This window comes from Hyperolius riggenbachi, chromosome 9, assembly GCF_040937935.1.
Source record: "Hyperolius riggenbachi isolate aHypRig1 chromosome 9, aHypRig1.pri, whole genome shotgun sequence".
NCBI classification, from domain to species: Eukaryota; Metazoa; Chordata; class Amphibia; order Anura; family Hyperoliidae; genus Hyperolius; species Hyperolius riggenbachi.
The window spans coordinates 155,030,492-155,318,849 of record NC_090654.1 but is presented as its reverse complement, the minus strand read 5'-3'; positions in this window follow the sequence as shown (position 1 = coordinate 155,318,849).

Genomic DNA, 288,358 nt, shown 5'->3' with positions numbered 1-288,358 from the left:
CTCCCAGCCAATCCTCCAGAGCAGGAAACGGAGAAGAAACCACTGACAACGGGGAAAATTTGGGAGATCTCCTCGTTACTACCTGAAAGGGAGAAAAGCCTGAGGAAGAACTTTTCAAGTTATTATGCGCGAATTCTGCGAATGGCAAGAATTTTGCCCATTCCAATTGTGCATCAGCCGCATAGCATCTAAGGAACTGCTCTAAGGACTGGTTAACCCTTTCAGTTTGCCCGTTGGTCTGTGGGTGGTAGCCGGGGGAAAATGACAGGTCCATCCCCAGATGATGACAAAAGGCTCTCCAGAATCTGGACACGAACTGAACTCCCCTATCTGACACCACATTCTCCGGGATGCCATGCAACCGGAAAATATGCTGAATGAAGAGATCCACCAATTCTTGGGCAGAGGGGAATCCGTCCAGAGGAATGAAATGAGCCATCTTGCTGAACCTGTCGACTACCACGCAGATGACCGTTTTACCCTCGGACCTGGGGAATTCCCCCACAAAGTCCATGGACAAATGGGTCCATGGCTCCTTAGGCACTGGCGATGATTGCAGAGTGCCCACAGGAGCCTGACGAGATGGCTTGTTCCTGGCACAAATGGAACAATCCTTCACAAATTCCTTACAATCTAGAGCCAAAGATGGCCACCAGACACATCTGGAAAGCAGATCCTGTGTCCGAGCAGCCCCGGGGTGCCCTGCATTCTTATGTGCATGAAATAACTGCAAGATCTGCAGGCGAAAGGGAAGTGGTACAAATAGAACCCCCTCAGGTTTCCCTTCGGGAACATCTTGTTGATAGGGGCCTAAAGTTGTAGACCAATCTTCCCAAGTCTCGGTGGCAGCTAAGACCATCTTCTCTGGAAGAATGCTCTTAGGGGTTGGTGACTGAACTATCTCAGGCTCAAAACATCTAGACAAGGCATCTGCTTTAACATTTTTTACTCCCTGGCTTGTAGGTAATCACGAACCTGAATCTTGAGAAAAATAGGGACCATCGAGCCTGTCGGAGACTAAGTCTCTTAGCCCCTTCAATGTATTCCAAATTCTTATGGTCCGTATAGACCGTGATCATATGTTCTGCCCCCTCGAGCCAATGACGCCATTCCTCAAATGCAAGCTTAATGGCCAGAAGCTCCCTGTTTCCGATATCGTAATTTCTCTCAGCGGGGGAGAACTTACGTGAGAAAAATGCACAGGGGTGCAACCTGCCTTGATAACCAGAATGTTGTGACAGTACAGCCCCAACCCCAATCTCTGATGCATCCATCTCCATAATAAAGGAGAGAGTGACATCCACATGCTGCAAGATAGGAGCGGAACAAAACAGCTTCTTTAATGATGAAAAAGCAGAGTGTGCTTCTGCTGACCAGTTATAAGTATCTGCCCCTTTCTTGGTGAGTTTAGTGAGGGGTGCCACTACAGAAGAGAATCATTTGATCAATCTTCTATAATAGTTGGCGAAGCCTATGAATCTCTGGAGTGCCTTCAACCCCACGGGTTGTGGCTAGTGTTGGGCGAACAGTGTTCGCCACTGTTCGGGTTCTGCAGAACATCACCCTGTTCGGGTGATGTTCGAGTTCGGCCGAACACCTGATGGTGCTCGGCCAAACCGTTCGGCCACATGGCCCGAACTAAGAGCGCATGGCCGAATGTTCCCCGAACGTTCGGCTAGCGCTGTGATTGGCCGAACGGGTCACGTGGTTCGGACCCCGAACACGCTCTGATTGGCCGAACGGGTCACGTGGTTCGGCCCGAACGCGCTCTGATTGGCCGAACGGTCACGGGGTTCGGGTAAATAAATACCCGAACCACGTCATATCTCCGCCATTTGTCTGTGGGTTTAGCTTTGGGTAGGCAGGCAGGGTAGTTCGCGCTCCAGCCACGCTAGCCAGGGTCCCCCCAGTCATTCTGTGTCGCTGCTGGGAACAGTAGTACACCGCTCGCTCAGCCACACTATATATAGCATTGTTTACTGCCACTGTGTACCTCGCTCAGCCACGCTATATATAGCATTGTTTACTGCCACTGTGTGTACACGGCTCAGCCAGACTATATAGCATTGTGTGTACTGCCACTCTGTGTACACCGCTCAGCCAGACTATATAGCATTGTTTACTGCCACTCTGTGTACACCGCTCAGCCAGACTATATAGCATTGATGTGTACTGCCACTCTGTGTACACCGCTCAGCCAGACTATATAACATTGTGTACACCGCTCAGCCAGACTATATAGCATTGTTTACTGCCACTCTGTGTACACCGCTCAGCCAGACTATATAGCATTGCGTGTACTGCCACTTAGTGTTGCTCAAATACCCCTTTTCAAAATTCGAGTTAGGTCGAATTCGAATAGTAAATTATTCGAGGTCAGTCGAATATTCAAGTCGAATAATTTTTACTATTCGATTCGACCTCGGAATTCGAGCTCACTATTCGAGTCGGTATTCGAGCTCATTATTCGAGCTGACTATTCGAAATGGCCTTCAATAGCTTCCAACACTTGTTTTGAGGGTGAATGATGCAAGAAACCTCTTTTTTTCCAAGTAACAACAGCAAGTGATTATGTGGGGATGTTCCTTTAAAAAAAAAAGTTGAAAAGAGAAGTTGTGTCCAGAAATTTGTTCAGTACTGTATATACTTCTTCTTCTTCTTCTTTATCTTCTATATCTTCTTCTTCTTCTTCTTCTTCTATATCTTCTTCTTCTATATCTTCTTCTTCTATATCTTCTTCTATATCTTCTTCTTCTTTTATATTGTCTTCTTCTTCTTCTTCATCTTCTTCATCTTCTTCATCATCATCTTCTTCTTCTTCATCTTCTTTTTCTTCATCTTCTTCATCTTCTTCATCTTCTTCTTCATCTTCTTCATCTTCTTCATCTTCTTCTTCTTCATCTTCTTCATCTTCTTCATCTTCATCTTCTTCATCTTCTTCTTCTTCTTCATCTTCTTCTTCTTCATCTTCTTCATCTTCTTCCTCATCTTCTTCATCTTCTTCATCTTCTTCTTCATCTTCTTCTTCATCTTCATCTTCTTCTTCTTCTTCTTCATCTTCTTCTTCTTCTTCATCATCTTCTTCTTCTTCATCTTCTTCATCTTCTTCTTCATCTTCTTCATCTTCTTCTTCTTCATCAGTTTCATCTTCTTCTTCTTCATCTTCTTCTTCTTCATCTTCTTCATCTTCATCTTCTTCATCTTCTTCATCTTCTTCTTCTTCTCCTTCTTCTTCTTCTTCTTCTTCTTCTTCTTCTTCTTCTTCTTCTTCTTCTTCTTCTTCTTCTTCTTCTTCTTCTTCTTCTTCTTCTTCTTCATCTTCTTCTTCTTCAATATCGTCTTCTTCTTCACTTATTTCTCTTTTCAAATTTTTTTTTAAAGAAATGCAGCTATTTTTGAGCGTAACAAATAGCTGGTGGCGCACGCATGTTGGAAGCGCCATTGTATGTGCTCCCTGGCAGTGGAAACACACAGACAGCAGGAGGTAAATTCAGCAGCAGGAGGAGGAGGATGAGTGTGTGGCAGCAGGCAGTCAATGAGGCAGGCAGCGTGACATAATAGCCCTGGTACCTAGCGGTGATACCAGGGCTGTAAATAAACACAGCAGGCAGGAGGTCCCAGACAGCGGTCGTGCAGCCCACATTGTGTCCAATACACAACTGGGACAACACAGTTTTCAACCCGGGCACCTCAGAAAAATTAAACCTTTTTTTTTTTGTTTTTTTTTGTTTTGTTTTTACAACAAATTACACAGATATAGCTATTTTTTGACGTAATAGCTGGTGGCAGAGTGGCAGCAGAAGGTAAATCTGTGTACCCTGGCAGTGGGAAACACAGACAGACAGACAGCAGCAGCAGCAGGAGGAATGGAGGAGTAATTATGTGTGCAGCTATTGTTTGACGTAATAGCTGGTGGCAGAGTGGCAGCAGAAGGTAAATCTGTGTACCCTGGCAGTGGGAAACACAGACAGACAGCAGCAGCAGCAGGAGGAATGGAGGAGTAATGTGAGCAGCTATTGTTTGACGTAATAGCTGGTGGCAGAGTGGCAGCAGAAGCTAATTCTGTGTACCCTGGCAGTGGGAAACACAGACAGACAGCAGCATCAGCAGGAGGAATGGAGGAGTAGTGTGAGTGTGGCAGCAGGTAGGCAGCGTGACATAATAGCCCTGGTACCTAGCGGTGATACCAGGCCGTAAATGAACACAACAGGAGGTCCCAGACAGCGGTCGTGCAGCCCACATCGTGTCCAATACACAACTGGGACAACACAGTTTTCAACCCGGGCACCTCAGAAAAATTAAACCTTTTTTTTTTTGTTTTTTTTTGTTTTGTTTTTACAACCAATTACACAGATATAGCTATTTTTTGACGTAATAGCTGGTGGCAGAGTGGCAGCAGAAGGTAAATCTGTGTACCCTGGCAGTGGGAAATACAGACAGACAGACAGCAGCAGCAGCAGGAGGAATGGAGGAGTAATTATGTGTGCAGCTATTGTTTGACGTAATAGCTGGTGGCAGAGTGGCAGCAGAAGGTAATTCTGTGTACCCTGGCAGTGGGAAACACAGACAGACAGCAGCATCAGCAGGAGGAATGGAGGAGTAGTGTGAGTGTGGCAGCAGGCAGGCAGCGTGACATAATAGCCCTGGTACCTAGCGGTGATACCAGGCCGTAAATGAACACAACAGGAGGTCCCAGACAGCGGTCGTGCAGCCCACATCGTGTCCAATACACAACTGGGACAACACAGTTTTCAACCCGGGCACCTCAGAAAAATTAAACCTTTTTTTTTTTTGGTTTTTTTTGTTTTGTTTTTACAACCAATTACACAGATATAGCTATTTTTTGACGTAATAGCTGGTGGCAGAGTGGCAGCAGAAGGTAAATCTGTGTACCCTGGCAGTGGGAAACACAGACAGACAGACAGCAGCAGCAGCAGGAGGAATGGAGGAGTAATTATGTGTGCAGCTATTGTTTGACGTAATAGCTGGTGGCAGACTGGCAGCAGAAGGTAATTCTGTGTACCCTGGCAGTGGGAAACACAGACAGACAGCAGCAGCAGGAGGAATGGAGGAGTAGTGTGAGTGTGGCAGCAGGCAGGCAGCGTGACATAATAGCCCTGGTACCTAGCGGTGATACCAGGCCGTAAATGAACACAACAGGAGGTCCCAGACAGCGGTCGTGCAGCCCACATCGTGTCCAATACACAACTGGGACAACACAGTTTTCAACCCGGGCACCTCAGAAAAATTAAACCTTTTTTTTTTTTTAATGGTTTTTTGGTTTTGTTTGTAAAACAAATTACACAGATATATAGCTATTGTTTGACGTAATAGCTGGTGGCAGAGTGGCAGCAGAAGGTAAATCTGTGTACCCTGGCAGTGGGAAACACAGACAGACAGCAGAGGGGCAGTACACAGCAGCCCACTGTAGGTGTAAAATGTGTGGCTGCAGGCGACGTAATAGTCAAAGACAGTGAACCAGGCTGGCTTAGTGAGCAGGAGCCAGGAGGTGGTAAAGGGTGGTAAGGCACATTAACGATGGTTCTTAGCCAGTTCATGTCCCCCTCTCGCCGACAACAGGGGCCAGGAACTCGCCTTCCACCCACGCCTGGTTCATCTTGAGAAACGTCAGTCTGTCCACAGACTTGTGAGACAGACGTGAGCGTTTCTCGGTGACCACACCACCAGCTGCACTGAAGCAGCGCTCGGACAGCACGCTGGAAGGGGGGCAGGACAGCACTTCCAGGGCGTACTGCGCCAGCTCGCTCCAGATCTCCAGGCGCTTGACCCAATACTCCATGGGATCAACAGGGGCATCACTGTCAAGCCCGCTGTAGGACCCCATGTAGTCAGCCACCATGCGGGTCAGGCGCTGGCTGTGACCGGTGGAGGATGCTGCTGCATGCACCTCCTCTCTAGTCACTGCTGCCGGAGCCTCTACAGTCCTGTAGAGCTCGTGGCTGAGAGACAGCAGGTCTGTGGGGCGCTTGCTGCTGGATGCAGGCACCTGCTGCTGCCTCTGTGCTGGCTGCTGGACAGTGGGGGTGGAAGGCTGGGGGAAGGCTTCCTCCAAGCGCTCAACAAGGGCCTGCTGCAAGCTCCTTATTTGTTGCGCTGGGTCTCCTCCTGCAGGCGGCAGGAACTGGCTCAACTTCCCCTTGAGGCGTGGGTCCAACATCATGCTGATCCAGATGTCCTCCCTCTGCTTCATCTGGATCACCCTGGGGTCTCTGCACAGGCACGTCAGCATGTGCGCTGCCATTGGGAAGAGGCGGGCCACGTCTGCTGGCACATCGACGGCAGTGCTGCTGTCCTCATCCTCCTCCTCTGCCTCGTCAGCCTCATCCTCTCTCCACCCCCGCACCAACTCAGCTGCACTGTGCTGCTCCCCCTCATCAGCAGCAAGGTCAGGGACCTCCACCAAGTCCTCCTCCTCCTCCCCCTCAGAGGTGGACTGTGCAGCTGCTTGCCGCTCCTGCTGGTCCAAGGCTGCCGCTCCCTGTTCCAGCAAAGCATCGAGGGCCCTGTTCAGCAGACAAACCAGGGGCACCCACTCGCAGACCATAGCATGGTCCCTGCTCACCATGTTAGTGGCCTGCAGAAAGGGAGCCAGCACTAAGCACACCTGCTGCATGTGCCTCCAGTCATCATCGGGGACGATGGACGGGATGTTGCTGGTCTTGTCCCTTCTCTGAGCGGCGGAAACAGTGGCCAGGGCAAGGTACTGGTTGACAGCGTGCTTCTGTTCAACCAGACGCTCCAACATCGCCAGGGTGGAGTTCCAGCGAGTCGGAACGTCAAGGATCAGCCGATGGCGTGGCAGATCCAGCTCCTTTTGCACGTCTTCCAGGCTCGCACAGGCTGCAGCCGAGCGCCGGAAGTGACGCACAACGTTCCTTGCCGTTTCCAGCAGTTCGCCCATCCCCTGGTAGGTGCGCAAGAACTTCTGCACTACCAGGTTCAGCACGTGGGCAAGACAGGGGATGTGGGTCAGGTTTCCCCTGTCTATTGCGGCAACCAGATTGGCCCCATTGTCGGCCACCACCTCTCCGACTCTGAGGCCTCTGGGGGTCAGCCAAATCCTCTCCTGCTCCTGGAGTTTGGCCAACACATGGGTTGCCGTCAGCTTGGTCTTCCCAAGGCTGACCAAGTGCAGCAGCGCTTGGCAGTGGCGGGCCTTCACGCTGCTGCTGAGGCGGGGGGTTTGGCCAGGTGTGCCGGAGGATGGCAGAGGATCGGAGGAACCTGCTGCAGTTCCCCTGACCCTGCGGGGTGGCACCACCCACTGTGTTGCTGCTGCTGCTGTGCCCGCTGCTGCTCTCCCATCCTCACCCCCTTCCACCAAGCTGACCCAGTGGACAGTGAAGGACAGGTAGCGGCCTGTCCCGAAGCGGCTGCTCCAGGAGTCCATGGTGACGTGGACCCTTTCACCAACCGCGTGCTCCAGCCCTCGCTCCACATTGGCCATCACAAAGCGGTGCAGTGCAGGAATGGCCTTGCGGGAGAAAAAGTGTCTGCTGGGGAGCTGCCAGTCTGGGGCTGCGCAAGCAAGCAGCGCACGAATGTCGCTCCCCTCCTGCACGAGCGTGTACGGCAGGAGTTGGGAGCACATGGCCCGTGCCAGCAAGCCGTTCAGCTGCCGCACGCGACGGCTGCTGGGAGGCAGAGCCCTAACCACCCCCTGGAAGGACTCGCTCAAAAGGCTCTGGCGTGGCCTTTTGCTGGCACGGGAATCAGCAGACACAGCGGAGGAGGCCACTGAGGACTGGCTGCCAGAACAGGCCTCAGTGTCGGCGGCAGGAGTTGCAGAGGGGGGAGGAGCAGTGCGTTTCCGCACTCCTGCTGGTGCTGCTGGAGGAGCAGGAGGGCGGGTGGCTGCTGTTGCTGCTGCTGCTGAAGGCTGTGCAGTGATGGGTGTGGTGCCACTGCCAGCACCAGATGCATTCAGCCTATGGAACTCCTGATGCTGGTGGAAATGTTTCGCAGCAAGGTGGTTGATGAGCGAGCTGGTGCAGAACTTTAAGGGGTCTGCACCTCTGCTCAACTTCCGCTGACAGTGGTTGCAAGTGGCGTACTTGCTGTACACTGTGGGCATGGTGAAAAAGCGCCAGATTGGTGACAGAAACATCCCCCTACGGCATGAAAGCGCTGCTGCCTGTCTCTCTGTGGTGGTTGGGGGTGGGGCTTGGGGGGCTTGGGTGCGGCTGGTGGTGGTACTGGCAGATGCTGCTGCTGCTGCTGCTGAGCCTGAGACACCAGCAGGCTGTGGGACCTGCCTACTGCTGCTGCCAATGCTTGCAATGATGCGCCTCCTTGCAAGGCCCACAAGAGCATCCTCCTCCTCCTCCTCAGAGCTGCTGAGGACGACATCCCCTGGAGGTGGTGGCACCCAGTCTCTGTCTGTCACCGGGTCATCAACATCCTCCCCCTCCTGAAACATGTCCTGCTGGGATGAGGACCCCCCAAACTCCTCTCCTGATGCATGGATGGGCTGCTTGACTGTCGCCACAGTCTTGCTGTCCAATCCCTCATCCCCCAAAGTGCCCATCAGCATCTCCTCCTCAAGATCGCCAACAACAGCAGACAATACCCTGATGGTGACTGGGGTAAAAATACTGCTGAGTGACAGGTCGCCAACTTGTGACGGTGAACTGGCCTCCTCCCCAGACCCTGCTGGGCGGCTGCTGTGAACAGGGGTGGTGGTGGTGGTGGCGGTGAGGGTGGAGGCCTCGGATGCAGAGCTGATGGCGGGCTGCTCATCCTCCGTCATGAGTTGCACCACAGTGTCTGCATGCTTTTCCTCAATGGGACGTTTCCGACCCGGCTGGAGGAAAATCGGAGCAGGTGCTACACGCTGCTGCTGCTGTGTCTCTGCAGCGTGAGTTGCAGATGCTCCTGCTGGGCGGCGCCCAAGGCGTCCACGGCCAGTGGCTATGGGAGGAATGTTAGCCACTGACGCTGCTGCTGCTGCTGCGGAACTGTGCATGGTGGCGCGGCCGCGGCCTGCCACAATGCTGCTCCCTCTCCTCCTGATTCCCTTGCTGCCCTTCCCCTTGCCCAAACCGCGCTGGCTGCCACTTCCAGACGTCTTCGATGTTTTGGGCGTATAGACAAAAGTTTTTTAAAAGGGCGGGTGAAAAGTGGGGTACTTTAATGGAGTGGGTTGGTGGGTGAGGTGACTGAGTGAGTGTCCCTAGTACAGTAAGTAAGTAGTAACAGTCAGGAAGTACAACTAGCAGTTACAATAATCAGTAGTAATCACAAGTAAATTTAGTGTGTGTACACTACAGACAGTGAGTGCACGCACGCGCAAACACGCGCAGGAGCTAGCCTATGAACAGTAACTGAGTGAGTGTCCCTAGTACAGTAAGTAAGTAAGTAGTAACAGTCAGTAAGTACAACTAACTAATTACAATAATCAATCAGTAATCAGAAGGAAATAGAGTGTGTGTAGTGTGTGTACACAGACAGTGAGTGCACACACGCAGGAGCTAGTAGCCTATGAACAGTGACTGAGTGTCCTAGACTCCTAGTACAGTAAGAGTAAGTAGTAACAGTAAGTACAACTAACTAATTACAATAATCAATCAGTTATCAGAAGGAAATAGAGTGTGTGACTGTGTGTAGTGTGTGTACACAGACAGTGAGTGCACACACGCAGGAGCTAGTAGCCTATGAACAGTGACTGAGTGTCCTAGACTCCTAGTACAGTAAGAGTAAGTAGTAACAGTAAGTACAACTAACTAATTACAATGAGCAATCAGTTATCAGAAGGAAATAGAGTGTGTGTAGTGTGTACACAGACAGTGAGTGCACACACGCAGGAGCTAGTAGCCTATGAACAGTGACTGAGTGTCCTAGACTCCTAGTACAGTAAGTAGTAACAGTAAGTACAACTAACTAATTACAATAATCAATTACAATAATCAATCAGTTATCAGAAGGAAATAGAGTGTGTGTAGTGTGTACACAGAAAGTGAGTGCACACACGCAGGAGCTAGTAGCCTATGAACAGTGACTGAGTGTCCTAGACTCCTAGTACAGTAAGAGTAAGTAGTAACAGTAAGTACAAACAACTAACTAATTACAATAATGAATCAGTTATCAGAAGGAAATAGAGTGTGTGTAGTGTGTGTACACAGACAGTGAGTGCACACACGCAGGAGCTAGTAGCCTATGAACAGTGACTGAGTGTCCTAGACTCCTAGTACAGTAAGAGTAAGTAGTAACAGTAAGTACAACTAACTAATTACAATAAGCAATCAGTTATCAGAAGGAAATAGAGTGTGTGTAGTGTGTGTACACAGACAGTGAGTGCACACACGCAGGAGCTAGTAGCCTATGAACAGTGACTGAGTGTCCTAGACTCCTAGTACAGTAAGTAGTAACAGTAAGTACAACTAACTAATTACAATAATCAATTACAATAATCAATCAGTTATCAGAAGGAAATAGAGTGTGTGTAGTGTGTACACAGAAAGTGAGTGCACACACGCAGGAGCTAGTAGCCTATGAACAGTGACTGAGTGTCCTAGACTCCTAGTACAGTAAGAGTAAGTAGTAACAGTAAGTACAAACAACTAACTAATTACAATAATCAATCAGTTATCAGAAGGAAATAGAGTGTGTGTAGTGTGTGTACACAGACAGTGAGTGCACACACGCAGGAGCTAGTAGCCTATGAACAGTGACTGAGTGTCCTAGACTCCTAGTACAGTAAGAGTAAGTAGTAACAGTAAGTACAACTAACTAATTACAATAAGCAATCAGTTATCAGAAGGAAATAGAGTGTGTGTAGTGTGTGTACACAGACAGTGAGTGCACACACGCAGGAGCTAGTAGCCTATGAACAGTGACTGAGTGTCCTAGACTCCTAGTACAGTAAGAGTAAGTAGTAACAGTAAGTACAAACAACTAACTAATTACAATAATCAATCAGTTATCAGAAGGAAATAGAGTGTGTGTAGTGTGTACACAGACAGTGAGTGCACACACGCAGGAGCTAGTAGCCTATGAACAGTGACTGAGTGTCCTAGACTCCTAGTACAGTAAGTAGTAACAGTAAGTACAACTAACTAATTACAATAATCAATTACAATAATCAATCAGTTATCAGAAGGAAATAGAGTGTGTGTAGTGTGTACACAGAAAGTGAGTGCACACACGCAGGAGCAGCTAGTAGCCTATGAACAGTGACAGTGAGTGTCCTAGTACAGTTACAGTATATAACTACAATACTAATACAATCAGTAGTAAAGGACAGCAGAAATACTGGTATAGAATAGAGAGAAATAAACAGAGGACAGGAGGACAGCTGCCCACACAGGCAAGGCCCTGAGGCCTAAAGCTGTAAGCCTGCAGCAGCTGGCCTGTCTCTATGTAACACAAAAGCTACTAACTAAAATACAATGTCTAACTAACTAACAACAATATAGGTGTGTATAGGAGGTGTATGTGAGCAAAAACGCTAGGTAAATGACCACAATAGAGCTCTTGCTAAGCCAAAGCACAAGGAAGCAACTCTCTCTCTGTACAAGTCTCAGGCAAGCACGGAGAAACGGAACATGGCGGCCGCTATTTATAGGGTAGGGGCTGGCCAGGGTCCCCCTCTGTGATTGGCTGCCGTCAGAGGGCCTGGGAGCCCTCTGATTGGCTCTAAGGACATCAATCTGGGCTATGACGCTATTCGAGCTCGGCACCGAGCTCGAATAGCGCCGTTTGCTCGAATAGCTCGAATAGTGAATGGGCTATTCGAGTGTACTCGAATAGCCCATTCGAATAGCTACAGCTATTCGGAGCTCGAATACCGAGCTCGAATAGCTGGAAAAGAGCTCGAATATTCGAGCTCTGCTGAGCACCACTGCTGCCACTCTGTGTACACCGCTCAGCCAGACTATATAGCATTGTGTGTACTGCCACTCTGTGTACACCGTTCAGCCAGACTATATAGCATTGTTTACTGCCACTCTGAATACACCGCTCAACCAGACTATATAGCATTGTGTACACCGCTCAGCCAGACTATATAGCATTGTTTACTGCCACTCTGTGTACACCGCTCAGCCAGACTATATAGCATTGTTTACTGCCACTCTGTGTACACCGCTCAGCCAGACTACATAGCATTGTGTGTACTGCCACTCTGTGTACACCGCTCAGCCAGACTATATAGCATTGTTTACTGCCACTCTGTGTACACCGCTCAGCCAGACTATATAGCATTGTGTGTACTGCCACTCTGTGTACACGGCTCAGCCAGACTATATAGCATTGTGTGTACTGCCACTCTGTGTACACCGCTCAGCCAGACTATATAGCATTGTTTACTGCCACCCTGTGTACACCGCTCAGCCAGACTATATAGCATTGTTTACTGCCACTGTGTGTACACGGCTCAGCCAGACTATATAGCATTGTGTGTACTGCCACTCTGTGTACACCGCTCAGCCAGACTATATAGCATTGTGTGTACTGCCACTCTGTGTACACCGCTCAGCCAGACAATATAGCATTGTTTACTGCCACTCTGTATACACCGCTCAGCCAGACTATATAGCATTGTGTACACCGCTCAGCCAGACTATATAGCATTGTTTACTGCCACTCTGTGTACACCGCTCAGCCAGACTATATAGCATTGTGTGTACTGCCACTCTGTGTACACCACTCAGCCAGACTATATAGCATTGTGTGTACTGCCACTCTGTGTACACCGCTCAGCCAGACTATATAGCATTGTGTGTACTGCCACTCTGTGTACACCGCTCAGCCAGACTATATAGCATTGTGTGTACTGCCACTCTGTGTACACCGCTCAGCCACACTATATAGCATTGTTTACTGCCACTCTGTATACACCGCTCAGCCAGACTATATAGCATTGTGTACACCGCTCAGCCAGACTATATAGCATTGTTTACTGCCACTCTGTGTACACCGCTCAGCCAGACTATATAGCATTGTGTGTACTGCCACTCTGTGTACAGTGCTCAGCCAGACTATATATCATTGTGTGTACTGCCACTCTGTGTACACTGCTCAGCCAGACTATATAGCATTGTGTGTACTGCCACTGTGTGTACACCGCTCAGCCAGACTATATAGCATTGTGTGTACTGCCACTCTGTGTACACGGCTCAGCCAGACTATATAGCATTTTTTACTGCCACTGTGTGTACACGGCTCAGCCACACTATATAGCATTGTGTTTACTGCCACTCTGTGTCTGCTGGGAACAGTAGTACACCGCTCACCCGCCAATGTATAGCATTGTGCTCTGTGTCGCTGCTGGCAATAGTGGTACACCGCTCACCCACCACTGTATAGCATTTCTGTACTGCCACTGTACTGCTGCCAGTCAGCGTGTACTTTAAGGATAAGTGAAATAAGGAAGAAATTCGGTGAAAGAGGGAGGGGCAAGGGAAGAGGTGTTTCCCCTGACGGTTCACGTACAGGCCACAGGGGAGCACCCAAGAAAACCCACTCAATACCGCCCATGTTGTCCAGGACAACAACCCTCACAGATCCAAAAGAACAGGACCAGATAATTACTTGGATGACCTCTCAAGCGTCCAGCAGTGGGTTAAGCAGCACCAGCACATCACGCACGAGGTCCGAGTCCTCAGCCAGTTACAAGGAGCTAGTGGGCACAAAGCTGACACAACCGGCAGCGACACCACGCACACAACTGCCAGATAACCAGTCCGATGAATTACCTCAGGACACAATGGGGTATTCGCAGGAGCTATTCCCAGCCCAACAAACTTCCACCTTTGAAAGGTCAATGGAGGAACAGCCAGAAATGTTGTGCCCGGATTCACAACCATTAACTGTGGGAAATGCACCGGGCACTGAAATACAACAAGGCGAGTCCGAGGACTTTGAAACCCAAATCCCAGAGCAAGTTGGGCAGGAGGGGTTGCAATTGCAGGAGGTCGGCCGAGAAGATCTGGAAGACGACGTTGGAGTGAGCTGCGCAGAGGTTGTTCTGGGGAGCTCTACTCCACGGCGGCGGCCCCCCACAATGACATATGACGAGTTTGAGGAGATGGAAGAGGAGGGTATGGACAATGTGGACAGAGACCCAGATTTTGTTTGTGAACGAGAACATCGCCGTCGTAGCAGCAGCACAGATGAGTCTGTTGAAGAACCCACTGCTGCACGAGTTCGCCTTGTGCCACAAGGTAGGCGGCGCACAATTTCAGGCACCACAAGCGTGGAAGTTCAAGTGAGAGGCAAAAGAGGCGCAAACAGAAATCGCCAGCAAGGCAGGTGCTCCAAAGTCTGGGCTTTCTTTGAAGACTGCACTGAGGATGTTACCATGGCGATTTGCAAGGTGTGCAAGACCCGCCTGAGCAGGGGGAAAAGTATTAACAACCTCTCCACCACCAGCATGAGCCGTCACATGCTATCCAAACATCCCACTCTGTGGGCAAACTCGACAGGACAGGGTACCAGCAACACTGCCTCCCTTGGGTTCACCAGACTCACCACCAGACCCGCCTCAGCAGCAGCAGTAGCCCAGCCATTGCGTGGTTCACAACATTCACAAACATCGGACGACGCTGACACTGTCACTTTCCGGAGTAGTGCTCTTGAGGTCTCCCAGTCTTCATCAAACACAACAACCAACAGCCCTTCAGTGTGCAGCCCTACGGTTCAGTTGTCTGTCTCGGAGATGTTTGAGCGCAAGAGGAAATTGCCAGCAAATGACCCCCGTCCGTGGCAGTAACAGCCAGCATAGCCAAGCTTCTGGCCTGCGAAATGCTGCCATATCGAGTGGTGGAGACAAACAGCTTCAAGGGCATGATGTCAGTGGCCATCCCACGTTACGTGGTTCCCAGCCGCTACCACTTTGCGCGCTCTGCAGTGCCTGAGTTGCATGAGCACGTGGTCAGCAAAATAACCCGAAGCTTGAAGAATGCCGTTGCCTGCAAGGTTCACCTCACCACTGACACCTGGACGAGTGCGTTCGGCCAGGGTCGATACATCTCCCTTACCGTGCACTGGGTGAACCTTGTGGAGCCTGGCAGCAATTCCTCACCTGCTACGGCGCGGGTGTTGCCCACGCCGCAAACAGCTGCACTGCCGTCCCTCCCACTGGATAACAACAGCAGCACCTACCTCTCTGACTCCTTCTCCTCCAACGCATCTCAAAGCTGTACCTCATCCGGAAACGCTAACCCAGCAGCAGTAGGATCGTGGAAGCAGTGCAGCACAGCTGTTGGCATGCGTCAGCAAGCGTTGCTGAAGCTGATCTGCCTTGGGGATAAGCAGCACACAGGGGAGGAAATTTGGAGGGGAATAAAGGAACAGACGGATTTGTGGCTGGCACCGCTGGACCTGAAACCGGGCATGGTTGTGTGTGATAATGGGAGTAATCTCATTCGCGCTTTAAGGTTGGCTAAGCTGACACACATCCCTTGCCTGGCGCACGTGATGAACCTAGTAGTTCAGCGGTTCCTGAGGACATACCCAGGCGTGGCCGATCTTCTGTTGAAGGTGCGACGAGTGGCCAAACATTGCAGAAATTCCAGTACTGCTTCAGGGGCACTCGCCAAGATGCAGAAGCGCTTCAATCGTCCCCACCATCGCTTGCTGTGTGATGTCCCTACGCGCTGGAATTCTACGCTGCACATGCTAGCCCGCTTTTGCGAGCAGAAGAGTGCAGTGGTCCAGTACATGACGGCGCAGTACCGAGGCGCATCCGGGCCAGCTGCCAAGCTTCTGTGGATCCGATTGGGCCAACATGTTGGACCTCTGCCAAGTCCTCCAAAATTTTGAGCAATCCACGTTGCTTGTGAGCAGTGACGACTCTTCAGTCAGCATTACCATACCGCTGCTGTGTTTACTGAAGAGGTCAGTGTTGAAAATCAAGGAAACAGCTGTCATGATGCAACTGGGGGAATCTGAAGGAGAAAACGATCAGCGTGATGGTACCAACATCAGGCCATCCGCCTCAGGAAACGCTGGCCCCAGCAGCTATGACGAAGAAGAGGAGGAGGAACAGCTGGAGTTGGAGCAGGAATTTCCTGCCACCACTGACGAGGGCCAGAGCGGTGCACGTTGGACTTCCACAACAGCGCGAATGGTCAGCAGAAGCAGACCAGGAAGAAGGTGACGACTATGATGCATCACAACAACTATCACAACGCTCACAAGAGGATGATGAGGATTCTGGTAGGACTCTGGCACACATGGCTCAATTCATGCTAGACTGCATTGAACGCGACCCACGCATTGTGCGCATTCTGGACAACACCAATTACTGGGTTTATACCCTTCTGGATCCACGGTACAAACACAATGTTCCAAAACTGCTTGAAGAAAGAGTCAGACAGGTTAAAATGGAAGAATACCAGCAGGCCCTTGTGGAGACTTTAGAGAGGAGATTGACATCCTCCCCCTCCTCTAGCCAGTTGTACGCCGACAGACTGACCTCCGCAAACCCAGGACGACCAGGAGGGCAGCAAACAACACAAGCCGCAGCTAGTGCCCAAAAGGGAATGGTATCGGCAGTGTCCTTGGAGTGGGAACATTTTCTGACACCCATGCAGCAGCAGCCCACAGAACAGCAAGCGTGCAGATCCACCTCCAACACCGATCGCCTGGAGAAGATGGTCAAGGACTACATGTCAGATGGCGTAGCTGTGTCTAACAATCCATCTGCACCCTTCAACTATTGGGTATCGAAGCTAGACACCTGGCACGAACTGGCAATGTACGCAATAGAGGTGCTGGCTTGCCCGGCAGCCAGCGTTATGTCGGAACGCTGTTTCAGTGCTGCCGGAGGCATCGTCACAGATCGGCGTATCCGCCTCTCCAGAGAAAATGCAGACCGTCTGACTCAAATTAAAATGAATCAATCCTGGATTGGAAACGACTACGCAACACTCCAGGACCCCAACCAAGTAACATGACCAATGAACATCTGGGATGGTGTAGCGTTTACGGTCCCTGTTTATTGAACCTCTCATCTGTATTACATTTATGACTGCATGGCGGCAAAAAGCATTGCTGCTATATCCGCACGCTTTTTGTCATCATGCAAGGCCTGGGTTGTTGTGTCTCAAAAAGCATGGCCTTCTCCTCCTGCGCCTGCTCCTGTTCCATCACGTGTGCTGCTGCTGCTGCTGGGTTAGCGTTGCCGGTCCCTGTTTATGGAACCTCTCATCTGTATTACACTTATGACTGCATGGCGGCAAAAAGCATTGCTATATCCGCACGCTTTTTGTCCTCATGCAAGGCCTGGGTTGTTGTGTCTCAAAGCGTGGCCTTCTCCTCCTGCGCCTCCTCCTGTTCCATCACGTGTGCTGCTGCTGCTGCTGCTGGGTTAGCGTTACTGGTCCCTGTTTATGGAACCTCTCATCTGTATTACATTTATGACTGCATGGCGGTACAAAGCATGCTATCCGCACGCTTCTTGTCCTCATGCAAGGCCTGGGTTGTTGTGTCTCAAAAAGCGTGGCCTTCTCCTCCTGCGCCTCCTCCTGTTCCATCACGTGTGCTGCTGCTGCTGGGTTAGCGTTACCGGTCCCTGTTTATGGAACCTCGTCTCTTTATTACATTTATGACTGCATGGCGGTAAAAAGCATGTTACCTGTGCAAAGAAACATGACATTTTCCGCATTTAAAAGACAGTTTTTCCTTTGAAACTTTACAATCAATTTTCTCAAAAACTATAAGCTCTTTTTCAAATATTTTTTTCCCTCTTGTACCCACTCCCAAGGTGCACATACCCTGCTAATTTGGGGTATGTAGCATGTAAGGAAGCTTTACAAAGCACGAAAGTTCGGGTCCCCATTGACTTCCATTACGTTCGGAGTTCGGTGCGAACACCCGAACATCGCGGCGATGTTCGGCGAATGTTCTCGAACCCGAACATCTAGGTGTTCGCCCAACACTAGTTGTGGCCACTCCAGAACGGCAGAGACTTTTCCTGGGTCCATGGAAAGCCCGGAGGTAGAAATGATATACCCCAAAATGGAACTTCAGACACCTCAAAGAGACATTTCTCTAACTTTGCACACAGGGAATGCTGCCTAAGTTTTTTCAAAACAAACTTTACATGTTCCCTGTGTTCTGTCAGGTTAGATGAGAAGATCAGTATATCATCCAAATATACCAGAACGAACTTCCCCAGGACTTCTCTGAACACCTCATTGATCAACTCCTGGAAGACAGCAGGAGCGTTACACAACCCGAAGGGCATGACAAGGTACTTGTAGTGCCCGTCGGGTGTGTTAAACACCGTCTTCCATTCATCACCCTCCCTTATGTGTACCAGGTTGTATGCCCCTCTTAGATTGAGTTTAGAGAAGATACTTGCATTAGTCACCTGGGAGAAAAAATCATCAATTAGAGGGAGTGGGTAGCGATTTTTTACGGTAATCTTGTTCAATCCTCGATAATCAATACATGGGCAAAACAATGTTTTCTGAACAAAAAAGAACCCTGCTCCGGCCGAAGACTTAGAAGGACGAATATACCCTTTGGCCAGGTTTTCCTTAATGTAATCCTGCATAGCAAGTTTTTTAGGACCAGAAAGGTTATACAAATGACCTCTAGGGGGCATACAACCTGGCCGTAACTCAATGGGACAGTCAAAACTTCGGTGTGAAGGAAGTTTGTCTGCTGACTTGGGACAGAACACATCTGCAAATTCTGCATACTACCTAGGCACCCCCTCCACCTGAACCTTGGTGGTGCAAACAGCAACTTTCTCTATGCAATGATGATGACAAAAGGATGACCAGCTTAACAACTGGCCGGAACTCCAGTCAATCTGAGGAGAATGCTTTTGCAACCACGGCATCCCAAGGATCACAGTGGAGGTTGCCATTCGAAGCACAAAAAACTGTAACTTTTCTTTATGCAATACCCCTATGATATAAACTGTTCTTATCACCTTGCTTCGACACCATCGTCTCACAGACTGTGAGATCACTTGACTCTCCACACAGCAAACAGGATATAGACTTTCTCAGGCTTCTTACGTTATTTACAGATAGATACATTCATCTCCTGGCAAAGCAGACTTCCATGTTGCGTTATAGCTGCTTGATTAGACTCCCTCTTGAAGTCTATCAGGTACCTTCTTCCTAACTACGTTACACTAAACTACATATGTACAACATACATTATATCAGATTACAGAAAGGACGAACATGCTTAGGGGTCCCAGTCGGCCTTGCGAGCTAGTGCAGAGGGAAGAAGCAGAAGTGAGTTCCCATCGCTCGCACCCCCTTTAATACCGACTAGGAAAGAGTTAAATATGACATCATCTTCGCCACCTCCTATATCAGTCTATTGGTGGACCCACTCGTGGTGTCATCATACCCGCCTACTCGATTAATAATCAATGAGGCACTTGACCCAGATGCAGGAATGTGAAATGTTTAGTAAACATAGCCAATGTTTTTCTGTTCCTGTTGAGGTCAGAGTGGCCGATGGCCTTCTGTTAGGAACATGTTCTCAGTATCTGCGTGTATCTTCTGCTACACGCAGACCCTGAGATGCCTATGCCTGCATCACCAACCCTCTATCTATTTTAAAGGCATACACTGCGGTCAAGCCTTTTACATAAAACTCAGGCCAAGTAACTGAGGCCTACTTAAATTATAACAATCCCCCCTAAAACGGCTTGACCCGCAGATCCCAGCGTCTGAACCTCCCAGTACCTCCCAGTACCTGGTTTCTTTCTTGTATGTTTCACTTTTCGATGTTCGTGCTCACACAACTTCTCTGCTCTAGGCGGTTACCCCTGGAAGAGAGAGAGCAAGACCTCTTGGTCTTCCTGTAACCAGGCTCTCTGGGGAAGCCCTACTTCTAAGTCCCTCAATACCACATGCTCAGCATTTGCGTCACTTGCGTATCACTCACAAACTTGCATGACCACAGAAAAGTGAAACTCGTTTGGTTGTTACAAAACGGAGCAGTGCCAGGTGCCTTCTAAAAGAGCGCCTTTATACAATCAGCTCCTAGGTACTACTAAACCTATACACGTAACCCTGTATATCCCTTAATTTAAACTATTGGTTCCGGAGATTGTTTATGAGGCACCAATCTCTGGACCGGTTAATTTATTTTTATTATTAATTTTAACCCGCAACCTCACCTGGATAATGATGCCTAAAGTTGTCATCCCCATCCAGACGACCAGTGGGTGCAGAAAGAACTTTGGAACTGCAGATGCCCCGTCCGAGTGTCCCTGGAACATCACCGGAACCTTTGTCCACCAGGGCAGACTGTAACTCACCTGCTCATGTTTGTGTTCTACCTCGTTAAGATCACCTGTATCATGGTGAACTCTTACCTCTAACTTAGTGTACTGTTTGTTTAACCTTTGTAACAAAATGTGGTCGTCTTGGATCAAAACCTGTTCCCCTTTGTCCCATGTCGTGTTCTCTTTCAGGACGGGAACTACCCGTGAAACTTTGACCTTTAGAGTTCTCTTAACAATTTGAGAAACAACGTCATCAAACCTGGATGACAGGATCCATATGGGATCTCCACTCACACAATATGTTCCCCTTGGAAACTCCCCCTTATCGGAACAATTATGAGAATATACCTTGAATGTATCATTAGACCTTATGTTAAAAAACCAAACCTTTCCTTCAGCCACCGGAACTATCGGTTGGGCTTCAGGGTGGATCTTTTGAATGGTAGCCTCGCACTCTGCGTTATTGAGCCTGCAGGCATCTTCACTAAATTTGACTTGCCCCGGCCAACGCAGGTACTTCTGCAAGAATTGCCCACATGAGGACAACTCTACTTGTTTCACCTCCCTGTCTAGCACCAAAAAAGGTTGACCTCTCAGGTCCTGGTGTAAGACACGGGTTGAGGTGGGAACTAAGGAAGTGGCGGTGCCTAAAGGAATGTTGCACCGTTTCCATTTGTTCACCCAAACATCTCGAAGCTGCCATGCAAAAGATCCTTCTCCAGAAAAATTAATATACCTCCCCTTGTCCAATCTCTCGCTGACAAAATATGTCCCCAGCTGTCCTGATTGGACCACTTCCCCCTTTACATCCTGAGGCACAATATGTACCTGAGGTTGGGAAGACTGTACTCTCTGCAATCTTTCAATTAAGAGTACCTCTTCACTTACCCAACTATCATGAGGATAAGCTGCTGCATATGGACTGTGTAATATCGTCCCCTGTTGTGACCCGTGTGGGGTGAATGGGGTTCCCTGTGTGGGCTTTCCCTCCCCTGGGACCGCTCTCCCCACCCTCTTTGTCACCTGGAAATGTGGCTTGATCTCGATTTTTACTTCTTGTTTCGAGAACCTCCCACCCTTGGCTTTCCAGCCTTTACGTGTGTATAGTTGTTTCAGAGGCACTCTCTGTTGGTAGCTCCAGAGTGTGATGTGGTCCCCTGCGTCTCTCTGGTAAGAGAATTGACGCCTCCTGCTCGTTCCTCTCCAATCTGGAACCATCTCACTCTGCATAACCAAGACAAGGTACCCCTGAATCACACACTCCACCTTTTGCATGTACCCATTGTACTGCAATGTACCTTTTAACAAACCTTTGGATCGGTGCATCGATTCTGGGAGTGTGGCATTCAATAGCAGATTTATACTGCCATTAAATTCCCACTGCCCGCACACTTGACCCTTCAGACCTTTCACCCACCTTGTGCCATGAAATTTGCTTTCTCCTGGCACAAGTGCTCCTTTCCTCCATCCCTGCATGGTCCATCTGTGCCAAGCGGAGGGAGGTGTGAAAGGATCAGTACCTTTGTCACCCAACATTAACATGCTTGGGCCTTGCATTCTCATTAACCCCTTATTATACATGAGAATGTCCTCTCTTCGTTCTCCTAGGACGGAATGGCAACCTAGGATCACCATCAGCATGGTACACTTCATTATAAAAGCACCACCCTGGGAAAGAAAAACATTAGCACTTTGCATTATGCTTTGCTCCGACAGTTTTGTTAGTCTCTTTCCGATTTCAGGAATCTCGTGTTTTAGTCTCTTTCCAATTTCAGGAATCTCGTGTTTTAGTCTCTTTCCGATTTCAGGAATCTCGTGTTTTAGTCTCTTTCCGATTTCAGGAATCTCGTGTTCCTCCAAGCTTAGATTGGCATCTGGAACCTTTCGCTTATCCGACTGACATCTCCAGCTTTGCTGCCAGCACGGCATCTGTCTCAAATCCATATTGCCAAACACCTGAAATCGAAATACAAACAAATCAATTCTTATTAATGATTTGGGATTCGCCCTGCGGCTTGTACTCTTTACACTTTAAATTGATCAATATATATCGTAATTGATCTCGTTGCTTTATGGTTCTCATGAACTCTGTTTACTCTTATTGGTAGATTGGAGTTAAACTTCACCCCCCCTACCTCAGTACTATCTTCAGTACTTACCTGTTTAAAATATGCTCCCGCGGACTTCACCTATGGAAGCTCGCTTTACCTTTGGAAGCTCTCCCCCATTGCAGCTCACTCCACATCCCCCCTTATCTGTCCATGCGCGGCCGTCGCATGCACAGATTACGGATGCCACACCTGATGCTGCTTTGCAGGTGAGCCTGCAATGCTCTTACTCATTATCGCATTTACTTGTCTAGAACTTCATCGCGATACCAGCTCTGCTAGAAGTTCTGTGTGTTGTACCCTCTGATCAATGTTTGCCGTGCCACTACCCCCAGACTTCACAAAAAAAAAACGGCTGCCTCCCTGTAGGAAGGAGCGCTTTGCACTTAAACTACACAGGGTGCAGGGCTAAGCATACCAGCGTCACATGCCTGTATGCAGATCCCTGAATGCCCACTTGGGAGGTAGTCACCTGGCAAACACCGTACTGATACACTGTCACTCTGTAAACGGCAATTCTATCATCTGTATAATTGCCCCATGAACTGCTGTCAGTCCTTGTTCTTTGTGCTACAATTGATAGGAGCTGAAAAAAAACATATTTGACCAATCAGTGGACGAGAGAAAAAAAAAAAACCGCACAAAAAAACAGCCCCAGCCCAGCATAGACCTCTCAGTCAAGCTCTGGCCCTGTCCACGACAAAAAACCGGAAAAAAAAACGTTACCGGAAACCCGGATTGGTCAACTCCCTTTTTTCCACCTCCGGCACCCCCTTGATGCACTGTCCCCCCTTTCCTATTGGGAACTCATGCTGCACCACCCATTAAGGTGCCCCACTCACAGGAATACTCCCATAAGCAACACAGTACAGACCCATTTCTGATCAGTACTGCTACGTGATTCCCTGCACCTAGCTGGGAAACACTTCCTATTCTGGCATTCTTGTCCATGGACTCTGGGAAAAACTCTGGGGAAATACGTTGCAACCCGAGACACACAGTAGCATGTCTCTGTATCTCTCCCCCCCCTCCCTTCCAGCTGCTCTGCCCAGAGCCGCGAGCACAGCCTGACGTGACGTGGATCCCCCAGCCCCTCCTCCCCCCTGCCATGACGTGTGGGGGCCATGACTCCCGGGGGCGGGCTCTCTCCACTGCCGCCATTTTGAGTCCTGGATTGCCAGCTGAGATGGCTGCTCCCATAGCAGCCTCTCGTTCCTATAGACCTAGGAGAGAACAAAATCAAGTATAACATACATGTTTTTTTTTTTTTATGCCTAGTCACACACAGCCTCCATCCACAGTGCACAAAAATCAGCCTCAGCATTCCTTCACGTCTCAGCTGTACTCCGAACTGCAATCAGACATACGGATCCCCAGAGACGTAGGAATCTTTCTCACTCTATCACAGACATAACTAAGAACCGCCCGACTGGAAATACGAAAAACATGCAGATCATCTCACAAACAGAAAGACACTCGCTTTCCTCCTCTCTCCCCTCTCTCCACAACTCATCTGCAGCTTATCTCAGCCATAACTCAGAACTATTACAGCGCTATTACTGAGACGAACAACAGACGAGCTGGCTAAACAACATAACAAATACCGACATTTAAAGCCTTTGAAGCAGCTCTGACTGGGACGAGATAAGCCTACTTATCTCTCTACGCTTTCCATTATGGACAGAGAGGGAAAAAAACACCCTGATCGGGCTCGGGAAAAAACGCCAGCTCACCGAAGAAAAACTTACTTCTCTCCTGTCTACTCTGCTACCTCTCTCTCCTTCTTCTCTCCCCTCCACCTGCTCGACAGCCGCCCCCCCTTATCTCTTCCGCGGGCAGCTCTCTGCTAAGCGAAAACACAGCTGGCATCACTCCCAGTCTCTGGACGGGGAGAAAAAAAAACAAAACCAACACAGAAAAAGGAACAACACACAAAAAAAAATGAAGCACGCAGCCTCCCCGCTGCAATTAACACAGACTGTACACCTTAACACATCATTCTCTCCTTGTTATAACACCCAAATACAACACAGATAATGCAACACCACAACGTAAAACATACTTGCCTGAGCAGAAGACTTTGTAAGCCTGCGAATTCGACCAGCTTTTGGCAACTTTCCACGACACTGAGTGGATCTCTGGAACTACTGAGCGTCAGCTCTGTGTACCCACACTGGCTCAGCGGATCATCTCCAGCGGCAGCTGCCAGCCGGCCTCGGAGCTTCCAGACACCTGTGACCCGGTTTGGCAAGGACTGATGTGCACTGTCAGTCTAAGTTTAACATCCACGAGTGTCGCCGCTGGTTCTCTCGAATTGCAGCCCGCGTGTGCTCGGCTCCCACACGCCCACTTATCAGTATCAGCTTGATAAGCTTCACAGTCCGTGTCCGTCTATTCCGCTTGTTCTGCTGTGGAATATTCTTGAAAACTACCTCGGCCCCCGGCTCCGTCTGCCTGTTTTGCTAGGCAGGGAAGGGTTTCACGGCACCAATTGTTATAAACTGTTCTTATCACCTTGCTTCGACACCATCGTCTCACAGACTGTGAGATCACTTGACTCTCCACACAGCAAACAGGATATAGACTTTCTCAGGCTTCTTACGTTATTTATTCAGGAAACAGGAATACAGATAGATACATTCATCTCCTGGCAAAGCAGACTTCCATGTTGCGTTATAGCTGCTTGATTAGACTCCCTCTTGAAGTCTATCAGGTACCTTCTTCCTAACTACGTTACACTAAACTACATATGTACAACATACATTATATCAGATTACAGAAAGGACGAACATGCTTAGGGGTCCCAGTCGGCCTTGCGAGCTAGTGCATAGGGAAGAAGCAGAAGCAGAAGTGAGTTCCCATCGCTCGCACCCCCTTTAATACCGACTAGGAAAGAGTTAAATATGACATCATCTTCGCCACCTCCTATATCAGTCTATTGGTGGACCCACTCGTGGTGTCATCATACCCGCCTACTCGATTAATAATCAATGAGGCACTTGACCCAGATGCAGGAATGTGAAATGTTTAGTAAACATAGCCAATGTTTTTCTGTTCCTGTTGAGGTCAGAGTGGCCGATGGCCTTCTGTTAGGAACATGTTCTCAGTATCTGCGTGTATCTTCTGCTACACGCAGACCCTGAGATGCCTCTGCCTGCATCACCAACCCTCTATCTATTTTAAAGGCATACACTGCGGTCAAGCCTTTTACATAAAACTCAGGCCAAGTAACTGAGGCCTACTTAAATTATAACACCCTATATGACACAACAGTACAGGGGTCTGAGAAAGAGGCTGTTTACACTGCAGGGGGGAATCATCCACTGCTGTCACCAAAATCTGTCTGTCTAATGGGATTAGGGGAATCCCTAATTTCTTAACGAAGTCATAGTCGATAATATTGGCTGCAGATAGTGTTGGGCGAACAGTGTTCGCCACTGTTCGGGTTCTGCAGAACATCACCCTGTTCGGGTGATGTTCGAGTTCGGCCGAACACCTGACGGTGCTCGGCCAAACCGTTCGGCCATATGGCCGAACTAAGAGCGCATGGCCGAACGTTCCCCGAACGTTCGGCTAGCGCTGTGATTGGCCGAACGGGTCACGTGGTTCGGACCCGAACGCGCTCTGATTGGCCGAACTGTCACGTGGTTCGGGTAAATAAATACCCGAACCACGTCATATCTCCGCCATTTGTCTGTGGGTTTAGCTTTGGGTAGGCAGGCAGGGTAGTTCGCGCTCCAGCCACGCTAGCCAGGGTCCCCCCCAGTCATTGTGTGTCGCTGCTGGGAATAGTAGTACACCGCTCGCTCAGCATTCTGTTTACTGCCACTCTGTGTACCTCGCTCAGCCACACTATATAGCATTCTGTTTACTGCCACTCTGTGTCTGCTGGGAATAGTAGTACACCGCTTGCTCAGCCACACTATATAGCATTCTGTTTACTGCCACTCTGTGTACCTCGCTCAGCCACACTATATAGCATTCTGTTTACTGCCACTCTGTGTCTGCTGGGAATAGTGGTACACCGCTCGCTCAGCCACACTATATAGCATTCTGTTCACTGTTCTGTGTCTGCTTGGAATAGTGGTACACCGCTCGTTCAGCCACACTATATAGCATTCTGTGTACTGTTCTGTGTCTGCTGGGAACAGTAGTACACCGCTCGTTCAGCCACACTATATAGCATTCTGTGTACTGTTCTGTGTCTGCTGGGAACAGTAGTACACCGCTCGCTCAGCCACACTATATAGCATTCTGTTCACTGTTCTGTGTCTGCTGGGAATAGTGGTACACCGCTCGCTCAGCCACACTATATAGCATTCTGTTCACTGTTCTGTGTCTGCTGGGAATAGTGGTACACCGCTCGCTCAGCCACACTATATAGCATTCTGTTTACTGTTCTGTGTGTGCTGGGAACAGTAGTACACCGCTCGCTCAGCCAGAGTATATAGCATTGTGTTTACTGCCACTCTGTGTACACCGCTCAGCCAGACTATATACCATTGTTTACTGACACTCTGTGTACACCACTCAGCCACACTATATACCATTGTTTACTGACACTCTGTGTACACCGCTCAGCCAGACTATATACCATTGTTTACTGCCACTCTGATTCTGCTGGGAACAGTAGTACACCGCTCGCTCAGCCAGACTATATACCATTGTTTACTGACACTCTGTGTACACCGCTCAGCCAGACTATATACCATTGTTTACTGACACTCTGTGTACACCACTCAGCCACACTATATACCATTGTTTACTGACACTCTGTGTACACCGCTCAGCCAGACTATATACCATTGTTTACTGCCACTCTGATTCTGCTGGGAACAGTAGTACACCGCTCGCTCAGCCAGACTATATACCATTGTTTACTGACACTCTGTGTACACCGCTCAGCCAGACTATATACCATTGTTTACTGCCACTCTGATTCTGCTGGGAACAGTAGTACACCGCTCGCTCAGCCAGACTATATACCATTGTTTACTGACACTATATAGCAGACTATATAGCATTGTGTGTACACCGCTCAGCCAGACTATATACCATTGTTTACTGACACTCTGTGTACACCGCTCAGCCAGACTATATACCATTGTTTACTGCCACTCTGATTCTGCTGGGAACAGTAGTACACCGCTCGCTCAGCCAGACTATATAGCATTGTGTTTACTGCCACTCTGTGTACACCGCTCAGCCACACTATATAGCATTGCGTACTCTGCCAGTCAGTGTGTATATTGCTGGGATCAGTAATACTCCACTCACCGTCAACCACTATATGAGCTCAACATGAGTTCCCCAGAGACCTCCGCTGTGAGCAGCACTCCCAACAACAGCAACAGCCAACGCCCCACGCAAGCTATAACATCCACCCCAGCAGCCAGTGGTCAGCAGCAGCCCTCCCCGGAGGAGAACGTTGTGTCCATCAGTCCGTCGCCAGAGCGATTAATGAGGGCTGCCATTGAGGAGATGATGGGGCCTGATGTGGAGGAGGAGGTCTGGCTCAGGCCAGCATCCCAAGTTAATGTTGAGGACGATGAGGGGTCTGTGTCTGGGGATGTTGGGGTGGCAGAGGTGGTGGGTGGGTCAGACTCAGGAGAAGAGTTGTATGATGAGGATGATGATCGGGACCATCTGTATGTGCCTCAGAGTCCGACCCCGGAAAACATGTTGTATCGTGTGTTTAGGTACTAAAATCTGCGTTCCCTCCCAGTAGTGTTGGGCGAACAGTGTTTGCCACTGTTTGGGTTCTGCAGAACATCACCCTGTTCGGGGTGACTATATAGCAGACTATATAGCATTGTGTTTAATGCCACTCTGTGTACACGGCTCAGCCACACTATATAGCATTGTGTTTACTTCCACTCTGTGTCTGCTGGGAACAGTAGTACACCGCTCACCCGCCACTGTATAGCATTGTGCTCTGTGTCACTGCTGACAATAGTGGTACACCGCTCACCCACCACTGTATAGCATTTCTGTACTGCCACTGTACTGCTGCCAGTCAGCGTGTACTTTAAGGATAAGTGAAATGAGGAAGAAATCCGGTGAAAGAGGGAGGGGCAAGGGAAGAGGTGTTTCCCCTGACGGTTCACGTACAGGCCACAGGGGAGCACCCAAGAAAACCCACTCAATACTGCCCATGTTGTCCAGGACAACAACCCTCACAGATCCAAAAGAACAGGACCAGATAATTACTTGGATGACCTCTCAAGCGTCCAGCAGTGGGTTAAGCAGCACCAGCACATCACGCACGAGGTCCGAGTCCTCAGCCAGTTAAAGTCTGGGCTTTCTTTGAAGACTGCACTGAGGATGTTACCATGGCGATTTGCAAGGTGTGCAAGACCCGCCTGAGCAGGGGGAAAAGTATTAACAACCTCTCCACCACCAGCATGAGCCGCCACATTCTATCCAAACATCCCACTCTGTGGGCAAACGCGGCAGGACAGGGTACCACCAGCAACACTGCCTCCCTTGGGTTCACCAGACTCACCACCAGACCCGCCTCAGCAGCAGCAGTAGCCCAGCCATTGCGTGGTTCACAACATTCACAAACATCAGACGATGCTGACACTGTCACTTTCCGGACTAGTGCTCTTGAGGTCTCCCAGTGTTCATCAAACACAACAACCAACAGCCCTTCGGTGTGCAGCGCTACGGTTGAGTTGTCTGTTTCTGAGATGTTTGAGCACAAGAGGAAATTGCCAGCAAATGACCCCCGGGCCGTGGCAGTAACAGCCAGCCAGCATAGCCAAGCTTCTGGCCTGCGAAATGCTGCCATATCGAGTGGTGGAGACAAACAGCTTCAAGGGCATGATGTCAGTGGCCATCCCACGTTACGTGGTTCCCAGCCGCTACCACTTTGCGCGCTCTGCAGTGCCTGAGTTGCATGAGCACGTGGTCAGCTAAATAACCCGAAGCTTGAAGAATGCCGTTGCCTGCAAGGTTCACCTCACCACTGACACCTGGACGAGTGCGTTCGGCCAGGGTCGATACATCTCCCTTACCGCGCACTGGGTGAACCTTGTGGAGCCTGGCAGCGATTCCTCAAATCCTCACCTGCTACGGCGCGGGTGTTGCCCACGCCGCAAACAGCTGGATAACAACAGCAGCACCTACCTCTCTGACTCCTTCTCCTCCAACGCATCTCAAAGCTGTACCTCATCCGGAAATGCTAACCCAGCACCAGCAGCAGTAGGATCGTGGAAGCAGTGCAGCACAGCTGTTGGCATGCGTCAGCAAGCGTTGCTGAAGCTGATCTGCCTTGGGGATAAGCAGCACACAGGGGAGGAAATTTGGAGGGGAATAAAGGAACAGACGGATTTGTGGCTGGCACCGCTGGACCTGAAACCGGGCATGAAGCTAGACACCTGGCACGAACTGGCAATGTACGCAATAGAGGTGCTGGCTTGCCCGGCAGCCAGCGTTATGTCGGAACGCTGTTTCAGTGCTGCCGGAGGCATCATCACAGATCGGCGTATCCGCCTCTCCACAGAAAATGCAGACCGTCTGACTCAAATTAAAATGAATCAATCCTGGATTGGAAACGACTACGCAACACTCCTGGACCCCAACCAAGTAACATGACCGATGAACATCTGGGATGGTTTAGCGTTTCCGGTCCCTGTTTATTGAACCTCTCATCTGTATTACATTTATGACTGCATGGCGGCAAAAAGCATTGCTGCTATATCCGCACGCTTTTTGTCCTCATGCAAGGCCTGGGTTGTTGTGTCTCACAAAGCGTGGCCTTCTCCTCCTGCGCCTCCTCCTGTTCCATCACGTGTGCTGCTGCTGCTGCTGGGTTACCGTTGCCGCGTGGTCCCTGTTTATTGAACCTCTTATCTTTATTACATTTATGACTACATGGCGGTACAAAGCATGCTATCCGCACGCTTTTTGTCCTCATGCAAGGCCTGGGTTGTTGTGTCTCACAAAGCGTGGCCTTCTCCTCCTGCGCCTCCTCCTGTTCCATCACGTGTGCTGCTGCTGCTGCTGCTGCTGGGTTAGCGTTGCCGCGTGGTCCCTGTTTATTGAACCTCTTATCTTTATTACATTTATGACTACATGGCGGTACAAAGCATGCTATCCGCACGCTTTTTGTCCTCATGCAAGGCCTGGGTTGTTGTGTCTCACAAAGCGTGGCCTTCTCCTCCTGCGCCTCCTCCTGTTCCATCACGTGTGCTGCTGCTGGGTTAGCGTTGCCGCGTGGTCCCTGTTTATTGAACCACTTATCTTTATTACATTTATGACTGCATGGTGGTACAAAGCATGCTATCCGCACGCTTCTTGTCCTCATGCAAGGCCTGGGTTGTTGTGTCTCAAAGCGTGGCCTTCTCCTCCTGCGCCACCCTCCTCCTGTTCCATCACGTGTGCTGCTGCTGGGTTAGCATTACCGGTCCCTTTTCCTGGAACCTCTTATATGTATTACATTTATGACTGCATGCCGACAAAAAGCATGTTACCTGTGCAAAGAAAACAGACATTTCCCGCATTTAAAAGACAGTTTTCCCTTTGAAACTTTAAAATCGATTTTCTCAAAAACTATAAGCTCTTTTTGCTAAATTTTTTTTTCCTCTTGTACCCACTCCCAAGGTGCACATACCCTGTAAATTTGGGGTATGTAGCATATAAGGAGGCTTTACAAAGCACAAAAGTTCGGGTCCCCATTGACTTCCATTATGTTCGGAGTTCGGGTCGAACACCCGAACATCGCGGCCATGTTCGGCCTGTTCGGCCCGAACCCGAACATCTAGATGTTCGCCCAACACTAGCTGCAGAGCCCGAGTCCACAAATGCCTGAGTGGACAAAACTTGACCTTCCCAGTTGATAGAACAGGGGAGGAGCAAGCGATTATCTGTTAGAGGTAATGCTGGCTCGCCTAGGGTAGTACCTCTAACTACACCTAGGCGACAGCGTTTCCCGACTTCTTAGGGCAGTTCTGTACTAGATGACCCTTTTCTGCACAGTATAAACAGAGTCTCTCTGACTTTCTACGGGTTTTCTCTACCTCTGATAATTTAGAATGTCCGATTTGCATCGGTTCATCCGTAGGAGGAGAAGGTGACGGAGAGACGTTAGGAACAGATCTCACAGAGTATCTCCCACGAGTCTGCCTTTGATAACGAATGCGGCGGTCAATGTTTACCGCCAATGCAATCGCTTCATCGACAGTCTTGGGCTCTGGATGAGCTAGCATCACATCAGAGACCGGGTCAGATAACCCCGTTAAGAAACAACATACACATTGTGTATGTTTTTACTGTTATTCTGACATTTTTCCTGCCTTTCTCTCTATGTACCGCTCCATTGTGCCAAATCCAATTCCGGGCGTGACCCAGTCATGCTTGGCGAAATAAAATGATTCTGATTCTGATCTAATAAAGCAAACTGTCCCCATCTAGCCGACACAGCCCACCTTCTAAATTCTGCGGCATAAGTTTTCACCGTGTTACATCCCTGTCTGAGGGTCTTTAGCTTCCTTTCAGCAGTGACTATGATATCAGGATCATCGTATATGATAGCCATAGTCTTAAAAAACTCCTGAACTGAAGATAATGCCTCATGATCACTAGGAAGACTGTATGCCCATGTCTGTAAATCCCCTGATAATAGGGTTTTAATGACGGTCACCCTCTGACTCTCTGACCCTGATGAAATAGGTCTCATCTCAAAGTAAGAGAGGCAACGATTTCTGAAATTCTGAAAATCAGACTTGTGCCCTGAAAACTTTTCAGGGAGAGGCATTGTAAGCTCTACAACTGGAGGGGACTGCACTGGTGTGGTTGCAGACTGGAGGGTTCACACAACTCCAGACAGCTGGGTGATCTGAGTCTGTTGGGTATTGACCAGCACGGTTAAATTGTTCACCGCTCGTGGTCAAGGCCCCAACTTGGCTGCACAGTGTGTCCATAGACATTTTGGTCTGCTGTTCTGGAACGATAGGTGTCAGCAAGTAACAGAGTTCTTATTATTAGGTGATCTGCAGTATCACCTATAATACAGATATATACCTGATTATATGGTTATCTGCAGAATCACCAATAATACAAGTATACCAGACAGCTAATGTGATAGCAAAGTATAGTGCTTAGTGCAACAGTAGTACTGATAGGTTTAGCTATACCTCACCAGAGGAGCTGGTGGGCACTAAGAGTACAGAGCCCCTCACCAGAGACAAGGGCCCTCTGGTGAGAGTAGAGTGGTCAGACTAATCGAGTTGGCAACAGATGGACAGATACAGTACAAAAGCAGAAGGCAAAGGCAAGAAGGTTTTAACAGGCAGAGTCAGCAGCAAGATCAGATGGGCAGAAGTACAGAATCACTGAGTGTAAGAGTAGTCAGAACGAGCAAGTATCATACACAGATAATAAACAGTATCAGTTGAAAAGGGCGCCTGAGCTGCCTGTATGAAAAGGGCGCCTCCATAGACATCAATGTTATTTCTGGAAATATGGGCTACAAGGTGGTGAAAAGGCGCCCGAGTTTTGATATAGGCTGCAAGCGGGCGCCCTTTTGTAGCCCACATTTATTCGGCTACAAGGTTTTCGGCTACAGTAGGGCGCCCCTTTGTAGCCCATAATTTTTTCGGCTACAAGGTTTTTGGCTACAGAAGGGCACTCCTTTGTAGCCCATATTTTTTTCGACTACAAGGTTTTCGGCTACAGCAGGGCACCCCTTTGTAGCCCATATTTTTTAGTCGACCACAAGATTTTCGACTACTTTCGATTCTACTACAAAAGGTCAGCCTTTTATAGCCAATAATTTTGATTCGGAGGTGCAGGCATCACATTTTGATTCTGAGGGATTAGGCATCACAAGCGGGGGGGGGGGGGGGGGGTCTAAGGGTTAGGCACCACTAGGGGGGTTTAGGGTTAGGCACCACCAGGGGAGTCTTAGGGTTAGGCACCACCAGGGGAGTCTTAGGGTTAGGCACCACCTGGGGAGTCTTAGGGTTAGGCACCACCAGGGCTGTCGTAGGGTTAGGCACCACCTGGGGAGTGTCTTAAGGGTAGGCACCACATGGGGAGTCTTAGGGTTAGGCACCACCAGGGGGGATTAGGGTTAGGGTAGGGTTCTGTGTGGGAGTAGGGAGAAGCTAGGTGATTGTAATCATATCTAGAGCCCTTTTACAGCCCAAAATGTGTTGCCTATAACAGCATCCTTTTTATAAACTAAAACTATATGGCATATATGGGCTACAACAGGTGCCCTTTGTAGCCGAATTTGACATATATGGGCTATACCAGGCGCCCTTTGTAGCTGAATTTGGCATATATGGGCTACACCAGGCGCCCTTTGTAGCCGAATTTGACATATATGGGCTACGCCAGACGCTCTTTGTAGCCGAATTTGGAATATATGGGCTACACCAGGCGGCCTTTGTAGCCGAAGTTGTTATATGGGCTACACCAGGTGCCCTTTGTAGCCGAAGTTGGTATAAGGGCTACACCAGGCGCCTTTTTTGTAGCCGAATTTGGCATATATGGGCTATACCAGGCGCCCTTTTTTCCAGGCGCCCTTTTCAAATAGACTCGTATTTCGATTATAATTATAGCTATCAAACAAATCCTATCACTGTGTGAAATCTCCGGTTTCCTCCTGGATCAAAGCACACCGGATCTATCTAAGGTCTGAGCTCTAAAACGAAGTATTCGCAACAGCAGACAAGTTGCGAGTTATTCAGCAAGGCTTAAGAAGCTGAGGAGACCCCTTCGGCACGCCCACTCCCATCAACCAATGAGGAGCGGCGAGCATCTCCTCTGACGTCAGCCGGTCGGCCGTCAGCTGACGCGCCTCCTCCCCGCATAAAGGTCCCGTCTGTGCGCGCGCGCACGCAACAATGCAACCCTATGTGCTGCTGACAAACCCGTCCTCGGCGTGCTAGATGCCAGAGGCCCGGATAGATCGCTAGGCAGGGAGATGGAGGCAGCTGCGGTGGTATCGCTGTTCACCGCAGCTGTCTCTTCCATGTTTGTTACAAAGAATATGTTAAAGCGAACCTCCGGACTAAAAATCGACTCAGCAACACTGAAAAGGCTTGGTGTTTCTTTAACAGTTTCACAGCATCAGAACTTTGTTTCTCTTATACAAGCCTCATTTTTAGCTGCACAGAAGAAAACTGCCCGGGCTTTTTTCCCCTGATGCTGTGCAAAGCATGATGGGATTTCTGATGTTGTTGTTCTCGTTCTGCTGTTTTGATGCAATTTTTTTTTTACATTTTGAATTTGACATTTGAAGCCTAGCGTGTGCAGCTGGGAGGGGTTATCAGGACACAGGACAGTTGGAACTGTGTCTCCTGCTCCTTGTCACCTCCTTTCAACCAAAAAGATGGCTGCCCCCATGACAAAGATGGCAGCCCCCATGAATCACAAACATTTGCCTGTTCTTTTAAAACAGGGTGGGTAAGAGATTATATTACCTATCTATTTTAATTAACATAACTAATGTAACTTGATGACAGTATGTTTGTTTAGGCTGAAGTTCAACTTTAATAAAATGTTTTTACGCAGGGTACCGCACTGCAGTGTTAAGCCAATGTGACGTTTACAGTGCAATGTTAATGTTGCGTTGTATTATGGTAATACACTGCTGCTGAGCTGTGTTACCTGTAAACGCAGACGTTAACAGATACAGCGAAGCATACTTTTCATTGCCTGTATGTTGCACTGTATCTACTGTATGTGATTGTTAGAGATGGTTAGAGATGTTGCGAACCTCAGATTTTGTGTTTGCGGACGGCTTACGCGAACTTCCGCAAAAGTCCATGAACCGGCGAACTTGGCGAACCACAATAGACTTCAATGGGCAGGCAAACTTTAAAAACTACAAACACTGTTTTTGGCCACAAAAGTGATGGAAAAGATGTTTCAAGGGGTCTAACACCTGGAAGGGGGCATGGCAGAGTGGGATACACGCCAAAAGTACCTGGGAAAATTACGGATTTGGCACAGAGCAGGTATAAGGAATCTGCCTTTGTCTGCTGAGACCCGGGCAGAATTCGCCTCTTCCAGGTCTCGGCGCTTGTTCCCCACTGATGATGCTGTTACTGATAGGCGGTAGTGTTGGGCGAACAGTGTTCGCCACTGTTCGGGTTCTGCAGAACATCACCCTGTTCGGGTGATGTTCGAGTTCGACCGAACACCTGATGGTGTTCGGCCAAACCGTTCGGCCATATGGCCGAACTAAGAGCGCATGGCCGAACGTTCCCCGAACGTTCGGCTAGTGCTATGATTGGCCGAACGGGTCACGTGTAGTGTTGGGCGAACATCTAGATGTTCGGGTTCGGGCCGAACATGGCCGCGATGTTCGGGTGTTCGAGCCGAACTCCGAACATAATGGAAGTCAATGGGGACCCGAACTTTCGTGCTTTGTAAAGCCTCCTTACATGCTACATACCCCAAATTTACAGGGTATGTGCACCTTGGGAGTGGGTACAAGAGGAAAATTTTTTTAGCAAAAAGAGCTTATAGTTTTTGAGAACATCGATTTTAAAGTTTCAAAGGGAAAACTGTCTTTTAAATGCGGGAAATGTCTGTTTTCTTTGCACAGGTAACATGCTTTTTGTCGGCATGCAGTCATAAATGTAATACAGATAAGAGGTTCCAGGAAAAGGGACCGGTAACGCTAACCCAGCAGCAGCATACGTGATGGAACAGGAGGAGGGCGGCGCAGGAGTGAGAAGGCCACGCTTTGAGACACAACAACCGAGGCCTTGCATGAGGACAAGAAGCGTGCGGATAGCAATTTGCATTTTGTCGGCATGCAGTCATAAATGTAATACAGATGAGAGGTTCCAGGAAAAGGGACCGGTAACGCTAACCCAGCAGCAGCACACGTGATGGAACAGGAGGAGGGCGGCGCAGGAGGAGAAGGCCACGCTTTGAGACACAACAACCCAGGCCTTGCATGAGGACAAGAAGCGTGCGGATAGCAATTTGCATTTTGTCGCCATGCAGTCATAAATGTAATACAGATGAGAGGTTCAATAAACAGGGACCGGAAACGCTAACCCATCACAGATGTTCATTGTTCATGTTACTTGGTTGGGGTCCGGGAGTGTTGCGTAGTCGTTTCCAATCCAGGATTGATTCATTTTAATTTGAGTCAGACGGTCTGCATTTTCTGTGGAGAGGCGGATACCCAATAGTTGAAGGGTGCAGATGGATTGTTCAACACAGCTATGCCATCTGACATGTAGTCCTTGACCATTTTCTCCAGGCGATCGGTGTTGGAGGTGGATCTGCACGCTTGCTGTTCTGTGTGCTGCTGCATGGGTGTCAGAAAATGTTCCCACTCCAAGGACACTGCCGATACCATTCCCTTTTGGGCACTAGCTGCGGCTTGTGTTGTTTGCTGCCCTCCTGGTCGTCCTGGGTTTGCGGAAGTCAGTCTGTCGGCGTACAACTGGCTAGAGGAGGGGGGGATGTCAATCTCCTCTCTAAAGTCTCCACAAGGGCCTGCTGGTATTCTTCCATTTTGACCTGTCTGACTCTTTCTTCAAGCAGTTTTGGAACATTGTGTTTGTACCGTGGATCCAGAAGGGTATAAACCCAGTAATTGGTGTTGTCCAGAATGCGCACAATGCGTGGGTCACGTTCATTGCAGTCCTAGGCCGAAGAGGTCATAGCCTAGGGTCACAAAAACCTGTTTATTTGGGCAATTTCAATGGTAGTGATGCTGACGTACATAAATCTCAGCCATGGCCGTTAGCAACGTCTGAATTGCAGGTAGAAGACATATTGTTAGACTTGGATTCCAAAGTTGGGGTCCCTACATCTCTGCAAACCAGAGTTACAGGGGTGCAAAATTGGTAAAATCCCCCATAGGCTTTCATTGCCTCCCTATTTCACTTTCCCAAATCTCACATCTTTTCAAAGGGCAATTGCTCAGCAGTGGCAAATTTTCTAGCATTGTAGGGACTCTTAGGGGGAACATGACTGGTGAGTTTTGGGCCCCTAGGCCGAAGAGGTCATAGCCTAGGGTCACAAAAACCTGTTTATTTGGGCAATTTCAATGGTGGCGAGTCTGACGTACATAAATCGCAGCAATGGCCGTTAGCAACGTCTGAATTTCACGAAATGTCTCATGCAGGTAGAAGACATATTGTTAGACTTGGATTCCAAAGATGGGGTCCCTACATCTCTGCAAACCAGAGTTACAGGGGTGCAAAATTGGTAAAATCCCCCATAGGCTTTCATTGCCTCCCTATTTCACTTTCCAAAATCTCACATCTTTTCAAAGGGCAATTGCTCAGCAGTGGCAAATTTTCTAGCATTGTAGGGACCCTTAGGGGGAACATGACTGGTGAGTTCGGGCCCCTAGGCCAAAGAGGTCATAGCCTAGGGTCACAAAAACCTGTTTATTTGGGCAATTTCAATGGTAGTGATGCTGACGTACATAAATCTCAGCCATGGCCGTTAGCAACATCTGAATTTCACGAAATCTCTCATGCAGGTAGAAGACATATTGTTAGACTTGGATTCCAAAGATGGGGTCCCTACATCTCTGCAAACCAGAGTTACAGGGGTGCAAAACTGGTAAAATCCCCCATAGGCTTTCATTGCCTCCCTATTTCACTTTCCAAAATCTCACATCTTTTCAAAGGGCAATGGCTCAGCAGTACCAAATTTTCTAGCATTGTAGGGACTCTTAGGGGGATCATGACTGGTGAGTTTTGCCACTGCTGAGCCATTGCCCTTTGAAATGGTGTGAGATTTTGGAACGGTAAATAGTAGGCCCAATGAAAGCCTATGGGGGATTTTACCAATTTTGGAGCCCTGTAACTCTGGTTTGCAGAGATGTAGAGACCCCATCTTTGGAATCCAAGTCTAACAATATGTCTTCTACCTGCATGAGCCATTTCGTGAAATTAGGACGTTGCTAACGGCCATGGCTGAGATTTATGTATGTCAGCATCACTACCATTGAAATTGCCCAAATAAACAGGTTTTTGTGACCCTAGGCTATGACCTCTTCGGCCTGGGGGCCCGAAACTCACCAGTCATGTTCCCCCTAAGGGTCCCTACAACGCTAGAAAATTTGCCACTGCTGAGCAATTGCCCTTTGAAAAGATGTGAGATTTTGTAAAGTGAAATAGGGAGGCAATGAAAGTCTATGGGGGATTTTACCAATTTTGCACCCCTGTAACTCTGGTTTGCAGAGATGTAGGGACCCCATCTTTGGAATCCAAGTCTAACAATATGTCTTCTACCTGCATGAGACATTTCGTGAAATTCAGACGTTGCTAACGGCCATGGCTGAGATTTATGTACGTCAGCATCACTACCATTGAAATAGCCCAAATAAACAGGTTTTTGTGACCCTAGGCTATGACCTCTTCGGCCTAGGGGTCCGAAACTCACCCGTTATAATCCCCCTAACAGTTCCTACAATGCTAGAAAATTTGCCACTGCTGAGCAATTGCCCTTTGAAAAGATGTGAGATTTTGGAACTGTAAATAGGAGGCCCAATGAAAGCCTATGGGGGATTTTACCAAATTTGGAGCCCTGTAACTCTGGTTTGCAGAGATGTAGGGAACCCATCTTTAGAGCCCAAGTCTAACAATATGTCTTCTACCTGCATGAGACATTTCGTGAGATTCAGATGTTGCTAACGGCCATTGCTGCGATTTATGTAGGTCAGACTCGCCACGATTGAAATTGCCCAAATAAACAGGTTTTTGTGACCCTAGGCTATGACCTCTTTGGCCTAGGGGCCCAAAACTCACCAGTCATGTTCCCCCTAAGGGTCCCTACAATGCTAGAAAATTTGCCACTGCTGAGCAATTGCCCTTTGAAAAGATGTGAGATTTTGGAAAGTGAAATAGGGAGGCAATGAAAGCCTATGGGGGATTTTACCAATTTTGGACCCCTGTAACTCTGGTTTGCAGAGATGTAGGGACCCCATCTTTGGAATCCAAGTCTAACAATATGTCTTCTACCTGCAATTCAGACGTTGCTAACGGCCATGGCTGAGATTTATGTACGTCAGCATCACTACCATTGAAATTGCCCAAATAAACAGGTTTTTGTGACCCTAGGCTATGACCTCTTCGGCCTAGGACTGCATTGAACGCGACCCACGCATTGTGCGCATTCTGGACAACACCAATTACTGGGTTTATACCCTTCTGGATCCACGGTACAAACACAATGTTCCAAAACTGCTTGAAGAAAGAGTCAGACAGGACAAAATGGAAGAATACAAGCAGGCCCTTGTGGAGACTTTAGAGAGGAGATTGACATCCTCCCCCTCCTCTAGCCAGTTGTACGCCGACAGACTGACTTCCGCAAACCCAGGACGACCAGGAGGGCAGCAAACAACACAAGCCGCAGCTAGTGCCCAAAAGGGAATGGTATCGGCAGTGTCCTTGGAGTGGGAACATTTTCTGACACCCATGCAGCAGCACACAGAACAGCAAGCGTGCAGATCCACCTCCAACACCGATCGCCTGGAGAAGATGGTCAAGGACTACATGTCAGATGGCATAGCTGTGTTGAACAATCCATCTGCACCCTTCAACTATTGGGTATCGAAGCTAGACACCTGGCACGAACTGGCAATGTACGCAATAGAGGTGCTGGCTTGCCCGCCAGCCAGCGTTATGTCGGAACGCTGTTTCAGTGCTGCCGGAGGCATCGTCACAGATCGGCGTATCCGCCTCTCCACAGAAAATGCAGACCGTCTGACTCAAATTAAAATGAATCAATCCTGGATTGGAAACGACTACGCAACACTCCCGGACCCCAACCAAGTAACATGAACAATGAACATCTGTGATGGGTTAGCGTTTCCGGTCCCTGTTTATTGAACCTCTCATCTGTATTACATTTATGACTGCATGGCGACAAAATGCAAATTGCTATCCGCACGCTTCTTGTCCTCATGCAAGGCCTGGGTTGTTGTGTCTCAAAGCGTGGCCTTCTCCTCCTGCGCCACCCTCCTCCTGTTCCATCCCGTGTGCTGCTGCTGGGTTAGCGTTACCGGTCCCTTTTCCTGGAACCTCTTATCTGTATTACATTTATGACTGCATGCCGACAAAAAGCATGTCACCTGTGCAAAGAAAACAGACATTTCCTGCATTTAAAAGACAGTTTTCCCTTTGAAACTTTAAAATTGATTTTCTCAAAAACTATAAGCTCTTTTTGCTAATTTTTTTTCCTCTTGTACCCACTCCCAAGGTGCACATACCCTGTAAATTTGGGGTATGTAGCATGTAAGGAGGCTTTACAAAGCACGAAAGTTAGGGTCCCCATTGACTTCCATTATGTTCGGAGTTCGGCTCGAACACCCGAACATCGCGGCCATGTTCGGCCTGTTCGGCCCGAACCCGAACATCTAGATGTTCGCCCAACACTAATAGGCGGAGGGCGCGTTCCCAGTACGCCCTCCGCAGAGGTAAACAATAGTCAGCTGATTCTGGTCAGCTGACAGAGCGGTGTCAGCTGACATTACAACTGACACCTAGGCAGAGCCTTGCGGTGTGATTGGATGTGCGGAGTGTGGCCAGCCACTGATTGGATGATGAGTTGTATTTAAATATGTAGAGTTCTCCCAGTCATCACCCATGATAAGCATAGCTTTGGCTAGTTTCTGGGTGTGCAATCACTTGTTAAAGATTCGCTGGATATTGACCTTGGCTTGTATTTGACTATCCTTGTCTGTTGTGATTAACCTCTGCTTGATTCCTGGAAACTCTTTGCCTGCTGCCTGGACCGACCTTGCCTGTTACTGGAAACTCTTGCCTGCCGTCTGGACCGACCTCTGCTAGTTACTGAAAGAAGGAAAACCGAGAGCCCAATATACAGTAGTGTAGTATGTATTGTATTTAGGAGATAAATAGAAAGTAAGTAAGTATACTCACAAACCAGGGTTATCGCTCAGGCAACCACTGTAAATGCAGGCAGCGTGTGTATCAGCGTCTATGCCGAGAGGAGATCAGCGGCGAGTGGAACGCAGGGAGGTGAGTAGTTGTGTACAAAGCCTCCTGCTGCGCTAATTACTCTGCATCTGAGGGGGTAGGGATGGACCTACCTACCTACCTAACTTATGCTGGGGGAAGCTGCCTATCTAACCTATACTGGGGGGCACCTACCTAATCTAACCTATACTGGGGGGCACCTACCTAATCTAACCTATACTGGGGGACACCTACCTAATCTAACCTATACTGGGGGACACCTACCTAATCTAACCTATCCTGGGGGGCACCTACCTAATCTAACCTATACTGGGGGGCACCTACCTATCTAACTTGTACTGGGGGGCAGCTACCTAATCTAACCTATACTGGGGGGCACCTACCTAATCTAACCTATACTGGGGGGCACCTACCTAATCTAACCTATACTGGGGGACACCTACCTAATCTAACCTATACTGGGGGACACCTACCTAATCTAACCTATACTGGGGGGCATCTACCTAATCTAACCTATACTGGGGGACACCTACCTATATAACCTATACTGGGGGGCACCTACCTATCTAACCTATACTGGGTGGAGCTACCTAATCTAACCTATACTGGGGGGCACCTACCTAATCTAACCTATACTGGGGGGCAGCTACCTATCTAAACTATACTGGGGGCAGTTACCTATCAAAACTATACTGGGGCACAATTTTACACCCTCGCCCTGGGTGCATTTTAGCTTAGAAACTGCACTGAATGCAGGTGGGGAGTTTAGGCCTGTCTCCACTCAGGACTAAGATCGATGTTGCTCTCTGTAGATAAGGAAATGGGGGTAAATCACCCCTCCACCAGGGGTGGTCACTAGTATTGCAGAAAATTGAACAGAGACACCAAAATGATAAAATATGCTAAACATTTTAAAATTGTTAAGGGGGTAGTGGTGGACTCGCCAACCCCAAACAAACATGAAGCTGCCAATTTTTTTTAAATTAAATACATTTATGTTGTTAAAAAATTGACAGCTTCATGTCTGCTTGGGGTTGGCGAGTCCACCACTATCTCCCTAACTCCCTATCTCCCTGGAATGACCATTACATTTTTACTGGATACTCTTGTCTGTTGCCTGGACCGACCACTGCCTGTTACTGGATACTTCTTGCATGCTACCTGAACTGGGCGATAAGTATACTCCAACCATCCCTGTCAGTAATTTGAACAACTTTCCATACAGTCTCATATGAACTACATTCCATACTGCCTGGTGCAGCTATTGTCTGTTGAATAACTTTGCATGCAGACTAGAAGGAACTGTGTCATAACTTGCATCATCTATTACCTGTTGAATAACACTGCATCATGTAGACCTGCATGAACTATCTCATAACCTGGATCATCCATTACCTGTTGAATAACCTGCATGCATGTGGGTTTGCTTGATCCCTCTCCTGATACTTGAGAGTCTGCACTTGTCATATCTGCCATTACTGATGAACGACGCTGACAGCCTCATCCTTCTGAACCAAGGTAATAACCCTGTGTGATACCGATGAACTATTGAACTGTGTTACTAGCCTCATTAGGGTTCTAACAGGTTATTCATCTCTACTTCAGTCTGTATGCCTTGCACGTTAAGACCTGTGGGTAACCGTAGTCAGGAGACAAATAACGTGTCCTGTTCATGCGGGGGCTTGTCTATAGGTGAAGATGTGGGCTGGGCTCAGAGCTAGTGTTGGGCGAACATCTAGCTGTTCGGGTTCGGGCCGAACAGGCCGAACATGGCCGCGATGTTCGGGTGTTCGACCCGAACTCCGAACATAATGGAAGTCAATGGGGACTCGAACTTTTGTGGTTTGTAAAGCCTCCTTACATGCTACATACCCCAAATTTACAGGGTATGTGCACCTTGGGAGTGGGTACAAGAGGAAAAAAAAAATAGCAAAAAGAGCTTATAGTTTTTGATAAAATCGATTTTAAAGTTTCAAAGGGAAAACTGTCTTTTAAATGCGGGAAATGTCTGTTTTCTTTGCACAGGTAACATGTTTTTTGTCGGCATGCAGTCATAAATGTAATACATATAAGAGGTTCCAGGAAAAGGGACCGGTAACGCTAACCCAGCAGCAGCACACGTGATGGAACAGGAGGAGGCGCAGGAGGAGAAGGCCACGCTTTGTGAGACACAACACCCCAGGCCTTGCATGAGGGCAAGAAGCGTGCGGATAGCATGCTTTGTACCGCCATGCAGTCATAAATGTAATAAAGATAAGTGGTTCAATAAACAGGGACCACGCGGCAACGCTAACCCAGCAGCAGCAGACGTGATGGAACAGGAGCAGGCGCAGGAGGAGAAGGCCACGCTTTGTGAGACACAACAACCCAGGCCTTGCATGAGGGCAAGAAGCGTGCGGATAGCATGCTTTGTACCGCCATGCAGTCATAAATGTAATAAAGATAAGTGGTTCAATAAACAGGGACCACGCGGCAACGCTAACCCAGCAGCAGCAGACGTGATGGAACAGGAGCAGGCGCAGGAGGAGAAGGCCACGCTTTGTGAGACACAACAACCCAGGCCTTGCATGAGGGCAAGAAGCGTGCGGATAGCATGCTTTGTACCGCCATGCAGTCATAAATGTAATAAAGATAAGTGGTTCAATAAACAGGGACCACGCGGCAACGCTAACCCAGCAGCAGCAGACGTGATGGAACAGGAGGAGGCGCAGGAGGAGAAGGCCACGCTTTGTGAGACACAACAACCCAGGCCTTGCATGAGGGCAAGAAGCGTGCGGATAGCATGCTTTGTACCGCCATGCAGTCATAAATGTAATAAAGATAAGTGGTTCAATAAACAGGGACCACGCGGCAACGCTAACCCAGCAGCAGCAGACGTGATGGAACAGGAGGAGGCGCAGGAGGAGAAGGCCACGCTTTGTGAGACACAACAACCCAGGCCTTGCATGAGGGCAAGAAGCGTGCGGATAGCATGCTTTGTACCGCCATGCAGTCATAAATGTAATAAAGATAAGTGGTTCAATAAACAGGGACCACGCGGCAATGCTAACCCAGCAGCAGCAGACGTGATGGAACAGGAGCAGGCGCAGGAGGAGAAGGCCACGCTTTGTGAGACACAACAACCCAGGCCTTGCATGAGGGCAAGAAGCGTGCGGATAGCATGCTTTGTACCGCCATGCAGTCATAAATGTAATAAAGATAAGTGGTTCAATAAACAGGGACCACGCGGCAACGCTAACCCAGCAGCAGCAGACGTGATGGAACAGGAGCAGGCGCAGGAGGAGAAGGCCACGCTTTGTGAGACACAACAACCCAGGCCTTGCATGAGGGCAAGAAGCGTGCGGATAGCATGCTTTGTACCGCCATGCAGTCATAAATGTAATAAAGATAAGTGGTTCAATAAACAGGGACCACGCGGCAACGCTAACCCAGCAGCAGCAGACGTGATGGAACAGGAGGAGGCGCAGGAGGAGAAGGCCACGCTTTGTGAGACACAACAACCCAGGCCTTGCATGAGGGCAAGAAGCGTGCGGATAGCATGCTTTGTACCGCCATGCAGTCATAAATGTAATAAAGATAAGTGGTTCAATAAACAGGGACCACGCGGCAACGCTAACCCAGCAGCAGCAGACGTGATGGAACAGGAGGAGGCGCAGGAGGAGAAGGCCACGCTTTGTGAGACACAACAACCCAGGCCTTGCATGAGGGCAAGAAGCGTGCGGATAGCATGCTTTGTACCGCCATGCAGTCATAAATGTAATAAAGATAAGTGGTTCAATAAACAGGGACCACGCGGCAACGCTAACCCAGCAGCAGCAGACGTGATGGAACAGGAGCAGGCGCAGGAGGAGAAGGCCACGCTTTGTGAGACACAACAACCCAGGCCTTGCATGAGGGCAAGAAGCGTGCGGATAGCATGCTTTGTACCGCCATGCAGTCATAAATGTAATAAAGATAAGTGGTTCAATAAACAGGGACCACGCGGCAACGCTAACCCAGCAGCAGCAGACGTGATGGAACAGGAGCAGGCGCAGGAGGAGAAGGCCACGCTTTGTGAGACACAACAACCCAGGCCTTGCATGAGGGCAAGAAGCGTGCGGATAGCATGCTTTGTACCGCCATGCAGTCATAAATGTAATAAAGATAAGTGGTTCAATAAACAGGGACCACGCGGCATTGCTAACCCAGCAGCAGCAGACGTGATGGAACAGGAGCAGGCGCAGGAGGAAAAGGCCACGGTTTTTGAGACACAACAACCTAGGCCTTGCATGAGGACAAAAAGCGTGCGGATATAGCAGCAATGCTTTTTGCCGCCATGCAGTCATAAATGTAATACAGATGAGAGGTTCAATAAACAGGGACCGTAAACGCTACACCATCCCAGATGTTCATTGGTCATGTTACTTGGTTGGGGTCCTGGAGTGTTGCGTAGTCATTTCCAATCCAGGATTGATTCATTTTAATTTGAGTCAGACGGTCTGCATTTTCTGTAGAGAGGCGGATACGCCGATCTGTGACGATGCCTCCGGCAGCACTGAAACAGCGTTCCGACATAACGCTGGCTGCCGGGCAAGCCAGCACCTCTATTGCGTACATTGCCAGTTCGTGCCAGGTGTCTAGCTTCGATACCCAATAGTTGAAGGGTGCAGATGGATTGTTAGACACAGCTACGTCATCTGACATGTAGTCCTTGACCATCTTCTCCAGGCGATCGGTGTTGGAGGTGGATCTGCACGCTTGCTGTTCAGTGGGCTGCTGCTGCATGGGTGTCAGAAAATTTTCCCACTCCAAGGACACTGCCGATACCATTCCCTTTTGGGCACTAGCTGCGGCTTGCGTTGTTTGCTGCCCTCCTGGTCGTCCTGGGTTTGCGGAAGTCAGTCTGTCTGCGTACAACTGGCTAGAGGAGGGGGAGGATGTCAATCTCCTCTCTAAAGTCTCCACAAGGGCCTGCTGGTATTCTTCCATTTTGACCTGTCTGACTCTTTCTTCAAGCAGTTTTGGAACATTGTGTTTGTACCGTGGATCCAGAAGGGTATAAACCCAGTAATTGGTGTTGTCCAGAATGCGCACAATGCGTGGGTCACGTTCAATGCAGTATAGCATGAATTGAGCCATGTGTGCCAGAGTCCTACCAGAATCCTCATCATCCTCTTGTGAGCGTTGTGATAGTTGTTGTGATGCATCATAGTCGTCACCTTCCTCCTGGTCTGCTTCTGCTGACCATTCGCGTTGAATTGTGGAAGTCCAACGTGCACCGCTCTGGCCCTCGTCAGTGGTGGCATGAAATTCCTGCTCCAACTCCAGCTGTTCCTCCTCCTCTTCTTCATCATAGCTGCTGGGGCCAGCGTTCCCTGAGGCGGATGGCCTGATGTTGGTACCATCACGCTGATCGTTTTCTCCTTCAGATTCCCCCAGTTGCATCATGACAGCTGTTTCCTTGATTTTCAACATTGACCTCTTCAGTAAACACAGCAGTGGTATGGTAATGCTGACTGAAGAGTTGTCACTGCTCACAAGCAACGTGGATTGCTCAAAATTTTGGAGGACTTGGCAGAGGTCCAACATGTTGGCCCAATCGGATCCACAGAAGCTTGGCAGCTGTCCGGATGCGCCTCGGTACTGCGCCGTCATGTACTGGACCACTGCACTCTTCTGCTCACAAAAGCGTGCTAGCATGTGCAGCGTAGAATTCCAGCGCGTAGGGACATCACACAGCAAGCGATGGTGGGGGAGATTGAAGCGCTCCTGCATCTTGGCGAGTGCCCCCGAAGCAGTACTGGAATTTCTACAATGTTTGGCCACTCGACGCACCTTCAACAGAAGATCGGCCACGCCTGGGTATGTCCTCAGGAACCGCTGAACTACTAGGTTCATCACGTGCGCCAGGCAAGGGATGTGTGTCAGCTTAGCCAACCTTAAAGCGCGAATGAGATTACTCCCATTATCACACACAACCATGCCCGGTTTCAAGTCCAGCGGTGCCAGCCACAAATCCGTCTGTTCCTTTATTCCCTTCCAAATTTCCTCCCCTGTGTGCTGCTTATCCCCAAGGCAGATCAGCTTCAGCAACGCTTGCTGACGCATGCCAACAGCTGTGCTGCACTGCTTCCACGATCCTACTGCTGCTGGGTTAGCGTTTCCGGATGAGGTACAGCTTTGAGATGCATTGGAGGAGAAGGAGTCAGAGAGGTAGGTGCTGCTGTTGTTATCCAGTGGGAGGGACGGCGGTGCAGCTGTTTGCGGCGTAGGCAACACCCGCGCCGTAGCAGGTGAGGAATCGCTGCCAGGCTCCACAAGGTTCACCCAGTGCGCGGTAAGGGAGATGTATCGACCCTGTCCGAACGCACTCGTCCAAGTGTCAGTGGTGAGGTGAACCTTGCAGGCAACGGCATTCTTCAAGCTTCGGGTTATTTTGCTGACCACGTGCTCATGCAACTCAGGCACTGCAGAGCGCGCAAAGTGGTAGCGGCTGGGAACCACGTAACGTGGGATGGCCACTGACATCATGCCCTTGAAGCTGTTTGTCTCCACCACTCGATATGGCAGCATTTCGCAGGCCAGAAGCTTGGCTATGCTGGCTGTTACTGCCACGGCCCGGGGGTCATTTGCTGGCAATTTCCTCTTGCGCTCAAACATCTCCGACACAGACAACTGAACCGTAGCGCTGCACACGGAAGGGCTGTTGGTTGTTGTGTTTGATGAACACTGGGAGACCTCAAGAGCACTACTCCGGAAAGTGACAGTGTCAGCGTCGTCTGATGTTTGTGAATGTTGTGAACCACGCAATGGCTGGGCTACTGCTGCTGCTGAGGCGGGTCTGGTGGTGAGTCTGGTGAACCCAAGGGAGGCAGTGTTGTTGCTGGTACCCTGTCCTGACGCGTTTGCCCACAGAGTGGGATGTTTGGATAGCATGTGGCGGCTCATGCTGGTGGTGGAGAGGTTTTTAATACTTTTCCCCCTGCTCAGGCGAGTCTTGCACACCTTGCAAATCGCCATGGTAACATCCTCAGTGCAGTCTTCAAAGAAAGCCCAGACTTTGGAGCACCTGCCTCCTTGCTGGCGATTTCTGTTTCCTCCTCTTTTGCCTCTCACTTGAACTTCCACGCTTGTGGTGCCTGAAATTGCGCGCCGCCTACCTTGTGGCACAAGGCGAACTCGTGCAGCAGTGGGTTCTTCAACAGACTCATCTGTGCTGCTGCTACGACGGCGATGTTCTCGTTCACAAATAAAATCTGGGTCTCTGTCCACATTGTCCATACCCTCCTCTTCCATCTCCTCAAACTCGTCATATGTCATTGTGGGGGGCCGCCGCCGTGGAGTAGAGCTCCCCAGAACAACCTCTGCGCAGCTCACTCCAACGTCGTCTTCCAGATCTTGTCGGCCGACCTCCTGCAATTGCAACCCCTCCTGCCCAACTTGCTCTGGGATTTGGGTTTCCGAGTCCTCCTCGGACTCGCCTTGTATTTCAGTGCGCGGTGCATTTCCCACAGTTAATGGTTGTGAATCCGGGCACAACATTTCTGGCTGTTCCTCCATTGACCTTTCATAGGTGGAAGTTTGTTGGGCTGGGAATAGCTCCTGCGAATACCCCATTGTGTCCTGAGGTAATTCATAGGACTGGTTATCTGGCAGTTGTGTGCGTGGTGTCGCTGCCGGTTGTGTCAGCTTTGTGCCCACTGGCTCCTTGTAACTGGCTGAGGACTCGGACCTCGTGCGTGATGTGCTGGTGCTGCTTAACCCACTGCTGGACGCTTGAGAGGTCATCCAAGTAATTATCTGGTCCTGTTCTTTTGGATTTGTGAGGGTTGTTGTCCTGGACAACATGGGCGGTATTGAGTGGGTTTTCTTGGGTGCTCCCCTGTGGCCTGTACGTGAACCGTCAGGGGAAACACCTCTTCCCTTGCCCCTTCCTCTTTCACCGGATTTCTTCCTCATTTCACTTATCCTTACAGTACACGCTGACTGGCAGCAGTACAGTGGCAGTACAGAAATGCTATACAGTACCACTATTCCCAGCAGCAACACAGAGCACAATGCTATACAGTGGCGGGTGAGCGGTGTACCACTATTCCCAGCAGTGACACAGAGCACAATGCTATACAGTGGCGGGTGAGAGGTGTACTACTGTTCCCAGGCCCAGCAGACACAGAGTGGAAGTAAACACAATGCTATATAGTCTGGCTGAGCGGTGTACACAGAGTGGCAGTACACACAATGCTATATAGTCTGGCTAAGCCGTGTACACAGAGTGTCAGAAAACACAATGCTATATATAGCGTGGCTGAGCGAGGTGCACAGTGGCAGTACACACAATGCTATATAGCCAGGCTAAGCCGTGTACACAGAGTGTCAGAAAACACAATGCTATATATAGCGTGGCTGAGCGAGGTGCACAGTGGCAGTACACACAATGCTTTATAGTCAGGCTGAGCCGTGTACACAGAGTGTCAGTAAACAATGGTATATAGTCTGGCTGAGCGGTGTACACAGAGTGTCAGTAAACAACGGTATATAGTCTGGCTGAGCGGTGTACACAGAGTGGCAGTAAACACAATGCTATATATAGCGTGGCTGAGCGAGGTGCACAGTGGCAGTACACACAATGCTATATAGTCAGGCTAAGCCGTGTACACAGAGTGTCAGAAAACACAATGCTATATATAGCGTGGCTGAGCGAGGTGCACAGTGGCAGTACACACAATGCTATATATAGCATGGCTGAGCGAGGTGCACAGTGGCAGTACACACAATGCTATATATAGCGTGGCTGAGCGAGGTGCACAGTGGCAGTACACACAATGCTATATTAGTCAGGCTAAGCTGTGTACACAGAGTGTCAGAAAACACAATGCTATATATATAGCGTGGCTGAGCGAGGTGCACAGGGGCAGTACACACAATGCTATATATAGCGTGGCTGAGCGAGGTGCAAAGTGGCAGTACACACAATGCTATATATAGCGTGGCTGAGCGAGGTGCACAGTGGCAGTACACACAATGCTATATATAGCGTGGCTGAGCGAGGTGCACAGTGGCAGTACACACAATGCTATATATAGCGTGGCTGAGCGAGGTGCACAGTGGCAGTACACACAATGCTATATTAGTCAGGCTAAGCTGTGTACACAGAGTGTCAGAAAACACAATGCTATATATATAGCGTGGCTGAGCGAGGTGCACAGGGGCAGTACACACAATGCTATATATAGCGTGGCTGAGCGAGGTGCAAAGTGGCAGTACACACAATGCTATATATAGCGTGGCTGAGCGAGGTGCACAGTGGCAGTACACACAATGCTATATATAGCGTGGCTGAGCGAGGTGCACAGTGGCAGTACACACAATGCTATATATAGCGTGGCTGAGCGAGGTGCACAGTGGCAGTACACACAATGCTATATTAGTCAGGCTAAGCTGTGTACACAGAGTGTCAGAAAACACAATGCTATATATATAGCGTGGCTGAGCGAGGTGCACAGGGGCAGTACACACAATGCTATATATAGCGTGGCTGAGCGAGGTGCAAAGTGGCAGTACACACAATGCTATATATAGCGTGGCTGAGCGAGGTGCACAGTGGCAGTACACACAATGCTATATTAGTCAGGCTAAGCCGTGTACACAGAGTGTCAGAAAACACAATGCTATATATATAGCGTGGCTGAGCGAGGTACACAGTGGCAGTAAACAATGCTATATATAGTGTGGCTGAGCGAGCGGTGTACTACTGTTCCCAGCAGCGACACACAATGACTGGGGGGGACCCTGGCTAGCGTGGCTGGAGAGCGAACTACCCTGCCTGCCTACCCAAAGCTAAACCCACAGACAAATGGCGGAGATATGACGTGGTTCGTGTATTTATTTACCCGAACCACGTGACCGTTCGGCCAATCAGAGCGCGTTCGGGTCCGAACCACGTGACCCGTTCGGCCAATCACAGCGCTAGCCGAACGTTCGGGGAACGTTCGGCCATGCGCTCTTAGTTCGGCCATGTGGCCGAACGGTTTGGCCGAGCACCGTCAGGTGTTCGGCCGAACTCGAACATCACCCGAACAGGGTGATGTTCTGCAGAACCCGAACAGTGGCGAACACTGTTCGCCCAACACTACTCAGAGCTACGGTAATAGAGACATAGAGACTGAGTGAGAACATAACCTGTCAAGCCTTACAGCAGGGTTATAATCCCTAAAGGGCAGAAATCACATTACATTCCTAAATTGGAAGCATAAAGTGCTTGAAAACATCTTGCGTGTGTATACATGGATCAGGTAGTGTAAGTAGTGTATTGCTTCACACTGATAGACCAAACTCACGGTTTAATGCACCACCACAAAGGGTTGTCATTAGTTGACACTCCCAGGACATACACTGTCAGTCCTCTCGGCGGCAATGTTTGTGTAGTGATGGCCATCCAGAAGTACTACAAAGTAAATCATGTGCTGTTCCCGTTCAGTGACAGGCTTTGTTGTGAGGAGCCAACAAATTCATTCTTTCAGCTTCCACATCAGGATAGTATGGATGGATGGATGGAAGTTGTACCATGTGGCATCTCTCTCCACTAGTTCCACAAGGTCAATCATGGGCTGTTCCTGTTTAGTGACAGGCTTTCTCACCAAGCATAAATTCATTCTGACCCACTGCTACTCAGTAGCATTTCAGCTTCCACACCAGGATATTATGGATAGATAGAAGCTGTACCTTATGGCATCTCTCTCCGGAAGCAGTAGATTTGGGCGCATGAGACAAGTGGACAAAAAGGGCGCCCCATTCACTCCTATTATAAATATCGTTTAATGGGCGCCGAACAGGGAAAAAAGGGCTCCGGAGATTATTAACGTTTTACAAATGGCGCCCGGAGATTTTTAAGGTTTTATAACTATGTTTGTGATGATTTAAATTTACAAAATGAGCCCGTGACGAATAACGTTTATAAAGATACTAAATCACTATTTCTAAAACATTTTTAAAACATTATTATCCACCCCAAAAAATTATTTACATTTTTTTATTTACATTTTTTATTTATTAACCACTTCACCACTGAGGGGTTTTACCCCCTGACCACCAGAGCAATTTTCACCTTTCAGCGCTCCTTCCATTCATTCCTCTATAACTTTATTATTACTTATCCCAATGAAATGAACTATATCTTGTTTTTTTCGCCACCAATTAGGCTTTCTTTAGGTAGGACATTATGCCAAGAATTATTTTATTCTAAATGTGTTTTAATGGGGAAATAGGAAAAAATGTGGGAAAAAATTATTATTTTTCAGTTTTCGGCCATTATAGTTTTTAAATAAAGCATGCTACTGTAATTAAAACCCATGAAATGTATTAACCCATTTGTCCCGGTTATAAAACCATTTAAATTATGTCCCTATCACAATGTTTGGCGACAATATTTTATTTGGAAATAATGGTGCATTTTTTTCAGTTTTGCATCCATCCCTAATTACAAGCCTGCAGTTTATAAAGCAACAGTGTTATACCCTCTTGACATAAATATTTTAAAAGTTCAGTCCCTAAGCTAACTATTTATGTTTTTTTTTTTTATTGTATGTTTTTTTTTTTTTAATTACAAAAAAAAAAAAAAATTGGGGAGTGTGGGAGGTAATGAGTTAATTTATTGTGTAAATGTAATGTTTGAATATGTAAAATGCTTTTAGGGTGTAGTTTACTATTTGGCCACAAGATGGCCACAGAGTGTTTGTTTACATGCGACCTGTAAGCGTCCGGAAGGACGCTTACAGGAAGCAGTAGGAGGCTGGGAGACTCACAATGATCTCGCTGTTTCTGAAAGAAGCAGCAGATCATTGCGGGGGCTAGATCAACGAACGGGAATGGATTTTCCCGTTCATTGATCTCCGGGTGAGCGGGCGGCGGCGTGCACGAGCGGCGGGTGCACGCGCACGAGCAGCGGGAGCGCGGACAGCGGCGGTAGCGCGGAAGGTACGGATTTCTCCGTCCCTGGTTTTTTAGGGGGGAAAAAAGGGGCGGAGAAATTCGTACCGCTGGGGGTAAAGTGGTTAATGTTATTTATGTTATTTCATGTTATTTATTTATTAATTATTATCCATAGGGGGTCTTAGGTTTAGGCTCCACCAGGGGGGTCTTAGGTTTAGGCACCACCAGGGGGGTCTTAGGTTTAGGCACCAACTGGGGGGTCTTAGGTTTAGGCACCACCAGGGGGGTCTTAGGTTTAGGCACCAACTGGGGGGTCTTAGGTTTAGGCACCAACAGGGGGGTCTTAGGTTTAGGCACCAACTGGGGGGTCTTAGGTTTAGGCACCAACAGGGGGGTCTTAGGTTTAGGCACCAACTGGGGGGTCTTAGGTTTAGGCACCAACAAGGGGGTCTTAGGTTTAGGCACCAACAGGGGGGTCTTAGGTTTAGGCACCAACTGGGGGGTCTTAGGTTTAGGCACCAACAGGGGGGTCTTATGTTTAGGCACCAACTGGGGGTCTAAGGGTTAGGGATAGGTACAGGGAGGATTTTTAATAAACGTAAATATAAGTTTTACTTTACAAACAGGGAAGATTAACGTTTTACGAATTGCCGATCTCATACACATTATTTAGTGATTTATAAATTCTTAAAACACTATTTGTAAACGAAATTCTACACAATATTTCTATAAACGATAGCCCTTTTTTCCGACGCCCTTTTTTGATGTACGCTCTCTCTCCACTTGTTCCACTCGGTACCCGCTGCTACTTAGTTGCATTTCATCTTTCACACCAGGATATTATAGATAGATGGAAGCTGTACCTTGTGGCATCTCTCTCCACTAGTTCCACTAGGTACCCGCTGCTTCTTAGTAGCATTTTATCTTCCACATCAGGATATTATAGATAGATGGAAGCTGTACCTTGTGGCATCTCTCTCCACTAGTTCCACTAGGTACCCGCTGCTTCTTAGTAGCATTTTATCTTCCACATCAGGATAGTATGGATGGATGGATCGAAGCTGTACCTTATGGCATCTCTCTCCACTAGTTCCACCAGGTACCCACTGCTACTTGTTAGTAGCATTTCAGCTTCCACACCAGGATATTATGGATGGATTAAAGCTGTACCTTATGGCATCTCTCTTCGCTAGTTCCACTAGATACTGTTAGGATTCTTCCTGTGACGTCTTCTGTCCATTGCAGGTTGAGCGTAGGGTTGCCAGGTCGGCTGATGGAGAAAACCGGACAGGGGGTGGAGTTAGGGGTGGAGTTAGGGGCGGAGTCAGAAGCGCACTTTTATGTAGAGTGGGGCTAAGCAATGGGCTTTTTAAAAAATGTTTTTTGCAGTATTTATATCGCACTGACATCTTCTGCAGCACATTACAAAGTACATAGCCATGTCACTAACTGTCCTCACCAGTACATGCACATAAGAGACCACTTTTCACCAGTAAATGCACATAAGAGACAGCTTTTCACCAGTAAATGCACATTATAAGAGACACCTTTTCGCCAGTAAATGCACATAATAAGAGACAGCTTTTCCCCAGTAAATGCACATAATAAGAGACAGCTTTTCACCAGAAAATGCACAAAAGAGACAGCTTTTCACCAGTAAATGCACAAAAGAGACAGCTTTTCACCACTAAATGCACATAATGACAAACAGCCAGTGTTCCCAGTATATGTAGCCAGGGATATATGTGCCCAGTATATGTAGCCAGGGGGTATATATGTCCCAGTATATGTAGGCAGGGGTGTAAATGTCCCAGTATATGTAGGAAGGGGTATATATGTCCCAGTATATGTAGCCAGGGGGTATATGTGCCCAAAATAGGTAGCCAGGAGCTATATGTGCCCGGAATAGGTAGCCAGGGGGTATATGTGCCCAGAATAGGTAGCCAGGGGCTATATGTGCCCAGAATAGGTAGCCAGGAGCTATATGTGCCCAGAATAGGTAGCCAGGGGCTATATGTGCCCAGAATAGGTAGCCAGGGGCTATATGTGCCCGGAATAGGTAGCCAGGGGCTATATGTGCCCAGAATAGGTAGCCAGGGGGTATATGTGCCCAGAATAGGTAGCCAGGGGGTATATGTGCCCAGAATAGGTAGCCAGGGGCTATATGTGCCCGGAATAGGTAGCCAGGGGGTATATGTGCCCGGAATAGGTAGCCAGGGGCTATATGTGCCCAGAATAGGTAGCCAGGGGCTATATGTGCCCAGAATAGGTAGCCAGGGGCTATATGTGCCCAGAATAGGTAGCCAGGGGCTATTTGTGCCCAGAATAGGTAGCCAGGGGCTATATGTGCCCAGAATAGGTAGCCAGGGGCTATATGTGCCCAGAATAGGTAGCCAGGGGCTATATGTGCCCAGAATAGGTAGCCAGGGGGTATATGTGCCCGGAATAGGTAGCCAGGGGCTATATGTGCCCAGAATAGGTAGCCAGGGGCTATATGTGCCCAGAATAGGTAGCCAGGGGCTATATGTGCCCAGAATAGGTAGCCAGGGGCTATATGTGTCCAGAATAGGTAGCCAGGGGGTAATGGTATATGTGCCCGGAATAGGTAGCCACTAGCCAGGGGCTATATGTGCCCAGAATAGGTAGCCAGGTGCCCCCCGCCCTCCCCCCCCCCCCCCGCAGGAGGAGAACAGCGCAGCAGAAAGAGAGCTGGGAGCAGCGGTGGAGAAGGGGGGCAATCTCCCTCCCCTTGCCTTCCCTCACCTTAGGGTGCTCTCTCTCCCCCGCTGTCTCCTCCAATATGATGTGCAGGCTGGCGGGTGGCTGGCTGGCTGAGGGGGGAACTTACCTCTGTGTCGCAGGCGCCGGAAGTTCGGGTCCCGCAGCCGCTGAGCCTGAGATTCGACTCAAAAAAGATCCGGATCAAAGATCCGAATCATTCATGAGCCGGACAACACTATTCAGACTGATTAGTGTTGTCCGGCTCATGAATGAGATTCTCAGCGGCTGCGGGACCCGAACTTCTGGCGCTGGAGCGACACAGAGGTAAGTTCCGCCTGCAGCCACTCGCCAGCCCTGCACATCATATTGGAGGAGACAGCGGGGGAGAGAGAGCACCCTAAGGTGAGGGAAGGGGGGGGGAGATTGCCCCCCTTCTCCACCGCTGCTCCCAGCTCTCTCTCTGCTGCGCTGTTCTCCTCCTGCGCTGCGGGGGGGGCTCTAAAAACTGGACAACTTAATTGTCCGGTTTAGCATGCATTTTTCAACCGGACACAGAGCACAAAAACCGGACTGTCCGGTGTAAAACCGGACACCTGGCAACCCTAGTTGAGCGGCAAATGGACAGTTCTGGTTTATCATTCTGCATTTGGTTGTGCATTCTCAGTGAGTCACTTTGTCACTTGCAATTGCTCTGCAGTTCTGGACAGCTCTGAATACTGTCATTATTCCACTAATGGTTTGCTGCAGCTGAGCTGCAGCCAGATAGCCCTGGATTTACTGCATGCATTTGTTATGATGGTCTTTCAGCTAGCAAATGGTATTCAAGCCAGCACAGGATTGAGTGATTACCATTCAGCTTTGTGGAGATTTGCATCTCTGCTCTCATTGGATGACCTCAGTATAAAGGGTTGCTTCCTGCAAACGTGCTCCGCCCGTCATAGTCTCAGCTCTGTCTAGGCTGTTACTGGGTCCCTTGATATTGTAAAATATATTCCTTGTCTTAGTTCAGTCAATCCTGTGGAGCTACGTTATATATTTCCCACGGGGACATATATACGTACTCCTAGTATAGAGATGTTGTATTACCTAGCCTTGTTTGCTGTATTACTCCTGATCCTAGCCAGTGTTCCTTGCTTATGTTATATATCGGTTCATCGCCGATATATACATATGTTGGTCAGTCGTTGTAGTTTCATTGATAGCTGTAAATTGTAATATGCTAGGATATATCTATTGTATATTTGTCTATGTATTACATTTGCCTGCCTTTTGATTCTGTTATTTCCTGACTATTCTGTCTTGTCCTCGCCAGGTAGCCATTGCTGCGGTTGCTATTGGCTACCTCACTCTTGTCTTTGTAAATGCTTGAGTGATTAGTTTAGCAAGCATTCAGTCTGTCACTCTGTCTTCCTAGTCCTATCCTTGCAGGTAGCTATTGCTGTGGTTGCTATTGGCTACCTCAATACAGTCTGTCTTGTATCTGTCTTAATGTTTGCTGTCGCAAGAGCAGCGCAACATCGCACTGCGGTGCCATTGCGTCTTATCAGAGGCCCAGAGCTGCAGTTGCTCTGGACAGCCAGTGTAGCCTCTTCCATAGTTTAGCTCTCAGCCTTGTTGTGCTGGCTGGTCAAAAAGTATGACCCCCCCTGCGTTACATTATGACGGGCCAAACACAGAGTTGCATGGAGGAGGCCTCTGACACTGTGTGTTATGGTTCCCTGTCTTTTAAAAGATTTGAAAATCTTGGCCCTGAAATTGCAGACAAATTTATACCAGAATTGGTTAGATTCTTGTCAAATCCAGATTTGCAGGCTTCTGCAATTTCTACCTGGGCTGATCAGATCGTTTGCACTCTTTTTAAGGGCAAACGTTTTGATTGGGCAGTTGATGTTCTGGATCACACTCATTTGAGACAAAAGCCTTTGAAATTCATAACTTTTGTGATTCACAACAGGTTACGCGTAAATCCATTGCCATATACTCTTAATGAACTCCTGACTGCTAGTCAATCAAATGTTCCTCCAGCAGCATTTAAAAGCAATCCGTATGCAGCAAAGACAAAAGCCTTGATAATGAAATGCAATTGTCTTTCAGGGGAGTCAAATGGACCTATGAAACTACCAATGAACTTTACATACTAGCCAGGGAGAATAAAGATTTTTGCTTGAAAGAATTGTCTGAATATTCTTATGAGGAAATATTACAGAGCAATGAGCAAATCCAATTGTTTGTACAACAGGGAAAATTTACATATTCTGCAGTTCAACACAGAATAGGAAATATCCTAATAATCCTGTCAATCGAGTTCATTCTCTGTCAAGTGAACCAAGCCAGTTCCACTCCAGCTAGCTTCCTGCAGACTGGTTTGGCTGTAAATGATGCCCAGAATGATTGTTTACTGTTTAGTTCCTGACAAGAGTGAATGGGATCCTCCGTTTGAAAAATGGGAAATTGAAGCTTTGATTTATGAATTGGAGATTGATCGAGGTAGAGATTGATCTATTAATTTTACACTGCTTGAATGATCGCTATGGGAGTCAGTATGAGCAACACTCACCTGCTAGCTTTGTTTCCCTACAACCAGGAGGAGATGCACACCTTGCTTCTCTAATTCGTTATAATGGAGAAAAGAAGTATTTTCCGACTTTTTTTGCAGAATTGCAAAATTTTTGTCAATGGTTTGTCAGTCTGCATTTGGTTGTGCATTCACAGTGAGTCACTTTGTCATTTGCAATTGCTCTGCAGTTCTGGACAGCTCAGAATACTGTCATTATTCCACTAATGGTTTGCTGCAGCTAAGCTGCAGCCAGATAGCCCTGGATTTACTGCATGCATTTGTTATGATGGTCTTTCAGCTAGCAAATGGTATTCAAGCCAGCACAGGATTGAGTGATTACCATTCAGCTGTGTGGAGATTTGCATCTCTGCTCTCATTGGATGACCTCAGTATAAAGGGTTGCTTCCTGCAAGTATGCTCCGCCGTCATAGTTTCAGCTCTGTCTAGGCTGTTACTGGGTCCCTTGATACAGTGGTTTGCAAAAGTATTCGGCCCCCTTGAAGTTTTCCACATTTTGTCATATTACAGCCACAAACATGAATGAATTTTATTGGAATTCCGCGTGAAAGACCAATACAAAGTGGTGTACAAGTGAGAAGTGGAACGAAAATCATACATGATTCCAAACATTTTTTTTACACATAAATAACTGCAAAGTGGGGTGTGCATAATTATTCAGCCCCCTTTGGTCTGAGGGCAGTCAGTTGCCCACAGACATTGCCTGATGAATGCTAATGACTAAATAGAGTGCACCTGTGTGTCAGTACAAATGCAGCTGCTCTGTGACGGCCTCAGAGGTTGTCTAAGAGAATCTTGGGAGCAACAACACCATGAAGTCCAAAGAACACACCAGACACGTCAGGGATAAAGTTATTGAGAAATTTAAAGCAGGCTTAGGCTACAAAAAGATTTCCAAAGCCTTGAACATCCTGTTCAAGTGATCATTTAGAAATGGAAGGAGTATGGCACAACTGTAAACCTACCAAGACAAGGCCGTCCACCTAAATGCACAGGCCGAACAAGGAGAGCGCTGATCAGATATGCAGTCAAGAGGCCCATGGTGACTCTGGATGAGCTGCAGAGATCTACAGCTCAGGTAGGGGGATCTGTCCATAGGACAACTATTAGTCGTGCATTGCACAAAGTTGGCCTTTATGGAAGAGTGGCAAGAAGAAAGCCATTGTTAACAGAAAAGCATAAGAAGTCCCGTTTGCAGTTTGCCACAAGCCATGTGGGGGACACAGCAAACATGTGGAAGAAGGTGCTCTGGTCAGATGAGACCAAAATTGAATTAAAATGCAAAATGCTATGTGTGGCGGAAAACTAACACTGCACATCACTCAGAACACACCATTCCCACTGTCAAATATGGTGGTGGCAGCATCATGCTCTGGGGGTGCTTCTCTTCAGCAGGGACAGGGAAGCTGGTCAGAGTTGATGGGAAGATGGATGGAGCCAAATACAGGGCAATCTTGGAAGAAAACCTCTTGGAGTCTGCAAAAGACTTGAGACTGGGGCGGAGGTTCACCTTCCAGCAGGACAATGACCCTAATCATAAAGCCAGGGCAACAATGGAATAGTTTAAAACAAAACATGTCCATGTGTTAGAATGGCCCAGTCAAAGTCCAGACCAGATCTAAATTCAATTGAGAATCTGTGGCAAGATCTGAAAACTGCTGTTCACAAACGCTGTCCATCTAATCTGACTGAGCTGGAGCTGTTTTGCAAAGAAGAATGGGCAAGGATTTCAGTCTCTAGATGTGCAAAGCTTGTAGAGACATACTCTAAAAGACTGGCAGCTGTAATTGCAGCAAAAGGTGGTTCTACAAAGTATTGACTCAGGGGGCTGAATAATTACGCACACCCCACTTTGCAGTTATTTTTTTTTTTTTTTTTTTTTAATGTTTGGAATCATGTATGATTTTTGTTCCACTTCTCACGTGTACGCCACTTTGTATTGGTCTTTCACGTGGAATTCCAATAAAATTGATTCATGTTTGTGGCAGTAATGTGACAAAATGTGGAAAAATTCAAGGTGGTCGAATACTTTTGCAAGCCACTGTATTGTAAAATATATTCCTTGTCTTAGTTCAGTTATAGAGATTTTGTATTACCTAGCCTTGTTCGCTCTATAGCTTCTGATCCTAGCCAGTGTTCCTTGCTTATGTTATATATCGGTTAATCGCCGATATATACATATGTTAGTCAGTCGTTGTAGTTTCATTGATAGCTGTAAATTGTAATACGCTAGGATATCATATCTATTGTACATTTGTCTATGTATAACATTTGCCTGCCTTTGATTCTGTTATTTCCTGACTATTCTGTCCTGTCCTCACCAGGTAGTCATTGCTGCGGTTGCTATTAGCTACCTCACTCTTGTCTTTGTAAATGCTTGCTGTCACTGAGATAGTGATTAGTTTAGCAAGCATTCATTCTGTCAGTCTCTTTCTTCCTAGTCCGGTCCTTGCAGGTAGCCATTGCTGTGGTTGCTATTGGTAATGGCTACCTCACTACAGTCTGTCTTGTATCTGTGTTAATGTTTGTTGTTGCAAGAGCAGCGCAACATCACACTGCGCTGCCATTGCGTCTTATCAGAAGCCCAGAGCTGCAGTTGCTCTGAGCAGCCAGTGTAGCCTCTTCCATAATTCTGCTCTCAGCCTTGTTGTGCTGGCTGGTCAGAAAGTATGACCCCCCAGCGTTACAGGTACCTGCTGCTACTTAGTAAAATTTCAGCTTCCACATCAGGATAATATGGATGGAAGCTGTACCTTGTGACATCTCTCTCCACTAGTTCCACTAGGTACCCGCTGCTACTTAGTAGCATTTTAGCTAGCTTCCACAACAGGATAGTATGGATGGATGGAAGCTCTACCTTATGGCATCTCTCTCCACTAGTTCCACTAGGTACCCACTGCTACTTAGTAGCGCTGCCAGAGAAGATTGTGGTGTACAGAGATCAAGGAGTGTCAGATGGACAGATCAGCATATTTCAGAAGTATGAGATCCCGCAGTTACAGACCTGCTTTAGTACTTTTGAAAATGATTTCCCTTGCATAATTATCATTGTAGTGCAGAAAAGGATCAGCACCAATCTGTACTGTTTAAAGTGCTTTAAAACATCTTGCATGTGTATACATGGATCAGGTAGTGTAAGTAGTGTACTGCTTCACACTGACAGACCAATCTCACTGTTTTATTTTTTTTTTTTTAAGTTTTTATTGAAGATTGGCACATAACATTTGACAACATGTCCAAAATTCATAGCTGAAAACATACATCTTCTTCAATAGTAATCATTCACAACCTTCAACTTTTCTATTTTATGTTAGATATCATACCATGGGTAAGAAAAGAAAACCGTGTCTCCATTAGATGAGTACATAGTAGGGTTCTAACAGGTACATAAGAATGAGCAAAGTTTTAATCTTCCCACCTACTCTTAGCATCTTAGACGAATTGGGTTCATTTCAATATCGTCTAGAGTTTATCAATTAAAGGTCAGTCATAAAGTTCTCCATACTCTCTAGATGCGGCACATGTCTCGCCCTCAGCAAATTAAAACCAGCGTGAGTTGTATAAATTTAACATTTAACAGCTTCTCTACCCCACCTAACTATATACTATTTTGGTGTCTCCGTCACATAATGTATCCCTACAGAATCCACCCATGTCCCATTATTCTTCTAGAGATTTCTTTCTCCTATGTTATTAGACTTCAAGTACCCCCAGATATCCACCAATTTTTTGCTTTAGGTACCAAGTAGTATTTTGTAAGGCAATCATCACACTCCTAATCAACTCTCTAGAGCATTCTTTTTCTAGATAAGCCCTCCAAGTTTTAAAGAAATTTTTTAAAGAATGTTTCTTTTCTCGCTCAATATTAAAACTTTCTAGATGCATAAGGTTATCTATTATTTCTTTCAGCATACTATCGGTGAATACAGTAGAATGTAGCCAATGGCGCAGTATAAGCTTCTTAGTAGCAAGCAGCACCATATGCTCTATTCTGAATAAGGACTTAGTTTGTTCTCCTTCCAAAAAATCGGGGCTATCAAATTGGGAAGTAGAACTGCCAGTCTATCTGTAATAATCTTGGATGCAAATTTAATGTCCTGATTAAGGAGTGAGATCGGTCTATAAGAAGCTGAATCTTCCGGATCCTTGCCAGGTTTTGGAATCAGCTTAAATCGGAATATAACCCTGCATTTCAACTTTGCTCTAAAACATTATTTACAGCATATTATACGCAAAAAGCATTTTTTTTTTAACTAGACCAGCATTGGAAAGGTTACACACAGAGGTTTAAAGTTCCGTGGAGAGATATGCAGAGGTTCAGATTGTTACATTCTATTTAGTTAAATGTATCTATTTATAAATGTTACACACTCTTTGGCTGTCCTCCAGCTCCTTCTCAGTCAGAGAGAGTGAGTCACATTCAACACTTAGATACATTTATGTAAACAAAATGTATCTATGTCAGCTTCGGATGCGTCTGCAGAAATCTCCAGGAACTTTAAAGCTCTGTGTAACCCTTCCAATGCTGGTCTAATAAAAAAAAATGCTGGTTGCATATAATATACTGTAAATAATGTTTTAGAGCAAAGTTGAAATACAGGGTTATATTCCGCTTTAATATATGCCAAATTGGCCGTAGGGGGAAATGTCTGCGTCAAGATAATTTTGTTATACAGAGTCGTCAAACATGTCGTAACTTGTGGTCGCAATAGTCGATAAAATTCAGGCGTAAGCCCATCGGGGCCTGGAGCTTTCCCTAGTGTAGAATGTTTAATTATCTGATCTACCTCCTTTTCTGTGATGTCGGCATTTAAGTACTCCAAGTCTTCTTCCGAAAGTTTTGGCAATGTAATTTTCCCCAAGTACTCCTCCATACTCACAGAGTCCACTCCCTTTGATTCATACAATCTTACATAGAAAGAAGTAAACAAGCCAATCACCTCTTTGTGTCCTGATCGCAGTTTATCTTGTGAATCCTTTAGTGAGTGGATATAGCTAGGAGCCCAACCAGATTTAGTTAAATTAGCGAGAAATTTTCCTGACTTATTAGCTAATTTGAAAAACTTTGCTACTCTGTATGAGCGAAAGGTTTTATCATATCTTTCCAACCAAAGGTCACATTCATTTTTGGTGTTTAGCCATGATTGGCGGTTAATGTCTGAGGATTGTTCTAGATATGTTTGATAGGCTATTCTGACCCTACCACATGCCTGAGTATAGTTCTCCAGCGCCTTTTTCTTATATGATGCGACATATCCTATAATACGTCCCCTAAGGACTGCTTTAGCAGCTTCCCAGTATTGGTTCCCTACGGTGTTGAATATTATACATTCCTCAGAATATTCCCACCACCAACTAGTGATGAGAGTTGCAAATTGTTCGTCATTATAGAGATAGCTAGGGAACCTCCACCCCTCCCATGTACGCTTAGTTAGACCCAAATGTATTAAAGCTTGGACTGGGGCATGGTCAGAAATAACCTTTGCTTTGATATCGCACGAAATACATTTAGTAACCAGATTGGGGGACACTAAAGTTAAGTCTATCCTGGAATGTGAAGCATGCGTGTAAAATCGCGATCTAAGGGGTGTAAATGTCTCCATATATCGATTAGTCCTGTTTCCATTAGAAAAAGTTCTAATTGTTTGTCCTGGTGTCTCTCAGACATATCCACTCTTAGGGATGGCCCTTTTCTGTCTTCTCTCACTGATGGAACAGCATTATAATCTCCAGCTACAATGACTTTCACATGTGATGGGGCTGTTTGAATGTTAGTAGCTAGTCTGTCATAGAAAGACTGATTATCAGCGTTTGGTGCGTATATTCCCCACATAGTGAAATGTTGATCCCCAATTAAAATATCTACCTTCAGCCATCTCCCCTCAACCATGGCTACCTCAAATGTCTTTATTTTGCCTGCAAGTTGTTTATTAAACAATATAATAACTCCAGCTCTCCGTCCACAAGAGGGGGAGCCAATTGCTTTAACCACCCAGAATTTAGACATTAGTTAAATTTCATTCTCACGCAAGTGAGTCTCTTGTAGAATTGCGCAGTCTACCTTCATTTTATGTAAGTGGCGTGATACTTGGGTACGTTTCTGTGGTGTACGTAAACCACGTACATTCCACGTAATCAATTTAAGGTCATTAAGGAGGATGGCGGAAAGGAGACATTAACCATAACAAGTTATAATAGACATCCTTAATTGTTAGGGAGTGTCCCAGCTGCACTTCCCCAACAGTATTTTTATCGTTATGAGAATATCCAGAAGGATAGCTATAACACTTATCTAAATTTGTAGTAAATGTGACGGAGACACCATTATCCCACCCAGTTTCAACCCTACCCCTCCCACTCCCACAATTTGGCGATGGAAGTACAGAAACCTCGACGTAGCAATGTCTGCATCGGTTCTGCACCCACATCACCGAACCACATCCAACATGGATCACAATATTTTCACTTAAAAGCAGTGCATTGTCTGACTTCCTTTTTTCCTGATGAGAATAATAAACCAGAACATTAAACAATACAGGGGCAAACGCAGGATTTTTAAGGGGGGGGGGGGGGGTTCCTGAAAGGTCCAGAAGCACGTATGTCCCGAGTGCTTCCGAATACAGGTGGCTCCATACTGCCCATGCACAAAAGTGCGCTGGCGTATTACGGAGCTGCCTATCTTTGGAAGTACTCAAGGACACTAGTGTTTCTGAGGGCTTCTGGTAGCAGCAAATGTGAACGGGGTACAGCACTGGAACAACTCCCCAAGAGAGGAACAGGAGATAGACTTAGGGTGCGTACAGACATGCGACTATAGTCGTTTGAAACGATCGTTACCGACGGCATTGCCCGACGATCGTTCGTAAAAAGTGCATAAACGATCATTAAAACGACCGACCAACGAGATATGTCGTTGGTAAAGAACGATCCATTCTGCCAGATCTTTTCCAACGACCATCGTTCAAAAAGTAATGTCTGTACAACGATCGGTCGTTGATCGTTCGTTCTCAAAGCTTTGCACATGCTCAAACAGTTCTTTTTGACACTTGTGTTTGAAATCAGTTTATACATCATGTTGCGCACGCAACGCTCGTTCCAAGATCGTTCGTACACAAACGATGTTCAAAGTAGCCTTTCTTCAAACGATCATCGGCCGATACCTCCTTTAACATCGTTCGTCGTTCAGAACGAACGATCGTTATCGTATGTCTGTACGTACCCTTAGTTTGGACAATTCAGTGGAATATGCTACATAGTTTCACATAGCGCAAGCGATACCCATATGATGCAGGGATATATGCATCTGCGGAAGATGGCGGCGCTATATAAATACTAAATAATAATATTTTGCCTCACCAGGATTGCACTTTTATTTAGCTTTCCTGTAAGACAAGAACACACAGTCAGCTCTAGGGGAAGAGGGAAACAAAGGTGAATGAGGGAGGGCTGGTGCACACCAAGAGTGCTTCTGAGCGTTTTTCAAATCAACAGTGATTTGAAAAGCGCTTGGCTAATGTTACCCTATGTGGGTGTTCCCACAGCAGCGTTGTGATTTTTTCAAAATCGCAGGTATACTGCATGTAGCATGTTTTTGAGCAATTCATTCAAAAATCGCTCTGAAAATCACTTCACAAAATCACACTCACAAATTGCTAGCGATTGTTATTGTAATTTTGGCGTTGCACTAGCCCAGAGAGAGGAGTGGAGAAATTGAGAATAGCCTGAGATGGAGCAGAGAACTTATCTGTATTGAAGTCCCACATCACACAGGCTACTTGCCTGTAATCGGACTCCTGTCCCTGTCAGTCTCTCACACAAGTCAGAAAGAAGCCCTCCTGGAGTCTAGGGACTGTCAAAAACTTTTCAGCTTGTTATCCACACCTTATCCACACATGCAGTCATTATAACAATGGGGAGAGCCCAGACAGATGTTTGCCCACAGACCCTGAGTCCAGGCAAGCTCTGCATCATGCTGTGCATATTTACCAGCTTGCCTGCACTCTAATTTCATCATGTCTGACACTTCTGTGCTGTGGAGAGTCCAGGACTCCATAATCAACATTCTCTCACTGCAGGCTGCATCTTCTTGTGAGGGTTGTGAGGGAAGCTCCGCTGCCTCTCTCATTCTATTAGCTGGAGGGAGGCACCAGAAGTAAGAAGAGAGGGAGAATGAGGCTGTTTATATTATGCTGGCTTCCCTGGCTGAATACACAGCTCAGTGCAGGGGGGAGGTTCCAGACACCCGGAATAGCCCCCTGAGTTCGCCAGTGCAATAAGAGCCACAATATCAACATGGCTCCTTTATCAAACATTTAGAGCAAAAGATTAAACAAAGAGGGATTCCCCTCGATACCGAGCAATGAGTAGGTCCTCCGCCGCTAAGTATAAACTTGTACAAAAAATAGCAAAAGAGTGAATTATATCAATCCCCTAATTCAAATTGAAGAAATATCAAAAAAAAAAGAAAAAGAAAAAACAAATGTAAAAAAACAGAAAACATCTCCCCAGTGTAATAGCATCTTAAGGCAGGTTATGGGGTGGCAGCTCTAAGTAGCGTCATGATTGTTAAATAGGTGCCTGTCAGTCTCCCCATTCTGAAGATGTTTGACTCAAGTGCTTAGTAGGATCTTCTTGAGGCTGATCATTATCCTGTAATTGATCAGGTTCAGAGGTCTGACTCTACAAAAGTGGAGATTCAGCAGACAGCGTGCGAATGTATTTGTCCGCCTCCTGAGGACACACAAAGGAATTAGCTTTACCCTCTATATAAGTAGAGTCGCCGGATAATTTAGTGCAAAGCGTTTTTTTTTTTCACAAGAGTTTGGCACGCTGGGTTAAACGCTTTGCGAGCTTTGTTTACTTCAGCAGAATAATCCGCAAATATAATAATCTTGCTACCCTGATAGTCTAGTTGTTGTGAGGTTCTGTAGGCTCTCATTAGGTCAGTTTTTTCAGAATAGTCTAGATATCTTGCTATTACTGGTCTAGGCCCCTTGCGATCATTGCGAACAGGGCCAACTCGGTGAGCTCGTTCCACCTTAAGTAGGGTATTGAAGCCTAAGGCTTGCGGAAATGTAGTAGAACACATAGACGCCAGACCTGCAGGCTTTACTGATTCTGGTATACCAATAAATCTTAAATTATTCCGCTTGGAGCGGTTTTCAAGGTCGTCCAGCTTATCAAATATGATTACTTGTTTATTGCAAGTTGTTTGTGCCAGATTTTGGGCCTCCTCCACCTTATCTTCCAGGTCACTAAGCTTTTTCTCAACTTCTGATACCATTTTTACCACCTCCGTTACCTCTCCTTTAAAATATTTCAGATGACATCCTATAGCTTTCGCTATCATTAGAGAGAGATCTGGGCGAAGAAGCTCCACCATTTCTTTAGCCAAATCTTTGTAATCTACTGATGGGGTGAAGTTTCCCCCACGCTCCACTACTGGAGCCTTATCTCCCGCATTAACTTCTGCCACCTCGGAGGGTGCCTGATCGTAGCTGCCCCTCACAGAAGCATTTCTTTCCCCAGTAGCCTCCACCGTCCCGGGAGATACCTGGTTCGGATTGCTCTTCGCGGATGTACCGTCTCCCACGTTAGCGTCCGCCATCTTGGGAGGTGCCTGGCTCAGAATGCCTTTCGTGGCGCGGAGCTGTCTCTGGTCCCGGGGGGTACGCAGAAGGTACCGCTCAATTGTGGCCATCTCGGAGAACTCCGCCATGCGTATAGCAGCTAGTGGGGAGATGTTTTGGTATCGCAGGGGATAGGGAGTTTGCAGCGAAGGACCGAGCTCACCACTCATGCAGCCATCTCACCAGGTGCCGGAACCGGAAGTCCACCAATCTCACTGTTTAACGCACTGCCGCAAACAGCTGTTTCTGTAGTGATGGCCATGCTGGTGCGCACAATGGCGAGAGTGCAGGCAATGGCGGTTTTCCAGCCCATATGGTCAGGCTAAGGTAGCTCGATGACAGAACAGTTGTTTGAACAGTGTCAGAATTGGGTCTGTCCACAATGAAGCAACAACCTTATTATCTTGGGTGCCCCCCCAACACACGCTATATAGGTCATTGCTTCATTGTGATACGCAAGCCCCTTCACCACGGCAAGGTAACGATCACGAAGGGGAATTGACACATGAACATGCCTTTTGTTTTGATGTTGCAGCCACAGTGCAGCCAGAAAAATTAGGCATGTACACACACCAGAAAAATTATTGTTTTAAAATTTCAGGAATTCACTTGGAGTCCTGGACCCTGTTGGTAGTGGCGGAGAAGGCAGTCAAGCAGCCTGCAGGCAGAGATGCTGTGTGGGGACAATGTAATTTACAAAAAAATAATAAATTAAGTTAGTGCGTTATGCTCAAGTAAACGGACCAGCATAGCATCATAATCTCACGTGTAATAGAGGCCTAGATGGGTTGGGAAGTTAATTATAGAACTTTATGATGGTAGCAAGCAGACTGGCTCACTGTACTACATATTTTCTTTTGTTTTTCTTAATGCATGTTTGTCAAATTTATCAAAAATTATTTCTAACGTTATTACATTTGTTTGCTGCTTTTATTAATGTGTGCATACCATTGGTGTTTGTGTTTTGTGATCAGGTGCCTTCGCAAAGCAGTTGTCCCTAGTTGGGTGTTGGGCTTCCCACAACTCTTTCTTTCTTTCGTTTCTTTTGGCAGAGGTTGCAGATGGCATTGCTGGTGTCAGAGGCACACAAATAAAAAAAAATGCCACACTGGTGAGCTTTGGAATGTCGGCATTGGGAGGTGGCAACAGCAGGCTTTAAAGGGAATGTTGGCTGGATGACCCCAAGTATATCACTAAATGCATTATGTGTGAATGACTCCTCTGACACATGGAGCAGCTGTATAGCTAGTGGTAGTGTTAAGTTTTTGTGGGAAACCAGAAGCAGAGCGGGAGGAGGACGGTGCATCAAGGAGGTTCTGTGCAGTAGCTGTAGAAGATGTGGTGCGCTATTTAAGCCAGTCAACCACATCCTCAGAATTTCGGGGGTTGAATGTACGTGCTTTCTGAACACTGTACTTTGGTCAAGGGCCGCACGCAATCATGCCAGCATGACCCTGAAATTACCTGCGGGTTGGCCGGCCTTTGCCTCTGTCTGTTATTTTTTCCCATATTGGAGGTATGCAGTGTGTGTGTGTGTGTGTGTGTGTGTGTGTGTGTGTGTGTGTGTGTGTGTGTGTGTGTGTGTGTGTGTGTGTGTGTGTGTGTGTGTGTGTGTGTGTGTGTGTGTGTGTGTGTGTGTGTGTGTGTGTGTGTGCGTGTGTATGTGTGTGTGTGTGTGTGTGTGTGTGCGCGTGCGTGCGTGCGTGCGTGTTCTTCGTACTTTAACACACACAGAGATATCATATATAGTACTTTCAATCACAAATGCAGTTGCAAGCTAAGCACTGTTTATGATAGACAGTGTGCTGGCTTGCAATAGTTAGAGTATAGTAGAATTACAAGTGCCAGCATCTGACTGTGGCCTGTATGCGGTGTATAACCCACACAGATATCAGTAACAGATACAGTTGGAAGCTAAGCACAGCTTATGATGATAGACAGTGTGCTGGCTTGTAATAGATAGAAGACGATAATAGAACTGCAAGGCCCAGCAATGACTGTACTATAAATGATATCTCTGTGTGTGTGTTAAAGTACGAAGACCAGTCACACACACACACACACACACACACACACACACACACACACACACACACACACACACACACACACACACACACACACACACACACACACACACACACACACACACACACACAGAATAGAATATGAGCCCTCAAAAGGGTTTTGTTTTGGGGTGGTTTCAGCAATAAAGTACAGCATAGCTAACTGTCCCTGTCTCTCTGTGGGCTGTATGCAGTGTCACCCACAAAGGGAGCTATGGTATAGTATGTTTAATCACAGATACAGTGGAAAGGTATGCACTGGTATAATAGAGTGTGCTGTCACACAGGTACAGGGGAAAGGTATGCACTGGTATAATAGAGTATGCTGTCACACAGGTACAATGGGTAGGTATGCACTGGTATAACATAGTGTGATGCCAGTGGTGGGACTACAAATCCCAGCTTCCCTGGCTGGCAACTGTCTGTGGGCTGTATCTATATGCAGTGTCACCCACAAAGACAGCTATGCTTTACTAAGTTAAATCACAAATATCCAGGAGGGAATGCAGCCTGATTACCTGCCATGTGTCTATTGACTGTGATTTAGAGGGTCAAAGTTTAGCCCAATGACGAGGTATAGGAGGCGGGTCAAACACGCTATGTGTCCAGTACCCGCCACAGGCACAGGTAGCTGATATCCGCGCGAACTACCCACCGGGCGAACCATTCGGGCCATCTCTAGTGACTGTAATGCAGCATTAAGATGCATTGCAACTTTTTTGTTGCATTCCATTGTCATTTTGCACTTTAACGTTGCATTGCAATGCAACGTCCCTCTGTGAACCTAGCTTGAAACTAAAGAAAACAATGAAAATCCCCATGGGGAGATAAACTAGCCCAAAACCTGTCAGTTGTGTCAGATTTCTACTACCTACTGTAAGTGACAGCAACAAAGGAGAAAAGTAATGTATCGCTCATGGTCTTCAAGGTAAAGTTAGTCAGCAAATTTATAGGCACAGATCTGCAGTACTGAATGTAGTATGGGCTGAAGCATTTACAGTATAATAACTCCTCTATCCTACAAGGAGACCTACAGTTTAACATATCAATGTGCTATCAGGGGTGGCCCGGGCAGCCAGCCTTCAGGCCCCCTTTTACCACTTATATGTGACCATTCATTGTGTGTGCATTTAATATGGCTAGTAGTGGTGAATGGTTTTCCTGAAGGTTTCCTTGTATAGAGGAGATTTAGCTGGTGCTAGATTTAGTACTGCAGGTTTGGGCACATTTAATGTGCCTTTAAATTTGCTAACTGGCTTTACCCTGCAGACCAGTTAAATAGCAGGTGTTGCTTGGTGAGTAAGCATTGCCTTTCCTTGTGTTTCCAAAAGTAGCAAAAATCAATTGTTGCTAGGGCCCAGTAAAAGTCCAGACCACAACCTGATCAAAATGCAGTGGTAGGAACCAGGCCCGCCATCAGGGGGGGACAACAGGGAGTCCTGTGACTGGCCCCAGGCCAGCAGGGGGGCCCCGCCCGCCTAAACACCTGTACATGTGCCCCCGGGCGCTGGGTCCCTAAGGGCACCCAGCTGTGCAGTGTTCTTTTTTTTTAAAATTAACTTTTGCATTGGCTCGCAGTGAGCCATAGTTTTCCTAGGTCCGTGACGTCTCCAGTGACATCACACGTTGCCGCCGCACCGCCGCGCAGCGTCCATAGCAGTGGATCGCTGCACAGAGCGGGAGAGAGCCAGCCCCCACCAATCACTGTGGCCAGGTGACGGGGAAGGAGCCGACGATGCAGGGGGACAGCCCAGGCCAGGTGCACGCTGCTGCGAGTGTGTGGAGCGGAGCCAGTAAGCCAGCAGGGAGACTCAGGCGAGCACTTCGAGCAGCAGCCCAGCAGACCTCCAGTAAGTAAAAATGTATGTAAAAGTCCTCCCTAGTTCACCCGGCGCCCCCCAGCCAGGAAAATAAATAATGATCCCAGGCCACATCAGGATGCTGTCTCTTTCTCTGTGCCCTGACTGTCTTTATCCCTGTGCCCTGACTGTCTCTCTTTCTGTGCTCTGACTGTCTCTCTCTCTGTGCCCTGACTGTCTCTATCCCTGTGCCCTGACTGTCTCTATCCCTGTGCCCTGACTGTCTTTCTCTCTGTGCCCTGACTGTCTCTTTCCCTGTGCCCTGACTGTCTCTTTCCCTGTGCCCTGACTGTCTCTTTCCCTGTGCCCTGACTGTCTCTCTCCCTGTGCCCTGTCTCTTTCCCTGTGCCCTGACTGTCTCTTTTTCTGTGCCCTGACTGGCTCTTTTTCTGTGCCCTGACTGTCTCTATCCCTGTGCCCTGACTGTCTCTATCCCTGCGCCCTGACTGTCTCTATCCCTGTGCTTGACTGTCTCTTTCCCTGTGCCCTGACTAACTGTCTCTTTCTCTGTGTCCTGACTGACTGTCTCTTTCCTTCTGTCCTGGCTGACTGTCTCTTTCCTTCTGTCCTAGCTGACTGTCTCTTTCTTTGAGCCCTGGCTGTCTCTTTCCTTCTGTCCTACCTGTCTCCCTGTGCCCTGGCTGTCTCTTTCCTTCTGTCCAGCATGTCTTTTTCCTTCTGTCCTGGCTATTTCTTTCCTTCTGTCCTGGCTGTGTGCTTCTATTCCTCTGTCCTGTCTGTCTTTTTCCCTCTGCCCTGGCTCATCTAAGCGCAGCCGGCATGATTATTTACCATCATCGGGCAGCACTGTGGCGTAGTGGTTAGCGCTCTCGCCTTGCAGCACTGGGTATCCAGTTTGAATACCAGCTGCAGAACTATCTGCATGGAGTTTGTATGTTCTCCCTGTGTCTGTCTGGGTTTCCTCCGCTATCCCAAATAACAGATAAGTTCATTGGCTTCCCCCTAAATTTGCCCTTGACTACAATACATATATATATATATATAAGGTACATAGACATATGACTATGGTAGGGACTAGATTGTGAGCCCCCCCACAGTTACGTGACAGGACAATATATACTCTATACAGCTCTGTGCAAGATGTTGGTGCTATATAAACACTAAATAATAATTATCGTTCGCACAAACACCGCACTCGATTGTACCATTTCCCATTGTCTTGTCGGGTAGTTGTGGCACTTCTGTATCTCCCTGATGGGGGTCAAACTGTTGAACATTTGACGAACCATGAGGACCGATGTCAAATGCTTCTCTGCTCATTTACAAAGAAGCGTTTAGCATCAGCTAAAATGCGACCTGCCCGAGCACCTTTATGAACTGGCCCTAACATCACTGCTTAGTTCATGTACATTTGTCTTCACCTAGGACCATGCCCACAATTTATTGTGTAGCCACGCCCATTTTTAAGTGCGAGCTCTGGGGGCGGTGAAACTGTCATTGTCCCCGGGCGCTGAAAACCCTAGCTACGCCTCGCCGCTGGACGCCGCTGCGCCGCTGCCTGCATCAGACCTCGATCAGCGGGTGACCACTGTGCGGGCGCTAGGACCTAGCGGACACCGCACTTATATTCGGAAGTGACATCACTTCCACATATAGAGCGTGGTGCGTCCGTGCGCCCGCTCTAACTGGTCGGGTCGCTCGCTGATCGAGGTCTGATGCTGGGCTGCTGCTGGGAGGTGAGGGGGGAGCCCGTCACTCACTATCTAACCTGGGGGGTCCCTGTCACTCACTATATTACCTGGGGGGCACCTGTCACTCACTATCTAACCTGGGGGGCCCCTGTCACTCACTACCTAACCTGGGGGTCCCTGTCAGAATTCAGAATCCAGGTGATAGGTGTCTACCATATTAAGCCTATTTATGTGAAAATGCTGTCTATTTATGTGCCTCATGACTGCTGAATTTGTCTTGTTGGGGGCCTAATGATTGCTGAATTTTTACTTGTTGGGGGCCTCAAGATTTGTTAGGAGCCTCAAGATTGCTGAATTTGTCTTGTTGGGGGCCTCATGATTGCTGAATTTGTCTTGTTGGGGGTCACACGATTGCTGACTGTGAGACTATGGGAAAAGCTGAATCATCATCATATGAGGGGGGGCAGGACTGATGATTTGTGAGGGGCACCAAAATTTCTGATGGCGGCCCTGACAGTAATTAATCAATAATGCAGGGCAGTCTGCTCTTGCAGAAGCCAGTGATATAGGTGCTGACAGCTGACTTCTGTAGTGAGCAGAGAAGCAAGCTCCAGGCAATTTAAAGTAGCTTGATTCAGGTAACCTTATCTCTTTTCCCAGCTTCCCCTCCTACCCTGTTGTCTTCCCCCAGGACCCTTTGCTCTTTTCAGGTTTTAGTGGCTTTTTTTAATAGCTTGTCCCTGCCAAACAGCACTGGTGATGTCTGCAGTCTTGGTGAGAGGTCTTTCTGCAATTTCTCCTCTCCCACCAGGCTCTCTGTCTTGTGCCTCCACCTCTTTGTCCCCCCCACCTCCCCATGCATCATCCTCTTTCATATGTCCCCCTTTTCTGCCTGTCCTCAGAGGACCTTACAATCTAATTGTACCATTGTGACGGATTGCGGAGAAGCCACCATGCGTTCTGACAGTGAGGCGGCGGTATCCGCGCACAGAGCGGCGGTTTCCCCGCAGCAACATGCGTCTGTTTTGTCTGGACCTAGTAGTGCTTACAGATGGAGAGCTAGGCGCGCGCGCACCGCAAGACAGGCTCTTTATGCCAATAGGAGAAGGGTCAGCTGATCGAGACGGTCAGCTGATCCCAGCTCAGCAGATGATTGGTTGATGGGAGCTGGGCGGCGCTGGGGAGCGCTTCACTATATATATCTCTTGCTGTTCAGTTGCTGGTTGTCTGGCGTTGCGAATACCTATGTCTTAGCACTCAGACCTTAGTCAGATCCTTCAGTGTGGTGGAACCAGGTGGACCTGGGAATCCACACTTAGCCAGTTGACTGTGCTTTATCTGTGTTATTCCTTAGACCAGTTCCAGGGTGTAGAGACCACGGACCTCACACCCCAGACTAGGAATACTGTGTATCATCTGTGTTATTCCTTAGACCAGTTCCAGGGTGTAGAGACCACGGACCTCAATCCCAGACTAGGGAACTTGTGTTATCATTCTGTTATACATCAGACTAGTTCCAGGGTGTAGAGACCACAGACCTCACACCCAGACTAGGGAACTTGTGTTATCATTCTGTTATACATCAGACTAGTTCCAGGGTGTAGAGACCACGGACCTCACACCCAGACTAGGGAACTTGTGTTATACATCAGACTAGTTCCAGGGTGTAGAGACCACGGACCTCACACCCAGACTAGGCATTGTTTGATATCTGTTATGACTTATTGCTTTCCTGACTACTCCTCTGATCTCTGATTCGGTACCTTGCACTTCTGATATTCTGTTGCCAAACCCTGCTTGCCTTGGATACCGAATCAGCTTTCTGTCTTTGTACTTTATCTGTCTGTGTGTTGCCGACCCGGCCTGCCCGACCTGTCTGGCTGTCACCCACCTCTTGGGTGCTCAGTCCTCCTGCAGGGGTCCCCTGCTCCTCAGAGGGGGCACCGCTGCAAACCAGTCAAGGTCTTCTCCCTCTTGGAGCCCTTGACTGCAGCAGAGTCTGTCTCTACTTATTGTACCACCTGCTACCCCGGTGGTTCAATTCATACTGTTACACCAAACACTTACACGCTTCAGGTGTCCAGAGGTTAGCAATATATCTGTATTATCGGTGATTCTGCAGATCATCAATAATCCGGTATATATCTGTATTCTTGGTGATACTGCAGATCAGCAGATCACCAATAATCAGATTCTATCTTCGTGCTGACACCAATCATTACAGAACGCCAGACCAAACCAATATGGACGCATTTAGCAGTCGTCTTGACACACTCACCACTTCGGTGGAAAACCTCATCAGAGTGATGGACGGTCAGCAGGCCCAGATCTCTGCTTTATCTGGGTCACTACAAGTCCTTCAGACGACTGTAAATACAGTGCGATCCCCTCCAGTTACAGATTTGAGAATGTCTGTACCCGAAAAGTTTTCTGGCCATAGATCTGACTTTCAGAATTTTAAGAATCGTGTAATGTCATATTTTGAACTGAGGCCTAACCTGTCAGGAACAGAGGCACAGAGAATTATCTTTATTAAGCCCTTACTCTCAGGGGATGCTCAGACCTGGGCGTATAATTTAGAGTCAGGGCATGAAGCACTCAGGTCAGTTGAGGAGTTTTTTAAGTCCATGGCCATAATTTATGATGATCCAGACATTTCCTCTACCGCTGAGCGGAAGTTAAAGACCTTGCGCCAAGGCAAGGATCCAGTGGAAGTTTATGCAGCTGAGTTCAGGAAATGGTCGGTGTCGGCTAGGTGGGGGGCTTTTGCATTGCTGGATTGTTTTCTATCAGGGTTATCAGACACAGTCTCTGGATTGATGTTGGGATACCCTGAACCTAAAACCATTGAGGAAGCAATCTCTTTGGCAGTACGGGTTGATCGTCGGTTACGATATAAAAAAAAAACCTGTGGTAAGGACCGGATCAGATATGTCTCCTATACCACTTCTGCACCTGCCTCACCACCACCTGAGCCAATGCAAATTGGTCAGTCCAAATTGACGCGGTCAGAGAGGAATCACAGGAAGAAAGAACAGCTCTGTTTATACTGTGCAGAGGAGGGTCATAGAGTGCAGAATTGCCACAAGAAGTCGGGAAATGCTGCCGCCTAGGAGTAGTCAGAGGTAATACCCTAGGCGCGCAGTCTTTACCTCTACATGAAAATCGTCTGCTACTTCCCTGTTCTGTCACATGGGAAGGTCAGACTGTTTCCACTGAAGCTTTTTATTGATTCCGGTTCAGCGACTAACTTTATTGATTACAATTTTGCTAAAAGATTGGGAAGACCCATGCTCCCCTTGGATCAACCGATCCGGGTCACTGCTGTAGATGACTCTCCTCTGCAGAGTAGGCACCCCTTATCCCATACTCCAAGTCTGCAACTCAGTGTGGGGGTCTTACATGGGGAAAGTCTGCAATTTCTGGTTTTGCATATGGCAACCTCTACCATCATTCTTGGCATGCCCTGGTTACAAATTCACTCGCCTCAGATAGATTGGGTTTCAGGTCAGCTAACGAGCTGGTCATCCCATTGTTATCATCATTGTTTAGCGAAAGTAACCATGGGTAATACCAACATTCAGGTTGAAGGTGTACTGAGACAATACGCAGAATTTGCTGATGTCTTCTGTCCTAAGTCAGCGGACAAACGTCCCCCCCAATCGTACCTACGATTGTCCCATCGATCTGAGATCTGGTTGTATGCCGTCCAGGGGTCATCTTTATAACCTATCTGGGCCGGAGAAACTAGCTATGCAGGAATACATCAGGGAAAACTTGGCGAAAGGGTTCATCCGTCCCTCTCGTTCACCAGCAGGGGCAGGTTACATAGTTACATAGTTATTTTGGTTGAAAAAAGACATACGTCCATCGAGTTCAACCAGTACAAAGTACAACTCCAGCCTGCTCCCTCACACATCCCTGTTGATCCAGAGGAAGGCGAAAAAACCCTTACAAGGCATGGTCCAATTAGCCCCAAAAGGGAAAAATTCCTTCCCGACTCCAGATGGCAATCAGATAAAATCCCTGGATCAACATCATTAGGCCTTACCTAGTAATTGTAGCCATGGATGTCATTCAACCCAAGGAAAGCATCTAAGCCCCCTTTAAATGCAGGTATAGAGTTTGCCATAACGACTTCCTGTGGCAATGCATTCCACATCTTAATCACTCTTACTGTAAAGAACCCTTTCCTAAATAAGTGGCTAAAACGTTTTTCCTCCATGCGCAGATCATGTCCTCTAGTCCTTTGAGAAGGCCTAGGGACAAAAAGCTCATACGCCAAGCTATTATATTGCCCTCTGATGTATTTATACATGTTAAATAGATCTCCTCTAAGGCGTCTTTTCTCTAGACTAAATAAACCCAGTTTATCTAACCTTTCTTGGTAAGTGAGACCTTCCATCCCACGTATCAATTTTGTTGCTCGTCTCTGCACCTGCTTTAAAACTGCAATATCTTTTTTGTAATGTGGTGCCCAGAACTGAATTCCATATTCCAGATGTGGCCTTACTAGAGAGTTAAACAGGGGCAATATTATGCTCGCATCTCGAGTTTTTATTTCCCTTTTAATGCATCCCAAAATTTTGTTAGCTTTAGCTGCAGCTGCTTGGCATTAAGTACGATTATTTAACTTGTTGTCGATGAGTACTCCTAAGTCCTTCTCCAAGTTTGATGTCCCCAACTGTCTCCCATTTATTTTGTATGGTGCTAGACCATTGGTACGACCAAAATGCATGACTTTACATTTTTCAACATTGAATTTCATCTGCCATTTATGTGCCCATATAGCCATCCTATCCAGATCCTGTTGCAATATGACACTATCTTCCTGAGAGTTGATGATTCTGCACAATTTTGTATCATCTGCAAAAATAGCAACATTGCTCACTACTGCATCCACTAGGTCATTAATAAATAAATTGAAGAGCACTGGACCCAGTACAGACCCCTGTGGGACCCCACTGCTAACAGTCTCCCATTTTGAGTATGATCCATTGACCACAACTCTTTGTTTTCTTTCCATTAGCCAGTTCCCTATCCAAGCACACAGACTCTTCCCCAGTGCTTGCATCCTCAACTTTTGCACCAGACTTTTGTGGGGAACAGTGTCGAAGGCCTTAGCAAAGTCCAAGTATATCACATCTACAGCATTCCCAATATCCATATTAGCATTCACTACCTCATAAAAGCTGAGCATGTTAGTCAAACAGGACCTGTCTTTAGTAAACCCATGTTGATGCTGAGAAATAAGATTATTTTCTACTATGAAGTCATGTATAGTATCTCTTAGTAACCCCTCAAATAGTTTGCATACAACTGATGTTAAGCTTACAGGTCTATAATTTCCTGGATCTGATTTTTAATTTATTTAGTCTTGCCTTTACTTCTTCCTGCGTTAAGTATTTAATATTACAGTTAGAAGATTGAAACTCTTCTGCCTCTGTAATTTGCAACAGTGCTGTTTCCTTTGTGAAGACAGAAGCAAAGAAAGCATTTAATAACTCTGCCTTACCTTGGTCATCCACCATTGAGTTCCCACCCTCATCCTTTAGGAGTCCTATACAGTCAACCTTCCTATTTTTAGCGTTGATGTACTTGTAAAACTTTTTTTGGGTTAGATTTGATATCCCTAGCGATTTGATTTTCAGCTTCGATCTTTGCCAGCCTAATTTTTTTTTTACAATTTTTATTGCACTCCTTATAATTGCTGAGTGCAGCCTCGGTCCCCTCCTGTTTTAGGACCTTATAGTGTTTATATTCCGCTTTAATATATGCCAAATTGGCCGTAGGGGGAAATGTCTGCGTCAAGATAATTTTGTTATACAGAGTCGTCAAACATGTCGTAACTTGTGGTCGCAATAGTCGATAAAATTCAGACGTAAGCCCATCGGGGCCTGGAGCTTTCCCTAGTGTAGAATGTTTAATTATCTGATCTACCTCCTTTTCTGTGATGTCGGCATTTAAGTACTCCAAGTCTTCTTCCGAAAGTTTTGGCAATGTAATTTTCCCCAAGTACTCCTCCATACTCACAGAGTCCACTCCCTTTGATTCATACAATCTTACATAGAAAGAAGTAAACAAGCCAATCACCTCTTTGTGTCCTGATCGCAGTTTATCTTGTGAATCCTTTAGTGAGTGGATATAGCTAGTGTTGGGCGAACAGTGTTCGCCACTGTTCGGGTTCTGCAGAACATCACCCTGTTCGGGTGATGTTCGCGTTCGGCCGAACACCTGATGGTGTTCGGCCTTTTAAGTTCGGGTTCGCCCCGAACTTCTAATGGCCGCCGAACAGGGCCGAACAGGGCCCCTGTTCGGCCGAACAGGGCCCTGTTCGGCCGACTACTGCCCCCCTATGAGGTCGCAGGCATAAAGGGGGAGCATGCCCCGATCGCGGGGGGGGTCGGAAATTCCCCCCACCCCCTCCGCTAGCGCTCCCCCCTCTGCCCGCTTCCCCATACAAAAGTTTAAGCAAAGTACCTGTAGTGGATGGCCTGGCAGTGGGCGGCACTGTGGAGTGAGGAGGAGGAGTCCGGAGAGTGACGCGTTGAGGGAGGCCGGGCAGCGGGCGTGAGGTCAGAGAAAGGGCGGAAGTACCACAAGGGTACTTCCGCTGAACCGCCCGCTGCCCGGCCTCCCTCAACTCGTCACTCTCCGGACTCCTCCTCCTCACTCCACAGTGCCGCCCACTGCCAGGCCATCCACTATACAGGTACTTTGCTTAAACTTTTGTATGGGGAAGCGGGCAGAGGGGGGAGCGCTAGCGGAGGGGGTGGGGGGAATTTCCGACCCCCCCCCGCGATCGGGGCATGCTCCCCCCTTATGCCTGCGACCCCATATGGCCCCCAAAAGCTGGATGTTCGGAAAGTTCGGGGTTCGGCCCGAACATGCCGAACATCTCGGCCATGTTCGGCGAACTTTCCCGAACCCGAACATCCAGGTGTTCGCCCATCACTAGATATAGCTAGGAGCCCAACCAGATTTAGTTAAATTAGCGAGAAATTTTCCTGACTTATTAGCTAATTTGAAAAATTTTGCTACTCTGTATGAGCGAAAGGTTTTATCATATCTTTCCAACCAAAGGTCGCATTCATTTTTGGTGTTTAGCCATGATTGGCGGTTAATGTCTGAGGATTGTTCTAGATATGTTAGATAGGCTATTCTGACCCTACCACATGCCTGAGTATAGTTCTCCAGCGCCTTTTTCTTATATGATGCGACATATCCTATAATACGTCCCCTAAGGACTGCTTTAGCAGCTTGCCAGTAAAGTATTGGTTCCCTACGGTGTTGCCTATTATCCTCAGCAGGGGCGCCTCTAGCCTTCTTGTCACTCCAGGCAAGAAATCCTGTGGCTCCCCCCCCCCCCCATAAAAAATAAAACAAAAATCATATACATTATAGAACACTTCACACATGATATAAGCCATCAGAGAGGGATAACTATGAAATGGGGCCCTAGGCAAGATAACACTTTGCCCTCCACTGATGGTCACCTGGCTTATTTAGTTAGATTTGGTGGGGGCTGGTGAAGAGCACTGGACCCAGTACAGACCCCTGTGGGACCCCACTGCTAACAGTCTCCCATTTTGAGTATGATCCATTGACCACAACTCTTTGTTTTCTGTCCATTAGCCAGTTCCCTATCCAAGCACACAGACTCTTCCCCAGTCCTTGCATCCTCAACTTTTGCACCAGACTTTTGTGGGGAACAGTGTCGAAGGCCTTAGCAAAGTCCAAGTATATCACATCTACAGCATTCCCAATATCCATATTAGCATTCACTACCTCATAAAAGCTGAGCATGTTAGTCAAACAGGACCTGTCTTTAGTAAACCCATGTTGATGCTGAGAAATAAGATTATTTTCTACTATGAAGTCATGTATAGTATCTCTTAGTAACCCCTCAAATAGTTTGCATACAACTGATGTTAAGCTTACAGGTCTATAATTTCCTGGATCTGATTTTTAATTTATTTAGTCTTGCCTTTACTTCTTCCTGCGTTAAGTATTTAATATTACAGTTAGAAGATTGAAACTCTTCTGCCTCTGTAATTTGCAACAGTGCTGTTTCCTTTGTGAAGACAGAAGCAAAGAAAGCATTTAATAACTCTGCCTTACCTTGGTCATCCACCATTGAGTTCCCACCCTCATCCTTTAGGAGTCCTATACAGTCAACCTTCCTATTTTTAGCGTTGATGTACTTGTAAAACTTTTTTTGGGTTAGATTTGATAGATATCCCTAGCGATTTGATTTTCAGCTTTGATCTTTGCCAGCCTAATTTCTTTTTTACAATTTTTATTGCACTCCTTATAATTGCTGAGTGCAGCCTCGGTCCCCTCCTGTTTTAGGACCTTATAGTGTAACGGTTGTGGAACTTTCTCCGTGATCAGCGCACAACGCGTGCGCTGACACGGCGGAAATCCTCCACAAGCGTGTAATTGCAGGCACCCAGCAAAAGGTGCTACGCACCTGTAGAGGGAAATTCCTGTCGGCAGATGGCGCTGAGGAGTGCAGAGGAACCAACCCTCTGTACCTCCACAAATGCCAGACAGGAATTGTACGAAGCGCAGAACGCAATCGCAAGAGAGGCGATTGCGAATGAGATTGAGCAAAGGGACAGGTTGTATGTGTGTGCGCCAATCCAGTCGCCACCCCGCGACCGCACACACACAACAGCAGATATGAAATAGGAACGCGATCGCGAGAGGTGCAATCGCCAGACGTGACACAAGGCAGATCAGAATAGAATACGAGGGTAGCAAAGGCACAGCAAATAATACAATAAGGAGATATGGAAAATAATAAACGCTAGCTAACCGCGAACACCGCACTCATTCGCAACAGTGCACGCGGTTATGCGTGATCTCCACGTGATAAGCACAATAGAGACAAGCACGCCTAACTAACCATTAATAGACAAACATGAAACAGAGGACGCGAGCGCTTGCTTAACGGTTACCTCACCGAGCCTGCAGCAAGCGTAGCGGACAAGACAGACACACGAAAACAGGGACAAGCAAGAGATAGGATCCACAGCACTAGTGAAAAGTGGCCAGCGTGATCCAGGTACAGAGTAGCAGAACAGAAGGATCCCCAGCGCTAGCGAAAAGTAGCTAGCGCGATCCCAGAAGACAGAACAGAAGGATCCCCAGCGCTAGCGAAAAGTAGCTAGCGCGATCCCAGGAGACAGAACAGAAGAGATAGCTGGTAGCAACCGCTGCACCAGCTATACTCCAAGAACAGAGATCAGAACCATTTCCTGTCGACCACCTTTGGGGCAGGACAATGGCAACAGGCAAGACAAGACAGAACAGGCAATACAGATAATACAACCTGACTGGGCTAGAAGGGGAGCCTAAAGCAACCCCCAGGAATTAACTATACTAGATAGCAATGGCTGACACTCCAGCAGTGTCCATCAGGAACAGACCATGGAAGGGAAATGACCAGCAAAGCCTTCTGGGAAACATAAAGCTCTTATAGTGCCAGTCATCAAAGAAGGCAGGTAGGGGATTTGCATAACGAATGTATGCAAATTCCCCAGCAAGAGAACAGACCAGAAACTTGCAATGGAAAGACAGGTCTCTGTTCCAGAGACCTGCGGCCCACAGACTAGAGGAATGGACAAACAGCTGTCTGCCTGTGCAGCCAGCTGAGCGGATCATCACATATAGGCATTCTTTTTCCTCTTCATTTTATCTCTAACCTTTCTATTCATCCATAGAGGCCTTTTTTTTATTCCTAGACATTTTGTTTCCATATGGGATATACATACTACAATATTGATTGAGAATACGTTTAAAAGCTTGCCATTTCCCTTCAGTGTCCTCCCCTTGTAGTACATTATCCCAGTTCACCAAACTTAGTGCCTGCTTAATTTGATTAAACTTTGCTTTTCTAAAATTCATAGTTTTAGTGGTCCCGCTGCCCCGTGGCCTATCAGTCACCAGATCAAACGTTATCATGTTGTGATCACTGTTTCCCAAATGTTCTTGAACCTGCACATTTGATACATTATCTGGTCTATTAGAAATGATCAGATCCAGTAACGCATTTCCCCTAGTTGGTTCCGTTACTATTTGAGTCAAGTAATTGTCCTGTAGTGCTGCCAGAAATCTGCTGCTTTTACCAGAATGGGTAGCCTCAATACCCCAGTCAATGTCTGGAAAGTTGAAGTCGCCCATAACTATGACCTCATTTTTACTTGCAGCTTTTTCAATTTGCTGTAGTAATCGCAGTTCTGCAGCTTCATTAATATGAGGTGGTCTGTAGCATACCACATTAAGCAATTGACAACTTTTATTTCCACCATGAATATTTACACAAACGGACTCCACATCTTCGCAATCTTCCTCCATCTCATCATTGAGGACAGCTGTAAAAGAATTCTTAACAAAGAGACAAACCCCTCCACCTTTTTTCCCTGTTCTATCCCTCCTAAACACATTGTATCCTTTTAAATTAGCTATCCAGTCATGGCTTTCATCCATCCATGTCTCGGTTATTCCCACAATGTCATAGCCTTTGTCATTCAGAATGAACTCTAGTTCGTCTATTTTATTTGCAAGGCTCCGAGCATTGGTTATCATGCACTTTATATTTTTCCCACCACATTTAACAATTTTGTTTACCTGAAATGGGCTACTTGAAGTTTTACCAACCTCCTTAATCTTTACACTGTCCCACCCCCTCTCCACCCACCATAATGTTAGGCTCCCACTGTCTTTTTACCTTGTCTTGTCTACATATTGAGACTTTATCCTCCCGCCTCCCCCCAGATCCTAGTTTAAAATTTCCTCCAACCGTTTAGCCATCTTCTCCCCCAATGCAGCTGCACCCTCCCCATTAAGGTGCAGCCCATCCCTGCTGTAGAACCTGTAGCCGACTGCAAAGTCTGCCCAGTTCTCCAGGAACCCAAACCCTTCCTTCCTACACCAATTTCTCAGCCACTTATTTAACTCCCTAAGCTCACTCTGTCTCTCAGATGTGGCACTGGCAGTATTTCAGAGAACACCACCTTGGAGGTCCTTGCTTTAAGTTTATCTCCAAGTACCTGAAAATCATTTTTGAGGACCTTCCATCTCCCACTAACCTTGTCATTGGTGCCAATGTGTACCATGACAGCTGGGTCTTCCCCAGCCCCATCCAATAATCTGTCAATTCTTTCCACTACATGCCGAACCCGAGCACCCGGGAGGCAACCGACTGTACAGCATTCACGATTCCTTCGACAGATTACCCTGTCTGTGCGCCTAATAATTGAATCCCCTACCACCAGTACCTGTCTAGCCTTAGCTGCACTCGTATTCCCTTTCTCGTTACAGCAGTCTGCCCCTTGGTTGCTAAGGAGCACATCCTGCTGCAGCATTGCTACTCCAGAATCATCTTCCCCAATATTACGCAAACAAGCATACTTATTAGTGAGGGACAACTCGGGACTAGCCTCCCTGCCACTTTTTCCCCTACCCCTTCTAACTGTGACCCAACTAGCGGCTACCTCTGCTTCTTGCTCCGGCTTTACTCCACCCACCTCATCTTCATGGGTTCCTTCCAGTGTCTGGATCGTGAGATCCAAGCTCATCTCCATGTTGTGTATGCGTCTCAGTGTTGCGAGATGCTTATTTAGCTCTGTGTCTTCCGCCTCTAACTGAGCAACACGCACACATCCAGGGCAACAGTAAACACCCTCAATCCGCCTATCAAGGCATGCATACATGCTGCAGGATGTACACTTTACTGCATTGTCCAACATGATGACTATTGTGTGGGGAAAAATTATTTAAAGTAAACTTTCTTCTTTGTAAAGAAAAAAGACAGAGGCCTCCGTCCTTGTATTGATTATTGAGGCCTGAATAAGATCACAGTGAAAAACCGCTACCCTTTGCCATTGGTTGACGATTTGTTCACGCAGGTGACCAATGCCAAGATTTTTTTCCACGCTAGATCTCAGGGGTGCATACAATCTAGTCCGTATCAGGGATGGTGACGAATGGAAGACGGCCTTCAACACGCCCGACGGGCATTACGAGTACCTGGTGATGCCCTTCGGGTTGTGCAACGCGCCGGCCGTCTTCCAGGAGTTAATCAATGAGGTGTTCAGGGAAGTGTTGGGGAAGTTTGTTCTGGTTTACTTGGACGATATATTAATCTTTTCGTCCAATCTCTCTGAACATCGCCAGCATGTCAGATGGGTTTTAAAAAAGTTAAGACAGAATCAACTTTATGCCAAACTGGAGAAATGCCTCTTTGAGGTAGAGTCAGTAGCCTTCTTGGGGTACATTATCTCCACTTCTGGTCTCTCGATGGACCCAGGGAAAGGTTCTGCTGTCCTGGAGTGGCCTCAGCCTGTGGGGCTGAAGGCACTTCAGAGATTCCTGGGGTTTGCCAATTACTACAGAAGGTTCATTAAGGGGTACTCTACCATCATCTCCCCTCTCACCAGTCTCACCAGGAAAGGGGCTGACACTCATCACTGGTCACCAGAGGCTCATGCAGCCTTTTCGACCCTAAAGAAACTGTTTTGTTCTGCCCCGATACTGAGGCATGTTGACGTCGCCTTTCCTTTAATTGTGGAGGTTGATGCCTCAGAGGTGGGGGTGGGAGCTGTGTTGTCTCAGAGGTCAGGCTTGCAGGGCAAGCTGCACCCATGTGCCTATTTTTCTCTCAGATATTTACCCGCCGAGAAAAACTATGACATCGGCAACCGCGAGCTCCTGGCCATCAAATTAGCGTTTGAGGAATGGCGACACTGGTTAGAGGGTGCAGAACACATTATCACAGTTTATACAGATCACACGAATTTGGAGTATATTGAGGGGGCTAAGAGACTTAGCCCTCGCCAGGCCCGGTGGTCCCTGTTTTTTTGCAAGATTCAGATTTGTAATCACGTATACTCCCGGAAGTAAGAATGTCAAGGCTGATGCTCTCTCCAGGTGTTTTGAGTCTGAGTCAGTGCAGCCTGCAGTCCCTGAAACCATCCTACCTCCAAAGGTAGTTTTGGCAGCCACTGAGACATGAAGAGATTGGACAGCCACTTTGAGTCCCTACCAACAGGATGTTCCAGAGGGAAAACCTGAGGTGGTCATGTTTGTGCCACTGCCTTTCCGCTTACAAATCCTGCAATTCTTTCATTCTCACAAGAATGCTGGTCATCCTGGAGCCACCAGAACTCAGGATCTACTGGCTAGATGTGCCTGGTGGTCTACTCTGGCTACAGATTGTAAGGAATTTGTAAGAGAGTGTGCTGTATGTGCAAGAAGTAAGCCCTCTCGTCAGGCCCCCGTTGGCACTTTACAGTCCTTGCTAGTCCCCAATGAACCCTGGACTCATATTTCCATGGATTTTGTAGGTGAACTCCCTCGGTCTGAAGGCAAGTCAGTCATTTGGGTGGTAGTGGACCGTTTCAGTAAGATGGAACACTTTGTCCCTCTGAAAGGACTCCTCTCGGCCCAGGAATTGGCTGATCTCTTCATCCTGCACATCTTCCGGCTGCATGGCATTCCAGAAAATGTAGTGTGAGATCGGGGAGTCCAATTTGTTTCAAAATTTTGGAGGGCCTTTTGCCATCAATTAGACATGGAACTCGCATTCTCATCAGGCTACCACCCACAGACCAACGGTCAAACCGAGAGAGTTAACCAATCGCTGGAACAATTCCTCAGGTGTTATGTTGCTGATGCGCAAACCGATTGGGTAAAGTTTTTGCCGTTTGTAGAGTTTGCGCACAACAACCTGAAGAGCTCTTCTTCTGGGTTCTCTCCATTCCACGTGGTGTCAGGGAGATCACCTAAGTTTGCTCCTTTGCCGGTCGCTTTTACTCCTTTCCCAGCTCTGGAGGATTGGCAAAGGGCTCTGAAAGAGATTTGGGGAATGGTTAAGAGGAACCTAGGGAAAGCTTTTCAAAACCAGAAGAAGCAGGCAGATAAACATCGGTCCGTAGAGTAGAGATTCTCTCCAGGAGATTTGGTGTGGGTGTCCACTCGTCACTTGGCCTTAAAACAATTGTCACCCAAGTTGGGTCCTAAGTTCATAGAACCTTTTCCAGTGGCCAAGAAAATCAATAATGTCACATATGCCATTGATCTCCCAGCCAGTATGAAAGGTGTGAGATCATTCCATGTGTCCCTGTTGAAGCCAGCAGTACAGGTGGACTCCTCTCCCCCCCTGTGTTGGTGGATGACCAACCAGAGTATGAGATTGAAAAGATTCTGGATTCTCGCCTGGTGCAGAATTCTGTGCAGTATCTGGTCCACTGGAAGGGATATGGCATAGAGGAGAGATCTTGGGTGCCAGATTGTTGCATGCATGTAAAAGAATTAAAGAAAGAGTTCCATGACTTACATCCTGGGAAGCCTGGTGGAGAGTGTCCGGAGTCCACTCCTCGGGGGGGGGAACTGTGACGGATTGCGGAGAAGCTGCCGCGCGTTCTGACAGTGAGGCGGCGGTACAGAGCGGCGGTTTCCCCGCAGCAACATGCGTCTGGTTTGTCTGGACCTAGTAGTGCACACAGATGGAGAGCCCCGCAAGACAGGCTCTTTATGCCAATAGGAGAAGGGTCAGCTGATCGAGACGGTCAGCTGATCCCAGCTCAGCAGATGATTGGTTGATGGGAGCTGGGCGGCGCTGGGGAGCGCTTCACTATATATATCTCTTGCTGTTCAGTTGCTGGTTGTCTGGCGTTGCGAATACCTATGTGTTAGCACTCAGACCTTAGTCAGATCCTTCAGTGTGGTGGTACCAGGTGGACCTGGGAATCCACACTTAGCCAGTTGACTGTGCATTATCTGTGTTATTCCTTAGACCAGTTCCAGGGTGTAGAGACCACGGACCTCACACCCAGACTAGGGAACTTGTGTTATCATTCTGTTATACATCAGACTAGTTCCAGGGTGTAGAGACCACGGACCTCACACCCACACTAGGGAACTTGTGTTGTCATTCTGTTATACCCCAGACTAGTTCCAGGGTGTAGAGACCACGGACCTCACACCCAGACTAGGGAACTTGTGTTATACATCAGACTAGTTCCAGGGTGTAGAGACCACGGACCTCACACCCAGACTAGGCATTGTTTGATATCTGTTATGACTTATTGCTTTCCTGACTACTCCTCTGATTTCTGATTCGGTACCTTGCACTTCTGATATTCCGTTGCCAAACCCTGCTTGCCTTGGATACCGAATCAGCTTTCTGTCTTTGTACTTTATCTGTCTGTGTGTTGCCGACCCAGCCTGCCCGACCTGTCTGGCTGTCATCCACCCCTTGGGTGCTCAGTCCTCCTGCAGGGGTCCCCTGCTCCTCAGAGTCTGTCTCTACTTATTGGACCACCTGCTACCCCGGTGGTTCAATTCATACTGTTACACCAAACACTTACACGCTTCAGGTGTCCAGAGGTTAGCAATATATCTGTATTATCGATGATTCTGCAGATCATCAATAATCAGGTATATATCTGTATTCTTGGTGATACTGCAGATCACCAATAATCAGATTCTCTCTGCGTGCTGACACCAATCGTTACAACCATAATTATAGTCTAATGTTCTAGTGTCAAAAAATATGTCCGTGTTATTTACAATGATTGAATTCAGTGCTTCTCTTGTCAGCCATTGTGACTTTTAACCACTTGAGGACTGCAGGGCTAAACCCCCCAAGTGACCAGGCAATTTTTAGCTAAATTGGCCACTGCAGCCTAAGCTGCAGGGCCGCACAACTCAGCACACAAGTGATCCCCCCCCCCTTTTCTCCCCACCAACAGAGCTCTCTGTTGGTGGGGTCTGATCGCTCCCCCCATGTTTATTTTTTTTAAATAAATATTATTGTTTTGGTTTTTTTTTAAAAAAAACCCTGTTTCTTTAAGTTTATTCCCTCCCTCCCTCCCCACAGCCAGCCAATTATGGCGATCGGCTGTCATAGGCTTCTGCCTATGAGAGCCGATCGCTCTCTTGTCCCCCATGGGGACAGCCGTGTTACACGGCTGTCCCCAGTGCAGCGCTGCTGCTCATCTCAGCGCTGCACCTAGTAAATAGACGGCGTGATCGCCGTCTAACAGTCTCCCAAGCGGCAATAGCCGCTCGGAGACTGAAGGCGGGGCGGAGCTCCGCCCTCCGAGCATGAGATGCGGGCGCACCATGCGCGCGATCTCATGCAAAACAGAACCCCAGGACTTTATGCCAATTGGCGTTAGGCGGTCCTGGGGCTGCCGCCGCGGCCACGCCTACTGGCGTGACGCAGGCGGCAGAAGGTTAAAGAAGTTAATATGCTATTGTTTTATAGTAGTTATATAACCATTACATCCTCTGCAGCACTGTACAGAGTATATAGTCAGTATATAGTAAGGTCTCTAACTGTCCCACAGGGGGGCTCACAATCTAGTCCCTACCATAACCATATGACCGATATAGTCTAGAACCAATTTTATTTTAATATCTTGTCACTTAGAGTTAATTAATAAGTATTTTCAATCATGCATAAGCCTTGCTTAAAAACATCAGCATTCAAGAACACTTGGGAGATTAGAAGACCTTTAACTGCTTTTATGAGGAAACTCTTACAGTACCTGAGAAACTCATGTCTTATGTCATCTGTGATTTGTATGAGAAAAGGAAGTATTTAAAGTAATAAATAACAAACTGTGCTTTTAAATGGCTGCTATGTAATTGTGTCATTAAGTTGAAACATAATTGCAGTTCCGCACTTTGCTGTGGCAATGTGGAAATATTTTCTGGTGTTTACAATGAAAACAGTTGAATGTAAGCAAAGAATAAGCATGTACAAAGAAACTGTTCCATTCTGGATTTTTTTTTTTGCAATCAGCAGATTGAAAAACTAGCAAAATATAATCATCTATAATTACCTAAAGCATGGTTAATAATATTTCTGTTATCACTGATTTCTTACACTCACAAAACAGGATCGATGTAACAGTCTTTTTATTAAAGCAGTCCTGAACATATGACAAACCTGATGCATGAACCGCCAGTAATATTACCATGTGCAGGCATTTTATTGGGAGCTGACTGAAGCAGGTTTGGCTACTAGACAAGTTTCAGAGATCAAATGTAACAGTTGAAAGTATAATTAAGAATATTACTGGGAGGGAGAAGGCACCCCAAAAAATAACCATGGATGTAATAAATATACAATGGCTTACCTCTAACAAGAAGGGGCAACGCCAATATAGGAAAGAAATTTTAATAATCAGACACAAACGATACCGCGTTTCGCAGAGCACAGTCTGCTTCCTCAGATCAAATAAAGCAGTGTCTGAAAAGATGAATATTTTCTATTTTCTATTTTCAATATTTCTGTTATCACTGATTTCTTACGCTCACAAGACAGGATCGATGTAACAGTATTTTTATTAAAGCAGTCCTGAACATATGGCAAACCTGATGCATGAACCGCCAGTAATATTGCCATGTGCAGGCATTTTATTGGGAGCTGACTGAAGCAGGTTTGGCTACTATGCAAGTTTCAGCGATCAAATGTAACCGTTAAAAGTGTAATTAAGAATATTAGATAACAGGAAAGTTTGATATACCACTACTACACATACAATTAATGTATACATGTAAAAAAAGTGTCCTTAACAGCCACATTTGGGAACGTATATGTGTGCTTCAGGGCTACATTTTTTTCTGCTCCTCCCTCAACCTGGTGGGCTATGCAGAGCAACAGGGATCACTTTCATATAAGGTATATCTGGGTATACCCTTTAACAAAAAAGGTGATGCACCACACCCACTCTAAACACACATTTCGTTAGAGTAGAGTTGGCCCGAACAGTTAGAACGCAAACTTGTTCACGCAAACAACACAAGTTCACGTTTGCGTCGAAACGTGAACTTTATGCGAGTTCCACCTGCCACTATACTACATCATTGGGCTAAACTTTGACTCTCTACATCACAGACAGCAGACACATGGCAGCCAATCAGGCTGCACTCCTTCCTGGACCCCCCCCCCCCCCCTCCCCTATAAAAGGCAGCAGCGTCGGCCATTTTCTCACTCTGTCTGCTACTGTATTAGTGAGAGAAGGGAGAGACATTGGAGAAATAATGAAAGCGATAGTAAGAAGGTCTGTTAGCTTGCTCCTTGCTGATATTTATTGCTGAAAAGCACCCCAAAACAGCTCTTTTGAGAGCTAATGTTCTTGTGATTTTTTTTATTTTTTTTTTGTGGGACACTGCATATACAGTACAAGACCGACCTGCTGCAGTTCCACACTGCCCTTGCTCATGCAAAGCAGGAATACTTTACCAAGCTCATCGGAGCACAAGCTTCCAACCCCTGGCGTCTTTTTGCCACTTTCAACTCCCTGCTTAAACCCATCCCCCCACCCTCCGTTTCCTCCCTCTCTGCCACAGATTTAGCCACCCACTTCACCAACAAAATTGTCTCCATCCGCCAGGAAATATCCAATCTCAAATCTTCACCTCCCACCCCCTCCCAACCAGCTCCTCCTCCACCCTATCCTCCCCTCACATTCTTAACTCCTACTACCAGCGAGGAAGTCATCCACCTACTGCAGACTTCCCATACCACTACTTCCCCCCTTGACCCCATCCCTTCTGATTTACTCCACCCTCACTTCACGGAATTGGCCCCAGTCCTCACTACCCTGTTCAACCTCTCCCTATCCAAAGGCACCTTCCCCTCAGACTTCAAGCAGGCCACTGTACTACCCCTGCTTAAAGGGAAGGTTCAGGGAAACGTTTAAAAAAATAAAAATCCATATCCACTTACCTGGGGCTTCCTCCAGCCCGTGGCAGGCAGGAGGTGCCCTCGCCGCCACTCCAGAGGCTTCCGGGCGTCTTCGGTGGCCGACCCGACCTGGCCAGGCCGGCTGCCAGGTCGGGCTCTTCTGCGCTCCAAGGACGGGCTCTTCTGCGTCCCACGCGGGCGCGCTGACGTCATCGGACGTCCTCCGGGCTCTACTGCGCAGGCGCAGAACTACTGTGCCTGCGCAGTACAGCCCGGAGGACGTCCGATGACGTCAGCGCGCCCGCGTGGGACGCAGAAGAGCACGTCCTTGGAGCGCAGAAGAGCCCGACCTGGCAGCCGGCCTGGCCAGGTCGGGTCGGCCACCGAAGACGACCGGAAGCCTCTGGAGCGGTGGCGAGGGCACCTCCTGCCTGCCACGGGCTGGAGGAAGCCCCAGGTAAGTGGATATGGATTTTTATTTTTTTAAACGTTTCCCTGAACCTTCCCTTTAAGAAACCCTCCCTCGACCCCTTGCTACCCTCCAACTACCATCCTATCTCCCTCCTCCCCTTTGCCTCAAAACTTCTTGAGCGTCTGGTTCACAAACGCCTGACCCAGTTCCTCAATGCCAACTCACTGCTAGACCAACTGCAATCTGGATTTCGGCCTGCCCACTCAACCGAAACTGCTCTCACCAAAGTGGTCAATGACCTTGCCTTAGCTAAAGCTGAAGGTAAATACTCCATTCTCCTCCTCCTTGACCTTTCAGCAGCGTTTGACACAGTAGATTGAAAGGAGTGGTTGCTATGTAAGTTCATGTCACGGCCTTGTCAGATATCAGATGTTTTTAGACTATTTAAGTTCCTGGCGCCAGGACATAAACTGGTTAACAGAATACACACAGACACAGAATGTGAGCACACAATATGCTAGCTCTTTACTTCAATTGCTTTCCTTATATCCTACTCAATACAGGATTTGCTCATGCGCAGTATATCATCATATGTCACCATAATTACAGAAAGTCATGTGATTTACAAGAAATAGCACAGTTCAATGATCACGGGGAAATATGTTCTTTATGAACATACATATGCTTGAGGGACATTCAGGGGATTTGCCCAGAGAGAATTTGCCTATTCTGGGTTTCATACAGCCAGTGTTTTCCTGCACAGATGTGAGGCTGGTTGTTCTGAAGACACCCTAATATCACACTGATTAGATACATGTATACTTGTATATGAAATTGATCTATATACTATACTATATACTAATATATATATATACATATATATACATATATACCTACATATCCTTTCAGTCCCCCCTTTGGTCATTTCTTCCAAAGGAAGAAGATGACCATACTAAAGCCAATACCTAAAGCATGCAGAGCTAGCATCACAGTGGGCAAAATTTTGGTCGAAGTCTCCTAATGGTCAAATCACGAATAGCTATTTGGTAAAGTACTCATAACAAAGAAAATGATTAACTAACCTGTAACCTTAAAGAGAATCTGTATTGTTAAAATCGCACAAAAGTAAACATACCAGTGCGTTAGGGGACATCTCCTATTACCCTCTGTCACAATTTCGCCGCTCCCCGCCGCATTAAAAGTGGTTAAAAACAGTTTTAAAAAGTTTGTTTATAAACAAACAAAATGGCCACCAAAACAGGAAGTAGGTTGATGTACAGTATGTCCACACATACAAAATACATCCATACACAAGCAGGCTGTATACACCCTTCCTTTTGAATCTCAAGAGATCATTTGTGTGTTTCTTTCCCCCTCGAGTTCTCATGCACTGAAGTTTTAGGCTGCTCTTTTCTTCCTGCAAACAGCTTTGCCCTTGTCTGAATTTCCTCAGTATGTGAAAGCCCAGCCAGCTCAGAGGACACTTTATCCAGCTTGTAAAAGATACGAGAGCAGAGAGAAGCTGCACTAATCTAAATATCACACAGGCAGTGTGCAGAGAGGGGCCTGAAAGGGGGAGTTCATAGCAGAACCACAACACTGAAGAACTTGGCAGTCTTCCAGACACTGGCCGACAAGTCTGACAGGGGAAAGATACATTGATTTATTACAGAGACTGTGATAGCAGAAAGTGTTGCAGTAAGCCAGAACACATTAGAATAGCTTTTGGAACTTGTAGGATGATAAAAAACAGGATGCAATTTTTGTTACGGAGTCTCTTTAAACAACCAATTTTGGCCAATCTAATGGTCAAACAAATCAGAAAAGAACCCAATCAGAAATTAATCAGGAAAAACCCAATAATTATTTTTCCTGATGCAGATCAGAACTAAGAACATTTCTCTTTCCTGATGTAATCTAGTAAAAAATCTTATGTGGACTGCATGCTTGAGTACACTCATGTGTTTAACTTAGCCCGCAGCAGGAATATTTCTCTCAGATCAATATAAGGAGCTTTCTTATCTCAGCACTTACTCCAAGAGAAACTTCCATCTGCTCTTTTTTTAGAAAAGGCTTGTCTGAATACTAGGCCTCAGATAGGCCAAAGTCAAAAACCCTTATGATGGCAACTAACTCCTGCATAAGTAGTACAGAGGCGCCAACAGGGTAAAAACAATATTTCTTTAAAATGGATAAAATGAAGTAGGTAGCGGTGGACTTACCCCTCCAAAACAGACACAAAAATTGCTGTTTTAAGCAAAAATCAGTTTATTTACATACTCCGAAAAAGGTGCAACGCGTTTCGCGGGTATATCCCACTTCCTCAGGCAATAAATAGGAGCATATCACCAATGCGGTCCGGTACATAGCCTGGCGCCTTTTGATACCAAGGTATCAAAAAGTAGGAGACTTGTTCCCTGAAAATCGCCCACTGAGATCAGGCCTGCTGAATTATATGTGTAGTAACACATATGCGTATGTATATATATACATATATATTTTACCGTCTGATAAATATACAATGTTATAGTTATCTGGGTTGAAGAAAGATGTGTGTACATAAAGTTTAACCAAAAACAAAGCACCACACCGGCCCATTTCACTGCTGGTCCAGAGGAAGGCAAAAACCTTTATAAGGCATAGTGTAATTAGCCCCAGAAAGGGAAAAATTCCTTCCCGACTCCAAAAATGGCAATCAGAAAAAATCCCTGGATCAACAGCACTTGGCGTTATTTAAACATTGATATCTTACTCAAAAGATTACTCTATATATTTTACTTATAAAAATATCAGCTCATTACATATCAACCCATTATCTAATTTACAAAACCCCTAATCTTAATCTTTACTTAAAGAATGATATAGCAGAAATAAAGACTTTTACTATTCAGAAAGCATTAACCCATAATGTGACTTACAACTAACTCCCATTCTATAATATCCTTAATATAGTGGCCCACCCCTCATAGCAGCTGATTCAATCATTGATCTAAGATCGGCATTGAAAATATCCAATCCTTGATCAGACAAGTGAACCCTATCAGGGCGGAATAAGTTAGGCCGGGAACCCTCAAGCTTATTATGCCAATACGAAAAACCCCCTATAGTTGGCATGGATCTAGATAAGGCCCTATTAATGAATGTCTTAATGGCCCTTAATCTATCTTGGGGAAAAATCCACACCCGTCTGGGAATGATTTCAGAGAAGATCAGTACACATTGGGGAATAATCTCATGAATACCCACATCACGTCTGGCGGAGAAAAGTTCCGCATTAAAGAAGTAACCCTACCAAAAAACATATTCCAAATCATCCCTCTAATACTGAACCAATAGATCATAAAGTTATTTTTAGATAACCCAAGGTTTTTCCCCATAGCTACTATTAATAGCTTTCCTATGAACCCAATACACATAAGAATGTCCCACAATCCATACAATCTTCCTGGGTCTAAGATCCAGATCTTGTTCCATTCTTCAACAGATGACACAAGCAACTTTGAAACTTCTATCAGAAAAGTCTCTTTTCCCACTTGGAATTCAGGACTTAGTCGAACTATTTCACCCAATACAGTGGATCCAGTAGGAAATCCTTCTGTAAAGATAGCCTCAGGATAGCCTCTGGTCAGACTCCCTCTGGATGGATCCCTCTGGATGGGTCTCTCTGGACAGGCTCCCTCTGGATGGGTCTCTCTGGACAGGCTCCCTCTGGACAGGCTCCCTCTGATCAGATTACCTTCGGATGGGCTCTGGTCAGGTAATCAGCTTTTATCCTCCCCAGGATAGATGTCTGGCAAGTTGTTTCTGAAAGAGAAAGAAAAGAGTGCTAGCAAAAATCCAATAAATTTCCTAGCACTTGTAATACTAATATGATTCATACTCTCCACCATGAACTTCAAAACATACTTAGCGGATCTTTCTATGATCCCTACGGATCTCTCGCAATACCCCGTTTGCATGACGTCGTGTCGCTGTACCCGTGCGAGTATGTGACTCCATACATGGCAGAGAGGATAAATTCCCAATGTATTTTTACACCATAATGAATTCCCATTTTTCATTCTTCCATTACAAGTCACATATCCATTTTCATTCCATCATACCTGCCACAATCATACCACAAACCCTAAATAGTGATGTATTTAAAGAATTTAGGTGGCCCTAATGCAATATCTACCCCCTTCTTACTATACCACTACATGGAGTGACATGACACAGATCACTAGGCCTGGGCAGGGCTGGACATGTGTATAGACAACAAACTAACATGACCGTTCCATATTCCTCCTTTCCCCCATTTGACCATACATTAAAGTTATTTTAATGTCTGGTCAGAGTTAGTAAAAGGCTATATGGCATAATATGAGCAGGGTCACAGTACAGCGGAACAGTGGCCAGCACTGTCTCCCTGTACTAGGGTTAGGTCCTGTATTGCTATGTTTTTGGCGTTGCTAAGGCCACACACTCGACTCACACCAGCCTATAGGCTGGGTAAATACATAGCTTACAACTTCACACTGTATTAGGATATTTATTCAATTATTTACATTATTTACAGGTATAGCAACACAACATCACACAACTCGTCAGTAGTGGAGAGTCTCATCAGAGCAAGGGAAATCTCTTTTTCTTATACTCATAGCTCCACCCATTTTCCCTATTGCATCCTGGGGATGCACAGGCATGAGCTTCACTACGGTTGGATGACTTATAGTTAACGCTATATCGGGCATCAACATAAAAGTTTCATCTTCCCATTGGAATACAGTTATATTGTGTATGCATCCTGCAAAAGGCACCCTCATGTTAGGGACCACCGGACGATCAGTCACTACACATATCACTTGAGGAGATATTTCCACCATCCAGCGATATGATATAGGCATTATGGTCCACTCACATTTATTTACAGTATTCTGTAACAAACAAGGTTCATATACAGAAGACTGCAATTTGCAAATTTTACTCTCCAGCGTTTCATCACACAAAGTCAAATCATGCGTTTTATTTACAGCATCAATCACTTGACCATAAAATGTAGGTACCCAGAAGTGTTGATTGTCTTCTGGCCCAATTAATAAAGGTAAAACAACAAATTTACACATTATACTACTTTTGGTAACGTTGTAAAGAGTCAATTGCCCTATGCAAGAGGTATCATCACATCTCACTTTAGGTGCTCTGATATACAACCAATGTTCTGTTTTCACCATTTTATCAAACACGGTCCTACAGACCCCTTCATTCCCAGTCAACAACATGGTTTGAAACAACCCTTTCTGTTGTTGCTGTTGAAGAGTTTGCATAGAGCAGATTGTCCAATTCACGATTCGAGTCATATTCACATCAATAATATACTGTGATGCTATACTGGCACTAGTTACATCAAGTGAATCATCATCTACTTTAGCTTGCAACTTTAGGGGTGCCCATATTGTGGGCATCCATTTAGCCTGCAATGTTAAGGCATCATTAATTTTACTACCAGCATTATGCATCCTATTAGCCAAAGTTTCTATATCGAACCAGTTAAGGGTTCCAGTTAGAGTTCCATATCCCCCCAACAAGGTGTCATACCATGTTCTCTGATATCTACACCTCTGTGCGGGTGGGAAAGTTATTTCAAATGACAGTTTTTTGTGCATGTTGTCCCACCCTCTTACAAGTGGATGGGAGTCTCTTTACCTGTCCAGGGTCAACTTTGGCCGTATCCATGTTCATAAAGAAAAGAAAATCAGCCCAAGGGCTTCGATTAGTTATTTCAGTTCCATTTGTACATATAATGTATTTAGGCTCCGTTAGATTTAAATCCAAAGTAGTTCCACTCCAGGTATTACAAGCCTTAGTCAAAATCTCTCTCTTCTCCGTCCTGTTTAACTCAGGAAACAAAGGCACATTGCAACAAAATATAGTCAGTGAAGAATTTATCCATAGCTTTACATGTGTCTGGTATAAAGCATAGTTGGATGTATTCCGTCCCCCCTTGAATACCATTCCAGGAGGATTAGGCCCCTTCCATATGCTGGTTCCTACGGTCCAATTAGCAAATGCACATCGTTGCTTCGGCTCACACACATAATCATCTTGTTGTCTTCGTAAATTAATACCGTGCCATCCCCATTCCCAAGTTCCGTTGGACCGATTTGTCAAAGAGAGAAGACTTCCCGGGGTGTTACCGTCTACGGAGAGTATCAACGATGCGATACCAAGGAGACCAAGGACGAAGCCATAGACACTCGGATTTATCTAAATCAAAAAGAGATACAAGTTATTCCCGTAAGTAGCATTTTTCCTGTGGGATATATTCCCACTTCTCTACTCCAGGCCTCATAACGAATAGAGTACGGTCCTTGCCAACCGCTATTACTTCAGCAGGTGACGGAGGTCCGTCCGTGTTTTGGACCCATATTTTTGCTCCTACACTTATCTCATTGGTAGATCCAAAACCTTTTTGCCCCCTAACAGTCAATTCAGTAGGAGCCTGAGTTTCCTTTATCTGTGCTATATAAATGGGAATCAATAGCAGCTGCGCTATTCTATCTCCTTGTGCTACTATGGCATCTGTTTTACCCAAATTAATAAGCACTACCTTCACTTCCCCTTGATAGTCCTCATCTATCACCCCTCCCACCACTAGCAGACTTCTGAGGGCATAACTTGATCTGGTAGCTAGTTGCCCATAATGTCCTGAGGGGATTCTTACCCCTATCACGGTGGGAATCAATTTAGTAGTACCCGGGGGTATTACTACCACTTCAAGAGAATGCAAATCCAAACCTGCAGATCTAGAGGTTCCCCTATAAGGGACTTCCGCTTTTTCATCAATTTTCCAATACTCAATAGATTCTATATTAATCTTACCTATAGTCAGGTTAGGGGTCAGCATTCTCATTAGAGGGGTGGTAGATTCTGTAAGAGGTCTATTATTGAGAGATTGAAGAGCAATAGAGAGATTATCTCTCCATTGACCATAACTACCATCAGTGGTCATTTTCTTTAAAGCTCCTTTTAACAGACCGTTCATTCTCTTAATAAGCCCTGCAGCCTGTGGGTAATATGGCATATGATATACCCACTCAATGTTGTTTGTGGAGGCAAAATCATTTACCTCCTTACCTGTAAAATGAGATCCATTATCCGTTTGTATTTGTAATGGCATCCCATAATATTGAATGATTGTCTCCAATGTTCTTAGAGTACTCCATTGAGTAGCCGAAGCGCACGGGAAAGCAATTATTAATCCTGAATATGTGTCTACTGCAGTACACATATACTTACACCTTCTACTCTCAGGCAATGGACCTACAAAATCCATCTGCCATATTTGAGCTGGCAATTTTCCCCTCCCAATATGCTCCATCACTGTATGTGGTACTTCCCTCTTTTGTACATGTTGACATATGGGACATTTTTGTATTGTCTGTTTGATCACATCTAAAGTTAGGGGAATACCTCTCTCCTGCGCCCACCTGTAAGTGGCCTTTTCTCCAAGATGTCCACTTTTTTGGTGAGCCCAAACGGCTGTACCCTCCAGCCATTGCTCTGTTTCTTCTTTGTCATCAGACTTTGATGCAGTGGATATGGCTGTTGCCGCATCTGCTTGATAATTAAACAAACTTTCAAAAGAATCTATAGGCATATGAGCATCAACATGAAAAACAGTTGTGTCAGTTCTTTGGACTATTTCCCCATATCTCCTTCCCGTGGATCAGCCAATTATGTTTCTTCCGGCCCATCATCCATGTAGCCAGACCATTTGCTACTGACCAAGAATCTGTAAAAATGTGGCATTGTCCCCCTTGCTCTCTTTTTAGTGCCAAAAATACTGGCATTAATTCCGCATATTGGCTACTCATACCATCACCTTCTATGGTGAGGGTAACTGACAATTTAGGGTTGTATGCCACACTTTTCCACCTTCTACCTCCTCCCATATATTTGACTGATCCATCCGTGAACCAAGCATGTTCTTTTTGTTGTTCTTTTAATGCCTCAAAGCCTTTTCCCCACTTTACCGGAGAGTCTTGGTTCTCCAGTAAAGCATCAGGAACAAGAGGTGCACCTTCTCTCGAAGGTACACTAGCTACCTTCTCATGCAGTGCAGCTATACCTCCTTCTCCTGGTTTAGCTCTTTGTGAAATGTACCATTTCCACTTTATGATAGTCTGTTCCTGGGCATGTCCCACCCGATTAGTCTTAGGGTTGGACATTACCCATTGCATAATTGGTATTTGTGGCCGCAACAGAACCGCATGACCTAAAGTCAATTGCTCTGTCTCTACCAGAGCCCAATGGCAAGCTAACAATTGCTTCTCAAAAGGGATATATTTATCTCCGGCCTCTGGTAATTTTCTGTTCCAGAAACCCAAAGGTACTCTCTTTCCATCCTGTTTTTGCCACAAAGACCAGTTAGCATGTTCGTCTGATACTGAGACATGTAACTCCACATCCCCCTCTCTCATTGGCCATAAATCTACTGCTGTTTGTATAGCCTGCTTGGCAGCTTCAAAGGCAACCTGTTGTTCCTCTGTCCAAGTGAACTCGTATTTTTTGCGAGTTACCTTGTAGAGTGGTGTCAGTAACTGCTCTAAGTGAGGTATATGCTGTCTCCAGAAACCAAACAATCCTATGTAGGACTGCATCTCTTTCTTGTTTCTGGGGGTTGGGAAATCAAGAATCTTGTGCTTTACCTTAGGGAGAATTTCCCTGTGTCTTTTATTCCATTGAATTCCAAGGAATTTCACTGTTTGTGCTGGTCCTTGGATTTTTGCTGGATTGATTTCCCAACCCTTCTCTTTCATATGTGCTACAAGTTTATCTAATTCAGCTTGTAGGCTTTCTGCATCATTTCCTTGTATCATTATATCATCAATATAATGAGAAAGTTGCATCTCTGGTGATAGTTTCACATCATCAAGATGTTCCGCCACCACCCTGTGACATATTGTTGGACTGTGTAGCCACCCCTGCGGTAGCCTAGTGAATGTGTACTGTCTACCTAGCCAGGAGAAAGCAAATTGATCTTGAGCCTTCTCTTCTATTGGAATTGTAAAGAAGGCATTCGCAAGATCTGCTGTTACATACCAAGTGCCTGGATGTTTCTGGATATTTTCAATAATGCCAATAGTGTCTGGCACGGCTGCTGTCAAAGGTGGAGTATATTTGTTTAACTCCCTATAGTCAACTGTCATCCTCCATGACCCATCACTTTTTTTGACGGGCCACACAGGATTATTCCAGGCAGTGGTAGTAGGTCTCATGACACCTACCTCCACCAACTCTTTTATAGTCTGTGAAATTTCAATGTGTCCCCCCGGTATCCTATACTGCTTCATAGCTATCAATTTGGTAGCTGGTGGTATATGTACCGGAGGCATCTTAACTTTACCCACTATGACAGTTTTTACCTGTATACTGGTTTTCCGAACTCCAAAGGCAAATCTGCCTTCCTGTAAATGAAGAGTCATACCTCTCAGAACATCAATGCCAATTATATATTCAGGTATAGGCACAACTAAAACAGGATATTTTTTAAGAGGTAAGTTTCCAATTTTTAGAGTTACCATTGTTTGTACCCCTTCTGTAACATCACCCCCTAATCCTGAAATCTTCACTTTAGGCCCTTTAAATTTTTGAGGGTTCCCATAAATCAGTGTAGCCTCCGCCCTCGTGTCGACCAGAGCCTGAATTCTTTGGACATTCCCTCCTTTCCAATGAATAGATACCGGGACATAAGGTCTTTCGTCTTTCTTGACAAAAGCAGGGGTTTGGCTGGCTACCTATGCTGAGTCCTCCTCTTCCCCTAGGGGAGCGGAGGCAAGTGACATAGACCTCAACTTGGCAGCCATCACAGCGGCTGCCATTTCCTCCCATGGGTAAAGATCCTTGTATTGATCCCACCCCGGGGGTCTGGGTTTTCCTTCCTCCTCAGTACTCACCTTCTGTTCCTTCTTTGCCTTCTTCGCAGGAGTTTCAGTTTTATTTACTTTCTTTCCTAGCACTTTCTGCTTATACATTCCCCACATTTTTCCCGTATCAATTCCATCTATCTTCTCCTTACTTACACCTGCCTTCAACAATGCGGTAAACATGTCTTTTCGGGAAACCCTTTCTTCTGAGCCTTCATGTTTATTATATTGAGGGTTACGGGGAGGGGGCCTATTATTATAACCACCTCCTCCCCTATTTTCTTTTTCCTGTGGTCCCCAATCTCCCAGATCCTGCATTTCACCCATCCTATCAATCAGTTTATATGCTGATTCACCGCTAAGAGATAGCAGCAGAGTCATCATAACAGCCTTATAGGCGGACGGTGTAGTTTTAAGAATTCTATTTCTAAATCCTGCAGTGATAGTGGACATGTAGGGGTCCTTAACTTCTAAATATTGAAGAGATGTCCTCATTATTTCCTCTTTTACCCGTTCTATCCCGTCTCTAAGGGCGAACCAGGGTCTATCATTGACAGGTATATCTCCTTCAGTTGGGTATTTTTCTCTAAGACCTGCCACTATTGCCCCTGCTAAAGTAATCGAATCAGAGGGCGATTTATTATTAAACCAATGCTTCATTACTCTGACCACCAGAGTGTCTCTGGTGATGGTCAGAAATGTATGAATGTCCGCAGAGTCTAGAGTAATCCCAGAGGCCCCTGTGTCTAAAATACGGACCAACCATTTCATGTCAGATTCCCCTGTTTTCTGTCGAAATCTATTAAGAATATCATCTACTTCTGCCTGGGAGAAATCTTGCATACTTTCTTTTACTTCGTTATGTGGGACTAATTCTCTTTTGATTTTGAAAGGGACCCCCTCCTTTATCATTTTTTCAGTTAATTTTTGCCCATTATCAGCAATTAAATCCCTGTCTTTATCTAATTCGGGAATGTCCTCCCCGTGTTCATCTCTAGCGTTACGGTATTCTGGACCATATTTAGTCTCTTGTTTTCTTTTTCTAACGGGAAAAGCTATTACCGGGGGGTCTATTTCAGGGTCAGGGCATTCTGTCCCTCCCGGGCAATCATCCCACTCATCTGAATCTGAATCCCAGACATCTCCATCCCACTTACTGGGATCCCAATCTACACTAGCAGCAGCAATATGTTTATATACCTTGGATTTATTTACTCTTCCCTTCCTTTTCTTATACTTATTGGCTGCTATGTAGACAGCAGAATTTTCTGCTATTGTCTGGTAGTGGACTAATTTGTCTTTCAACAATTTCCCACTACATTCCAGCATCAGGCAGCGTCCCTCAACCTCAAGTTGAGCCTGTTCCGCCTTTTCTCGATCCTGGAATGCCTTCTGCAATCACTTGTGCACACCACGATATGCAGAGGCCAACACCCAGCTCCTTCTAGCTAGGGTAACTGCATCACCAACCTTGGCAGGGAGTTTTACAAGTACTTGAACTAAATCAACCGGTTCTGATTCTTTCAACTGCTTATCCCACGATTCTGCCAACCCATGGCTAGCTAACTCCACTGCTATAATATTATACGGAGGCTCGGTCCAGCCGGGGATCTCCGCAGGTTCTTTTAGGGATTTGGCCTTTTTCTTAAAACATATTGCCTTACTTTTGGCACACTGCCAACTGGGCGTGGCTTTGACCAGAGGTGCCCCTCAACTTCTAGACACCAATGGTCAAACTTCCCACAGGTAAATTTTGCTTAGTTCAAAAGATATCTTGACTTGAAACTAAGTGGGAGGAGCTATTGACTCCAAACTTTGCCCACACCTGTAATCTGTCTTAAGATATATATATATATCAAGTATCAAGTCAATATGCCATACAGGGGCAATTTTACAAAGATTTAGATTAATTGCCCCACTAACTGGCAAAATGCCAAATTTTGCAAAATTACACCCAGAGACCCACAAAATCATAGGCAATATATTTCAGAGGTCAAAGGTAATCCCGTCGCCATTTATGTATTGCTATGTTTTTGGCGTTGCTAAGGCCTCACACTCGACTCACACCAGCCTATAGGCTGGGTAAATACATAGCTTACAACTTCACACTGTATTAGGATATTTATTCAATTATTTACATTATTTACAGGTATAGCAGTGAATCATGGATAAGTAATAGAGTAAAGAATCAATACATTACCGGATATTGCATCATCACTCCATATCGGGGGACCAGCGATCGTCTTGGAGGCAGCGCATACACAACATCACACAACTCGTCAGTAGTGGAGAGTCCCATCAGAGCAAGGGAAATCTCTCTTTCTTATACTCATAGCTCCACCCATTTTCCCTATTGCATCCTGGGGATGCACAGGCATGAGCTTCACTACGGTTGGATGACTTATAGTCAATATTTTCATGAACAGAACTAGTTCTGGTTAAGTCCTGTGTGAACGTGCAATTCCTGAAACAGTTAATTCAGGGTTACGTGCTTATTGCAACACAATGTTATATAACCATACCACGTGCCACACATGCTCAGTACTTGTTTGCAGAGGGTTTGGTCGACCATCAGCCTATCCACAACTTGGAAATATGATTCATCCCTCGTGATCACTGCGTGGTCGCAGCACACAGCAGTATGTTTTTATAACTTGCAGTAACCTTTTGTTCTTGCCAATGATTTTCTATGGACAATGGCCTCATCACTACTAAAAAGATACAAGATATCCTCTCTGCCTATAAACTAGCTAGCTAATGTGTTCCTCTCCTAACAACCAGTCATACACACAGGCTCTTCAGACTTGTATCACAGGTCCCCTTTCAGATTTTTAGCCACAGACATACAAAGAACATCTATAATGTCCTTATCCCTATAGTGCGCTTAAGGTACTACAACTATGGTTGTCCCCGAGACACACAGAAACAGCACTAGAGAGACTAGGCTAAGGTCTCCTTACTAAACAAAATAGGCCCTAAACTATAGCAACCAGCAGAGGTGAAATTAAAATCCTGTCAGAGATAAAGTTTCTAATCAGTACACTATAAAATTAAACAGTGTTGTTGTTTTTTTTTTCCTGGAGTCTTCAGAACAGTGAAAAAAAAAAATCATAGTATAATTGTCATAACAACACCAAATAACTCTACAGTTTGTCAAAAAGTTCAAGCAAACTAAAATAAATTTTTCCTAAGGATGAAAAAAAATGTTCTTATTTTCCTATGCTGAGTGTAAGGACTTTTGGGCTTAAAGAAACATATATTCTTACTAAATACAGGAGATGACCACAAGAATGACCTGGACCCATATATTAAGCCTTAAATGGCATTTCTGCTAAAGTATATGCAGGTTTCAGCATATACCCTCAGATACAGAAAATTCAGTGTTTTTATGCAAATCCTGCTGACAGATCCCACATTGCTTCATAGTTTCACAAATCTAAGATCAGATACAATATCTCTGTAACAGTGATACTTAGAACCATTTAAATCATAATGTCGGCATTTGCATTTTGTTTTAACAATGTGGCTTGGAGGAGCATTTTTTCTTCCCTCAGTGTGGCGCAGAGAGATAGATTTATGATGAGGGCTTTTTATTATTTTTTTTATACTGGTGGACCAGACCAGCAAAATGTGGAGGATTTTATCAGAGGCTTTACAGAGGCAGCATTTCAACAAAAAGTAGGTGTGTTTTTATATAAAATATCTATCTGTTAGGAGTTTTAATTAAAACATTCCCTATCAACATATGAGCAAAATTTTTCCTTCAATATGTCTAGGAATGATCCGCATTGAACTACTGAATATAATATATGAATCCTATATGACTCCGAAATATAATGTTATTTCAGTAGTCCATAGAAATTCTGTTCAAATGAACACCACTAACTACTACTTTAAAAAAAATGTGATAAAACTTCTAACTCTAACTACACATATTATGAGTCCAAGTGACAATTGCCATCATATCCATAGAGTTATTTAGGTTGTACTAAAACTCAATTCATTTTACACAAAAAAAACTAAGGTAACACGGTGGCGTAGCAGCCAGTGCTCTCGCCTTGCAATGTTACTCAAATCTTTGCCTGGTCAATATCTGCAAGGAGTCCGCATGTCCTCCTCGTGTCTGCATGGGTTTCCCCCAGGCACTCCAGTTTCCTCACCCAAAAAAAACACAGACAACTCAACCGGCTCCCTTCCAAATTGGCCCCAAACTATGATATATGATTTCACTATGCTACCTATGAAAAAAACCTGAACCTCTTTTGGTCATGATATAAAAATTCCAAAAAATCTATTCTGCGATATGGGAAACTTCATTCACATACATATAGACCTGGGTGACAGTTGGTATCAATGAATTAATCTAATTTAATTTAAGGATACTACGTTTCAGGAGAAAATAATGACTGCTATGTCATTATTTACTAACCTCTAACATCTAATTAAGAAAAGATGTTGCGTAGATAAATATGACAATTAATTTAAAACATTTCCCAAAAAGAACATATAAATTATCCACTGTTCCGAACAATCCAATAATATAACTCATAAAATTCCTTTCTACTTCTATACATGTACATACATATATACATATGTATGTATACATGTATACAGATATATTCTACGCTCATAAAGGCTTTTAAATACATTTTTTTTTCTTCAGCAGAAAAAAATGACAAAGTGGTACGTTTAAGTTAGTTCCTCATTTCTTTTACTGGCAGAAGAAAAAAACCCACAAGCAGGTGTTTCGCGCAGCCACCCGGAAACACCAATTAAAGAAAAAAAAATGAATCCTTTGTCACAGAACCGAACATATCTCGATACAATTTATCTCTTTTATTTCTAACTATTTCAAAATTACATCTGCATTTATCTAAAAATCATTACCCATAGGAGTGTGTATCTGTCTAAATAAGTTAAAGGACCACTCTTTTAATAAGGAGAGAGAGAGAAACCTATTATTTTATGAGACAAATATATTCATACTTCACACATACTTTCACGGGTGCCCAGTGACGGAGCTGTGGGCCCTGGTGCAGGTTTTACATGCCCCCCCCCCCCCCAAGAACTTTATACATAGCAATTGATACAGTGCACCAAAACTTGCCAAGGACAAGCACAGTTTCAGAGGTGCACGAAGGGGATTGGGAACAGTGTGTTAAGGATTGCTACTATTCAAAGCATCTATAGAAGTGATTATTACCCCCTATTGTTACACCCCTGCGGGTACCACCTCTCTACCATATCACAAGCATGTACTCAATACAACTCTCAATTTACACACATATGTGTCAGTTTACACACAATGCATATGAATACATTATGATACATGTTATTCTATATCCTTATGAACTTTTTACCTAAGTTTGCAATAATTAAAGAGACACTGAAGCGAAAAAAAAATTATGATATTATGATTTGTATGTGTAGCACAGCTAAGAAATAAAACATTAAGATCAGATACATCAGTCTAATTGTTTCCAGTACAGGAAGAGTCAAGAAACTCCAGTTGTTATCTCTATGCAAAAAAGCCATTAATCTCTACGACTTTCAAAGTCGTGGAGAGGGCTGTTTTCTGACTTTTATTATCTCAACTGTTAGTGAACAATTTTCTTTTTCTCTGCCAGAGGAGAGGTCATTAGTTCACAGACTGCTCTGAAAGAATCATTTTGAATGCTGAGTGTTGTGTAATCTGCACATATTAGAGAATGATGCAATGTTAGAAAAAACACTATATACCTGAAAATAAAAATATGAGAATATTTTCTTTGCTGCTAATCTTCTAGTAATTATTCATAGTACACAACCAATTCATTATATCATATTTTTTTTTTCGCTTCAGTGTCTCTTTAATTACATTACTATATTTCTGAAAAAAATTTTCTTACAGAAAGGCTTATACAAAATGACACACGCGTATTTTATTATTTTATTCAGATAATTTCTGACGGTCAATGTACAAATCTCAGTATAAACAGATATTTGTTAAATATGGCATCTGAAACCAGTTTTGTACGTACATAGAATTTATACTGTAGATTTTGGTAAGTGACCGTTCTTATCCGAATTCCATGAGTGTCTTTAATATTAATTTTACTAATCATCTCTCAGAAATAGAGTAAGGATCTATAACAACTTATATAACAATTTATCATCGCTTGCGCAACCTATACACGGAGAACATACATAAAAACACACTGTTAGTCAAGATTAACACACAAACAAGACAGACTTGGACATATATAATTCTAATCACCGTTAGACATAATTCTTTAACCAATTGTATATGGATTGAACTATTATTCCTTTCTCTCCCAAAAGGGAATGACAGCCCAAGACTAATATAATATATTATATTCTAACCAAGGATGAACAAAATATTTTTCTCCCAGATATTCTGGCAACACAAAGGTATATAAGTTTCATCTATTTTAGGGATTGGGATAGGAAACATTTTGACAGTATTTTGACCCATTAATCTAATTTTAGTTTTATACTGTAATTTATTGGCCCTCTATTAAATCTATGTGTCAAATACAAATATAAGATATTGCCGTACCAATAGACAATTCTTATCTAGATAAATTATAATTTATATATTTTTCAAATTTATCAACACTATTTTTATCAATAACTAATATGTATCAATAATTCTATAATTCTCATCTCCTGAGAACAAAAAAAAACTTTGTCTAGGGATTTTTCCTTTCTACAACTAAACCCAAACTGTTTCTTAGAATTTAATAACTTTTTTCCTTAACCTTACTAATAAAACAGATTATTATTTGCAAAACAAACACAGACAAATAATCTAAAACATCTGAATCTTATCTGACATTATAAAAACCTTACAAAAATAAACTATAATAAACCCATTCAAAACCTAAGAAGAACTACAAGTACCAAAAAATCCATACCACATGGTGCCCTGTTCATTACCCAAATGAACACTATTTTCTTGCCAAAAGAAAATATTTATTGAAGTTAATCAGACTTCAAATTTGTTAGATTTTTCCCAAAAAATCTATATTTCCCTTAGACCTACTAAGAGAAGCCCATTAGACTTACCAAAAGTCCCTTCTCCCTAATAATTTCTTTTTATTTTAAACTAAGGCCTTCTAAAAACCTTATAATCTATATTATTAAAATTATACTATCAAAAAACACAAACATATTACTTACGTGAATTCTGAAGAAGACCATCCGCGGCGAGACCCCAGCTGAAAGGAGTGGTTGCTATGTAAATTCATGTCACGGCCTTGTCAGATATCAGATGTTTTTAGACTATTTAAGTTCCTGGCGCCAGGACATAAACTGGTTAAAGTTAACCTCTGGACTAAAAATCGACTCAGCAGCACTGAAAAGGCTTGGTGTTTCTTTAACAGTTTCACAGCATCAGAACTGTGTTTCTCTTATACAAGCCTCATTTTTAGCTGCACAGAAGAAAACTGCCCGGGCTTTTTTCCCCTGATGCTGTGCAAAGCATGATGGGATTTCTGATTTTGTTGTTCTCGTTCTGCTGTTTTGGTGCAATTTTCTTTTTTTTACATTTTGAATTTGACATTTGAAGCCTAGCGTGTGCAGCTGGGAGGGGTAATCGTGACACAAGACAGTTGGAACTGCGTCTCCTGCTCCTTGTCACCTCCTTTCAACCAAAAAGATGGCTGCCCCCATGACAAAGATGGCAGCCCCCATGAATCACAAACATTTGCCTGTTCTTTTAAAACAGGGTGGGTAAGAGATTATATTACCTATCTATTCTAATTAACATAACTAATATAACTTGATGACAGTATGTTTGTTTAGGCTGAAGTTCCCCTTTAACAGAATACACACAGACACAGAATGTGAGCACACAATATGCTAGCTCTTTACTTCAATTGCTTTCTTTATATCCTACTCAATACAGGATTTGCTCATGCGTAGTATATCATCATATGTCACCATAATTACAGAAAGTCATGTGATTTACAAGAAATAGCACAGTTCAATGATCACGGGGAAATATGTTATTTATGAACATACATATGCTTGAGGGACATTCAGGGGATTTGCCCAGAGAGAATTTGCCTATTCTGGGTTTCATACAGCCAGTGTTTTCCTGCACAGATGTGAGGCTGGTTGTTCTGAAGACACCCTAATATCACACTGATTAGAAACATGTATACTTGTATATGAAATTGATCTATATACTATACTATATACTAATATATATATATATATATACATATATATATACATATATACCTACACATCCTTTCATAGATCATCCCCTACTCCTCCAGTCCCTCCAGTCCATGGGCATTCACAATCTCGCCCTGTCCTGGCTTTCATCCTACCTCTCCAACCGCTCCTTCACGACCGCCTTCAATGATTCCACGTCCACTCCCAACCACCTCTCGGTGGGAGTCCTCCAAGGTTCAGTCCTTGGCCCCCTAGTGTTCACCCTATACACATCCTCCATTGGCAAGGTTATCTCCTCCATGGGTTTTAATTATCATCTGTATGCAGATGACACCCAGATCTACTTCCACACCCCTGACATATCCACCACTACCATGGACAAGGTCTCCTCTTGTCTATCAGCCATTTCCTCCTGGATGTCCGCTAGGTTCCTGAAACTAAACCTAGACAAAACGAAATTTATGATCTTCCCACCCCGGACATCTATAAACCTCCCAGATGTGCATGTCACTGTTAACCACTCTACCATTCACCCTACCTCTCAAGCCCGCTGTCTGGGTGTCACCCTGGACTCCGCACTCTCCTTCACTCCCCACATCCAAAACCTCACAAAGTCCTGCAACTTCCACCTTCGTAACATCTGTAAGATTCGCCCTTTCCTGACCTCTGCCACCACCAAACTCCTCATCCATGCCCTCATAATTTCCCGCCTTGACTACTGCAATGCCCTGCTGTCTGGTCTCCCTATGACCCGAACAGCCCCACTGCAGTCCATCATGAATGCCGCAGCCAGAATTATTCACTGCTCCCATCGCTCCACCACGGCGGATCCCCTCCTTGAATTCCTCCACTGGCTTCCTATCCAGTCCAGAATCAGATTCAAGATACTGTGTCTGACCTACAAATCTGTCCACAAAACCTGTCCAACCTACATTTCCGATCTTACTCAGAGGTACACACCTAGCCGCTCACTCCGCTCTTCCAATAAACTTCGCCTAACCACCCCCCGCATCACCCAGTCCCATGCACGCCTCAAGAACTTCTCAAGAGCTGCTCCAATACTATGGAACTCCCTACCTCCACCCATTAGGGCAGCCCCCTCCTTCAACATCTTCAAGAAATTCCTCAAAACTCACCTTTTCACTCTGACCTACTACCCCTTACAAGTGCTCCTTACCTCTCCCTCTAGATTGTAAGCCTTTGGGCAGGGTCCTCCTCCTTTTGTGTCCTACCTGATCATGCACCTCCATTACTGCGAACCCATGCTATGCATCTGAGTGAACCTAACTTGCCTAATCTCCATGCTCCCCTCCAGTGACTAACCATTACCTTGTACTCATACTGTGCTGCATGATCTGGTCTTTCTTGTATTCAGGTATTGTCATTTTGCTGTATGTCACCCCTAAATATTGTATGTATCCCTATTTATTGTCCAGCGGTGCGTAATATGCTGGCACTTTATAAATACAATAAATAAATAAATATCATTGAGCTACCACATCCCGGCGACCATATGGGCTTGAAAACCGCCACGGCCTACACTCTCACCACAGTGCGCACCAGTCCAGCACGGCCGTCACTACACAAACAGCTGTTTGCGGTGCGTTACACAGTGAGTTTGGTGTGTCAGTGTGAAGCAGAACTCTAATTACACTCCCTGATTGATGTATACACATGCAAGATGTTTGAAAGCACTTTTGGCCTGCAATTTAGCATTCAATGTAATTTCTGCCCTTAAAACGCTGCTTTGCGTCACATCCAGATTTTTCCCCGGGACTTTGGGCATGTATCCCACTCTGCCATACCCCCCTCCAGGTGTTAGACCCCTTGAAACATATTTTCCATCACTTTTGTGGCCAGCATAATTTTTTCTATTTTTCAAAGTTTGCATCCCCATTGAAGTCTATTGCGGTCTGCGAACTTTTCCACGAACCGACCCTTCAGCGAAGGTTCGCGAACGGGGTTCGCGGACCTAAAATCAGAGGTTCGGCCCATCTCTATTCCATCACCCCTCATATGTCATGAATGATACGGGAGTCAAGAAGATTAGCGATTCTGTATCGTACCGCACAGGGGAGCACGTCACTTTCTGTTTAAACATACAACAGATGTCTTTTCCTTCTCTTCTGAGTGAAAGCAAACCCATCACCCACACTGAAAAAGAATTCCTTGCTGGCCAGTGACGTGTTAATTAGCCAAGGGATGTGAAACCCTAGCCTGGTGTAATATGTCAAAGGGTGTTCTAGCTGGTCACACTCAGCTGCTAATTAAGCACCAACAGGTCCTTTCATCCAGGGGAAGCTAGCTCCCCAGGGGTCCACTGCCAACCTCAGACACAGAGGCACCTGGGGAACAGGTTTAAATGCATATGGTTTTTGATTTCGGTCTGTTAAATGAAAACCGTGTATAGCACAGCTATGAAATTAATATCTTGTTCGTTAAAATTTGCCCAATGTGCTGATATAAAATTCATAACAATAACCCCTCCGGTTATTTGTGTACAACCCTTCTCGGGGACAGGACCGCCTAATGCACTCATGCAAGATGTCATATTAATTGGTATTTTCTGACAATTATGAAACTGCTATCCACCTAAATATGACATGTATAGTTTATGAGTTACAGTGTTTTACAATTTAAGCTCAAAATCCTCCTAGGAGGAGGTGGACTGTCATTGGTGGGTAATTCAGAGGGGGCAGGCATTGCCACACCCCCAAACCAACTTCATCAAAAGCACATTGCCAGCAGGCAGACCTCAGTCCTCCAAATCCCATCTACACGAGAGCCTGCTGCTGCTAACCAGAGGACCATGTGGTTAGCAGCCATCTTGGAACTGTAACAACTGCTTGGATTACAAAATATACCTATGGTAAAAGGCCTATGATTCTGAAACCAAGGACTTTGCATTTCTTTTCCCAGAAATAAAATATCCCCACACAGACTGCATTTTGGCTAAGTAAACCTTTCACAATTATTCCCTTTTATTTTAAGCTTTGTGTGTATATGTTAATTGGTGTATGTAAATGTGTGTAATGCATTTTTGTTATTAAAACGTTTAAAAATAGTTTTACGGTTATGACCTGTTCCTGAACATACACAATCGTACTTACTCCTCCGAAAACGTTACCTTGTATTCTAGAGTATCTTGTATTTATAACCCGTATGCTTGAATCGGGCACAGATAGACAGATCTGGTGCCGATCCCTGCATACAGCTAAGGGTTAACCTACAGTGTTCGCAGTGTGCTAATATATTTACAGTCATGTGCTGACTCACATGTGGTGGCAAGTATTTGAATTGTACATGTGTGGTGAATCCTTTGGAGTCAGGACGCTCCTCTCTTGGCTAGTTGGTTAATAGATTGCGAATCCACATATGGGCATCTATCTATGCGCAAAGTGACAGTGAGACCGAGTTTCTGACTCTGAGCGATTGACCTGATCAAGGACCGGCCCGTGCGGTCTATGACATTACCACCAAGAGGCCCTGCAATGTGGACACCATTATTTGGCGAAGCAGGAGGTTTTGGCACATGTCACTCAGTGACGAGCACTGAAACTATGCGATCCTGTAGCAGTTATGTTATACTTTGCAGTGCGTGTAAGAGTAATTTAAGGTTATGGCAATCACCAGACCCTGAAGTACATCTGTCATGGTTGTGCCGACTCGGGGGGGGGGGGGGGGGGATAGTGTATTAAGCTGCTGGGAATTTGAGCGGCAGCAGGGTGAGCTGTCATTCAGTTCCCACCGCGCCCAGCTCAGCTGTAGCATACATATACGTACATTCCTCTGGGTCTCGATCACATATCACATCATGTGATCAGAAACCAGGAGAGGATTTTGGGATTACAGCACTGCAGGTGAAGGAAGAGAAGAGAGAGGAGAACTGATCCATTGTCCAGAACAGGTAAATATGAAAACACTCCCTGCTACTCAGTCAGCATGGCTGCATTAGGCAGCCCGAGATTAGTCGGCTGAGGATGCCCGAAATAATGCAGGCAGGGATGCTAAGAGGATAAAAAAGGTGCAGGATGAAGCTGCTTTGGTATTTTTTTGCTTTGTCTTTAATCATTAAAGGAACACTATCAAACCAAGTGTTCTAAAATGACAATGTACAAATAATGTCTAAGTAGCTGTCTAAAAATGTCCCTACTTTTCATGTTAAATATCAAAGGCAAAGGCTTTAATTCATTGTTTAGGATTTCATTCTTAAAAGGGGTGTCTGATTCAATTTTTTTTTTTTTTTTTTTTTTTTTTTTTTTTTTGCATATCAGACTACAGAGTATATTTCTCTGAAAGCAAACAAAAAAAAGTATGAAAAGCTGTGGTGTCACAGACTATTACAAATGTTTATAACAATTTACATTTCCTCTGCTCTCTGCAGACACTTCAGTCAGAAACAAAGGACACAGGCAGCTGCAGCTGCTGAGAGCTTTCTCAGGATTAACAGATACAGTGTAAGGGAATTCCCCCTCCCCTCACGCTTCACTCTGCCGTCAGATTTGAGCAGACGTGTCATCTGTTAAGAGTGAAAGGAATTTGATACAGTAAACAAAAGAGATAAGCAAGTGAATTGTATACATCATTATTTACCAGCCCTTCAGGAACTCTCTCAATCCCAGGTTTAAAAAGCATATTAATTGATAGTGTTCCTTTAAATTTAAATAATTATTCTCCATGGTCATTATGATCGTTATTATCTGCAATGTACTGATAATGAAATCCATATACTTTGTTACTCATAACAGGAAATGTCCCTTAATTATTATTGTTAATACTGGCAAAGATCTGAAAATTAAACTCATATGACACTTTGTTATCTACAACAGCAAATGCTGCATATTTGCAAAGTGCTATAACTTGCATACTAGGTAACTTGCTACTAGGTGGGCTGCTCATAAGACAGTTCATAGAGGCAAGATGATCAACATAGCAGCCAGAAGAAAAAGAAAAGCTAGAGCCAGAGTCCAAGACATAAAAAACAGGGTTTAACATTTGGAAATGTAACACACCACCATGGGGGACCACATACAAGTGAAATCACCGCCCAGAGACTTGGGCACAGGATACAGCCTATATACTGCTTATCCTGCTGCTGCACAAGTCCCGGCTGCATTACTTACTATTCCCCCTCCAGGTCCAGGATAGTGGGGAATAATGTAATTCAGCTTTCAGCTATTGCTGGCGGCCGAAGTACAGCGTTTTAAAAGTAACTTCAGCTCCATCTTCCGACAGCGGCAAATTAACTCACTGTGCGCCGCTATAGCCGTAATTCCTATTACGGTCTATAGTGGCAGCAGCTGTGTCCAAATCTCCTGCGCTAGATTTGATGTGCTCGTGGGAGAACAGTCAATGTACGTTACATTAGAATCTCTCAGACCAGAACTTTGAATACTCCTCTTTTCAAAGGCAGAGTTTCTTTGAGATTTACCAATGTGGACTACCAACTAACTGACTGCCACTGCTCCAGTCTGTACTGAACTCACTTTCAGCAGAGAAAACAATGACCAGCATCTCAGCATTTAGTAGATGACCAAGGCAGGAAGCATAATCCAATGGTATCACATACAGCGTGCAACTGCCAAAGCACAACTTCCATGTATCAAAGAGCAAGAGAGGGCAGCCTCTCTGCACCCCTGCAAAACCTCTGATGACGTGTGTTGTGAAACAGTTGTCAGGTAGGGGTGAGCTCTCTCCATCGGGGGCCTCCTCTGATTTTACCATATGCTGCCAATAAATGTTTTTATGGTGACTTAAGCATTGGTGCCCACCCTCTCTTGCTCTCTGTACTGAACTCAGCTGCTCATCTCATTCATCTCTCTTCTCACGCTTCCTCTGCTGCTCCTCTCTGTCAAGCTCTTCTTTTGGCTGCCAATTAGTGAGAGGATCATTTTAGACTCTTAACCCTAACCTACAAACCTCTCCACAATCTCTCTCCCCTATACATTTCCTCACTTGTTTCCAGATACCAACCCAACTGCAATCTGAGATCTGTACATGAGCTTATTTTGTCCTCCTTTAGAATCACCTCCTCACATTCACATATACAAGATTTCTCACGTACATCACATCCGTCATTCTCAAGCCTTTTAAATCTTTAAACATTCCCTCAAAACTCACTTTTTCCGACAAGCATATGCTCTAACATGGGTCATTCTCCCTTCGACCTCTTGTGAAGTTTTACTCCTTACTAGATAACCTAAACACACACTGCCTGTATGTATACTGCATACTTCCCCACCTATTGTTTCCCTCCATTCCTTCAGACCGTAAGCTCGCAAGGGCAGAGTTCTCTCACCCTTTTGTGTCGTGGAATTTGTTATTCATTTCATAGCTCGCACACTGTTTTACATTTAATTCATTATGTTACATCTGTCATTGCAATCACCAGTTCTGTATGTTGTACCCAGTGACCATTTTTGACATATATCATTGTCTGTATCATTATGTACCCCTTGTTTGTTTTTCTGCTTTGTACAGCGCCACAGAATATGTTGGTGCTTTATAAATTATTATTAATAATGATAATACTAATAATAATAATTATAACCAATCAATGTTTCTATGAAAAAGCTAACAAGCCAGACACAATGTTAGCTAGGAAGCTTAGCCAGGAAATGGCTCTTACCAGAGTCAATCCGGTGAAGGATTCCTTAGGTCAGCTGAAATTCAAACCTGACATTTTACAAGAATTTGTAGGGTACTATACCAAGTTATATGATGGTACTTCCATTGATACAAAGGTAGTGAAGGCCCCGGACAGTCTAAAGTTTTTTGGAGAGGGTTCCTATTCCTTCGATAACATTAGCTCACAGATCAAAATCAAATTCTTCTATTCTTCTATTCCTACAGAGGAGATCATTAAAGCCTTAAGTCAAAGCCTCTAAGGCTCCTGGTCCTGATGGATATACTGCCCCGTAATGGTTAAGGGCTCTGCCTCCGACACAGGAGACTTGGGTTCAAATCTCGGCTCTGCCTGTTCAGTAAGCCAGCACCTATTCAGTAAGGAGTTTCTTGGGCAAGTCTCCCTAACACTGCTACTGCCTACTGAGTGCGCTCTAGTGGCTGCCTCACAAGCGCTTTGAGTCCGACAGGAGAAAGGCGCTATACAAATACTGCAATTATTATTATTACGATTACTATAAGACTTTTAAAGGCCTCCTAGCTGGGGAATTCGTCAGTCTTGAAAGGTCAAGCAGAGTTTCCTTCTGAAATGTCAGAAGTGAAAATTGTAGTTATACCTAAGCCTGGTTTGGACTCTGTGGAGGTGACTAACTACTGCCATTTTTTTGTAAATATATTAGTGATGTGGGTTAAAAATTGTCTTTTCTCAGTTATCCATCCAGATCAGACAGACTTTGTCTTGGGAAGACAAACCACAGATAATGTTTGCAGGGTCCTTGGACTGGGGGATTGTAAGAGCTCTGGTCAGATGCCTTCTATGCTTCTCCCGTTGAAAGAGGAGAAAGCATTCAAAAGAGTAGACTGGAAATACATGCAGATTGTACTGCAGAGATTTGGGGTCTCCAGGGAGTTTTTTAAATGGGGTTCAATGCCTATAAACTAATCCTATGGCTCTGTATTTAATATGGGCCTTAATTCTTCTCTTTTTTTCCATAAACAACGATCTGGAAGTCTCTCTAAATTTAGACATATACAGGATATTTGGCTAACTCCTTTAATTCCTCTACTAGACAACTACACGTTTCCTATGGGATGTGAGCAGTGCAGTCCAGTCCAGTCCAGTAGTTGAAGAATGGGAGGGGTTCTGAGGGGTGGCAATTTGGTATCTGGAAGTGTCTTGAGATCTCTTGATCAGTTACGCAGTAATCACTCATGACAGTTTCTGGATGAATGGAACTACTTACAGTTTGTACATTTCCTTCATTCAGTGGGGAACAAACATCAGCTCTTGCGATCGCTTACTCAATTTGAATCACTATGTTTGGGAGAGGGAATGATAAGAAGTCACTCTAGATGAATTCCTCCATAAAACTCTTTCCTAGCAGAAAATGGCTTTTGAGAGCAGGAGAGAGATAAAAAGGGTCAATAGTTCATGGATTTTAGCTCTGGCATACTTTAATGAATGTGTCATTGAGCAAAAACAATAAAACAGTTAAAACTTAAAAAGTGGATTTAAGCATAAAATAAAACTGGAATATCTTAAAGTCATTTTTAGGAGAAGGTGGATAGATGTAATTGTTTATTTCATTTGTTTATTTTCGCTTCGGGTGTCCTTTAAGCTGAATCCTGTGTCAGCTTTGATGGTGTCAAGCCTCTGGTGGCCACGTTGGCTTTTGCCACTGATTAGTCGTAGCATAAGGTCCTTCTCTAAAGAATTTGATTGCATCGCATGGCCAAAATATGTAAGTCTGAGCCTGCTGATCTTGTCTTCCAGTGACATGTCTGGTCTTATATAGTTACTGTAATGAATAGCGGAGAAGCCGCCGCGCGGTCTGTCGGCGGGGTGGCTGTCTCCGCGTTCAGACCGGCGGTTTCCGCACAGCAACATGGGTCTGGTTTGTCTGGGCCTTCTAGTGCACACAGATGGAGAGCTACGCGCGCGCGCGCCAGAAGACAGGAACTTTATGCCAGCAGGAGAGAGGTATCAGCTGATCAGGACGATCAGCTGATCTCAGCGGAACAGCAATTTTTTATATACATAATAAGGTCATAAGGCCACCATAATCTTACCAATAAAAGTCAATTTATTAATTCCAATTAGACAAAATCCCCTCAATACAAAACCCTCAATACCATAATTTCCCTATTCAATTTAAAAAATGAGAACAATGCAGTGCAATTTAGCCATATCACATGGGACAATAATCTGCAGATATAAAGATAGCTTATCTCTGGCCAGAGAGTATAGTTGACATATCATTCATCCGCCCGCGCATGCGTACAACAGCCACACTGCCACACTGTCCCAATGTCCTGGGGGCCCCCCCACTTTATCACCTTGGACTGGACTACCATTGGCATCCAATCAGAACCAGTTTTCCGTATAAATACACCAAAATCCGATTCAGAATGCAAACTCCGGAAAGCTTGTGTGTTTCCAGCTTTAAGAATATAAGGTTACACTATGGATGGGTCTCACCCGTTAAGACAGTCCCCGTTGTGATTAGAGTGGCTCCACATTCACTTGCGTTGATGTTATAGCCAGGATTCCATCTAGCGTGTTGCGGATTCCGTCACTTTAGATATTGACATACTGCCCGCCGCGTGTGTCTCCGCATCCACGCCAGCACGCTAGTTCCTCTATCCGGGGATCTCAGCGGAACTCCTGATTGGTTGAGTGGCTGGTGATGGTGCTGCGGAGCGCTGTAGTATATATAGATCTTGCTTGTCAGTTGCTGGTTGTCTGCCGTTGCGAATACTTACGTGTGAGCACTCAGACCAATCAGATCTTACAGTGTGTTAGAACCAGCCGGAGCTGGGAATTCACACTTAGCCAGAATCCGCTTGATCTCTATTGTATTATTGTATTGTTATTATCTAGACTAGTTACAGGGTGTTGAGACCAAGGACCTCACACCTAAGATTAGGAACTGTGTTACCTCTGTTATTATCTAGACTAGTTCCAGGGTGTTGAGACCAAGGACCTCACACCTAAGATTAGGAACTGTGTCACCTCTGTTATTATCTAGACTAGTTCCAGGGTGTTGAGACCAAGGACCTCACACCAAGATTAGGAACTGTGTTACCTCTGTTATTATCTAGACTAGTTCCAGGGTGTTGAGACCAAGGACCTCACAGCTAAGATTAGGAACTGTGTTTTCCTCTGTTATCATCTAGACTAGTTCCCGGGTGTTGAGACCAAGGACCTCACACCCCATAATAGTATTGTGCTATACGGATATCTGTTATGACCTCTGGCTCTGTTGACCTCTCTCTTGCTTTCTGATTCGGTACCTCTGCCTATCTGTCTACCAGTTGCCAACCTTGCCTGTACCCGGTTACCGAATCCGCTTTCTGTCACTGTACCTTATCTGCTCGTGTGTTGCCGACCTGGCTTGTCTGACCCTTCTGACTGTCACTTATCCCTCGAGTAATCAGTCTGTCTGTATTACCCGTGACACTAATCCACCAGGTGTCAGTTAGCTGCAAGGACCTCCTGCTCCTCAGAGAGTCCTTCCTGCAGTCCGGCCAGTGACCTCTACCCCTAGGAGTCCACTGGCTGCAGTACAGTCTGATTCCCAATCCATCAGGGAATCACTGGCTGCAATATTATCTCTATCTGCTTAAAGAGATAGTCCCTGCACAGTCAGGGGCCACCTGCCCCTCAGGTGGTCACTGGCTGCAGTAGTATCTGTGTCTCCCGCTCCACTGGAGATAGCCTTACAGTTGCACCAAGCACTTACACTCTTTAGGTGTCCAGAGGTTAGTCATACTTGTATTATTGGTGATTCTGCAGATCACCCATAATTAGGTATACATCTGTATTCTTGGTGATTCTGCAGATCATCAATAATCAGATACTCTCTGTGTGCTGACACCAATCGTTATAGTTACATAGTTATTTGGGTTGAAAAAAGACATATATCCATCGAGTTCAACCAGAAAACAAAGTACAACACCAGCCTGCTCCCTCACATATCCCTGTTTATCCAGAGGAAGGTGAAAAACCCTTACAAGGCATGGTCCAATTAGCCCCAAAAGGGCAAAAATTCCTTCCTGATTCCAGATGGCAATCAGATAAAATCCCTGGATCAACATCACTGGGCATTCCCTAGTAATTGTAGCCAAGCACATTCCAATACTTCTTTGTTTTCTTCTATCTGCTTTTCTTTAGGTCCAACTTTCACAGCCACACATGGTTGGGGAAAACAATGGCATGAACCAGTCTACATTTGGTCTTAATGCTAATGTCTTTGCTTTTTCATACTTGGTTCATGCTTACCATGACGTTTCTGCTGAGGGTTATCCAACATTTTATTTCATGACTACAATCTCCATTTCGATCGATCTGAGAGCTGAGGAAGGTGAATTCCTACACACACTCAATCTTTTAATTGTCAACTGCTATATTGATGTTGCCATCATCTACTGTTGTCATGATCTTGGTCTTTTTGATATGCAGAAGGAGGCCAAACTTTACACTTTAATCTTTGATTAGATTAATCAGATGCTGCAGGCCATCCACTGTTTCTGATAGAGAGTTGTGTCATCAGCATACTGAAGGTTATCGATGTTCCGTCCACAGAATTTCACACCAATTTCTGTTTCCTCAAGATCCAATTTTCTCATGATCACTTCGGCATAAAGATTGAACAGGAAGGGGGATAGGATACAACCTTGTCTCACACCTATAAAAATAACTATTGCTAATTGCCTTTTCCGTTCCCTCGGCACAAAAACACTAACACATTCAGTGTACTTCCTTTGGTCTCTTACATACCAGCATCTACCTCTAGTGGGGTTGGTAGGTTGGATGTCCAGTACAGGATCTCTCTCTACCATCTTTTCCTTTTTCCCTCTCTCTCATTCTTCTTGGTCTTCAAGTCTGAGGGACACTATATTTGGTCCTTCATCTCTTTCTTTACTCCTTTCTGATTAAAATTTGATTTTCTTCAAAGTGTTTATGTGGTCATGGCAGGTTAAAAGTAAGGAATTTACTTGTCCTTACTTCAAAACTTGTAGCTATTTTGAAGTTTCAGAAGTCTTTATGTTTGTGAGGGATAGCGGACCTGCTGCCAGCAGGCATGAGGCAGTGGGCTCCGCTTCCCGGACTCCTACCGCCGGCGTGCCGCCGAGCGTGGCTGTGCGGTCGGCGGAGTCCGTATGCTAAGCGGACTCCGCCGAGCAGTTGCCTCCTATGGGATCTCCTTCGCCGGCACTTACCCGGCGCTTGGCGCGCACGCGCTAGGAGACGGGAACTTTATCGTTCCCGAAGAGGAGTCAGCTGACCAGGCTGGTCAGCTGACTCCAGCAGGGCCAGGGATTGGCTGGGCGGCTGGGGGACGCTGCTAGAGCATTCCCCAGCATAAAAGGAGCTGTCATCAGTTGCTCCTTGTCTGCTGTCGTGAATACACTTCTGTGTTAGCGCTCAGACCTTAGTGCAGTGCCCTGGTGTTGATACTTCATTTCATAGCTCGCACACTGTTTTACATTTAATTCATTATGTTACATCTGTCATTGCAATCACCAGTTCTGTATGTTGTACCCAGTGACCATTTTTGACATATATCATTGTCTGTATCATTATGTACCCCTTGTTTGTTTTTCTCCTTTATACAGCGCCACAGAATATGTTGGTGCTTTATAAATTATTATTAATAATGATAATAATAATTATAACCAATCAATGTTTCTATGAAAAAGCTAACAAGCCAGACACAATGTTAGCTAGGAAGCTTAGCCAGGAAATGGCTCTTACCAGAGTCAATCCGGTGAAGGATTCCTTAGGTCAGCTGAAGTTCAAACCTGACATTTTACAAGAATTTGTGGGGTACTATACCAAGTTATATGATGGTACTTCCATTGATACAAAGGTAGTGAAGGCCCCGGACAGTCTAAAGTTTTTTGGAGAGGGTTCCTATTCCTTCGATAACATTAGCTCACAGATCAAAATCAAATTCTTCTATTCCTACAGAGGAGATCATTAAAGTGATTAAGGCTCTTAAGTCAAAGCCTCTAAGGCTCTTGGTCCTGATGGATATACTGCCCCTTACTATAAGACTTTTAAAGGCCTCCTAGCTGGGGAATTTGTCAGTCTTGAAAGGTCAAGAAGAGTTTCCTTCTGAAATGTTAGAAGTGAAAATTGTAGTTATACCTAAGCCTGGTTTGGACTCTGTGGAGGTGACTAACTACTGCCATTTTTTTGTAAATATATTAGTGATGTGGGTTAAAAATTGTCTTTTCTCAGTTATCCATCCAGATCAGACAGACTTTGTCTTGGGAAGACAAACCACAGATAATGTTTGCAGGGTCCTTGGACTGGGGGATTGTAAGAGCTCTGGTCAGATGCCTTCTATGCTTCTCCCGTTGGAAGAGGAGAAAGCATTCAAAAGAGTAGACTGGAAATACATGCAGATTGTACTGCAGAGATTTGGGGTCTCCAGGGAGTTTTTTTAAATGGGGTTCAATGCCTATAAACTAATCCTATGGCTCCGTATTTAATATGGGCCTTAATTCTTCTCTTTTTTTCCATCAACAACGATCTGGAAGTCTCTCTAAATTTAGACATATACAGGATATTTGGCCAACTCCTTTAATTCCTCTACTAGACAACTACATGTTTCCTATGGGATGTGAGCAGTGCAGTCCAGTCCAGTAGTTGAAGAATGGGAGAGGTTCTGAGGGGTGGCAATTTGATATCTGGAAGTGTCTTGAGATCTCTTGATCAGTTACGCAGTAATCACTCATGACAGTTTCTGGATGAATGGAACTGCTTACAGTTTGTACATTTCCTTCATTCAGTGGGGAACAAACATCAGCTCTTGCGATTGCTTACTGAATTTGAATCACTATTTGTGGGAGAGGGAATGATAAGAGGTCACTCTAGATGAATTTCTCCATAAAACTCTTTCCTAGCAGAAAATGGCTTTTGAGAGCAGGAGAGAGATAAAAAGGGTCAATAGTTCATGGATTTTTAGCTCTGGCATACTTTAATGAATGTGTCATTGAGCAAAAACAATAAACAGTTAAAACTTAAAAAGTGGATTTAAGCATAAAATAAAACTGGAATATCTTAAAGTCATTTTTAGGAGAAGGTGGATAGATGTAATTGTTTATTTCATTTGTTTATTTTTGCTTCGGGTGTCCTTTCAACTGAATCCTGTGTCAGCTTTGATGGTGTCAAGCCAACGCGTTCTCTGGTGGCCACGTTGGCTTTTGCCACTGATTAGTCGTAGCATTAGATCCTTCTCTAAAGAATTTGATTGCATCGCATGGCCAAAATATGTAAGTCTGAGCCTGCTGATCTTGTCTTCCAGTGACATGTCTGGTCTTATATAGTTACTGTAATGAATAGCGGAGAAGCCGCCGCGCGGTCTGTTGGCGGGGCGGCTGTCTCGGCGTTCAGACCGGTGGTTTCCGCACAGCAACATGGGTCTGGTTTGTCTGGGCCTTCTAGTGCACACAGATGGAGAGCTACGCGCGCGCGCGCGCGCCAGAAGACAGGACCTTTATGCCAGCAGGAGAGGTATCAGCTGATCAGGACGATCAGCTGATCTCAGCGGAACTTCTGATTGGTTGAGTGGCTGGTGATGGCGCTGCGGAGCGCTGTAGTATATATAGATCTTGCTTGTCAGTTGCTGGTTGTCTGCCGTTGCGAATACTTACGTGTGAGCACTCAGACCAGTCAGATCTAACAGTGTGTTAGAACCAGCCGGAGCTGGGAATTCACACTTAGCCAGAATCCGCTTGATCTCTATTGTATTATTGTATTGTTATTATCTAGACTAGTTCCACAGTGTTGAGACCAAGGAACTCACACCTAAGATTAGGAACTGTGTTACCTCTGTTATTATCTAGACTAGTTCCAGGGTGTTGAGACCAAGGACCTCACACCTAAGATTAGGAACTGTCAGAGCTGTGACAAGGTCCTCCAGCACCCAAGGCTGAGACACCAAAGTGCGCCCCTTCATCCCTGCCACCCCAGCCATCACACACAGATTGCTATTAGACTAAAGCTCAACACACACCATACAATCTTGGTTGTACAGATTTACCAAATCTATGTAGTATAAGGGCCAACAGATTGAACATACCTTGAATGATTAATTGGATGAGCTCTTATACTACATGAAAGTGGTAAGATTGAACAACCAAGATTGTATGGTGTGTATTGAGCCTAAGAGCCGCCACAGGGCCCACAACCATTCCAGCACCTTAATATCTAGTTATCTGGCTTGCAGTCACTGCCATGTATCCCCTTTTCTTATTTCTTTCTGCTTCAAACACAATTAGGAATGACAGCTGAATGAATTCTGCACCCCTCCTACACTGCGCCCTGGGGCTGGAGCCTCTCCAGCCTATGCCTCGGCCCGGCCCTGGGAACTGTGTCACCTCTGTTATTATCTAGACTAGTTCCAGGGTGTTGAGACCAAGGACCTCACACCTTAGATTAGGAACTGTGTTACCTCTGTTATTATCTAGACCAGCCTGCTCCCTCACATATCCCTGTTTATCCAGAGGAAGGTGAAAAACCCTTACAAGGCATGGTCCAATTAGCCCCAAAAGGGCAAAAATTCCTTCCTGACTCCAGATGGCAATCAGATAAAATCCCTGGATCAACATCACTGGGCATTCCCTAGTAATTGTAGCCAAGCACATTCCAATACTTCTTTGTTTTCTTCTATCTGCTTTTCTTTAGGTCCAACTTTCACAGCCACACATGGTTGGGGAAAACAATGGCATGAACCAGTCTACATTTGGTCTTAATGCTAATGTCTTTGCTTTTTCATACTTGGTTCATGCTTACCATGACGTTTCTGCTGACCGTTATCCAACATCTTATTTCATGACTACAATCTCCATTTCGATCGATCTGAGAGCTGAGGAAGGTGAATTCTTACACACACTCAATCTTTTAATTGTCAACTGCTATATTGATGTTGCCATCATCTACTGTTGTCATGATCTTGGTCTTTTTGATATGCAGGAGGAGGAGGCCAAACTTTACACTTTAATCTTTGATTAGATTAATCAGATGCTGCAGGCCATCCAATGTTTCTGATAGAGAGTTGTGTCATCAGCATACTGAAGGTTATCGATGTTCCGTCCACAGAATTTCACACCAATTTCTGTTTCCTCAAGATCCAATTTTCTCATGATCACTTCGGCATAAAAATTGAACAGGAAGGGGGATAGGATACAACCTTGTCTCACACCTATAAAAATAACTATTGCTAATTGCTTTTTCCGTTCCCTCAGCACAAAAACACTAACACATTTAGTGTACTTCCTTTGGTCTCTTACATACCAGCATCTACCTCTAGTGGGGTTGGTAGGTTGGATGTCCAGTACAGGATCTCTCTCTACCATCTTTTCCTTTTTCCCTCTCTCTCATTCTTCTTGGTCTTCAAGTCTGAGGGACACTATATTTGGTCCTTCATCTCTTTCTTTACTCCTTTCTGATTAAAATTTGATTTTCTTCAAAGTGTTTATGTGGTCATGGCAGGTTGAAAGTAAGGAATTTACTTGTCCTTACTTCAAAACTTGTAGCTATTTTGAACTTTCAGAAGTCTTTATGTTTGTGAGGGATAGCGGACCCGCTGCCAGCAGGCATGAGGCAGCGGGCTCCGCTTCCCGGACTCCTACCGCCGGCATGCTGCCGAGCGGGGCTGTGCGGTCGGCGGAGTCCGTATGCTCGGCGGACTCCGCCGCGCAGTTGCCTCCTATGGGATCTCCTCTGCCGGCACTTACCCGGCGCTTGGCGCGCGCGTGCTAGGAGGCAGGAACTTTATCGTTCCCGAAGAGGAGTCAGCTGACCAAGCTGGTCAGCTGACTCCAGCAGGGCCAGGGATTGGCTGGGCGGCTGGGGGACGCTGCTAGAGCATTCCCCAGCATAAAAGGAGCTGTCATCAGTTGCTCCTTGTCTGCTGTTGTGAATACACTTCTGTGTTAGCGCTCAGACCTTAGTGCAGTGCCCTGGTGTTGATACTAAGGATTTCACACCTTAGCTTAGGATTGTTATTGTATATTGATCTGTGTTTTGAATCTGGCAATCCCTGACTACTCTATCTCTTGCTGATCTTGTACCTTTGCCTATCTGATCCTTGTTGCCGACCTCTGCCTGTCTAACGATTACTCTTCTGTCTTCCGCTCCTGTACTGCCGCCGTCATCTCTGTTGCCGAACCCTTGCCTGTCTGACCTTTCTCCCTTCAGTGGAACGTCTACCACTGAAGGGTTATCTCTGAGGCGTGCCTTTTCGAGATGCCTGCCCCAAGCAGACGATTACTGCTGGGGGTCGAGATTCCTCACTCAGCCTGGTTAGAGGATCTCACTCACGGGGTTCCCATTCAGAGGTAACCACACCTCTGAGGAATTACCGTGTGGTGGACATTTCCACACTATCTGATATATTACTGTCTTTTTTGTGTTCTTTTGTTGGTGTCCAGAGGTTAGCAATATATCGGATTATCGGTGATACTGCAGATCATCAATAATCGGGTATATATCTGCATTCTTGGTGATACTGCAGATCGCCAATAATCAGACACTCTCTGCGTGCTGACACCGATCATAACAGAACAGCAGACCATTGGTATGGAAGCACTACGCAGTCAGATCGAGACTCTAACCACCTCACTTAATAACCTCGTCGAGGTGGTTAATACACAACAGACTCAGTTCAACCAGTTGTCTGGGTCTGTACGGGTCTTGCAGACGACTGTGGCCACAGTGCAATCCCCTCCGGTCACAGATCTCCGCATGTCAGTGCCCGAAAAGTTTTCAGGGCAAAGATCTGACTTCCAGAATTTTCGTAACCGGTTTTTATCTTATTTTGAGTTATGACCTACCCAGTCAGGTTCTGAGCAGCAAAGGGTGACTTTTATTAAGACCTTATTGTCCGGGGATTCGCAAACCTGGGTCTTCCACACCCGAGGGTAGTGTTGGGCGAACACCTAGGTGTTCGGGTTCGCGAACGTTCGCCGAACATCGACGCGATGTTCGGGTGTTCGCGCCGAACTCCGAACATAATGGAAGTCAATGGGGACCCGAACTTTCGTGCTTTGTAAAGCTTCCTTACATGCTACATACCCCAAATTTGCAGGGTATGTGCACCTTGGGAGTGGGTACAAGAGGAAAAAAAATATTTGAAAAAGAGCTTATAGTTTTTGAGAAAATTGATTGTAAAGTTTCAAAGGAAAAACTGTCTTTTAAATGTGGAAAATGTCATGTTTCTTTGCACAGGTAACATGCTTTTTGTCGCCATGCAGTCATAAATGTAATACAGAGAAGAGGTTCCAGGAAAAGGGACCGGCAACGCTAACCCAGCAGCAGCAGCAGCACACGTGATGGAACAGGAGGAGGCGCAGGAGGAGAAGGCCACACTTTTTGAGACGCAACCCAGGCCTTGCATGAGGACAAAAAGCGTGCGGATATAGCAATGCTTTTTGCCGCCATGCAGTCATAAATGTAATAAAGATGAGAGGTTCAATAAACAGGGACTGGAAACGCTAACCCAGCAGCAGCACACGTGATGGAACAGGAGGAGGCGCAGGAGGAGAAGGCCACGCTTTTTGAGACACAACATCCCAGGCCTTGCATGAGGACAAAAAACGTGCGGATATAGCAATGCTTTTTGCCGCCATGCAGTCATAAATGTAATAAAGATGAGAGGTTCAATAAACAGGGACTGGAAACGCTAACCCAGCAGCAGCACACATGATGGAACAGGAGGAGGCGCAGGAGGAGAAGGCCACGCTTTTTGAGACACAACATCCCAGGCCTTGCATGAGGACAAATAGCGTGCGGATATAGCAATGCTTTTTGCCGCCATGCAGTCATAAATGTAATAAAGATGAGAGGTTCAATAAACAGGGACCGGCAACGCTAACCCAGCAGCAGCAGCAGCACACGTGATGGAACAGGAGGAGGCGCAGGAGGAGAAGGCCACGCTTTTTGAGACACAACATCCCAGGCCTTGCATGATGACAAAAAGCGTGCGGATATAGCAAATATTTTTGCCGCCATGCAGTCATAAATGTAATAAAGATGAGAGGTTCAATAAACAGGGACCGGCAACGCTAACCCATCACAGATGGTCATTGTTCATGTTACTTGGTTGGGGTCCAGGAGTGTTGTATAGTCGTTTCCAATCCAGGATTGATTCATTTTAATTTGAGTCAGTCGGTCTGCATTTTCTGTGGAGAGGCGGATACGCCGATCTGTGATGATGCCTCCGGCAGCACTGAAACAGCGTTCCGACATAACGCTGGCTGCCGGGCAAGCCAGCACCTCTATTGCGTACATTGCCAGTTCGTGCCAGGTGTCTAGCTTCGATACCCAATAGTTGAAGGGTGCAGATGGATTGTTCAACACAGCTACGCCATCTGACATGTAGTCCTTGACCATCTTCTCCAGGCGATCGGTGTTGGAGGTGGATCTGCACGCTTGCTGTTCTGTGGGCTGCTGCTGCATGGGTGTCAGAAAATGTTCCCACTCCAAGGACACTGCCGATACCATTCCCTTTTGGGCACTAGCTGCGGCTTGTGTTGTTTGCTGCCCTCCTGGTCGTCCTGGGTTTGCGGAAGTCAGTCTGTCGGCGTACAACTGGCTAGAGGAGGGGGAGGATGTCAATCTCCTCTCTAAAGTCTCCACAAGGGCCTGCTGGTATTCTTCCATTTTGACCTGTCTGACTCTTTCTTCAAGCAGTTTTGGAACATTGTGTTTGTACCGTGGATCCAGAAGGGTATAAACCCAGTAATTGGTGTTGTCCAGAATGCGCACAATGCGTGGGTCGCGTTCAATGCAGTCTAGCATGAATTGAGCCATGTGTGCCAGAGTCCTGCCAGAATCCTCATCATCCTCTTGTGAGCGTTGTGATAGTTGTTGTGATGCATCATAGTCGTCACCTTCTTCCTGGTCTGCTTCTGCTGACCATTCGCGCTGAATTGTGGAAGTCCAACGTGCACCGCTCTGGCCCTCGTCAGTGGTGGCAGGAAATTCCTGCTCCAACTCCAGCTGTTCCTCCTCCTCTTCTTCGTCATAGCTGCTGGGGCCAGCGTTTCCTGAGGCGGATGGCCTGATGTTGGTACCATCACACTGATCGTTTTCTCCTTCAGATTTCCCCAGTTGCATCATGACAGCTGTTTCCTTGATTTTCAACATTGACCTCTTCAGTAAACACAGCAGTGGTATGGTAATGCTGACTGAAGAGTTGTCACTGCTCACAAGCAACGTGGATTGCTCAAAATTTTGGAGGACTTGGCAGAGGTCCAACATGTTGGCCCAATCGGATCCACAGAAGCTTGGCAGCTGTCCGGATGCGCCTCGGTACTGCGCCGTCATGTACTGGACCACTGCACTCTTCTGCTCGCAAAAGCGGGCTAGCATGTGCAGCGTAGAATTCCAGCGCGTAGGGACATCACACAGCAAGCGATGGTGGGGGAGATTGAAGCGCTCCTGCATCTTGGCGAGTGCCCCCGAAGCAGTACTGGAATTTCTACAATGTTTGGCCACTCGTCGCACCTTCAATAGAAGATCGGCCACGCCTGGGTATGTCCTCAGGAACCGCTGAACTACTAGGTTCATCACGTGCGCCAGGCAAGGGATGTGTGTCAGCTTAGCCAACCTTAAAGCGCGAATGAGATTACTCCCATTATCACACACAACCATGCCCGGTTTCAGGTCCAGCGGTGCCAGCCACAAATCTGTCTGTTCCTTTATTCCCCTCCAAATTTCCTCCCCTGTGTGCTGCTTATCCCCAAGGCAGATCAGCTTCAGCAACGCTTGCTGACGCATGCCAACAGCTGTGCTGCACTGCTTCCACGATCCTACTGCTGCTGGGTTAGCGTTTCCGGATGAGGTACAGCTTTGAGATGCGTTGGAGGAGAAGGAGTCAGAGAGGTAGGTGCTGCTGTTGTTATCCAGTGGGAGGGACAGCGGTGCAGCTGTTTGTGGCGTGGGCAACACCCGCGCCGTAGCAGGTGAGGAATCGCTGCCAGGCTCCACAAGGTTCACCCAGTGCGCGGTAAGGGAGATGTATCGACCCTGGCCGAACGCACTCGTCCAGGTGTCAGTGGTGAGGTGAACCTTGCAGGCAACGGCATTCTTCAAGCTTCGGGTTATTTTGCTGACCACGTGCTCATGCAACTCAGGCACTGCAGATCGCGCAAAGTGGTAGCGGCTGGGAACCACGTAACGTGGGATGGCCACTGACATCATGCCCTTGAAGCTGTTTGTCTCCACCACTCGATATGGCAGCATTTCGCAGGCCAGAAGCTTGGCTATGTTGGCTGTTACTGCCACGGCCCGGGGGTCATTTGCTGGCAATTTCCTCTTGCGCTCAAACATCTCCGAGACAACTGAATCGTAGGGCTGCACACTGAAGGGCTGTTGGTTGTTGTGTTTGATGAACACTGGGAGACCTCAAGAGCACTACTCCGGAAAGTGACAGTGTCAGCGTCGTCTGATGTTTGTGAATGTTGTGAACCACGCAATGGCTGGGCTACTGCTGCTGCTGAGGCGGGTCTGGTGGTGAGTCTGGTGACCCCAAGGGAGGCAGTGTTGCTGGTACCCTGTCCTGCCGCGTTTGCCCACAGAGTGGGATGTTTGGATAGCATGTGGCGGCTCATGCTGGTGGTGGAGAGGTTGTTAATACTTTTCCCCCTGCTCAGGCGGGTCTTGCACACCTTGCAAATCGCCATAGTACCATCCTCAGTGCAGTCTTCAAAGAAAGCCCAGACTTTGGAGCACCTGCCTTGCTGGCGATTTCTGTGTGCGCCTCTTTTGCCTCTCACTTGAACTTCCTGGCTTGTGGTGCCTGAAATTTCGCGCCGCCTACCTTGTGGCACAAGGCGAACTCGTGCAGCAGTGGGTTCTTCAACAGACTCATCTGTGCTGCTGCTACGACGGCGATGTTCTCGTTCACAAACAAAATCTGGGTCTATGTCCACATTGTCCATACCCTCCTCTTCCATCTCCTGAAACTCGTCATATGTCATTGTGGGGGGCCGCCGCCGTGGAGTAGAGCTCCCCAGAACAACCTCTGCGCAGCTCACTCCAACGTCGTCTTCCAGATCTTGTCGGCCGACCTCCTGCAATTGCAACCCCTCCTGCCCAACTTGCTCTGGGATTTGGGTTTCCGAGTCCTCCTCGGACTCGCCTTGTATTTCAGTGCGCGGTGCATTTCCCACAGTTAATGGTTGTGAATCCGGGCACAACATTTCTGGCTGTTCCTCCATTGACCTTTGAAAGGTGGAAGTTTGTTGGGCTGGGAATAGCTCCTGCGAATACCCCATTGTGTCCTGAGGTAATTCATCGGACTGGTTATCTGGCAGTTGTGTGCGTGGTGTCGCTGCCGGTTGTGTCAGCTTTGTGCCCACTGGCTCCTTGTAACTGGCTGAGGACTCGGACCTCGTGCGCGATGTGCTGGTGCTGCTTAACCCACTGCTGGACGCTTGAGAGGTCATCCAAGTAATTATCTGGTCCTGTTCTTTTGGATTTGTGAGGGTTGTTGTCCTGGACAACATGGGCGGTATTGAGTGGGTTTTCTTGGGTGCTCCCCTGTGGCTTGTACGTGAACCGTCAGGGGAAACACCTCTTCCCTTGCCCCTCCCTCTTTCACCGGATTTCTTCCTCATTTCACTTATCCTTAAAGTACACGCTGACTGGCAGCAGTACAGTGGCAGTACAGAAATGCTATACAGTGGTGGGTGAGCGGTGTTCCACTATTCCCAGCAGCGACACAGAGCACAATGCTATACAGTGGTGGGTGAGCGGTGTACCACTATTCCCAGCAGCGACACAGAGCACAATGCTATACAGTGGCGGGTGAGCAGTGTACTACTGTTCCCAGCAGACACAGAGTGGCAGTAAACACAATGCTATATAGTGTGGCTGAGCAAGGTACACAGAGTGGCAGTAAACACAATGCTATATAGTGTGGCTGAGCGAGCGGTGTAGTACTGTTCCCAGCAGACACAGAGTGGCAGTAAACACAATGCTATATAGTGTGGCTGAGCGAGGTACACAGAGTGGCAGTAAACACAATGCTATATAGTGTGGCTGAGTGAGCGGTGTACTACTATTCCCAGCAGACACAGAGTGGCAGTAAACAGAATGCTATATAGTGTGGCTGAGCGAGCGGTGTAGTACTGTTCCCAGCAGACACAGAGTGGCAGTAAACACACTGCTATATAGTGTGGCTGAGCGAGGTGCACAGAGTGGCAGTAAACACAATGCTATATAGTGTGGCTGAGCGAGCGGTGTACTACTATTCCCAGCAGACACAAAGTGGCAGTAAACAGAATGCTATATAGTGTGGCTGAGCGAGGTACACAGAGTGGCAGTAAACAGAATGCTATATAGTGTGGCTGAGCGAGCGGTGTACTACTATTCCCAGCAGACACAGAGTGGCAGTAAACACAATGCTATATAGTGTGGCTGAGCGAGGTACACAGAGTGGCAGTAAACAGAATGCTATATAGTGTGGCTGAGTGACCGGTGTACTACTATTCCCAGCAGACACAGAGTGGCAGTAAACAGAATGCTATATAGTGTGGCTGAGCGAGGTACACAGAGTGGCAGTAAACACAATGCTATATAGTGTGGCTGAGCGAGCGGTGTACTACTATTCCCAGCAGCGACACAATGACTGGGGGGACCCTGGCTAGCGTGGCTGGAGCGCAAACTACCCTGCCTGCCTACCCAAAGCTAAACCCACAGACAAATGGCGGAGATATGACGTGGTTCGGGTATTTATTTACCCGAACCACGTGACAGATCGGCCAATCAGAGCGCGTTCGAGTCCGAACCACGTGACCCATTCGGCCAATCACAGCGCTAGCCGAACATTCGGGAACGTTCGGCCATGCGCTCTTAGTTCGGCCATGTGGCCGAACGGTTTGGCCGAACACCATCAGGTGTTCGGCCGAACTCGAACATCACCCATACAGGGTGATGTTCTGCAGAACCCGAACAGTGGCGAACACTGTTCGCCCAACACTACCCGAGGGCACGGCTCTCACGTCAGTTGAGGAATTTTTCAAATTAATGGCTATAATTTATGATGATCCGGATGCATCGATCACTGCTGAGAGGAAGCTCAAGCTCAAGACTCTCAGGCAGGGTCGAGACACGGTTGAGGTTTAGCGGCAGAGTTCAGAAAGTGGGCTGTGTGATCTAGGTGGGGGTCTTACGCCTTGTTAGACTGTTTTCTGTCAGGCCTATCAGACTCAGTCTCTGAATTAATGTTGGGACACCCAGAGCCCAAGTCCGTGGATGACGCCATTTCTTTGGCGATACAGGCGGACCGCAGACTGCTATCAGCGCCAATCGAGAGGCAGGAATGCAGTGAGAGTTTTTTCTCATGCATCCTCATCGCCTGCTCCTTCTACCGACGAACCGATGCAAATCGGACATTCTCGGTTGACTTGAGCCGAGAAAGAGCGTAGAAGGGCAGAGAACCTTTGTCTATATTGTGCAGAGCAGGGTCATATTGCTCAAAATTGCCCCAGGAAATCAGGAAACGCTGCTGTCTAGGTGTAGTTAGAGGTAATACCCTAGACGCACAGAACTTACCTCTAAATCAGAATAATCTGTTACTTCTCCCGTGTTCCATTTCCTGGGGGAATTTTACGGTTTGTACTGAAGCTTTTGTGGACTCGGGGTCCGCAACTAATTTTATAGATTATGATTTTGTGAAGGGACTGGGGGTTCCCTTACAACCCTTAGACCAACAAATAGTCGTCACCGCAGTAGATGATTCTCCTCTACAGTGTAGATCACCTCTCTCTCAGACCCCAAGGTTTTCATGTACGATAGGGGTTCTGCATAAGGAGAGCCTACAGTTTCTTGTTTTGCGCATGGCAACCTCCACCGTTATTCTTGGTATGCCCTGGTTACAGCTCCATTTCCCACAGATAGATTGGGCCTCAGGTCAGTTACTCAGCTGGTCACCTTATTGCCATACCCATTGTTTGGGGAGGGTGGCCATATGTGCTGCCAATGTAGAGGTCAAGGGAATACCCACACAGTACGCTGAGTTTGCGGATGTGTTTTGTCCTAAATCCGCTGATAAACTCCCACCACATCGGAGTTTCGATTGTTCTATCGACCTAAGATCTGGTTGTATGCCTCCTAAGGGTCATCTCTATAATCTCTCCGGTCCAGAGAAACAGGCAATGCGGGAGTACATTACTGAGAACCTGGCAAAGGGGTTCATTCGCCCTTCTCGGTCACCGGCCGGGGTGGGTTTTTTTTTCGTTAAAAAAAAAGATGGTGGGGCGCATGCGCGGCGCGAGATGAGACAGTAGCTCATCCCGTTTGCTCCGCTCCGGGGAGAAGCCCATCACTGAATAAAACCGGCCAAGAGAGAAATCCGAGTTGTAAAGACCCCAGGACACCGTAAGATGCTACAGGGGCAATCTAAAGGGAAAGAACAGGCGGTAAAGTCCCTGGATTTCTTCCGTCCGAGAGGAGCTCAGGCCTCCAAGATGGCGCCGAGTAAGCAGATGGAGGACAAGAACATATCAGAGGAAGGTACGGAAGATGGGCAGGAACCAACATTCTCTATGAAAGATATCTATGCCATGATAGCAGACCTTAAAGCCACTTTCCAAAGTGAAATAAGATCTGCGGTCTCCACCATCTCGGCGCAAATAGATGACTTAGGAGCCAGGACACACGCTCTGGAAGGGAGAGTAGACGGCATAGCGGACACACTGCTAGAAATCCAGAACAAGCAAGCAGAGCAAGACGAGAAAGATGAGGCGGTGGAGGAGAAACTTGAGGACATGGACAATCGAGGAAGGAGGGATAATTTAAGGATTAGGTCGGTACCGGAGACGATTACTGATATTAACAGTTTCGTCACAACACTATTTTCAGCGCTACTACCTGACGTCACTGAGGAACTTTTCAGAATGGACAGGATTCACAGAGCTCTAAAGGCTCCCCGAAACGGTGAGTTACCCAGAGACATAATTTTAAAGCTTCATTACCATGAAACAAAAGAGGGAATTCTAAGGGCGGCAAGAGAGCTGGGTACAAACGGAATTGGGGACTATAAGGTGCAGATATACCCTGATATTTCGCCTATGACACTAGCAAAGCGGAAAGCTATGAAACCTGTCACTTCAATCCTGCAAAAAAAAGTCATCCAGTATAAATGGGGTTTTCCCTTTTCATTATCTTTTAAAATGGGCTTGAGGCGCTTCATGGTCAAAAATCTACAAGAGGGCCTGAAGATTTTAAAGGAACATGACCTTTTGGAACACAACATTATACCCCAAATGGACACATCCAAGACAACTAAAAGGATACAAAGAGACTGGCAGGAAGTGCATCACCCCTCCTCCAAGAAGACCAAAGAGAAACCTGAGACGCCATCAAAAATTCCCACCGCTGCTAGATCGTCAGGATCTGTGAAATGAAGCAAGAGGGTCTAGCATGATCAGGACTAAAGGTTCTTCACAAACGAATCATCTGGATGAGATATTACAAACGGTCTTATTGTTTTTAGTCTCCAGGGGTAATAATATATAGTTGTTAAGTCACCATATACTCCCCCTCCAGTAACTACTATGGTATTTCATGTTACTGAACATTGTCTGGACGCCAATTCTCGGGCTAAGTTAAGCTGACAAATATACAATAGGATAAACTTGGGCAATCCCCGGTTGTTTGCTGCCGCAACTGGTTCTCCAACTGAAATGTTGACATTTCAGATAGATGTAAAAAAAAACAGCGGTTATACACACCTTAGGGCAGTAATCCTAAGTAAAATAATCTTTAAAGATAGAATGCTGGAGTATCTTTTATTTAGGTTGTATTATAGTTCTATATTTAGTTTAATGTTAGTTGTGTCCTCCTTTTTCACACTCTACCTTTCTGCTCTCATAAATGTGTCCCATAAGCTTGATTATCATAGTACACCCCCCAGGAGGTACTGGCGACATGAAAGTTTTAACCCATAACACACAGGGATTTAATAGTCCACAGAAGAGGTGCAAATGTATGGCATATTATAGGAATAAGAATCCTGATGTAATTATGTTACAGGAGACACACTTTACCAAAAAATTTCAACCCTCCTTCTTACACAAGGATTACCCTACTTGTTTTTACTCAAGTCACCCTAGCGCTAAGAGGAATGGAGTGGCTATTCTTATTAACAAAAACCTCCCATTCACACTTAAAGAAAAATACTCGGACAAAGAAGGGAGAATATTGATTTTAAATGGGGAAATATCTGGGAAAAATATTCTGTTAGTATGTCTATATGCTCCTTCAACAAAGAACGGAGCCTTTTTTGCGGAGGTTTTAGATAAAATTAGAAGATTTAAATCACAAAACATGATCATTGCGGGAGACTTGAATGTGACCAGCAACCCCTCCAAAGATAGCACTATTGCAGGGAGCAAAAGAGATAGACCTCAGCCTCCTAAATCCTTTTTTAATCTATGGAAAGAGCTAAACTTAGTAGATTCTTGGAGAGAAGCGCACCCCAACAAGAGGGAATACTCCTTCTTTTCACATCCGCATCTAAGTACCTCGAGAATAGATTACATTTTTGCCTCAAGAGCCCTTATCACAGGAATGAGAGACTCCAGGATAATACACACACCGTTATCAGATCACTCCATTGTCACTACCTCTTTTAAACCCCTACACGCTGCTCCTAACAAACCTAATTGGAGAATCCCTCCATTTTTTCTCTCGAACCCTAAAAACACTGAAATAATAGGGAAATATATCAAAGATTATTTTTCATTAAACTCCCAGACAGACATTCCAACTAACATAAGATGGGAAGCGCACAAATCTGTTATAAGGGGGCACATAATTTCACTCAATACCCACATCAAAAGAGACAAAAACAGGGCCAAAGAAGCTCTGGAACTATCATTACAAAAAATATACAATGATCATTCAGAATCTATGACTAAGAGCATATTGAGACAAATTAGCTCGATTAAGGAACAACTTGATGTAATGCTTACAGAAGAGGTAGCTTGCAAATTTAGGTGGCTCGGACAAAAGAACTATTATTTAGCTAACAAAGCCAGCTCCTCTTTGGCCAATAAATTAGTGGGCAAATTGAGATCACAAAAATGTATCCCCTTGAAGTTACCGAATGGGGGTCTTACATACAATCCAACTAAAATTACTAATATGTTTAGGGATTTCTACAAAAAAACTGTACAGCAGCAACAAGTCATCCACAGAGGAGAACATAAAAGCATTCTTTGAAAATTTAGCACTACCTAGAATTACCCCAGAACAAAATGAAAGCATGAATGCTCCTATAACTCCAGGAGAAGTCTTGAACACTATAAATAACTTAAAACCCTCTAAAGCCCCAGGGCCAGATGGCCTCTCAGCAAATTATTACAAGACTTTTAAAGTTGAACTGGTGCCACAACTGGTAGAATACTATGAAGCTATCAGAAGGGGTAAACAGATCCTGACAGATTCCAATAGGGCTACAATAGTGGTGTTAGCAAAAGACGGAAGAGATCCAAACATTTGCAAGAATTATAGGCCTATATCTTTAATTAATGTGGATCACAAGATTTTGACTAAAATTCTTGCTGACAGGATCAATACTTTTTTACCAACAATAATAGACACAGATCAGGTGGGCTTCATAAAAAGACGACAAGGCCCGGACAATATCAGAAAGATATGCAACCTAATATGGAGGGCACAGCATATTAAAAAACCCCTGCTACTTTTAGCAGTTGATATTGAAAAGGCCTTTGATTCTTTAAACTGGTCATATTTATACGCAACCTTGCAAAAGTTTGGATTCTCGGGAGAGTTCGTTAACATCTTAAAAAATCTGTACTCAAATCCCTCTGCCTGTATACTGACAGTGGGATTTGTGTCAGAGGCTTTCGACATTAAAAGAGGGACAAGGCAGGGATGCCCTTTATCCCCTGCTTTGTTCGCCTTGGCTTTCGAACCCTTATTGGAATCAATAAGAAGTAACACATCAATTAGAGGACCGAGGATCCGCAGCCAGGAATATAAGTGCTCTGCCTTTGCGGATGACTTGTTGCTGACACTAGAAGATCCTTTTATTTCCCTTCCAAATTTACTAAAATTATTGAAGGAGTTTGGCTTGGTTTCAGGTTTGAAGGGTAACCAAGAAAAAACAGAGGCCCTTCCAATTCTATTTTCCCCCACAGAGGAGGAAAGATTGAAAGATAACTTTCATTTCATATGGAAAAATAATACCCTGAAATACCTGGGACTATATTTGACAAAATCAGTTGACGACCTCTACAGACAAAACTATCCACCTTTAATCTCCAGATTAAAGTCAGATATGATTAAATGGAGCAAGCTGAAAATATCATGGATAGGAAGAATAAATGTAGTGAAAATGGTAATTCTTCCTAAATTACTGTATTTATTCAGATCTATTCCTATGCTATTCCCCAAGGCTCAGATCAAAATCTTCCAAAAAGAAACTTTTAAATTTATATGGGGGTATAAGAAGGCCAGAATCAGGGCAAATATTATGTTTAAGACAAAACAACAAGGAGGTCTGGGGGTACCAAATCTACTCAAATATTTAGAGGCAGCTAGGGTCTCTCAATTAATAGGAGCCTCTTTTAGAGGCTATCAAGCAAAATGGAGGGATCTAGAGAACGATTATACACACCCATATAAAATTCAGGACATGATTTGGTGGCAGGAGGTGCCAAAAGAGATTCTAAAACAAGGTTCTCTTATCACACAAGACTCTTTAAAATTATGGAACTGCCTAAAGTTCAAGTTCAAGCTAGTCCCAAAGCTATCCAGATACTCACCTCTGTTCCTTAATCCCAACTTTATCCCAGGGTTAACGAGTAGAGACTTTGAGTGGTGGATTAAGTCAGGTATCACCTGCCCAGCAGATCTAATCTCGGGAGGAAAGTTATTGACTTGGCAAGAATTATACGCCAAAATGAGCATCCCAAAAGCTGAATATTTCAGATACCTACAGATAAAAAGCTATATACTAAACAACGGGGAACAGATTCTCACACCTAACAAAATGACAATACTGGAAAAAAAATACAAGAAGCATGATATTTTTAACAAGTCAATTTCTATTGTCTATCAATCACTCCATGAGGAGGCTGCTTCTAAACAGAAATACCAGTTGGACTGGGGGAAAGATTTGGGCCGAGAACTTTCAGATGCAGAATGGGATAATGTATGGTCTAAAACAGCAAAATGTTCAAGAAACGTCTCAATTACTGAAACGTCTGTTAAACTTCTCTTTAGAGCATACATCACCCCAGATAGATTAGCAAAATTTAATCCATCTAACTCAGCTAGTTGTTTTAGAGGATGTTCTACAAAAGGTTCTCTATACCACATATGGTGGGAATGCGTAAAGGTGTCCAACTTTTGGGAAAAAACATACCAGCTATGCTCTGAAATTATAGGGAAAAGTATACTTCCCTCCCCATCAAACGCCCTCTTAAATGTCTACTCCACACAACTCTCTAATAAAGAGAACAAATTCCTGCTGAAAGTAACTACAGCAGCTAAAGTCCTAATTGCAAAATTTTGGAAAAAAGATAATATTGACTGGAACCTTTTGATAGGTAAAATAAACGAGATGTGCTTAAACGAATACCTGACAGACTTGCTTCTAGATAACACTACACACTTCTATGAAGTATGGACGCAATGGCTGACATCCCCATATGGGATATATCTTAACACCACCATGAAGGGATGAGTGGAAGGATAGCTTTGGAATTCAGATTGCTCACTTCTTCTCAATACACAATCTGGGCTACAAAATACCTGACCTGGGGCACTGGTCTAGGATTATAATATATTAAAGGTAGAGCTCGTACTTTTTTGTTGATGTTCTTTTTCTTTCAGGGACACTTCTTACTTTTTACCCATTTTTCTTCTTTCTCTTCTTTATCTTATTATTTTTTGTTATATTATCAGAAACCATTTTATAACTCCTTTTATACCCTGTACATATATACACTTTCTACTTTTCAGAGGGAGGACGTTACTCTTTCTAAACCACACAGCTTTATATAAATTGCACAGAGTTGGATAGTAGATGGTTCTACACACTCTTCCTATTAAAAGTCTTCAACTTCTGTATTTCGTATTATACGCTTTGTGTATTCATATATAGGTAAAGAATCGCAAGATATTAGACTTGTATGAGCAACTATCAAGATATGCTAGAAGGTGAAGTGAAATACACTTCTAATTTCCAGATCTATATCTATCTTATATTTTTTTTAGCTTTCTAAAGCTTGTCTGATATCTGATGTTTGAAGTTTTTTCCCTTTTATATATCTGTAATGTGATTCTATATACAAATAAACTCGATATTTGAAAGTAAAAAAAAAAAAAAAAAAAAAGATGGTGGCCTTAGACCCTGTATTGACTACCGAGGTCTAAACAAGATCACCATAAAGAATCGCTATTCATTACCTCTGATAGACAATCTCTTTGGCCAGATTACCAATGCCACTATTTTTTCAAAATTGGACCTACGTGGGGCATACAACCTGGTACGCATTAGGGCTGGTAACGAGTGGAAGACGGCCTTCAATACACCCGACGGGCATTATGAGTATCTAGTTATGCCCTTCGGGTTGTGTAACGCCCCGGCCGTCTTCCAGGACTTGATTAACAAGGTTTTCAGGGAGGTGTTGGGGAGGTTTGTCGTGGTATATCTCGATGACATATTGATTTTCTCTCCAAACCTCGTGGAACATCGCAAACATGTCAAATATGTATTGAAGAGGTTGAGACAAAACCAATTGTATGCAAAACTAGAGAAGTGCCTCTTTGAGGTCACTCGAATTCCTTTTCTGGGATACATCATCTCAACGTCAGGGCTCTCTATGGACCCAGAAAAGGTTTCGGCTGTCCTAGAGTGGCCACAACCGGTGGGCTTGAAGGCACTTCAGAGATTCCTTGGTTTTGCTAATTACTACCGGAGATTTATTAAGGGATTCTCTTCGGTAGTAGCCCCTCTGACTAGCCTAACCAAGAAAGGGGCTGACCCTTATCAGTGGTCATCGGAGGCCCAGGCCGCATTCAATACCCTGATGAAAATGTTTTGCTCGGCACCCATACTGAGACATGTTAACATCGCTCTTCCCTTCATAGTAGAGGTAGATGCCTCAGAGATCGGGGTGGGGGCTGTGCTGTCTCAGCGCTCGGGTTTGCAGGGCAAGAAACATCTTTGTGCCTATTTCTCCAGCAGGTTCTCTCCTGCTGAGAGAAACTACGATGTGGGCAACAGGGAACTGTTGGCCATCAAGTTAACCTTCCAGGAATGGCGCCATTGGCTGGAAGGTGCAGAACACACCATTACTGTATACACTGACCATAAGAACCTGGAGTACATTGAAGGGGCTAAAAGGCTCACTCCTCATCAGGCCCGCTGGTCCCTATTTTTCTCGCATTTTAGATTTGTTATCACGTACACCCCAGGTTCCAAGAACATTAAGGCAGACACTCTCTCCAGATGTTTTGAACCGGAGACAGCTCAGCCCGCACTCCCTGAGAGCATTGTACCACACAAGGTGGTGCTGGCAGCCACTGAGACCTGGGAGGACTGGGCAGTCACACTGGCGCCTCACCAGCTAGATACCCCAGAAGGGAAACCGGAAGGGGTCCTCTTTGTTCCACTCCCGTTCCGTTTGCAAATCATGCAGCTATTCCATGCCCATAAGAACACAGGTCACCCGGGGGTCACCCGCACTCTAGATCTACTCACAAGGTGTGTCTGGTGGCCTTCATTGGCCTCGGATTGCAGGGAATTCGTCAGAGAGTGTGTGGTGTGTGCCAGGAGTAAACCGTCTCGCCAGGCTCCAGTGGGTACCTTACAACCCTTGCCAGTTCCAAGTGAACCATGGACCTACCTGTCCATGGACTTCATTGTACGAGCTTCCCAAGTCGGAAGGTATGACTGTGATATGGGTGATCGTGGACAGGTTCAGCAAGATGGCCCACTTTGTTCCTCTTAAAGGATTCCCATCAGCTCAAGACTTAGCCGACCTCTTCATACAGCACGTCTTCCGATTACATGGGATTCCGGATGATGTGGTATCGGATAGAGGAGTCCAATTTATATCAAAATTTTGGAGGGCTTTTTGCCATAATTTGGGTATGAATCTGTCCTTCTCGTCTGGGTATCACCCACAGACCAACGGGCAGACCGAGAGGGTTAATCAGGCACTAGAACAGTTTCTGAGGTGCTATGTGGCAGATGCACAGACGGAATGGGTTAAATTCCTACCCTTTGCTGAGTTTGCACACAACAACCTGAGAAGAGCTTCAACGGGCTTGTCCCCTTTTCAGGTTGCGTCAGGAAGGTCTCCTAAATTTTCCCCATTGCCGGTGTGCTCCTCTACCTTCCCAGCCCTGGAAGAGTGGCAGAAGGTTTGAAAGAAACTTTGGGGACAAGTAAAGGAGAATTTAGGAGTAGCCTTCCAGAATCAAAAGGAACAGGCCAACAAGAGACGGTCTGTTGAGTGGCACTTTTCTCCTGGAGACATGGTGTGGGTGTCAACAAGACATTTGGCACTCAGACAACCGTCCACCAAGTTGGGGCCCAAGTTCATAGGGCCTTATCCGGTGGCCAAGAAGATCAATGCGGTCTCATATGTGATTGTATAAAAAAGAAAAGAAAAAGGGAGCACTTTGAGATTTTCAGTCATATAAATGGAACTGTAGTAGGAAAGGTCTCACCTAGTAGTAGTATGGCTGGCACAGCGTACTCAGCCGCGGTTAGCATGCGTCCCTCTTAGCCAGCCGGGGACCGGGCTCTCCGTATCGATAGGGCGGACGTGACATCACTAGTCCCAGCTCTCCTTGCGGCAGTTGCTATGGGAATCAGGACGCTTGCTCCAACACACGCGGAAGAGCGTGGTGAGCGGCGTCTAGTTCGCCATAGGGGGCGGGCATATAATAAGGGTAAAATGGTGCAAAATAGCACACACGCATGGGCTACTTTTTAAGATACAATAATTTAATAACAAAGACAACGCGTTTCACGGAGGAACACCCTCCGCTTTTTCAAGTCATACATATACAATAAAACTGCAGCCCTTTATATAACATGCATTGTTCATTACAGCCAATCAGCTTTCTCTGGGAGGTGACTAAGAGGATCCTAATGATCCTAATAGACCCAAATTACCTTAGAACCCTTAATAGAAGGGACGGGAAAAAAAAGAGGGGACTCCTAAAGTGTCTGCATGCACTAGGATTATGGAAAGTAAATATAGAATCACCCAGTGTATTGCAAAGAAGTCCCACATCAAGAGCCAAAAGTCCCACATATGGAAAGCCCCATTTAATATAATAAAGGTAACTACACCAATTGTCCTCCAAATCATTACATGGCAGAGACAGGCGATTTCAAAAATCACAATTAACTCCATATGTATGTGTATATACATGCAGCAAATCATTTGATTTACATCCAGAAACATATGATATTCAATGCATACACATATGTGGACCCAACTCGCACGCACAAGTAGGCATGCGTGCGCCCACACACATGCATGCACATATCTCTACGAACACCTACGCAATGCAATCGCCACTGGTGGAGCAGAAAAAGACAAGCGGAATTTTATATCACTGCTATTGTAATGTCTGTTGTAGATGACTCATCTCCTCCAAACATTTGTTTAGACCCTCCGGTTCGAGTGTCCCCAATTTCAGAATCCAAAAGGATTCTCGTCTACAAAGAATACGATATTTCTCATATTTGTTAGGATGGTGGACTTGTTCTATAATAGTGGCCTTCAACACATTGAAGTCCCTATTATGTACCAAATTGCAATGATTGGACACCCCATGTTTAGGCTCCCCCTTGGTAACATTAGATCTGTGTTTGTTTAGTCGGGTTTGAAATTTTTGGGTGGTGCGGCCCACATAGGCCAGATTGCATGGGCAGACTAACAGATAAATTACATAGGTACTTTGACAATTTACGTGACTTTTTATCGGAAATTGTATGGAACCATTAGTCTGGAAGGTGACTACGCCATTATTGATGGTTTTGCAACAAAGGCAGCGTTTGGACTTGCATGAGTAGCACCCCAATTTGGCCTGGTTCCCACCGCAGTTTATAGCCCTATTTGATGACAATCTACTTGGTGCTACATAGCCCCTAATGGTCTTGCCTCTCCGGAAGACCAACTGGGGTCTCGGGGGAAGAGTCTGTTTGAGCACTGGGTCGCTCAGTAGGACTGGCCAATACTTATCAAAAATATGTTTGCATTCACCAGCTTGTCCAGAAAAATCAACGATAATAGGCAGGCGTTTAGTAATGAAGTTGGCCGTTTTTAGATTCTTTCTTTTTTGGGAAACCTTGGGCGATATACATTCCTGTTGTGAAAGAATCGAGGCTCTCTCCAGAGCAGACTCTATCAAGGGAATAGGGTAGTGTTTTTCTAAGAATCTTGCTTTTAATATTGCCGATTGGCGATCAAAGTCATCGTCATTCATGCAATTTCGAGGTAATCGTTTAAACTGCCCAAATGGCACATTTTTTAACCATGGTTTATGGTGGGCACTATAATAATCAAGATACCCATTCCTATCAGTGGGTTTGAAGTAGTTTATCGTGCTGATATTGGCGCTATCAGGGTCAACTCTGATTTCTAAGTCTAGAAAGTGTATTTTATAGGGGTTAGTTTCCATAGTAAAGGATAAACCCAATTGATTACTATTTAGATATTCCACATATCCAGCTAGTTCCTCCTCTGAACCCTCCCACACACATAGTATGTCGTCTATAAAACGGCGATGGAGGACGAGGCTCGCCCGAAACGGGTTGTCAGTGGACCACACAAGTTGGTCCTCTGGTTGGAGGACCAACTTGTGTGGTCCACTGACAACCCGTTTCGGGCGAGCCTCGTGGGACTAGTGACGTCACGTCCACCCTATCGATACGGAGAGCCCGGTCCCCGGCTGGCTAAGAGGGCCGCATGCTAACCGCGGCTGAGTATGCTGTGCCAGCCATACTACTACTAGGTGAGACCTTTCCTACTACAGTTCCATTTATATGACTGAAAATCTCAGAGCGCTCCCCTTTTCTTTTCTTTTTTATATATATGCTTAGTGCCTATGGGAGCAGCCGAGTGACTATTTGGGTGGCCAGATCGCACCTTAAGGGGCTCACTATCCCTAACCCTCCTTCTCATATGTGATTGATCTCCCAGCCAGCATGAGAGGTGGGAGATCGTTCCATGTTTCTTTGTTGAAACCAGCAGTATATGTGGATTTCTCCCCCCCCCCCCCCCCAGTGATTGTGGAGGGCCAGACAGAGTACGAGGTTGAGAAAATTTTGGATTCCTGGCTGGTACAGAATTCCATACAGTATCTGGTCCATTGGAAAGGGTATGGGGTAGAGGACAGATCTTGGGTACCAGAGAATCGCATGCATGCTGAGAAATTAAAGAAGAGGTTTCATCAGTCACATCCAGAGAAACCGGGTAGGAAGTGTCCGGAGTCCACTCCTCAAGAGGGGGGTACTGTGAGGGATAGCGAACCCGCTGCCAGCAGGCATGAGGCAGCGGGCTCTGCTTCCCGGACTCCTACCGCTGGCGTGCCGCCGAACGGGGCTGTGCGGTCGGCGGAGTCCGTATGCTCGGCAGACTCCGCCGCGCAGTTGCCTCCTATGGGATCTCCTTCGCCGGCACTTACCCGGCGCTTGGCCGCTTATCGTTCCCGAAGAGGAGTCAGCTGACCAGGCTGGTCAGCTGACTCCAGCAGGGCCAGGGATTGGCTGGGCGGCTGGGGGACGCTGCTAGAGCGTTCCCCAGCATAAAAGGAGATGTCATAAGTTGCTCCTTGTCTGCTGTCGTGAATACACTTCTGTGTTAGCGCTCAGACCTTAGTGCAGTGCCCTGGTGTTGATACTAAGGATTTCACACCTTAGCTTAGGATTGTTATTGTATATTGATCTGTGTTTTGACTCTGGCTATCCCTGACTACTCTATCTCTTGCTGATCTTGTACCTTTGCCTATCTGATCCTTGTTGCCGACCTCTGCCTGTCTAACGATTACTCTTCTGCCTTCCGCTCCTGTACTGCCGCCGTCATCTCTGTTGCCGAACCCTTGCCTGTCTGACCTTTCTCCCTTCAGTGGAATGTCTACCACTGAAGGGTTATCTCTGAGGCTTGCCTCTCCGAGACGCCTGCCCCAAGCAGACAATTACTGCTGGGGGTCGAGATTCCTCACTCAGCCTGGTTAGAGGATCTCACTCACGGGGTTCCCATTCAGAGGTAACCACACCTCTGAGGAATTACCGTGTGGTGGACATTTCCACACTATCTGATATATTACTGTCTTTATTGTGTTCTTTTGTTGATGTCCAGAGGTTAGCAATATATCGGATTATCGGTGATACTGCAGATCATCAATAATCGGGTATATATCTGCATTCTTGGTGATACTGCAGATCGCCAATAATCAGACTCTCTCTGCGTGCTGATGTTACACCCTGAAAAAGGGAATTATAAATAAGAACTCCATGAGCATGCTTCCTCTGCCTGCATCATGTCTGATGAGAATGAGGCAGCAGGCCACAAGCCTCCCCTTAGGTACTTTCCCCAGGTCAACAAGTTGCTAAACATAAACAGACTCAGGCAATAGATAGCCCAAATCCTGATCCTGTATTTCAGCCTGTTATTTACATAGATATTTCAAAGAATAGGATTATTTTCCAATAGCTTATTGGGAAATTACTGCTTTACAGATTTTTCTACACAAAAATCAGTCTATTACACTCTCCCCTGCAAAATTAGATGGCATCCCGACATCTACACATACTTTAACCTGACAATTTCTCAACCCCAGGCATTCTGGTAACTTATCTGCACTATACAGTGATCAATTTGGTTAGCTAAATCAACAGCACACAGCTACTCCTCATACATATTCTTAGAACTCTTCTTTAGGGTCTGAAATCTGTAACTATGCTTCATAACGGACACAGTTTGACTTCTAGTATGCCTGTAGAAATGTTGGTTGGTAGATCTGAAATGGATTTGACCACATTGTCATTGGTTCAACCCCTCTAATTGGCATGGGATAATACTGGTAAAGCATTTCATTGGCATTCACTACATTATAGCATGTTGGCGTTCCCAGTTGGTCATAAGTAAAGACTTTAGGAGCTCGCCTTTCTCTCCTGGGTAAGCTATGGACTTGTGTGTGATCTTCAACTGAATTTGGAGATTGGGATACTAGAACCTCATCCTGCATCTCAACTGATTGTTCATCCTCCCTTGGATTATCTTCTTGCTCAACAGTCTCTTGTAGTATCTCAGGCTCACTTGTATTGGTCAAAGGAGCTTCTTCATCCAGCTCATTCAGTTCATTGTTAAGTGCAGATGTCTCTTGCTCACTACCCACTTGTGCATTAGTAGTCTCACTAATTCTATCATCATTGAGCTCTTGAGGCTGCGTTACCGGATGGTAATAGTACACATATTCTTCTTCCTCATCTTCTTCCTCTTGATTTGTGTCTTTGTGATCTAGCTCTTTCTTTCTTTCCTTCTGTTTAACTGGTGGTTTTGGTTGAACTTCCAGTGGTAAATAATCACATGGTAACAAGAGATTGCGATGCATGATCCTTGATCTTCCTCTACCCTGCTCAGGTTTGATTTCATAGACTGGGAGATCTTTTCCAACTTGACGAATCACAACATGAATGTTCTCTTCCCAATGACTACAGAGCTTTCCAGTACCTCCTCTAGGCGTCAGGTTTTTGACTAGGACACGGTCACCTGGACACAATACTGAGCTTCTTATTCTTCCACCATAATGTTTCTTACTTCTCTCTGTTGACTTTTTCATATTCTCTTGCACTATTTCATATGCATTCTGCATTTCTTGTTTCCATTTTTCCATGTATGCTCGATGATCAGGTTTTCCTGTCTCTGAGGTAAGTTCAAACAAGAGGTCAATAGGCAATCTTGGAGATCTTCCAAAAAGGAGGTAAAAAGGGGAAAAGCCTGTTACTTCACATCGTGTGCAATTATATGCATAGACAAGCTTATTCAACGATTCTTTCCAATTTGTCTTCTGTTTCTCAGTAAGAGTCCTAAGCATCTGTAACAATGTTCTGTTGAACCGTTCCACTTGTCCATTTCCTTGGGGGTGATACGGTGTTGTTCTTGATCCTAATACACCACAGTTCTTTTTCAACTGAGCAAAAAGCTGATTTTCAAATTCACCGCCTTGATCATGATGTATTCGCATTGGCATTCCATACTTTAGAGCATAATCGTTGAAGATTCGATCAGCAACTGTTTTAGCAGACTTTGAGGTGGTGGCATAAGCTTGAGCAAAACGAGTAAAGTGATCAATGATTATCAGGATATATTCATATCCACCTTTACATTTATCTAAGTGGAGAAAATCTATTGACACAAGTTCAAATGGCTGTGTTGTAACAATACTTGTAAGAGGTGCTCGTGTTTCTTTGCATGGCGTCTTTTATTTCAAACAGGTACAAGTTCTTGCCACATAATGTTCAACTTCCTTCTGCATGTAAGGCCAAAAGAATCTATCCCGGATCAATGATAGTGTTCTGTCAATACCTTGATGACCCATCTCATCATGTAGTTCCTTTAACACGGTAACCTTGTATTCTTCAGGTAATACAAGTTGTGTCTTGTTCAATGTTCTTCTTTGGAGAATTCCTTTTTCATCAATACAAAGTCTTTCCCAGTTGCGAAGTAGACACTTGCTTTGCTTGCTAAGAGTATTCAGTTCATAACCTGATGGCTTATGGTTCTTCACCTTGCACTGTATTATTGGGCCAATGTGCTTGTCATCTTGCTGTGCTCGTCGAATTTCATCAACTGAAAATGGTTTACCTATTTCATCAATCACTCCTGTACTTTGGGTATCTGTAACTGCTAGGCAAACCCATGGTAGGTTAGAGTCTTGAACCTCAATAGCTTGGATTGTTGCTGCCACACAATCAGATGTCAGCTCTTCAGTACATTGTTCCATCACCCTCTCAATATTTAATGGCATTCTTGACAACGAATCTGCATCCACATTTTCTTTACCAGGTCGGTAACGAATGGTGAAATGGAAATCTGCAAGTTCTGCTACCCATCTGTATCCAGTGGCGTTTAGCTTGGCACTCGATAGCACATATGTGAGTGGATTGTTATCACTGTACACTGTGAACGTTGGTGCATAATACAGGTAGTCTCTAAATTTTTCTGTAATGGCCCACTTCAAAGCAAGGAATTCCAATTTTCCAGAGTGAAGATGGTAATTCCGTTCAGCTGCAGTTAAAGTCCGGGAGCCATAGGCTATCACACGAAGTCTTCCCTCTTGTTGTTGATATAGAACTGCACCAAGGCCTTGATTGGAGGCATCTGTGTGGAGGATAAACGGCTGGGAAAAATCTGGAAAACCAAGGACTGGTGGCTCAACTAGACAGTCTATCAATTCTTCCAAGGTACATTGATGTTTTTCCGTCCAGTTAATCAATTTATGTGATGACACTCCTTTTCTCTTCGTTGGAACTTTTCGTGTACTCATGCCGCTTTGTGGTATATGGTCTTCTGTGGTCCCTTTCAACAAATCATAAAGTGGTCCAGCAATACGAGAAAAGTTTGGTATGTATTGTCTGTAATAGCTTAACAAGCCCATGATGGCACGTAATTCTCCCACAGTGCTTGGTCTCTTCTCCTTTAAAGCTCTTACTGCAATAGTGTCAGCTGGATCCATCTTGCTACCTTCAGATGAAACAATTCTTCCTAAATAGCGCACCTCACGTTTAAACAGTTTACACTTCTTAGGCTTCAGTTTTATTCCATACTTCCTCAACCTCTGAAGTACTTCTCTGACATGATTCACATGTTCCTCAAATGACTGACTGTACACCAATGTATCATCCAAGTAGGGTATACATATGTTGTCTCGTACATCTTCCAAACATTCTTCCATACAACGTTGGAAAGCTGCAGGTGCATTCATTAACCCAAAAGGAATTCTTATCCATTCATACAGGCCCCATGAAGTCACAAATGCAGTCAAGTGCCTGCTGTCTTCATCCATAAACCCTTGATGGTAGGCTTTTCCCTGATCCAGTAATGAAAACCATGAGTGGCCACCAAGGCTATCAAGGATGTCTTGTACTCGAGGAATTGGTTGTCTATCAGGGTGAGTCTTCTTATTCAGTTCTCTGAAATCTATGCACAAGCGTAAGCTACCATGGGCTTGATTCACAAAGCGGTGCTAACCTACTTAGCACGTCTAAAGTCTTTAGACGCGCTAACCAGGGTGCTAAGTAGGTTAGCACTGGATTTCTCAATCAGATCACGCGGTAACTTTGCGCGCGCAAAGTTTTACGCGCGCAAAGTTTTACGCGCGCTAAGTCCCATAGGCTTTAATGGGCACTTCGCGCGGTGCGCCCTGCGCTCTGTGCAGTACGCGCGTAAAGTTTTACGCGCATAAAGTTTTGCGCGCGTAAAGTTTTATGCGCGAAAAGCTTGTTTAGACGTGCTAAGGGGGTTTTCACAGGCTTGCTAACAGTTAGCACCGCTTTGTGAATCAAGCCCCATCTTTTTTTCTTACACAGACAACTGGTGAAGCATAAGATGAGCAGGATTTTTGTACCCATCCTTGCATAATAAGGTTGTGAAGATAGTCTTTCATTTCTTTATAGAGTGGCTTCGGTGTGGATACAGGGCCGTGCAGAGGGTCCTTAAGTGGGGGGTGCTCAAATTTTAAAAAGGGGCCTGGCAATGCCTTCCCCCCCATGCCCCCCGCTCCTCGTTTCTGGATAGGGGGGTATTGATTGGCATGCTGCTGAATGCAGATGATGGGCACCATGTGGGTTCTGGGTGCAAGTACTGATTGTCATGTGGGTTCTGGCTATGGTTGGGTATCGAGTGTCATGCGGGTGTTTATTGCAAGTACTTAGTGCCATGTAAGATCTGGGTGCATGTACTGGATGTCATGTGGGTGCTGGGTGCATGTACTGGGTGTGACATGGGTGCGAATACTTGGTGACATGCCTGTACTGGGTGCTGGCTATGGGTGGGCTTTGGGCATCACATGGGTTTTGAATTCAGGTACTTTGGGTGCGGTTACGGGTTAAGTGGATATTTGGTGCAGATAGTGGGTGCCATGTGGAAGCTGTGTGCAGGTGTGAGTACTGGGTGCAATTTTAGGCCAGGGTGTAGATACTTGGTGTCATGTGAGTGTGAGTACTGGGTGCCAGCTATGAGGGGAAGGGGTGGCTGATGGACAAAGTAGAGGTCAGTGTGGGTGCTGCAGGAAGGGGCAGGGCCATGCAGAGGTGTGGTGCTCAAATTTGAAATCGATAAATCGTGCTAAATTGTGTATGTAATACCCCCTCTCCATAAAGCATAAGGCAGTCTTATCCCCCCCCCCCCCCAAACACACACACACACCTTTATAGCAGTATCAGGCAGACTGTGTGTCTCCTTCCAACTCTTTTGGTGCTACCACCCTCACCCTCAGTGATAGGTGCCCACTGTGGGTTAGGGTGGGCACAGTGGAGCCCACTGTAGAGGCACAGACTCACCTTTCATTACTGGGACCTCTGTCCCTCTTGATCAGCACCCAAGCCTCTTTTCAGGCAAAGAAGTGGTTACCAATATGCAGTGGTTGCTAAGCATTAGTAGATGCAAAACTGCAGTAAGTGCCAAGGTGCAGTGGGTGCCCAGATGCAGTGGATGATAAGACGCAAAGGTTCACTTTGTGGTAAGTTGCAGTGGGTGCTGAGATGCCAACGTAAAGTCTGTGTCAAGCTGCTTTGGGTACCAAGGTCCAGTTTGTATTGGGTGTTTATTTGCAGTGGGTGCTATGCAGTATTGGGTGCTGAATGAGTAGCAGATGGGGATAAACAATAGTGGGTGCCATGTGAGTGGTAATTGGTACAGGGAGCCATGTGAGTGTTGGACATGAGTGAGTAGGGAGTGCCATGCGTGGTCTGGATGTGTGCCATGGGAGAGTACTGTGTCATATATGGGTTCAGACCAAGGATGGGTACTGGGTGCTATTTGGGTGCTGGCCATGGACGGGTACTAGGTGCATATAATGACTTTAGAACTTGGTGACGTGTGAGTACTGTGCCATGTGGGTGTTGATTATGGGGGTATGTGGGTCTTAGGTGCAAATACTGAGTGCCAAGTGGGTGCTGGGAGTGAGTACATGGTGACATATGGGTGATGGGTGCTGGCTAGTGGGGTACTTGTTGTCATGTGGGTGCTAAAGGCAGATGCTGGGTGCAATGTGGGTTCTGGGTGCTGGCACAGGGTGTCATGTGGATTCTGGCTGTATGGGTGTATATCAACCATCATGTAGGTGTTGATTGCAGGTACTCAGTCCCTTTTGAGTTCTGGGTGCAAGTACTGGATGTCATATGTGAGTGCTTGATGTGGGTGCTGGGCACCAAGTGGAGGCTTAGTGCAACTGGAACTACTGCAGATGAAACATGTGGGTGTTGGGTGCAGGTACCGGGTATCACATATGTGCAAATACTTGGTGCCATGCCTGCACTGGGTGCTAGCTCTGGGTGGGTGTTGTATGTCACGTGGGTTCTGAGTGCAGGTACATCGGGTGCTAGTACTGGTTATGTGAGTGGGTTCCATGTGGAGGCTGTGTGCAGGTGTGAGTAGTGAGTGACATGTCAGAGCTGGGTGCAAGTACTGTGCCATGTAGGTGTGAGTACTGGGTGCCAGCTATAGGGTGAAGGGGTGCAGGTATTGGGTGTCATGTGGCTTTTTGATGCAAGTACTAAGTGCCATATTGAGGCCAGATGTGAGTATTGGGTGCAGGGTGCTTGGTGTAGTGGGGGTTACTGGTTGAGTGTAATGTGGGTGCCAAATATTGGTGGGATTGCTGTGGGTGCAGGGGGTGGGAGGTCACTGTGGGTTCTGCTATGAATGGCATAGTTGCTGCTAGGGGAGGTCGAGGTCAGTGTGGTTAATGGGGGAAGGGTAGGTCACTGTGGGTGCTGGGGGGAGAAGGAACTGTGGGTGCTGTGGAAAGTAGAGGTCAGTATGGGTGCTGGCGGAAAGGGAGGTCACTGTGGGTCCTTTGGGGGAGATTTCTGTGGGTCTCGGGAGGTAGAGGTCATTGTGGGTGCAGGGGGTGGGAGGTCACTATGGGTGCTGCTATGAATGGCAAAGTTGCTGCTAAAGGAGGTAGAGGTCAGTGTGGGTGCTGGGGGAAGGGTAGGCCACTGTGGTGCTGGGAGAAGTCAGTGTGGTTACTGGAGGAGGGAGTGGATGCTGGGTGTTGGGAGAAGCCACTGTGGGCGCTGGCAATGGGAGAGGTCACTGTAGGTGCTGCTTTTGGGATGGGAGGTCCCTGTGGGTGCTGCAGGGGACAGGAGGGTAGCCACTGGGGGAGGGAAAAATCACTGTGGGTGCTGGGGGAGGGATAGGTCAGTGTGGGTGCTGGGGTAGGCAGGATCACTGCTAGAGCTGGGAAGGGAGAGGTCACTGTGGGTGCTAGGTGGAGGGAGAGGTCACTGTGGGTGCTGGGGGAGGGAGAGGTCACTATGGGTCCCAGGTGGAGGGAGAGATCACTGTGGGTGCTAGGTGGAGGGAGAGGTCACTGTGGGTGCTGGGGGAGGGAGAGGTTGCTGGGGGAGGGAGAGGTCACTGTGGGTGCTGGGGAGGGAGAGGTCACTGTGGGTGCTGGGGAGGGAGAGGTCACTATGGGACCCAGGTGGAGGGAGAGGTCACTGTGGGTGCTAGATGGAGGGAGAGGTCACTGTGGGTGCTGGGTAAGAGAGAGGTCACTGTGGGTGCAAGGTGGAGGGAGAGGTCACTGTGGGTGCTGGGAGAGGGAGAGGTCACTGTGGGTACTGGGTAGGGAGAGGTCAGTATGGGTCCTAGGTGGAGGGAGAGGTCACTGTGAGTGCTAGGGGAGGGAGTGGTCACTAGGTACTAGGTGGAGGGAGAGGGCACTATGGGTGCTGGGGGAGGTAGAGGTCAGTATGGGTCCTAGGTGGAGGGAGAGGCCAGTATGCCACACAAGAAGTCCTGTCTGGGCCTCTTCACTTGAAAGTGTCCCAGGCGGGGGTGGAGCTTCCCGCGGGTGGGCGTGGCTTATCGCGGGTGGGGGCGGCTAAAAAGGGGGGTGCCTGGGCACCCAGAGCACCCCCCTGTGCACGTGCCTGTGTGGATATGTATGTGCGCGCCACAGGATTCATATCACTCAAGGAAATTCTTAACTTTAGCTTCTCAATGCTTCCAATATCATCATCTGATTTGGAGAAAGAGGAACATTCTTCCCGAAGTAGTCTCTGTACCACCTCTTTTTCTGGTTCACTCAAGTGGCTCAGGTCGATTGGTGGATCCCATGGAGTATCAGCAACTTGCTCGCTTCCTGCTTTTACTAGACTCACTGACACTGGAAGGCTTTTGTTGGGTTTCTCCAAGATGGTATCTGGATACACAGCTTGAACTTGCTGTACAGTACCTATTACAGTTCTTCCTAATATCTCAATGTCATGGTTAGTTGGGTTTTGTACAGTAAGGACAATATAAGGCAACACACCACTTCTCAGCGTTACTAACGTCTCACAAAACTCAAGTCCTTCAGGCCACTGGGGACTGACATCTGGCTCAAAGAGAACTGTAGTGTCCTTAGTTAATGATTGTGTTTGTACTTTACAATCTATCTGAACAGAGGTATGTCTTGGCACGATGACTTTCTCTTTGGTCGTTCTCACTACATAGTCGCATGGTTGCTCAGTTGTCACCATATCTATGAAGGCAGTGAAACTTTCTCTCTCAAGGTTTGGGAAGGTGGCTCTTAGTGTCTCATGCAGTTGCTCTCTTTTTGTTGCTGATACTTGTGCTGTGGCGCTAGATTTAACTATTCGCTCAATAACATTAAAACCTATAATGGGTTTTGAGAGCTTTCCACCCTTCATCACTAAGATGGGTACAACAAGTTCAGTGAGGGCATCATTATCTGTAGCTAATCCAAATGTGACTTCGATAAATCCTAAATAAGGGATGCTCTGTCCATTAGCAGCTGTGATCTTCAAATCCTCAGAAGCATCAAGTAACTCATAAATGTCTCTTAACTTCACATCTGGCAAATATCTCTTTTTCCATTCTTCATCAACAATGGATACTTGGGAGCCCGTATCCCATAATGCTCGTGTTCTATGCCCCTGTATGTAGCACTCAGCTATACACTGTTTCCCTACCAGAGTGACAAGGCGGGAATGACTATCCTCCTTTCTAGGGCTGCTGGCATGCACTGGTGGACCATGATACTGTCCACACGATTTCCTGTGTTGAGGCCAATGTTCAGCTTGACAGATTTTTGAACAATAGGTAGCTTTCTTACAAGATGTACATCGGCTGAGCTTCTGATCTCTCCCCTGAACACCACAGTGGAAACAATATGGTTGGGACATTCTTCTCCTATTGGTTACTCCCTGTCCCGTGGAAGTAACCATCTCCCATTTAAAGGATCATCTTTGTTTAGTCTTGTACCTCTCGCTTTGCATACTGCAAGGAAGTGCTCACTACTTCCACATCGGTAACAATGGCTGCAATATTCATTTCCATTTTGCTGACACCAAATACACTTTCTCAGAGGGGCATATGCTGAAGAAGGATATAGGCGTTGAGGTCTAAACCTTTGTTGATAGGGGGTAGTGGCCATCTGTCTCGGTTCTTGGGGAAACAAACAGCTTTCTGTAGAATACTGTAACTGTTTGTGGGGGGACCCTGGGACTCTTATTACTCATTTGCTATACCTAATATATATCTAACACATATTCCTTTGCTTGCTCATACTATAGCCATATAATAGGATAGACAGGAACATATACTCATATAAACATAGTGTTAGGAATTGCTTAGTTCTGTAATCTGTAACCCGCAAGGCATATCATAAGGCTTTGCAGTGCTTAGCAACTGTTCAGACACCATGTTGTTCAGAGGCGTCCATATTAGTTATATTAGTTTCATATAAACATAGATTTTATACATATACTATACGGTCACTTTAAGTCTTAATATTAAAGGTTATTTTGCAAAAACCTCTTTCCTGTAACACAAACCACAATGTCTCCTCTTGCCTCTATCTGATAGTAACACACCCTAAGAAAAAGCCCCTACCAGCCCATGCATCCTGTCAACAGTCAACTTTTCCGAGAAAACTCCATTCTGTATCTCTCTATATTAAAACACATATTAAAACACATACATAAGAAAGTATGATATCTGCTTATTGGCTGAAATTGTTAGTTAAGGTAATCGGCACTGAGACTTAGCAGAAGGTGCTTCATAGGCCTAAGGACACTTTATTGTCCAGTCTAAATTAATTTGTCCAGTCTAAATTAATTATATATACTTTTGTATCTTCATATGAGTGGATGGGAGGGATAGTAGAATTAGCCATGATATTAAATGTCACTGAGCAGATACAGTCTTTTGAAGCCTAAACCGCGAGCTCACATCCGTTGTCACACCTATTATACATTTCCCACCACATGTTCTGGGAGCACAGCCAAACAATTTATTTCCTGTAACAAAAGGTTTAGAGATTTTTTATAAGTTTCCCTATAAGATGTATACTGTAGCTTTCTACGCATGTTCCAGATTTGTGGTTTGAGAAACTTCATATATACCGCTACCTTCCTATTAAACGGCATTCTGGCTATTGATACCTGACTGCTCTTGTCTGTGTATTATTCATATAGTCAGAATCACTTGGCATGCCATGCGCTGACCAAATTATCTGACTAATCAAATTTAAAGTTAGTTTATAATTGTTTTATATTTGTTTAAGATAAGTTTTAAGCCTACAGCTGGTGCCGTGACTCGGATCGTGCAGAGGAGAGCTGAAAGGCCGACCCGACAGCCCAGTTCTGGGTAAGTACAGAATTTTTCCCACACTTAGGGAACTCATTTCTGCCGCTTTCCCAGTACTGTCTGTCTAAATTTTGTGTAATACTTTGTATATAGTGTCAGTCATATTTGACTGGAATAGTGGCCTCCTACTAAAGTGGACGGGGTTTATAATACTTTGTATATAGTGTCAGTCATATTTGACTGGAATAGTGGCCTCCTACTAAAGTGGACGGGGTTTATAATAAAGAGTGGGCTTGATCACCCCACAAGAGACACTCCCGGGTGTGAGGAGTGGGCCGTTCTTGAAAGATAGGACGGGTATATGTAATAGTTTAGTAGTCTTTGTTTGTCATTTGTTTTAATACAAGGATTGGTCACATAATTTGATCGCACTCTCTTTTTCTACTATGCTTAAAATCTTATCTATCGCATAGAAGTCAATAAGATAATCTGTTTTCTGTTTGTCCGTGTGTGCCGAACTTCAACTCTGTCGTATTAGGTAGGATACGACAGGTCGGCTGTATATTGTTTTTGCACTAGACAAGTCGACACTCTGGTATTTGACCAAAGAGGCTCTTCTCTTCTCTTTTTTGTTCAGTCAGAAGGACCCCAAAGAAGCAGGCTTAATGCTATTTCAGCAGTTAAGTCCATCGGAGGGAATTTGAAATCAAGGCCACGGTTAGGCTTGATTTTAGTGTCACTAGAAATCGTTTTCTCAATAATACCAGAGTGCCGATATTACAACCTCTGAAATATAAGAGAAAGAATTAGGTTAATGATCTCAGTATATGGGTGTCCCGGCTGGTTTAAAATTCCCGCCCAAAATATAAGAAGTTCATATTAACTTCCAACGGAGTCAGTTTATAAGTGTCCCCAGGTTGCGACTATAGAAAGACTATAGACTATAGAAATAATCAGTTTCCTGATCTGTATAAGGTAGACCTCATTTACTGACCTGGATAGTGTATGGCCACTAAATACATAAGATAAGTTTAAATTCCAAAAGAGGGGGTCCTTTTAGAGGACAAATATACAGGTCACTTTAATTGCATACTACTCAGTTCTTTAAAATTCTGGAAATTACCATAATATATAATTATAATAATATATTTCTACCCACAGATACATAATAAAAAAAAATAGCCCAGAAAAAGTATATTATAGACTGATAAGTAGACCAGATGGACAGAAAGTTGTAGAAATATTTTCCCCTCCGCCTGGTGCTGAGGTATGCAGACACACACCACACCTGACTCCGGGAAAAGATCCCAAGTTAAATAAAGAATCTCCTGGGTTGCCATCCACATCTGACACGGGAACTCCAATAAATAAACCCATTCCCAAAGTAACCAAGAGGGGAAAAGTCAAGGAAAAACATAACATAATAAAAATTGCGGCAAACACCAAGGGATAATAATATAGGAAAACCCTTTATTAATATTGTACTCAAAATCCTTATTTGTAAATTTGTTGTAAAGTGTTATCTGTACAGAAGAGATTTTTATTTAAAGATGTAACATAGTATTTCCTGCGCAGCGATAAGTGTTGGGTTACTGCATTTTCGAGAGAGATACTGTTAGTAGAATTAATGTGTTGGTACCCTTGAGGCTTGGACAGACGGTGCAGTCTAGAGCGGGACAGTGACCAGTGTGAAAAATGTAGCTACATAAATGGATATCCTGTCACACTGGACTCCTGTACTGGGACTGCCATTTTGTCTGGTCGGGTTTCTTGTGTTGTGTCATATAATGTCTCGTATCTAAAAATCTTTTCTCGGAAGTGGAGTAAAAATAATTATAAATCTTCATTAATGTAAGTGGGAAGGTAAATAGAATGTACCATGGTAATGATGTCAAGGAAAAGTAACTGTATATTAGATGTATATATTGATTTGTTATATAAATATTTGTTTATTTGTTGATAGTTTTGAAGTTTGTGAAGCGATGTAAAACTAGTCACCTGTGAATATGTGTGTAATTGTTGGTATTGGACGAGGAATGTATGTGGATGGGCTATGAATATTAGTTGTATGTTGGATTTGTACATAGCGTGTGTGGGTTGAATGATTGTTGTTGGTTAAAAGATTGAGGTCAGTGAAAATGTCATTAGAAAAAAAACATGTTGCATGTTTGTTTGTTGTATTGTTTACTGAGAATGTGGATTAGGATTAGGCTGAGTGGGCATATGAAAATATGGTATGTCTGGTCCTTTAAGGGCATCACGTATTGTGTATGAGAGATTGTGGCCGGCTATAGATGAGAGAGCTGTGTTGTTTGTGTCTTCAGTATTACATTAGGTAGGGTTAAATTCTAACTATTATTGGGCAGCAGTCTCTGTAATAGATGGGAAGATTTTGTCTCAGGCTGGGAGACGTGTGTTCACTTGAAAGTGAAACTTAACTTGTTACGTAGTGGTTTGAGCTTCCGCCTAGTTAGCGATAGTTTTTTTTTTTCCCTTTTCAGAATAGTGAGTGACATTTAATTGCTATTCTGCTAATGGCAGAGTACAAATATATTTTATGACTTATGTTTGAGGTGAGGGTTTTTATTCAGAGTGTCTCCTTTTTAAGCGCTGATGACTGAGTTTTTTTTACATCAGAAGTGAAACTGTCTATTGGTTGAGCTGTATTGCAAATGTTTTTACTTATCTAATGAGTTAGAAAATGTATCAGATTATTTAAGATTGATTAAATAGGTGTAGAAAGTTCCGAGGTATGTAAATTTTACAGATTAGGAAGATTTAGTCATTGAGTTTGGGACCGGGTTCACAGTGCTCGGTTGAGAAAATTCTGCATGTCAACTTACTGCCCATACTATTCTATGGACTTGTTCACAGTGATGGATCGTGTTATTCTAACTTGCTGCATGTAGTCTTTGTATTAAATTCTATGTCCAATCTCCATTGTAAGTTCACACTCATTTTAACTTGTGCGTTATGCAAGTGAGCACTGTGAGCTTGGCCTAAAAGTGTAATGAGATTTATTCTGACATTTAGCCAAGGTTTAAATGATCAGCAACCTTTGTAAAACCACAAATTCAACTGTAGCTTAAAATCCTATTTAAAAGTAGTAGAACCCATGAAAGGTATGCCTAGAAAGAGATGCTTTTAAAAATGAGTAAAATATCTAATTACATTTTTAGGGTAAATATTGTTGCTGTTTCTTTAAATATTCCTTCCACAATATGTGCAGGTTTCTGTGCTAAATCTAGGTATTAGAGATAAACTTTTTGATAGAATCCAGGAATAATAGTATAGATATCATTCTGAGGCGGTTTGCATATTTTTTTTCCCGATATTTTCCTTTTATCTCATACGATTATTTGTATTTTTCTATAAAGATTCTTTCCTGGAGTAGCATGTTTTTGCACCTACTGATATAAAAAAATGGTATAAAATAAATAAATAAATGATAGAGGATCAATCAATTTAACTGTCAAAATATTTCACATATAGATTAGCATCTGAGAGCTGTTAATGAAACCCTTCGTCAGTTATTATTAATAAGGTAGCATTTGTCACCCAGACCTATAATGCGTGTGATTAAAGTAAAGTTTTGCCACCGTGTTTGTTGATAGGTAAATTAAGTTTAGTAGAAGTGTTCACTTTTGAACAGAATTTATATACCTGATGCAGTTTATGCTTTGGAGGTATATGATTCATACACTATTACTCAATGGTGCTCCATGAATGGTTTCTTTTTGAATATTGTAACATGGTTGTTAGGCTGTATTCTTTTGTTAAATCCTGTCACAAATCCCAGCAGAAAGGCATGCAGAGACCCCAAAAAATTGTTACCTTATTGTTGATATGCTATGTGTCTTGCAATTGTACCATGTCTGACTTTGATGCTCCACAAATATAAAAATTACTGGCCTGCTCCACCAGTGTAATGCCTCACCCTGCTGCCACGGCTCTCTTTAATGCTGCCACACCCCTCTGCGCCACCCAGAGGTTATTAAAAGAACTGCTCCTCTAAGCCACACTTGTAAAGCACAGCTATTGTAACATCAATATATCTAAATGCCACTGCTGAGGATATATCACTTTGTATATTGTCTGTACTTGTATTTTAGAGATTGTTGTAAAACCGTGAAAGCCATATTCATCTGGAAAAATTATGGAGAAACATTGAGGCTACACAGAATATCTGTACAGGGTATGCAGCTTGCTGCATGCACTTACAGCAGACCGTTAGGGCAACGCATGTACCTTTGGGTCACATTGTTATCTGTTAGTATCACATATCATGTATTGCTTACAAGTTAGGACATTATTCCAATTTTTCTGAATTTTGAGTCTACTATAAGGCTCTATGCGTTTAGTTAAAAATCCTTTCAGTTTAGAAGTAAAATCATCCCTGTCAGGTAGTGATATATAATGATAAACCATTCCCATCTCTGAAGCATAGTTTCCTTTAAAATATTGTTAGTGTTTCTCATACCACATTTCCTTATGTATTTACCACATATAATATTGATACAGGCTGCAGAATTAGTGACGCTTAATTGAGCTTATTTCGTTTTTTGCTGTTTTTTTGTTTTTGTTTTTTTGTGTTGACAATCGCGGTGTAGATTGTCTGCAGTTTCAAAATCTCCATACATATATACATACTCTTTTGGGGTACTTGATTTCATTATTTTTCACTTATGTTATTTTTGGGGGGTTCTGAAAAACTATAGGCCCCAATATCACCTAAAATTATTACGTATCTGGTCTAATATAGGCATCAACATGGAAAAATTTAATACTTGAGCAAAGGGGGGAGGGAATGCTGGAGAGATGTTAGAATCACTCCACAGGATTAGTTTTGTGTTTGTGTATGAGTGTATGATGCTGAGTATGATGATGTGTGTTAGCAATGTAAACCTGATGTAGATGTGAATGTGTAAGAATGAAGATTATATTACTCGTGAACCATGGGTATTAGAACATAATCTCAAAATGAACCTGGTGGAAATTTCGTCCTCTATACAATCCCTAAAGCCGTGTACTCGCCGGCAGCGATGTCACATGAACGGAATGTCGCGTAGTATCGTCGAGAATCAGATTTGCCGTGTCTCTGTTAGGCTCGGGTGGTGTAGAGGATGAATAGGACCATAAAAAGATGATTGTGAATTTTGTCCAAATTGAAAGAAACGTTTGCTCGCACTTTTCCTTTTTGTTCACAGGATCCAACCGATGGGTTCCGTCCTGGAGATGTGGTAGTAGTCGTAGTGGTACAGAGCCTGACCAGAGGGAGAAAGTCTGACCATTTCCCCTATGGGCCACTCACCAAGGTTGTGGCTGTGACAGCTGTCCTGATGGAGGGGACCCCCACTTGGGTCCATGTGAGCAGAATGAAGGTTCCAATCAGAGGTTGAGGAGATCAACGGCAAAGGTGGTAGCCAGGCCACGAACGATCAGAGGTTGAGGAGATCAACGGCAAAGGTGGTAGCCAGGCCACGAACAAAGGAGGTGAATCAGTTATAAAGTCCTTGAAGACCGGCTACCTAGAGCCTGAAGAAACCAGGAGGAGGATATTCCCGGGCCCCTGTTTGCTTTTCTTATTAATAATTAGTTCTTATTACCTGCTATCAACTATCATTGATAATAACAAGTTGTCATTATGATTTAGGACCCTTAGAGTTAGTTGAGGTTTTGTGTTACAGACACCCCCTTTTCTCCTACAGTACCAACACTTAACATTTGTAAACACGTAGAGATGACCTGATGAGGGTCCGGAGTTTTATTCCTTTCGCGGCATAGTAAATCCTCAGAGGGATTGGTACAGGAGGGGCAAGAGGGATTGGTACAGGAGGGGCAAAACTAAAGCTGAACCCCGGTGTAGACCTCTTCCTGGTTAAACTTCTTTAGTTTCTACCAGTTGACCGGGTGGGTTAAAACTGTTGATATTTATTCTATGTATCATAGCTTTGATTTTACTTATTTACCTGGGATATAGACTGCTCATGTGCTGTATTCAGAAGTATACCATGTCCACGCCTATAAATGTTTATGTTCAATACTTAGTCCTTAAGGCCAATAAGGTCACTGTTGTCCATGCTGAAGGTCCATCTAGTCTGTAGCCCTTAGCAGGTCTACAAAGGGGGGAAATGTGGGGGGACCCTGGGACTCTTATTACTCATTTGCTATACCTAATATATATCTAACACATATTCCTTTGCTTGCTCATACTATAGCCATATAATAGGATAGACAGGAACATATACTCATATAAACATAGTGTTAGGAATTGCTTAGTTCTGTAATCTGTAACCCGCAAGGCATATCATAAGGCTTTGCAGTGCTTAGCAACTGTTCAGACACCATGTTGTTCAGAGGCGTCCATATTAGTTATATTAGTTTCATATAAACATAGATTTTATACATATACTATACGGTCACTTTAAGTCTTAATATTAAAGGTTATTTTGCAAAAACCTCTTTCCTGTAACACAAACCACAATGTCTCCTCTTGCCTCTATCTGATAGTAACACACCCTAAGAAAAAGCCCCTACCAGCCCATGCATCCTGTCAACAGTCAACTTTTCCGAGAAAACTCCATTCTGTATCTCTCTATATTAAAACACATATTAAAACACATACATAAGAAAGTATGATATCTGCTTATTGGCTGAAATTGTTAGTTAAGGTAATCGGCACTGAGACTTAGCAGAAGGTGCTTCATAGGCCTAAGGACACTTTATTGTCCAGTCTAAATTAATTTGTCCAGTCTAAATTAATTATATATACTTTTGTATCTTCATATGAGTGGATGGGAGGGATAGTAGAATTAGCCATGATATTAAATGTCACTGAGCAGATACAGTCTTTTGAAGCCTAAACCGCGAGCTCACATCCGTTGTCACACCTATTATACATTTCCCACCACATGTTCTGGGAGCACAGCCAAACAATTTATTTCCTGTAACAAAAGGTTTAGAGATTTTTTATAAGTTTCCCTATAAGATGTATACTGTAGCTTTCTACGCATGTTCCAGATTTGTGGTTTGAGAAACTTCATATATACCGCTACCTTCCTATTAAACGGCATTCTGGCTATTGATACCTGACTGCTCTTGTCTGTGTATTATTCATATAGTCAGAATCACTTGGCATGCCATGCGCTGACCAAATTATCTGACTAATCAAATTTAAAGTTAGTTTATAATTGTTTTATATTTGTTTAAGATAAGTTTTAAGCCTACACTGTTGAGGGGGTATACACTCCTTTACTGCAGATGGTGTCTGATACTGTGTCTGTACAGTGGTAGGTTGTTGAATCGATTCTCTGATTTGTGCAACTTCCGCACCCAGGTTTTTTAATAAAGCTAGGTCAGAACGCATTTCTTTCAGTTCATTCAGTACCTCAGATTGAGTGTTACTAGTTTGGCACAGGTGAGTGCTTTTACCTTTTGTAGCTGTAGATGTCTCTGATTGGACTGAGTGCACTGTGGCTGGTCGTTGTGGGGTGAGTAGCTTCTTTTTATTCTGTCTCTCTGCTTCATTTGCACAGGAAATGTTGAGTTTCTCCAGAAGCAGTTCATCACTTGTTGTTGTTTGCTGCAGAAATGGTTGAAGGTCACTTCTGATGTTGTCATTTTGCAAACCTGTTAAGACAGTATGAAGAAACATACTCTGTACCAGTACAGGATCGTATCTTAGACCAGATTCTGCCTCCTGGGAAGCAAACAGGATTTTTTGTCTTAAATCAAAAGCCCGGATCAAGAAAGTCTGTGGGTCTTCTTTAGTGCTTTGTACCTCTGAGGTCAGTTGTTTGTACAATTCTGTTGCACCCTTCTCTTGGTAATTAGATCTGAGAATTCTCCTCAAAGTGGGCAAAGTAAGGTTGGTCTTACCCTCCAGGTAGCTGCGCAGCTGCAAATCTGGTGCTATTGCCCTAATCACTGCATCAACAATTTCTATTTCAGGAAACCCCTTGCTGATTCCCTGCTCAATTTGGTGGGCTAAGCTAGAAAAAGTCAGTTTGTCCTTTTGGCCTGGCTGACCTATCTGACCTGATATTTTAAATTCTCTACCCCACTGCAAAGGAACATGATGCTGGGAAGTCTGCTGAGCGGGAACATGGCCTTCATTCAAACGGTTATCTCCTCCCCTCACTGACTTTTTTGCTTCACTGATCTGATTTCTCTGCTCCTGCAGTGATAACGTTAATTTCAATTGTAGTGCTTCTATCTCTTTTTTCAACTGTTCAGCTTCTGAGAGAGGAACTATCTGTCCCTGTACCACGTCTGCCTGTGTCTCCTCTGAAACTGCCTGTTTCGGTACACTATCCCTACAAGATTGTTGCAGCTCTTTCACTTTATCCTGTAGCATGAGTAACTCAGACATGCCCTGATCTTCTAGTTCACATAACTCTTCCCTCTCCAGATAACTCATAATATGCAAGATTATAAATGACCGACTTTTATCTACTACATTTTTAGATGATGGACCAGCAATAGATAAAAAGTCACATATTTCCAGCAAAGCATCTTTGGATAATGCATACAAGGCACCGCCCACTTGTACTTTCAAGTCCTCAACACCCGATGATTCCATCTCGATTCCTAGCCCTGGGACAAATTTAGTCTGATGGTCAACCTTTTCCTGTAGGATAGACAGCGCAGCTCTCCTGGCACTATTCGTTAACCTCAGATCACATGCAAGTCTCTCCTTCCACAGCTGTCGAACTGTCACGACCTCTCTGTCCTCTCTGGCAATCAGTGTGTTCGAAGTTGAATGATGATTAGGGACGTCTGTCTGGGCAGCTAATCCTCATCACATTCATCTCGGTGGGACCTCCAAAATGTTACACCCTGAAAAAGGGAATTATAAATAAGAACTCCATGAGCATGCTTCCTCTGCCTGCATCATGTCTGATGAGAATGAGGCAGCAGGCCACGAGCCTCCCCTTAGGTACTTTCCCCAGGTCAACAAGTTGCTAAACATAAACAGACTCAGGCAATAGATAGCCCAAATCCTGATCCTGTATTTCAGCCTGTTATTTACATAGATATTTCATAGAATAGGATTATTTTCCAATAGCTTATTGGGAAATTACTGCTTTACAGATTTTTCTACACAAAAATCAGTCTATTACACTGACACCGATCATGACAATGTTCCTGACAATCCAAGTTCTTGATAGTTGATAGTTTGTACGTTAGTCAATGTTTACTAACACTCTTGGCTTCAGGTCAAAGCTTACTATAGTTTGCCTAGATGTTTAGTTCTGATGTATTTTGCTTAGACATTTTCTTTTCTGTATTATCCTCATTTGTTATAAATAAGGAACCTTAAAAAAAACCCAGAACAATCAAAAGAGGTGTGGTGACACCATGGGGATGCTAACTAGTACATTATCCCAGTCTTCTTCTGATACATTCTCAACCTCCCTGTCCCAGAAGGATTTCTTTTGATATAGATGGTGGGTAGCATCAGGTGTGATCAATGAATTATACAATAGGGATAGTAATTGTTTGGGAGACGCGGTAACAGTAAAAAAGGGCGCAGGAGGCTAGTGGACAAATCGGGCGCCGCCATTCACTCCCATAATAAATATCGTTTAATGGGCGCCTGATAGGAAAAAAGGGCGCTGGAGAAAAATAACGTTTTAAAAGCGGCGCCCGGAGACTTAATGTTTTATTACTGCTTCTCATGATTACACATTATTTAATGATTTATACATTTTTTAATATTATTTTTAAACGAAAAACAGTACAATATATATTTTTTTACATTATTTTTAAACGAAAAACAGTACAATTTTTTTTTTTATATTATTTTTAAACGAAAAAACCGCACAATATGTTTTTGAAATGTTATTAATGCTTATCACAGGAGGGGTCTTAGGTTTAGGCACCAACAGGGGGACTTAGGTTTAGGCACCAACAGGGGGGTCTTAGGTTTAGGCACCAACAGGGGGGTCTTAGGTTTAGGCACCAACAGGGGGGTCTTAGGTTTAGGCACCAACAGGGGGGTCTTAGGTTTAGGCACCAACAGGGGGGTCTTAGGTTTAGGCACCAACAGGGGGGTCTTAGGTTTAGGCACCAACAGGGGGTCTTAGGTTTAGGCACCAACAGGGGGGGTCTTAGGTTTAGGCATCAACAGGGGGGTCTAGGGGTTAGGGGTAGGTACAGGGAGGGTTACTTAGTAATTTTTTTTTAAACGTTATTATACGTTTCACTATTTAAACGAAAGATTAACGTTTTTACAATTGCCGATTTAATGCACATTATTTAATGATTTATAACTTTATAAAACATTAATTTTAAACGAAATACAGTACAATACATTTTAAACGTTATCCATGCTTATCGTTTAAAACCCCGCGCCCTTTTTTCCCAGCGCCCCTTTTTAACGTACGCGGGAGACGCACCTTTGAAAATATGTAATAAAGGGGGGGGGGTCCACAAATTCATGTGGAAGTGTGTCAAACTGGCTGTATATTTTGCATGCCACAATCTCATAAATTTGTAAAAATCTTTGTGGGAAAGAGAGAACTCAGAGGAAAACTGCTCAAAGGACTTGACTGCCCCACCTTTAAAAAGCTGGGGGAGAAACTTAAGGCCTTTATAGAACCACCAGGTAGCATCCGAGAGCTTATTAAGTTCCGGCAGATTCCAATTTTCCTATAGAGGAGTGAGTCTAAAGGTTCCTTCCACACAAAGGAGACAGTGAGAACAATCCCAAACTTTTAGAATTTGATTTAGCATGGGAGAGAGAGAAACCCAGCAACACCTCTCTGACCTTTAAGTGTATTGTAGTTAGAGATGGCTTGAACCTCAGATTTTCGGTTTGCGAACCTCGAACGTGAACTTCCGCAAAAGTTCGGTTCGCGCGAACTTTCGCGAACCACAATAGACTTCAATGGGGATGCGAATTTTGAAAACTAAAAACATTTATGCTGGCCAGAAAAGTGATGGAAAAGATGTTTCAAGGGGTCTAACACCTACGTTTTTGCATGGCGGAGTGGGATACACGCCAAAATTCCTGGGGAAAAATCTGAATTTGACGCACAGCAGTGTTTTAAGGGCAGAAATCACATTGCAATCTAAATTGGAGGCCTAAAGTGCTTTAAAACATCTTGCATGTGTATACATCAATCACGTAGTGTAATTAGTGTACTGCTTCACACTGACACACCAAACTCACTGTGTAATGCACCGCAAACAGCTGTTTGTGTAGTGACAGCCGTGCTGGACTGGTGCCCACCATGGCCAGAGTGCAGGGGATAGCGGTTTTCAAGCCCATATGGCCGAGGTAGCTCAATGACAGAACAACAGTGACTGTCCAGCTGATCGAATTTGGTCTGTCCACAATGAAGCAACAACCTTATTATCGTGGATGTGCCCTCCCCGAGACACTCATATAGCCGGTCATTGCTTCATTGTGATACGCAAGCCCCTTCACCGCAGCAAGGTAATGATAACGAAGGGGAATTGACACATGTACATGCCTTTTGTTTTGTTGTTGCAGCCACAGTGCAGCTAGAAAAATTAGGCAGGCATGTACACGCACCAGAAAAATGATTATAGCCTTAAAAATTCAGGAATCCACCTGGAGTCCTGGACCCTGTGGGTGGTGGCGGAGAAGGCAGTCAAGCGGCCTGCAGGCAGAGATGCTGTGTGGTGACCGACTTAGTCTTGGGGCAGGCAGTCACACGGCGTGCAGACAGAGATGCTGAGTGTGGGGACTGACTTAGTCTTCGGGCAGGCCCGACCGTGCTTTGCAGACCAGGCATCCGTGGTCAGATGGACCCTTGACCCAACACTGTGTGCCAGAGATGACACCACTTGCCTTTCAACATCACGGTACAGTTTGGGTATCGCCTTTTTTGAGAAATAATTGTGTGATGGTATCTAACACTGCGGTGTGTGACTTTGCTTTTGTGTGCTGCTTTTCCTCAGGTGGTCATTCCATTGCAGTTTGTGCTTTGCAATCATGTGCCTTCGTAAAGTAATTATCCCTACGTGGGTCTTGGTCTTTCCACAGCTCAATTTTCGGGGGCAGAGGGTACAGATGGCATTGCTCTCATCTGAGGCAGACACACACTGAGGCAGACCACAAAAAAATTTCCACACTGCTGAGCCCTGGGCAGATGGCATTTTGGTGATGGCTGCCAACGGAGTGTTAAGTGGGGTGCCAGAATCAGAGCAGGAGGAGGAAAATATGTCATGCTTCTGTGCGGAAGCTCAGGCAGATGAGGTGCTCTGTGTTAAATAGTCAACTACGTCCTGACAATATCGGGGGTTGACGGCACGTGCCTTCTTCTGAACAGTGTACTTTGGTCAAGGGCCACACGAAATCACGACAGTGTGACCTCGAACAGACCTGCCAGGTGGCCTGCTTCTTGTTTTGTCCATATTGGGGGGATGAAGTGAAAGGTATGAACTGACTTGACTAATACAATGTGAGGTTACACAGGTGCAGTGAAAAGGTTGCAGTGACTGCTGGTACAACAATGTGTAGTCACACAGGTGCAGTGAAAAGGTGACTGCTGGTACAACAATGTGCGGTTACACAGGTGCAGTTAACAGGTATGCACGGACTGGTATATAATATAACACTGCATGCGGTCACGTAGGTAGGTGCACTGAAAAGGTAGGTATGCAGTGATTAGTGATTAGTATTACAAATGTGCAGCTGTCACACACACAGGTATCGTGGATAGGTGCAGTGACTGGTGGTATATAACACAGCATGTGCTCACGTAGGTAGGTGCACTGAACAGGTAGGTATGCAGTGATTGGTATTACAAATGTGCAGCTGTCACACACACAGGTAGTCACTGAATGTGCTGAGCCTGGCAGTGGCACAATAGGAATTACCAAGGGGCCTAGGGCCAGCTGCGACTGACTGACAGGGCTGTATATGCAACACAAGTGTCTGTGGGACACACACACAAAAAAAATAGATCACAAGAACAAAATTAGCTTTCAAAAGAGCTGTTGAGGGGTGCTTTTTAGCAATAAGTATCAGCAAGGAGCAAGCTAACAAGCCTAACAAGAGCCACACGAGTGAGTGAAAAAGCTGATGCTGTCTGCCTTTTATAAGGGGAGGAGGGAGGCTCCAGGAGGGAGTGTAGCCTGATTGGCTACCCTGTGTCTGCTGACTGTGATGTAGAGGGTCAAAGTTGACCCTAATGATGTAGTATAGGGGGCGGGTCGAACTCGAATATAGTTTGCGGTTCACAGCGAACTACCGAAATTTGCGCTAATAAATTTGCGTGTGAACCTTTCGGGCCATCTCTAATTGTAGTATAGATCCATGTTTCTGTGTTTCTAAAGGGTAGTTCAGGTAACAGTTCGGAACCGATATACCCCCAGATCTTTAGGGTGTTGTATTAAAGCTAAAGAAAGACAGTGTTGCTGCTTGGCCCAAATGGCGTACGTACAAAAAGGGCGCCTGGACAAAAAGGGCGCGGGGTGTAAACTCTAAATAATAATTAATCATTAATAGGGTTTATAAAAATAGTGTGCTATATTTTGTTTACAAATAAAGTTTAACAAAATTATAAATCATTAAATAATGTTTATAAAATCGGAAATTGTGAAAACGTTAATCTTCCCTATTTCTAAAGTTAAACTTATAATTACTTTTATTAAAAAAACAATAATATATGTTTAATTGTTATAATTGTATATTATTGTGAATAACCTTAATTTATGGTTTGTTCTTATAATAAAATCTGAAAATATTCTTTATAACGATGATATAAATATAAGTACGTTCGTAATAAGTGTTGTAAAACATTAGTAATTATTACTAAAATTTTACTAAAACTATACCTAAGCCTACTCTTACACAGAACCCTCCCTGTACCTATCCCTAACCCCTAGACCCCCCTGTTGGTGCCTAAACCTAAGACCCCCCTGTTGGTGCCTAAACCTAAGACCCCCCTGTTGGTGCCTAAACCTAAGACCCCCCTGTTGGTGCCTAAACCTAAGACCCCCCCTGTTGGTGCCTAAGTAACCCTCCCTGTACCTACCCCTAACCCCTAGACCCCCCTGTTGGTGCCTGAACCTAAGACCCCCCTGTTGGTGCCTAAACCTAAGACCCCCCTGTTGGTGCCTAAACCTAAGACCCCCCTGTTGGTGCCTAAACCTAAGACCCCCCTGGTGGTGCCTAAACCTAAGACCCCCCTGTTAGTGCCTAAACCTAAGACCCCCCTGTTGGTGCCTAAACCTAAGACCCCCCTGGTGGTGCCTAAACCTAAGACCCCCCTGTTAGTGCCTAAACCTAAGACCCCCCTGTTGGTGCCTAAACCTAAGACCCCCCTGTTAGTGCCTAAACCTAAGACCCCCCTGGTGGTGCCTAAACCTAAGACCCCCCTGTTAGTGCCTAAACCTAAGACCCCCCTGGTGGTGCCTAAACCTAAGACCCCCCTGGTGGTGCCTAAACCTAAGACCCCCCTGGTGGTGCCTAAACCTAAGACCCCCCTTTATTATGTGGATAATAATGTTTTACTAATTATGGATGCAAAAAATATATTCCAATTTACATTACGTACTGATCGCTTTGTTTTGTGAATAATGTTTTAAAAACAGTAAGGGATAAAACTTTAAATAATGTTTTAATTATTTAAATAAGATAAATATATTTAGTATTTTCATAAACGTTATTCGGCACGGGTGCATTTTATAAACGTAAATGAACACAAGCTCAGTTATAAATCATTAAACAGCTCCGGGCGCCGTTTGTAAACTTTATTTAGCTCCGGGCGCCGTTTGTAAACTTTATTTAGCTCCGGCGCCCTTTTTTCCTGCTCTGCGCCCATTAAACGTTATTTATTATGGGAGTGAATGGCGGCGCCCTTTTTGTCCACTAGCTGCCTGCGCCCTTTTTTCCCAGCTCCGCCCAAATGAATCAAGCTGGTTGTGAGTGTAGTTTAGAACAGACCGAGGAGAAAAAAAAAACGGGAGTGAAACAAAACACATAAGATTTCAGGGAGCAGAATCATTTTAAATAGATTGGTCCATCCTGTAGCATTCAAAGGCATCTTTTCTCATGACCTAAGTTTAGCACCAACCTGGTGAAGTAGTGGATTAAGGTTTAATGAGACAAATTCAGAAGGAAACCTGGAAACTATAATAACTAAATATTTGAAGGAGCTCACCAACTGAAGAGGAGACTGGAGTTGTTGCTGGGTAGGTGGGAAGGAGTTAATTGGCATAATAAAGGACTTGGACCAATTAACTTTAAGGCCAGAATAGGTGCCATAATGATTTCTCACATTAGGTGAATTGTCTAGAGCAGTGGTGCTCAACCTTTTTTGGCCCGAGGGCCGAACTTCAAATCAAGAAAAATCTCGAGGGCCGGAGCACATGCATACAAAATTTTGATGTAAAACGTTTAACGTTTTTCTAGTAACAGTTAACATGGTGTTGGAAATGGAAAGAAAACGACAATATAAGAATTGTTGTACTCACCATTTGATGCACATTTTCTTAATGAGAAGTTTGTGGCTGTTTGGGTGTATGCACAGGGCAGATTAATGCAGCAATGGTATCAGAGTCCAGTACGGTACCTGGGTGTATGCACAGGGCAGATTAATGCAGCAATGGTATCAGAGTCCAGTACGATACCTGGGTGTATGCACAGGGCAGATTAATGAAGCAATGGTATCAGAGTGGCCTGTAGTGTGCCGGCTGAGGAGGCTGTCAGCGCTGCTGAGGAGGAACAGAGGCCTAATTACCCACATGTGGCCTGCCTGTAGTGTGCTGGCTGAGGAGGCTGTCAGCTCTGTGTGGGGCTGAGGGGGCTGTCAGCTCTGTGTGGGGCTGAGGGGGCTGTCAGCTCTGTGTGGGGCTGAGGGGGCTGTCAGCTCTGTGTGGGGCTGAGGGGGCTGTCAGCTCTGTGTGGGGCTGAAGGGGCTGTCAGCTCTGTGTGGGGCTGAGGGGGCTGTCAGCTCTGTGTGGGGCTGAGGGGGCTGTCAGCTCTGTGTGGGGCTGAGGGGGCTGTCAGCTCTGTGTGGGGCTGAGGGGGCTGTCAGCTCTGTGTGGGGCTGAGGGGGCTGTCAGCTCTGTGTGGGGCTGAGGGGGCTGTCAGCTCTGTGTGGGGCTGAGGGGGCTGTCAGCTCTGTGTGGGGCTGAGGAGGCTGTCAGCTCTGTGTGGGGCTGAGGAGGCTGTCAGCTCTGTGTGGGGCTGAGGAGGCTGTCGGCTCTGTGTGGGGCTGAGGAGACTGTCGGCTCTGTGTGGGGCTGAGGAGGCTGTCGGCTCTGTGTGGGGCTGAGGAGGCTGTCGGCTCTGTGTGGGGCTGAGGGGGCTGCCGGCTCTGTGTGGGGCTGAGGGGGCTGTCGGCTCTGTGTGGGGCTGAGGGGGCCGTCAGCTCTGTGTGGGGCTGAGGGGGCCGTCAGCTCTGTGTGGGGCTGAGGAGGCCGTCGGCTCTGTGTGGGGCTGAGGAGGCCGTCGGCTCTGTGTGGGCCTGAGGGGGCTGTCGGCTCTGTGTGGGGCTGAGGAGGCTGTCAGCTCTGTGTGGGGCTGAGGGGGCTGTCAGCTCTGTGTGGGGCTGAGGAGGCTGTCAGCTCTGTGTGGGGCTGAGGAGGCTGTAAGCTCTGTGTGGGGCTGAGGGGGCTGTCACAGCGTGTGCCCCGGTGTCTGCCCGCGGTGTCCTGCGGAGGAGGAGAGGATCGGGTGGTATTGCGTAGTATGGCACTCGGCGGGACGCACATACACCAGCGTGTGCTTGTATTCAGCCCTGGGTAGCGCTGGGATAGTTAGAAAGCCTCGCTCATTGGTTACTGCAGGAACCTTTCTCCAATAGGAATTAGGCTGATTCCTATTGGAGGAAGGTTCCTGCAGTAACCAATGAGCGAGGCTTTCTGACTATCCCAGCGCTACCCGGGGCTGAATACAAGCACACGCTGGTGTATGTGCGTCCCGCCGAGTGCAATACTACGCAATACCACCCGATCCTCTCCCTCTCCGCAGGCAGACACCGCGCGGGCCACAGAAACTGGCTTCGCGGGCCACTAATGGCCCACGGGCCGTAGGTTGGGCACGGCTGGTCTAGAGAGTCACTGGGATCTGACAGGAATTTTAGCATGTAGTCTGCATAAAGACTGACTTCATCTTCCATGTTGCCCTTCACTCATCCCAGAATCTTTGCATTGGCCCACATTTTGGCTACCAGAGGCTCCATTTCAACATCAAATAGCAGCGGGGACAGAAGGCATTCCTGCAGAGGTGTATCTAGAGGGATGCAGGCATGGCTCATACCATGGGCGCCACAGCACCATGGGCACCATGCCTGCCTCTGTGCTGCACCACATACCTGCCCCTGTGCTGTGCCCCCATGGCTGCTCCTGTGCTGCGCCCTTATGCCTGCCCCTGTGCTGTGCCCTTATGTCTGCCCCTGTGCTGCGCCCCGTGCCTACTCCTGTGCTGCCCACTATACCAAAGCAATGCAAGTACCTCAATGCTGCAACCCAATCAATAATGACACCGGGGAGTCAACCAGCTGACACCCCTATCCACCAAGGTTGTAGCAACAGTCCAAAGCAAAAATAGACAGGGTCTCTAGATGGATTTTAGGCCAATTTTTTTTTTTTTGCGAGTGACACAGTGCAAAAGCGCAATGTTTCGACCTGGATGTGCTTCACCCACCATACCTACCCTGGTGCCTCCCTGTCACTCAGACCTCAGAACAAATTGATTCTGTTATCTGGGGAACATGGCTCCTTAACTTATGTATGTAGGACGCGCTTGGATTAGTTTTAGAAAAGAAGACAGAGAGAGAGAAAAAGAAGAGAGTAACTTCAGCATTTTTTTTTTGTGCCCAAAAACACAGGCAACCATAACATGTATGCGAGAAGGGATGCTGTTCTTAGAGGGGAAGGGGGCTCTGACCGGGGTGGGGGCGCAATTTCAGTGTTTGAAATAGGCCGCTCTATGTTACTAGGATACGCCCCTGGTTTAAACTATTGCATATCTCTGTGTGTGACACTCCATAGAACCCACTGGCACCCACTCTCAGCTGTGCCCACTGACTGCTATAATTGTGTGCCACATTAGAAACTGGCACACTACTACTCTAGCGCCTCATTTTTCACTTTATTGGCCTCGATTCATAAAAATTCGGTTCGATGAAGTAAATCAGTGCGGGAAAACTCCGCGCTCGGTATTTCTGACTTCTGGGTGGTCATTCATAAAATGTTGTCAGTTGCGATAGCAGAGTGGTGAGTTCCCACTGTAGGCTGGCGGTAGGCTGTCTGGAGCCTTGCGGAAACACAGGAGCTGGCTGAGTTCCTCAGTGCGCTACTCTCTCTGCTGCTGCTTGGGAGGTCTGTCCCATTCACTGCAATGTATTCCGCACGTGTCTCGCCACATCCGAGGTAGCGGTAATCCCCGTCTGTATACCGCTTCCTCTAATCTTTATGAATTGACATTTTGTTACTTTTGTTAAGATAATCACCGCACAAGGCGGTGATTTATTGCTCTTCTCAGGAATGTCGCTTTTCATGCGGAAAAAAAGCCTTTATGAATACAGTTTTTGCTATGTGGTCGGTAAAGTGAGCTGTTTTCAGCATTTGCGCATGCGAGAATGCTTTATGAATCGAGGCCATTGTGTTCGAACTATTGCATATCTCTGAGTGTGACACTCCACAGAGCCCACTGACACCCACTCACAGCTGTGTCCACTGACTGCTATAATTGTGTGCCCAGGGAAGCCTCTAGGCACAGGCAGTACAGGCCATTGCCTGGAGTGCCATTGGTCCTGGGGGGCGCCATGTTGCTGGATTAAGCCCCTCCCCAAATTAAGCCCCAGACTAAGCCCCACCCCATGGGTGTTCTATTACTTGCTTCTGCTGCATCTACTTAGCGTAAATTGCAGGCAGCTGCCACCTCTGTGCCTTGTGCATCCTTCTTTCCCCCTTTGTGCCCCCTTCTGTCTTCTTGTGCTTCCTTCAGTCCCTTGTGCCATGTCTGACCCCCTGTTTATCCTTCTGTCTCAATCTGTGCCTCCTTCTGTCTCCATGTGCCTCCTTCAGTCCCCCTTGTGCCACCTCTGCCTCATTCTGTGCCCCTTTGTGCAGGGCCGTGCAGAGGGTCCTTAAGTGGGGGGTGCTCAAATTTAAAAAAGGGGCCTGGTAATGCCTTACCCTGCATGCCCCTCCTTGTTTCTGGCTAGGGGGTATTGATTGTCATGCTGCTGAATGCAGATGATGGGTGCCATGTGGGTTCTGGGTGTAAGTACTGAGTGTCATGTGGGTTCTGGCAATGGTTGGGTATCGAGTGTCATGCAGGTTGTTGATTGCAAATATTTAGTGCCATGTAAGATCTGGGTGCATGTACTCGATGTCATGTGGGTGCTGGGTACAGGTACTGGATGTGACATGGGTGCGAATACTTGGCGCCATGCTTGTACTGGGTGCTGGCTATGGGTGGGCTTTGGGCATCACATGGCTTTTGAATGCAGGTACTTTGGGTGCGGGTACGGGTTAAGTGGGTGCTTGGTGCAGATAGTGGGGGCCATGTGGAAGCTGTGTGCAGGAGTGAGTATTGGGTGCAATTTTAAGCCTGGGTGCAGATACTTGGTATCATGTGATTGTGAGAACTGGGTGCCAGCTATGAGGGGAAGGGGTGGCTGATGGGAAAAATAGAGGTCAGTGTGGGTGCTGTAGGAAGGGGCAGGGCCATTCAGAGGATCCTCAAGGGTGTGGTGCTCAAATTTGAAATCGATAAATCATGCTAAATTGTGTATGTAACACCCCCTCTCCAGAAAGCATAAGGCAGTCTTAACACCCCCCCCCCACACACACACACACACACACACACACACACACCTTTATAGCAGTATTAGGCAGACTTTGTGTCTCCTTCCAACCAACTCTTTTGGTGCTACCACCCTCAAATCAGCAGCGATAGGTGACCACTGTTAGTGTGTTAGAGTGGGCACAGTGGAGCACACAGTAGAAGCACAGACTCACCTTTCATTACTGGGACCTCTGTCCCTCTTGATCAGCATCCAAGCCTCTTTTCAGGCAAATAAGTGGTTACCAATATGCAGTGGTTGCTAAGTATTAATAGATGCAAAACTGCAGTAAGTTCCAAGGTGCAGTGGGTGCCCAGATGCAGTAGATGGTAAGACGCAAAGGTTCACTTTGTGCTAAATTGCAGTGGGTGCCGAGATGCCAAAGTAAAGTCTGTGTCAAGCTGATTTGGGTACCAAGGTCCAGTGTTTGGGTGTTTATTTTCAGTGGATACTATGCAGTATTGGGTGCTGAATGAGTAGTAGATGGTAATAAACAATAGTGGGTACCATGTGAGTGCTAATTGGTACAGGGAGCCATGTGAGTGTTGGACATGAGTGAGTAAGGAGTGCCATGTGTGGTCTGTATGTGTGCCATGGGAGAGTAACCTGGGGATGGTGTCAGAATTGCAGTGCCGCCCGGTGGTGGAAAAGGGGTTCCATCTGCCAAGAACAGGTAAAAATCAAGAAGCTCCCTGTGCCACTCTGCGTAGCTGCATTAGACAGCAAAAGGAGGATGCCCTGGTATGCCTTATCTAACTCAAGTTAATGCATTCAGGGCTCTCAACAGGTTAAGCGCTGCAGACAGGCTTGGACTGACCCAGTGGAGGTTCAGGGAAAACCCTGGTAGGCCTTCCAGTAAAAGTGTGACGTCACCTGTCATGTGACGTGGTGGGCCCCTCTCCTCTTTGCACTACTCCGTGCAAGCACCTATAATGAATACACACAGGCAAAGCTGCTCGTTCTGTTCGGGGAGAGATGAGAGGAGGCACCACTCCCCTAGTGGTGCCTCCTCTCATCTCTGAGCTGTAGGAGAGAAAAGTGCACTGAGCTCTAAAGGCTTGTGCAGAGGAAGGGAAATGCAGTGAGAGGGAAACATGCCAGGAGGACCGAGGATTATGGATTGAGCTGCAGAGAGTGTTATGAGGTCACTGTCCAGCCTGACAGCTGAGTGAGAGGGATCACAGTCCTGCCTGGAGTAAGAGATCTTGGCATGATTCCCCCACCTGCCCTTAGCAGCACACCCTTGCACACTAAACTTGCAGAACTTTGAGTGACACACACCCCAACTCCCTGCAAATGCAAATACACATCAGCTGTGGGCAATAGCCTTATGTCCAGAGTACATAGTCATGTCACTGACTGTTCTCAGAGGAGCTCACACTTTAATCCTACCATAGTCATTGTCTAATGTCCTACCATATTATTATTATTATTATTATTATTATTATGTATTTATATGGCACTGACATCTTCTGCAGCACATCACAGAGTACATAGTCATGACACTCACTGACCGTCCTCAGATGAGCTCACAATCTAATCCTACCATAGGCATAGTATAGTATCCTATCATATTATTATTGTGTATTTATTTAGCATTGCCATTGCATTGCAGCACTTTACAGAGTACATAGTCATGTCACTGACTTTCCTCAGAGGAAGTCACATTCTAATCCCTACCATAGTCTGTCTAATGTCCTACTACATTATTATTATTATTATTATGCTTATTATTATTATTATTTATCTAGCCCTGACATCTCCTGCAGCACTTTACAGAGTACATAGTCATGTCACTGACTTTCCTCAGAGAAGCTCACAATCTAATCCTGCCATAGTCATGGTATAATGTCCTACCATATTGTTATTATGCATTTATGTAGCACTGACATCTTCTGCAGCACTATACAGAGTATATAGTCATGTCACACTGACTGTCCTCAGAGGAGCTCATAATCTAATTCTACCATAGTCATAGTTTAATGTCGTACCATATTATTATTATGTATTTATATAGCACAGACATCTTCTGCAGCACTCTACAGAGTACATATTCATGTCACTGACTTTCCTCAGAGGAGCTCACAAACTAATCCCTACCATAGTCATAGTCTAATGTCATTATTATTATTATGTATTTATATAGCACTGACATCTTCCGCAACACTTTTACAGAGTACACAGTCATGTCACACTGACTGTCCTCAGAGGAGCTCACAATCTGATCCTACCATAGTCATAGTCTAATTTGGCGGGAATTGTTTCCCTAAGAACTGTCATTTACTGCATTTAAATGTGGCTTTTTTTCCATTGAAACTTTAAAATCTATTTTCTCAAAAAGTATAAGGTCTTTTTTTTTCTCTTGTTCCCACTGTTCTTCTTAACATAACCTGCAAATTTGGTGTTTCTAGCTTTTAAGGGGCTTTACTATTAAACGTTAAAGGGAACCTTAACTGGCGAGCAAAAAAAAATGCACTTACCTGGGGGCTTTCCCAAGCCTCCCGCAGCCGTCCGGTGCCCGCGCCGGTCCTTCGGTGCCCTCCGGTCTCCCTCCGCCGCTAAGTTTCGTTTTCGGACGACTGCCAGTCGTCCTCGGGCCTCTTCCGCACTCCTCGTCGTAAACTGCAGTAAAGCGCGTCCGCATGACGCCGAACGCGTCATGTGCATGACGCCAAACGCGTCATGCGGCGCGCTTTACTGCAGTTTACGACGAGGAGTGCGGAAGAGGCCCGAGGACGACTGGCAGTCGTCCGAAAACGAAACTTAGCGGCGGAGGGAGACCGGAGGGCACCGAAGGACCGGCGCGGGCACCGGACGACTGCGGGAGGCTTGGGAAAGCCCCCAGGTAAGTGAATTTTTTTTTGCTCGCCAGTTAAGGTTCCCTTTAAAGTTGGCGGGCAGGCATATTTTCAAACCGCAGCAAAGCAGGGCTTAAAACAATAAATAACATTCAGGCAGGGCAAAAAAAGCAGGATTTAAAATTATAAATAACGTTCATAAGGTCTGCACCATTTTAACCTTTAAAACGATAAATATTGTTTTAAACAAATATCGGGCAGAAGCGTGCACCATTATTTAATCGCGCCATTTTTCAGGCGGCTTGTCATCACCTTTCGGGGACCCTTTGTATTGCATGTGGCGGGGGGGGGGGGGAGGAGGAGGAGACCTTGGATGACATCAGTGAGGAGGAGGAGACACGGAAGATGGCTACCTCTGCATTCAACCTTGTTAAAATGGGATCTTTCATGCTTTCCTGCATGCTGAAGGAAACTGTACTGGGTGGCAAAGCTAGTAGCCTCTTTGTATAAGCACAAAGTGGTGGAAATGTTACCAACTTACCAGATGTCAGAAAGGATGCATCATTTGCAAAACAGCCTGCAAAGTATGCTGTACTATGCTTTTAAAGGACAGGTGAGAGAAGAAAAAAAAAACAAGATCTACTTACCTGGGGCTTCCTTCCCTTCCTTCCAAGGGTATCTGTCCATTGTCGCAGCCCCTGCGTCTTGGGATCCCCTCCAGTGCAGTCTTTACCAGGTCAGCGCCTGTGCGTGTGCCTGCACCACTCACTATTGCACTTACGTGGCCTGGAGCATTCTGTGCAGGAGCAGAAGTAACAGGGGAAGAGGTGCCAGCAATTCTCCTCCCACGGTTTCGCTGGCAAGGACAGGATGCTTTACCGATGTGCTGGTAACGGCGGACATACAGAGGTTTTTTTAGTCTAATGCATCGGCACAACCCTTTGGAGTCCACCCTCAGAGAACACCTCGACTCATAGGTAGTTTGCTGATATTGACACTCTGAGGAGCGATGAACCCCTTGGACTACTGGGTGTGTAGGTTTTACCTGTGGCCAGAGCTGTCAAAATTTGCCACTTTTGGCTTGCCCCACCTCAAGCCTACTGTCACAAAGGATCTTCAGAGCAGCAGGAGGTATTGTCAATCACAAGAGAAGTTGCTAGGTCTCCAAAGTGTTAATTACTGGAGATGGCCCGAACTCTTTGCTGGTGTAAAAGGTGTGTTGTGCTGTTCAGGGCCGGATTTGTACTTTCCAGTGCCCTAGGCCTGCTGTCACCAAGTGCCCCCCCCCCCCCCCAAAAAAAAACTATCAATCACTGGTTTGAATGGGCTCATTTCAGTTGTGCTGCTCTGCAGTGGCGTAGCTAAGGAGCTGTGGGCTCCGATGCAAGTTTTACAATGGGGCCCCCCCAAGCACTCTACGGCGCACCAAAACCTACCAAAGGAAACTACAGTGTCAGAGGTGCAAGAAGGGGATGGGGAGCAGTCTGTTAATGATAACCACTATTCAATGTATCTATAGAAGTGATTGTTATGAGCACAGGACCAATAGAGAGCTAATACTGTAGTTGAGGGAGGGCTTTTGGGGCCCCTCTTGCCCAAGGGCCCCGATGCGGTCGCAACCTTTGCAACCCATATTGCTACACCCCTGGTGAGAAGAATATGGAGGCTGCCATAATTATTTCCTTGCTTAACAATAACAGTTGCCTGGCAGTCCTGATGATTTATTTGGCTGCAGTAGTGTCTGAATAACTCCAGAAACAAGCATGCAGCTAATCTTGTCAGATCTGACAATAATGTCAGAAACACCTGATTTGCTGCATGCTTGTTCAGGGGCTGTGGCTAAAAGTATTACAGGCAGATGATCAGCAGGACAACCAGGTAATTGGTATTGCCTAAAAGGAAATAAATATGGCAGCCTCCATATCCCTCTCACCTTGGGTTCCCTGTAAAGAGACACTGAAGCGAGAATAAATCTCGCTTCAGTGCTTATATTCAGCAGGGGCATGTGTGCCCCTGCTAAAACGCCGCTATCCCGCGGCTAAACGGGGGTCCCTTACCTCCCCAATCTCCTTGTGGAGTCCCGGCCAGCGCTTCCACATTGAGGCATGGCTAATGGCCGCAGCCCTGCCTCACGCGCGTCTGTCAGCGCGTATCTCCGCCTCTCCCCCGCCCCTCTCAGTCTTCCTTCGCTGAGAGGGGCGGGGGAGAGGCGACGATGCGCGTCTGATAGACGCGCTGTGTGGCAGGGCTGCAGCCGTTAGCCCTGCCTCTAGGAGCAGCAAAATCTTGCAGGGGGGGGTTGGGGGATCAGGGACCCCCGTTTAGCCGCGGGATAGCGGCGTTTTAGCAGGGGCACACATGCCCCTGCTAACAAAGAGACACTGAAGCGAGAATAAATCTCGCTTCAGAGCTCATAAATAGTCTGAGCTAAGCACTGTGCATTGGAAACAGCAGCAGCATATAAATCCTGCTCACAGAAATACCCACAAGTGAATAGAATTTCATTTCATTAAAAAAAAACATATAATTTCCAAAAGCACAACATTTGTATCAATTCACATAATGTCTACATCCACAAACCGCCCAGCTTCTTGCAACCTTGAAGCTACAGTAATCAATAATAGCAATGAAAAAAACAAACCACATACAATACACGGCAGACGACTTTAAAACGAATTGTACTTATTTCACAAGAGAGCGATAGCTCATAACAACCAATCACAATTCACCTCTGTGCTCTCTCTGCCTCTCTCTATGTTGCAGTAAAAAGCAAAGTCTCATTTGATTTGTTTTATAATTGGAAAAAACAACAACTTGTCAAGTCAGGTGTAAAGAACATTGCAAATACAGTCTTTGTTGATGAACTACAAATACCAGTGTGCTGAACAGCTAGGAATGCTGGAACTTGTGGTTGTGACTGGTTCTCTTGGTGTTTTGCAGCAGTAGAGTCTCAGGATTGGTTTGTCCTTATCTACATGGAGTTTGTATGTTCTCCCTGCTTTTTCCACTGAGGGCTACAGTTTCCTCCCACATTCACAAACCACGCCAATAAGGTTAATTGGCTCCCTCATAAAACTGTCCCTAAAGTCCCGTAGACAAATGGACTAATTAGATTGTAAGCTTCTCTGGCAAAAATGAGTGTTATGAATTGTTCAGTCTATACTTAGTGTAAAGTGCTGTGGAAATACCAGTGCTATATAAAAAAAATAATAATAATAATACTGCCACTCACTAAACTCTGTCCAGTAATCCTTGCTACTCACTAATGAACAGCCACAGTTTGTCCTAGCATGATTCAGGCTAGCAGATTCCATACATCCTGTATCCCATAGCAACAATTTCAGATTAGCATAGACAGAGATGTTGTTTCTATGGACTACAGAACTTGATGCCTCAGCACTGCAGGTCTGCTTTGTGACCCATAGCAACCATGGTGAAATCTGATTAGTTTCTCTTCTCCACATTCACTGCAGTTTTCCTTGCGCCTGTTCTGATGAAATACACTGCAAGGATTCTGACCGGGTTGCCCTGGGCAACTGCATCACTTTTGCTCCTATTTTCTTTACACTCCGCCTTTGATAAATTTCCCCTAAAGGCTACTGTAAACTGCTGAACACCGTCTGACTGCCATAACTTACTGAGCTTATATTGCTCAAGGCGTATACAGCCAGCGAAGGAGCAACACCAAAGCCCACAGCATACAATCAGAAGTCGATCAAAACTACATTCATCTACAAATGGGATTGGTTGCTACGAGTACCCGCAGTCAGTTAAAGGACACCTGAACTAAGATGGATATGGAGGCTGAAAAATGTATTTACTTTTAAACAATACCAGCTGCCTGGCAGCCCTGCTGAATTCTGTGGTTGCAGTAGTATCTGAATCACACACCTGAAGGCAGCATGAGGCTAAGCCAGTCAGACTTCCGTCAGAGCACACGATCTGCATACTTGTACACCGTTCATGGCTAAAACTATTCAAGGCAGATGATTGGCAGGGCAGCCAGGCACCTAGTATTGTTTAAAAGGAAATAAAAATGGCAGCCTCCATATGCCCCTTTTAGATGCCCATTAACGGTAATTTTTTTCATCAGATGCAATCTTTCGATGCGATTTGAACGATTGTAACTAATCAGAAGGCAATTATCACTTGTTCCTATTAACCGAACAATTTTACATTCCGATTCGATCATAAAAGGCAACTCTCGGATCGATAATTTTTCCTTTTCAACCAAAGAATCACATCACATCGATTTGCACCACAAATGGCGCAGTTTTCTATACAACTTGATGTTAAAAAGTGCGTTGAACGATTGAATCTGAAGGAAAAATTATAATGGGCACATTAAAGCTGTTATAGATGCAGAGGGCAGCACAGTGGCATAATGGATAACATTCTCGCCTTGCAGTGCACGGCCCCTGGTTTGAATCCCAGCCGTGTCTGTGTGGGTTTCCTCCAGGCATTCAGGTTTCCTCCCACCTCCCAAAAAAACATACAGATAAATGAATTGGCTTCCTCCTAAATTGTCCCTAGACTACGATACATACACTGCATGGTACATACATAGACAAATGACTATGGTAGGGATTAGAATGTGAGCCCCTCTGAGGGACAGGTAAGTGACAAGACAGTGTACTCTGTACAGCGCTGCGGAAGATGCTGGCACTATATAAATACTATTAATAATAAAGTGCTTGCCAATGCATCCACTAGACTGACTTCACTGTAGTAAGTGTTGCAGAACAGCTTCAGCAACACAACAAAGGGTGTTATCACAGCATTTGCTAAAAGAAGCAGTAACCATGTCAATATAGAGGCAATAGGCAAGCATAACTTTGAAAGTAGTGTAAGTTGAAGGCCTGATGACAGGGCATAGCCAAGGGCGTAGGGCCCGTGGTCGCAGCGGTCGCCTTGGCGACCGGGCCCGGCTCCTGAGGAGGCGGGGGAGGGGCCCGGGGGGCCCATCTCCGTTTGCAGGGCCATGCGCCCGTTCGCGCTGGTAGGAGGGAGCCGCAGCCGCGGGGAGGGCAGCCCGACCTCTTCCTCCCTTCCTCTCCCCGGGCCCCCCCCTCAGATGCAGAGTAAGCGGCTAACGGAAGCGCTATAGGCAGAACTCACCTCCCTGCGTTCCACTCGCCGCTGATCTCCTCTCTGGCTGGCTCTGCATAGATGCTTACACACGCAGCTTCCGGCTAAACAGGAAGCTGCGTGTGTAAGCATCTATGCAGAGCCAGCCAGAGAGGAGATCAGCGGCGATTGGAACCAGGGACGGAGGTGAGTTCTGCCTATAGCGCTTCCGTTAGCCGCTTACTCTGCATCTGAGGGGGGGCCCCGGGGAGAGGAAGGGAGGGAGAGGTCGGGCTGCCCTCCCCGCGGCTGCTGCCCCCCCTCCATTATGGGGACAGGCAGCTACCTAATCTATCCTGGGGGGCAGCTACCTAATCTATCCTGGGGGGCACCTACCTAATCTAACCTAATCCTGGGGGGCAGCTACCTAATCTAACCTATACTGGGGGGCACCTACCTAATCTATCCTGCGGGCAGCTACCTAATCTATCCTGGGGGGCACCTACCTAATCTAACCTAATCCTGGGGGGCAGCTACCTAATCTAACCTATACTGGGGGGCACCTACCTAATCTATCCTGCGGGCAGCTACCTAATCTATCCTGGGGGGCACCTACCTAATCTAACCTAATCCTGGGGGGAAGCTACCTAATCTAACCTATACTGGGGGGCACCTACCTAATCTATCCTGGGGGCAGCTACCTAATCTATTCTGGGGGGCAGCTACCTAATCTAACCTAATCCTGGGGGGCAGCTACCTAATCTAACCTATACTGGGAGGCACCTACCTAATCTATCCTGGGGGCAGCTACCTAATCTATCCTGGGGGGCAGCTACCTAATCTAACCTAATCCTGGGGGGCAGCTACCTAATCTATCCTGGGGGGCAGCTACCTAATCTATCCTGGGGGGCAGCTACCTCATCTAACCTATACTGGGGGGCACCTACCTAATCTATCCTGGGGGCAGCTACCTAATCTATCCTGGGGGGCAGCTACCTAATCTAACCTATACTGGGGGGCAGCTACCTAATCTAACCTATACTAGGGGGCACCGACCTAATCTAATTTATACTGGGGGCACCTACCTATCTAACCTATACTGGGGGCACTTACTTATCTAACCTGTATTGGGGGCACCTAGCTAGCCTATACAGGTGGCAACTAAACTGGCTACCTATATTGGAGGCACCTACCTAACTAACCTATACTGGGGGCACCTACCTATCTAACCTACGCTGGGGGCAACTATTCTGGCTACCTATATTAGAGGCACCCACCTAGCTAACCTGTACTGGGGGCACCTATCTATCTAACTTATACCGGCGGCGCCTGCCTATCTCACCTATACCGGGGGCAACTATACTGGCTTACCTATGCCTGACTACCTATACTGGGGGTACCTATAGCTGGCTATAGGGATTTTGATATGTGTGTGCATCCGTCGGGTGTTGTCGGGGGAGGGGGGGCTGTTGTTGCCGGGGGGGGGGGGGCCCACATCCAGATTCCGCATCGGGGCCCAGAGGTTTGTAGCTACGCCACTGGGCATAGCTCTCCCCTCAGCCCTGCAGACCAGGCATGCCATAGCCATTATGCATGCTGCTGCCCCAGGGCTGCCATGGTCCCTGCCTATGGGGATGAGTAATGGAGATCATCATCAATAAATGCTATATACAATCACATACCTATGGCCTTGCTGTGCAGAGCTGAGATGCTGTGTCTGCCAGGCGCAGTGGTGCTCACCGCCAGGTCGTGATCACGCTTACGCGTGGATTCACGACCATTTTGATGCATTCCGCCTCGGACACGAAAATCCGTGAATAGATTTTCAACCACGAAAATCTACTTCGGCTTCGCGTGAATGCGGACAGAAATCCGCATTCACGCTCGTGAAACCCGGGGCTGAAGTCGTGGTTTGCGGAAATGCGTCAAACTATGCGGAAGTGACACATTGCAGGCCAATCAGAGTGCCCCAGCCAGGCCCTAGCAACCAATCACAGGAGGGGAGCTATGCCCTCCCCTCCTGAATATAAAGCGGCGGCCATGATGGAAAAGCTCTGTCCTTGCTACTAGACTGTGGTGCTGAGAGGATTATCTCCAGGCCATTGTTGTTTGAGCAAGTGCATTTATTGTGTTAAAAACAAAGCGTTTTTTTTTTTGCTAACACTGCTCTTATACTGTACACAGTTAGCTAGTCAGTGAGTGATTGCTGTAGTTAGTTGTAGTCAGTGTAGTGTAGTGGGAGTGTGGGAGTCTAGTGATTATTTAACTGTGTGTAGTGCTGTGCAGGCAGGTTCAGTGCTGCAGTGTAGTGGGAGTGGGGATTATCTGTGTGTAGAGTGCAGGCAGGCAGGTTAGTGCAGCTGCAGTGTTCACTTGTATATTCCAGTGACAGTTATACACTTGTACTATTTGCAGGCAGCCAGTCACACCGCCGGCGCCGCCACTCTCTGCCAGCGCTGTTCATTCATTCTGTCAGTGACCTTGTGCCGTGCCCAGTGCCCACTGCTCGCTCGCTCGCTGGCATATGAGCATCTCATTACACAGTGTGACATCCTTGTGTGCCCACTGCATCCTTCAGTGACCTAGTTGTATATCCAGTGCCCACTGCTGTGCCCACTGCATCCTTCAGTGACCTTGTACTGTGGCCACTGCATCCTTCAGTGACCTAGTTGTATATCCAGTGCCCACTGCTGTGCCCACTGCATCCTTCAGTGACCTTGTACTGTGACCACTGCATCCTTCAGTGACCTAGTTGTATATCCAGTGCCCACTGCTGTGCCCACTGCATCCTTCAGTGACCTTGTACTGTGGCCACTGCATCCTTCAGTGACCTAGTTGTATATCCAGTGCCCACTGCTGTGCCCACTGCATCCTTCAGTGACCTTGTACTGTGGCCACTGCATCCTTCAGTGACCTAGTTGTATATCCAGTGCCCACTGCTGTGCCCACTGCATCCTTCAGTGACCTTGTACTGTGGCCACTGCATCCTTCAGTGACCTTGTGCTGTGCCCACTGCATCCTTCAGTGACCTTGTACTGTGCCCACTGCATCCAGTGATTCATTACTAGCAACATGTCTGGCAGGGTTTCGCGGGGTGAGAGGAAAGGGAGTTCAATTGCCTCAGCCACTTCTGGGACTGCTCCACGTCCAGGGAGAGGACGCCCAGCTGTACGTGGTCGTGATGCAGCAGAAAAGGGGGCAGCAAAGCCTGGGCCGAGTCAGCGGACGCCATTGTCCAAATATTTTAAAGTTTCTGGTCCCCGTGTGGTGGTTGAGCAAATGGAACCTGACGTACTCATGGACATCATGACTTCCTCCCAGACCTCTACTGTGAGCACCACTCCAAGCAGTAGCAGCAGCAGCCAACATCCCACGCTTGTTGTGACATCCACCCCAGCACCCACTGGTCAGCAGCCCTCCCAGGATGACAGCGTTCTGTCCCTCAGTCCGGCATCTGGGAACCTGCTGATGCAAGAAGCACAGGACTTACTGGGGACTGATGTGGCAGAGATTGAGATCGGGCCACAATCACAAGCGTTGTTGAGTTCTGGTGATGAAGAAGAGGGGTCTGTGTCTGGGGATGTAGGGACAGAAGAGGAGGCGGGGGAGTCAGAGGAAGAGCTGGATTATGATGATGCTGCTGATGATGACGTTGTGGACCCTAACTATGTGCAGCCTGCTGAGTCCGTGGAAGAATGGTCAGAGCAGGATGACGAGTCACCTCGGCCTAGGCAAGGATATCGCCATATGTCAGGCAGGGGCAGGGGCATCGGCAGCAGTGGGCGTGGAGGAAGTAGACAGGACACTGCTTCAGCCGGCACCACCACCATGCAACCCCCGGCAACTACTACCACACATTGCTCCGCTAGTGGGGGCCGCAGTAAATTAAAGTCACCAGTGTGGGATTGCTTTGAGGAATGTACTGATGACAAAAGGTATGCGGTGTGCAGGTTATGCAGCAAAAGATTGAGCCGTGGGAAAAGTCTGAGCAAGATGGGTACCTCATCCCTCCAGGGCCACCTGAGAAGCCGCCACTGCCGCGAGTATGCGGACTTTAAGAGGAAGCAGGCACTGCTGGCAGGGGTTCCTGAGAGCAGAAGGCCCACCAGCGCAGCAGCATCCTCCCTCCCTCAGGGTCGTGAATCCCCCACAGCAGCAGCAGTAGTAGCACGCAAGCGCTCTTCCACCTCGGCTGCTCAGGACACAGACATTGAGGCTGGCAGCCAGTGTTCGTCTCTCTCCTCTGTCTCCCCTGCATCCCAGCGTCGTCAGACCCTGCTGAGCGACACCTTTCAGGGTCTGACCAAGCCTCTGCCTCCAAGCCACAGGCGGATCCGCAAACTAAATGGCTTGCTGGCCCGGGCCATGGCATCACAGCTGCTTCCCTACTCCCTGGTGCAGGAGGGGAGCGCCATGCGGACGCTGCTCCAATTTGGCATCCCCGAGTGGCAAGTCCCCAGTCGCCACTATTTCAGCAGGAGCGCGATCCCAGCACTCCACAAGTTTGCGGTGGAAAACGTGGCCCGTTCCCTGGACTACTCTGTGGGCAAGCGGGTCCACGTGACCATGGACTCGTGGAGTAGCAGATTTGGGACAGGTCGCTACCTGTCCTTTACAGCCCACTGGGTGACACTGATGGAAGGGAGGGAGGACAAGAGCGCATCAGCCCAGCTAGTGGTGCCACCACGCGGGATCAGGGGGGATGCAGAAGGGTCCTGTCACGACACTCCCTCAGCACCCGGAAAGCAAGCCCGCCTCGGCAGCAGCAGCGCCAAGCCTCGGCACTGCCAAGCCCTTTTAAAATTGGTGACCCTGGGGAAGGAGAGGCTTACGACCACCAACGTCCTGGCCGCCCTCAGGAAGCAGGAGCGGAGGTGGCTGACCCCCAGAGGCCTGGAAGTAGGGTATGTGGCAGCCGATAACGGGGCCAACCTGGTGGCAGCAGTGCAGCAGGGAAACCTCCAGCACATCCCCTGCTTGGCCCACGTGCTCAATCTTGTGGTGCAGCGCTTCTTGCGCACCTACCAGGGGATGAGCGAGCTGCTGCAGGATGCCCGGGCGGTGGTACGCTTTTTCCGCCTGTCAGCCACTGCCTCTGCACTCTTGTCCACCTTACAGCAGCAGTATGGAAGGCCACAACACCGGATGATCATCGACATGCCAGTTCGCTGGAATTCGACTCTGGCCATGTTGGAGCGGCTGTGTCAGCACAGGCTGGCTCTTAGGGCCTACATGCTAGACCCAAGTGTCCCCAGCAACCAGCAAGTCCCCATGATTACTGCCACTCAGTGGACACTGATGCAGCAAGTATGCCTGGTGCTGAGTCCCTTCCTGGAGGCAACCAAGATGGTCAGTGAGGAGCGGGCCTCTGTGTGCCAGTGGGTGCCCTTGGTTTGTCTACTGGAGCAGGCAATGGACAATTTAATTGAGCGTGGGGATGAAGCCCTGAGGCAGTTGGAAGAACAGGAGCAGATGGCAGCACAGTCCAGCTCAGAGGAGGGCTCACAGCAGGTAGTGGAAGAGTTGGAGGTCCCTAACCTGAATGAGGAGGAGGAGGAGGAGCAGAGTGCAGCAGGCGTTGTACGTGGATGGCGGTTTGAGGAGGACAACGACATGGCACAGGAAGAGGACAGGCATGCGTTATGGGACAATCGCGAGGACGAGGAAGATCTTGCTGGCAGGGCCCACTTGTTTCCCATGGCTGTGCACATGTTGCGCTGCCTTCGCAGGGACCCCCGGGTGATCCAGATGCGTTCAAGGGAGGACATCTGGATTACCTTGATGCTTGATCCCCGTCTGAAGGGGAAGCTGGGAGACTTAATGACGCCATCCACCACCGAGCAACGCACAAGGGAGTTGAAGGAGGCCCTTGTGCGCAGACTACTGGAAGCATTCCCCCAGCATTCCACCCCCACTGTAACTGCTCTGCCAAGCCAGCAAGAGGTGCCTGCCATTGCCACTAGCAGCACAACAACAACCACCAGCAGCAGCAGCAGCAACTGGCGCCCCGGAGACCTGAAGAGCCTAAGCAAGAGCCTGTATGCAGTGCAGCAGCCCAGAACAGAGGTGCCCGCCACAGCATCCACCACCAACCAGCACAAGCAACGACTGACCACCATGGTGTCTGACTATATGGGGTCATCCAGCGGGCTCAATGACACCGACAGCCCCGTGGACCCCTTGGAGTACTGGGTCAAGAGACTGGACATCTGGAGCGAGCTTTCCCAGTACGCCCTGGAACTCCTATCCTGCCCTCCTTCCAGTGTCCTCTCAGAGAGATGCTTTAGTGCGGCCGGTGGCGTGGTCACAGAGAAGCGCTCTCGGCTCTCCCACGCCTCTGTGGACAAACTCACCTTCCTGAAAATCAACCAGGCTTGGGTGGAAGGTGAGTTCCTGGCCCCTATTGTCGGACACAGGGGGACATGAAGTGGCTGCTGCATGTGCTGTTGTTAACTATGCCTGCCTTTATAAAGACATTTACTACCTGCCTAGTGCCTACCTTGGTTAATTTGTTGGTGTTATGGTACTACTACCAGTAAGTTGCCATGGTCCTCCTTCTGAGCTGCTGAACTGACCGCCCGCTTTGTCCTCCTGACTCAGTCGCTACTACACTCTGCGTTCACACTGCCCGGGTCGCCGGGTGCATTTAATTTTTTGGCCAGCACTATGACGCTGTGCTACTACTACTGTGCTGCTGCTGCTGAACTGACCGCCCGCTTTGTCCTCCTGACTCAGTCGCTACTACACTCTGAGTTCACACTGCCCGGGTCGCCGGGTGCATTTAATTTTTTGGCCAGCACTATGACGCTGTGCTACTACTACTGTGCTGCTGCTGCTGAACTGACCGCCCGCTTTGTCCTCCTGACTCAGTCGCTACTACACTCTGCGTTCACACTGCCCGGGTCGCCGGGTGCATTTAATTTTTTGGCCAGCACTATGACGCTGTGCTGCTACTACTACCACCAGTATGTTGCCGTGGTCCTTCTGTGCTGCTGAACTGACCGCCCGCATAGTCCTTCTCCTGACTCAGTCGCTACCACCACTGCACTCTGCGTTCACACTGCCCGTGTCCACTGACAACTCTGCTGCGATGTCATTGCTAATTGCTGCAAAAAAAAAAAAAAATTACAAAAACCTCTCTGGAGCCTTTTTGCCGTCAGCCACTCATCCTCCTCCAGCGGTACCTTCGCCGCCAAGTGCCATTGGAACTCGCCTTCACCTCTTTGACTGCTTAACGCGTATATCCCTTTTTAAAACCACTTATTACCAATTAATAGCCCCATTTAAAGTGTTGATTTCACTTTAAAATCCATTTTCTCTAGAAAAAATTTTTTTGGGGGAATTTTTTATGTTGAAGTTATGTTGCCCCTTATCACCTCGATAATCCATGCTATTTGGGGGACTGTAGCATGTATGGGGGCTTTGTTATTAACGTTAAAAGAAAATCCGCCTCCGGGCGTGAATCCGCTTCACGGGAAAAAATCCGCGTGGTTGCGTGGACGCGGACGAAAATCCGCATGCGGCGGGGCCGAATGCGGATTTTTTTTTGCAACCACGCGGATTTCCGAATTCGTGGATGAGGCACATCCGAGCATCCCTGGCGGAGGGGTCTGCCCATTGCTCGCTATCACAGCTTTGTTGCTTCCATCTCTCGTCTGCAGTCAGTGAGGAGGGGAGGCTGGGGTGGTGGTGATGATGGGAGGCGGAGGGGGCTGGATTGGGAAAGGGGTCAGGTGTAGTCCAGAGCAAAGTGCGAGGCTGGGGATGGATCACCGCTGATTGATCGCTGAGATCCCCCTGTATTCCCCCCCAGATCATCCAGCCGTCTTATCTAACATCTCAACATACAGAACAAAGGCACTCACTCCTGCTGCCTCTACTAACGGTGCACCCGACCCGACCTCCTCCTCCTGGAACTTTGCCTGCCCTGCTCTGCCCCGTGCAGTTGAAGCTGTCAAGCTGGAGAGGCTAGAGGCCAGCCAGCACCAGGGGAGAGAGCGAGTGACGTCATAGTCACAGACAGTGGCATGACTCATCTGGCCAGACTCGCCTGGCTCCACCGCTAATCACTGCTGTGCTGTCTGCTGCTGACGCTGGGGAGGAGGGAGGCGGAGCCGAGGGAGAGAGAGATGCAATTAGTAAGGATGCCGGCCAGCAGCACCCACACACTCAGCTCGTCCTCGCAAAAAAAGTTACATTATGCCGCCGGGCCCCCCTCAAGGCTTCAGGCGGCGGGCCCCTTCGCGAATGCGACCTCTGCGACCTCTATTGCTACGCCCCTGCTGCTCTGCCCCCCAGTCAACAAATAATTCCTGTAATTTGCGCTCCTGCCCGAATGTGCACAGCACCCGATAGTGTTTTGGGCATGCATACTTGAGAAATGACGCTGATGTATGATCGGTACTTGTCAAGAATGCATAACACTGTACCGGCCATGGGCAGGAGCGAGAAATTACAGGGAGCGCGAGTGGCCAGAGCATGCGCTGCTTCTTTGTCCTCTGTGCGACTGACTGCAGTCGGAGCCACAAACAGGTGTCAGGGAGCGCGAGTGGCCAGAGCATGCACTGCTTCTTTGTCCTCTGTGCGACTGGCTGCAGTCAGAGCCACCAACAGGTGGCAGGGCAGTGCAATGGAGAGAAGCCCATCCAAAACAGAGAACAGGTAAGCAACAAACATCCTGTCAAGACCCACTTTGGATGTTCTGTTGTAATTAGAGTGGACGTGAACTCAGAACTTCCTCTCTGCTCTAAAAGATACGCAACAACATAACCTTTAAATATAAACATTTCTTTGTTACAGCTGATACAAATCCTGCAATAAATCTGCAGTGTGTCTACTTCCTGCTTTTATGGAAGCAGACATATTTTTAACATCCTGTGCTTTCAAATGAGCTTAGATGTTGTGGCAGTCAGGTGACACATTGTAGAGATAAATTACAACTTGTGATTAGACACAGAGGAGGGGGAATTAGACAGGCTCTCTAAATACATACATGGTACATTCTCTGTTTTCCTTCTGTCCTGTGCAAGAGTTCAGCTCCACTTTAAAGCATCTGAATGACATTTATTTATATTTGCTGAAAAATCTATGCATCTCTTTTGAATGCTGAATGTACATATGGTGGTGTGCTCTAACATATAGACAGTATACGGGAACAAAGTCTGAAGATGGCTTATTAGCAGAAAGATTACTCTTTTTCTTTTAAGCCAATACATGGTATCATCCTGATTCAAAACTTTCTGCTTTCGCTAATGGCTAAGATGGTACAATGATCTACTGCTACAGGAAAGCAGGATGCCAAACCATACACACTAGCATAGAGGCAGTAACAGCTCAGGTGTCCTTTAAAGTCACAGTTTAGCAATGAAAGGGAAGCAAGCAGTTCTCATAGATGGTAGGAGATGAAGGACAGAAAGGAGCCAGGAAAGAGTTAACTGAATCAAACAAAGGATCACTGCTAGCTAGGGAAAAAAAAGAGAGAGTCATAAATTAGGATTAGTTAAAGTAATTTACAACTGCTGGGTCAGTGTCAAAGCTGTAAAAGAGGTGAAGAAACTAGCAGACCTCACTGATGTTTGGGAATGCCTGCATTAAAACTCAGCGTAACTTAGTTCTATCTGCTTTGTAATGTAAATCCCTAGCATTTCTCACATCATCTGTATGTCTATCATACAGAGGAATGGTGACAGTTATGATCGATCCTGATTGTTATAACACATCAGGAAATGTGTGAGAAAGAAGCAGGGATTGGGAAACTCTGGAATTCAGCAGAGCAGGGCGCTGCCTGGCTGCGCTGCGGGAACAGAAGAGATGATTTACTTTGACATATGACCTCTTCTCTCTCCAAGTCATGCCGCCCTTCTTATCTTATCTGATTTTATCGCCCTAGGCCGTGGCCTTTCTGGCCTTCCCAGAAATCCGGCCCTGGTGCTGTTGCCAAGAGCAACCAACGTATACAGTAGGTTCTTACAGACAGTACCCGGCGGATATGAGCTATTCGCACCCTCGGCGGGTGGCGAGCACATGTTTGACCCGCTCACTGTACATCATCATTGGGCTAAACTTTGACCCCTTACATCACAGTCAGCAGGCACATGGAAGCCAATCAGCTTGCACTCCCTCACAGACCCCTCCCCCCGCCCCCTATAAAAACGCAGTTTCATCGGCCATGTTTCATTCTGTCTCTGGCTGCTAAGATAGGCAAAGTTAGCTAGGCCTGTTTTGTTGTTCCTTGCTTACTGACTTGCTGCAAAAGCACCCTAAAAAGCCCTTTTGAGGGCTGTCAGTGTCTTATACAGTACCACCCAGTGCTGTGCACAGTATTACTGCTTACTGCTATTTTTGCTCCATTAAGTTGCAGGCACTGGCGTATCTATAGACCCTGCAGACTCTGCAAATGCAGGGGGGCCCGGGGGCTCCTGGGGGCCCTTCCATGCTTGCTTCGTGCAGAGGTGATAAATGCTTAGCAGGCTCGAGTTGAGCGGGAGGTGAACAGGCGGTCATATAGTATTTTTTTGTCCTGTGGGGCCCCTCCGGAGAATGCAAGCGGCATACAGGGGGGAGTGCACAAGGGACCTGCATCTTGCGCCGAGAGTTGCCCCGACAGGAGGACAGAGCTGTCCCAGCAGGCATCGGACCAGAGCCACTCACAGGAAGTTGTTTCCTGCTTGCTGTTGGAGCTGATGGCTTTTCCTCCTCTGGTCTCTGATGCTCGCTGGGTGCTGCGTGGATAGCTCTGTCCTGTCTGGGCAGATCAGTGAAGAATGTATAGGACTCTCCAGGGAGGCTGTTGAAAGCTGACAGGAGTGTCTTATCTCCTGCACTTTGGTATCGGGTGACAGTGGCACAGGGAACTGGAAGACTGTCGGTGCAGGCTGAGCAGAGGAATATCCTGTGAAAAGGTATGCATCATCCCTGCTATGCCCTGCCCTGCACCTTACAGATAATATAGTGTAAAATAAGGAAATATTAAAGTAGTTTGGTTTCAGTCTTTAACTAACCTTGATGTCTAACCTGTCTCCCCCACCCACCAACATCAATTACTTGCTGGCACCTAACCCTGACTTCTATGCCCCTTTGTTAGGACTCATTCACACATATTTACTGGGCTGTAAAAGCCGGGTGAAGCGTTCGTCGTTAAAGAGACTCTGAAGCGAGAATAAATCTCGCTTCAGAGCTCATAGTTAGCAGGGGCATGTGTGCCCCTGCTAAAACGCCGCTATCCCGCGGCTTAACGAGGGTCCCTTCACCCCCAAACCCACCCCCGCAAGACTTGGTCGTAGACTTGGTCGTTCCTGGAGGCAGGGCTAACGGCTGCAGCCCTGCCTCCAGTCACGTCTATCAGCGGCGCATCGCCGCCTCTCCCCCGCCCACCTCAGTGAAGGAAGACTGAGAGGGGCGGGGGAGAGGCGGAGATACGCGCTGACAGACGCGCGTGGGGCAGGGCTGCGGCGGTTAGCCCTGCCCCAACCAGGAAGAGGGGATGCGCTGCACGGAGGGGGTTTGGGGGTGAAGGGACCCCCGTTTAGCGGTGGGATAGTGGCGGTTTAGCAGGGGCACACATGCCCCTGCTGACTATGAGGTCTGAAGCGAGATTTATTCTCGCTTCAGACTCTCTTTAAGTGCTGCTTATTCAAATAAATGGGCAGTGCTTACTGTTATAATTTAAGTAGGCCTCAGTTACTTGGCCTGAGTTTTATGTAAAAGGCTTGACCGCAGTGTATGCCTTTAAAATAGATAGAGGGTTGGTGATGCAGGCAGAGGCATCTCAGGGTCTGCGTGTAGCAGAAGATACACGCAGATACTGAGAACATGTTCCTAACAGAAGGCCATCGGCCACTCTGACCTCAACAGGAACAGAAAACATTGGCTATGTTTACTAAACATTTCACATTCCTGCATCTGGGTCAAGTGCCTCATTGATTATTAATCGAGTAGGCGGGTATGATGACACCATGAGTGGGTCCACCAATAGACTGATATAGGGGGTGGCGAAGATGATGTCATATTTAACTCTTTCCTAGCCGGTATTAAATCGGGAGCGAGCAATGGAGAATTCACTTCTGCTTCTTCCCTCTGCACTAGCTCGCAAGGCCGACTGGGACCTCTAAGCATGTTATTCCTTACTGTAATCTGATATAATGTATGCTGTACATATGTAGTTTAGTGTAACGTAGTTAGGAAGAAGGTACCTGATAGACTTCAAGAGGGAGTCTAATCAAGCAGCTATAACGCAACATGGAAGTCTGCTTTGCCAGGAGATGAATGTATCTATCTGTATTCCTGTTTCCTGAATAAATAACGTAAGAAGCCTGAGAAAGTCTATATCCTGTTTGCTGTGTGGAGAGTCAAGTGATCTCACAGTCTGTGAGACGATGGTGTCGAAGCAAGGTGATAAGAACAGTTTATAACAATTGGTGCCGTGAAACCCTTCCCTGCCTAGCAAAACAGGCAGACGGAGCCGGGGGCCGAGGTAGTTTTCAAGATATTCCACAGCAGAACAAGCGGAATAGACGGACACGGACTGTGAAGCTTATCAAGCTGATACTGATAAGTGGGCGTGTGGGAGCCGAGCACACGCGGGCTGCAATTCGAGAGAACCAGCGGCGACACTCGTGGATGTTAAACTTAGACTGACAGTGCACATCAGTCCTTGCCAAACCGGGTCACAGGTGTCTGGAAGCTCCGAGGCCGGCTGGCAGCTGCCGCTGGAGATGATCCGCTGAGCCAGTGTGGGTACACAGAGCTGACGCTCAGTAGTTCCAGAGATCCACTCAGTGTCGTGGAAAGTTGCCAAAAGCTGGTCGAATTCGCAGGCTTACAAAGTCTTCTGCTCAGGCAAGTTTGATTTACGTTGTTACGTTGTTATATGGCACTATATGTGTTGTATTCGGGTGTTATAACAAGGAGAGAATGATGTGTTAATGTGTATATTCTGTGTTAATTGCAGTGGGGAGGCTGCGGGCTTCCCATCTCTCCTGTGCGTGGAGAGAGGGGTGAGGAGAGGGGCAGCTCCGATGTAAATACAGAATGTGTTTTCAGAGTTTATGTGCTTTGTTTTTTTTTTTCTCTTCTTCGGATTCAAGTTTTCTGCGTGGCAGATGTTTTGTTTTTCTCTCCCTGTCCAGAGACTGGGCAGGATGATAGATAAGGGGGGGGGGGGTCCCCCGCGGCAGAGGTAGCAGAGTAGACAGGAGAGAACAGTTGTGAAACTTAGAAGTACGTTTTTCTTCGGTGAGCTGGCGTTTTTTCCCGAGCCCGATCAGGGTGTTTTTTTTTCCCTCTCTGTCCATAATGGAAAGCGTAGAGAGATAAGTAGGCTTATCTCGTCCCAGTCAGAGCTGCTTCAAAGGCTTTAAATGTCGGTATCTGTTATGTTGTTTAGCCAGCTCGTCTGTTGTTCGTCTCAGTAATAGCGCTGTAATAGTTCTGAGTTATGGCTGAGATAAGCTGCAGATGAGTTGTGGAGAGAGGGGAGAGAGGAGGAAAGCGAGTGTCTTTCTGTTTGTGAGATGTTCTGCACGTTTCTCGCATTTCCAGTCGGGCGGTTCTTAGTTATGTCTGTGATAGAGTGAGAAAGATTCCTACGTCTCTGGGGATCCGTATGTCTGATTGCAGTTCGGAGTACAGCTGAGACGTGAAGGAATGCTGAGGCTGATTTTTGTGCACTGTGGATGGAGGCTGTGTGTGACTAGGCATAAAAAAAAAAAAAACATGTATGTTATACTTGATTTTGTTCTCTCCTAGGTCTATAGGAACGAGAGGCTGCTATGGGAGCAGCCATCTCAGCTGGCAATCCAGGACTCAAAATGGCGGCAGTGGAGAGAGCCCGCCCCCGGGAGTCATGGCCCCCACACGTCATGGCAGGGGGGAGGAGGGGCTGGGGGATCCACGTCACGTCAGGCTGTGCTCGCGGCTCCGGGCAGAGCAGCTGGAAGGGAGGGGGGGAGAGATACAGAGACATGCTACTGTGTGTCTCGGGTTGCAACGTATTTCCCCAGAGTTTTTCCCAGAGTCCATGGACAGGAATGCCAGAATAGGAAGTGTTTCCCAGCTAGGTGCAGGGAATCACGTAGCAGTACTGATCAGAAATGGGTCTGTACTGTGTTGCTTATGGGAGTATTCCTGTGAGTGGGGCACCTTAATGGGTGGTGCAGCATGAGTTCCCAATAGGAAAGGGGGGACAGTGCATCAAGGGGGTGCCGGAGGTGGAAAAAAGGGAGTTGACCAATCCGGGTTTCCGGTAACGTTTTTTTTCCGGTTTTTGTCGTGGACAGGGCCAGAGCTTGACTGAGAGGTCTATGCTGGGCTGGGGCTGTTTTTTTGTGCGGTTTTTTTTTTTCTCTCGTCCACTGATTGGTCAAATATGTTTTTTTCCAGCTCCTATCAATTGTAGCACAAAGAACAAGGACTGACAACAGTTCATGGGGCAATTATACAGATGATAAAATTGCCGTTTACAGAGTGACAGTGTATCAGTACGCTGTTTGCCATGTGACTACCTACCAAGTGGGCATTCAGGGATCTGCATACAGGCATGTGACGCTGGTATGCTTAGCCCTGCACCCTGTGTAGTTTAAGTGCAAAGTGCTCCTTCCTACAGGGAGGCAGCCAGTTTTTTTGGGTAGTTTAGGTGGTGGCACGGCAAACATTGGTCAGAGGGTACAACACACAGAACTTCTAGCAGAGCTGGTATCGCGATGAAGTTCTAGATAAGTAAATGCGATAATGAGTAAGGCCCGGTTCACACTTGCGGTTTTGCAAAAACCGCACCGGATGTCCGGACCGCACCGGAGCCGGATCGGACCTGAACCGTACGGTTCCTGTCCGGATCTGGTCCGGTTGCATACGGTTTCCGTGCGGTATGAACACGGTTGCGGTCCGGATCCGGATTCTTAAAGAGATAACAACCTGTATAAAAACAAAAAAAAATGTTGGGGTCTGGGAGGTCAGCAGAAGGGGGACCTGTGGAATCAGGCCCTCCGCTGTTTAGCACTCACCTCCACCTCCAAAAATGCTGCCAACATCTCCAGCTCGTGCTGCTCCACTCCAAAATGGTTGCCCATGTGTCCCCGATACAATATCGCCGCAACAATCCTCATAGGAAGTGGGGTAGAACATCCGGATTTTTTGCCAGTGTGTTGTGCGCTCTCCGGTTCTCATTGGTTTCCATTGGCCGGATGGTGCAGTCCGGCTCCGCCCCGGATACGGCTGCCGGAGGAGCCGGACCAAAAAATAGCGCATGTTGGAACAGACACCGGAGTCCGGATCCGGTCCGGCTCCGGTCCGGACGAAACGGACACATGTGAACCCTGGCATAGACTTACATTGCTATGCCGTGCGTCCGTTTCGTCCGGCCAGCATGCGGTGCGGCTCCGGCACGGCTATTCCGGATAGCCACCGCTAATGTGAACCGGGCCTTAGAGCATTGCAGGCTCACCCGCAAAGCAGCATCAGGTGTGGCATCCGTAATCTGTGCATGCGACGGCCGCGCATGGACAGATAAGGGGGGATGTGGAGTGAGCTGCAATGGGGTGAGAGCTTCCAAAGGTGAAGCGAGCTTCCAGAGGTGAAGTCCGCGGGAGCATATTTTAAACAGGTAAGTACTGAAGATAGTACTGAGGTAGGGGGGTGAAGTTTAACTCCAATCTACCAATAAGAGTAAACAGAGTTCATGAGAACCATAAAGCAACGAGATCAATTACGGTATATATTGATCAATTTAAAGTGTAAAGAGTACAAGCCGCAGGGCGAATCCCAAATCATTAATAAGAATTGATTTGTTTGTATTTCGATTTCAGGTGTTTGGCAATATGGAATTGAGACAGCTGCAGTGCTGGCAGCAAAGATGGAGATGTCAGTCGGATAAGCGAAAGGTTCCAGATGCCAATCTAAGCTTGGAGGAACACGAGATTCCTGAAATCGGAAAGAGACTAAAACACGAGATTCCTGAAATCGGAAAGAGACTAAAACACGAGATTCCTGAAATCGGAAAGAGACTAACAAAACTGTCGGAGCAAAGCATAATGCAAAGTGCTAATGTTTTTCTTTCCCAGGGTGGTGCTTTTATAATGAAGTGTACCATGCTGATGGTGATCCTAGGTTGCCATTCCGTCCTAGGAGAACGAAGAGAGGACATTCTCATGTATAATAAGGGGTTAATGAGAATGCAAGGCCCAAGCATGTTAATGTTGGGTGACAAAGGTACTGATACTTTCACACCTCCCTCCGCTTGGCACAGATGGACCATGCAGGGACGGAGGAAAGGAGCACTTGTGCCAGGAGAAAGCAAATTTCATGGCACAATGTGGGTGAAAGGTCTGAAGGGTCAAGTGTGCGGGCAGTGGGAATTTAATGGCAGTGTAAATCTGCTATTGAATGCCACACTCCCAGAATCAATGCACCGATCCAAAGGTTTGTTAAAAAGTACATTGCAGTATAATGGGTACATGCAAAAGGTGGAGTGTGTGATTCAGGGGTACCTTGTCTTGGTTATGCAGAGTGAGATGGTTCCAGATTGGAGAGGAACGAGCAGGAGGCGTCAATTCTCTTACCAGAGAGACGCAGGGGACAACATCACACTCTGGAGCTACCAACAGAGAGTGCCTCTGAAACAACTTTACACACGTAAAGGCTGGAAAGCCAAGGGTGGGAGGTTCTCGAAACAAGAAGTAAAAATCGAGATCAAGCCACATTTACAGGTGACAAAGAGGGTGGGGAGAGCGGTCCCGGGGGAGGGAAAGCCAACACAGGGAACACCATCCACACTACACGGGTCACAACAGGGGACGATATTACACAGTCCATATGCAGCAGCTTATCCTCATGATAGTTGGGTAAGTGAAGAGGTACTCTTAATCGAAAGATTGCAGAGAGTACAGTCTTCCCGACCTCAGGTACATATTGTGCCTCAGGACGTAAGGGGGGAAGAGGTCCAATCAGGACAGCTGGGGACATATTTTGTCAGCGAGAGATTGGACAAGGGGAGGTATATTAATTTTTCTGGAGAAGGATCTTTTGCATGGCAGCTTCGAGATGTTTGGGTGAACAAATGGAAACGGTGCAACATTCCTTTAGGCACCGCCACTTCCTTAGTTCCCACCTCAACCCGTGTCTTACACCAGGACCTGAGAGGTCAACCTTTTTTGGTGCTAGACAGGGAGGTGAAACAAGTAGAGTTGTCCTCATGTGGGCAATTCTTGCAGAAGTACCTGCGTTGGCTGGGGCAAGTCAAATTTAGTGAAGATGCCTGCAGGCTCAATAACGCAGAGTGCGAGGCTACCATTCAAAAGATCCACCCTGAAGCCCAACCGATAGTTCCGGTGGCGGAAGGAAAGGTTTGGTTTTTTAACATAAGGTCTAATGATACATTCAAGGTATATTCTCATAATTGTTCCGATAAGGGGGAGTTTCCAAGGGGAACATATTGTGTGAGTGGAGATCCCATATGGATCCTGTCATCCAGGTTTGATGACGTTGTTTCTCAAATTGTTAAGAGAACTCTAAAGGTCAAAGTTTCACGGGTAGTTCCCGTCCTGAAAGAGAACACGACATGGGACAAAGGGGAACAGGTTTTGATCCAAGACGACCACATTTTGTTACAAAGGTTAAACAAACAGTACACTAAGTTAGAGGTAAGAGTTCACCATGATACAGGTGATCTTAACGAGGTAGAACACAAACATGAGCAGGTGAGTTCCAGTCTGCCCTGGTGGACAAAGGTTCCGGTGATGTTCCAGGGACACTCGGACGGGGCATCTGCAGTTCCAAAGTTCTTTCTGCACCCACTGGTCGTCTGGATGGGGATGACAACTTTAGGCATCGTTATCCAGGTGAGGTTGCGGGTTAAAATTACGTAAAATAAATTAACCGGTCCAGAGATTGGTGCCTCATAAACAATCTCCGGAACCAATAGTTTAAATTAAAGAGAACCCGAGGTGTGTTTAAAGAATGTTATCTGCATACAGAGGCTGGATCTGCCTATACAGCCCAGCCTCTGTTGCTATCCCAAACCCCACTAAGGTCCCCCTGCACTCTGCAATCCCTCATAAATCACAGCCGCCGCTGTGCGGGCTGTGTTTACATCTGTAGTGTCAGTCTCAGCTGCTCCCCCGCCTCCTGCATAGCTCCGGTCCCTGCCCCGTCCCTTCCCTCCAATCAGCAGGGAGGGAAGGGATGCAGGCGGGGACTGGAGTTCTGCAGGAGGCAGGGAGAGCAGCAGACTGACACTATAGAGATAAACACAGCCAGCTCTGACAAGCTGTTTGTCAGCAGCGTGGCTGTGATTTATGAGGGATTGCAGAGTGCAGGGGGACCTTAGGGGGGTTTGGGATAGCAACAGAGGCTGGGCTGTATAGGCAGATCCAGCCTCTGTATGCAGATAACATTCTTCAAACCCACCTCGGGTTCTCTTTAAGGGATATACAGGGTTACGTGTATAGGTTTAGTAGTACCTAGGAGCTGATTGTATAAAGGCGCTCTTTTAGAAGGCACCTGGCACTGCTCCGTTTTGTAACAACCAAACGAGTTTCACTTTTCTGTGGTCATGCAAGTTTGTGAGTGATACGCAAGTGACGCAAATGCTGAGCATGTGGTATTGAGGGACTTAGAAGTAGGGCTTCCCCAGAGAGCCTGGTTACAGGAAGACCAAGAGGTCTTGCTCTCTCTCTTCCAGGGGTAACCGCCTAGAGCAGAGAAGTTGTGTGAGCACGAACATCGAAAAGTGAAACATACAAGAAAGAAACCAGGTACTGGGAGGTTCAGACGCTGGGATCTGCGGGTCAAGCCGTTTTAGGGGGGATTGTTATAATTTAAGTAGGCCTCAGTTACTTGGCCTGAGTTTTATGTAAAAGGCTTGACCGCAGTGTATGCCTTTAAAATAGATAGAGGGTTGGTGATGCAGGCAGAGGCATCTCAGGGTCTGCGTGTAGCAGAAGATACACGCAGATACTGAGAACATGTTCCTAACAGAAGGCCATCGGCCACTCTGACCTCAACAGGAACAGAAAACATTGGCTATGTTTACTAAACATTTCACATTCCTGCATCTGGGTCAAGTGCCTCATTGATTATTAATCGAGTAGGCGGGTATGATGACACCATGAGTGGGTCCACCAATAGACTGATATAGGGGGTGGCGAAGATGATGTCATATTTAACTCTTTCCTAGCCGGTATTAAATCGGGAGCGAGCAATGGAGAATTCACTTCTGCTTCTTCCCTCTGCACTAGCTCGCAAGGCCGACTGGGACCTCTAAGCATGTTATTCCTTACTGTAATCTGATATAATGTATGCTGTACATATGTAGTTTAGTGTAACGTAGTTAGGAAGAAGGTACCTGATAGACTTCAAGAGGGAGTCTAATCAAGCAGCTATAACGCAACATGGAAGTCTGCTTTGCCAGGAGATGAATGTATCTATCTGTATTCCTGTTTCCTGAATAAATAACGTAAGAAGCCTGAGAAAGTCTATATCCTGTTTGCTGTGTGGAGAGTCAAGTGATCTCACAGTCTGTGAGACGATGGTGTCGAAGCAAGGTGATAAGAACAGTTTATAACACTTACAACCATTTACCGTTTGTGCAAACGCTGCATATTTCTCCTCATGTTCCGCATTGTCTGACCAGCACTTAGCCAAATCCTAGAAGCAACATATTGCTTCCAGGATCGCTTTTCCATGTTTCCCTGCAGGAAGTGAAACATTCTGCACACCACTGAAAGCCACTAAATACATTGTTCCGAGCGTGCAGAAGAACATTTAGACGAGAAGCCGAGCAACCGTGTGAACCGGCCCTTAATACCTGATCATAGTTGCCGCTCTCCAGCTATACTTCAAACCCCCACAAAAGGGCAGGCAGCCTGTTGGCACAGCCATACTACCCCCCCCCCCCCCTCGCACACACGACTTAGCAGAGCTGCAGCATATTGTACTTTATATGATTCGAGCAGCACAATCTGTGCAGCGTGTCACTGCACAACTCCCGTTCTCTGCAAGCCATGTTACATGCATGAGGAGCCGTCCGTAAGGACATAGAGTACGCGATGCAGAGTTTCCCCTGGGTTCCGCTGCCCCCCCCCCTCCTCCCCCCCATGGCAGAGGACAAGTGGGGCTATTGTTACAACACTGCCTGAGCAGAACCCTAACATTATCCACTTTCTGAAGCTCAACATCTAACGCTGTGCTCTGTGTCCCTATGTTAATCCCTTCCTAATATCTAATCCGAAATTTCCCCTCCACAGAACTACACCTGATGCCTAACACTAAACTCTACTCTAACATTATTCCCTTCCAGGAGCCTATCCCTAACATCTAAGTCTACCCTTACCCTACATCCTAACTAATACTCTCCTTCTGTAGTCCCAGACATTTTGAATAAAATGCCAGGATCAATGTTAATGCTGATTTCAGACTATAATACAGAAAACTGATGCTTAGGTCACTGGGACACAGTGCCTAAAACTAGGTTTACACTGAATTAAGGTGTCTCCGTTGTCATCCAAATGTACTATTCGGTGTATTGGCAATGCATCTGTTCCTGCACTTTTGAAAGCATTTTTAGCGCACAGCAGATTCATATCCATTCCTTTCAAAGAGGTGCGGAATCTGTGAGGCAATAAGGATGTTGATCCAGCCCATTTCGTGTAAACCCATACTAAAGCTTCCTTTCCCAATAACCTAGGGGTGTCAGAGAAGAGAGAGACACACATGTATTTTGTTTAAATATGCCCCTGGCCTGAGACATCCATAATACAGTATATACTTGATTCAAATATCCCCTCTGCGTTTGCACTCAGAGTTCATTGATCTGTTATGTGGAGACCTGTACGGTATGGGTTAGTGCATTACGGATTAAAATTTTAGTGCAAATGCAGGTGGAATATTAGATTCAAATATATATGCTGTAGGTCATCACATGATATATTGAAAATTTAATACGGTGACCTTTATTGAATATATAATGAGGGGGGGGGGCATTCAAAAATTTTGCAGGGGGGCCCAGTGATTTCTAGTTACGCCCCTGGACTTGCAGGCATACTGTAGTAGCACTCCAGTGCATTAGTTCAGACTATTCTGATATTACTATTGCATTTCTCTGTATGTGACACTACACAGCCCACTGATACCCACAGCTGTGCATAGTACTACTACTGCTGTTAGCCCATTCAGTTGCATGCACAATAGCAGCACCTCCAGTGCTTCACTTTAGACTGTATTCTGATAGCACTACTGCATTTCTCTGTGTGCTACACTACACAGCCCATACCCACAGCTGTGCACAGTACTACTACTGCGGCCGGCCCATTCGGTTGCAGGCACAATAGCAGCACCTCCAGTGAATTACTTTAGACTGTAATCTTATAGCACTATTGCATTTCTCTGTGTGTGACACTACACAGCTCACTGATACCCACAGCTGTGCACAGTACTATTACTGCTGTTGGCCCATTCAGTTGCAGGCACAATAGCAGCTCCTCCAATGTATTACTTTAGACTGTATTCTGATCACTGTTTTTTTTTTACATTCAAAATTTCTATTGATTTTTTGGAAAATATAACAAGGCTCTTATGAAACCAACATTCTTGACATATAAGTGGTAATAATCACAACAAGCAGAATTGGCTGAAAACATTATATGGAAGATGAATACATTCAGATACCTAGAACAAGCCATATAAACAGTTAGTCAATCGTCTCTATTGTGTATAAATCTTTAAGTAAAACTTTTCTTTGAACAGATTCAGGTCAAAAAGCAACATAATGATAGTTATAAGGAGAAAAGAAAGAAGGTAAGAAGAAGAAGAGAGAGAAGATCAGGAAGGAGATAGGTGAAAGAACAGTAGTACCCCAGGCCCTATGATCTGTGATTACCAATCACCTGCGTATATTCTTCTGAATCTCTGAATCTTTGAACAAGAACCAGCAGGCCCAAGTGTGAACAAATTGGTCGGCTTTATCTTGAGAAGAGAGAATAATTTCTTCCATTTGGGCATTGCCGTCCACCCTTGCCCACCATTGAGCTATGGAAGGAGCTTCACAATTTTTTCCATAGTAGTGAAATAAAGGCCCTAGCAGCATTTAGTAGGTGGACCAGGACGGTTTTTTTATGACTTCTGTGAGATTGGGCAGCAATGAAGCACCAAAGCTTCAGGAGAGAAGAGAACTTCTATTGAAGAGATTGCCAATGACCATTTATGGACCTCTTTCCAGTAAGAAATGGGGTCAAGACCAAAAAATGTGTAATAGGTCTGCTTTGGGTGCAGCACATCTCCTACAGGAGTCCAGGATCTCTGGAGCAAATTTGCTGAGAAGAGCAGGAGTTCTGTACCAGAAGGTAAGAATTTTAAAGCCTTGTTCTTGGGTAGAGACATTCAGAGTAGACTTATGGGTCAGAGATATGATGGATTGCCATTGTTCGTCTGACTGATTTCCCTAGAACCTCCTCCCATTTTGCCTGGTAAGGAAGAGTAAGCGGCATGCCCATGGTGGTCAACAAGTCATAGAGTAATGAGATAGTGTGCCTGTGTGGGCCAGGTTGTGTCAAGTATTGCTCGAGGGGAGTCAAAGGCCTACATGCCCCAAGTTTGTGGTTCGAGTCTTTTAGGAAGCTGGAGTTGAAGGTATGCCCAAAAAGGGAGCTTGCCAGAAGCCACTACTTGGTTAAAGGTAATGATATTTTTGACCTCATTGTTGTGAACAAAATCTCTCAATCTGGGAATAGTAGGTGGGATCCAACCGTGGGAAAAATAAGAGAATTACCCTGTTGGGAAAGCTGGATTGTCTCTAACTGGTGTTAGGGGGCCAATGAGGGAGGATCCCTCCGCTTTAGAAAACAAATTTCTGAAGGCCCTGGTGGAGGACTGAATAAGGGGATGCGATTGTTAACATAATTTAACCCTTGAATCATTGATCCATGGCAGGGCCTGTAAAGAGACAGGGGAGAATGTCCTTTCAATTGTGACCCATTGTTTAATTGAATTGGGGCTACACCATTCAAAAAGTCTGCTGAGGACCGCTGCCTGGTGGTAAGCCGTAAGGTCTGGAAGTCCCGCTCCGCTTTGAATTTTGGGGAGCTTAAGGAGGCTGTGGTGTAATCTTGGGGTTTTGTTTCCCCAGATAAATGCTGAAATCTTTGATTGAAGGGTTTGCAGAAATGGTTTGGGGAGAGCAATAGGAAGAACTTGGCATACAAGTAAGAATTTCGGAAGTAGAGTCATTTTTACTAAAGCTATTCGCCCAAACCAAGACAGGTGTGGTTTATTCCCCCAAGCAGCAATCTCAGCAGAGAGTCTATAGTTTAGGGGTTCAAAATTAAGTTTAAAGGTGAGGTTTAGATCTGTAGGAATGAAAATCCCCAGATATTTGATGGCCTGGTTCGCCCACTTGAATGGGAAGGCTCCTTTACATTGTGTAATAGAGCTTTGAGATAGAGAAATGTTCATTGATTCTAATTTTTGGAAATTTATTTTGAAGTTTGAAAGCGTTTGGAATTCTGTAAAGCGGTTCATAAGGGTAGGTAGGGAAATGGCTCAGTTGGTTATAAAAAATAAGAGGTCATCTGCGAAGGCAGCGACCTTAAACTCCTCCCGAGCAACCCTCACTCCCCCAATATCGGGGTCACCTCTGATCATGTTTAAAAAAGGTTCCAGGGTGATTATAAAGAGTAGAGGAGATAGAGGGCACCCCTGCCTTGTACCGTTAGTGATTTTAAATGGATCGGAAAGAAAACCGTTAACCTTCACACTTGCTGATGGTTCAAAATAAAGAGAATGCAGCCAATGAAGAAATTGTGGGCGAATCCCCAAGCCTCTGAGTACTGAAAACATGTAATCCCAGGCAATTCTATCAAAGGCTTTTTCCACGTCTTTTGAAAGAAGCATGCCTGGGATTCCATGCTTCCGAAGATAGGCTATGAGCCCAGCCGTCTTCATTGTGTTGTCCTTACCTTCCCTATCAGGGACAAATCCTGATTGATCTAGGTGAATTAGTTCTGGGATAAACACAATGAGTCGATTAGCTAAAATCTTTGCAAAAAGCTTTGTGTCGACATTGAGCAGAGAGATAGGGCGATAACTTGCGCACTGCCCAGGGTCCTTCCCTTCTTTAGGAATAACAGCTATGTGGGCACTCAGAAAGTGGATTGAAGGGTTGGTGTCCTGGTCTAAATCGTTAAAAGTGTCAAAAAAGTGTCAAGCTAATATTTGTTTGAATAGTTTGTAATAGGCAACTGTGAAGCAGTCAGGGCCTTGGGATTTGCCTGGTTGCATGGTTTTCAGAGCCCCCCAGAATTCATCTTTAGTAATATGGGTGTCTAGATTGGCTGCATCTTCCTCAGAAAATTTCTTTAGACCATACTTAGTAACAAATCCGATAGAATGGTTTCCCTGTTGTGGGTTGTGTGGGACAGGGGTTTTTACTTGGAGAGAGGTTGTAAAGGCCTTCATAATATTTACGGAATTCCTCTGCAATCTTATCAGTTGAGTGAAGCTTAGTCTGTGATGTAGAACAGATAAATTTAATCCGTGTCTGGGCAGACTGTTTACGAAGAGCCCCTGCAAGCAATCTCCCACATTTGTTCCCTGCTTCGTAGAATATCATCCTTCTCATCAAAAGCTTACGTTTAGCAATGATGTTTAATTCTGAAAGGAGTGCAGATCTGGCTTGTGTAAGTTCCTGAAGGGTATGGGCTGCCAGCGTCTGCTTGTGCGATGCCTCCAACCTCTTAATCTGAGACATGATGCCCTCTATTCTAGTGTTCCTCTTCCTTTTTAGTCTGGAGCCCAGATTAATAAAATAGCCCCTCAGGACTGGTTTGTGGGCCTCCCATAGCAACATTTTGTTAGGTGCCTAATCAGCATTTAAGTTAAGGTAAGATTTGATCTCCTGTGGTATACCTGATTGGTGTTCAATATCTGTAAGGAGGTATTTTTATTTATTTATTTATTTATTGTATTACTAAAGCGCCAACATATTACGCAGCGCTGGACATTAGTTTAGGTTACAGAAAATATTTAGGGGTGACATACAGCAAAATGACAATACATGAATACAAGAAAGACCACAGTATGAGTACAAGGTGATGCTTAGTCACTGGAGGGGAGCATGAAGATTAGGCAAGTTAGGTTCACTCAGATGCATAGCATGGGTTCACAGTAATGGAGGTGCATGATCAAGTAGGACACAAAAGGAGGAGGACCCTGCCCAAAGGCTTACAATCTAGAGGGAGAGGTAAGGACACAAAAGGTAGGGGACCAGAGTTCAGCTGTGGGTTTTGAGCACTTGTGAGGGGTAGTAGGCCAGAGTTAAAAGGTGAGTTTTGAGGGCTTGAAGATGTTGAAGGGGGGGGCTGTGCTAATGGGTGGAGGTAGGGAGTTCCACAGTGTTGGAGCAGCTCTTGAGAAGTCCTGGAGGCGTGCATGGGACTGGGTGATGCAGGGGGCGGTTAGGCAAAGTTCATTGGAAGAGCGTAGTGAGCGGCTAGGTGTGTACCTCTGAGTAAGATCGGAAATGTAGGTTGGACAGGTTTTGTAGACAGATTTGTAGGTCAGACACAGTATCTTGAATCTGATTCTGGACTGGATAGGAAGCCAGTGGAGGGATTCTAGGAGGGGATCTGCCATGGTGGAGCGATGGGAGCAGTGGATAATTCTGGCTGCCGCAGTCATGATGGACTGCAGTGGGGCTGTTCGGGTCATAGGGAGACCAGACAGCAGGGCATTGCAGTGGTCAAGGCGGGAAATTATGAGGGCATGGATGAGGAGTTTGGTGGTGGCAGAGGTCAGGAAAGGGCGAATCTTACAGATGTTACGAAGGTGGGAGTTGCAGGACTTTGTGAGGTTTTGGATGTGGGGAGTGAAGGAGAGTACGGAGTCCAGGGTGACACCCAGACAGCGGGCTTGAGAGGTAGGGCGAATGGTAGTGTGGTTAACAGTGACATGCACATCTGGGAGTTTCATGGATGGCAGGGGTGGGAATATCATAAATTCCATTTTGTCTAGATTTAGTTTCGGGAACCTAGCGGACATCCAGGAGGAGATGGCTGATAGGCAGGAGGAGACCTTGCCCATGGTACTGGTGGATATGTCAGGGGTGTGGAGGTAGATCTGGGTATCATCTGCATACAGATGATAGTTAAAACCCATGGAGGAGATAACCTTGCCAATGGAGGATGTGTATAGGGTGAACAGTAGGGGGCCAAGGACCGAACCTTGGAGGACTCCCACCGAGAGGTGTTTGGGGGTGAACGAGGACTTATTGAAGGCGGTCGTGAAGGAGCAGTATGGGTTAAGACGCCAATTCCATGAGTTATGAGTTATTTCTGGCAGTTTTAAAGTAAGAAAAATCAGATTGTGGTCAGTGAAAGTTTTGATTCCTATCTCTGCAGATTTTAGGAGAGGAGGATCCCTTTGTTGTAAGAAGAAATAGTCAATGCGGGTATGTTTATTGTGTAGGCCAGAAAAGAACGTAAAATCTTTTACTGTGGGATGGGATAACCTCCAGACGTCTAGCAATGCCAGATCATCTAATTTTTTTCCATAAAGCAAAGATTTTTGTATGGAGTTGATGAGGAACCATTAGAGGTATCTAGTAAGGGTTCTAGAGAGACGTTTAAGTCACCTCAAACAACTAGGATACCCTCTTGGAACTGTTATAATTCACTTAGCACTTTTGCTAAAAAGCTAAAAAGGAAGGTTGTTTCTGATTAGGGGCATACAAGTTGGCCAGGGTGATGGTTTTATTCCCAGCTTTGCCTTTGAGGAACAGGTATCTTCCCTCCGAGTCTGCCTTTGATTCACTGACCACAAATTCCAAAGACTTGTGGATAATAATTGCCACTCCCTTTTTTTTTACCTTCAGGAGCTGTGGCATGGAATGTTTGTGTAAATCTATGATTCTTAATTGCAGGTATGTAGTTGTTTTTTTAAATGAGTCTCTTGAATAAAGCCTATCTGCACTCTTTCTTTTTGGAGACACCCCAGCAAGTGAGACCTTTTTTCAGGGGTGCTCAACCCATTTACATTGATGGAAACAAATTTCCACTCCAAGCAAGTTGGGTGTGGAGTAACTGCTTGCTTTTGCATAGAGTCAGACATGTTAGATGTCTTTAAGGACATAGGACTCCTACAAAGAGAAGAGGAAAAGGGAGAGAGAGAAAAAAGAGATTAGGAAAAAGATAGAAAAGTGGAAAGAAGAAGAGAGAAAGAAATCCGCCACACAGAGGATCCTAAAAGGATATTCCTGTATAGAATTTGTGGAGGCACTTAATGTTGTTGACCAAAGCCAACTTGGGGGGAGTTGAAATCAACGAAGGGGATTAAATGAACCACACCCACTTTATACTCCCCCCCCCAGCCACCTAAATCCCTTAGTAGAGAAAAGGCTAAATCAGACCTAGCCCCCCACCCCAGCTCATCCCCAAAAAGGAAACAAGCCCAATAACAGGTAAGTATTGCAATTGTAACATTGACCAACTCCGATATTACATGAGTACACCCCAGGAAAGTAGAAACACTTTCATTAATATTGTGACAAATATAGCGGGGTCCAACCCAGAAGCGTGGCTGTGGAAGGATGTCACACCATGTCCGACCAATAAAACTGGGCCGTGGACAATTGGCGTGACATCGCCCCAAATGCCAGCCCTCTGGTCCCTCACCCCTATCACTCATCCTCCTGGTTAACTACAGTTTGACCCTGAGGGTCTTTAGTATTATACTAAGTTCAACCCCGGGTTGTAATTATAAACATAGTCATTTATGCAGGAAAAAAAGGGTTTTTTAGCAGTTGTGGGTGTTATTGACTGTTGTGAAGGAGACCCATTAACAAGACCCAAAGTAAACTCCTCTGTATCCCGCAGGGGGGGAGGGGGGGCTATCCCGTCAAGTCCCACCCCTAAAAAACTAGAGTTATGAACAATTGATGGGGCAACCCCCCAACAAGCCAGATAGTAAACATGAACCCCAACACGGTCATCACTATTAAGCTTCTTCCAAAAGTGGAAAATTCAAAATATATAATAGGCTAGAGGGAATCTCTGTGAAACCTCAAACATAACATATAAATCACATTTGTAATTGCATTTTGAAGTACAGGTTTAAAATGCAGGATATCATAGCCCTGGGTGTGCCATGACGGCTACAGAGTCTCCCAGTGTTCACAAGGATCAGACTTGAGAATATAAAGCAAGTAAAAACCAGAAACTAGGGAGCTAAGCATCTGTACCAAGTCTCTCGGTTACTAAAAAGGGTATAGAGAGAGGATGATGTCCATAGGCAGTCTGTGAGGCAACCCTTCAACAAGGGAGCTATTACAAAATGGAGTGTGTGAGCAGGAAAAAGACCTCAATAAAAACTAAAAGTAAAAATAAAAAGGAAAAGGAAGGAGATAAACAAGGCAAAGTTCACTTATCCTTCTTGCGTCTCCTGTGTGTAGAGCGATGCTGGGAGTCTTCAGAGTAGGAAGAAGAGTTCGATTTAGACCTGTTGGATGTCTGTGGACTTGCGCCGTTACAAGCGTAAAACGAGTCTCTTTCCTTGTAAATTTCCTCTGGAAGGAGAAAGTCCACATACCATTCCGGAAGCTCAGGGCACTGGATTTCAAAGACCTGGCAGAAAGCGTAGAGTTCATGTAATAATCCGCTCAGCTGGCTGCACAGGATGTGTTTGACCATTCCTCAAGTCTGTGGGCTGCAGGTCTCTGGAAGAGAGACCTGTCTTTGCTTTGCAGGTTTCAGACCTGTTCTGCTGCTGAGGAATTTGCATATATTCAATATGCAAATCGCCTACCTGCCTCCTTTGAAGACTGGCAGTATAAAAGCCATGTTCTCCCACAATCCTTGGCTGGTCATGATGGTTTGTTAATACACTCCTGGAGTGTCAGCCTTCCCTGTTGGATTGTTAAAGTTATCTTAGAGTAATTCTGGGGACTGCACTAGGCAGCTCCTCTAGTGCAGTTAGCTTGCTTATCTGTTTGTCTGTGTTGCCTCTCTGCTGTGATTGTCCTGTCACCAGCGGTGGTCGATAGGAAATTGTTCTGTCTCTCTGGGGGTGCTAACCAGAGCAGCGGTTGCCACTGGTAGTCCCTTCTGTTCATCTGTCTTGCTTGGATCGCACTAGCCCCTAGCGGTAGTGGCTGTGGATCCTTCTGATCTGCTTTCTTGGAGTAAAGCTGGAGCAGCGGTTGCTACCTGCTATCTCATCTGTCTGTCTTGCTTGGATCGCACTAGCCCCTAGTGGTAGCGGCTGTGGATCCTTCTGATCTGTGATCCTGTCCCTGAACCCGTATCGCACTCTACTATTGCTACTCTCGTGCTTTGTCTTGCTTAAGTCTTGTGTCACCTCTGGCAATCGTCTCTCTCGCGATTGCGTTCCTACTCTGTTTCTGCTGTTGTGTGTGCACCGTCGCGGGTTGGCGACTAGATTGGTGCACACACATGCATTCTGTCCCTGTGCTCATTCTCATTCACAATCGCTTCTCTTGCGTTTCCTCTTCTCACTTGGTTTCCTCTGTTGTGTGTTCACCGTCGCAGGTTGGCGACAAGATTGGTGGACATACATACATCCCTTCTCGGTGCTTATTCAGTCTTGTGTGGCTATTAGCAATCGCCATCTCTTGCGATTGCTTTCCCACCTGATCTTTACGGTTGTGTGTTCATCGTCGCGGGTTGGCGACTAGATTGGTGGACACACATACGCCCTGTCGCTGTGCTCTCTCTCTTTAAGGGCTATCTTGCCCTGCATTGCTTCTCCTCGTACAATTCCTATCTGGCATCTGTGGTTGTGTAGAGGATCTGTTCCTCTGCACTCCACGGCTCCATCTGCTGGCAGGAATTCCCCTCTACAGGTGCATTGCACCTTTTGCTGGGTTCTCTCAGATTATACGCTTGTGGAGGATTTCCGCAGTGTCGGCACGCATCCTGTGCGCTGACCACGGAGAGAATTCCACAATCGTTACAGTTCATCTGGGAATCTGAGGGTCACCATGTTGTTGCCCACAGAAGCCACGAGTGTGAAGGGAAACTTCCATCTGTACTGATTTTTTTATTTTGAAGTAATTTCAGTAGTGGTTTCAGTGCCCATCTATTAGTTAAGGTAATCGGGGATAGGTCCTGATAGATACCAATGGATGTTTCATTAATGATTATATCTTCCTGATTTCTTGCAGCCCGCATTATGGATTTCTTAAGTGGAAAGGATTGCAAACAACAAATGACATCTCTTGGAGCTTCGTTATCACTACCCCTCGGCTTCAGGGCTCTATGTCCTCTTACGAAGTCTATATGTTCCTCTTTAGGTTTCTCCAGGACCCCATTGAAAATGGCTGTTAGGGCCAGGACAATGTCATTAGGCAGAACCGATTCAGGCAGGCCTTTCACCCTAATATTACAATGCCTTCCCCTGTTGTCTAAATCTTTGATCTGGCGATTGGATTTTATTAGTTTAGCATTATGCACACAGATGGCTCTGGCTGTAGCGTTTGTTGTTCGTGCCTGATATCTGCTCTCTCTTTCAAGTCCGTCTACATGCCCCGCAATGGCCGCCATTTCCTCCCTGATCTCTGAGGTGGCAGCTGCAAGTGCTGATTTAATCTCTGTCGCTAAGTCTTTCATATCCCTTACCATGGGAGAGCGGTTGAGCTGGTCCTCTGACGCGGCGGTCTGCGGAAATTCTTCTGGCCGGGGGTTGGAATCGGAGTGTGATCCCTTGGTGGGGACCATCTTGGGTGTAGGCCGCGGAGCACGACAAGAAGCCTGGTCAGTTCAGATTCGGAGTTTAAGAAACCAGTGCGGGATGAGCTAGTTCCAGGGGGAGCTGGGAACGGGTGGGACCGAGAATCTCCGGTCTGGTGTGGTCTGAAAAAGCAGCAAAGGTGGCCATTAAGGGAGCAATGTGCGTCCATCTCTCTCCGGCGCTAAGACAAGCCCCCTTCTGATCACTGGTTTCACTAACACTTCTCTCCCGCTCTCTGATCATAACTTATTAAACTTTTCTCTCTCCACCTCTCTTCCTACCATACTGCCTCAAGCACGCTCACACATACGTAGGAACTACCGCAACATAGACATGCAATCTGTCTCTGAATTCCTGGCGCCTCTCCTCACACAACCATTCACTGACCCTGACTCTGCACACTTCCACAGCTCACACAAGTCATGGAAGCAGTCACACCTCTCACCAATGCCTGCCCACACCATGTCAATCACCAACCCTGGCTAACCAAAGTTACTGAACAGCTAAAGGGGTGCTCTAGGGTAGCTGAACGGTGAGTAAAAACAATACTAATAAGGATTTAATTTCATTCAAAAAAGCCTTAAACAATTTTAGAATTGCTCTCTCTTCTGCAAAACAATCATACTTTTCCTCCCTCATATCCTCCCACTCACACAATCCAAAGCACTTGTTCAGCACTTTCAACTGCCTTCTCCATCCACCCCCTCCTCCTCCTTCTTCATACTTATCAGTTGAAGAATTTGTAACATACTTTATGGATAAAATTGCCAAAATCCATAGTGTTTTTTCTATGCAGACCTCAAACTCCATCTCCACTCCTCTTGTCGATTGCTCTCTTGCCACTTTCTCTCCACTCTTTGAACATTCTCTCTCCTCTCATAACTCCAAATCTCATCTAACTACCTGTTCTTTGGATCCTATCCCATCCCATCTTATTCCACAGCTATTCTCACCCCTTATCCCTGTCCTAACATCGCTGTTTAACCTATCCCTCGCCACTGGATTTTTTTCTATCCTCACTCAAGAAGGCTGTTGTAACACCACTTCTTAAAAAAACATCTCTACACCCCACTGCCCACTGCGAGTGGGTGCCCATGGTTTGTCTGCTGGACAGGGCCTTGTTTGATCTACCGGAAGAGGAAGAGGGAGAGGCAGCCCTGACCCAGCTGGCTCAGCAGGCAGCTTTGAAGTCCACCTCTCAGTTGGTGGAGGAGGAGTTGGCGGTCCCTAACTTCTGAAGGGGAAGTGCAGAGCGCAGCTGCAGTGGTGCGAAAGTGGAGAGGGCAGGACGAGGCTCAGGGGCCAGAAGAGGAGGACAGTGATGTCGTCTCTGGGGGTGACGAGGACCCTGATGTCTTTCCTGTCTCTCACCTGTTCCCCATGGCAACGCACATCCTGCAGTGCTTGCGCAGGGACCCCAGGGTGATCCAGATGCGTGCTCGGAGGACATCTAGATCACCATGATCCTGGATCTCCGGCTGAAGGGGAAGGTGGGCCAGTTACCACCTGCTGGAGACCCTGAGCGCCGAACAAGGAAGTTGCAGTGGGTCCTTGTTCTGTGATTGGAGGAAGCCTTCCCTCAGCCTTCCACCCCCTCTGTCCCTGCCCAGCCAGCACAGCAGCAGGTGCCCAGGAGACCTGCTGTCTCTGGCTAAGGCACCCTAGAAGGTAGAGCTTCCAAGAGAGGAGGTGCCTGCAGCAGCATCCTCCTCTTAAATTCAGAACCAGCGCCTGGCCCGGATGGTGGCAGACTACATGGGGTCCTTCAGCGGGCTTGACACCGAGGCCCCTGTGGACCCCATGGAGTACTGGGTCAAGCGCTTGGAAATCTGGAGCGAGCTGGCGCAGTACGCCCTGGGAGTCCTGTCATGCCCTCTTCCAGCGTGCTGTCCGAGAGGTTCTGTGTTGTCACAGAGAAGCACTCGCGTTTCTCCACAAAGTCTGTGGACAGACTGACATTCCTGAAGATCAACCAGGCCTGGATTGAAGGCGAGTTCCTGGCCCCTACTGTCGGCGAGAGGGGGACATGAGGTGGCTGGGAATCTCTTTTGCAGACCAACCTTCAATTCCAGTCTCCTGCTATTTAAGCCTGGTTTATTTTTGGTTGCTGTGGGACCACCACTAAGTGCCATGACCTATGCTGCCTGCTGCCACATGTATGTTACTTCTCCTCCTCCTGCTGCTTTTACCTCCTGCTCTCTGTGTTCCCACTACCAGGGTCCACAGAATAAGGCACTGCTGCCACTAGCTATTACACCATCAAAATAGCTACTACTGTTGTGACAAAAAAAATATTTTGAGGTGTCTGGGATGCAAACTGTGCTGTCTGAGTTGTGGGGAGTACCCAACTGCGGCTGTACGACCACTTCCTAGAACTTCCTAGAACATTACAGTTGTTTATATTTGTTTGTGCCGTGGTGCCACAGCTAGGTGCCATGGCCCACTATGCTGCCTGCTGCTGCCACATGTTTCTCCTCCTCCTCCCCCTGCTCTCTGTGTTCCCACCACCAGGGTCCACACAATTATGCGCTGCTGACATGCGCCACTAGCTATTATGCCAATACAATAGCTATATTGTTGTAAAAAAAAGTAAAAAAAACTATTCTTAGGTGTCTGGGTTAAAAACTGTGCTGTCTCAGTTGTGTATTGGACACAATGTGGGTTTCACGACCACTGTCTGGAACCTCCTGCTATTTTCTCTGTGTTATATTTACAGCCGTGGTATTACCGCTAGTTGCCATAGTCTATTATATTGCCTGCTGCCACACGTTACTCCTCGTCCTCCTCCTGCTGCTGCTGCTTTAACCTCCTGCTGTCTGTGCTTCCACCACCAGGGTCCACACAATTATGCGCTGCTGCCATGCGCCACTAGCTATTACACCACTACAATAGCTATATATTGTTGTGAAAACTGTGCTGTCCCAATTGTGTATTGGACACAATGTGAGCTTCACAACCGCCGTCTGGAACCTCCTGATGTTTTCTTGGTGTTACATTTACAGCCGTGTTACCAACAATAGGTGCCATGGTCTTTACACGGGGGCCGGGGGGGAGGAGGAATTTCCATGACATCAGTGAGGAAGGAGAATGGGAGGTGGCTAGCTTGGCATCTATCCTTGTGCAAATGGGGTCTTTCATGCTGTCCTGCCTGTTGAGGGACCCCGTATAAAAAGACTCAAAGGGTGTAACCTGTTTTGAATATTATTCCTACCCCACTGAGAGGAATCCACCAGACACTGACGTGATGATAGATGGTGCACGGATGTTACAGTTATTAAGAGGACATGCTCGGCTGGGCTGGAAACACTCTTCATAAACTGCAAACCCTACTATTCACCCCGTGAGTTTTCTTCATTTATTTTGGCTGCTGTGTACATCCCTCCACAAACATGTATGCAGCCTGCGCTCCAAGATCTCGCAGATCAAATCACTGAGGTGGAAAGGGAGTACCCAGATTCTTTTTTTATCATACTAGGCGATTTCAACAGTGCTAATCTTTCCAAAGAACTCCCCAAATACAGGCAACACGTCACAAGCGCAACTAGAGAAGGTAAGACACAGGGGCGTAGCAATAGGGGTTGCAGAGGTAGCGGCCGCATCGGGGCCCTTGGGCCAGAGGGGCCCTGAAGGGCCCTCCCTCAACTGCAGTATTAGCTCTCTATTGGTCCTGTGCTCATAATAATCACTTCTATAGATACTTTGAATAGTGGTAATCATTAACAAGCTGCTCCCCATCCACTTCTTTCACCTCTAATGCTGTAGTTGCTATTGGCAGGTTTTGGTGCGCCGTATCAATTGTTATGTATAGAGTGCTAAGGGGGCCCCATTATAAAACTTGCATCGGGGCCCACAGCCCCTTAGCTACGCCACTGGTAAGACACTTGATCACTGTTACACTACGACTAAGGACTCGTATCACTCTGTCAGCAGGGCAGCTTTGGGGAACTCTGATCATGCTGTTATACAGCTTATCCCAACATACATCCAAAGACTAAAAACTGTCAAACCTGTAGTGACCACAGTTAAGAAATGGACTAGTGAAGCTGTAGAAAAACTGCAGAGCTGCTTTGATTTAACTGACTGGAGTTTATTTAAATAATCCTCCAGTGACCTAAATGAATACACTGACGCTGTGACATCATATATTACCTTTTGTGAAGAGTCCTGCATCCCCACAAAAAAGTGCACCAGGTACAATAACGATAAACCCTGGTTCACATCACATCTTAGGAAGCTGCGCCTCGATAAAGAAAGGGCATATCGTACAGGTGATAAAGTCCTCTACAAAGCTGCGAAATACAAACTGCAGAGAGCCATTACCGCCGCAAAAAAAGATTATTCTCAAAAACTTGAGGAAAATTTTTCTAACGCCGACTCATCCACAATATGGAAATCTCTACATGAAATTACCAGCTACAGGAAGAAATCTCCTCCCCCCTCACTACATAACCTGCAGCTTGCAGATGAACTGAATACATTTTATTGCAGGTTTGACACTACCAACAAAAGCCAAACACAACAAGTCAATTTGCATCTCTGCCACAGGCAAACTGAACATTCTTCCTGCCAGCCAACGTCTCCACCCCCTGCGGTGCCTCAGCAACTACACAACACAGGAGGCCAGACACAATCTATTGACCTGTCCCCAGATGTGCATGCTCTAACAATATGTCAATCAGATGTAAATGGACTCTTTAAAAAACAAAACACCAGGAAAGCAATGGGACCAGACGCTGTGTCTGTGAAATGCTTGAATCTCTGTGCCGACCAATTAGCGCCTGTATTTACAGACATATTCAAAGCATCTCTAGAACTCTCAATTGTTCCTGCCTGTTTTAAAAGCGCAACTATTGTACCAATTAAAAAAAAAAAAAAACCTACATGTTTAAATGATTACAGGCCTGTTGCCCTGACATCACTGGTCATGAAAGCATTTGAAAAACTGATAATGACTTATCTGAAATCCATCACAGATCCCCTGCTGGACTCTTTGCAATTTGCCTACAGGCCTAACAGATCCGCAGACGATGCCGTGAACATGTGTATGCATTATGTACTACAGCATTTACCGTATATCCTCGAGTATAAGCCGAGTTATTGAGGCCAAAAAAGTGGCCCAAAAGTGGGGGTCTCGGCTTATACTCGAGTGCCCACCTCCCCGAGTGCACCTTCCTTCCGCAGAGTGTAAAAAAAAAAAGCTGAGCAGCGCTAATGGTTGATTAACTTCCCCCTCCCGCTCGCCGCAATGTGTACAGTAACCCGCATGTCCTCCTCCCCGCTATGTGTAAAGTGCTGTAATCCATGTGAGAGTCTCTCCCTGGCAGACTGGAGTGTGTTGCCAACCTTGGAATTGTCCTCCGTGTCCCCCGAGTGTCACCATATGCAGCGCAGCTTTGAGTAACTTTGATCCGCGCTGTGTTCGGATGCCTCTTCCTGCCTGTCGCAGGCTCGTTGCTATGACTCAATCACGTGCACCACGTGCGGCGTCATAGCAACGAGCCTGCGACAGGCAGGAAGAGGCATCCGAACACAGCGCGGATCACTGTGAGTTACTCAAAGCTGCGCTGCATATGGTGACACTTGGGGGACACGGAGGACAATTCCAAGGTTGGCAACACACTCCAGTCTGCCAGGGAGAGACTGTCACATGGATTACAGCACTTTACACATAGCGGGGAGGAGGACATGCGGGTTACTGTATACATTGCGGCGAGCGGGAGGGGGAAGTTAATCAACCATTAGCGCTGCTCAGCTTTTTTTTTTTTTTTTTTTTTTACACTCTGCGGAAGGAAGGTGCACTCGGGGAGGTGGGCACTCAAGTTACACATAGCGGGGGAGAGGGGCATGTGGGTTACTGTACTCATTGCGGCAAACGGGAAGGGGGCACAGATTACTGTACACATAGCCACGAGCAGGAGGGGAGGGGGGAGTTATGTGATCATTAGTGCTGCTCAGCTTTTTTTCCCTTTTTTTACACATTGCGGTGGGGGAGTGCAGGGGGGCACGCTGCCATTAGTGATAGCTTTTAACGCAGAACTCAGTACTTTCTCTCTGCTCTATAAGATACGCACCTTAAGATAGTAAAGAAAAACAATTCTTTGTTACAGCTGATACAAAATCCTGCAATACATCTGCAGTGCGTCTACTTCCTGCTTTCATGGAAGCAGACATATTAACATCCTGTGCTTTCAAATGAGCTTATTTACCTTGACAGGTGACACAGGAGAGTTCAAATTACAATTTGTGATTAGACAGATGAGGAGGAGGAATTATTTTTATTATTAATGCTGCTGCATTTCCTACCCTCGGCCTATACTCGGATCAATCATTTTTTCCAGGATTTTTTGGTAAAAGTTGGGGGGTCGGCCTATACTCGAGTCGGCTTATACTCGAGTATATACGGTAGATATCCCAGGAACCTACACCAGGATTTTATTTATAGATTTCAGCTCTGAATTTAATACCATAATTCCATCACTGCTGCACAGCAAGCTCTCCCAGCTACACATACTTGAATCCCTCTGCAAATGGATAACCAACTTCTTAACCGACAGAAGACAGCGTGTTAGACTTGGTAAACTCACATCAAGCTCTCTGACAGTCAGTACTGGTGCACCCCAGGGCTGTGTGCTTTCCCCACTGCTGTACTCACTTTACACCAATGACTGCATCTCCACAGATCCATCTGTTAAGGTTCTGAAGTTTGCAGACAACACAACAGTTGTTGGTCTCATTCAAAACGGGGATAAGTCTGCATACAGGCATGTGGTGGGACAGCTTTCCTCCTGGTGCAGCAGCAACAACTTGGAACTAAATGCTCTCAAAACCATGGAGATGATAATAGACTTTAGGAGATCTCCCCCCCCAGCACCTCCCCTTAACCATAAATGGATCCACAATAACCCAAGTAGAGTCATTCAAGTTTCTTGGGTCCACGATCTCAAACGACTTAAAATGGGACAACAACACCGCCACTATTGTCAAGAAAGCACAACAGAGAATGTACCATCTGTGGCAGCTGAAAAAGTTTGGCCTACCTCAAAATCTAATGGTGCAGTTCTACACTGCAATCATCGAATCCACCATAACATCATCCATGACTGTATGGTTCAGCCCCTGCTCAGCATTAGAAAAGGGGAGGCTGCAGCGCATCATCCGATCAGTGGAAAGGATAATTGGCTGTAGCTTACCTTCCCTGCAGGATCTTTACACTAGCAGGTGCAGAAAGAGAGCATCCAAAATTGCCTCTGACCCCTCTCACCCAGCTCACTCCATCTTCCAGCGCATGCCTTCAGGAGTAAGATTCCGTTCAATCGCTACCAAAACCTCTAGACACAGGAACAGTTTTTTTCCTCAAGCGGTAGCCATACTTAATGCTGAACCACGTTAGAGCTGCTAGGACTGAAAGTAATCAGCACAGAACTAAACATGAACAATTCTCACATTGCTTACTGCCACTATACTTATAATGTCCTTAACTTGTAATATTCACACTGTCTGTCCTTGTATTGTTTTTGTTTGTGTTTGTTAAGCAACTGCCAAGACAAATTCCTTGTAGGTGCAAACTTACTTGGCGAAAATAAATTGATTCTGATTCTGATTCTGAATGAAAATATCAAGAATTTATTGGTGACCGGAACAGACGGTCAAAGTGGTAAGTACTCTCAAATCGTCAAGAAACAGCAAAACACCTTCCGTCTCAATATTTTACTTGAAAAGTGTATCATCCAATTCCATGTACGGACGTTCAGTGATGACAGAAATCAATCACAGTAATGTGGCTATAAAGCCAGGTGTTGCTTACGTGTCCATGGCAAAAGCGGGTATTGCGGTGTGGAGGTGGGCTTCAGGCACTGGGTGGTGAAGCGACGGCCGTTTCGCGTCTATGCGACGCTTAGTCACGCTGTGAACCACTGAAGTGAGGAGACGCGGCATCGGGTCTAAGAGCGGGGTTAAGCCCCGCCCATTCCGGTGTCGTCATCTCCTATTGGGGCAAAGGTTAGTTGCCGTGGATACGGGAGCCGCCCTCATGCGTCTAAATGGACGGGTATCAATGCGGAATCATTTCTGCATATGGCGTCATATTATGCGTCCCAACAGGCGGATTGAAACCATCTGTCAGTTAGATACCCATGCGGAATAATTTCCGCATATAATAAAACTTGCAGTAGGTCACCTGCACTGGGCCAATAAATTAAATGGCCAAATCAGTTGCTAATTCTGGTGAACCGCTAGCAAGTTAGATAGTCCAACTAAACGTACACAGAGGCTCTCACCGTCTACCTCGGCAACCAACTGAGTGAATTAAAGTGACAGTGCTCAAAATTTGTATTAAAAATTAAAAACATACTAAAAAAGCTGATAGGCATCCTAATTAATAAGGTACATATAAGGCATCTAACTTCAGCAGACGAAAGATAGGAGGTCTCAGATTACCCATCTAGATAGGACCGGGACAGAATCATTAAACATATGGCCCTCATTTATGCCTTGTATCAGTCCGGTCCATCCCGAGGCCAGCGGTTCATCCACAAAATCAAAAATTAACTTATCAACATTCCGCCGAAACATCAGGATAGGCCGGACTGACACAGGTCCACCACTACACTCAATATAAACCATACAGATAGACAGAATGACAAACCAGCAGACTAAACAGTAGTCACTAAGCAAATCTTACACATCTTACACATCCTCCGTTCCCATCATGCACTTCCCTCATATGGGATATAAATCGGGTACAACCTTTGCCTGACTTTATTGAATTTATATGTTTTCCTACTCTAACTTTCATAGGCCTAGTTGTCTGTCCTATGTAGAAATATTCACAGGGACAGAGCATCATGTAAACCACGAAGTCAGTCTGGCATGTAAAAAAATCTTTTATTTGTATTATTTCCTTTCCTAGTCTAACGTTTTTGAAAGACGATATATTCCCACAAAGGTTACAATGTCCGCACTTAAAGCTTCCTGCAGGTAGGGCAACATCTAGCCAATTCTTAGGTCTAGGAGTAGTAAACTCACTACTAGTCAGAAGATCTGCTAGCGTGGGTGCTTTCCTAAAAGCAATTCGAGGAGGTTCTTTGGTAGTCGTAGCCAGATCGGGGTCTTGAGAAATAATGGACCAATTAGAGTAAATTGTTCTTCTTATAGGTTCTATCATTGAGGAATAATCGAACGTGAATGTAGTTCGTTCATTTTTATCTTTACTTTTAGTAGATAATAAAGATTCTCTTTTTTGCATCTGTGCCCTTTGTTTAGACCTTTTCAATATGGCCTCATCATAGCCCCTTTTCCTAAACCTTGTAGTTAACTCATTGGCCTGGGACTCAAAATCAGCCTCTTCTGTGTTATTCCTCCTGATTCGCAAATATTGCCCATATGGGATGGCATCAATAACATGTCTTGGATGAAAGCTTTTAGCATGGAGAACAGCATTGGTGGCCGTGGCCTTCCTATATCCTTTACTAATTAGTTTATTGTTCTCCACAATCAGTCTTAAATCCAAGAAGGTTACTTCAGTGTCGCTTAGTTCGGATGTGAATTGCATATTCACCACATTTTAATTTAAATAACTCATAAATGAGTCAAACTCTTTGCTTGTCCCTGACCACACCACCAGGACGTCATCCACATACCTCGACCATTGTCTGACGCGCCCCCGGAAAGGATTAGAATCCGAGAGCACGGCAGATACCTCCCACGCCCCTAAAAAAAGGTTAGCGTAGGAGCATGCCACTGGGGTCCCCATAGCCGTTCCCGACACCTGCTGGTACCACCTGCGGTCAAACAAAAATGCATTATTCTTTAAAACAAATTCCAAACATTCCAAGATGTAATCAATATATTTATCATCCTTGTTGGTGCGTTGCAGAAACTGCCTGACCGCAGCGAAACCAAACAAGTGCGGGATACGGCTATAAAGACTGACCACGTCAATAGTGGCCAGCCTATCCCCTGGGACCCAAGTGGTACGCTCCACCATCCACAAAACCTTAAGGGAATCCCTCAGATAAGAAGGGACACCTTCCAGCAAGGGGCGCAGGAGGTGGTCGAGGTATCTGGACAATCTCTCCGTGAGAGATCCACAGCCTGAGACTATGGGCCGTCCCGGGGGTGCGGCCAGGGATTTATGCAATTTTGGTATATGATACCAGATAGGGCGACGTGGGAAGAGTGGGAGCAGATCGACGGCCAATTTATTAGAGAGAAAGCCACCTTCCACTGCGAAGGAGGGTGTGGAGATTGTTTTGATACCATAGGGTCTGGTCGGACGGCAGCAGACGATAGGTCTCCCCATCCTCTAGCTGTCTCAGAGCCTCCTCACGATATTGAACCACTGACATTATTACAAGGTTACCTCCCTTGTCGGCTTTTCTCAATACAATTTCACGATTATTTTTCAGCCATTTTAAAGCTCTCCACTCCTCCCCCGTCAAATTTGACTCCGCGGTCTCGTAAATCTCGGCCTTGATATCTCGCAAAGTACATTCAAAAAACTTTTCTAGTGATGAACCTGGTGTGACAGGGAATGGATGGACAGATCTACAGGCTCTAAATGTGCTGGAATTTCCTAAAGAGAGACTCCCTTTTTCCAGAACGACCCGCTCTTCTCCTGGTTCCCCTTCTTTTTCCAAATCTCGCAATACCTGTAAAATTTCCTCATCCGTGGGGTTCAAAGTCACTTGGGGAACAAATCCCAAAGTGGTAGTATCACTATCCCCTGTCATTTGAAGAACAGAAAAGGAAAGTTTAGTTAGAGATCGATGACCCTCATTAGGTTGGGACAAAGGGCCAAGACCCTTTTGAATTCTCCCTGCACCCACAGTCATAGGGGATATTTTTGAGATAGTGAGAGGATCGTCTTTGTTGGCAAATTTTTGCTTAATTACTAGCTTCCGAACTGACTTGTATAAGCCATTTTAAAGCTCTCCACTCCTCCCCCGTCAAATTTGACTCCGTGGTCTCGTAAATCTCGGCCATTATATCTCGCAAAGTACATTCAAAAAACTTTTCTAGTGATGAACCTGGTGTGACAGGGAATGGATGGACAGATCTACAGGCTCTAAATGTGCTGGAATTTCCTAAAGAGAGACTCCCTTTTTCCAGAACGACCCGCTCTTCTCCTGCTTCCCCTTCTTTTTTCAAATCTCGCAATACCTGTAAAATTTCCTCATCCGTGGGGTTCAAAGTCACTTGTGGAACAAATCCCAAAGTGGCAGTATCACTATCCCCTGTCATTTGAGGAACAGAAAAGGAAAGTTTAGTTAGAGATCGATGACCCTCATTAGGTTGGGACAAAGGGCCAAGACCCTTTTGAGTTGTCCCTGCACCCACAGTCATAGGGGATATTTTTGAGATAGTGAGAGGATCGTCTTTGTTGGCAAATTTTTGCTTAATTACTAGCTTCCGAACTGACTTGTATAAGTCGATATTAAATGATACATAGTCAAATTCTTTTGTGGGGCAGAAGTTCAGAATCAGAATCAGAATCAGAATCATTTTTATTTCGCCAAATACAGCGAGAGCTATACTCGGAATTGATCGTGGTTCACATGGCTTAGACATAGTAAAAAGGGACAAGACGCACACATAAACAATTTAGAACTACAGAGATGGTATAAATCTGTTCAACACAAGTGATAGTCCTGGGTCAGCAGTCAGTGCTTTACTACCTGCCGTGCAGGAGCAGTCCAATAATAACTGACCGAAAGACCCCGCTAGTGCATGCCAGTAGGCCGGCCTTTCAGGGGTTGGAGTTCAGCAGCCGTACCGCTTGGGGGAAGAAAGTGTTCTTCCGTCTGGTGGTTTTGCATGGTATAGACCTGAAGCGGCGGCCCAGTGGGAGGAGCTTGAAATAGCGGCTACCTGGGTGGGAGGGGTCACGGGAGATTGCTGTGGCCCTCTTCCTCATCCTGGCGGGGTGGAGGAGATCAAGAGGTGGAAGAGGAGTCCCGATGATTCTCTCTGCTGCAGTTTCTGTTTATCGCTGGCTGTAGCGCCTGTGTACCAGACTATGACTGAGGAGCAGAGGATGGATTCTATAGTGGCAGTGTAGAAGCTGGTCAGCAGCTCCCTGGGCATGCCAAATCTCTTCAGTTGGCGCAGGAAGAACAACCTCTGCTGGGATTTCTTCTGAATTTTGGTGGTATTCTGCTCCCACTTCAGGTTGTTAGTGAGAGTCGTGCCGAGGAACCTCACAGATGTCACCCTAGAAACTTCGGTTCCTCCAATGAGGACAGGGGGGAGGGGAGGAGGGTTCCTCCTGAAGTCTACTACTAGCTCAACAGTCTTTGCGGCATTGAGTACTAGGTTATTGTCTACGCACCAGTTGCAGATTCTCTCAACTTCACTGCGGTACTCATGCTCTCCGTTGCTGCCAATTAGGCCGATGATAGTGGTGTCGTCTGCAAATTTGATGACTTTCACAGAGTCCATGGATGATATGCAATTGTTGGTATAGAGGGAGAACAGTAGTGGTGACAGTACACAGCCTTGTGGAGCCCCTGTATTGGTGATTCTGACGCTGGAGTAGCAGTTGCCGAGTTTCACCTGTTGCGTTCTGTTAGTCAGGAAGTCCTTGATCCATGTTCGAAGGGTGGGATCTACTCTGAGCTGCGTCAAGTTAGTGAGCAGGGTGTCTGGGCAGATCGTGTTGAACGCTGAGCTAAAATCCAGGAACAGGATCCTGGCGTAGGAGGCAGGGCTTTCCAGGTGCTCAGTGATGTATGCCAGACTGGCGTTGATGGCATCCTCCACGGATCTGTTAGCCCTATAAGCAAATTGGAGCTGGTCGAGGAGGGCATCCGTGTGCCTCTTCAGGTGGGCCAGAACCAGCCGCTCTAGTAGCTTCATAATGTTGGAAGTTAGGGCCACTGGTCGGAAGTTGTTGTGCTCAGTGCTGCTGGGTTTTTTGGGGACCGGTACAATAGTGGACCGCTTGAAACAGGAGGGGACTGTGCCGTCTGATAATGACCGCTCGAATAAGGAGGAGAGCACAGGGGCTAGCTGTTCGGCACAGGTTCTCAGGCAGATCGACGACACTCCATCCGGGCCAGAGGATTTCTTGGTGTTCAGCTTACGGAGGTGTCGGAGCACCTCTAGTTCATGGACAGCAATAGGAGCCAGGGCGCTGAGTTCTCCCGAGGGAGCAGTAGGAGCCAGGGCGCTGAGTTCACCCGAGGGAGGGGTCGCCTTAGCCGTGGCTGTTCGGACCACGTGCTGGTCTGGTAGTTGCTCGAACCTGCAGTAGAACTCATTGAGCTCCTCCGCCAGCCGAAGGCTCGGGGCCACAGGCTGAGGTGCGGGTTTGAAGTTCGTGGCTGCTCTCAGGCCCTTCCATACTTCCCGTGTGTTGTTTGATTTGAGGCAGTGACCCAGCTTATCGGAGTAGGCCCTCTTTACTGATCGCAGTTCTCTTTTCAGGGCATACCTGGCCTCTCTGTATTTCTCAGGGGAGCCAGACCTGTGCGCATCCTCCTTGCGTTTCCGAAGTCGGCGGAGCTTGTCATTAAACCAAGGCTTGTTGTTGGGGAAGACCTTGAACGTCTTGGATGGAACACACGCTTCTTCACAGAAGCTAATGTAGGAGGTGACATTCTCGGCCCACTCATCATGAGAGGGAGTCTCTAGGGTCGTCCAGTCGGTGGTGTCAAAGCAAGCTTGGAGTTCCAGTTTTGCCTCTGCTGTCCATTTTTTGATGGTTTTGACGGTGGGCTTGGAGGTCTCCAGGAGCCTCCTGTAAGTGGGGATCAGGTGGATTGTGTTATGGTCGGAGTTTCCCAGAGGGGCTCTTTTAATGGCCTTGTATGCGTTCTTGTGGACCGTGTAGCAGTGGTCCAGGGTGTTACAGTTCCTGGTAGGGCAGGTTATATGCTGCTTGTAGCGGGGCAACTCGTGTCGTAGGTTCGCCTTGTTGAAGTCGCCCAGGATGATGAACAGAGCCTCAGGGAGGGATGTTTCCCACCGCGAGATGCAGTCACTGAGGGCTCGCAGTGCAGTCTTGGAGCATGCGTCGGGAGGGATGTAGACCCCAACGAGGACAAGGGAAGAGAACTCCCGGGGGGAGTATTTAGGCCTGCAGTTTATGACCAGAAACTCGACATCTGGGGTGCAGGTCTTGTTGAGAGTGGTGATGTTGGAGCACCAGGAGGTGTTGATGTAAAAGCAGATACCCCCACCCCTCATTTTCCCAGAGAGGGCTACGTCGCGGTCTGCTCTTAGGAGGTTGTAGCCTGGTACATATAGAGAGTGGTCGGGGATGTTGTCGCACAGCCAGGTCTCAGTGAAACAGAGAACAGGGGTATTCTTGCTGATCTGGGGTTTGCTACCGAGTAGGAGGAGCAGCTCGTCCAGTTTGTTGGGGAGTGAGCAGACATTTGCAAGTAGGATGGCAGGGACGGGAGTGCGTAGCCCTTTTCTTTTGAGTCGGACCTGGGCTCCAGCCCTCCTACCTCTGTGACGGCGTCTGTTAGGTGTTTGCTTGGAGACAAGGTAATTGATATGGGCGGTGACAGCATCCCACAGGGGGGAGCTCGGTGTAGACTTGGGGCTGTCAGGGGGTTCCCATTTGAGGAGGGCCTCTCTGGATAGAGTGGCAGTGTTTTGTGACCGTTCAGAGCCCCTGGCCCAAAGTACCGCAAGTACCACAGTAGGTACGGGTGGCTCAGTAGATTGTAGGGAGCAGGCAGCACGGTATATGGACCAGGTGGTGTTGTGGAGCAGATGGCACAGCGCCGTATGGAGCAAAAGTAGGTGATATTGAGCAGGCAGCGCAGTGTATGGCCCAGATGGATGGTAGGAGGCACAGATAGGTTGTATGGGGCAGGAAGCACAGTATGTTGCCCAAGGATGGTATGGAACGGGCACCGTATCAGGCCAGGGTAGATGGTATGGTGCAGGCCGCACAGCTCAGTATGAGGCATCAGTAGATTGAGAGGGATAGGCAGCACAGCACCGAGGGATGGTATGGCAGGCAGCACGGTACAACATATGATGGCACAGTAGACAGCAGCACAGCACAGTATGTGGCCCAGGTAGGTGGTATGTAGATGGTGTGGAGCAGGTAGCACAGCGCGGCATATGGCCAGGGTAGCTGGTATGGAGCAGGCAGCACAGCGTGAGGCACAGCACAGAGGGTAGGTATGGCAGGCAGCACGGCACAGTAGGTTGCAAGGAGCAGGCAGCACAGCACAGTATGAGGCAGAGGTAGATGGTATGGAGCAGGCAGCAGGCTGAGCAGGCAGCAGGCCGAGAGAGGGGATACCAGCAGTGGGACTCACCATTGGAGTGATAACACGGGCAGCCACAGGCCGGAGGATCTGCATCAGCTGGAGGTGTGTGTGTGTGGTCCCGGGGGCCACAGGTCCTAGAGGCTGGAGTCTGTAGAGCGGAGTCCTCTGTTGCCAGTGAGGTGTTGCATGGTGCTGCCACCGGAGGCCCTGGCTGCAGTGCGGTAGTGGAATCAGCGGAGGAGACAGGCCAGGCCCGGCGTTGCGGTGGACCGGGGCCACGTGGAGTGAGGGCGTCAGGTGAGCAGCCGGAGCAGCGTGGGAGGCAGGAGTTGCAGCTGCGGCATCCGGGGACCCAAAGCAGAGGGCCGGCGAGGGACCACGTGGTGTAACAGTGTCGGGAGAGCAGCCGGACGCAGGAGTTGCGGCGGTGGTCAGGAGACGTGATGATTCTGAGGGCGTCAGGTGAGCAGCGTGGGAGGCAGGAGTTGCAGCGGCGGCATCCGGAGACCCAACGCAGAGGGCCGGCGAGGGACCACGTATTGTACTAGCGCCGGGTGAGTAGCCGGAGGCAGGAGTTGCAGCGCTGGTCAGGAGTCGGGATGTTTCCGTTGCGGCCGGCGCATGCGGCAGGAGCTGATGTCCGCAGACCGCGAGGGGGAGATCAGGAGGGGTGGCAACAGTCGAGTGGAGCTGAGAGCCGGCATGGGACCCCGTGGTGTGATGAACAGCGTGCAGGCATCAGGTGAGTAGCAGACAGAGACTGCTGCCCTAACTACGGAACTAAAAACTAACAGAAACTAACTAACACTAACTAAACTAACTACAGCAACTGAGGCACAAAACAAAAAACAGTCTAAAAGAGCTGGAACTATGAAAAAAGCTACATAGTTACAGGAGCCATGTGACCGAGGCAACCTGCGGGGGCGTCATCTTGGTCTATTAACAGACCTCTTCTGAAGAGAGAGAAACATTCGGGAGGGATCTCAAGACCAGAGATATTAAGGACTTGTAAGTCATCGCTATCTTTCGATAGCCCATGCCCTTCCATTTTTTGTTCGACGGTTTCGTTGTGCTGGATCCATCCCAACTGACTGCTTTTAATTTTTTCACCAAGTCTTCTTCTTCCTCCCCGTCTTATCCATCTCCTAAAGGGGCTGTCGCACCTGCACATTCTTCTAGATCAGATTTATTAATATCCTTATCTTTATCTCCAAAGTGGTAAGTATCCAACCCCAGAAAGTAATTCACAATATATCTATTACTTTCACAATACATATATCAACTTTCTCTTCTTTTCTTCACAGCCGGTACACCGGTAAAGCTGGGGAAGAAAGTTTCAAGTTATATAATTCTCATAAGTAAGTACTATGCATATGTTTTATCCTATGTCTACATTCATTAACCTGCCTAGCGTTCTGGACGAGCTCGTCCAAAATAAACTAGCTAGAAACGTTTATGACTAGCTCAGCTCGTCATGCAGTGCTGTCACTCACAGTTGCGGTTTGCGGCGCATCCGCTGCCTCCAGGCTGCTCAGCGGGCTCCTGCGGGCTCCCTCCTTCTCCCTCCTCGCTCTGCTGGCTGCTGGGGGTCCCTCTGTCACCTTCCCGGGCTTGATCTGAGTGGTTTGCGGCGCATCCACCACCTCCAGGCTGCTCAACGGGCTCCCTCCTTCTCCCTCCTCACTCTACTGGCTGCTGGGGGTCCCTCTGTCTCCCTCCTGGGCTCCCATTAGGCTCTCCTCCGGGCTGATCGCTGGGCAGGCAAGATGGCGCTGCCCAGCCACTTCCTCTGTGCCCAGCACTTCCTCTGATGCTGATCAGGCGCCCCCCAGTGGCCGTCGCATACATTGCATAATTGGATTTCATCAGTACACAAAACTGATGTAATCCAATCATGCCAAAGTAATTCAAAGTTATTTAGTAAACACCTGTGCACACTCAATAAAAGGGCAGACCCGTTACAGATCTTCCTCTTTCAGAGTCCCCAGTGTCCATTAGCTTAGTCTGCTTGTCAGCTCTGCTCTTGCGATTTCTGTGAGTGATTTCTGCCTTTCCAGCCTTTTCCAGTCTTTGCTACATACATATTGCAGTTATATTAGTCTTTTTCAAGACGCTGTGGTCCCTGTGTGTTTGCATTTGCTGGATTTTTTTTCCTGTCGCTGACCTTTGACCCCAGTATCCTGCTTTGGGGTCATTGCTTCGTCTTCCCGGAGGCGTTTGTGTGACCAGGAGCTGCTGGATGTCCTGGAGGGAAGCGACAGTGAGGAGGAGCTTGTTGAGGAGTCTACGGACAGCGAGGTTCCCGGTGACCTGTCTTCGGAGTTGGAGAGCAGTGATGGTGAAACCGAGGAGCCAGTGAGTGTCGCACGCACTTGGTGTGAGCTGGAGAGCCACACTCAAGCTCCGCCACCCAGGTTCCCTTTCACAGGGGCACCTGGGCAGAAGATTGCATGCAACCACACTCCACTGTCCTACCTGGAGCTGTTTCTTACTGATGAGGTCATCCGTAAGATCGTGGAGGAGACCAATCGGTATGCAGCGCAGCAGCAGGATGGTGCTCCTCTACCCAGGTTCTCTCGGAGCCGGAAGTGGGAACCTGTCACCTGTGATGATATCTGGGTGTTCCTGGGCCTCATCATCCTCCAGGGAGTTGTCGGTAAGCTGCTGCAGAAGTGGTACTGGACCACGAACAAGATCCTCAGTACCCCTTTCTTTGGATCCATTATGACCGAGCCCCGCTTCACCCTCATCATTAAGTACCTTCACTTCAGCAACAATGATGAGTTTGATGAGGCCACCCACCCCGCTCCCAAGCTGAAGAAAATTTGGGAGATCTATCGGCTGATTGTTGCTAATTTCAAGGCTGTGTATGTTCCGGACAGAGACATCACCGTGGACGAGAGCCTCATGGCGTACAAGGGGATACTGAGCTGGGTGCTGTGAGAATCCGCTCAGCTGCAGGCAGCCTTTTGACCATTGTTTAGGTTTGCATGCTGCAGGACTTTGGAAAGGAGACCTTCTGTCAGTTGTGCAGCTTGTGTTGCTGAGGAATTTGCATACATTAGTCATGCAAATCCCTTACCTGCCTTCTTTTGATGACTGGCACTATAAAAGCATTCTGCTCCCAGAATGCTTTGCTGGACATTTCCCTTTCATGGTCTGTTCCTGATGGACACTCCTGGAGTGTCAGCCATTCCCGTTTGTTATAGTTATCTTAGTATAATTCGTGGGAATGCACTAGGCAGTTTCCCTAGTGCAGTTAGGATTGCATTATCTGGTTTGCCTGTTCCGTCTGTCTTGTTTTTGGATTGCACAAGCCCTAGCGTTAGCGGCTGTGGATCCTTCTGATTGAGTCTGGAGTGTAGGTTGGAACAGCGGTCGTTTCTGCCTACCTCATCTGTTCTGTCTGCCGTGTGTTTGGATCGCACTCGCCCTAGCACTAGTGCTGTGGATCCTTCTGTTCTGTCTCCTGGGATCGCGCTAGCCACTTTTCGCTAGCGCTGTGGATCCTTCTGTTCTGTCTCCTGGGATCGCGCTAGCCACTTTCCGCTAGTGCTGTGTATCCTTCTGTTCTGCTACTCTGTCTCCTTGGATCGCGCTAGCCACTTTCCGCTAGTGCTGTGGATCCTTCTGTTCTGCTACTCTGTACCTGGATCGCGCTAGCCACTTTCGCTAGTGCTGTGGATCCTATCTCTCGCTTGTCCCTGTTTTCATGTGTCTGTCTTGTCTGCTATGGATGCTTGCTGGAGGCTCGGTGAGGTAACCGTTAAGCAAGCGTTCGCGTCCTCTGTTTCATGTTTGTCTGTCGATGGTTAGTTAGGCGTGCTTGTCTCTATTATGCTTATCACGTGGAGTCCGCGCATAACCGCGTGCACTGTTGCGAATAAGTGCGGTGTACGCGGTTAGCTAACGTTTATTATTTTCCGTATCTCCTCATTGTATGATTTGCTGTGCCTTTGCTACTCTCGTGCTCCGCCTTGCTGTAGCCTTGTGTCACGTCTGGCGATCGCACCTCTCTCGATCGCGTTCCTACTTCGTATCTGCTGTGGTGTGTGCACAGTCGCGGGTTGGCGACTAGTTTTATGCACACACACACAATCTGTCTCTGTGCTCACTCTCAATCGCTTCTCTTGCGATTACGGTTCTTCCCTTCGTACAATTCCTGTCTGGCGTGTGTGGTAGAGCAGAGGAGCTGTTCCTCTGCACTCCACAGCTCCACCTGCCATAAGGAATTTCCCTCTGCAGGTGCATTGCACCTACTGCTGGGTTCCTGCAAATTTATACGCTTGTGGAGGAAATCCGCCGTGTCAGCGCACGTCTGGTGCGCTGACCACGGAGACGATTCCACAATCGTTACAGGTGCAAGTTATTGCATCCAAAAGGGCACGCTTTGGAGTGAAGTCCTTTATGCTGTGTGAGGCCAAGACCGGCTACATATGGAACTCTGTGATATACACAGGTAAAGGCACAAAGTTTGCACTTCAGTACAGGGAGTTTGGGTGTGCTACCTTCTCTGTACAACTCTTATTGAGCCTTTGGCCTTTGCTGGATCACGGGTACTGCCTTACGACGGACAATTTTTATAGCTCCCCGGAACTATTTGACCACCTGATCCAGCACAAGACAGATGCATATGGTACGGTGAGGGCTAACCATTGCCTTATGCCATTGGCCTTTACTGCCAGGAAGCTGAAGAAGGGGGAGGTTGTTGCCTGGCATAAGGGCAAAAAGATGGCTCTGAGGTGCAAGGACAAGCAAGATGTGTGCATCCTCAGTACTGTGCACAATGCAGAGACTGTCCGCACCACTACCAGTAGTGGACAGGAGGTTGAGAAGCCCAAAGCCATCTTGAATTACAACAAAACAATGGGGCTGATGGAGCAATGTCTTTTTATCTGGCTGTCCGCAAACAGCAGCAGAAACACTACAAAAAAATGTTCCGCCACCTGCTGGAACAATGTTTATGGAACTCTTATGTGCTATACAAAGAAAACAGTGACAGTTCTGTACCCCACCACGACTTTATCTGGAAGCTTACAGAAGCCATCTGTGTATAACACCCCCCACCGGAGTCAGCAGCTAGACCGGGGCGCAGGGCGTCATACGTCGTGAACCCGGCACGACTTTCTGGACGCCACTTTCCTGAACATTTGCCACCGACCACACTGAAACAAGCCCCTACAAGGAGGTTCGTGGTCTGTTGCAATAAAAAGGGCAAAGACGGCACAAAAAAATGCGAAAGGAGACCCGTGTCTATTGCCTGGACTGTGATGTAGCACTTTGTGCAATACCATGCTTCACAGTGTATCATACAAAGGAGGTGTTTTAGGAGTATCTGTACTGTATTTTTTATTTCTTCCTTAAATATTTATTTCTGCTTATTTCTGCATATTTCTGCATTAATTAAAAATGCAAGCTATTTCTGTGTGTCATTAAAGGGAAGGTTGAGGGAGGGAGGTAAAAAAAAAAAATGAATATCCACTTACCTGGGGCTTCCTCCAGCCCGTGGCAGGCAGGAGGTGCCCTCGCCGCCGCTCCGCAGGCTCCCGGTGATCTCCGGTGGCCAACCCGACCTGGCCAGGCCGGCTGCCAGGTCGGGGTCTTCTGCGCTCCAAGGCCCGGCACTTCTGCGTCCCACGCGGGCGCGATGACGTCATCGGAGGTCCGCCGGGCTGTACTGCGCAGGCGCAGAACTACTGCGCCTGCGCAGTACAGCCCGGCGGACGTCCAATGACGTCATCGCGCCCGCGTGGGACGCAGAAGTGCCGGGCCTTGGAACGCAGAAGAGCCCGACCTGGAAGCCGGCCTGGCCAGGTTGGGTCAGCCACCGGAGACCACCGGGAGCCTGCGGAGCGGCGGCGAGGGCACCTCCTGCCTGCCACGGGCTGGAGGAAGCCCCAGGTAAGTGGATATTCATTTTTATTGTTTTACCCCCCTCCGTGAACCTTCCCTTTAATACATTTTATTTTATTTTTGACTAGAATTTGTGTTTGACACTTTTATTATACTCATAATGTATACTTAACTCATGCTTGACTCATTTTGGTAAGTTACAGGAAAAAGGTCCTGAAAATTAATTGTACCACTTTTTGCATGGAAATCCTGGAAATTTAGAACACCGAGGTGGTTAACTATTATTCACTGCATATATACCATAGTGTTATAATCTCTCAGCTGAAAGCTTGGGTAAGAATAGGTCTACTGAGCAATTCCAGTCCTAAACAGTTTCTGTCCCTTGCTACCAAGTCCAAGCTATATTGCTCAGCAAAACCTTTTTCTGTAACTTATCTATGGGACTGAAGCAACTTGTACTCTTTGTAGTTATAGAATATCTTAGACTCCTTCTTTAAAGGCTAGTTTCCTATCTTGGAGATTCTCCAGAATTTAGTGGCATAAAAAAACACAAAAGAAATATAATAAAAGAAATAAAATAAAGAAATAATTATATAACAGAAATAAATAAAATTAGGGATCAATTATATCATTCCTCCGGGAACCAAGGGCTTTTTTTTTTTTTTTTTTTTTTTTTTTTTTAGATCCCACATAAGATGGAGTTCTACAGGAGTGGGTATAACAACTGAAGTTAAACAAAAAGTTCTCCATCTCTTTATTAGATGCTATTCTCCATTAACTGTAATTCCTTTCATTCAGCATGTTCCAAGACGACTCAACTACACAATCTTCCTCTTTTGTTGGTAAGTAACCAAAAATATTGTGTCTTACTGATAAGTTCCTTTGGTTTAACACTCTCTCAGTCTTTTCTTCTTTAACAGGAGTTAATTCTAGCAGAACATCTTCAGAGGCACATCAACTTTACTGACTGGCTACAATTAGCATGCGACTGAGGATATGACACCGTTTAACAGGTAAAGTGTCCCAGAAACAAAATAACAGTTGGCGGCTGAGCTATACATTGAATGGGGGTTTCAAGGCAGGCCATACACTTTCTGGCAACATAGTTCAAGAGATGCTGGGATGTAACCTGGATACAGTCTTAGTTCCTCAGACATCACAGTGTTATCTATCTATCTATCTATCTATCTATCTATCTATCTATATATATATATATATATATATATATATACAGTGGGTTGCAAAAGGAGCGCAGATGGGGGACCCAGGTGGGGGGGGGGGCTTCCGTCCCCCTTCCCCGCCACTGTGCCCAATACCCCCTTCCTGCCCGCTACCCCCTCCAGCTCAGCCACAAGTCTAGGACCGCCCCTGGGGGCAGGGCGCTACTTCTTCTTCTTGCTTGGACCAGCCCCTTCTTCTTGCTTGCAACTTGGAGGTTGAGGCACTTAGCCTATTATATATATATATATATATATATATATATATATATATATATATATACATACACAGTGGGTTGCAAAAGTATTCGGCCCCCTTGCAGTTTTCCACATTTTGTCACATTACTGCCACATAAACAAAAATATAGCCTGGAACTCACTGGTAGTGTGATAATGAAAACCACAGCAAGTGTGGGAGCTTTGGGCTAATCAAGGAAAATCCAAAAACAACATATCAAAACAGACCCTGCTTCTCATTCAAATACTTTATTCAAAAATTCGTGATCAACACTGTATGTATACTGAGCGTCACTTTAAAAACATAAAACACTCACTGACGATGTTACAAGCGCAGCCGGCTGAGCACACAGCAAACAACACACCTAACACACCAGACATGCCTGGGATCCCCACCAAACATCCACTTGAATTACAGGGGCCGCCTGTTGAACAGGATATGTAACAAGCATGTGGAGTCCTCCTAAGCAAAGAAACAGTTCCACCAGTCAAGTGAGAGGGTCACAGGGAGTGCATACAAAACACTGCGGGCAAGCAAAGAGCAGATGATCCCTGGGCTCATAGCACAAGCTCATGCAATTAGTAGCCAAGATTCTGCCTCACTGAGGCTCTCACCACTCCCAGTGTAGTCTGCATAACCGTCCATCCAGTGACCAGTCGACCTTCATATTCCTTCAGAGGTATCAGTAACCATGCACAGTAGTCCACCTGCTGAGTGGATAAAGCTGGGTTCCTTCAGTGTCAGGTCTGTGACTGGTGAAAACGTGTGCACACGTGCGTGGTCAGCACAGGGTGTATCCAGCATGAACCCCTTTTTGGATAGGGCCTCCCGTTTGGTCAGCCGGCGCCAGGCTCCGTCGTAGGCTTCAGGCAGGGGGTAACGCTGGGCTGCACATAGTCAGTGAGGTCTCCCTCACCACTAGTGTTGTCCGGATCATGAACGATTCGGATCTTTGATCCGAATCTATTTTATGAGTCGATCATCCGAATCATCAAAATGAGTGATTCGGATCGCAAAAGGGGCGGGGCCAGGAGCGACACGCCCCCTCTCAGCGGGCAGCGGGGTCCTGGAAGCAGAGCTGAGATGGATCGCTCTGTTGTATGGGAGGCAGCCTTGCAGGGAGACAGGTAGATGAGAGAGAGGGGACATGGGTGCCACTGCCAGATATGTGTAGAGCACACATACTGGCTGCAATGTGCTGCCCATTATAGGCTGGCTGTTCCATGGTGCTGCACAGTGATCACATGGGAAGCTTTTGGCTCAGCACAGCTCAGTAACTTTGCAGACAGTGTGATTGAAAGGCAATATAATCCTCCTGCACTCGGCACTAAACAGCTGCACTTATCTTCTGGGAATGCTTTCTTTCACTGTGCGACCTTTTCTTTCAAAGTGTACAGATGAACATATAGGTGAAATATATGTAAAGCATATGACTTCAGCATGTGGGTATTACGTGCAAACATTTCTGCTCTCTGCTCGTCCCTCCTCCACTCCCTGCCCTCTGTCCATCTTCTCCCCTTCTCTGTGTGTCCACTCCCTCCCCTTCTCCTGTCCACAGACCTGTCCTGCTGTTCATTTCACCCCCGAATGCTTCCGGTAGTAAAATGATCCGAGATTCGAATCAAAGATCCGGATCTCTTCAATGATCCGATTCGAATCATCCGGATCATTGAAAAGATCCGAACTTCCCATCTCTACTCACCACGCGTATCGGCCGCTTCCGGCCTTAGTCATGTGATCTGGGAGCGTTCGTTCAAAGTTGCCATTAAGTAACGTCACGTAGACGTACGTTTGGGATGTCGCATGTCTCTCCTGCCATCTAGTGGGTATTTTTGGTAACACAGTTCTCCTTCAAGAGTTTCATTTGTCCGCATGGATTGCTGCCATTTGGACGCCTCCCCATGTCGCCATCTTGTGGATATAGAAGTTAGTGCAGTTCACATTTCAAATTCACATATGCACATAGATACGGACATTTGGAAACATTGAATAATTGCCCTCTTGTGGTGCTTATGGTAACTACATTCTACATGTGATTTAGGGGGTTTGTCCAGAAGAAATTCATGGAGAATCATTCTCCCTTACCTACTGATTTTAGTATCTTAGCTTAAGCATATATTATGCATCAAATGATGTAGATTGTTTTGTCCATGACTTGGGTAGGTCATTTTCTTTCCCTCTCTTGTCTATGGTTAACATTTATTTGTATTTCTTTATTTCAATGTAGCCTGAATCCCTGTCTTTCACATTTATTCCATACCCCCACATACATTCATCCCCTAGGACATGGCTGATCCATGTGTTCCACCGCACGGACACTTTACATGTAGACATTATAAACTATAGGTCCATGTACCATAGGGGTACCTATATGTGGAAATACCAATCCTAGCCATTTCAAGTGTCCCTACAGAAATGGGGCGAAACTGAACTCTGTGTTGAGGCCATTCGGTGTCAGTGTGCCCAATTGGTAAATCCAACGTGTCTCAATTTGCCTCAGTGTTTTATCGAGGTCGCCGCCTCTAGTGGGGGGCTCCATTTTATAGATACCCTTAAACTTTAGTAGCTCTGGATTGGCATCATGGAACAAATGAAAATGCAGACCCACTGGTGATTTGTCATAGTTGTCCTTACTTCTGATTATTGACATGTGTTTTTGGATACGTTTTTTTAATTCATTTACCGTTTTGCCCACATATAGCAGGCGGCACGGACACTCAAGCACATAGATAACCAGCTTTGTGTTGCAATTTATGAATCTCTTTATCTCATATTCACGACTATCTCGTGCATTTCTAAATGTCGTGGTTCGATCAACAAGTCTACATACATTGCATTTACCGCACGTATACATGCCTTTAGGCTGAATGTGGGCACCTAGCCATGTAGTCTTTGCTTTAATCTTAGTTGAATTGTATTCTGATTTGACAAGCATATCCCTGATGTTTGGGGCTCTTCTGGCCGTCAGTAGGGGGCGGTCACCCACTATCTCTCTTAGTGTCGGGTCTAGTTGTAGGATATGCCAATTTTTGGCTAATACCCGTCTTAGTTGGCAGGAGAGACATGCGACATCCCAAACGTACGTCTACGTGACGTTACTTAATGGCAACTTCGAACGAACGCTCCCAGATCACATGACTAAGGCCGGAAGCGGCTGATACGCGTGGTGAGGGAGACCTCACTGACTATGTGCAGCCCAGCGTTACCCCCTGCCTGAAGCCTACGACGGAGCCTGGCGCCGGCTGACCGAACGGGAGGCCCTATCCAAGAAGGGGTTCATGCTGGATACACCCTGTGCTGACCACGCACGTGTGCACACGTTTTCACCAGTCACAGACCTGACACTGAAGGAACCCAGGTGGACTGCTGTGCATGGTTACTGATACCTCTGAAGGAATATGAAGGTCAACTGGTCACTGGATGGACGGTTATGCAGACTACACTGGGAGTGGTGAGAGCCTCAGTGAGGCAGAATCTTGGCTACTAATTGCATGAGCTTGTGCTATGAGCCCAGGGATCATCTGCTCTTTGCTTGCCCGCAGTGTTTTGCATGCGCTCCCTGTGACCCTCTCACTTGACTGGTGGAACTGTTTCTTTGCTTAGGAGGACTCCACATGCTTGTTACATATCCTGTTCAACAGGCGGCCCCTGTAATTCAAGTGGATGTTTGGTGGGGATCCCAGGCATGTCTGGTGTGTTAGGTGTGTTGTTTGCTGTGTGCTCAGCCGGCTGCGCTTGTAACATCGTCAGTGAGTGTTTTAAGTTTTTAAAGTGACGCTCAGTATACATACAGTGTTGATCACGAATTTTTGAATAAAGTATTTGAATGAGAAGCAGGGTCTGTTTTGATATGTTGTTTTTGGATTTTCCTTGATCAGCCCCAAGCTCCCATACTTGCTGTGGTTTTCATTATCACACTACCAGTGAGTTCCAGGCTATATTTTTGTTTATATGCATTTTTCATGTTGCCTGTGAACCCGGGTGTCTATAATAGGGGGGAATTTACCCCATTGTGAAATAACACTGTATGTTATTGTTTAGTGTCAGATTGTGCTTTTAAATAGGTTCGGAACTGCTATTGAGATGGCGTATGCACTAACTGATGCTATAGTGGAGGACATGGCTGATACCTTTAACCTGCTGAGCGGTCTGGACGAGCTCAGCTCGTCCAGTACCGCCGGAGCCTGCCGCTCAGGCCCTGCTGGGCCGATTTGGCTCAAATAAAAAGCAGCACACGCAGCCGGCACTTTGCCAGCCGCGTGTGCTGCCTGATCGCCGCTGCAGTGCGGTGATCCGCCGCATGCAGCGGCGAAAGAGGGTCCCCCCAGCCGCCTGAGCCCAGCGTAGCCGGAACAAAAAGTTCCGGCCAGCGCTAAGGGCTGGATCGGAGGCGGCTGACGTCAGGACGTCGGCTGACGCCCATGACGTCACTCCGCTCGTCGCCATGGCGACGAGGTAAGCGAAACAAGGAAGGCCACTCATTGCGGCCTTCCTTGTTACTTTTGATCGCCGGAGGCGATCGAAAGTGCGCATCCGGAGCGCCCTCTAGTGGGCTTTCATGCAGCCAACTTTCAGTTGGCTGCATGAAATAGTTTTTTTTTTTATTTAAAAAAAACCCTCCCGTAGCCACCCTGGCGATTTTATCAGAACGCCAGGGTGGTTAAAGAGTGTACTCTGGCCTCAGCTGAGGGGAATCAGAATTGGGGTGAAACCAAAACCTGGAGAAGGATTTTTAGAAACCATAGACGACTGACATTGAAATTGCTCCGTAAAAAATGGACTGTTGCCACACTTGATTCATATATAGAGAAAAAGGTCATCCCATGGGGGATTAGGGAGAGAGTACGTCCCTCCGGTCAGTTAATTAATGAACGATTTATAATCAAATGGAAGGTGGGGTGTATTCGGAGAGGAATTGAGATCATGGAAATGATGGCTGAGGAGGAGAGAATACAGATGGACGAGTTAGAACAGGATATAGTTCAGAGCATGATACTTATGGAGGAGTATAAAACCCACCCGGAATTTGAGAAATGTAATGCCCATTTGAAAAAAGAGGTAGAGAACAGTCAGAAAAAAATTAAAAATGTAAAAAAGAAAAAGTTCTTAAAAGACATCGAGGACTGGAACGATGGTGAGTATTATGAGTGTAAGCCAAACTTCCCACGAACCAGATATGGGTCAGAGACACATAGATCTGAGGACGAACAGACAGTTGGAAGTGGGTCCCCCATAGGCTCAGAGAAATCCGTTAATTTTTTAGAAGAAAGCCAGGACGAGGAAATAGAGGAAGAAGAGCTAGAAAAAAGAATAAGAAAGAGGAAAAAGAACAAACGGCCGAGAAACCCCCAGGGAGGACCTTCCCAGAGCAGGAGGAAACAGGACGAGCACAAATCAATTCTGAAGAGGAGAGAGACCTTGCCGAGACAGGCCAAAAACCAGATCAAAAAGAAGGAGTACTAGATGGGTCAAGTGTGGCGGCACCCATCGTAGGTAGCAACAATATTATTAATCTCTCACAATTCCAGTTGAGGCCAGAACATTACACTCTATTAGATAGAGGATTGTCGTTTTGCCCTTTTGCCCATGGTGACCAATTTGAAGTGTACAAAGATGTTCAGCTGTTCCTAAGAAAGGTGAATTTAAAATATATGTATCATACTCAAAAAAAAGCTAATAGAGAACTAGGCCAGGATAATATTGATTCTGGAGGTAGAGAGATTGACCTGGACCTCAATGATAGGAAAACTCTCATTGAACTTGGAATATTACAGGATGAGGGGCCAATAAACACCAGCATTGGTGATGAGAACATAGAATATACGTGTTTGAAAAAGAAATCCTCCTTTTTTCCACCAATCAATATGAATAGACATCTTAGAATATTCAATGAGGCCATAGAACGAGATCTATCAAGGTTAAACTGGAGGCCGCCCACACGTGACAACATCCCCAAAACAGAGCGTGAGGCACTGTTAGAACTACGCTCAGCCGAAGGCTTCGTGGTGAAGCCTATTGATAAGGCAGGTAACGTTGTCCTGTGGGATGAAGAAAAATATGTCAATGAGGCAATGCGACAATTACAGGATGAACAGGTATACATGAAGCTCACAAATACCCCTTCCCCGAGATTGTAATGAAACTAAATGAAATGCTAGATGAAGGAGCCCTGACAGGTGCCATTAATGCAGATGAATATGCATACATGAAGGTGGAGCACTACACTATCCCTGTCTTATACCTCACTCCCAAAATACACAAAAACAAAACAGAGCCACCAGGGCGGCCCATTGTGTCTGCTATAGGTGGGCCACTCGAACATTGTTCAATATTCCTTGATAAATGTCTGAAGGGATTGGTGGCCGAACTTCCTTCTTATGCTAAAGACACAGGTGACGTAATAAAACTTATTGATGGATTTGAGGTACAGGACTCTGACTTGTTAGTTGGAATTGATGTGGAGGGACTATACACCTCCATACCACATGAGGTTGGGATTGCGGCTGCACAGTTCTTCATGCGAGAGGTGGGGGGTTCCCCTACTGAGGATGCAATTCATCGTGGAGTTATTGGAATTCATTCTTAGCTATAACTGCTTTCGTTTTGCTAGGGACTACTACCGCCAGATCAGGGGCACGTCGATGGGGGCGGTGTGTGCCCCGGACTATGCCTGCCTGCACCTTGGTTACTGGGAACGCAGCGAGGTCTATGGGCGTGTGGATTTTGGGGCGCATGCCGCCCTATGGCTTTGTTACATTGACAACGTGCTCCTGGTCTGGAGAGGGCCCAAGACATCACTTACCTCTTTACTTGATTAGCTGAACTTCAATGAGAGAAACATTAGGCTGACTTTTGACATTGACGAGAACAAAATTACCTTTCTGGACTTGACAATCGAAAAACATGACAATATTCTTGTTACCAAAACGTATCGAAAGCCCACGGCAGGGAACACCCTGCTACATGCAGGTAGTTTCCACCCGCCATCATTAATCAGAGGGATACCAGTGGGCCAGATGCTAAGGGCGCGTCGCAACTGCAGCCGGAAAGTGGACTTTAGAAGTGAACTAGAGGTAACGGAAAAAAGATTTCTCGAAAGGAGATATGACACTAAGACAATCAAGACAGCTATCTGGTGGAACTGTTTCTTTGCTTAGGAGGACTCCACATGCTTGTTACATATCCTGTTCAACAGGCAGCCCCTGTAATTCAAGTGGATGTTTGGTGGGGATCCCAGGCATGTCTGGTGTGTTAGGTGTGTTGTTTGCTGTGTGCTGAGCCGGCTGCGCTTGTAACATCGTCAGTGAGTGTTTTATGTTTTTAAAGTGACGCTCAGTATACATACAGTGTTGATCACGAATTTTTGAATAAAGTATTTGAATGAGAAGCAGAGTCTGTTTTGATATGACATTACTGCCACAAACATGCATCAATTTTATTGGAATTCCACGTGAAAGACCAATACAAAGTGGTGTACATGTGAGAAGTGGATCGAAAATCATACATCATTCCAAACATTTTTTACAAATAAATAACTGCAAAGTGGGGTGTGCGTAATTATTCAGCCCCCTGAGTCAATACTTTGTAGAACCACCTTTTGCTGCAATTACAGCTCCAGCTCAGTCAGATTAGATGGACAGCGTTTGTGAACAACAGTTTTCAGATCTTGCCACAGGTTCTCGATTGGATTTAGATCTGGACTTTGACTGGGCTATTCTAACACATAGATATGTTTTGTTTTAAACCATTCCATTGTTACCCTGGCTTTATGTTTAGGGTCATTGTCCTGCTGGAAGGTGAACCTTCGCCCCAGTCTCAAGTCTTTTGCAGTCTCCAAGAGGTTGTCTTCTAAGTTTGCCCTGTATTTGGCTCCATACATCTTCCCATCAACTCTGACCAGCTTCCCTGTCCCTGCTGAAGAGAGCATGATGCTGCCACCACCATATTTGACAGTGGGGATGGTGTGTTCAGAGTGATGTGCAGTGTTAGTTTTCTGCCACACATAGTGTTTTGCATTTTGGCCAGAAAGTTCCATTTTGGTCTCATCTGACCAGAGCACCTTCTTCCACATGGTTGCTGTGTCCCCCACATGGCTTGTGGCAAACTGCAAACGGGACTTCTTATGCTTTTCTGTTAACAATGGCTTTCTTCTTGCCACTCTTCCATGAAGGCCAACTTTGTGCAGTGCACAACTAATAGTTGTCCTATGGACAGATTCCCCCACCTGAGCTGTAGATCTCTGCAGCTCGTCCAGAGTCACCATGGGCCTCTTGACTGCATTTCTGATCAGCGCTCTCCTTGTTCGGCCTGTGAGTTTAGGTGGATGGCCTTGTCTTGGTAGGTTTACAGTTGTGTCATACTCCTTCCATTTCTGAATGATTGCTTGAACAGTGCTCCTTGGGATGTTCAAGGCTTTGGAAATCATTTGTAGCCTAAGCCTGCTTTAAATATCTCAATAACTTGATCCCTGACCTGTCTTGGACCTGTCTTGTGTGTTCTTTGGACTTCACGGTGTTGTTGCTCCCAATATTCTCTTAGACAACCTCTGAGGCCCTCACAGAGCAGCTGTATTTGTACTGACATTCGATTACACACAGGTGCACTCTATTTAGTCATTAGCACTCATCAGGCAATGTCTATAGGCAACTGACTGCACTCAGATCAAAGGGGGCCGAATAATTATGCACACACCACTTTGCAGTTATTTATTTGTAAAAAATGTTTGGAATCATGTATGATTTGTGTTTCACTTCTCATGTGTACACCACTTTGTGTTGGTCTTTCATGTGGAACTCCAATAAAATTGATTCATGTTTGTGGCAGTAATATGACAATATGTGGAAAACTTCAAGGGGGCCGAATACTTTTGCAACCCACTGTATATATATATATATATATATAAAATAGGCTAAGTGCCTCAACCTTCAAGTTGCAAGCAAGAAGAAGGGGCCGGTCCAAGCAAGAAGAAGAAGTAGCGCCCTGCCCCCAGGGGCGGTCCTAGACTTGTGGCAGAGCTGGAGGGGGTAGCGGGCAAGAAGGGGGTATTGGGCACAGCGGCGGGGAGGGGGGACGGACCCCCCCCACCTGGGTCCCCTATCTGCGCTCCTCCTCTAGCTTAAGTTCAGCAGCAGCCGCAGCTATTAGTAAAAGGCAGTGGGTGGGGATGACTCACCTCTTCCACATTCCAGGGTGTGTTCCACTGTCCTCACTTCCTGCAATGCCGTCCACTCACAAAACAGTGGGCGGCTGCTGCTAAGCTTAAAATGGAGGGGAGCGCAGATGGGGGACCAAGGTGAGGGAGGGGGGGAGGTCCGACCCCCCTCCCCGCCACTGTGCCCCATACCCCCTTCCTGCCCGCTACCCTCTCATGCGGCATATGATATGCCGCTAGTAATGTATAATTAAACTGTTCAGTGTTTTAAAAGATTACTGTTTCCTTAAAGGGAAGGTTCAGGGACTTTGAAGTTCTGAGCCTGCGCAGTACAACCTGGAGGACGTCCGATGACGTCAGCGCGCCGGCATGGAACGCACAATGCAGCGCAGAAGAGGCCCGACCTGGCCGCCGGCCTGGCCAGGTCGGGTCAGCCACCGGAGACCACCGGGAGCCTGCGGAGCGGCGCCGAGGGCACCTCCTGCCTGCCACGGGCTGGAGGAAGCCCCAGGTAAGTGGATAAGGATTTTTATTTTTTTTTCATAGTCCCTGAACCTTCCCTTTAAGTTCATATATTAGACAGGCAGATTCTAGTTCGCCACTATAATCAGAAGAATATAATTCATTAATCGTGTTGTTAACTGTCACTTTCCTCTGGCAACTAACACTGAATTCTTTCTCTCTTACTGCTCAGAATACTGGCTGTGGCACTTTGGAGTAGCAACGCTCATACTCATCTGTCAGTTCTGACTTTCTGCTTTACATTTGGATCTGGCTTATCTTTCTCTTTTCTGTTTTCCAGCTGTTGCCTATGCCATTTCCCTTCTTAATGGCATCCTCTCTGCGCCTGGATAGCTGCTGGCCAAAACACCGGATTCCCTCTGTCATCCTGAGGTAATCACTGCTGCTGCACAGTGTGCCTCCCCTCCCCTCGCTCTCTGCAGCCTAACTGCACAGTTTCTGTGAGGAGAACTGGTATTACCCAGTTCTCCTATGCTCCTGTCGCGCCCTGTCCACCTCGTGCTGCCGCTTGCACTATCACTCACGCTCCCTCTAGAAACTTCCCTTCTCTGTGTATCCAGTTGCTATGCAACCGGCGAGAGTGCATGCGACTATATGTGCATGTGCATTCGCCTTCCTATGTGCCTATTTGGTTCTGCCTGTCTGCCAAGTCCTGTGTCAGCAGCATGCACAATTCCTGCTGCTGATGACCAGGACAGAAATACATATGTCAATAAAATAAAAAACAACTTTGTCCCCTGAAAGGGGCTACAGGGGTGTGACCTGTACTGGGTGGCAATGCTACTAGACCCTCGGTATAAGCTCAAAGTTGTGGAACTGTTACCAACTACCAGAAGTCAGAAAGGAGGCAGCAGCTGCACAACAGCTCAACGGCAAGGACAGGACGCTCTTCCAATGTGATGGTGATATCAACTTGCACAGTTTTTTTAGTCCAATGCATGGCCACAGCCCTTCAAGATCCACCCTCCTAGAACGCTTCCACCGACAGGTAGAGGACTACCTGGCCTTAACTGTGGATATTGATACTCTGAGGAGTAATGAACTCCTGGGGCTCGATTCACAAAGCGGTGCTAACCCAGTTAGAGACTTTAGGCATGATAACCATTGCACCACGCTGGTGAAAAGCCAGTTTAGGTGTGATAAGTTTAGGCATGATAAGCTTAGGTGTGATAAGTTTAGGCATGATAAGTTTAGATAAGTTTAGATCGCTTGCAAAGTCCAGCACGCAAAGCAGCGCCATTAAACTTTATACGAAGTGCACCAGACTTTGCTAGCGTAAAACTTTTGATCAGCTGTGCACTGCAGTGCTAACCCAGTTGGCGCTTAAACTTATCATGCCTAAACTTATCACACCTAAACTTATCACACCTAAACTTATCATGCCTAAACTGAGTTTAGGCATGATAAAGGGCTTTTCACCAGCGTGCTAACTGTTAGCACCGCTTTGTGAATCGGGCCCTTGGACTACTTGGTGAACAGGCTTGTCCTGTGGTCTGAGTTGTCACAATTTACCATCAAACTTCTCTCTTGCCCCGCCTCAAGCATCCTGTCAGAAAGGATTTTCAGCAGGAGGGATTGTCACTGAGAAAGCGCCTACGTCAAAAAAGTGTTGACTACCTGACCTACGTCAAAAAAGTGTTGACTACCTGACCTTCATTAAAATGAATGAAGCATGGATCCCGGCAACCACTACACAAACATTGCCACCAACAGGACTAACATTTAAGCCCTGAGAGTGTCAACTATTAACAACTATTTGCGGTTGTTTGCTGTGTATTAAATGCTGAGTTTGGTCTGTCAGAGTTTCAGTGTGAAGTGGACATAACCCTTACACATTACCTTACCTGTACACACAGCCTTTCTTTTTGGTAAAACTTGTAGCAATGCTGGTCCATTCAGTTGAGCGCACATGCAGCACCAGGCACACCTAAGGGCCTTACAGACCTGTTAGCGTTCAATCTCGGTAAACGCGGCGTTTGGTCTGTCAGTGTGAAGTGGGCATAACCCTAACATTACCACTCTGGACATTTAAAAGCAGCCGGGAACTTGTGCAGCAGCAGGATAAGCCATATACCGGCTGTATCCTGCGCCCAAGTCTCTTGTCAGCCAATTCATATGTATGCCATGGAGAGGACTAACTTTTATGTCCTGAGGGGGTCTGTCAGGAATATACTGGGGTGCTTATGAGTTAAGGATAATAACAGAACATATTTCTGTCTTTTTTCTGTCTACTGGGTAAAACCTCAGATGTGTATTGTGCTTGGTAGTAATTGGCCACCTGGCCAGAGTAATCTGAAGGATAATGTAAGTCTGCATGTAAATGTACATTACCTCTGCCCTCATTGTCCAGCCGGGGAAACTGTGTGTACTGCTAATTAGCGGCCAATTGAGGAAGAATAGGCTGGTCGGCATGGCTTTTGAACTGGAATCAGCCATTGTCCCATCATACAAAGCAAGCCTGCCAGAGTGTTGGGGATGGGAAGCGGACACCTGAAGGGGTTGGAAATTTCTACAGACTTTAAAAACGGAAGTGGAATTGCTTTGAAATCTGTAAGTGTAAACAGGATTACAGGCAAACTGCTACCTGTAACCAAAATTCGATCTTTTCATGGATGTGCTAAAATACACTTTAACCAAGGAAATAATGTGGAGGAAGCTTTTTGATGTCTGCAGAGTTCAATGGGTGACATTGTGTCCTGCCAAACTTCAAGAAGCTAAAACAGGAACCCCCTTTGAAGTGCATATCACAAGAAGGATTATGACAAGCGTTCGGTGATGTCACAAATGGGGAAACTGCATTAGTTCCTGGGGGCTGGACATTAAATGCCCCAGGGGACACTTCGGACTATTTAAGGTGGCCCAGGACAGCCACCGGTATCTTCTCTCGGAGGTAGCGAATAGCTAGGGAGGATCGCGACTCCTGGTCGAAACGGCGTCCTCCCGTCAAACAACGTTCTAACCTAAGCTGGTAACGTTCTTTTTTCCCCCGTTTATTTTTACGCAAATATCCGTGTGTGTTATCTTTGTAACCTCTTATTTTTGTAACTTTTATCTTGTAACATTTTTACTTTGTTTTTTGTAATCTTTTTGTATATATTAAGTTCTGCATTGTTCTATGTTTTTCTAGAATATTAAATTATTATTTAATAAGTTTGACTTCTGCCGTACTAAACTAACACTCATAGCCTAGAAGAGACTGAAGTGTAACCGTGTATAAGTTCATGCCTAATTGTACGCTTGAGCAACACTACCGTATGAAATTGTAATTGCATTGTGTGTGGGGGCGTTTGTCATACGTTGGCCTAAGCGCGCAGCTGACCCAACGTACGAACAACGCCAGTGCGAGTAGCAACAGCAGAGTGGCTAACAGTATCGTTCGGAACGACTGTTAGTGGGTCTTTGCTTCACGACAGTGTAAGATTGCAACTGTGTGTGTGTGTGGGTGCGTGGCATTCCCGTATTTGGCCTAAGCGCAAAGCTGACCCAAATACGAAAACGCGGAGTGCGCGCTGAGGACTCGAAAGCAGAGTGGAAGTGTCTAGCGAACCGCTAGTGGTGGCAGTGAGAGGTGTTCTGAGGGGTCCCAGCCTTGTTTTAGCTTGACTAAGGCTGCTTCCCCTCTCAGTCTGGTCAAACCCGCAGTCGGGAACCGTATACGCAGGCGTGCCGCGGGCCGGTTCTTGACATAATTGGCTGGCAGTGGTGGGATCGTTTAGTACATTAGTACGCAGTTTAGCTCGCTATTCTGAGTACTAAAGGCTGGAAGCTTGCTAGAAGCAACTAGCCTACAGAAGTCTACTCAGTGCAGAATCTATATACGTTTTTTTTGTTCAAAGATACACACTTGGTATTTGCTTTCCCTTCCCCCCTTTTTTTTTTCTTTTTATTTTTTGCAACACGATGGCTCAGAAAGCATCCAGCTATGCAAGGCAAAACAAAGAGATACTACTCAACCTGTGTGAGCACAAAGGCATCTAGACGGTGAGCGGCCAGACTAAGGAGCAGTTGGTTCGTGCCCTCGAGGAGCATGATGAGGCAGAGCAAGCCCGTGCTTCAACGTCAGTGGATGCAGCTCACGACACGCCAGAGGAGGAATCGCTCACGCCACAGAATGCAAGTGGAGACGATGTCCTGGACGATCCACCAAGCAGGGAGATGCCATCTCTGGAAGCAGATCTACAGCTACTGAACTCGGCTGATCCTGAACTGCACCTAAAGCTGATCCTACTGCACCGACAGGCAGAGGAAGGAAGAGCTGAACGGCAACACCAGGCCGAGAGGGAAAGTGCTGAACGGAGACACCAGCTGGAGCTGGCTAAACTTCAGCAGCAGAACCGGTCTGCTGGACCCGCAGAACGCGAAGGTGAGCGAGTCCACAGAATCCCCCTGGATAAGTTCCCCGCTATGGACAAGGACTCTGACATAGACACTTTCCTACAGGGGTTTGAAAGGACTTGTCGGCAGTATGGGGTGCCCCGTGAGCAGTGGGCAAGATACCTCACACCAGGGCTGAGAGGCAAGGCCCTGGAGGCGTTTGTGAGTCTCCCCCAGGAGGAAGAAACAGACTTTGAGGCAATTAAGAAAGCCATCATTGCACGATACCACCTCACGCCAGAGGTGTATCGAAAACGTTTCAGGACAGTGCAGCGAGGTCCTAATGACAGCTACCTGGATCATGCCTGCAACCTGCGCACTGCCTTCCAGCAGTGGCTAAAAGGACTGTCAGTTAAAACCTTGGATGCCCTGCAGGAGCTGATGATAAAAGACCAGTTCCTACACACCTGTCCTGTTGAGGTCCGGCTGTTTGTGCTGGATCGAGAACCAAAGACAGTGGATGAGGCTGCGGAAATGGCCGATGCCTACACCGCCCATAGAGCACCTGAGTCCCGGAGGACTACTACGCCCAGCTGGAGAGGAGAACAGATGGGTAAACCTGTTTCACCCAGCACCCAGAGGAGGCAAGCACCGCTGTCTCCTGGATTCAGGCAACCAACCACTGACACTCGGAAATGCTTTGTATGTGACAGGGTGGGTCATATCAGCATGACTTGCCCAGAGAGGAAGAGGGAGGCCCCAAAATCCAGTGAGGCCTCAAACCCCAGTGAAGTCCCAACGGCTTTGTGTGCTACTAGGAATGCCACTGGCTATGCAGAGAATCTGCAGCTTGTCACGGTTTGGGGTACAGTTGCCACTGGGCTGAGAGACAATGGAGCAGAAGTGACTCTCATACATCCCCAGCTTGTGAACCCGGAGCAGTACATACCTGGGAAAATGATTGCTGTCAGAGGAATTGGGGGTGTCACCCCAGCAATACCCACCGCCTTGGTCCACCTGGATTGGGGGGCCGGCAGCGGACTGAAAGAAGTTGGGGTAACTGACAAAATCCCCACCAACGTTTTGCTGGGTACTGACCTGGGACGGTTAGTGGCCCGGTATGAGCCTACCCCAAACCCTGTGGGGCCTGCATCCCCAGCAGAAGTTCAGGACTCTTGCAAGGCACTGTTGGATAGTGGTGCTCAAATACCCCTTTTCAAAATTCGAGTTAGGTCGAATTCGAATAGTAAATTATTCGAGATCAGTCGAATATTCTAATCGAATAATTTTTACTATTCGATTCGACCTCGGAATTCGAGCTCACTATTCGAGTCGGTATTCGAGCTCATTATTCGAGCTGACTATTCGAAATGGCCTTAAATAGCTTCCAACACTTGTTTTGAGGGTGAATGATGCAAGAAACCTCTTTTTTTCCAAGTAACAACAGCAAGTGATTATGTGGGGATGTTCCTTTAAAAAAAAAAAGTTGAAAAGAGAAGTTGTGTCCAGAAATTTGTTCAGTACTGTATATACTTCTTCTTCTTCTTCTTTATCTTCTATATCTTCTTCTTCTTCTATATCTTCTTCTTCTATATCTTCTTCTTCTATATCTTCTTCTATATCTTCTTCTTCTTTTATATTGTCTTCTTCTTCTTCATCTTCTTCATCATCATCTTCTTCTTCTTCATCTTCTTTTTCTTCATCTTCTTCATCTTCTTCTTCATCTTCTTCATCTTCTTCTTCATCTTCTTCATCTTCTTCATCTTCTTCTTCTTCTTCTTCATCTTCATCTTCTTCATCTTCATCTTCTTCATCTTCTTCTTCTTCTTCATCTTCTTCATCTTCTTCATCTTCTTCTTCTTCTTCATCTTCTTCATCATCATCATCTTCTTCTTCTTCATCTTCTTTTTCTTCATCTTCTTCATCTTCTTCATCTTCTTCTTCTTCATCTTCTTCTTCTTCTTCTTCATCTTCTTCATCTTCTTCTTCATCTTCTTCTTCTTCTTCATCATCTTCTTCTTCTTCATCTTCTTCATCTTCTTCTTCATCTTCTTCTTCTTCTTCATCATCTTCTTCTTCTTCATCTTCTTCATCTTCTTCATCTTCATCTTCTTCTTCATCTTCTTCATCTTCTTCTTCTTCATCATCTTCTTCTTCTTCATCTTCTTCATCTTCTTCTTCTTCATCTTCTTCATCTTCTTCTTCTTCATCATCTTCATCTTCTTCTTCATCTTCTTCTTCTTCATCATCTTCATCTTCTTCTTCTTCATCTTCTTCTTCTTCATCTTCATCTTCTTCTTCTTCATCTTCTTCATCTTCATCTTCTTCATCTTCTTCATCTTCTTCTTCTTCATCTTCTTCTTCTTCATCTTCATCTTCTTCTCCTTCTTCTTCATCTTCTTCTCCTTCTTCTTCTTCTTCTTCTTCTTCATCTTCTTCTTCTTCTTCTTCATCTTCTTCTTCTTCATCTTCTTCATCTTCTTCTATATCGTCTTCTTCTTCACTTATTTCTCTTTTCAAATTTTTTTTTTAAAGAAATGCAGCTATTTTTGAGCGTACCAAATAGCTGGTGGCGCACGCATGTTGGAAGCGCCATTGTATGTGCTCCCTGGCAGTGGAAACACACAGACAGCAGGAGGTAAATTCAGCAGCAGGAGGAGGAGGATGAGTGTGTGGCAGCAGGCAGTCAATGAGGCAGGCAGCGTGACATAATAGCCCTGGTACCTAGCGGTGATACCAGGGCTGTAAATAAACACAGCAGGCAGGAGGTCCCAGACAGCGGTCGTGCAGCCCACATTGTGTCCAATACACAACTGGGACAACACAGTTTTCAACCCGGGCACCTCAGAAAAATTAAACCTTTTTTTTTTTTTAATGGTTTTTTGGTTTTGGTTTTACAACCAATTACACAGATATAGCTATTATTTGACGTAATAGCTGGTGGCAGAGTGGCAGCAGAAGGTAAATCTGCTTACCCTGGCGTTGGGAAACACAGACAGACAGACAGCAGCAGCAGCAGCAGCAGGAGGAATGGAGGAGTAATGTGAGCAGCTATTGTTTGACGTAATAGCTGGTGGCAGAGTGGCAGCAGAAGCTAATTCTGTGTACCCTGGCAGTGGGAAACACAGACAGACAGCAGCATCAGCAGGAGGAATGGAGGAGTAGTGTGAGTGTGGCAGCAGGCAGGCAGCGTGACATAATAGCCCTGGTACCTAGCGGTGATACCAGGGCTGTAAATAAACACAGCAGGCAGGAGGTCCCAGACAGCGGTCGTGCAGCCCACATTGTGTCCAATACACAACTGGGACAACACAGTTTTCAACCCGGGCACCTCAGAAAAATTAAACCTTTTTTTTTTTTTAATGGTTTTTTGGTTTTGGTTTTACAACCAATTACACAGATATAGCTATTATTTGACGTAATAGCTGGTGACAGAGTGGCAGCAGAAGGTAAATCTGCTTACCCTGGCGTTGGGAAACACAGACAGACAGACAGCAGCAGCAGCAGCAGCAGGAGGAATGGAGGAGTAATGTGAGCAGCTATTGTTTGACGTAATAGCTGGTGGCAGAGTGGCAGCAGAAGCTAATTCTGTGTACCCTGGCAGTGGGAAACACAGACAGACAGCAGCATCAGCAGGAGGAATGGAGGAGTAGTGTGAGTGTGGCAGCAGGCAGGCAGCGTGACATAATAGCCCTGGTACCTAGCGGTGATACCAGGGCTGTAAATAAACACAGCAGGCAGGAGGTCCCAGACAGCGGTCGTGCAGCCCACATTGTGTCCAATACACAACTGGGACAACACAGTTTTCAACCCGGGCACCTCAGAAAAATTAAACCTTTTTTTTTTTTTTTTTTTTTTTATGGTTTTGTAGTTTTGGGTTTACAACCAATTACACAGACAGATATAGCTATTTTTTGACGTAATAGCTGGTGGCAGAGTGGCAGCAGAAGGTAAATCTGTGTACCCTGGCGTTGGGAAACACAGACAGACAGACAGCAGCAGCAGCAGGAGGAATGGAGGAGTAATGTGAGCAGCTATTGTTTGACGTAATAGCTGGTGGCAGAGTGGCAGCAGAAGCTAATTCTGTGTACCCTGGCAGTGGGAAACACAGACAGACAGACAGCAGCAGCAGCAGCAGGAGGAATGGAGGAGTAATGTGAGCAGCTATTGTTTGACGTAATAGCTGGTGGCAGAGTGGCAGCAGAAGCTAATTCTGTGTACCCTGGCAGTGGGAAACACAGACAGACAGCAGCATCAGCAGGAGGAATGGAGGAGTAGTGTGAGTGTGGCAGCAGGCAGGCAGCGTGACATAATAGCCCTGGTACCTAGCGGTGATACCAGGCCGTAAATGAACACAACAGGAGGACCCAGACAGCGGTCGTGCAGCCCACATTGTGTCCAATACACAACTGGGACAACACAGTTTTCAACCCGGGCACCTCAGAAAAATTAAACCTTTTTTTTTTTTTTTTATGGTTTTGTAGTTTTGGTTTTACAACCAATTACACAGACAGATATAGCTATTTTTTGACGTAATAGCTGGTGGCAGAGTGGCAGCAGAAGGTAAATCTGTGTACCCTGGCGTTGGGAAACACAGACAGACAGACAGCAGCAGCAGCAGCAGCAGGAGGAATGGAGGAGTAATGTGAGCAGCTATTGTTTGACGTAATAGCTGGTGGCAGAGTGGCAGCAGAAGGTAAATCTGTGTACCCTGGCGTTGGGAAACACAGACAGACAGCAGCATCAGCAGGAGGAATGGAGGAGTAGTGTGAGTGTGGCAGCAGGCAGGCAGCGTGACATAATAGCCCTGGTACCTAGCGGTGATACCAGGCCGTAAATGAACACAACAGGAGGTCCCAGACAGCGGTCGTGCAGCCCACATTGTGTCCAATACACAACTGGGACAACACAGTTTTCAACCCGGGCACCTCAGAAAAATTAAACCTTTTTTTTTTTTTTTTATGGTTTTTTGGTTTTGTTTGTAAAACAAATTACACAGATATATAGCTATTGTTTGACGTAATAGCTGGTGGCAGAGTGGCAGCAGAAGGTAAATCTGTGTACCCTGGCAGTGGGAAACACAGACAGACAGCAGCATCAGCAGGAGGAATGGAGGAGTAGTGTGAGTGTGGCAGCAGGCAGGCAGCGTGACATAATAGCCCTGGTACCTAGCGGTGATACCAGGCCGTAAATGAACACAACAGGAGGTCCCAGACAGCGGTCGTGCAGCCCACATTGTGTCCAATACACAACTGGGACAACACAGTTTTCAACCCGGGCACCTCAGAAAAATTAAACCTTTTTTTTTTTTTTATGGTTTTTTGGTTTTGTTTGTAAAACAAATTACACAGATATATAGCTATTGTTTGACGTAATAGCTGGTGGCAGAGTGGCAGCAGAAGGTAAATCTGTGTACCCTGGCAGTGGGAAACACAGACAGACAGCAGAAGGGCAGTACACAGCAGCCCACTGTAGGTGTAAAATGTGAGGCTGCAGGCGACGTAATAGTCAAAGTGAACCAGGCTGGCTTAGTGAGCAGGAGCCAGGAGGTGGTAAAGGGTGGTAAGGCACATTAACGATGGTTCTTAGCCAGTTCATGTCCCCCTCTCGCCGACAACAGGGGCCAGGAACTCGCCTTCCACCCACGCCTGGTTCATCTTGAGAAACGTCAGTCTGTCCACAGACTTGTGAGACAGACGTGAGCGTTTCTCGGTGACCACACCACCAGCTGCACTGAAGCAGCGCTCGGACAGCACGCTGGAAGGGGGGCAGGACAGCACTTCCAGAGCGTACTGCGCCAGCTCGCTCCAGATCTCCAGGCGCTTGACCCAATACTCCATGGGATCAACAGGGGCATCGCTGTCAAGCCCGCTGTAGGACCCCATGTAGTCAGCCACCATGCGGGTCAGGCGCTGGCTGTGACCGGTGGAGGATGCTGCTGCATGCACCTCCTCTCTAGTCACTGCTGCCGGAGCCTCTACAGTCCTGTAGAGCTCGTGGCTGAGAGACAGCAGGTCTGTGGGGCGCTTGCTGCTGGATGCAGGCACCTGCTGCTGCCACTGTGCTGGCTGCTGGACAGTGGGGGTGGAAGGCTGGGGGAAGGCTTCCTCCAAGCGCTCAACAAGGGCCTGCTGCAAGCTCCTTATTTGTTGCGCTGGGTCTCCTCCAGCAGGCGGCAGGAACTGGCTCAACTTCCCCTTGAGGCGTGGGTCCAACATCATGCTGATCCAGATGTCCTCCCTCTGCTTCATCTGGATCACCCTGGGGTCTCTGCGCAGGCACGTCAGCATGTGCGCTGCCATTGGGAAGAGGCGGGCCACGTCTGCTGGCACATCGACGGCAGTGCTGCTGTCCTCATCCTCCTCCTCTGCCTCGTCAGCCTCATCCTCTCTCCACCCCCGCACCAACTCAGCTGCACTGTGCTGCTCCCCCTCATCAGCAGCAAGGTCAGGGACCTCCACCAAGTCCTCCTCCTCCTCCCCCTCAGAGGTGGACTGTGCAGCTGCTTGCCGCTCCTGCTGGTCCAAGGCTGCCGCTCCCTGTTCCAGCAAAGCATCGAGGGCCCTGTTCAGCAGACAAACCAGGGGCACCCACTCGCAGACCATAGCATGGTCCCTGCTCACCATGTTAGTGGCCTGCAGAAAGGGAGCCAGCACTAAGCACACCTGCTGCATGTGCCTCCAGTCATCATCGGGGACGATGGACGGGATGTTGCTGGTCTTGTCCCTTCTCTGAGCGGCGGAAACAGTGGCCAGGGCAAGGTACTGGTTGACAGCGTGCTTCTGTTCAACCAGACGCTCCAACATCGCCAGGGTGGAGTTCCAGCGAGTCGGAACGTCAAGGATCAGCCGATGGCGTGGCAGATCCAGCTCCTTTTGCACGTCTTCCAGGCTCGCACAGGCTGCAGCCGAGCGCCGGAAGTGACGCACAACGTTCCTTGCCGTTTCCAGCAGTTCGCCCATCCCCTGGTAGGTGCGCAAGAACTTCTGCACCACCAGGTTCAGCACGTGGGCAAGACAGGGGATGTGGGTCAGGTTTCCCCTGTCTATTGCGGCAACCAGATTGGCCCCATTGTCGGCCACCACCTCTCCGACTCTGAGGCCTCTGGGGGTCAGCCAAATCCTCTCCTGCTCCTGGAGTTTGGCCAACACATGGGTTGCCGTCAGCTTGGTCTTCCCAAGGCTGACCAAGTGCAGCAGCGCTTGGCAGTGGCGGGCCTTCACGCTGCTGCTGAGGCGGTGGGTTTGGCCAGGTGTGCCGGAGGATGGCAGAGGATCGGAGGAACCTGCTGCAGTTCCCCTGACCCTGCGGGGTGGCACCACCCACTGTGTTGCTGCTGCTGCTGTGCCCGCTGCTGCTCTCCCATCCTCACCCCCTTCCACCAAGCTGACCCAGTGGACAGTGAAGGACAGGTAGCGGCCTGTCCCGAAGCGGCTGCTCCAGGAGTCCATGGTGACGTGGACCCTTTCACCAACCGCGTGCTCCAGCCCTCGCTCCACATTGGCCATCACAAAGCGGTGCAGTGCAGGAATGGCCTTGCGGGAGAAAAAGTGTCTGCTGGGGAGCTGCCAGTCTGGGGCTGCGCAAGCAAGCAGCGCACGAATGTCGCTCCCCTCCTGCACGAGCGTGTACGGCAGGAGTTGGGAGCACATGGCCCGTGCCAGCAAGCCGTTCAGCTGCCGCACGCGACGGCTGCTGGGAGGCAGAGCCCTAACCACCCCCTGGAAGGACTCGCTCAAAAGGCTCTGGCGTGGCCTTTTGCTGGCACGGGAATCAGCAGACACAGCGGAGGAGGCCACTGAGGACTGGCTGCCAGAACAGGCCTCAGTGTCGGCGGCAGGAGTTGCAGAGGGGGGAGGAGCAGTGCGTTTCCGCACTCCTGCTGGTGCTGCTGGAGGAGCAGGAGGGCGGGTGGCTGCTGTTGCTGCTGCTGCTGAAGGCTGTGCAGTGATGGGTGTGGTGCCACTGCCAGCACCAGATGCCTTCAGCCTCTGGAACTCCTGATGCTGGTGGAAATGTTTCGCAGCAAGGTGGTTGATGAGCGAGCTGGTGCAGAACTTTAAGGGGTCTGCACCTCTGCTCAACTTCCGCTGACAGTGGTTGCAAGTGGCGTACTTGCTGTACACTGTGGGCATGGTGAAAAAGCGCCAGATTGGTGACAGAAACATCCCCCTACGGCATGGAAGCGCTGCTGCCTGTCTCCCTGTGGTGGTTGGGGGGGGCTTGGGGGGCTTGGGTGCGGCTGGTGGTGGTACTGGCAGATGCTGCTGCTGCTGCTGCTGAGCCTGAGACACCAGCAGGCTGTGGGACCTGCCTACTGCTGCTGCCAATGCTTGCAATGATGCGCCTCCTTGCAAGGCCCACAAGAGCATCCTCCTCCTCCTCCTCAGAGCTGCTGAGGACGACATCCCCTGGAGGTGGTGGCACCCAGTCTCTGTCTGTCACCGGGTCATCAACATCCTCCCCCTCCTGAAACATGTCCTGCTTTGATGAGGACCCCCCAAACTCCTCTCCTGATGCATGGATGGGCTGCTTGACTGTCGCCACAGTCTTGCTGTCCAATCCCTCATCCCCCAAAGTGCCCATCAGCATCTCCTCCTCAAGATCGCCAACAACAGCAGACAATTTACTCATGATGCCTGGGGTCAAAAGACTGCTGAATGACAGGTCGGCGAGTGACGGTGAACTGGCCTCCTCCCCAGACCCTGCTGGGCGGCTGCTGCGAACAGGGGTGGTGGTGGTGAGGGTGGAGGCCTCAGATGCAGAGCTGATGGCGGGCTGCTCATCCTCCGTCATGAGTTGCACCACAGTGTCTGCATGCTTTTCCTCAATGGGACGTTTCCGACCCGGCTGGAGGAAAATCGGAGCAGGTGCTACACGCTGCTGCTGCTGTGTCTCTGCAGCGTGAGTTGCAGATGCTCCTGCTGGGCGGCGCCCAAGGCGTCCACGGCCAGTGGCTATGGGAGGAATGTTAGCCACTGACGCTGCTGCTGCTGCGGAACTGTGCATGGTGGCGCGCCCGCGCCCGCGGCTTGCCACAATGCTGCTCCCTCTCCTCCTGATTCCCTTGCTGCCCTTCCCCTTGCCCAAACCGCGCTGGCTGCCACTTCCAGACATCTTCGATGTTTTGGGCGTATAGACAAAAGTTTTTTAAAAGGGCGGGTGAAAAGTGGGGTACTTTAATGGAGTGGGTTGGTGGGTGAGGTGACTGAGTGAGTGTCCCTAGTACAGTAAGTAAGTAGTAACAGTCAGGAAGTACAACTAGCAGTTACAATAATCAGTAGTAATCACAAGTAAATTTAGTGTGTGTACACTACAGACAGTGAGTGCACGCACGCGCAAACACGCGCAGGAGCTAGCCTATGAACAGTGACTGAGTGAGTGTCCCTAGTACAGTAAGTAAGTAAGTAGTAACAGTCAGTAAGTACAACTAACTAATTACAATAATCAATCAGTTATCAGAAGGAAATAGAGTGTGTGTAGTGTGTACACAGACAGTGAGTGCACACACGCAGGAGCTAGTAGCCTATGAACAGTGACTGAGTGTCCTAGACTCCTAGTACAGTAAGTAGTAACAGTAAGTACAACTAACTAATTACAATAATCAATCAGTTATCAGAAGGAAATAGAGTGTGTGTAGTGTGTACACAGACAGTGAGTGCACACACGCAGGAGCTAGTAGCCTATGAACAGTGACTGAGTGTCCTAGACTCCTAGTACAGTAAGTAGTAACAGTAAGTACAACTAACTAATTACAATAAGCAATCAGTTATCAGAAGGAAATAGAGTGTGTGTAGTGTGTGTACACAGACAGTGAGTGCACACACGCAGGAGCTAGTAGCCTATGAACAGTGACTGAGTGTCCTAGACTCCTAGTACAGTAAGAGTAAGTAGTAACAGTAAGTACAACTAACTAATTACAATAATCAATCAGTTATCAGAAGGAAATAGAGTGTGTGTAGTGTGTGTACACAGACAGTGAGTGCACACACGCATGATCTGGGAATATCCCATTACCTGTCCCCAAACTTTTACCCACTCACCAAACTTCCTCACAAAAATACAAAGGACTACCATTGACGTGGAGAAAATAGGCCAATGCAGCCCAATTTATTGAACAATATTTTAATATAAAACAATTCTTAATAACCTAAGAAGTATAAACCTTGCAGGACAAGGAACCCCGGAAGCTAACAAACGTAGGTAATGCAACCATATATATAACCGGCCCCCAGCCGCAAACTCCGGCTCAGGGACAGCTGCATACCCTTAATAACCTCTTTCAGATGACGGATACCCTGAGAAATTCACCCGCGTGAATTCCTCCACTGATTAACCACCGTCCTCCGGGCTCCCTGCCCCGCCAGCTGCAATGACAACCAACTAAACTTTCTAACTAAGGGAGGGTGGGAGGGAACTTTCTCCTGTGATCTCCTCTCGTTCTGGCTCCTCCCCTTCCGCTGACACCCTTCCTGTCCTCAGCCACTGCTGTCCGACCCGCCTTCCCTCTGACTCAGGTCGCCTGGCCAAGCCCACCCAGAAATTAACCCCTTCCTTTCCTGACAGAAGGTCTATCCCTATCATGGGAGGCCTTCCTCAGCTCCTGCTCTCGCCTATCCAGGCCCTTCTTGATCTGGGAATATCCCATTACCTGTCCCCAAACTTTTACCCACTCACCAAACTTCCTCACAAAAATACAAAGGACTACCATTGACGTGGAGAAAATAGGCCAATGCAGCCCAATTTATTGAACAATATTTTAATATAAAACAATTCTTAATAACCTAAGAAGTATAAACCTTGCAGGACAAGGAACCCCGGAAGCTAACAAACGTAGGTAATGCAACCATATATATAACCGGCCCCCAGCCGCAAACTCCGGCTCAGGGACAGCTGCATACCCTTAATAACCTCTTTCAGATGACGGATACCCTGAGAAATTCACCCGCGTGAATTCCTCCACTGATTAACCACCGTCCTCCGGGCTCCCTGCCCCGCCACCACAAACAAGGGAGAAACCTCACCCTTGTGCAGCCCACAAACGGAGCCCCCGCTGAATACCACCCTCTAAAGCCAGGGACCACAAATCTGTACCTATGGCGTTGAGGTGTACTCCATCACGCCTCAGGAACAAATCTAAATCCTCCTCTAAATCTTCGTGTCTCACTGCCACCCCCCCATTCCTAACCACAAACCGGGACACCTCCCTGTTCAGCTTCTTGCGAGCTCGATTAATTTTGTCAACGGACCGAGCCAACCTCCAATGGCTTCTGCCAATAATCTCAGACCACACTATAATTGTTCGTGGGAAAGTCGACCGCATCCTCATGAAATCACATTTTATATCTTGTATGATCTGCCTCGTGGTCCTTGAGGCCAGATCATTTCCACCGACATGGAGAACCAGTACCTCAGGGGCCCTGTCCAGGGCCACGAATCTCTGTAGTTCTGGCAATACCTTGGCCCATTGCATGCCCGGAATTCCGATCCACCGGACAGTTGCAGTCGCTCTCGGGATACCCAACTGCCGGCCGTCCGGCCGCACAGCGGCTCTGCGCGCACCCCATGCGACATATGAGTGGCCGAAAATCCAAACCAAGATTGGAGGAGCTGGGTTATCTGAAATAAACAAAAACTGAACAACTAACATAATACCTAACACTAGTTTACCTCCCCATCGCTGACCCTTCATACCAACTGTGGCCTGACATACAACTGGAATCTAGCTGATTCCCATCTTCCTATGCTCTTAATCTGATCCTCTCGAAGCCCCCATCTGGCCGCCTCCGTGGCCGCTCCTATCCTAAATGAGTGTGATGCAAACTCGGCCGCAACAAGGCCCAAGCTGCTCAATGTTTTCCTAAACACCGCCACAAACTGGTATTTTGTCAATGGCACCCCATCTGCGTGACACAGCCATGAACCACCCGTCCGGGGGCGCACCCTCAAAAACTGACCCACCACCGCCACTGGACAACCCACTGATCCTTCCACGGGGAACAACGTGATCTTCCGGCCCCCGCCTAACTGATCTGTCTTTGATCTACGCAACTGCACCTCCACTCCTGTCTCCGACCATGCCACATCCCCTTCCAAGAAGCCACCCACCCCTCTTTTATTGGGGCTCACTAATTGACTCACCCTGAAAGCCCCGAAAAATGCCAATACAAAAGCAGCACTAAATAACAAAACCTCGTATGGGGAACTACATATCTCTCCCAGCTTTCCCAAAATTGAAATCAACAGGCCAAATGTAACTGGGCGCCTAGTATCCTTGGGGGCTACTACTTGTCTCCTCAAACCTCTCAATGCCATGCGAACTCTGAAATCTTTAGTAACATCCGTTAGACCCTGAACTTTGAAATAAAACGATAATGCAGCCAAATTTTTTGCTATTACCCCCGGGGTGATCCCCGCCACCCCTTTTTCCGCCATGAATTTTAGCAACAAAAACAACCTTTCTTCATCCGCTTGGCAACCTCCAACTTGTCGCCACGACTCCTCCCATTGCGTCCACACCGCTGAATACGCTGCCCAGGTTGATGCTGCCAATGATTGAGAAATCCAAACTCCTATTGTCCCACGGATATCTTCCATAAGGCCGGAGGGCAGGAAGCCCCCTGCCGTTCTGCTCCCGGGACGAGGGTCCAAAATCTCTGCCATTGGAATCGAGAAAGAGCGTCAGCCACTTCATTCTCTACTCCAGGCAAATGGACTGCAAACATCAACATGTTGAATCTCAAACATCTTAACACCAACTGACGCAGTACTCTCACCACCGGAGGTGATGATGCCGTCAAAGTATTGATTGCCTGCACCACCCCCATATTGTCGCAATTAAATCGGATTCTCCTATTCCTCAACAAAGGTCCCCACAGCTCAACCGCCACCAAGATAGGGAATAACTCTAACAGTATCAAATTTTTCGTCAGGCCTAACGGTTCCCATGATTCAGGCCAGGCCTCGGCGCACCACTTACCCGAGAAGAACGCACCGAAGCCCAGAGATCCTGCGGCGTCCGTAAATAACTCCAAGTCATGGTTTGCGAGAGCTTCCTCCATCCACATAGAACGGGCATTAAAGTCAGCTAGGAATACCAACCACATACGCAAGTCCTCCTTGTGCTCTGCCACCAGCCGGATCCTATGGTGCGGGGACGCAACGCCTGCTGTAGCCCTTGCCAAACGTCGGCAGAAAATACGCCCCATGGGCATGATTCTGCACGCAAAGTTCAGCTTACCGAGAAGCGACTGTAGCTCTCGCAAGGTGATCTTTTTTGAACCGAGCATCCTGGTAATATTGAGACGCAAGTCATCCACCTTATCACCAGGCAGCCTGCACTCCATGGCGACCGAGTCGATGACAATCCCCAAAAACTTGATTGTAGTCTGTGGGCCTTCGGTCTTTTCTTCTGCTAAGGGTATGCCAAACTGCGCACACACCTGGCGCATGGAGGCCAGCAGGTAAGCGCATTCAGCTAGATCCTACCCCCCGATAAAAAGAAAGTCATCCAAATAATGAATGACTGACTTTAACCCTGACACCTCTTTGACCACCCATTCTACGAACGAACTAAAGCGCTCGAAGTAAGAACAGGATATGGAGCACCCCATCGGGAGGCAGCAGTCTACATACAGGTGTGACTCCCAAAAGCATCCCAGCAAGCGAAAACTATCTGGATGCACCGGAAGCAACCGAAAGGCTGCTTCCACATCAGTTTTAGCCAGCAAAGCCCCTTTACCTGTCCTTTTGACCAGCCGGACTGCTGAGTCAAATGACGTATAAACAACCGATGAAGCCTCGGGATCTATACCGTCATTGACCGAAAAACCTCTCGGATGAGAAAGATGATGTATCAGCCTGTACGATCCTGGGTCCTTTTTTGGGACTAAACCTAGTGGAGATACCACCAAGTCAGTAATCGGGGATTCTGAAAAAGGGCCTGCCATGCGGCCCAACTCCACCTCCTTCTGTAATTTGGCAGAAACAACCTCTGGGCGTAACATAACAGACTTTAAATTGCGATATGGCGGATGAGAACCTGGAACACCTGAACTAGGAATATGAAAACCCTCCGCAAAACCCTTACGCAGAAAATCCGCATCTGCCGCGTCCGGATACCTACTTAGATATCGCTCCATCCTTTCCACCATCACTGGAGTCCTCCCTTTTGTTTGCAGCATCTGCGGAACGACCTTTGTTTTGCTTATAGCACCTGGTAAGGGCATGGCTCCCACCACAGGATGAACATTCATGCTTGAACCTGCACGAACTTCCGAATCTGCATGCCCCCTCATTAAACTTCCAGCACACTCCTGGCTTCTTATTAGCCGGCTGCCCAGCTGACCCTGAGCTGCCGGCAGCTCCCTGAAAGGGCTGATTACTCTTAGTCCCGGGGATCATCAACTGCATCCACATGCCTATGTCCTTCTGATCCCACCTGATCGTTGGGCGAATCGCTTTACACTGCCTAAAATGTTCATCATAGCGCAGCCATGCTGAACCTCCGTATAACCTGTGGGCCTCCGCTATACACTCCTGGTAACAAAATAGGGACGAGCAACACTCGGGTTGCTTCTCCCCCAGTACACTGGCATATATGGAAAAAGCCTGTGACCAGTTTTGGAACGTCCGGGGAATGAGTCGGTACCTCCTACGTTCCTCCTCCTCTTTTTTACTCTCATCGGGCTTGACCCGATCCAAATTAAACTTACCCAATTGCAGTAACGAGAAGATCTCGATATACTCACCCTTCCAAATTTTTTCCCTAACTTCCTGTTTCAAATGCAAACCCAACGGTCCAGAAAAGCAAAGATAAACCTCCCCTTTTGCTGCGTCTGCCAGCAGCACCGTATCCATTTCCTTATCCTTTGGGGCATTCTGCGCCGGGGCAGTGACCACCGCGTTGGTAACCACATTCCCCCCAGGCTGCATAACCCCACCAGCTGGCACTAATGCTGTGGACCCTCCCACACCCGAAGGAATCCATGCTGCCACAGGTGACTGCTCAGAAGCCACCTGGGTCCGACTAGACCCCTGTAAGGCATCTCTGATGCCGACAAGCAGGGTATTAATGAGGGATAATGCCGATGATGAGCTGTACCCTAAACCTGTAGTACCTGCTGACTGTGCTACAGACTGTGATCCCCCACTGCTACCCGCCCCACTAGCACTCTCCCCCCCCCCTCACTAGCACATCACCCCTGATATCATCATTTACAACATTTCCAACAAGATTGCTCTCACCTGGCTGCACCGGACGTAGGTCCCGATCAGCCGACCCTCTTGGCCTTGCCGCCTCGAACCGACCACCATTTCCATCCGATCTCCCGGAAGCAGCGACCGCAGGGGAAGCGGCCCTGTTGTTACTCCTGCGCCTTTCACTTTCCAGTCGCCTCTCACCAGACCCCTCAGATTGGCGATCCCCATCTCGAGCCGACTGACCACGAAGTGATCCATTGCGCCCAGACCGTCCTCTGCTACCCGATGCTGTTTCCTGACGAGGTGGTGACGGAGAAGATGACCTGCCATGCCCGGCAGCCGCACTCCGTATGCTGCTATCAGAGCTACTGGACCTTGGCCTGCAAGCTTGCTTCCCCTTAGCAGCTGTCACCTTCTTCCCAGACCCCGGATTGGAGTCCTTCTTTGATCGCTTGGACTGCCTGGGTGTAGGGGCATCCGCCGCACGCTGCCGCCTCCCCTTAGTATCCTTCTGACCACTTCGCCTGTTTGAAGCTGCCGCTCCGCTCTGCTTGGGGTCACCTCTGCGCTGTTTGCCGCCACTAGGCCCCATACCGCTTGGGCCCGCCACCTCCTGGTCTCCTTGTGGTCGCTTACTCCCAGCCCCTTTGCTCCCAGCCGCGCTATTCTTCCTTGCTGGGGGGGCTGTAGTAGCTTGTCCCGGGCTACCTCCTCTCCTCTGACCTGCTGGGGAAGCGCTGGGACTCAGCCGCTCCGGCGGCCTGGAGATGCGTGCACTGACCCGCCCGGCTTGTTCGCTGGCTGCGCCCTCCGTCCTCTCCGCAATCTGCTGTGCCACCCATTCAGGTCCTCTAGCCGCTGCCTCGCTCCGCAGCATTGCCATCAGGCTGTCTAACTCCTCCATCATGGTGTTGTAAGCAGGAGAACACACAGGGAAGCCAACTTTCTCCTGTGATCTCCTCTCGTTCTGGCTCCTCCCCTTCCGCTGACACCCTTCCTGTCCTCAGCCACTGCTGTCCGACCCGCCTTCCCTCTGACTCAGGTCGCCTGGCCAAGCCCACCCAGAAATTAACCCCTTCCTTTCCTGACAGAAGGTCTATCCCTATCATGGGAGGCCTTCCTCAGCTCCTGCTCTCGCCTATCCAGGCCCTTCTGGAGCTAGTAGCCTATGAACAGTGACTGAGTGTCCTAGACTCCTAGTACAGTAAGTAGTAACAGTAAGTACAACTAACTAATTACAATAAGCAATCAATTATCAGAAGGAAATAGAGTGCGTGTAGTGTGTGTACACAGACAGTGAGTGCACACACGCAGGAGCTAGTAGCCTATGAACAGTGACTGAGTGTCCTAGACTCCTAGTACAGTAAGTAGTAACAGTAAGTACAACTAACTAATTACAATAATCAATCAGTTATCAGAAGGAAATAGAGTGTGTGTAGTGTGTACACAGACAGTGAGTGCACACACGCAGGAGCTAGTAGCCTATGAACAGTGACTGAGTGTCCTAGACTCCTAGTACAGTAAATAGTAACAGTGAGTACAACTAACTAATTACAATATTCAATTACAATAATCAATCAGTTATCAGAACTTGGAAATAGAGTGTGTGTAGTGTGTACACAGACAGTGAGTGCACACACGCAGGAGCAGCTAGTAGCCTATGAACAGTGACAGTGAGTGTCCTAGTACAGTTACAGTATATAACTACAATACTAATACAATCAGTAGTAAAGGACAGCAGAAATACTGGTATAGAATAGAGAGAAATAAACAGAGGACAGGAGGACAGCTGCCCACACAGGCAGGCCCTGAGGCCTAAAGCTGTAAGCCTGCAGCAGCTGGCCTGTCTCTATGTAACACAAAAGCTACTAACTAAAATTCAATGTCTAACTAACTAACAACAATATAGGTGTGTATAGGAGGTGTATGTGAGCAAAAACGCTAGGTAAATGACCACAATAAAGCTCTTGCTAAGCCAAAGCACAAAGGAGCAACTCTCTCTCTATGCAAGTCTCAGGCAAGGACGGAGAAACGTAACATGGCGGCCGCTATTTATAGGGCCAGGGTCCCCCTCTGTGATTGGCTGCCGTCAGAGGGCCTGGGAGCCCTCTGATTGGCTCTAAGGACATCAATCTGGGCTATGACGCTATTCGAGCTCGGTACCGAGCTCGAATAGCGCCGTTTGCTCGAATAGCTCGAATAGTGAATGGGCTATTCGAGTGTACGCGAATAGCCCATTCGAACAGCTACAGCTATTCGGAGCTCGAATACCGAGCTCGAATAGCTGGAAAAGAGCTCGAATATTCGAGCTACTCGAATATTCGAGCTCTGCTGAGCACCACTGCTGTTGGATAATGCTGTGCAAGTGGGGAGTGCTGGCGAGGCCCCAGGGGCTACGGACTGTATGTTAGGAGCCAGCCCTAGTGAGTCTCCAGTGCCTAGGCCTGGAGTGGGACATGTTGATACAAAGAATGCAGAAATTGATAATGTCATTAATGACGCCCGGACTATCGATGCGATCGATGCAGGAACTGTTGATGCTACTGGTGAAGTGCTGAGTACCACTGTGTATAATGTTGCAGATAATGTTGATGTTTTATGTGAGGGCCCAAATGACCATATACGTAGGGCTGATTATGCTGATGTCACCTGTGTTGTGCTACATAATGCTGTGTGTCATGTGGACACTCCGTCAGCTGCAGGAGTAACCAGCGGCGCTCGCTGGGCTGCAGCAGGTGGACTGTCCACTGAAGGGGCAGATGGCACCAGGCCAGATCCTCCCCCTTCAGATGGTTTCAAGACCAAAGGCGATGTGATTTACGATGTGTGTAATGTGGGCGCTCCCTCAGCTGCCGTGGTAACCCGCAGCGCTAGCGAGTCTACAGCACAGGGACTGTCCACCGAAGTGGCAAATGCTGCTGGGTCAGCCACATCTAATTCGGAACCTGGCCCTGAGGGCCCAGGAGCCTCTCCGTCTGCAGCCTTCCTAGAATGTGTGACAGGCAGCACTGAGCTCTCTGGGGCTGTTCAATTTGACAGCAGCCTGGAAGAGCTCAGGGGGCTAGCCAGCAGGTCACCAGCTGGGAGGGGCGGGCTGAGAGGGTTCTGGGAAGTTATTCCCTCGGAGCTGTCCGAAGGGGAAGAGGCAGACCAGCAGATAATCGATCCCCAAAGGGACCGAGAGATAGCTCCTGCCACTATAGAGAAAGTGCGTGTAGCGACGGTTGGAACCCTCCCCCAGCTGCAGCACTGTCTCTATGGTCGCGAATTCACGGTTGTCACTGACCCTCATTCCCCTGGTTGGTTACGTCAGGTTGTCAGGGGCAATGACACATTGCAGCAACCTGACCTAGCTTTCCAGTCCTGTAGCTTGGAGCTAAGGAATTACCCCCCCAGGCCCGGCGGTCAGTGTCGGCTTTGGCAGGACGATTCGTTAGAATCATCTGCCGGCGCCATTTGGAAGAGGGGGCGTGTCAGGAATATACTGGGGTGCTTATGAGTTAAGGATAATAACAGAACATATTTCTGTCTTTTTTCTGTCTACTGGGTAAAACCTCAGACGTGTATTGTGCTTGGTAGTAATTGGCCACCTGGCCAGAGTAATCTGAAGGATAATGTAAGTCTGCATGTAAATGTACATTACCTCTGCCCTCATTGTCCAGCCGGGGAAACTGTGTGTACTGCTAATTAGCGGCCAATTGAGGAAGAATAGGCTGGTCGGCATGGCTTTTGAACTGGAATCAGCCATTGTCCCATCATACAAAGCAAGCCTGCCAGAGTGTTGGGGATGGGAAGCGGACACCTGAAGGGGTTGGAAATTTCTACAGACTTTAAAAACGGAAGTGGAATTGCTTTGAAATCTGTAAGTGTAAACAGGATTACAGGCAAACTGCTACCTGTAACCAAAATTCGATCTTTTCATGGATGTGCTAAAATACACTTTAACCAAGGAAATAATGTGGAGGAAGCTTTTTGATGTCTGCAGAGTTCAATGGGTGACATTGTGTCCTGCCAAACTTCAAGAAGCTAAAACAGGAACCCCCTTTGAAGTGCATATCACAAGAAGGATTATGACAAGCGTTCGGTGATGTCACAAATGGGGAAACTGCATTAGTTCCTGGGGGCTGGACATTAAATGCCCCAGGGGACACTTCGGACTATTTAAGGTGGCCCAGGACAGCCACCGGTATCTTCTCTCGGAGGTAGCGAATAGCTAGGGAGGATCGCGACTCCTGGTCGAAACGGCGTCCTCCCGTCAAACAATGTTCTAACCTAAGCTGGTAACGTTCTTTTTTCCCCCGTTTATTTTTACGCAAATATCCGTGTGTGTTATCTTTGTAACCTCTTATTTTTGTAACTTTTATCTTGTAACATTTTTACTTTGTTTTTTGTAATCTTTTTGTATATATTAAGTTCTGCATTGTTCTATGTTTTTCTAGAATATTAAATTATTATTTAATAAGTTTGACTTCTGCCGTACTAAACTAACACTCATAGCCTAGAAGAGACTGAAGTGTAACCGTGTATAAGTTCATGCCTAATTGTACGCTTGAGCAACACTACCGTATGAAATTGTAATTGCATTGTGTGTGGGGGCGTTTGTCATACGTTGGCCTAAGCGCGCAGCTGACCCAACGTACGAACAACGCCAGTGCGAGTAGCAACAGCAGAGTGGCTAACAGTATCGTTCGGAACGACTGTTAGTGGGTCTTTGCTTCACGACAGTGTAAGATTGCAACTGTGTGTGTGTGTGGGTGCGTGGCATTCCCGTATTTGGCCTAAGCGCAAAGCTGACCCAAATACGAAAACGCGGAGTGCGCGCTGAGGACTCGACAGCAGAGTGGAAGTGTCTAGCGAACCGCTAGTGGTGGCAGTGAGAGGTGTTCTGAGGGGTCCCAGCCTTGTTTTAGCTTGACTAAGGCTGCTTCCCCTCTCAGTCTGGTCAAACCCGCAGTCGGGAACCGTATACGCAGGCGTGCCGCGGGCCGGTTCTTGACAGGGTCAACTAGTAAAAACAATGATTGGCTCACCTGAAGTTATCACTAATAATCTTTGCGTTTGTTCATGGTGTGGTAAACGTTACGTGGCATTTATTTTGTCCGTGTGAAGCGGGTCTAACCCTTACATTGCGTGTATCAAAAAAAGAGCACCTGGAAAAAAGGGCGCGGGATATAGCCAAAATTATAAGTTGTAATGTAAAACAGTATTTTTCGTTTATTGCTTATAAATAAAAATTTAGTGCTAAATCAGTTCAATAAACGGAAATGAAACGGCAAAATACCGTCTATAACAACAAACGAATTCGGAAATGAAACGTCAAATAGCGTCAATACCAAACAACGATATTTACACTTGTATTAAGTATAGTAATACAATGGTAGACTTTACAGGTATTTTACTGCAATTATACCTAACTGTAGGCTCTCCCTATCCCTAACCCCTAGACCCCCCCCCCCTTTGTGTAAATATACATAATTTAATAAATTGTGTATATTACAAATATTGTACTGTAACTATACCTATCCCTACTCTCACACAGAACCCTCCCTGTACCTATCCCTAACCCCTAGACCCCCCTTGTGGTGCCTAACCCTAACCACCCCCCCCTGGTGGTGTATATTGTACTGTAACCAGGGGTGCTCTCCAGGACTCCCGAATGCAAATCTACCCGAAAATTTGGGTAGATTTTCAGTGTTGCCAAAGTCGAAGCCGAACCTGAAGTTTCCGCGTCATGCCGAATCCGAATCCCGAATAGGCGCACTCAAATTTGGCTGGATGACGCGGTGGGTTCGGCTTCGGTATTCGGGAGTGACGTGGGCGGGTGACGTGGGCCAATGAGAAGTTCTCCAGCCGAGGCCCTGGCAACCCTAGCAACCAATCAGAAGAGGGGAGCCTGGCCCTCCCCTCCTCTATATAAGGTGGCGGCCATGTTGCGGAGCCACATACTTGCTGTGTGACTTGTAGAGAGCGAAGTTCGAATCTTTTCAATGATCCGGATGATTCGAATCAGTTCATTGAAAAGATCCAGATCTTTGATCCGAATCTCGGATCATTTTACAAGGGAAGCATTCGGGGGTGAAATGACTAGCAGGGCAGGAGAAGGGGAGGGGGGTGGACACACAGAGAAGGGGAGAAGATGGACAGAGGGCAGGGAGTGGACAGAGAAGGGAGGAGGGAAGAGCAGAGAGCAGAAATGTTTGTTTGCACACAATACCCACATGCTGAAATCATAGGCTTTACATATATTTCACCTATATGTTCATCTGTATACTCCCAACTCCCATTCCTCAAAGCATTCCCAGAAGTAAAGTGCAGCTGTTTAGAGCAGTGCAGAAGGATCATATTGCTCTGCAATCACAGTGCCTGCCCTTCTAGCCCAGCATGCTGCCTGTAACGTTACTGAGCTGTGCCAAAAGTTTCCAATGTGTTCACTGTGCACAACTACGGAACAGACAGCCTATAATGAGCAGCACATTTCAGCCAGTATGTGTGCTCTACACATATCTGGCAGTGGCACCCATGTCCCCTCTCTCTCATCTACCTGTGGCTGTGCAAGGCTGCCTCCCCTTCAACAGAGCGATCCATCTCTGCTCTGCTTCCAGGACCCCGCTGCCCGCTGAGAGGGGGCGTGTCGCTCCTGGCCCTGCCCCCTTTACGATCCGAATCACTCATTTTGATGATTCGGATGATTCGACTCACAAAATAGATTCAGATCAAAGATCCGAATCGTTCATGATCCGGACAACACTAGTGACTTGTGTTGGTACTGAGAGTATCTCCAGTGCTGCTGCGTCTGAGCAAGTGCATTTCTCTTGTTGTAAACCCAGAGTTTTGCTTCCTAAACACCTTCTAAACACATCTATTGTACTCTTATATAGATAGCTAGTAATTTGATTGTTTGTAGTCAGCTAGTGTATAGTGTACTGTGCTAGGCTAGTGTTAGTCTGTGTGCAGGCTAGGCCTGCTAGCCTAGGGCAGCCTTAGCCTACTATTAGCTTAGGTAGGTTAGGGATTATAGTTAGTTTAATTAGTACTAGTAGTAGTTTAGTTAATTTGTACTGCTGTAGTCTGTTAGTTTATAGCTTCAGTACTGTGTTAGTTACTGACTGTGTACAGGCCAGCAAGCATCTGTTGTGGTCTGTGACGGACAGTCATCTGCTCGACCCTATTGATTGATTGCGTCTAACCGTGTGTGACCGACTGTAATTTTTCACCCACTGTCTGGCACACGACTTAGTTATTGTGTAATAGTACACTAGCGATTTATAGTTAGTTGCATACTTTCTACCCGTTCATTTCATTTCTATTTCTACTGTTAGTCTGTGAGTTTATTCGTTTCTGTACTGCGTCATAAATAACAGTTACATCCAGGGCCGGATTACCGACCATGCAACAAAAGCAGTTGCTTGGGGCCCCAATTAGAGTCAAAGGGGCCCCATCAGCACATAAACCAGCCCTCGCCATCCTGTCAGCGGTGGCTGGATGGTATAATGGTTAAAGGGACTCTGAGCAGTGCAGTAACTATGGAAAGATGCATATCATTTTAAAGCTCTCTTTCTCCTTTTTCCAATGATATATAAACCGCCACCCTATGCCTTTTAGTTTTCACTATTTTCACGATCGAAATCGCAGCCACCGCAATTTCTACCGCGAAAATAGCTAAATCTAAAAGGCGTAGGGTGGCAGTTTATCTATCATTGGAAAGAGGAGAAAGAGAGCTTCAAAATGATATGTATCTTTCCATAGTTACATTGTATTACACAGGACGACTTTTCTCCAAAGTCGGCAGCTCGATTCAGCACAATGCAATGAAATATAAGGAACCTAGGGGGATATAATTACAAACATCATGCTGGTAGGTGTGAGGATGTAATTAATTAGTTGTGGGTATGCTTAAAGGCATACCCACAGGCACTGCTCAGAGTCCCTTGAAGGGCTCTGCCTCTGACACAGGAGACCAGGGTTCAAATCTCAGCTTTGCCTGTTCAGTAAGCCAGCACCTATTCAGTAGGAGACCTTAGGCAAGTCTCTCTAAAACTGCTACTGCCTATAGGGTGCGTCCTAGTGGCTGCAGCTCTGGCGCTTTGAGTCTGCCAGGAGAAAAGTGTGATATACAGTGATGTGAAAAACTATTTGCCTCATTCCTGATTTCTTATTCTTTTGCATGTTTGTCACACTTAAATGTTTCTGCTCATCAAAAACCGTTAACTATTACTCAAAGATAACATAATTGAACACAAAATGCAGTTTTAAATGATGGTTTTTAATATTTAGTGAGAAAAAAACCTCAAAACCTACATGGCCCTGTGTGAAAAAGAAATTGCCCCCTGAACCTAATAACTGGTTGGGCCACCCTTAGCAGCAATAACCGCAATCAAGCGTTTGCGATAACTTGCAACAAGTCTTTTACAGCGCTCTGGAGAAATTTTGGCCCACTTATCTTTGCAGAATTGTTGTAATTCAGCTTTATTTGAGGGTTTTCTAGCATGAACCACCTTTTTAAGGTCATGCCACAACATCTCAATAGGATTCAGGTCAGGATTTTGACTAGGCCACTCCAAAGTCTTCATTTTGCTTTTATTCAGCCATTCAGAGGTGGATTTGCTGGTGTGTTTTGGGTCATTGTCCTGCTGCAGCACCCAAGATCGCTTCAGCTTGAGTTGACGAACAGATGGCCGGACATTCTCCTTCAGGATTTTTTGGTAGACAGTAGAAATTATGGTTCCATCTATCACAGCAAGCCTTCCAGGTCCTGAAGCAGCAAAACAACCCCTGACTAGAGATGTAGCGAACGGTTCCAGGCGAACTTTGGTGCTTCGCGTTCGCAGAGAACCGGGAACTTTTTTTGAAAGTTTGGTTCGCCCATAGACTTTAATGGCCGCCGAATTTAAAGGGAAGGTTCAAGCAAAATAAAAAAATGAGTTTCACTTACCTGGGGCTTCTACCAGCCCCATGCAGCCATCCTGTGCCCTCGCTGTCACTCACTGCTGCTCCAGTCCCCCGCTGGCAGCTTGCTGACCTCGGAGGTCGGGGGCCGCATTGCGTACGTTTTTACGCATTCCCGCTAGTGCAGGAACATTAACACATACATTTTTACGCGTTACTGGTTCAATGCGTACATTTTTACGCATTGAACCAGTAATGCGTAAAAATGTATGTGTTAATGTTCCTGCACTAGCGGGAATGCGTAAAAATGTATGCAATGCGTCCTGCCGACCTCCGAGGTCGGCAAGCTGGCGGCGGGAGACTGGAGCAGCAGTGAGTGACTACGAGGGTACAGGATGGCTGCATGGGGCTGGTAGAAGCCCCAGGTAAGTGAAACTCATTTTTTTATTTTGCATGGACATTTCCTTTAACGGTTAATAGCAAAGTCCCCTTACATAGTAGAAACACCAAAATTGTTGGGAATGTTAAGTGGAATAGTGGAAACAAGAGGATAAATTTTTTTTTTCAAAAAAACCTTATACTTTTTTGAGAAAATCAATTTTAAAGTTTCAAAGTAAAATGAGCCGATTCATAAAAAAAAGAACCGATTCATTAAAAAGAACCGGATGATTCAAGAACCGTTAGTATAGCAGAGAATGCGTCCTGAGCAGGACGTGAAGCTGCCGGCTCCGCTGCTGTCTCTCCCCACCTGCCTGCACCTGTGACCCTCACCTAGCCTGGCACCCAGTGCACCCATGGGTGCCAGGCTAGGTGAGAGTGACAGGTGAGGAGGTGGGGAGAGACTGCAGGAGCCGGCAGCTATGCGTCCAAAAGGACGCATTCTCTGCTATGTGGGAGGCATCGGAGATCTTCAATCAACTTAAATGAAGATCGCAACATAAGAGGATAAAGTTCGTTGGATCATTTACCGTCGATATTGGCGTGGGAAAACTTTTTTAAAGGTACAGGTAAGTATTTATGGTTAATTTAGAATAATAAAATACTTTTCTCATGGTTGTGTTTTTATTTCATTTAACCCTTTGTGGAAATGGGTAAGGGGTACTTTGTACCCCTATACTCATTTCTCCTGGGAGGGGGGTGGGCATCTAGGGTCCCCTTCTTAAAGGGGACTCCCAGATGCCACCATGAACCCCCCCCCCCAGGGAGTCGTCGCCCCCACCTCCTCCTGGGGCACCGGAGGTGTGGAAGAGCCCCTTGTCCATGGATTGGACAAGGGCTCTGGGGGGGGGAGGGGAAGGCTTGGCCGCCCCTCCCCCCGGAGCCCCCCATACCATGGACCATGCGGGCTGGTATAGCTCAGGGTGCGAAGCCCCAGTCGGCTGGGGCTCCGCATTCTGGCTATCCCAGCCTGCATAGGGGACAAGGGGTTACAGAGGCTCGGGAGGGGGGACCCCACGCCATTTTTTTTTTCAGATTTCCCACACACAGCAAATAAAAAAAATAAAAAAAATTTTTAAAGGACTTCCGAGGCCACAAATGTGAAAAAGTTCAAATACCTTTTCATAATCCATATCCATTGAGGACGCCATCCCGTTAATTCCGCCATGGCTCCAGTACTAATAATGGCCCTGGTCAAGTCCCGACCCCTCTGAACGGGTCGAGTTCTCAACTCATTCCCCCCTCAATACAGATTTCCGCGGCTGCGCAGTCCACATAGACGCGATTGCGGCTGCGCAGCTCTAGCACTTCCTCCCGATGCGTCCGATGTATGCACGCATATTGATGACGCGGCGGGAGGAGGGCCTAGAGCTGCACAGCCGCAATCGCGCCTATGCAGACTGCACAACAGCGGCAATCTGTGGCGGCCATATTGAGGAGGGAATGAGAACCCGACCCGTTTGGAGGGGTCGGGGCCCGACCGGGGCTGGTATTACTGCGGGAGCCATGGGGGAATGAACGGGAGGGCGCGGATGGCGTCCTCCATGGCTCTGGATTATGAAAAGGTATTTAACTTTTTTCACATTTGTGGCCTAGGAAGTCCATTAAATATTGTTTCCTGCTATCTTTTTAACATATCCTGCAAATTTGGTGTTGCTAGGATGTAAGGGGCCTTTGCTATTAACTGCTAAAGTCGGCGGGTGATGATGATAACCAACCAGAATTATAGGGGTGCAAAAGTGCTGAATTCTGCCATAGGCTTCCATTAGGCTCCCTATTTCACTTTCAAAAATCTCAAATCTTTTCAAAGGGCTATGGCTCAGCAGTGGCAAATTTTCTAGCATTGTAGGGACTCTTAAGGGGATCATGTCTGGTGAGTTTTGTGCCCCTAGGCCAAAGAGGTCATAGCCTAGGGCAGGGGTGCCCACACTTTTTCGGCTCGCAAGCTACTTTAAAATTTGCCAAGCCCAGGAGATCTACCAACATTTAGGTAGCTAGGTATACGTGCCTTCAGTATAGGTAGATAGGTATAGGGGCCTTCAGTATAGTTAGCCAGGTATAGTGTAGTTAGGTGTGGGTGCCTTCAGTGTAGTTAGCCAGGTATAGTGTAGTTAGGTGTGGGTGCCTTCAGTATAGTTAGCCAGGTATAGAGTAGTTAGGTGTAGGTGGCTTCAGTATAGTTAGCCAGGTATAGTGTAGTTAGGTGTAGGGACCTTCAGTATAGTTAGCCAGGTATAGAGTAGTTAGGTGTAGGTGCCACTCACCTCCCTCCAGTTCCAGCGGTGTCTGGGGCTCCTCCTGGTCTCCCCTCCTTCGGCCGTGCTGGCTAGAGTCAGTGCAGATGCGCGGCATAGAAGAAGACTCCGGCGAGCAAAGGGGGCGGCGGGCAGCGTGCGCTGACGCATTGCGCCCAGCACCGCCCCCAGCTATGATGTTGCTGCGCCGCCCCTCTCCTCTCTGCCTCTTCCGATTGGCTAGCGGCCAACAGGGGTGCAAAAGTGGTAAAATACCCCATAGGCTTTCATTGGGTCTCCTATTTCACGTTCCAAAATCTCACAACAGTTCAAAGGGCAATGGCTCAGCGGTGGCAAAACTCACCAGTCATGATCCCCCTAAGAGTCCCTACAATGGTAGAAAATGTGCAACTGCTGAGCCATCGCCCTTTGAAAAAATGTGAGATTCTGGATAGTGAAAGAGGGAGCCAATAAAAGCCTATGGGGGATTTTACTACTTTTGCACCCCTGTAACTCTGGTTTACAGAGATGTAGGGAACCCATCTTTGGAGTCCAAGTCTAACAATATGTCTTCTACCTGCATGAGACATTTCGTGAGATTCAGACGTTGCTAACGGCCATGGCTGCGATTTATGTACGTCAGAATCGCCACCATTGAAATTTCCCAAATAAACAGGTTTTTGTGACCCTAGGCTATGACCTCTTCGGCCTAGGGGCCCGAAACTCACCAGTCATGATCCCCCTAAGGGTCCCTACAATGCTAGAAAATTTGCCACTGCTGAGCAATTGCCCTTTGAAATGGTGTGAGATTTTGGAACTGTAAATAGGAGGCCCAATGAAAGCCTATGGGGGATTTTACCAATTTTGGACCCCTGTAACTCTGGTTTGCAGAGATGTAGGGAACCCATCTTTGGAGTCCAAGTCTAACAATATGTCTTCTACCTGCATGAGACATTTCGTGAGATTCAGACGTTGCTAACGGCCATGGTTGCGATTTATGTACGTCAGAATCCCCACCATTGAAATTGCTCAAATAAACAGGTTTTTGTGACCCTAAGCTATGACCTCTTCTGGCCAAGGGGCCCGAAACTCACCAGTTATGATCCCCCTAACAGTTCATACAATGCTAGAAAATTTGCCACTGCTGAGCAATTGCCCTTTGAAAAGATGTGAGATTTTGGAAAGTGAAATAGGGAGCCAATGAAAGCCAATGGGAGATTTTACTACTTTTGCACCCCTGTAACTCTGGTTTGCAGAGATGTAGGGAACCCATCTTTGGAGTCCAAGTCTAACAATATGTCTTCTACCTGCATGAGACATTTCGTGAGATTCAGACGTTGCTAACGGCCATGGCTGCGATTTATGTACGTCAGAATCACCACCATTGAAATTGCCCAAATAAACAGGTTTTTGTGACCCTAGGCTATGACCTCTTTGGCCTAGGGGCCCGAAACTCACCAGTTATGATCTTCCTAAGAGTTCCTACAATGCTAGCAAATTTGCAACTGCTGAGCCATTGCCCTTTGAAAAGATTTGAGATTTTTGAAAGTGAAATAGGGAGCCTAATGGAAGCCTATGGCAGAATTCAGCACTTTTGCACCCCTATAATTCTGGTTGGTTATCATCACCCGCCGACTTTAGCAGTTAATAGCAAAGGCCCCTAGAAACACCAAATTTGCAGGACATGTTAAAAAGATAGCAGGAAACAATATTTAACCTCCATGGCGGTAAGCCCGTGCTGAGCACGGGCTATGCCGCCGGAAGGCACCGCTCAGGCCCCCCTGGGCCGATTTGCATAATTTTTTTTTTTGCTACATGGCACCTGCCTTTTTGCCTTTGCTAGCTGCATGTGCAATCCGATCGCCACCGCTACCCGCCGATCCGCCGCTATCCGTCGCGCCGCAGCCGCCACCCCCCCCCCCAGACCCCGTGCGCTGCCTGGCCAATCAGTGCCAGGCAGCGCTGTGGGGTGGATCGGAGTCCCCTTTGACGTCACAACGTTGATGACGTCGGTGACGTCATCCCGCCCGTCGCCATGGTGATGGGGGAAGCCCTCCAGGAGATCCCGTTCTTTGAACAGGATCTCCTGATCTCCGATCGCCGGATCTCGCTACATGAAAAAAAATAAAAAACAAACGGCTTTGCTGCCCCCTGGCGGATTTTAATAAACCGCCAGGAGGGTTAAAGGGCGTACGTTAAAAAGGGGCGCTGGGAAAAAAGGGCGCGGGGTTTTAAACGATACACATGGATAACGTTTAAAAATATAATGTACTATATTTCGTTTAAAAATAATGTTTTATAAAGTTATAAATCATTAAATAATGTGCATGAAATTGGCAATTGTGAAAACGTTAATCTTCCGTTTAAAAAGTAAAACGTATAATAACGTTTACAAAAAAATAGTAAGTAACCCTCCCTGTACCTACCCCTAACCCCTAGACCCCCGTGTTGGTGCCTAAACCTAAGACCCCCCTGGTGGTGCCTAAACCTAAGACTCCCCTGATGGTGCCTAAACCTAAGACTCCCCTGGTGGTGCCTAAACCTAAGACCCCCCTGTTGGTGCCTAAACCTAAGACCCCCCTGGTGGTGCCTAAACCTAAGACACCCCTGATGGTGCCTAAACCTAAGACCCCCCTGGTGGTGCCTAAACCTAAGACCCCCTGTTGGTGCCTAAACCTAAGACCCCCCTGTTGGTGCCTAAACCTAAGACCCCCCTGTTGGTGCGTAAACCTAAGACCCCCCTGGTGGTGCCTAAACCTAAGACCCCCCTGTGATAAGCATTAATAACGTGTGAAAAAAATATTGTGCTGTTTTTCGTTTAAAAATAATGTTTTAAAAAAAAGATTGTACTGTTTTTCGTTTAAAAATAATGTTTAAAAAATTATAAATCATAAAATAATGTGTAATCATGAGAAGCAGTTATAAAACAGTAAAAGTCTCCGGGCGCCGCTTATAAAACGTTATTTTTCTCCGGCGCCCTTTTTTCCTGTCGGGCGCCCATTAAACGATATTTATTATGGGAGTGAATGGCGGCGCCCGATTTGTCCACTTGCCTCAGGCGCCCGAATTTACTGTTACCGGTTAAAGGACTTCCGAGGCCACAAATGTGAAAAAAGTTAAATACCTTTTCATAATCCAGATCCATGGAGGACGCCATCCGCGCCCTCCCGTTCATTTCCCCATGGCTCCCGCAGTAATACCGGCCCCGGGCGGGTCCCGACTTCCGACCCCTCCGAACAGGTCGGGTTCTCATTCCCCACTCAATAGGGCCACCACAGATTGCCGCGGCTGCACAGTCCGCACAGACGCGATTGCACCTGCGCAGCTCTAGGGCCTCCTCCTGCCGCGTCATCAATATGCGTGCATACATTGGACGCATCGGGAGGAGGACCTAGAGCTGCACAGCCGCAATCGCATCTAAGCGGACTGCGCAGCCGCGGCAATTTATGGCGGCCATATTGAGGGGGGAATGAGAACCCAACCCGTTTGGAGGGGTCGGGACCCGACCGGGGCCGGAATTACTGCAGGTGCCATGGCGGAATGAATTTTTTTTTTATTATTATTTTTATGTGCTGAGTGTGGGAAATCTGAAAAAAAATGACATGGGGTCCCCCCTCCCGAGCCTCTGTAACCCCTTGTCCCCCATGCAGGCTGGGATAGCCAGAATGCGGAGCCCCGGCCGACTGGGGCTTCGCACCCTGAGCTATACCAGCCCGCATGGTCCATGGTATGGGGGGCTCCGGGGGGAGGGGCAGCCAAGCCTTCCCCTCCCCCCCAGAGCCCTTGTCCAATCCATGGACAAGGGGCTCTTCCCCACCTCTGGTGCCCCAGGAGGAGGTGGGGGCAACGACTCCCTGGGGGGGGGGGTTCATGGTGGCATCTGGGAGTCCCCTTTAAGAAAGGGACCCCAGATGCCCACCCCCTCCCAGGAGAAATGAGTATAGAGGTACAAAGTACCCCTTACCCATTTCCACAAAGGGTTAAATGAAATAAAAACACAACCACGAAAAAAGTCCTTTAATTTTCTTAATTAACGAGAAATACTTACCTGTACCTTTAAAAAAATGTTCCCACGCCAATATCCTCGGTAAATGATCCAACGAACTGTATCCTCTTATGTTGCAATCTTCTATTAAGTTGATTGAAGATCTCCGAAGCCCCCCACCCACATAGCAGAGAATGCGTCCTTTCAGACGCATAGCTGCTAGCTCCCGCTGTCTCTCCCCACCTGCCTGCCTGCACCTGTCAACCCCCACCTAGGCTGGCACCCAGTGCACCCATGGGTTCGCTAGGTGCCAGCTAGAGATGTCGCGAACCTCCGATTTTCGGTTCGCGAACCGGGTTCGCGAACTTCCGCAGAAGGTTCGGTTCGCGGAAAAGTTCACGAACCGCAATAGACTTCAATGGGGAGGCGAACTTTGAAAAATAGAAAAAATTATGCTGGCCACAAAAGTGATGGAAAAGATGTTTCAAGGGGTCTAACACCTGGAGGGGGGCATGGCGGAGTGGGATACATGCCAAAAGTCCCGGTGAAAAATCTGGATGTGACGCAAAGCAGCGTTTTAAGGGCAGAAATCACATTGAATGCTAAATTGCAGGCCTAACGTGCTTTCAAACATCTTGCATGTGTATACATCAAACAGGGAGTGTAATTAGAGTACTGCTTCACACTGACACACCAAACTCACTGTGTAACGCACCGCAAACAGCTGTTTGTGTAGTGACGGCCATGCTGGACTACTCTGCAACATGGCGTGATTGCTCTTCCTCACTCAGTGATGTCAGGTAATGTGTGATTTCCTTCTCAACTTTCCATGGCATTGTTAAAAAGCTTACGTTTTGTTTTTAATTTACATTTTCTACTTGCTGTGTACTTGTTCAGTACCGCTACAATGAGAATCCTGTGGAGGCGGGCAAGTCTGCCATTGTGACCCCGGGTAATGGCCGGGGAATGAGAGGTTTGAATCCGGTGTGGAGCCTGAGCAACGGCTACCACTACACATCCAAGGAGGGCAGCGGGCAGGCATGCACGCCTGCCCGCCCCGAGGTAGTGGCCAAAAATAACAATACAGGAGGAGGACTTTCGAGGCCCTGCTGTGTATTTGAAATGAATGTACTTTAAATCCTTTAACGAGAACCAGTTATGGCGGGCAAAGATGACACCACATTCCTTTCACGAGAATCATATGGAGGCGGGCAAGTCTGTCATTTGTGACCCCGGGTAATGGCCGGGGAATGAGGGATGGAATCCGGTGTGGAGCCTGAGAAACTGCTACCACTACACATCCAAGGAGGGCAGCAGGTAGGCATGCACGCCCGCCCCGAGGTAGTGACCAAAAATAACAATACTGGAGGCGGACTTTCGAGGCCCTGCTGTGTATTTGAAATGAATGTACTTTAAATCCTTTAACGAGAACCAGTTATGGCGGGCAAAGATGACACCACATTCCTTTCACGAGAATCATATGGAGGCGGGCAAGTTTGTCATTTGTGACCCCGGGTAATGAGGGATGGAATCCGGTGTGGAGCCTGAGAAACGGCTACCACTACACATCCAAGGAGGGCAGCAGGTAGGCATGCACGCCCGCCCCGAGGTAGTGACCAAAAATAACAATACAGGACTCAGGAGGACCTTTTGCGGCCCTAATTGAAATTAATTAACTTTAAATCCTTTAACGGGAATCCGTTATGGAGGGCAAGTCTGCCATTGTCACCGCGGGGAATGAAGGTTGGATTGCGGCCCGAAGTGGAAGCCTGCTGAGACCCATGCTGTAGCTGCCCTGACCGTGCTTTGCAGACCAGGCATCTGTGGTCAGATGGACCTTTGAGCCAGCGGAAGACAAACCAAGTCGAAAGCATTTGCCAAGAATGTTTTACGGAGGGCAAGTTTTTTTGCCCTTTTTTAAAAATTTTTGAAAATGATAGATGGTTGTATTTTTAAATTGTTTGAAAGTTTAGATGGTTGTATTTTTAAATTGTTTGAAAGTTAAGATGGTTGTATTTTTAAATTGTTTGAAAGTTTAGATGGTTGTATTTTTACATTGTTTAAAAGTGTATCCATTCTTCCTCCCCCCAGCCACGAACAATACCATGGGAACGTGGAGCAGCAGAAGCCCCCTGTGACGGCTGCCACGGTTATTCTCCGCTGCTTGTCTTTTGAGGGGTGCTTCTTTTCCTCAGGTGTTCTTGCCATAGCTGTTTGTGCCTTCTCTCCAGGTGCCTTCGTAAAGCACTTGTCCCTACGTGACAGTTGGCCTTTCCACGGCTCAATTTTTGCTGGCAGAGACAACAGATGGCTTTGCTCCGATCTGAGACACACACGTGAAAACATTTCCAAACCGCTGAGCCCCCCTGGGGTGATGGCGCTACGGTGGCATCAGCAGCAGCTGACGTTGAAGGGCATGTGTGCTCCCTGGCCATAGCTGGCGATACATGGCACCGGACACTGCCCCCAGCTGTTTCTGAGGACGAGCTCCCTCTGCTTCTATCATGGAGTCGTCTCCTCCTACTCCTCTCTGACTCCTCCTCTGAACTGTCCCCTGGTCATCTCCTCTACGGGGAACATATGTGGTATCCATATAATCGTCATCATAATCCTCCTGGCCAGCTGCGCTTTCCTCAGACACCTCCTCAAGTGCACCAACTTCAGGTGGTCCACCATCATCCCCATCCACACACGTTACGTCCATACTATCGCCACCTAACTCAGACGTATGAGGTGGTGTACCTGCGCCTTCTTGTTGTTGTTGCAGTAGTGGCTGGCAATCAGTGATTTCACCACCACCACCAAATAACTCCTGCGAAGTGTCAAATGCAGCGGATGTGGTGCTTGTTGTAGCGCTGGTGGCTGCGGGAGATGAGGTGTTCTGTGTTAAATACTCAACCACGTCCTCACAATTTTGGGAAGTGATGGCACGTGCCTTCTTCTGAGCACTGTATTTTGGGGCAGGTCCGCATGAAATCACAGCAACACCACCTCGCACAGCCACAGACCTGCCGGTGCCTAGTGGCCTTCCTCTGGGTCTGCCTCTACCTCTTCCTCTACCTGGTTTGTCCATTTTGTCCATCTCGGGGGTATGCTAGCTATATGCAGTGAGGTGGGTTCTCACTCAACACAACAGGTAGTTAGATGCAGTGAGCTGGGTTCACTCAACAGTAAAGGTACTTAAGATGCAGTGAGGTGGGTTCTCACTCAACACAACAGGTAGTTAGATGCAGTGAGGTGGCCAGGTGGGTTCACACTCAACACAACAGGTAGTTAGATGCAGTGAGCTGGGTTCACTCAACAGTAAAGGTACTTAAGATGCAGTGAGGTGGGTTCTCACTCAACACAACAGGTAGTTAGATGCAGTGAGGTGGCCAGGTGGGTTCACACTCAACACAACAGGTAATTAGATGCAGTGAGCTGGGTTCACTCAACACAAGGCTAGGTATATGCAGTGATGAGGTGGGTTAAGTAAACACAACAGGTACTGGGTAGTTAGATGCAGTGAGCTGGGTTCACTCAACAGTAAAGGTACTTAAGATGCAGTGAGGTGGGTTCTCACTCAACACAACAGGTAGTTAGATGCAGTGAGGTGGCCAGGTGGGTTCACACTCAACACAACAGGTAGTTAGATGCAGTGAGCTGGGTTCACTCAACAGTAAAGGTACTTAAGATGCAGTGAGGTGGGTTCTCACTCAACACAACAGGTAGTTAGATGCAGTGAAGTGGCCAGGTGGGTTCACACTCAACACAACAGGTAATTAGATGCAGTGAGCTGGGTTCACTCATCACAAGGCTAGGTATATGCAGTGATGAGGTGGGTTAAGTAAACACAACAGGTACTGGGTAGTTAGATGCAGTGAGCTGGGTTCACTCAACAGTAAAGGTACTTAAGATGCAGTGAGGTGGGTTCTCACTCAACACAACAGGTAGTTAGATGCAGTGAGGTGGCCAGGTGGGTTCACACTCAACACAACAGGTAGTTAGATGCAGTGAGCTGGGTTCACTCAACACAACGCTAGGTATATGCAGTGATGATGTGGGTTAAGTAAACACAACAGGTACTGGGTAGTTAGATGCAGTGAGCTGGGTTCACTGAACAGTAAAGGTACTTAAGATGCAGTGAGGTGGGTTCTCACTCAACACAACAGATAGTTAGACTTAGATGCAGTGAGCTGGGTTCACTCAACACAAAGCTAGGTATATGCAGTGATGAGGTGGGTTAAGTAAACACAACAGGTACTGGGGTATATGCAGTACTGGGTAGTACAATGTGCAGCTCCCTGTCACACACACAGGCAGTCAGTCACTAAATGTGCTGGGCTGCTGGCAGTGGCACACACACTATTAATT